Genomic DNA, 288,358 nt, shown 5'->3' with positions numbered 1-288,358 from the left:
CATCAGTCTTCACACTGATCTCAGGCCAGTTCCTGGTGTTTCTAGAGCTGCACAGGGATGAGTAAATCTACAGCAGGAGAGAGGAGAAATCCTTCATCATGGGGAGTGTTATGGTGTCATATACTGCATTATCATTGATCAGAGAGATGTTGACTGACCTGTAGGAGGTGGAGGTGATCTTCAGTGTGTGAGAGCTGCTCCAGCTCAGTGTTTCTCATCTTTAGCTCAATGATCTCCTGCTCCAGCTCTTCAATGAGCTCTTCCTCCTGTTTCTCTGCTGCTTTCTGCTGCTCCTCCATCATCTCCAGCAGTTCAGTCTGACATCTCTCAATGGAGCGGATGAGATCAGTGAAGAGCTCGACACGGGCTGCTTTCTCCTTCTCTGTGTTTCTCTGCTCAACCAGGACAATCAACACGTTATTAGTGGTGTTTGATAAGACAAGAATCAGTGTTACTATTGCTCAAACTTCATTATTATCAGAGGATTTTCAAAATAACTTCATCCTGCACCGACTGCACTGAATGAAAATCATGTGTCTTGTTGTGAAGAGATGTGCTATTACTTTAACTGATCAAAGTAAAAAAGAATAAAAAGCATGTAATCAAGATTGCAATAGCAGTTTTACAATCAAATTTAATATTCAGTAACTTGCATTCACAATATTGACAGTTACTTTGTTTATTTCCGCTTTCAGACCCAGATCTTCCTAAAACTTTTAAACATCCCCCCTTGATGTCATTTCGTAAAGCAAAGAATTTGAAGAACTCTTTAGTTCTGTATGTAAAAGTCTTTCCAAGCATCTACCATTTGTAATTCCTCTGGCTAATTATAAATGTGGAAACTGTAACTCAATTCCAATTTACTAGGAGGTTGAAATGATTCTCACATCCTAGAACAGGTAAAAATATATTTATAAAAATGTCATCACATATAATTCATGTCATTTATGTTATATGCTGTCCAACAGCATTCACATTCTTTTTGTGAGCTTTTTTTATTTTGGCGTTGAAGTTTATTCAGTAGGTCAGGGAAGAGATATCGACATGAAGTGTAAATCCAGAGAAACTTTTTGTATTTTTACTTTAAATACATTGTTTCCCAAAGGTCTGAATCAGGAAATTGATTATAGATTGTTGTACTGCTTTTTTCCCCTTCTGGATCAGGAAAGTGATTTATAGTTTGTTTTTGAGTTGAGTTTTTGCCTTTTCTTATCTTCCTTCTTAGAGATGCTGATTCTGATTATCTTCCCTTTTTGAATCAGGAAACTGATTTATAGCTTGTCTTATTAAGCTACTGCATTGTTATGTCTATGACGTAATGCAACATGTCCTCCAACCAATAGGCTACGCCTAGGTCATTTGTCACTTCCCTGAAATACGGCCCATAGGAGCGTTTACTAAAGTTGCACCTCGACAACAGGACACTTTCATTTTAATTCATGAAATACGACCCATAGGAGCGTTTGCTAAAGTTGCGCCCCTATTGACAACAGGACTTTCATTTTAATGCATTGTTCCCTTTTATCTGTGTCATATTTCAGGTTTCGCGTAGCTCAATTGGCAGAGCATTGCAATATACAACAATATGCAATCATGTGATCATGTGATCATGAGATCGTGGGTTCGATCCCAAGGATTGCATGTGCTCAAAGTGTATATGCACTAAATCACTAAGGTTAGGTTGTGGGGTGTTGTGTTGTGTTGTATTGTGGGGTGGCTGTAGTCGTCAATAAAAAAAGAGTTTTGCTAATTGGAAATTGGACAAATGGTGTAAACACTCCACACATTGCATTTAAATGAACACGCATTTTGATTGGTAACGACAGTCATAAGTTCATGACGACAGACGTAACACGACACTGTCATTATTTTTACACCAGCTAGAGGGCGCATGACTTTAAAACGTAAATATAGGTCGTAATGAGGTGCTTGTAAAAACGACCCATAGGGTAATTTTTTTTTGGATTGGAGGACAGTCTGGTGTGGGAAGCAATGAACGCACTAAAGATAGTTTGCAGTTTGATATTCAGATTTAATTTGGCTATAAACCAGCAGTGCGCTGTTGTAGACAAGCAAATAATATCGCATGTCGCTGTTCATGATTTGTGAATTCGTATGACGCGGCCCTTAGGTCCGAAATCATTTTTTTTTTAAGTGACTAATTTTATAATGCGTATACCTTCAAAAGTTGGACATTAGAACACTGAAACCAGTGTCCTCTTAGCCTGCTTGATTTGTGAATTTTTTCACAGCAAAGCTCTTGTTCATAAACCCTTTGGTAAGTCCGCTAGTCAGGAATGTGAAAAATAGGCGTTCTTCATGTTTAACGTCAATTTATAATGAACACACAGACCACTGGAATACAAAATAACTTGTTTTAGACTGAGCCTGGTTTGTTTCACAATCAAATTGTATTGCATTTCAGTGTTTAATTTTAACTTTGTTAAAGTGAGTTACCTGCCTGTTTTGTCATTAAATACCATTATTCATATTCTCCTTCGTCCTTGTGCCTTTCACTACACACCGTTACGTAACACATCCGATATTATTTGTATGTCTACGACAGCGCACTGTGGGTTTATAGCCAAAAGAAATCTGAATATCAAACCGCAAATTCGAAGAGTAAAATATCCACCACTAAAACACAAGCTGACAGACTTACTGAAACAAATACACACCGGCAGAGTGATACAAACAGTAAAAAGTCCCCTGAACTAACTGATGTAATAAATATTTTATAAAACTGAATTACATAATTGAACTCACTTTTCTGACTTTTGCTGAGTGTTTGACATCTTGAATCTTCTTGATTCTGTCCTGGATCATCTGCTGCACATCTTTCTGTGTCTTCATCAGTTCAGTCTATAGACACAGAACAACACAGACACATTCATCATGACAGAGATTTACTGTCCCTAACCTTTTTTTTTTGCCTCAGCAGTTTTGATAAGTAAAAAAAAAATCCCACAGCACACCACTGTATAAAAAATATAACGAAATTGCGCAAACATGCATTGCTTCAAATGGCATATTAAAATAGATATTATACCCTATTAAAAGTAGTAATCACATTTAATGTGAAACTTGAGCTTAAGTCAAGTAGGAACACAATAAGATCATGGTATGATGTTATTGGTGACTATAAAACATTGATACCCTTCTCTCAGGACAGGAGGGACACTGCATCATCGATAGATGCCTGTTAAAAAGGCCAATATATTCATAAAAAATAATAATAATATAATAAAAATAATAATACAATAACTCATTTTTTTCAATGCTGCTATGGGGTTATCTCCTCCTTCCTCAAATACTGAAGCCTTATGGTATCTCACATAAAACAGAGGCAGGCTCCCCCGCACTATAAGGCAGCGCTGGATGCCATTGCCTCAGAATCTTGGTGTGAAGCAGAGCGCAGCTGACAAAGACTCTGAGCTATGTAACACAGCAGTGTATACAGTGTCTCGTTCCCTTCTCTCAGGGAACCGTGGTTACACTAAGTAACCGGAGACGTTCCCTTTTGAGGTGGTCTCTCAAGACTATATACGAGCCATTTAAAACCAGTTTTAATAGTAACTTTTACCTTCTTCTCTTCACTCTCCTCTTCTAAAGAAACAGTGTTGTGGTTCTTGTGGTCTGTGACGTCACACATCGGACACACACACGTCTGATCATCTCTACAGAACAGCTCCAGAGGTCTCTCATGTTTCTGACATATATAGTTCTCCAGATTCCTCACAGGATTGATCAGTTTGTGTTTCTTTAAACCTGCCACTCTCAAATGAGGCTCCAGGTGAGTTTCACAGTAAGAGCTCTGACACACCAGACACGACTTCAGGGCTTCCAGCTTTCTTTCCTCACAGACGTCACACAGAACTTCAGGTTTTTTCAGAACTTCAGGTTTTCTTGCAGGACTTTTCTTTTTATAGTGATCTACGAGCTCACGGAGTGTGGTGTTAATCTTGAGATCAGGTCTGATCTTGAATGTTTCTTTACAATTTGGACAGTTGCAGGTCTGGCTGTTGTCCCAGCACTTATTCAGACATGTCTTGCAGAAGTTGTGTCCACATGGAGTGCTGACTGGATCAGTGAACACGTCCAGACATATTGAGCACTGAAGCTCCTCAGTCAGTGGACTGCTGGAGGATGACATCACTGGACAGAGAAATGAAAAACATAAATCACCTTCACTAGTGTAGTGAAAATCTTGTTGAGAGAATGTGCAGAATGTGCAGAGCTTAAATCTAGAAAACAGGTGGCTACTTTGAAGAAGATAAAATTTAAGAGATTTGATTGGGTTATTGACTCACATGGAGGAACATCCACACTCCCTGTCCTTTCTCGTCTTTTCGGTGATGTTGGGAAATATTCTGCCATTGCTCTTCCTCTCTTGATGCCTTTTTAAGAAAAAATAAATAAAAAATAAAACACAATCTGAATGAGGAACTGCTTTTTATATTAAATGAAATTTAAGTACAGATAACCTTTCCCCTCAAAATGAACAGATATATTGTATGTCTTGGTATAGTTTTAATCTCCTTGATATAAATGTGATTTTCAGCTGCAGTTTAGCAGGTTTGTGTTCAGTCTGTCTGTAGCTCATTTTACTTCCTGTTTCTTTAGTCTTTATATAATGTGACAAAATCACAAAAACACCAAACTTTGCTTTACAACCAATCAAATGACACTTTTAATACAATTCTGAAACAATTTCAGTGCAGTAAACAACTAAAGTAGCTGAGTATTTGACATGCTTAAACCTGATTCAGTTCAACTCATTCCAGTTCCACATAAACTCTACTAAACCAGATCACTTCCATCAGAAACCTGTTCAGCTCAATCTCTCTTATATTTCTATCATTACCTGTGAGGATCAGATGTGTCCACAAGACTCTCTGAACGGCTCAATAAATATTCTGTTGTTTAAAAAGTTTGATCGTTTAAGGTGTTCATATTGTTGTTGATCAAGTTACTTTCACTTTCTCTGAATCTCTCTGAACTACAGTGATGTCAGAGCTCCTCCTGTATTTACACATTTACATTTGTCTCTGTATTCAGTGTGTTGAGTTCATGTGTGTCTGTTTGTATTTGGACTGATGTTTCTATCAGGTCATGAAGGAAGGAAGAGATTTCAGCAGACTTACAAAAGCTTGATTTTTTGGCAACATTTATTAAGAGTTTCCAGGAAAGATTCTGCTCAATCTACACAATTTTCATAGCAATAAGAGTACAAAAAAATGTCACTTATCCATTCATAGAAAGTAATACTCTTTATTCAGATGCTGAACGCTGAAATTTTCTTGATGTAAAATCGCAGCTGATTGATTTACATCCAATTTCATTTTGACAGATGGAGAGAAGAAAATGTAATAAATTTTTTTCATTAAATATTGAAAATAAATCAATTATGGAGCATTAAAAAACAAAAGTACAAGATATTAGAAACTGAAGAACAAATTATGTCATCCTTTAAGTAGCAGCACATCGAACTAAGCAAAACAAAATAAAAGAAAAAACTGCTTTGTCCTTTGGACATGTGAGACAAAACTGGAGCTTTCAGGAAAGTCACATCAGCTCTACGTTCACAGACATACATACATACATAAATAATAAAGCTTTCAAAGTAAAGAACATTATACCCGCTGTGAAACATAGAGGATCATTTTTTTGGGCTTCTTTCTATCTGGCACAGGATGCCTTGAATCTGTACAGGGCAAAATTAAATCAAGACTATCAAGGCATTCAGAGAAACGTACTGCCCTGTGTCAGAAAGCTCTTTCTCAGAGGAACATCACGAGTCCTCCAACAGGATAATGACCAAAACATACAGATAAAAACACCCAAGAATGGCTACGAACAAAACTCTGGACTATTCTGAAGTGGCCTGAACTGAATCCATCAAACATCTGTAAAGAGCTGAAACATTTAGAGAAAGATCCTTCAATCCTGAGACAGTTGGAGCAGTTTATTCAGAAAGAACGAGCCAAACTTCCTGTTGAAATGTGCAGAAGTCTCACTGAGAGCCACAGAAACTGCCTGTAAACAAAATATAAGGTTAAGGGTCCATCATTTATGACTATAATATTTCAATTTGTTTTATTATTCAAAATATTCAGTTGAATCAAAAATATGGATTAAACGATGGATTTCAAGTTATTTAAAGGTCCCGTTTTTCGTGTTTTTTTGAAGCTTTGATTGTGTTTATAATGTGCAATATAACATGTGTTCATGTTTCGCGTGTAAAAAAACACAGTATTTTTCACATAATTTACTTATCTGTATACCGCTGTTTCCACTGTCATAAAAACGGGCTGATGACTTCCTTGTTCTATGAAGTCCCTCCTTCAGAAATACGTAACGAGTTCTGATTGTGCCAGCGGTTCCTGTGTTGTGATTCGACAGCAGCTTAGCGCTCCTTGCCCGGAAAGGTCACGCCTCTTACCATAACGTGGAGATGCATGCGCTCAGTGTTATTGTAAACAAGACCCGGTGATTGGACATGGCGACAAACACACTCTACAAACGCAACTCTTGTGTATTCCTGTGGGCGGAGGTTAGTCAAAAAACTGTTTTAGTGACGTCATTAAAGAAGGAAGTAGATGGATGTAGTCCAAACTGGCCGTTCGATGTAGGCGACTTCTGTTAAATAAAATATCTCACTTGGCATTGAACTTTGAGCTTTAAAATTTTACAGATTTTATTTATACTCTAACAACAACATTACACACTAACTAAAGTTTGAAACATGGGATCACGAAGAACGGGACCTTTAAGAGAAAATTGTGGGTTCATCTATTATCAGGGTCAACAATTTTGTCCACCTCTTCATTTAATAATGATAATAATAATAATTTAATAATTTAATAAAAACATTTATTTGTATAGCACTTTTCATACATGGAATGAAACTCAAAGAGCTTCACAAGCATAAAAACAAATAATACAATTTCACACAATGTCAATATAAAAATACTCAAAAACAAGAATAAAAGACAAATAAAGAAATGTAAAATAAAGAAATAGGCAATACAGTTTGACCTCAATATCAATATCATCAATATTATATCAATATAAAATACGAGAAATAAAACAACTAAGAGAATCAGAAGGTAAAATAGGATTGTCTGCATGCTGCACAGTTCATGTTACAGACATGAATTATATCTGAATGTAAAGCTCCAGTAAGCAACCAACCACAACCACTCACTTTTCTGACTTCTGCTGAGTGTTTGATGTCTTGAATCTTCTTGAATCTGTCCTGGATCATCTGCTGCACATCTTGGATCATCCACCAAGTCTATAAAGAGAGAAAATTTTATCGAAGGAATAATATAAGGGAGAGTAAATAATGATAAAATTTTAATTTATAGGTGAAATATTTTAATAGTTAAATATTTTAATACATAGTACTCACATCTTCTCACAGACGTCACACAGAACTTCAGGTTTTTTCAGAACTTCAGGTTTTTTCTCAGGACTTTTCTTTTTATAGTGATCTACAACTTCTCTGAGTGTGGTATTAATCTTGAGATCAGGTCTGATCTTGAATGTTTCTTTACAATATGGACAGTTGCAGGTCTGGCTGTTGTCCCAGCACTTATTCAGACAGGTCTTGCTGCAGAAATGAGACGTCCGTGTCGTAATCAAACCTGCTGACAGTCAGCAAACCTGCTCTATTTTTGCATTGACTGTATACCATACAGAAGCTGCAACATATTATAACGTTAGATTACAAGTTTCATGTCTAAAACCGAGATTAACACACCATGTCTGATAATACCAATAAAGCAACAAACCATTTAAATAATAAAAAAATGACACTCAATCATCCGTCACATTACACAAAGCAACAATCTATCATCGTATCACCGTGTTTCAGACACACTTTGACAATAGTTCAGCGATGGTACTTTGAAATATAAAACATTGAATTGAAACAGTGTAGTTTTATCATATCATATAATATCATGTGATGAATCTGATTCTGTGAATCTGTGATATCAGTATAAAGTGTCGTCACTGACACACGCAGAGGTCCGATGCTGATATGAGTCATGCAGATGAAAGTGTTTATGTTTATGATGATCAGATTTATGATCAAACTTAAGGCAGGAACACACCAAGCCGACGGTCGGCCGTCTGGCAGTTTTTGTTTGTCGGCCAACTAAATTTTCCCAGTGTATTCTGCACCGTCGGCTGAAGTTGGTCCTCAATGGCTTTTTTTCGGCCGATTCGAAATGTTGAATCGGCATTGGAGTTCGTCAGTCTGTCGGGCCATCTGATCATTCTGATTGGCTGTTCTGCTACTGCCACCTGCTGGTTCAGAAAGGTATTTCATCTCACGCAGGCGCCGACAAATTAGTGACGACGAAAGCATGCGGGGTCGGCTCACGTCGGCAGTGTCTGTGTCCAAAGTTGCCCTGACACACCAAACCAACGCTAGACAGCCGACAGCCAAGTAGCACGTCAGTTCTGCGCCTGTGTGAGATGAAATGCCTTTTCGAACCAGCAGGTGGCAGTAGCAGAACAGCTAATCAGAATGATCAGATGACCCGACTGACCGACGAACTCCGACGCTGATTCAACATTTCAAAATCGGCCGAAAAAAGCCAACGAGGACCAACTTCAGCCGACGGAGCAGAAAACACTGAGAAAACTTAGTCGGCTGACGAACAAAAATTGCCAGACGGCCGACCGTCGGCTTGGTGTGTTCCTGCCTTGAGGATGACAGCGCCAACTAACAGCTAAGAACTAACAACTAACAGCCTGAGGGCGGAAGTGGGCGGAGTAACAGTCTTATGTCGGATGTGGGCGGAGTTAGCGACAAACAAACAAACAATGGCGGAAGAAGAGAACACGGTAAAAAGTTTCTTTGTGTTGTGTTTTTAATCGATCACGATTATTTGTTGTGTATTTATTTAATCGTTAACACTTAACATGACTCAAATATTTTGTAAATAGGCTTCAAAGTCACTTTATTGCTTCTTTTGGTAATTTACAAATCGTTTCACGTTGCTTGCGCCCATACTATAGTAATTTATAGTAAATACTATAGTGTTTTTGAACCATACTATAGTACTATAAGTACTTGAATTAATTTACTGTGGTAATTCTATAGTTGCTGTGATAATATAACAATTATAGTAATAGAAACAAATTACTTTACCCAATATTGTACTATGTTTTCTACAATTTTAGGATATATTATACTACAATATACGCTACAGTTTACTGTAGTAAAAAATAAAGTATACTACAGTATTTATAACAGTTTATCAGTTCACTATAGTTAATACTACAGTATTCTGTAGCATTCATTAACAAAGTGTACTGTACTATTAGATATACAGCATACAAAAATTTATTATAGTATGGTTCAAAAACACTATAGTATTCACTATAGTATTTTTTCACCTGGGTGGTTACATATTCATGGTTTGTAATGTTTTTGTGAATTTTTAGAGGCATATTAGTATTGGGAGATGCTCCACTTTACTTCATTTACTGCGATGTAAAACGTGCTGCAACAGTTTCCACTGCCAAGTGTTCTTAAACCGACCAGACGACACAAGTTGAAAGAACACCTTCACTTCAAAAAGTTTCATTGTTTACTGTTGTCCATGGAGGTATGAACGTTTCTTTTGTATTGTGAATTTAAAATGTTGTTTTTGCAATGCAGTAAGTAGTAATTTTGACTTTAGAACAACAAAACTTGTCTCTCTTATGCAATTTTTATGGTTATATATTTAAGTTTTTGATTTTGCAATGCAGTAAATTGACAAGCAGAATCACAGTGAAAGCTGTTCAAAAACAAGGTTAATTTCATAAGACTTTCATAAACATACAGGTGTTGTGTTGTTATATCTGTCAAATCTTTTAATAACTTAATAATCTATTGTTTTAGAATGTTCCACAACAGTTGACCGGCTCTATTGACTGTGGGATCTTCATGTTAATGGTAAGAAAAAGAAGGGAAAGTTAAAAGTTTTTAAAAATGTATAAACTTTATTAGAATGAAAAACAAATATGAGGGCTTTTCATACTTAAAATAGTTAACTCTGGGTGATTTTAAACCCCAGGTAAACAGAATCCTGGGTTATCTTGATTCACGTTTCACACCGATCATCATTTACCTGAGGTTAACAAATAATTCTGAGTATTCACATGCAGCGTTTCACACTGTCATTACTAAGCCCTGCATGGGTTAACATCCTTATTTGCATATTTGCAGTGTCAGTGTCACTGATTGGATGAACAAAGCACACAATATGTTTACATAAATGCTCAGTAAAGTTGACTATATGGAATGAGGATGTGCAATGCCTATCAAGTTTATCCTGAATGGACACTTCAGACTATAAAAGAATTAAACAATATTTTCTAAAAGTGGTGTTTAGGATGACGATAACCCAGGGTTAAGTGCAGTGTGAAAAGCCATGTGAATTGTTTAAATTAAAAAAAAAAAAAATGTAATAAATAAAATTGAACATAATTGATTAATTTCATTAGTTACAGGGTATGATTTGTCTTCAATATATAAACATGAGAAAAACAGAATGTCAAAACTTTATTATACATGCTGTGCTGCATCCGGACTACAACACAAAGTATTGTTAAATGCACTTCTAACATTTCATCCCATTTGTGTATGCCCTTCTCTCATGAAGGAGCCGTGGATCACAGAAGACCTCTGCGCTGCACAACAACCGAAAGTCTTCAAGGGTACAGTGGAAGAGCTGTGCTTTCTGATATTGAAAAAAGAAGACCAGGAACAAGCCCTTCTTCAACTTTTACAAGCTGAAATGGCCAAAAAGACTATAGTGTTTTGCTTACAAATTTAGAATGATATGGACATTTTTCTTAATGAGTGTCTGGACAAAAACAGTCTTGTATTTAATTGCATGTTTATAGAGATTTTTTTTTTTTTTTTTTTTTTTTTTAAGATTTAATTTGTCATCATGTACCTCCTGTTCAATTTACACACAATTTGGTTTGATTTTGTAATTTTTTTTAGCTCAGCTAGTAGCTATATAATGCTTTTGCTACTTAGGGGGAAAAGTACGTTTTATTAAAATTAAATAAATAACTTTTGTGTTTTGTTTTTAGGTTTGATGGATCTGAATTTACATAATTCATGCAATCTTGTACAACCGTGTAATGTGTTTTATATATTATGAAAAACAATGGTTCATTCTGAAATGCTTGAGTAAAATATACATTTTATGACAAATTAATAAATGTTTATCATTTTTAGTGTTTAAGCTTTGTGTTCAATTTATATTCATTTAATTATTTAAGACAAAACAAATTGAACTTTTAAAATATTAAAAGATTACAAGGGGGTTTTAATACACACATAGGCTATATATATATATATATATATATATATATATATATATATATATATATATATATATATATATATATATATATATCCATCCATTTTGAGCTTTTAAAGTTTAAAACCATGTTAATGTCAAATATTGTATTAAAACGCCCTAACTTAAATGATAGATAGACATATATACTCGCATTGGGTCTCATTCATGAAACATTCATAAATATATGAGTGATTTGCGCGTAAAGAGACCTTCCCGAAAACTCTTCTCCTGATTCACAAATAAACGTCAGAAGTGAGTGGCTGCGTCCGAAACCGCCTACTTCTCTACTATTTAGTAGGGGAAAAGCAGTAGGCGAGCGATTAAGTATGTCAGAAACAAAAAGAGTAGGCGAAAATTACCTAGGTGACGTAATAATTCTCGCGAGATTCGGCCGTGCGCCTACTTAAAGTGCGTCCGAAACCGCCTCCTTACCTACTATACAATTGGGGGAAAGCAGTAGGTGAGCAATTAAGTATGTCAGAAACCTCAGTAATCATAAATGAGTAGTCGAGGAGTTCCCGGATGGCCTACTACTTCCGCCCAGATTCTGAAGTGTTCCTCGATAGATACTTTTCTATCCCAGGAGGCTACGGGAGAGGATACGTCATAATCAAACACGGAGGAGAAAAGCGACACGGATGCTGTCAAATGTGAGTATTGAAAACCAAAAACACATTTGTTGAACTACTGTAGAGTAAACTGTTGCATGTGTGAAGATGCTAGACACAATTGTTGTGACTTTACATAATACATAATAAATCGTGTTTTACAGTAGATAACGGGATCTCTAGTAAACACACATAACTTAATTCTCCGAAGTGGAATTACATATTCTAAACCATATACTTCTTAAAGATGCTTATTAAATGTTTATTTAACCTCTGACAGCAACATCTTTAAGTATTATGACTTATGAGTGATGGATTATGTATTATCAGTAATGTGTTTGTGCTGTTATTCACGGTTGTCAACACTGCTTACATTACATGAATGAAAATAATGTAAATAAATAAATCTACAGTAACTACACATAAGTTTAATCTATTTTATTTGTCCATTAGTACTGTTAATACATTAAGGAACATTTGTGTTGGATAAGAAGTGAGTTAACACATCAACATGTAAATGTAGATTTGAGCACATAAATCTCAGGAAACTTGTGTCTGATGTTACAGGGACAGATGAGCACACGTGTGTTTATCAGGTAGAGGAATGATGCCATCAAAAGCTTTGGGTGAGGATATTACAGAAATGAATACAAAGTCTATTTAAATCTAAAGTCTATTTTATTTTAATTATTGGAATTTAAAGACTTATTACAGCACTTTTCTGGCTCTTGATGTCTGTATGTTTGCTGCAGAGCTTTTGTGGAGCAGGACCTGCAAGGAAAGCTGACGACGGCATTTGTTAGAAATAAAGAGGAAAGCCTGAAACAAAATATAAAGTAAGATCATTTTGTTATTTCTAAAACAGAAATCAAATGACACTGTGCTGTTAAAATGGCTGCTTTTGTATTATATTTGTGCATTATTGTAGGATGTGAATGTCCTCAGACTGGTGTGAGCACTGAGAATGGAGAGCCACAGCAGATCCTGGGAATGGTTCAGTGTCATGGACGAGATCCTCCATCACTCCTCCTTTCAAGTGACTCAATCAAGGACACACTGGAGGAGACGCTGCACAGATCAAACCAGCAAACCTTCTGCTGACCAGCTCAGTGGTTTAGACCACACCACAAATGTAATGAAGCTACAATGAAAATTAGCAAGTAATTGTAAAAATATGAAATGAAATATGTCAAGAAACAGAATGCTGACATGAATTAATTGTAAAATGTTTTAATCTGCTGATGTAGAACACATGAATGTTTGCAGCAGCAGATTGTCCTGCACATCTTCTCCCACTCCTGCTTCAAGGTTGAGGGGTTTAGGGGTCCATCATAATAATTTTCCTCATCCTCTGGATCAACACTGTACCCATTGAGAAGAGCAGCAGTGAGGGACATGATGATGAAGGTGTTAATCAGCTGCTTCATCAGAATAAAGCTGCAGAATTGGCACAGCTGTGTTGAGATGACAACAGGGGCCTGTACCATGAAGCTGGATTAGCTGGCTAGCCAGGTAAATTTCAGATTAGTTTGCACCAATCCTGGGTTTTAGGTACCATGAAAGTGACTTGGCTTTTAGCGGTGTTCATCGCCATGGTAACTTACACTCCACGGCTAACCTGCTCCGGGGCAGGTTATGTTCAGGGTTAGAGATCTCAAACTGAAATTGGACCAATCAGGTGTAAGCTAAGTGACACTGACACACCCAACGCAATAAAGTCACTCCCCCAGTTTCTCTTCCTCCAAATTAAAGGTCATTATATAGTAAAAACAAATATTTAATGATGAAATTGTCTGGTTTTAATGATAATATAATTTATATATGATTTGTATATGATCGATATTTTTATTAATCCATTACACACATGCAAGTTTAGTTTAACAGTTGTTATTAAGCACTTAGTTTCAATGAATATTGATCATATGTAGGCTAATATAAATAAGGTGTAAATATACTATTTAAATATGACTACATGTGAGCTTGTATGTTTGAGTCTCTATTGCTATATATTATTAACCATATAAACTAACTTCACTTGGACTGATAGAGAAAGATCATTTATTTTATTTGTCCTCTTTCAAAGATAGGTATTTTCCATTAGTGTAAATGCGTTTAAATTCTTAATTTTCAGTGAATTGAATCTCGCTGGCTCTCTCGTGAGAAGTTAATCACAGTTTATTTCTGTTGCAAGGCATGTGATTGGCTGTTCACCACTGATGTCACAGATTCATGTGCACACACTTCACAAACTCAGGATCAAAGCCTGAGTTGACAGAGAAAGTTGATGATCAGCATCATGGCACCAACAAAGCCGGATTGGAGTGGTTTGGTTTTGTCAACTCGAAACTAATCCTATAACCCTGAGTTTGTTCATCTACCGTCATGGTACAGGCCCCAGGACTGTAAATACCTGATTGTTAGATCAATACATTTGAATAAAGCTTTGTTTCATGTGTTGTTGACTTGTATATGTATTTATTTATTGTCATTATTACTTGAATTATTTCACTTTTTTTATTAATTATGCTATTATTATCAGTAAATGTATATATTTTATTAAGCTATGAATTAATGCATGAATTGACTGTAAATTGAGATATATTCACATCAGCTGTATTTGTCTAGTGTGTGTTCATGCACAGCTGTCATATGACAAAACATTACATTTTGCTTGTTTTACTAAAGAAGTAAAATGAAAAGTTATATAATTAAGTTTTGGTCAGCATTTATCATTGTTATTGTGTGTAAGTGTTGGGATGTGCTAGCAGAGCAATTCATTCAGGAGTAATCTTAATTTTAAGTAGTTATACTTAAATTTTTTGAGTATAAAATCAGTCTTCTCCAAAGGCGAGATCTTCGAGCAGCTGCTGATGTCTTCTTTGGCTTCAGACATTATTAACACTGAGGAAAACCGCTCTAGGTAGGGTTGAGTTACTGGTGCTGTGTTAGTGCACCTGTCACTCATATCTTTATATTTATTGCAGGATCTACAATTACAAGATCAGGGAAAATACCATAGTGCTATCTTTAACAATGAACAATAATAATGACAAAAAACAAAAAAATATGGGTTTGTATACATGATAGTTTGAGATTATATACACAGACATAAAATATGACAAGATTAAATATTTTGAATACATCATAATGCATAAAAGTTATTTGTTTGTAATTTATAAGCATGAGGGATGAAACTAAAGCTAAATTACAAAATTACTGGCAGCTGTTTCTTCAACAAGACCACAAAATAAAAAAGTTTGATCAATATCAAGATATTTACAGATATTACAGAAGAATTAAACCTGTCACTCATATATTTTCAGTTGTTGCGCTTGCGATAACGTCGTAGGTCACATGATAACGTCAACATGGCGGATTATTCTCGGATCGTATTCATACTCAACGAGATTTGGCTATTAAGTACCTAACGTACTCTTTTAGCCCTCGTTAAGTAAGTACTTATTGAAATTAAGTACCTACTCATTGAGTAGGCGGTTTCGGACGCAGCCAGTGTGAAATGTGTGTGTGTGTGTGTGTGTGTGTGTTAATGAATTCCAATCAGTCGTAAATGGGACGCGCGTGCACGCTCATTCTCAATTACCATAAATCCCGCCCATTAAATCCGACTGACAACTATATGGGCATCATATTATGACACCAAACGAAGGATTTCAACATGTCTTCTCAAAAGCGAATGAAAAAGATAAATTTCTCAAATGCAGAAATTGAAGTTTTATTATCAGAAGTTCATTCAAACCGCAACATTTTATTTTCAAGCGTAGTGGCGTATCAGGTCTTAAAAAAAAGGAAGCTTGGCAACATATTACAGATGCTGTTAATGGAGTTTCATCTGTTGATCGAACAGTCCCAGAAGTGAAAAGAAAATGGTTCGACATGAAGCTTGACTGCAAAAAATGAATTAGTTCACTTCGAAAAAAAAATCGTATTCAAACTGGAGGAGGACCACCATCATCATCGAGCATATCTACATTATACATTACAATTACTATATATAATATTTTTTCAAAATGCTGTGTAAATATGTACCCGATTAAGGTGAATTAAAATGCAGCCTTATTAATGAGCAAAACGTTCGGATGTTAAACACACTATTTACGCGTGGCTGGGAGCAGGTGTAGATTTCTTTCGTACCAACTAACATTTGGAAAATACGAACATTTTAATGAATCCGAAAATTTACACACGATTTACACAAAAATTCGTTCTGCTCGTGTTTCATGAATGAGACCCATTGTGTTCATAGCTTCATAAAAGTAAAAGTTACTATATATATATATATATATATGTGTAACACAGTTCGTATGTACGTGAAGAAGGAGGCGGGAACCGTTGAACATTCAACAAAACTTTAATTCAAAATAAACAAAAGTAATGCCGGCAGACCCTCGTGGACGTCTGCCGGCCACACAAACATAATAAAACATAAAATAAAGTCCAGGCCTGGTCCTCTCTCATCCTTCACTGTCGTCGCTCCTCCTTTTATGCTCCCGGAGCTCCTCCGTGAGAGACTCAAGGCCGGTGCACCTCCCAGGTGATGCTCGTTATCACTTGCGTCACCGGCCTCGCGCCGTTCCCTCACGGCTCTCGCCCGCCCTGGTCGCCACATACTCCCATCGCCCCTCGCAGGCCTGTCTCGGTGGCCGCAGCACCTGGGGGTAAGGACAGACGAGACGAGAGAAAGGAGACGGAAGCAAGGGGAGCAACAGGACGAGAGAGGGGAGAGAGTCCCCTGCTCCTCCCCTTCATGGCGGACGGCAGCAGGCTCCGGCCCACGGCGGATGGCGGCGACTCCTCCGCTCCCTCCTGGACGGCAGCCACCCCACCTCGTCCCAGGAGCACGGCATCCAGGTCTCCATTCCACCTTTCACAAGGCTCCAGCACCACCGCCTCAGGCAGCCTCTCGCATTCTTCACTCCCACGCTGCCTGAACTCCGCAGCACCGCGATCCCTCTCAGCAGCGAGGGCTCTCCAACAGCATGTCCCTCCTTCCTCCCGGGTTTCGGCACCAATGTCCAGCTTCATAAAAGCTTCATAAAAGTAAAAGTTACTATATATATATATGTGTGTAACACAGTTCGTATGTACGTGAAGAAGGAGGCGGGAACCGTTGAACATTCAACAAAACTTTAATTCAAAATAAACAAAAGTAATGCCGGCAGACCCTCGTGGACGTCTGCCGGCCACACAAACATAATAAAACATAAAATAAAGTCCAGGCCTGGTCCTCCTCCGTGAGAGACTCAAGGCCGGTGCGCCTCCCAGGTGATGCTCGTTATCACTTGCGTCACCGGCCTCGTGCCGTTCCCTCACGGCTCTCGCCCGCCCTGGTCGCCACAATGTATATATATATATATATATATATATATATATATATATATATATATATATATATATATACCAGAAATATGGACAGGGACCATCCTGGAGGTGGTGGGGAGGATGGAGGTGAATGTCTCAGTTACAAAGGTAACCCTCGTTCCCTGAAGGAGGTAACGGAGACGTATGTTGGACAGACCGACGAATAGGAATCTTGCTAGAGAGGCCAATCTACTTCGAGTGTAACTAAAACGAGCCAATGCACATTGGCATGCAATCATATACATCAGCTGCTCACCTCGCAGTGCGGGTATTTAATGAGCAGCAGGTGCATTGCATCTTCAGCTTTTCGCTGAGGAGCTGAACAGGTTAGGCAGCAGCATCAGCGGGGTACAGCGATTGTGGCGACGGGACGTACGTCTCCATTCCCTCCTTCAGGGAATGAGGGTTACCTTTGTAACTGAGATGTTCCCATTCAGTCAGTCACGTTTGACGTACGTCGGACAGACCGACAAATACGAATCCCTTCCAAAGCGCCACAGGAGCTGCCCCCTTCCAGCGCTCTGTTGTAAGCCACCTGAACCCCCTTGCCTGAGGACGGTGGGACAGGGCTAACACAGAGAGAGTCAATCACTGTTGTTCCCCAAAACCCATTCAGTGAGACTATTGGATAACGCTGGGAAAGCGTACCCTTTCATTGGGAAAGGAACACTGCGAAAGCCACATCCTTCCCCGAAGGAGTTATGTGGAGGAGTACATATGGACTAACCTAGTAGGTTGTACTACAAATGGAAAAACTGGGGTGACTCCAACTCGATGAGAGGTGGGTTCTCCCAGAGGGAAAGACACGGACTTCACTTACGCTGCATTCACACGAGGCGTCAGCACCAACGCTTGACGGAGGGCGTGTCTGAAGCTTGTGTTGACGCGAAAGTTATAGTGATAACAGCCAATAACAAGCGCTATTGGCTAGCAACTGCTCTAGGGTATTTGCATAGGGCAATCTGATTGGATGACGCCTGCGTTGGTGCTTGAAAAGTTGAGAAATCTTCAACTTCTGCCACTTGCAACGCAAGTGAAGCGACGTGACGGAACCCACAATTCAGTTCGGCAATGCATGACGTCACCCATTCAAAATAAATGAGAAGCGTTAACGCTGGCGCCCCGTGTGAATGCAGCGTTAGGAGCAACCGTGAAACTAACCATATGGGATCCCGTAGGGTCACACATATGGAACCCAGCCTAAATCCGGTTCTCAAGGATGCAACAGAGTATAGGCCTGGTGCCAGACGCTCCGCCACGTCAGCTGCTGAAGGGAGATCGGAGGACTCAACAGGTTCTGCCTTGTAGGGACTCTCTGGAGAAAAAAGCGCATGTAGCGCAGTAAGCCAACACTAAGACGGGGCCTCTTCGTGCCTCTGACCTGAGATGTCACCCAGCCCGCAGCTCTACAATTGTCTGTCAGCGAGGCACCACGAGTTAGAGCCCAGGAGAATGCGTCACCTCTCGTGGAGTGAGCATGCAACCTGAGCGGGCAGGACATGCCCTGAGCTTGGTAAGCCAAGGCGATGGCATCCACTATCCAGTGGGCCATCCTCTGCTTGGAGACAGCCTTTCCCTTCTGCTGGCCTCCGTAACAGACAAAGAGCTGGTCTGAGGTCCTGAAGCTTTGGGTTCTGTCTATGTACAGTCACAAAGCACGAAATGGACAGAGCAAAGCTAGGGTTGGGTCTGCCTCCTCCGAGGGCAGCGCTTGCAGGCTCACTACCTGGTGAGCCTGGTAGGAACCTTGGGCACATAGCCAGGCCAGGGTCTCAGTACCATGTGGCTGTCACCCGGCCCCAACTCTAGGCACGATTCGTCGACCAAAAATGACTGCAGGTCCCCTATCCTCTTAATGGAGGCCAATGCGACCAGCAGCAAAGTCTTCATAGACAGAATCTTTAAGTCTGCTGACTGTAAGGGCTCAAAGGGAGCAATCTGGAGTGCAAGGTCCCAAGAGGGTATGGAGTGGGTTGAGGAGGATTTAACCATCTCATCCCCTTAAGGAACCTGACGACCAGGTCGTGCTTACCAACAGATTTGTCATCTATGTGGTCATGGTATGCAGAAATAGCAGCAGCATGGACTTTGAGGGTGGAGGGGGACAGCCTACGCTCCAACCCTTGCTGCAAGAAGGAAAGCAAGACTCCGATCGAGCATCTTTGGGGGTCTTCTTGGCGAGAAGAGCACCACTCGACGAACAGGTTCCACTTCAAGGCGTAAGCACGTCTCGTAGACGGTGCACGTGCCAAAGTGATGGTGTTAAGTACCTCGGGGGGTAAGTCACCTAGAACCTCTGCGTCCCGTCCAGGGACCAGACATGGAGTTTCCAGAGGTCTGGACGCAGGTGCCAAAGAGTGCCCCGTCTCTGAGAAAGAAGGTCCTTCCTCAGAGGAATGGGCCAGGGAGGGGCCGTGAAGAGTGAGAGTTCTGGGAACCAGGTCCGGTTGGGCCAATAGGGCACAACTAACAGGACCTGCTCCTCGTCCTCCCTGACTTTGCACAGGGTCTGTGCAAGTAGGCTCACTGGGGGAAATGCATATTTGCGAAGGGCCAGCTGTGTGCCAGTGCATCTGTCCCGAGTGTATCCTCAGACAGGGAGTAAAACAAATGGCAGTGGGAGGTTTCTGGTGAGGCAAACAGGTCTACCTGAGCCTTTCCGAACCATCTCCAAATCAGTTGGACCACCTGGGGGTGGAGTCACCACTCTCCCGGCAGCGCAGCTTGTGAGAGCTCGTTGGCCGCACGGTTGAGCACACCGGGGACATGAATGGCATGAAGTGACCTCAGATGCTTCTGACTCCACAGGAGGAGAAGGCAGGCGAGTTGCGACATGCGATGGGAGCGCAGACGACCTTGACAGTTGATGTACGCAACGGTCGCAGTCTTGTCCGTACGGACCAGTACATGCTTGCCCTGTAGTGGCCCTTTGAGGTGGCTCAGGGCAAGGCGTACTGCTAGCAACTCAAGGCAGTTGATGTGCCAATGCAGATGGGGGCCCATCCAAACCCCTGACACTGCATGCCTGTTGTATGTGGCACCCCAGCCGGTGGCAGAGGCATCTGTAAATACCACAGCATGCCGGGACACTTGCTCTAGGGGCACTCCTGCCCGAAGAAACAAAGGGTCCGATCACGGGCTGAAGGTTTGGCGGCACTCCGAAGTGATTGCCACCCGGAACGTGCCGCGTTGTCACACCCATCTCGGGACTCGGCCGTGAAGCCAGTGTTAAAGCGGTCTCATATGAAGCAGACTGAGCGGGGTTACTGCTGCTGCGGCCACCATAAGCCCCAGGAGCCTCTGAAAGATTTTCAGTGGGACCGTTGTCCTGCCATTGAACGTATTCAGGCAATTCAACATCGACTGAGCACGTTCCTCTGTGAGGCATGCTATCTGTTTGACTGAATCCAACTCCATACCGAGAAAAGAGATCCTCTGCACAGGGGAGAGTTTGCTCTTTTCCCAATTGACCTGAAGACCCAACTGGCTGAGGTGTCTGAGCACCAAATCCCTGTGTTCGCACAACTGATCCCGGGACTCTGCTAGAATGAGCCAGTTGTCGAGATAGTTGAGGATGCGAACACCCTGTTCTCTCATGGGAACTGTACTGTACTGATATGCTCGACCCTCGATCGCAAAGCGCAGGAACGGCCTGTGTCGAGGAAAAATCTTGTGGAGGCTAGGGGGCCCTAGGGGGTTGGTTCCCCGAAGGAACCCCTTAACCTCAAATCACCCAAGCCATATCACCAAAGTAGACCTCTTCTGGTGCACCAGAGAGGGTGCTACAATGGAGATTAGGCAAGGGGACTGCGCATCTAGAGTGCCGAGCAAGCGCTGGGTTGCCGTGACAACCCGTGCTGCAGCCCGACAGCTCGACGGCACACGACACACAGAGGAGCAAGAGGTTTGCTCTCGCTGATCTCCACGGTCTCCCAGAGTGTCGGGCAGACCCGCGGCTGTGCTTTTACACACAAGTGGCAGCTGGCTAACAACAGAGGGGACTCAAGATTCCTGGAGAAAGAAGAGTCACGACTGGCGTGTCGACGTGATCATGTCCTCATATGAAAACTTGAACCACCCACGAGCATCGTTTCAGCACGCACTCAGACATGTGATCGTGGCCGTCAGTGAGGACAGGAAACGACCGCATCCAGAAGCACACAAGTAGAATGTCATTTTTAAAAAGATGCAAGCTCTACTTTTGTTAGCTCTTTTAGGGATTTTACTCTTTTATGAGTAGGAGAACAGGAACAAACACCGTTCGGCTCCAAAGCGAAAAGCTGAAGATGCAACGTACCTGCTGCTCATTAAATACCCGCGCTGCGAGGTGAGCAGCTGATGCATATGATTGCATGCCAATGTGCATTGGCTCGTTTTAGTTACACTCGAAGTAGATTGGCCTCTCTAGCGAGATTCCTAGTCGTCGGTCTGTCCGACGTACGTTGAACGTGACCGACTGAATGGGAAAGTTTGCGTCAGCATCTGCGAACTCAGACAAGTGTAAGTACAAATCGTAGACTTTTATACTCCAAGTGTTAGATAATGATTGGTTAGATCTGAACTAATAAGTGACATAACATTTGAGTCTTCCCGGCAGAACTTGCGCTACAGCTTCATATCCATTGGACTAGGTGCACAAGATGGCAGTGGTGAGCTGCGACGACGCGACTGTGTGCATGGTTACTTCCGCTCGTGCCCTTCTGGTCTTAGCGACGCTTGTATTTGGTGCTGGAAGAAACTTAAATATGAAACTTGGCTAGATATAATAGATTTTTTTAATGAAAGAGAAGATGGTGGTCTATCAGAGACGAAAGGAATCCTTGTTATATTATTGTGTGACGTTACCTCTGTGTGGAAATTCAACAAGATACATGGAGATACGCGATCTTTGACTTTTAATCTGTTGATTATGCTGTTCAGGCTCAGCGGAGATCCACGGATCTCTTTATCCACACAAAACACTCAAGCATGTAATATATCTCCTGATTTTGTTCTGACAGCTGGGTAATGGCTCAAAAACTTTTTGCATGGAACAACACTGGACCTTAATGAAGATCTAAAGTTTGCTATTGTCAACTGAAGCATCAATCCTCATCAGAGATAAATAAACATGGGAATATGATATGGACTCAGTGCATGCTTTAGTAACTTTATTTGGTAACATTATTATCGCTAACTGTATTATTAGTAGCCAATGTAATTTAAATGCATAATTTTCAAAACTTTATTATACATGCTGTGCCATGTGTGTGACCTTTGGTCATTGTTATGGACAGAGAGGGGCCCGGCCATAAACTGGGCCCTGGAATGTGCTGTTCAGCACAGGGGTATAAATTCATTTATTGTATTTGACAGGTGTGATGATCAGTGGAGTTGAGTTTTTACCTCCATCATTAGTGCATGGGCTAAAATATGGATAGAGTTTCCCAGTGAAAGACTGACCAGTGTAAGAGTAGATATGAGAGCTGGACTCCACATCATAAAAGGAGACCAGACCCTCCTCATAATCCACAAACACACCGACCCGCTGCGGCTTCACTCTCACACACAGAGGGACAGGAGGACCAGCACAGGCTTTATATTCGTTCCCATTCCTCATAATCACAGTCCAGTATCCATCACTGGGAGTCAGTGGGGTCTCTCCCTTCCTGTTAATGGATTCTCTGGCCACTCCTAAATCCCATTTAGTCTTTCCCTTCACCTGCACCTCAAAATAAAATCTCCTTGAGGAGAATCCCTCCTTTCCCAGGACAGATACGTCAGTATCAAATCTCTTTGGTTTTTCTGGGAGTTTCTGTCTTTTGTCTCCATGTCTCACTTGTTTTCCATCATCAGACAGGATGAGTTTAGGATGAGCTGTATCAGGATCCAGAGTCACATCCACTGAGAAAACACAGAATATGAATCACATCTTAATACATTCTCTGATGATGTTTTAACATTTAATTTAATCATCCTGTAGGTCAGTAATGAAGCTGTGAGTATATGAATGTAATCTAGTGTAGTTCAGACACACACTGTACCTTCATACTGCTGCATCCTCTTCAGCACTGTAGAGACACATGACAATAAAACATCATCAGATCTTTGATGATTTATATGTGGAATTATAGACAAGATTTAAGGATATATTTAAAGAATTGTGTACAACATCATGTTTTATCTGATCAATGTGTGTTTTTTAGCACTGTTAAGCTGTTGGAGCTTCAGGCCTGATATTTCACACACATCCCTCTTCTCATGAAGATCAAATCTGCCTCTTAAACACATGATGTTTATTCATTTGATTGTCTGCTTAGTTAATAACAGAGTTGGGTAATCCAGGGGCCAAAGAGTAAAAGTCCTGCCATATTTTTATTCTACCCACTGAAGCATTAATGAGATAAATAAGTGATTAATTGAGTGATGATTGAGCATTATTGAAGACACCTGATGATAACAAGCAGAATCACCAAAGGAGAAAATCACAATTTTTAAGTTACCATCATCGAGGTCAAGGTTTGTTTTAGTTGAGCTCTTGACCCTTGACTTTTTAGTAATAGATTTTATTTGGGCAGTTTTAACTGCATTAAAACCAACCAGACAAGCAAAGTTAAAAGATGATTAGGTGATGTTGATTATGTTTTCATATAATCATTATTTGATCTGAATCACTGCACTCCTTTAGAGCCCAATCTCTGAGTCAGATTTACATTATTGATTACAGCAGCACTGTGATTCTACGGCACAAGATCAGCATTTACAATACAGATTTTTTTTTTTAAAAAGTTGTCCTTATCACAAAAATAAATAAATAAATATATACATATATTTTAGACACACACACACACACACACATCAAGAATCAGCCTGTGAATCTCAATGACGGTGACAAGCAACATATTGTGATCAACAGATCAACTCTGAACATTAGAAAACAAGCTTCTAAAAAGTCACAGAAAAACAGCAAAATTTTAATAGTGAGAATAAAGAAAATTACTAAGACAATTCAGCTCATAATTAATTCATGCAGCAATGCATGATGGGAGCCATGGATGAATTTTGATTGGTGGCACCCAGAATGTATTGCAACATGCTTTATGATGGCCACCACTGTTGAGATTCACAGGCTGATTCTTGATGTCTGTGTGATTAAATGAGCTCTGTTTTTTTTTTTTTTTTTTTAAATCAGAACTCTAAAAAAAAAATTTTTTTGATGAAGCTGATCTTCTGCTGTAAAATCACAGTGCTGCTGTCATCAATAATGTAAATCTAACTCAGAGATTGGACTCTAAGTTCAGTGATTCAGATCAAATAATGATTATGTGAAAACATAACCAACACCACCTGATTATCTTTTAACTTTGCTTGTCTGGTTGGTTTTAATACAGTTAAAACTGCCCAAATAAAATCTAATATTAAAAAGTCAAGGGTCAAGAGCTCAACTAAAACAAACCCTGACCTCGATGATGTTGACTTAAAAATTGTGATTTTCTCCTTTGGTGATTCTGCTTGTTATCATCAGGTGTCTTCAATAATGCTCAATCATCACTCAATTAATCACTTATTTATCTCATTAATGCTTCAGTGGGTAGAATAAAAATATGGCTTTTACTCTTTGGACCCTGGATTACCCAACTCTGGTTAATAGAGTATTAATGTTTCTCTTTACAGTTTCCCCTCTATACATCCTTATATGTTTTCTGAAATTAGAGCTGAAAATGACCGTCTCTCTTCAAGAAGAACTGTGAGCTGATGATGATAATGTGACCATTGAGTTAGAGTCACAAAATATTAAATTATTTGTATATATTATATTTTTAATCTACATATGTATATTTCTATTTCTTATTCACTTTAAAGTATTTTAATGAGTTTTCAGCTGTATTTTTATCAATTCTGGGTGTCAGTTGAGAGAGTAGAGTTACCATGACAACTGCAGCTCATCCTCAGACAACACAGAGGAGCGCTTGAGTAACTACAGTACTAACTCTCGTCTCTCATTTATTGTAAAGGTTATTTAAATTCATAAAATTTCTTATAAAAATGTAATTTACATGCTTTAATGTCTAACTAATTTGTTTCAGTTGATTATCTATTTCATTAATAATTTTAAGATGGTCATGTCATGAAGTTTCATTTACCTAAGTTTGTAATGTAATGTAATTGTAATTTATTTTCTTCAGTCATTCAAACATAACAACATACACAAACGAAATTATTATCATACAACAATGACTAAAGGGGTTTAAGCTGAAGTGAAAACACTTATTAATGCCTAACCCTATTTACACCAAGATTTAAATGCCCAACATTTGGCAACAATAATCAGAAAGCAGCAAAATGGAAAAGAAAATTAAAATAAAATAAATAAATAATTCAAGAATATTACCAGCTCTATATGAACAGCTCATACGGATAACATATTAATAAGATGTTTTCCAAATGTAAGCCATTTCCAATAACATGACACAAAAAACCTTATTAATTTCCCTCTAAACATTCCCTTACCCTTATACTGCCATGAATCATTATATTATACACTTGCCTCCTTCTTGTTTAAAAATATTTAAACTAAACTAAACAATATCATTCCAATGCAATATAACTACCAATCACATTCGATTTGTAAATTTTTTTGAACACCATTATTGATGTAGATTGTTTTAATGTATCATCCAGGCTATTCCATAAATTTACTCCTCGAACTGAGAAACACCTCCCTTTGATATTGGTCCTGACCTTATTTTTTTGATAGACCCCAGTTCCTCTCAAATTATATCGAGTCTCTCTAGGCTTGAACCTCTCCTGAATACAGACTGGGAGCTTGAGATTGTGAACCTTATACATCATTGTGGCTGTGCTGAGATCAACTAAATCCTGTAATTTCAAAGCATTTAATTGAATAAACAATGGATTAGTTGGGGCGTAATAATCAACTCTATTAATAATTCTAATAGCTTTCTTCTGCAATATGAAGATAGGTTTAATAATAGATTTATAATTATTCCCCCATATCTCCACACAATAATTTAGGTACGGAAGAATGAGCGAATTATATAATAAATTTAGTGCATTTTGATTAATACATGACTTAATTTTGCACATTATACCAATAATTTTAGATATTTTTGTCTTTAGATAATTTATATGAAATTTCCAGTTGAGTTTGTCATCAATATAAATACCCAAAAATTTTGTGTTCCACACTCTCTCAATGTCAATATGATTAATTTTAATTTTTATTGATTCCTCAATTTTTCTATTACCAAAAATAATATATTTAGTTTTATTCAAATTCATTGATAATTTATTGTAATCAAACCAAGTTTTTAATTTGGAAAGCTCTTTTTCCACGGTCTCCAAAAGAAACTCTAAATTTTGTCCAGAGCCGTAGAGACTAGTATCATCAGCGAACAAGATACAATGTAAGTTTGTCAGGACCTTTGGAAAGTCATTTATGTACATTATAAACAGCTTTGGCCCCAGTATAGAGCCCTGTGGAACTCCATGCGTTATGTTTGTTCTTTCAGAGTCATAATTGTTGATATGTACATATTGATCTCTACCACTGAGATAGTCTCTCAACCAATCATGGGCAATACCTCTGATACCATATCGTTCTAATTTAGCCAACAGCAAATTGTGATCAATGGTATCAAATGCCTTGCTCAAGTCGATAAAAACACCGACAGTGTACTCTCCATTATCAATCGCTGTGGATATTTCCTCAACCAGTTCAATGACTGCCATTGAGGTTGCTCTGTTTGACCTGAAACCAAATTGATAATCTGAAATAAGGTTGAATTTATTAAGAAAATCATCAAGTCTTATAACATATAACTTTTCTAAAATTTTTGAAAATTGTGAAAGTAGTGAAATTGGCCTATAGTTTGTAAATTGATGTTTATCTCCACATTTAAAAATGGGTACTACCTTGGCCGTTTTCATTTTAGACGGGAAAATGCCCGTAAGAAAAGACTGATTACAAATATATGTGAGTGGAGTTGCAATGCTATGTATAACTTCTTTTACTAAAATCGTATCAAATTCAAAACAATCTGTTGACCTCTTATTCTTAAGTTTACTCACAATTTGAATAATTTCATTTTCATCCACACTCCTCAAGAACAAAGAGTTCACATTTCCTTTAATAATGTTTTTGTCTATTTCCTTTACATCTGATGGTTGAGAGATTTCATTGGCTAGAGTGGGTCCAACATTTACAAAAAAATTATTGAACGCCATTGATATTTCCTTATTACCGTTTAAAATGTGGCCGTCTTTCACAAAGTGATTTGGATAATCATTTTTGTTGGTTCGCTTCTTGATAATACTATTTAGTACTTTCCAAGTAGTGTGGATGTTATTTTTGTACTGATCCAAAATATTATGATAATAGAATCGTCTGTTTGATCTTATTATATTAATTAACTTATTTTTATACAATTTATATTTATCCTCTGCTTCTTTGGTTCTATGTTTTATAAATAATTTGTAAAGGTATTTTTTCTTTTTGCAAGCATTAGCTATGCCCTTTGTTATCCATGGTTTCTCTAGGTTAGTTCTGTCTTTTATAGAGTATTCCTTTAGTGGGCAATGTTTATCATAAAGACTTAATAATGTAGTCAAAAAGGTGTCATAAGCCTTATCAGGGTCAAAGGTGGCATAGACTTTGTCCCATGTCTGATTTAACAAATCAGTTTTTAAGGCAGTCATGGTTTCAGGGGTTCTATGACGTATAGTTTTAATTTGATCTACTTTAAAAACAGTAGCCTTATGAAGGAGTTTGTGAAAAATACTGAACACAGGAAGATGATCAGTAATATCGTTTATGAGCAATCCAGCAGTTATTTGGGTTTCAAGTCTGTTCGTAAATATATTATCTATTAATGTAGCTGTATTGGCTGTAATTCTTGTGGGTTTAGTGATAAGTGGAAATAGATTATTACTATACATTGTTGTGATGAAATCACTAGTTTTCATATTATTATGGGGATTTAAAAGATTTATATTAAAATCACCACACACAATATGCATCTTATTAAGGTTACCAAACAAATTGTCAACATTTTTATTAAATAAATCTAAACATGATCCTGGTGTTCTATAGAGACAGCTAACAATAATATTTTTAGATTTTAGAACTGCGATTTCAACAGATAAACACTCTAGAACTCCCTCAATGGTGATTGACAGACTATCAACAATTTTACAGCTCAGATCATTATCCACATATAATGCGACGCCACCCCCTTTTTTATTAATCCTATTCTTAGTAAAGAGCTCATATCCCTCCAATTCCACTTCACAAGCCTTGTCCACATCCAACCAAGTTTCCGAAACAGCAATAACACTAAATTTATTAATTTTACTAAGGTATTCTTTGATATCTTCAAAGTTTTTGTACAGGCTTCTGCTATTGAAATGAATTAAGCTAAAAGCTCCTCCCATATTAATATTATTGCATTGCTCTTCAGTATAATACTCACATTCATTTATTATATTATTATAGAAATTATTATCTGGATCTATATCTTCCCCAAATTCATTTGTTTTATAATTTGAAAAATCATGCACAATTAAGTTACTATGTTCAATCAGTTCACTTTTATAAGAACTATCAATATTTTCTAACTCATGTTCATCTATGTCTCTATTAACTACTGACAAATCATAATCAAACTCAGTCATATTATTTTAGAATTGTTCTAACTCTTTTAGGCATTACCTTGTGTACAACCACACACAAACATACAGTCACCTCACAAAGACTCCTAGACCCCTGTACTCCCAAATCTCCACAATGCAGTCCACATTTGATATAACATTTTAAACCTAATATTTAATCTTTTCCCAATTGTCAAATTATAATTGATCCCAATGTCCAACATAAGGCGGGTCTCCATCCACAGTGAAGATAATTTTATAACAGTCATCCTCCATCCAACGTAGAGTGAGCCCATCATCCAGTTCATCCGCGCATAATCATCATAAAATAAGCCTATAATCCACAGTCCAGCACACGGAAAGTTTATACAACAAAAGGTCAACATAAAATGGGCCTATAATAATCCATTCTCCAGCTCGCTGAAAGTTTGTCTGCGCGTTTTCATAGTCCACATAGCTCCAACAGAAAGCAAAGAGACCCATCTGAAACCGGACTAAATGAAACGAACGTAATCTTCTCATCCATAGCGTAAAGTAATAATCATCAAAACATGCGTCAGGAATATCCTTTTTTTTATGTTCAGTCAACATTATCTAAACTGATCAAGGTCTTTAAGTTGTCTTACCAGTATTACCCTGGCTTGTTCCGGAGTAGAGCCCTTTAGCTGAATGAAGATCTTGCAATTTCTCGTCCATGTCGCTTTTATCTTGTCATTTCTTCTCAGCATGCGGGCTTCTCGGGCGATCTCAGCATTTCTTTTTGTGAGGTGCTCGTTTAAATAAACATTTGTTCCTTTCAACTTCCTTCCTTGACGCAGTAAATCAATTTTGTATTTCCGATTTACAAAACTCAAGATAATTGCTGGCTGTTTTGTATCTTTCCTTGGCAGGGTGTGACACACAGCGATGTTGTTCGCGTCTAGATGTATATCTTTTCCCATCAGAAATGTAACAACTTGTCTCTCCAGTGACTGTACATCCTCGATGTCAGCAACCACACTTACATTTCTCCCCACTGCGGCCGCTTTGGCATATGAGCGGGGTTTGACGCTCAAACCTGTGATGATAACGTCTTCAAAGGGTCCGATCACGGGCTGAAGGTTTGGCGGCACTCCGAAGTGATTGCCACCCGGAACGTGCCGCGTTGTCACACCCATCTCGGGACTCGGCCGTGAAGCCAGTGTTAAAGCGGTCTCATATGAAGCAGACTGAGCGGGGTTACTGCTGCTGCGGCCACCATAAGCCCCAGGAGCCTCTGAAAGATTTTCAGTGGGACCGTTGTCCTGCCATTGAACGTATTCAGGCAATTCAACATCGACTGAGCACGTTCCTCTGTGAGGCATGCTATCTGTTTGACTGAATCCAACTCCATACCGAGAAAAGAGATCCTCTGCACAGGGGAGAGTTTGCTCTTTTCCCAATTGACCTGAAGACCCAACTGGCTGAGGTGTCTGAGCACCAAATCCCTGTGTTCGCACAACTGATCCCGGGACTCTGCTAGAATGAGCCAGTTGTCGAGATAGTTGAGGATGCGAACACCCTGTTCTCTCATGGGAACTGTACTGTACTGATATGCTCGACCCTCGATCGCAAAGCGCAGGAACGGCCTGTGTCGAGGAAAAATCTTGTGGAGGCTAGGGGGCCCTAGGGGGTTGGTTCCCCGAAGGAACCCCTTAACCTCAAATCACCCAAGCCATATCACCAAAGTAGACCTCTTCTGGTGCACCAGAGAGGGTGCTACAATGGAGATTAGGCAAGGGGACTGCGCATCTAGAGTGCCGAGCAAGCGCTGGGTTGCCGTGACAACCCGTGCTGCAGCCCGACAGCTCGACGGCACACGACACACAGAGGAGCAAGAGGTTTGCTCTCGCTGATCTCCACGGTCTCCCAGAGTGTCGGGCAGACCCGCGGCTGTGCTTTTACACACAAGTGGCAGCTGGCTAACAACAGAGGGGACTCAAGATTCCTGGAGAAAGAAGAGTCACGACTGGCGTGTCGACGTGATCATGTCCTCATATGAAAACTTGAACCACCCACGAGCATCGTTTCAGCACGCACTCAGACATGTGATCGTGGCCGTCAGTGAGGACAGGAAACGACCGCATCCAGAAGCACACAAGTAGAATGTCATTTTTAAAAAGATGCAAGCTCTACTTTTGTTAGCTCTTTTAGGGATTTTACTCTTTTATGAGTAGGAGAACAGGAACAAACACCGTTCGGCTCCAAAGCGAAAAGCTGAAGATGCAACGTACCTGCTGCTCATTAAATACCCGCGCTGCGAGGTGAGCAGCTGATGCATATGATTGCATGCCAATGTGCATTGGCTCGTTTTAGTTACACTCGAAGTAGATTGGCCTCTCTAGCGAGATTCCTAGTCGTCGGTCTGTCCGACGTACGTTGAACGTGACCGACTGAATGGGAAAGTTTGCGTCAGCATCTGCGAACTCAGACAAGTGTAAGTACAAATCGTAGACTTTTATACTCCAAGTGTTAGATAATGATTGGTTAGATCTGAACTAATAAGTGACATAACATTTGAGTCTTCCCGGCAGAACTTGCGCTACAGCTTCATATCCATTGGACTAGGTGCACAAGATGGCAGTGGTGAGCTGCGACGACGCGACTGTGTGCATGGTTACTTCCGCTCGTGCCCTTCTGGTCTTAGCGACGCTTGTATTTGGTGCTGGAAGAAACTTAAATATGAAACTTGGCTAGATATAATAGATTTTTTTAATGAAAGAGAAGATGGTGGTCTATCAGAGACGAAAGGAATCCTTGTTATATTATTGTGTGACGTTACCTCTGTGTGGAAATTCAACAAGATACATGGAGATACGCGATCTTTGACTTTTAATCTGTTGATTATGCTGTTCAGGCTCAGCGGAGATCCACGGATCTCTTTATCCACACAAAACACTCAAGCATGTAATATATCTCCTGATTTTGTTCTGACAGCTGGGTAATGGCTCAAAAACTTTTTGCATGGAACAACACTGGACCTTAATGAAGATCTAAAGTTTGCTATTGTCAACTGAAGCATCAATCCTCATCAGAGATAAATAAACATGGGAATATGATATGGACTCAGTGCATGCTTTAGTAACTTTATTTGGTAACATTATTATCGCTAACTGTATTATTAGTAGCCAATGTAATTTAAATGCATAATTTTCAAAACTTTATTATACATGCTGTGCCATGTGTGTGACCTTTGGTCATTGTTATGGACAGAGAGGGGCCCGGCCATAAACTGGGCCCTGGAATGTGCTGTTCAGCACAGGGGTATAAATTCATTTATTGTATTTGACAGGTGTGATGATCAGTGGAGTTGAGTTTTTACCTCCATCATTAGTGCATGGGCTAAAATATGGATAGAGTTTCCCAGTGAAAGACTGACCAGTGTAAGAGTAGATATGAGAGCTGGACTCCACATCATAAAAGGAGACCAGACCCTCCTCATAATCCACAAACACACCGACCCGCTGCGGCTTCACTCTCACACACAGAGGGACAGGAGGACCAGCACAGGCTTTATATTCGTTCCCATTCCTCATAATCACAGTCCAGTATCCATCACTGGGAGTCAGTGGGGTCTCTCCCTTCCTGTTAATGGATTCTCTGGCCACTCCTAAATCCCATTTAGTCTTTCCCTTCACCTGCACCTCAAAATAAAATCTCCTTGAGGAGAATCCCTCCTTTCCCAGGACAGATACGTCAGTATCAAATCTCTTTGGTTTTTCTGGGAGTTTCTGTCTTTTGTCTCCATGTCTCACTTGTTTTCCATCATCAGACAGGATGAGTTTAGGATGAGCTGTATCAGGATCCAGAGTCACATCCACTGAGAAAACACAGAATATGAATCACATCTTAATACATTCTCTGATGATGTTTTAACATTTAATTTAATCATCCTGTAGGTCAGTAATGAAGCTGTGAGTATATGAATGTAATCTAGTGTAGTTCAGACACACACTGTACCTTCATACTGCTGCATCCTCTTCAGCACTGTAGAGACACATGACAATAAAACATCATCAGATCTTTGATGATTTATATGTGGAATTATAGACAAGATTTAAGGATATATTTAAAGAATTGTGTACAACATCATGTTTTATCTGATCAATGTGTGTTTTTTAGCACTGTTAAGCTGTTGGAGCTTCAGGCCTGATATTTCACACACATCCCTCTTCTCATGAAGATCAAATCTGCCTCTTAAACACATGATGTTTATTCATTTGATTGTCTGCTTAGTTAATAACAGAGTTGGGTAATCCAGGGGCCAAAGAGTAAAAGTCCTGCCATATTTTTATTCTACCCACTGAAGCATTAATGAGATAAATAAGTGATTAATTGAGTGATGATTGAGCATTATTGAAGACACCTGATGATAACAAGCAGAATCACCAAAGGAGAAAATCACAATTTTTAAGTTACCATCATCGAGGTCAAGGTTTGTTTTAGTTGAGCTCTTGACCCTTGACTTTTTAGTAATAGATTTTATTTGGGCAGTTTTAACTGCATTAAAACCAACCAGACAAGCAAAGTTAAAAGATGATTAGGTGATGTTGATTATGTTTTCATATAATCATTATTTGATCTGAATCACTGCACTCTTTTAGAGCCCAATCTCTGAGTCAGATTTACATTATTGATTACAGCAGCACTGTGATTCTACGGCACAAGATCAGCTTTTACAATACAGATTTTTTTTTTTAAAAAGTTGTCCTTATCACAAAAATAAATAAATAAATATATACATATATTTTAGACACACACACACACACACACATCAAGAATCAGCCTGTGAATCTCAATGACGGTGACAAGCAACATATTGTGATCAACAGATCAACTCTGAACATTAGAAAACAAGCTTCTAAAAAGTCACAGAAAAACAGCAAAATTTTAATAGTGAGAATAAAGAAAATTACTAAGACAATTCAGCTCATAATTAATTCATGCAGCAATGCATGATGGGAGCCATGGATGAATTTTGATTGGTGGCACCCAGAATGTATTGCAACATGCTTTATGATGGCCACCACTGTTGAGATTCACAGGCTGATTCTTGATGTCTGTGTGATTAAATGAGCTCTGTTTTTTTTTTTTTTTTTTAAAATCAGAACTCTAAAAAAAAAAATTTTTTTGATGAAGCTGATCTTCTGCTGTAAAATCACAGTGCTGCTGTCATCAATAATGTAAATCTAACTCAGAGATTGGACTCTAAGTTCAGTGATTCAGATCAAATAATGATTATGTGAAAACATAACCAACACCACCTGATTATCTTTTAACTTTGCTTGTCTGGTTGGTTTTAATACAGTTAAAACTGCCCAAATAAAATCTAATATTAAAAAGTCAAGGGTCAAGAGCTCAACTAAAACAAACCCTGACCTCGATGATGTTGACTTAAAAATTGTGATTTTCTCCTTTGGTGATTCTGCTTGTTATCATCAGGTGTCTTCAATAATGCTCAATCATCACTCAATTAATCACTTATTTATCTCATTAATGCTTCAGTGGGTAGAATAAAAATATGGCTTTTACTCTTTGGACCCTGGATTACCCAACTCTGGTTAATAGAGTATTAATGTTTCTCTTTACAGTTTCCCCTCTATACATCCTTATATGTTTTCTGAAATTAGAGCTGAAAATGACCGTCTCTCTTCAAGAAGAACTGTGAGCTGATGATGATAATGTGACCATTGAGTTAGAGTCACAAAATATTAAATTATTTGTATATATTATATTTTTAATCTACATATGTATATTTCTATTTCTTATTCACTTTAAAGTATTTTAATGAGTTTTCAGCTGTATTTTTATCAATTCTGGGTGTCAGTTGAGAGAGTAGAGTTACCATGACAACTGCAGCTCATCCTCAGACAACACAGAGGAGCGCTTGAGTAACTACAGTACTAACTCTCGTCTCTCATTTATTGTAAAGGTTATTTAAATTCATAAAATTTCTTATAAAAATGTAATTTACATGCTTTAATGTCTAACTAATTTGTTTCAGTTGATTATCTATTTCATTAATAATTTTAAGATGGTCATGTCATGAAGTTTCATTTACCTAAGTTCAGCAAGTGGTGTGACAGAATTGGAGCATTTGTGTAACATTACATATTGTTATAGGTTTTATTTATTTACTTACTTATTTATTGTGATTTGATTGAAGTATTTATATGTAATTTGATACTGTCATACCAGTTAGTGTGAGTTTCTCCTGTAGAGTGTCCTGCAGTCGAGTCAGAGCTTTCCTCAGAGGCTCCAGAGTCTCATCAGTATTTATACTGATCTCAGACCAGCTCCTAGTGTTTCGAAAGCTGCACAAGGACGAGTGAATCTACAGCAGGAGAGAGGAGAAATCCTTCATCATGGGGAGTGTTATGGTGTCATATACTGCATTATCATTGATCAGAGAGATGTTGACTGACCTGTAGGAGGTGGAGGTGATCTTCAGTGTGTGATAGCTGCTCCAGCTCAGTGTTTCTCATCTTTAGCTCAGTGATCTCCTGCTCCAGCTCTTCAATGAGCACTTCCTCCTGTTTCTCTGCTGTTTTCTGCTGCTCCTCCATCATCTCCAGCAGTTCAGTCTGACATCTCCCAATGGAGCGGATGAGATCAGTGAAGAGCTCGACACGGGCTGCTTTCTCCTCCTCTGTGTTTCTCTGCTCAACCAGGACAATCAACACGTTATTAGTGGTGTTTGATAAGACAAGAATCAGTGTTACTATTGCTCTGCTTCAGTGTTTTTAGAGGATTTTCAAAATAACTTCATCCTGCACCGACTGCACTGAATGATTCCTAAAATCATGTGTCTTGTTGAGGAGAGGTGTCACGTGCTATTACTTTAAGTTATTAAAGTAAAAACTAATACAAAAGCATTGTTCCAACTTCCACACAAAATCACTGTTTGTATCAACCATCCGTGTATCTTTGGAATACTCATTTCAACATACTACGATTTGGGACATACTAATTCTTTTTTTGAATACTATTTAGGACAGATAGTATGCAAATTGGGACGCAGCAATAGTGTTTCCATGTTTGATCACAGCACAAGTGTAAAAGTATCCCAATCCCAGACTTGGCAACAATGAGCCAAGCATTGTTACAACATGGCTAGCGGCTGTGTGACAGACAGCTGACAATTGACGTTTATGTGTGCATTTTAAAGTTTTATGACTTTCTATTGGGTTTTGACATGCTTCACTGCTGCTAGCCATGTAACGACGCTCTCATTGTTGCCAAGTCTGGGATTGGGATACTTTTACACTTGTGCTGTGATTACACTACTTTTGGGATGGTTTTGTTGCGCAGACCCGGCAACCCTCCACTCCAAAGCCCCACCCCTTTCATGCACTCCGAAGTGCGCGAACCCTGAATTGGGACAGCTTTTGTGCTGCACAGACATGTTCAATAATTGTTTCTGCTGCAGAAGCCCCCTGAACTAACTCATATAATAATTATTTAAGAAAACTGAATTACAAAATTGAACTCACTTTTCTGACTTCTGCTGAGTGTTTGACGTCTTGAATCTTCTTGATTCTGTCCTGGATCATCTGCTGCACGTCTTTCTGTGTCTTCATCAGTTGAGTCTATAGACACAGAACAACACAGACACATTCATCATGACAGATTTACTGTCTTCTGAGGAAACCTTTAATGTTTCCATAAACGTTTTTGTTTCACAAAATAAAGACATGTGATTCTTCATGATATGAGTCCTTTAAAATCAGTTTTGTCAGTAACTTCTACCTTCTTCTCTTCACTCTCTTCTTCTATAGGAACAGTGTTGTGATTTTGGTGGTCTTTCACAACACACATCGTACACACACATGTCTGATCATCTCTACAGAACAGCTCCAGAGGTCTCTCATGTTTCTGACATATATAGTTCTCCAGATTCCTCACAGGATTGATCAGTTTGTGTTTCTTTAAACCTGCCACTCTCAAATGAGGCTCCAGGTGAGTTTCACAGTAAGAGCTCTGACACACCAGACACGACTTCAGGGCTTTCAGCTTTCTTTCCTCACAGACGTCACACAGAACTTCAGGTTTTTTCAGAACTTCAGGTTTTCTTTCAGGACTTTTCTTTTTATAGTGATCTACAACTTCTCGGAGTGTGGTATTGATCTTGAGATCAGGTCTGATCTTGAATGTTTCTTTACAATATGGACAGTTGCAGGTCTGGCTGTTGTCCCAGCACTTATTCAGACATGTTTTGCAGAAGTTGTGTCCACATGGAGTGGTGACTGGATCATTGAACACGTCCAGACATATCGAGCACTGAAGCTCCTCAGTCAGTGGACCGCTGGAGGATGACATCACTGGAGAGAAAATTGTTGAGAATGAATGACCATCAGTATAGTCAACACAGTCACTGTAGTCTATTACACTTTAGTCTAAAGTTTGGACATACTTCATTAAATGATTGATAGTTTCTGTACATTTCTTAACTATATATTTCAAATTATTATCATATGAGAAGAGTAAAATCATTCATGATTACTTACATGGAGGTTCAGTTATACTCCATCTCCTGGTTTTTATTTCTTTTGTTGATATTGGTGAAGATTCTGCCATTGTTTTTTTCCCTCTTCAAGTCAAGAAAAAAGACACTGTATTTCACAGTTTAAATTATGACCAATGATTTGCTCCTTGAGTGTTTATTTGGTCACTGAAGTTTAAATGAAACTTCCAAAGTCAGATTTTGGGTTATATTACTATTATTATTTAACACTAAATCATTTTAAAGTATAACATTAGGTATACCTCATAAAAACCATTCGTTTACCATAAACTTATAGTCAGCAAGAAAAATAACAAAACTTAATTATGTAACTAAGTAAGCACAAATAACTTTATTATTATAAAACTGACTTAAACTAGGGTGCTCGTACAAACTACATAATCTGTCAAAATGATGGACAGGCTGCAGATTTTGACAGTTGTCGTGCCGAAAATTGATTGTCTGCCGAAAACTGATTGCCGTCCGCGGGAGCGTGTGCAGCATATTTAACGGGTCGTCCTGTTTCTACACTTCTACAGCTGCTTTTACCATGATCAAACGGCCATAACCTGCAAATACATATAACTCTGAGTCCGTGGTAATATGTCCGTGCTAATAGCAAAGAAACTTTTTCTGTAATGGATTAGTCAAAATTATTAATTGAATTAATTTGCCGTTTATTGCTTAATCGAGCATAATTTTTACGTGATTAGCCTATAACAGAAGCCTATTTTACTTGCTTTGTGCTAAACAACCCAGTCCTTTTTACTAGGTGAAATAGACCTTTAAATGGCCAATACAACCCATAAAATGCAGTTGCCAAAAAATGATTAGAGCCTTTATTTATTAAGTAAACTGTTCTTTCTGCCACAAAATGACTTGATTTCATTAATATCTGTATATTTGACAAACTATAGCTTGTTCAGTCCTTTTTACCTGTTGTAATACCTTTAAATGGTAAATAAAACCCATAAATTGCAGTTTTACACTTGCCGAAAAGTGATTACAGCCTCTATTTATTGAGTAAACTGTTCTTTATGCCTCAAAATGACTTGATTTCATTCTTTTATATTTGACAAAGTATAGCTTTTCTTTCTGACACTCCACGACCGCGGTGCCAACTTTACCAGGTATAAACTCTGGCCACCCCTGTAGCCACCCCAGTATGATTTTGCAGTGGGTACTATTAAGGGGAGACACTACTGGCAAAAACACTGTTTTTTCAGGTACCTGTCAATTTTGAGATTTTGCACTTTTTGGCTTTTCATAAAGTGTTTTTTTTTTTTTTTTTTTTCAGACTGGTGGAAAGAAAATATCCAAAATACACTTTTAAGTGTATGTTTTATAGCACTTTATCTATTTGTGCCTACAGATTTCAATTAGAGTAACAATTAGAGTTCAATTAGAGTGATACAGTGCATGGTGTAGCCTCCCAGCTAACAGGGAACGTTTCCATAACTTTCACTAACGTTATGTAAAAGTTATGTAAATGTTAGAAAAAAACATTCCTAAAATAATGTTTCAAGAACATTCTTATAATGTTTTCATAGTTAAAATACATTCTCAAAACGTTGAGAGGAAACATTCTTAGAACAACATTATTGGAACGTTCTTACCATGTTATTTGTACTTGACTGATGTTCTCATAATGTTGAGTGAAAACGTTCTCATAACAACGTTCTTGAAACGTCTTTATCACGTTATTTGTACTTGACTGATGTTCTCATAATGTTGAGTGAAAACGTTCTCATAACAACGTTCTTTTAACGTCTTTATCACGTTATTTGTACTTGACTGATGTTCTCGTAATGTTGAGCGAAAACGTTCTCATAACAACGTTCTTGTAACGTCTTTATCACGTTATTTGTACTTGAGCGATGTTCTCATAATGTTGAGCAAAAACGTTCTCATAACAACGTTCTTGTAACGTCTTTATCACGTTATTTGTACTTGACTGATGTTCTCGTAATGTTGAGCGAAAACGTTCTCATAACAACGTTCTTGAAACGTCTTTATCACATTATTTGTACTTGACTGAGGTTCTCGTAATGTTGAATGAGAACGTTCTTAGGATAACATTCTGAGAACATGCTTTTAATGTTATTATTATTTGCTGAATGTTTTCATCATAATACATTCTGAGTACAAAGTTTATAAAAAGCGTCCTTACATTGTAATCTGTACATAACGAATGTTCTCATATAGAGAAAACGTTCTGAGAACAACGTTCAAGGAACGTCCATACAATGTTATTTTTTACTAAAACAACATTCTCATAACATTGAGAGAAAACATTCTTAGAACAACATTGCCATAGCTGTAACGTCTTTATGATGTTATTAATATTTGCTAAATGTTTTTGAAGTTTAATGTTTTGAACGTTCTTATGTGACCATAAAATGACCCAAATTGGAACGTCCCCCTAAAGTCATATAAGGAACCTTGAACTGCAGCAGTTTCATTACCAAAAGAGGACGTTTATGTCACAAATGTTCTGTAAAATGTCAAATTGAACAAGGTCACGAGAACATCGCTTCTGCGTGTGTTTTATAGAAAATAATAAAGTTTGAAGTCACCGTTATAGAAGTGAGCGTTTGCTTTAGATGGGCTCTTGATTCTTGACACGTAACATTAGTTTTTCTTTGACTGCTTTAAGTGTGTTATCAAAACATGTTAGTTATAGCAAAAAGCGCAAAAGAAATTCTGATCAGGGTTGTTAAGTGCTGGTGATTCAGACATCATGTAATGTCCTGGTTTGCTGATCTTCATTAAAAGCTCAAACTGCGAATGTATTAACTGTTAGTTTTATTAATGCATTTTTGTATTTAATTCTTTATACAGACAAGAGTTTTAAGTGAGGTTTTTATATGTTTAACACAGACATCATGAATCAGCGTATGATCCTCAGTGATGGTGACACTAAACAAAAATCTTTTTTGTGACTTTAGTAGCTTGTGTTGTTCAGAGTTAATCTGTTTATCTGAAAATGTTGTCACCATTGCTGAGGATCATATGCAGAATCTTGATGTCTGTGTGAATCTGTATGATACTGTTTGATTATTTTCTGCCCAATAATGAAAACTTTCAAAATATCAAAGCATGGTAGGGTTTTACACACTATCATTGGACTATAATAACATGAAAGAAAATACAAAATATAGAGACCAGAGAATAAGGCCACTGTATGATGAGAAAAATAACAATGAACAATCAAATCAGATTTCTCTCACAATGTCTTTTGCAATGCATGCTTTAAAACACAATTGCAACAGTTGGAGAAAACATAGTCAAAATCTAAAGGTTCAGGAGCTCAACTAAAACAAGCGCTTACCTCCATAACGTTGACATTTATAAATTTGATAAAACATCAACACCTCATAAAGAAGATTTGTATGAAAGAAACAAAGTCAGAGTGGTTTGTAATAAGTGAAGATGCAGAGATCTAGAGAGATCTGTTAGTGTTTAATGTTGTTTCTGTTATCTGAGTTTTGTGGGTCACCATTGTGCTGGAGAGTAGATCCTGAGCTTCAGTCAGTGATGATCCAGAAATACTGATGCTCTGCTGCATGTCGCTTTATTTAAAGACCGTAACTGTGTTACTGATGCAGTGATACAGCAGTTACATTAGCTCATGCATGTGCTGTTGTTTTTTGTAAGACATTTAAGAAAAATCAGTTTTTGTTTGAGCAGATACTTTTATTAATTGACTTTTTCGACGAGGGCAGCAGGGATGTTTTTTTTTAAAAAAAATATATATATATATAAAACGTTCTTAAAAACAGTTAATTCCAACGTTCCAAAAATATTACAAAATAACGTTTTTATAACATTTCCAAAATGATAGAATGGAATGTTCCTCTAACGTTTACATGAACCAAGAAAAAACATTCTTGATACATTAAAAAAACTGGACGTTTTGAACGTTTAGAAAACATTCCAAAATAACGTTTTCATAACTTAAAGAGAATGTTAACAAAGCGTTCTGACAACTCCTTTTTGTTAGCTGGGCTATCTGAACGCGACGACACGATTATTCTAATAGACAAAGGATTAATTTTGAGACTGCAGTGCTCGTAACGTTATCAAAGTAGCCTGTTATTAGCCCTATTAAATATTCCTTTGCATTTCTCCCTTGTGCTTGGGAGTGGTCGTTTTCTCCGTGCTCATATATTAATATTCATTATTTTGTATAATGAGTTTGTTCTGTCTGTGCTTCATTGGTTGTTCTCTCCCCGCTTCCCCCCGTCAGAATCTCCACTTCAGCAGAACTTAGCCTACATACACCAAACTTTACAGTTTTATTCCTATCTATATTCTGAAGGTTTTTACAGAGGGATATATTTGCCGGATTTAATACAACATTTTATTCCTAAAAAAATGGTGAAAATTATTTTTTTTCTGGCTGTTGATAGTATTTTCTGATTTATGTAGTGATAAAAAGAGAGAGCCAAAATTCCCCCTGTAAAAACCTTTTAATTTAATATGTCCAAAAAATTAAGATTGTTTTACCTGACTTCATCCAATATTCATATTTTTGTGCTAGAAATGTATGCAAATTGGCGCATATTTAATTAGAAAACGCCTCATTTGCATATTTAAACATAACATTTTAGAAAACTTGTAATACAAAAACTGTTTGCAATTTTTAATGTAATCAACCAGCTGGAGAAGTGTGGTGATATCCATAGTTAATTTTTTTTTTAACCTATTCACCTTGTCTCGCCTTCATTTAAATGCATAATGTAAATTCACAAGTTCATGAAGTGAAAGAAAATAAAATGCCACCAAAAAAAGATTGTAGATTGATTGGCGCAACCAGCCTTGCTGTTTCACTGCCCCCAAGAGTCTAAATAGAAATATCTACAGACCTGAATTTCAAATATTATTTATACTGTGAAGGGGGTAGAGTATGGGTGTGCGATATATTTAGTCTGCGATTTGATCATAATTGTCGTTTTAACGATGAACAATCGATCTGACATCCTTGTATGTGATGTTGTCTTGTAGATTAGTCGGTGCGCATGTAGTGCACGCTTTCACTGTGCGACTTTAATATAGTTAATAAATATCACATGAAGAGTGCCGTTTTTCTCCAGATATCAGCATGATAACAAATGTTAAATACATTTTATTTGTTTACATTTTAGACACCATTGCCTGTTTTTGCACAATTTCGCCAACGAATATAGTTCAAAACAAATCCACAGCACTGTAATTGCGTCCGTGAGCAATAAATGGCGGTGTTTCTTTGCTGAATGAATCAGCCTTTTGAACGAATAAGTTAAATCAATGAAAAGTAGAAAGTATAGGCTACAAGTGACGACGAGGGAGCTTTAGTTGAACAGTGAACTGCGGTCAGATGAGCTGTTGTCAGACTATGTCAGTAAAATTCAGAAAAATGAACACGACTGTCCAATCAGCCGTTGTACTGTGCTCGCGGCGCGCACTCAGGAATTGCATGCGCAAATGCGGCGCGCGCTGCATATTAGACTACTTTATTATAGCTTAAATGAAGCACAAAAGAAACTACGAGTATGCACCGTCCTTCTGTTGTAAATGAAGTCATGGAATTAACAAATATGCAATTAAATCTACCTCAAATCTACCTCTAAGGTAAAGTTGGTCTCTCGGTATTCTATTCAAAACATCAATAACTACCAATTTTTCATTTTATTATTATTATTATTTTTTTGCCACCCCAAGATTTGCTGTGGCTTCGTTTGGCCACCCCTATTAAAATTTTCTGGGAGCGCCACTGCGACGGTCACAGCCCCAGTGTCCAGTTTTTCTGCAGCTCATTTCCTTTCTGTTATTTTCATCTTTATGTGATGTGACAAAACGACAGAAACATCCAATTTTGCGTTACAACTAATCGAATGACATTTACAATACAATTCTGATATCATTTCAGTACTTTAAACAACTAAAGTGAGTATTTGACATGGTAAAACCTGATTCAGTTCAACTCATTCCAGTTCCACATAAACTCTACTAAACCAGATCACTTCCATTAGAAACCTGTTCAGCTCAATCTCTCTTATATTTCTATCATTACCTGTGAGGATCAGATGTGTCCACAAGACTCTTTGAACGGCTCAATAAATCTTCTGTTGTTTAAAAGGGTTGACCGTTTCAGTTGTCCATTTTGTTGTTGATCAAATTAGTTTCACTTTCTCTGAATCTCTCTGAACTACAGTGATGTCAGAGCTCCTCCTGTAGGCCTATAGACACATTTGTCTCTGTATTCAGTGTGTTGGTTCATGTGTGTCTGTTTGTATTTGGACTGATGTTTCTATCAGGTCATGAAGAGATTTCAACAGACTTACAAAAGCTGGATTGTCTGGCAACATTTGTTAAGAGTTTCTAGGACGAATTCTGCTAAACGTACACAATTTTCATAGCAATAAGAGTTCAAAAAAATAATAAAGAGTTGAAAAATTTAGAGAAAGATCCTTCAGTCCAGCAGAAGTCTCACTGAGAGCCACAGAAACTGCCTGTAAACAAAATATACGGTTAAGGGTCCATCATTTATGACTATAATATTTCAATTTGTTTTATTATTCAAAATATTCAGTCGAATCAAAAAATATGGTTTAAACAATGATGGCTTTCAAGTTATTTAAGAGAAAATGGGTTAATCTATTAGCAGGTATAATTTTGTCCACCTCTTAATTTAATAATAATAATAAACATTTATTTGTATAGCACTTTTCATACATGGAATGAAACTCAAAGAGCTTCACAAGCATAAAAACAAATAATACAATTTTACACAATGTCAATATAAAAATACTCAAAAACAAGAATAAAAGACAAATACAGAAATGTAAAAAAAGAAATAGGCAATACAGTTTGACCTCAATATCAATATAAGATACGAGAAATAAAACAGCTATAAGAGAATCAGAAGGTAAAATAAAACATAAAACAGTCTTACACACAACTTCACACCATATTGTTATAATGAAAAGCAACTTTAAAAAGATTTGTCTGAACCCACCTTTTAAAAATATGAATGCTGGAAGCCTCTTTTGCTTCATTTGGAAGACACTCCAAATTTTTGGAGCATAGAGGCTAAAAGGAATACCACAAGATCATTTATGATTTACTGTATAATGTGCCAGAAGAGCACTAAAGGATCTTAAACTACGATTTGGGACGATACGATCTCCACAGACAGTTCATGACCACAGGAGATGGTTCCAGTAATCCATGTCCTTAGTCTGTTTGTTTTCAGCAAACTGTTTGCATCATCTTTAGAAGAGGCTTCCTTCTGGGACGACAGCCATGCAGACCCATTTGATGCAGTGTGTGGCGTATGGTCTGAGCACTGACAGGCTGACCCCCCCACCCCAATGCTGGCAGCACTCATACGTCTATTTCCCAAACACAACCTCTGGATATGATGCTGAGCATGTGCACTCAACTTCTTTGGTCGACCATGGCGAGGCTTGTTCTGAGTGGAACCTTTCCTGTTAAACTGTCTTGGCCACCGTGCTGCAGCTCAGTTTCAGGGTCTTGGCAAACTTCTTATAGCCTACACCATCTTTATGTAAAGCAACAATTCTTTTTTTCAGATCCTCAGAGAGTTCTTTGCCATGAGGTGCCATGTTGAACTTCCAGTGACAAGTATGAGAGAGTGAGAGCGATAACACCAATTTAACACACCTGCTCCCCATTCACACCTAAGACCTTGTAACACTAATGGGTCACATGACACCGGGGAGAGAAAATGGCTAATTGGGCCCAATTTGGACATTTTCACTTAGGGGTGTACTCACTTTTGTGGCCAGCGGTTAAGACATTAATGGCTGTGTGTTGAGTTATTTTGAGGGGACAGCAAATTTACACTGTTATACAAGCTGTACACTCACTACTTTAAATTTTAGCAAAGTGTAATTTCTTCAGTGTTGTCACATGAAAAGATATAATAAAATATTCACAAAAATGTGAGGGGTGTACTCATTTCTGTGAGATACTGTATAGTATACTGTTTGTACTGCAAGTACAGTATTATATTCAATATTATATAGTATTGAATGTCTGTATATTCAGCACTTACATACTGCAAACATACAGTCTAAATGCAACGGCCTAAAAGGTCAAAGAAATCTGTAAATGAAAAGCATGTTACAGTACAAAAAAAAAAAATTCAAAGTCAATGAGATATTCATTCTGCTTCAGCATCACGTCTTCATGTTGGGTCCGGCCTAAATCAAGTCAAGTCACTTTTATTTCAATTGCAATTTATACTACACAGATACTAATCTAGTATATAGTATAGTCAAAGCAGCATTACAGTGATGACAGGTGTGCAAAGTGATGATCAGTAATGCAAAGAGGGTTCATTTTGGCTGTACAGCAGATCTAAAAGAAAATAGTGTCATTGTTCAACTGAAGTCAGTTCGTTGTTGATTCACTTACATTGTAAAGAACATCAATTATGATGTAAATTAATTTTTTTTCCAATTACTTAGACACAATGCATGGGAACACCATTTCCTCAAATCTTCACAATTTTAAAAACCTCACACCCAACAGTACAAACACCTAACTTCTGAATCCAAATTATTTTTTTTCCCTCAGACAATAAAAACAAACTGTCAAAAACACAGACTGCATGACTGTAGGGATGAATTCAAAAAACTGCAACTGAATGCTTTACAGATTTTCTGATCAATAATTTGGAACTTAGTGAAATCACAGCACTGACTAATAACTCTTTCAGAAACAACCCTGACAAAAAAAAATATATATATATATTTGTTTATGTGCTTCCATAATTGGATAAAGCAAAACTGTACATGCTGTTTTGGACAAAAAGCTGACCTTTGACATGTCACACTGACAAAACATGTAAGGTAGTGTCCATGCAGAGTATAATGCTTTTATTTCCAAAGAGAGCAAATGTACCTGTTACTCAGCAACAGCATCAGCATCAACGTTCTCATCATCTCATCTCAGGTCTGGGTCAGGCCATAATATCTCATCAACATCACACTTTATGTTTGCTCTTGCGAGGCAGTGGGAAAAATGCCCTTGTGTAGAAGGTTTTGGTGTATTCATAACTCCTGGTGACTGCATTTAGGCCTGTATACAGCACCTACTAGGGTCACATAATTCGGCAGTCTCTGAGGGCCTTAAATATTCTCCAACATTTAAGTCATGTACAGTGAAAATAGAATAACGAGAAAACTCCAAGCTCGATTAAATAACACACTCAATCTGGAAGTTGAACCGGAAGTGCTGGCGCCTGCTGCTCCTCTTCGCAGTGTTATGGGAATTGTCTTTTAATTCTACACTTATCTTTATTACCTTTTTTTCAACTTTCTATCTATATTTGTTTTTCATTCATTCATTCATTCCTACAACAGGTCCACTTATAATTCACTAATAATTGTGTAGATTAGGCCCATTCATATTTACACATATGCACAGGTGAACTTCTCACAAAAAAATTCTCGCATCTCAAGATAACTCAGCTTTGCTAACTGTTTACTGTGATGAAATATACTGTAAAAACAACATCTATGAATGCTGAATTTTATATATAAAATATATGTTTTTAAAATTTCAGCTTAACATGTTTATAAGGCCACCTAGAGCGTATGAATTTTATGTACAAATCAAACTGATGAGCCTGAATTATGGTTGTGAATGTAAGAATCACACTCAAAAATATAGTGTACACAATAAAACAGATACAATAATTTATTCATTAAAAGTACAGAAACAATAATGTCTTCATTCAGATGCTGTAATCAGTTAACCACAGATGTTAACCAAGCAGCTACAACAAACAATTCTCATTCTTTGAGTAAGAACACATATATTTTTTATGTTTTTTTCATGAAGCATTATTTTCATTAAGTATTTCATAGGATGTAAATTCATTTATTGTAATTGTAGTGTTGTAGTCAAGAACACCTAATCTGAGACCAAGCCGAGAAAAAGAACAATGTGTGTTGAGACCAACATGAGACCTAGATATTGAGGGGTTGAGACCAAAACAAGACCGAGGCAGAGCAGAGTCAAGACCAGCACTCCTTAAATTCATAAAGATCCACATTACCGCCTGAGAAACGTCTTTTTTATTTTTTAAATCATTAACAACAAAATTCATCTTTGCACTGCAGAGATGGTACAGAAAATGCATCTGAATTGGTAAATTACAAATGCATAAATAATTTTGAGAATAATATTTAAAAATAATGTTTTACTGAATGTTTGTATAAAAGCAATATCATGTTTGCAATTATGCTGAAATTTGTGAAAAAAGCTTTGTGATATTGCTTAGTTATATCACGCTATAATATAAAAATACAGATTGTAGTTTTTTGCAACAATATCTTGAATTTTGTGAGCATTTGTATTAATTTGTGACATTTTTTACACAGTCCCTTGTAAAGTTTTGAACCAGCACAATATATATAAATCAAATTAGAAATAAGTTATTGATTGCATATTAAGCAGTAAGTTTTACATCTAATCACATTAACAATGTTAATAAATAAATCAGACAATGCACTGGCAATTTAGTTATATCCCAGCAGTTGTGGTCTTGACTCGTCTTGAAACAAAATCCTTTTAGTCTTTTTAGTCAAAGGGTGCTTTCACACTTCACCTGAGCATTTGTTTTGTAACCTGGTGCATTTTCTCCCTTGGCTTGGTTTGTTTAGGCATATGTGAACACGACAGTCACGCTTGGATCTGCACCAAAACAAATGCTCCGAGACCTCCAGAACGAGGTTATCCCAGCCTGATTGCAAACTAACTCTGCGAATATTGCCTTGTGAAAGCAAACCGAACCAAGAAGGCAACATTGTAACAAATTAAGTCCCTGTTTTGGAACAATGCAAACAGGTGTGAAAAGGCCCCAAGAATGTAGTCGAGACTGAGGCAAGACCAAGACCTTCAAAAAATGGTCTCAAGAGTGGTCTCGAGTACTACAACTCTGCATAAATGTCAGATGTGATGATCAGTGGAGTTGAGTTTTTACCTCCATCATTAGGTTCTGGGCTAAAAAATGGATAGAGTTTCCCAGTGAAATACTGACCAGTGAAAGAGTAGATATGAGAGCTGGACTCCACATCATAAAAGGAGACCAGACCCTCCTCATAATCCACAAACATACTGACCCGCTGCGCCTTCACTCTCAGAGACAGAGAAACAGGAGGACTACTGAAGGCTTTATATTCATTCCCATTCCTCAGAGCCACAGTCCAGAATCCATCACTGGGACTCAGTGTGATCAAACCCTTCCTGTTACTGTATTCTCTGGCCACTCCTAAAGTCCATTTAGTCTTTCCCTTCACCTGCACCTCAAAATAAAATCTCCCTGATGAGAATCCCTCTTTTCCCAGGACATTTACACACGTATCAAATCTCTTTGGATTGTCTGGGAGTTTCTGTCTAATGTTTCTACAGCTCACTTGTTTTCCATCATCAGACAGAATGAGAGCAGGATGAGCTGTATCAGGATCCAGAGTCACATCCACTGAGAAAACAGAGAATATGAATCACAACTTAATACAGACATTTTAATATTTAATCAGTGTTTAATCATCCTGTAGGTCAGTAATGAAGCTGTGAGTATATGAATGTAATCTAGTGTAGTTCAGACACACACTGTACCTTCATACTGCTGCATCCTCTTCAGATCTGTGGAGACACATGACAATAAAACATCATCAGATCTTAAGGTTGTATTTAAAAAATTGATTTTGAACAACATCATGTTTTATCTGATAAATGTGTGTTTTTTTAGCACTGTTAATCTGTTTTCCTTGAGCTATTGACATATAAGAGGTCATCATTCTTTAAGAATATCCTATAAGTTTCAGAACTAAAAACTTCCTTGTTAGTCCAATAAAAGCTTTTATTGACACCAGACCCAGCAAACGACAGGTTTTTCAAAGCGGGGATCTATGACGTCAAAGGGCAGCAAGCACTGCCTCCACAGAAGAAGATCAATCCCTACTTCATCATTGCCAGTTTAGCCCCTTTAAATTTTGTTTTTGGGGTGTACTTGAATATGCTTTCATGCATCTTTGTTCAAAAAACACTTATTTTTCACATATTTTCCATTATTACAGCACATCTCTCCCCAGTCTAGCATAAACGAGTCATTTGACTTCCTGCACTGTAAAAAATGACCGTTATTTAACAGTAAAAGACTGTAAAAATGCTGCGGTGAAAAACTGTCAACTGGTTTACAGAATGTTTCCGTACTGTATACGGTAAATAACTGTAATAGATCTAACGGTACATTTAATGTAATTTTACGGTAAAATATTGTTAAATTCACAGTTTTGGGAAGTGAAAAATAACAATTCATTGTAAAATTTACAGTGAAAAACCGTAAATTGACATTGCCACAATTCCCTGCGTGACACTTCACATTTGATATATTTTCGTTGAAATAACTCTGTTTCTTCTTAGTTTTTCTCATTTTTTTCTAATCAGTTATGTACATTAGGGTTTTATGTTACATCTAATGTTGTTAAATTAATGTTTATTGCATTTTTAAAATGTCATGCATGTTACCATGATGGTGTTTAGTGTGTGTGTGAATGACACTGCATGCACCTTCTATGTTAGTGTTGTCCTCCTCAGCTTGTGGAAAATCTGCTTGTAATGAACTTTGATTCATCACGTGACTCTTATCACCACTGTGTTTGGTGACTGTCAGTGTATTATAAAGATACAAAACAGATATTAGTACTTCATTAGGTTGGTAAATTAACATTATATCAGTTAATGAAATATGTTATTTTACCGTAAATTTAACAGATTTTTTTTTTTTTTCGTTGCTACTGTATTTTTTACGGTAAAATTCTGGCAACCACAGCTGCCGGTTTTTTACCATAAATTTTACTGGGATTTTTTTTTACAGTGTGTTTCGATGAAGTTCCTCTTTCCGAAATACAAAATGTGCTGTGATTTGTAACGTTTAGCACATATTCAGGAAATGTCCCGCCACTTACCATATAAGCAAGCTTTACTCAGATGTAAATATTAAGGATGGCGTCAATTTCAAACCAATTCAAGCCTGACTCCGACTTAAGAATGTTAAACAAGAGGATCACCCTGAATGGATTTAATGCACAGAATTTGCAAGGACTTTCAGAATGGAATGTATTTTTTGTAATTTTCTTATACATTTTAAATGTGATGTTATACACCATTTAATCATGATATTTGATGGAGAACTGTGGTAATGCCATGTATACTTGCTTACCTAAGGTTTCTATGGCGAAATTACAATAGATACAAAATGCACCAGCCACAGTACTAATGAAATTAAAAAGGAGAGAGCATATTACATTGGTTTTAATGGAATTACTTTGGTTACCAGTTCATCAAAGTATTGATTTTTAACACACACAGATTTCTATAACATGTTAATTTTGAGTACCCATAAAATAGTAGTGCATCCTTCATATCTCCGAAAAAAGAGTCACAAGCACAAGCAGCTTTTGCATAGAGATCGTCTGCAAGCTCCGACATCATTATAAATAAAAAAGAGAACAAACATGTCTGTGTTGCTTACATTACATGCACTTGTGAGGCGATAGCCAACAATACACAGACATTTGATGCAGTTTTACTCAGCGCCCGCAATCTGAAAATCCAGCATCAAACTGGGACTTGTTTACAATTACATTTATCACCGAAATTCTGGGAACAAACAAACATACATGCACAACTCCATTGCTACCCCAGGAAAAAAATTCCATCCACTGTTCCCTTAACTCTGGGCTCTTTGGGAAGCTGAAAAAGGTTATCTTTCCCTCACAACCAAAAACACACATCTTCTGTGACATTGTTGAAAAATCTCTCGGGGCTTCTGAAACCAAAAGCAGCACGTTGATGCTCTTGTTCTCGCTCTGGTTCATGTGTGTGCACGCTTATCAGGGAGAAATACCCATACAAGCAATTCTGCCCTTTATTACATGATCCAGGGCCATACATACTATCCGAAACATATCTGGAACCAGAAGTAGTGTATTTGGCACAGAAATACTCCATCATCCAACTTGTGTTTTGAATCTTTGGCCATGTTTAGCAAGAGAATGCAACTCTTAAACCGTGTAAATAAGTCAGAATGCATTAAATCATTTGACAATGATCAATGCAGAAAGCATTAGACCCCCCTCCCCCCTGTAAGGTTCTTTATTGGTTTATAAAACACTGCATAATCTGGCACCTTTATACATTTCAGACTGTCTGTCGAGATATGTTGCAAATCGTAGTTTAAGATCCTCTAGTGCTAATCTTCTGACACATTATACAGTAAATACTAAATGGTCTGGTGGTATCAGATCTATTCCGCCAAGTCCAAATATATCTACATTGTCATATCCATTACCATACTAAACACTCCGAGAGTTGTCATGACAGAACTTGCTTTTATGACATGCTTCACCTCTTTGTTGCGTATTCTCGGGGGCAGGGTTTATGTAAATTTTAGGGTTAGTGATGTCACTAACCCAGGAAGAAGCTCATTGTAGTCCCTATCAGCCGTTTGTTGTGGTCCTTAAACAGAGTATTCTTTAAAAGAAAATATCTCCCTTTGCACTGAACTTTGAGGGTTGTAACTTGTTGTTTATGCTCTACCATTGTTTATGCTCTAACAGCAACATTACACACTAGCTAAAGTTAAAAAAAAGTGAAATTGCAATGAACCACCCCTTTAAATCTTATAAACAACTGATTTGTATAGCCTACAATTGCATTTCAGGACGTAGGCCTAGTGCTTTTTTTGCTCCTCTCTGGAGTACATTTTCTTGCTAACTATAGTTTTTGAGCATTGAATGGATTTTCTCAGGTAAATGTTACATTACATTATTTACAAGCTGTCTTATCTGCTGTTGAAACACTGATTGAGCAATTAACCCTCTACCGCACGCATTATGATAAATTTATAAAAAAAAATATTTGACTCTTTTTCTTTTCTTAGAATGGCTTAACTTGAAGTGCTGTAAAAAAAAATTTGGAAAAAAATATTATTTTAAGGTACTTTATGATATGTTGCCATATGGCAACAACGCGCAATAGTGGAAATAACTTAAAATAAGTGTAAGTGTATATAGTTAATATTTTTCCTCAGAAATGTTGTTTGTATTGAATAAATTGGTGCTATTATAAGCTTTAGCAGTAAATATAAACAACACCTTATACTTATTTCCCAACATCTTGTGCTTTTATTTATGGAATTTATTATTTTGCTGAATAATGCTTTATATTCTTTGAATTTCATTATGTTTTTCATGAATATTATTTAAATTGCAAATGTAGACAGTTAAAATCAAATCTAATACTGTTCATCATGTATCATAAAACATTTACATAAAACCAAAAATATTGTAGTTCATGAAAATTCAACATTACGCAATCTTATGAGAGGAAGGTTATGAACATGAACCCCCCATAATCCTTGAAACTTCACCTTTTTTCTGTATGAAAGTTCAAAAAGCATTTTTTTTTTCAGAGGTGAGACACATGTACACATCACATTTGGTGCACTTCACCCTAACAATACACTTACATCCAGACTTTTTGAGACACAATGGTAGGCCAGTGGTTGATCTGGGCCAGTATACTGGCTGTAGTGGCAGGTCTCCGATGTTGATTTAATCCATAATATAAATGCCATGGCAGTCCTTAACATACGACTAACAGACTGCAGCTGGCCTTTGCTAGCTATCTAACCTATTATAATAATGCCATTCCATTATTGCGCAGTGTTGCCATATGGCAACACAGACATTTTATCGATTTACCAAAAACTAATTTCATAATTTTTTTTTTTGAGTGGTGAATATGTTATCATAACTTACCTGAGATTATGTTAACAATTTTTTTGTGAATGTGACATGGGCGGGTCCTTGTTTGTTACTGACGTTTTAATTTGCTTTCAGCAACTACATACAAAAGACGGCAGTCTGTCAGAAAATCGTGCCACAGAAAAAAATAGCACATCATTGGCTAAATTAAGGTCTTCTCTTACCAACAAAAAAACCGAGAATGTTCTGTTAAAGAGACGGTGGCAAGGAAATGAACACAAATTGTATGTTGCCATATGGCAACACTATGCGGTAGAGGGTTAATAAATTTCAGTAAGTTATACTGGTTCTTTCAACATACCCTCTGATGATCGTTAATGTTACGTGCCGCTTTAACTGAGCCTGAGTCACATCCACACTCCACATGAACTTTTAGTTTGTTTGTTCTAGTTTCCCGCCACAATAAGTCACCATGGACACTAATCACATTCATCACAGCAGTTTGTCATTTGAGTTAATTCTTCAGTGTATATAAGTTGTACTTGTTTATGTTCAGTTCATTGTTGGGTATCGTTTGTGTCTACGTTGGTGTATGTTCCTGTCTGGATTCTGTATTCTCCTGTTGGATTATCAAGTAAAGACTTGTTTAACTCTTATCTTCCTCGTCGTGTGTTTGATACACCAGCAGTACTCTAACAGAATACTCGACCTAAAAAGTAAAGCGACGTGTTTATCTGTAAGATTTTCTTTTTGTTTTCGTGTTCAGTGTTTTTTATTTTGTTCCATGTTTTCACCCTTGCCTTTCACCATGGAACCACCTGTGAGACTTATGTGCCTTGAGCAGGGAGAAAACTCCCTCGAGAGACATTTATTACTGTTTTTGGATCTCGCCCATCAGACCACCTTCCTGGACCACTGCCTGTGCATGTTCTTGTACGTCGGACTCAACGCCGCCACCCGTGTACAGCTGTCCAGGGAGGGCCCTCGAGGGAGCTTTGCATCCTATGTGGAGTGGGTGTTGGCAACCTGCGGATCTGCATTCACCGCTGCGGTTGCCACCAGCCCCACTTCCCATCCAGTGTCCAGCCAGAACCACCCAGACGGCGAGGATAAATGACCTAAGCCCATCGCAGGTAGTACGACGGAGACCACCATGATTGAACCGCCCACGCATACAAAAGCAATTGGGGGGGTCACATCGCCAAGGAGCCCGAGCAGCATACGCCTGACCAGGTGTGTGAGCCGACCGAGCCATCCATCACCGAGGGAGTGTTGGTGGATTTTGAGGGTTCGGAAGTGAGACCCACCAACCCCCCCGCTACTGAGAGTGAGTTTGCTGAGACACTGCTGGACTCAAGGTGTGGTGAGGACACACTTCTAGCCCCAGTACTGTTGCCTGTACAGCTGGTCCTGCCCAATGTGCCTCTCCCACCATCTCTCCAATCTACTAGGGTCACTCCATTGCTTTTGGATTTTTGCATGGAACTCCAGCCTGTTTCCCAGTCTCCAGCCATCAGTGCCACCCTGTCACCTCCGTCTCCCTTCAGTCCCTTGGTACCACCTCCTCTCAGTAGCATGGCACCATCTCTGGCCTGCCAGGATCCATTTCCTCCTCGGCACGAGGAGCCTGAAGCTCCGCCTCGAGCCTCGGAAGGTATCGAGCTGCCTCGTTCTGTTTCTCTGACTCCTGCGACTGCGCTCCTTCCGCCCTCGACCTTGGAGTGGACCATCTGCCTTTCGACCTCAGAGTGGACCATCGACCTTTCGACCTCAGAGTAGACCATCAGCCTTTCAACCAAGCTGGACTCTCTCAGCACGCCGGCTCCACCTGGGTCAGACATTGCATCGCCTCCGCTGCGGACTTACAGACCGTCCGCTGCTCTCTGGTCCACCACCCCTTTCCACTACGGCTTGCTCCGCCCTACCTCAGGCTCCGTCTCCACCCTTGGTCGCTCCAATGCATCCTCAGACCTCCGGATCCTCTCCTCGATCTCGGGAGGTCGTCACTGCGGCTCTGTCGTGGCCTTCACCATCTCTCCACCACCTCAGCTCGTCGACTGCGCAGTGGGCTCCATCCTCGCTGTCGTTGACTGCAGTCTTCCCCATGGCAGTCCTCATCAATGCTCTGCCATGGCTCCTCCCTCCATCGATGCCGCCATTGGGCACTACTGGCGTTCTGTTACATCCACACTCCACATGAACTTTCAGTTTGTTTGTTTTCATCTGTCACATGTTCCTTTGTTCTAGTTTCCACCACAATCAGTGACCATGGACACTAATCACATTTACAACAGTTTGGGAACGCAAGCACAATGGTCAGGCGAGGTATGGTCCAGTCAGAAATCTGGGCTTAAGAGGAACAGAGGCATTTGTCCAGAGCAGTGGAACGAGCATCCCAGGGAGCATGACAAAATGGGATCTGCCTAAGCGTAGGATAACATGGGCAGAATTGTGGAGATTGGAGCCATACCGCATCTCCTTCCTGCTGCGCTCTATGTATGACACCCTTCCTTCACCATCTCATCTGCACACATGGGGGCTGAGAGATGACCCGTACTGCAAGCTTTGCGGTCAAATGGGGACACTGGCACATATAAGGTCAGGGTGTAAAATGTTGTTAACCCAAAGACACTATAGGTGGCGCCACTACAAGGTACTCTTGTCCCTCGCTGACACAATAGAGCAAGAGAGGTGCAAGAAGAGGCCAAGTGGCACAGGTGAGGGGAAAACTATCACCTTCATCAAGGAGGGATCTAGGAAAGAAGGAGGCTGCAGTTCCCAGAAGTGGTCCACACAGCTCTTCGCCCAGATACCGTTCTATGGTCAGACAAAGATCGTAAAATCATCCTAGTTGAACTGACCGTGCCACTGAAGGAGGGCTGTGAGGAGGCAAATGAGAGAAAAGCCTTGAAATATCAGCTGCTAATCCAAGGGGTGGCAGGCATGGCTGTTCCCTGTGGAAATAGCTTGTAGAGGCTTTCCTGCTAAATCAGCATGGTGGTTGCTGTCAGCTTTAGGCATGGATGAGAGGGGCAAGAATCATGCGACTCATAGGATGGGACAGGAGGCTGAACAAGCTTTATTCTGGATATGGAGTAAGAGAGAGGAAGAAAGCTGGAAGCCAGGAGCAGATGGGCAGTGATTTGGCCACCACTGCCAACTCACCAACTGGAGAGTGTTGTGGTTAAGGGCCGAAACATTCAAGGAAGGTTGGGTAGCACCTGATGACATCTGCTGCTGGCAGAAAGCTACGGTTATGTAAACTGATAATCGAAGAAAGCACCCAACCGGTGTATTCACAATGCATTCATCACAGCTGTTTGTCATTTGAGTTAATTCTTCAGTGTATATAAGTTATATGTTTATGTTCAGTTCATTGTCGGGTATCGTTTGTGTCTACGTTGGTGTATGTTCCTTTCTGGATTCTGTATTTTCCTGTTGGATTATCAAGTAAAGACTTGTTTAACTCTTATCTTCCTCATCCTGCATTTGATACACCAGCAGTACTGTAACAGGCTGCAGCAATGTAACGCCATTTTAAGACTGCCAAAATGGTATTTATTGTTTGAATTTTCCTAATTAAACATACAAAATTTGAAGGCTGAGACTTTATTTCATTTAAAAAGTAACCTGCTCTGTTTTGTCTGTGCGTTGTCAGTGTCCTCTTTGCTCCGCAATGTTTTTTTCACTGTGTGATAATATGGATGTGAGGTGATAGAGTCTGAGAAGAGTCTCATGCTGAATGCGTGATAGTTGTCAGTCCTGATAAAAAGATGATAAATATATGAATCTGTGTGGTGTATTTGATATTGTCGTACCAGTTAGTGTGAGTTTCTCCTGTAGAGTGTCCTGCAGTCGAGTCAGAGCTCTCCTCAGAGTCTCCAGACTCTCATCAGTCTTCACACTGATCTCAGACCAGTTCCTGCTGTTTCTAGTGGTACCCAGGGATGAGTAAATCTACAGCAGGAGAGAGGAGAAATCCTTCAAGATGGGGATTTTTATGGTGTCACATATAGGTGCTGGTCATATAATTAGAATATCATCAAAAAGTTGATTTATTTCACTAATTCCATTCAAAAAGTGAAACTTGTATATTATATTCATTCATTACACACAGACTGATATATTTCAAATGTTTTTTTCTTTTAATTTTGGATGATTATAACTGACAACTAAGGAAAAATCCCAAATTCAGTATCTCAGTATCATCAGACGTATGCAAGACATGTGTTTCAGCTGTCGCATTCCTTGTGTCAAGCCACTCTTGAACAACAGACAGCGTCAAGCGTCTCGCCTGGGCTACAGACTGATCGACTCCATGCCACTCCGCATTGCTGCAGTAATTCAGGCAAAAGGAGCCCCAACTAAGTATTGAGTGCTGTACATGCTCAGACTTTTCCTGTTCATACTTTTCAGTTGGCCAAGAGTTCTAAAAATCCTTTCTTTGTATTGGTCTTAAAGGGATAGTTCACCCAAAAATGAAAATTTGATGTTTATCAGCTTACCCCCAGTGCATCCAAGATGTAGGTGACATTTTTTCTTCAGTCGATCACAAATGATGATTTTTAACTGCAACCGCTGCCCTCTGTCATTCAAATCATTGCAGTAGATGGGAACTTCATCTATAAGAGTGAATAAACCTTGCTTAGACAAATCCAAATGAAACCCTGTGGCTCGTGACGACACATTAATGTCCTAAGACACGAAACGATCGGTTTGTGCGAGAAACCGAACAGTATTTATATCATTTTTTACCTCTAATACACCACTATGTCCAACTCCATTCAGCTTCCGGATAGTGAGGTCAGATCGCGCTCTGACAACGGAAGTGATGTCTCGCGCTCATTGAAGTATATGGGCGAGACATCACTTCCGTCTTCAGAACGCGTGTTTTGACCTCACTAGCAGGAAGCTGAACGGAGTTGGACATAGTGGTGTATTAGAGGTAAAAATGATATAAATACTGTTCGGTTTCTCGCACAAACCGATCGTTTCGTGTCTTAGGACATTAATGTGTCGTCACGAGCCGCAGGGTTTAATTTGGATTTGTCTAAGCAAGGTTTATTCACTCTTATAGATGAAGTTCCCATCTACTGCAATGATTTGAATGACAGACGGCAGCGGTTGCAGTTAAAAATCATCATTTGTGATCGACTGAAGAAAAAATGTCACCTACATCTTGGATGCACTGGGGGTAAGCTGATAAACATCAAATTTTCATTTTTGGGTGAACTATCCCTTTAAGTAATATTGTAATTTTCTGAGATACTGAATTTGGGATTTTCCTTAGTTGTCAGTTATAATCATCAAAATTAAAAGAAATAAACATTTGAAATATATCAGTCTGTGTGTAATGAATGAATATAATACACAAGTTTCACTTTTTGAATGGATTTAATGAAATAAATAAACTTTTTGATGATATTCTATGATCAGCACCTGTACTGAATTAACATTGATCAGAGAGATGTTGACTGACCTGTAGGAGGTGGAGGTGATCTTCAGTGTTTGAGAACAGCTTCAGTTCAGTGTTTCTCATGTTTAGCTCAATGATCTCCTGCTCCAGCTCTTCAATGAGCACTTCCTCCTGTTTCTCTGTTGCTTTCTGCTGCTGCTCCATCTTCATCAGCAGTTCAGTCTGACATCTCTCAATGGAGCGGATGAGATCAGTGAAGAGCTCGACACGGGCTGCTTTCTCCTTCTCTGTGTTTCTCTGCTCAACCAGGACAATCAACTAATTATTAGTGGTGTTTAATAAGACAATAATCAATGGTTGTCTACTATTGTTCTGCTATAGTGTTTTAATGGGTTTATTTTGGTGGATCCAAAATGGTCCATATTAATATTCATGCATTTTATAAATATTTATGCTAATGGTTTATGGCTTATGATTTATCAGTTTTACTTTTGATTTCGTATATTTATGTACTTCTACTTTATATATATTAATTCTTATCATATTTTCAAGTATTTACTTGTTATTGTACCCTTATGGTTATTCTTATTTTATATTTAAGAGTATGCATGCTTGTTATATTCAATTGTTCTTCAAGTGTTCCGGTGTGACAGGTCACGCTGACACGTTTGTGGTTAGATACTGGACACCTGCCAAGTACTGCAGAAGTGATGTTTTTCAGAATTAGTGCTCATTTGAATCCGATCAAAATATGTCTGTTATTATTTCTGCTGACATTTGATAGTATAAGATTTGTAAAATTCCCTAAGGGTCAAAACACCTTTTCTATCTATTTTTGGCATCTGACCAGTTTATGATATAATGGGTAAAACCATGTAACCTTTTCTCATTAGAACAAAAACATTAGTTTGAGTGGGTTGGGAATTTCCCTATATGCTTATGGTATAATATGGACTGAGGTCGCTGATAATTTAGCTTTTTCCCTCCTTTGCTCTCCTTGGCTTCTGCTTCTTCTCTCTTATTTTCAAATGTTTTAATTCCTTTTGATCTTCATCTATTAGACACAATACTCTGGATTTTACAATACTCTAAATGTATCATTAAATATTGACTATTGCTTTATGATGGTTATTTTACCTTTTGGTTTTATTAAAAGTTTTCATTATCGATTAAAGTGTGCGTGTGAGGCTAAATTTTATTGTAATGAATAAATCATTTTTCATCATAACGTTAACACAGCCTGGATCTCATTTTCCCAAGTTTATGCATCAGTTTACATAATTTATAACTTAATTCTTCACCGACTGCACTGAATTATTCTTCAAACGATGTGTCTTGTTGAGGAGAAATGTCACATGCTGTTCACTAACTTGCATTATGGATTCAATATTGACAGTTTTGTATATTTTTGCATTGCCGGCAAAAACAGTTCCAACTTCCAAACAAAACTGCAGCCGAAACAATTGTTGGACATGTCTGAGCAACACATACAGTAGTTGTGTTCCCATGTTTGTTTGGTTCTTTTGTTTAAACAAGTCGTTCGTTACCAGATCAATTAAAGGATTAGTTCACTTTCAAATTAAAATTTCCTGATAATTTACTCATCCAAGATGTCCATGTCCTTCTCTCTTCAGTCGAAAAGAAATTAAGGTTTTTGATGAAAACATTCCAGGATTTTTCTCCATACAGTGGAATTCAATGGCCTCCAAATGGTTGAAGGTCAAAATTAGCTTCATTGCAGTATTCTACACAATCCCAGACGAGGAATAAGGGTCCTATCCAGAGAAACCATCACTCATTTTCTAAAAATAAAAATAAAATTACATACGATTAAACCATAGATGCTCATCTTGAACTATCTCTCTTCTTCTTCTCCTGTATTTGAATTCCAGCAGTGTAGACACTGCTAAGTATATTACTGCCCTCCACAGGTCAAAGTTTGAACTAATTGTTATATACTTGCACTAGCATATTGTATATGACAATTTAGTTCAAACTTTGACCTGTGGAGGGCAGTAATACACTTAGCAGTGTCTACACTGCCAGAATTCAAATACAGGAGAAGAAGAAGAGAGCTAGTTCAAAATGAGCATCTACGGTTAAAATGTATAAAATGTAATTTTTTTTTTTTTGGAAAATGAGCGATGGTTTCTCTAGATAAGACCCTTATTTCTCATCTGGGATCGTGCAGAACGCTTGAAGCTGCACTGAATTGATGAATGATTTTAATTTTGACCTTCAACCACTTCGAGGCCACTGAAGTCCACTGTAAAGAGAAAAATCCTGGAATTTTTTCATTAAAAACCGTAATTTCTTTTCGACTGAAGAGAGAAGGACATGGACATCTTGGCTGACATGGGGGTAAGTAAATTATCAGGAAATTTTAATTTGAAAGTGAACTAATCCTTTAAGATTGATTCTCAAACAGACAATCACTTGTCAACACCTAATGGTGTATCTAGCCTGCAGAAAAAGTCACTGTAAAATCTTCACCACTAAAACACAGAAAAGCATAGTGATGCAAACAGTAAAAGGTCCCTTGAACTAACTGATGTAATAAATAGTATTACATCATTTAACTCACTTGTCTGACTTTTGCTGAGTGTCTGATGTCTTGAATCTTTTTGATTCTTTCCTGGATCATCTGCTGCACATCTTTCTGTTTATTCATCAGTCTAGTCTACAGAGAGAGAACAATACAGACACATTTATCATAACAGAGATTTAGGCCCTGGCCTAAATGGCACCCTACACGTGGTCTTCCTACGAGACCACACTTTTATGACGTAATGCCGCTTTGACTATCAAAAAGAAAGGCTTGTTCGAGATGCATCGGTGATGCGCAGATCATTCGACTTATGACATCAATGTACCATGAGAGCGATTCCATATGCGGCCATATGCTTTTCAAAAGGCTATTGTGGTACTTGATGTCATACACCTGTAAGACTTGATTTTCCTGCTATACAAAAACTGAGATCAGTGCCCTGCAATAAAGCAATAAAACTCCTCTGGAGAGAAGGTCTCAAATAAATAGCAAAGGACAACGCCTTGCCCTAAACTGTCCTCACATGTGGAATTATGAAGAAGATTGAAAACTAAGGAGAATTCTGTTCTCTTTTTGTGAAAACCCACTCCTCTCCCCACAAAACAGTTGTTGGTGTAGTAAAAATTTACAACCTGTGTTCTGGTCTGTGTATATAAGGTAAAGTGCAAAGCAGTCAAGCGGGATCTTCTGTAGCCAGAGACCCCCATGCGGTGATTAAAAACACTAATCCACCACTGTGTGTATATGCATTTCAGTTGATGTTATTCATTTATTATTTCTGAATTGGCTTCTAATTGTCCAACTAATTGGCATGATATATTTTTACTTGACAAATAAAATGTTATATTTTATTTACTCTTGGATTCTTCTGAAATCATTATGACCAATAGATTATTGGAGTCCATATTTCCGCAAATCTGCATCAGGATAGATTCAAACTAAAGGAGAACATAGGCACATCTGTCACAGATCCCTTGTTTCCCTGGACTCTATTTCCCATCATCCTCCTGTTTCATCACCTGCACTCACTTCCCTCGTCAGCGCCTCATCATCACGGATCACCTGCACCTGGACTCTATTATCTGCACTCCCTTTATAATGCACTCACTCCCTGCACTCCTTGTCCGTTCGCTTCTCCACCTCAAGCCCCTTCATCCTGCACTCCACCTCGGCCCTCTGCCCCATTACCTCCACCTTGGCTCCAACCTCCCTCATCTCCACCATGGCCCATCAGTCCACTAGCTTCACCAGCCTCCATCCTTCCTCCAGTCAAGCATTGGTCCCTCATCAGCCCACCCTCACCTCAGGACTACACTCCTCCATTTTCACTCTGTCACTTCGTCCCTCTGTTCGCTTGGCTTCTTCACTCCCTCCTGCTTTTCCTTTGTCATCTGTCGTCTTGGTTCCGCAGCGGCCTTCTGGAACCCTGCCTACACCTCGGTCGGCGAAGCCGTCGGTGTCGCCATGGTGCTACGGACCTGCGGCATCGCTTGGACTCCAGGCCTTTTCGGCAGGCCGCTGCACCTGACCCGCCATGGCTGCCCGCTGCACTTGACCCGCCATGGCTGCCTTTAGCCCCTGACCCGCCATGGCTGTTTTTGGACCCGCCCTGGAGACCTCCTCTCCAGTCTGCTCCTCCTCCTGTTCCAGCATGAGGTCTCCAGGGCGCCCGCCTCCCTCCCGGTTGTTCCATCTACAGCGCGAGGACGCGCCTACCGGGAGGGGGGGGTAATGTCACAGATCCCTTATTTCCCTGGACTCTATCCGTATCTGCCTCGTCTCTCGACCTGCATACCGTAACAACATCATGGGACCTTTTGATTTTTGTCTATCAACTGGCTTAGCAAGTATGTGGCGGTTCGACTCAAATGCATTAGTAAACTCTGCACCCTCTGACTAAGATCAGAACTGCCGAGTTTGTGTCATGAGATCCACGCAAACCCTGGGGTGTGTGACTCTAAGTGGTATGGGTCTGTAATGAGCAAAATAAAATATGGGATACCCAGAATAATCAATCTCAATCTAAATTAATACATAACCAATGATTCATTTCTAATTGGAAACACAACCTAAGAGTAATAATCATTTGAAATTGGAGTCAGATTAAACGAGTGAAATTAAGTGAACTTCACTGGGGAGCTGAAAAGACATACACGCATTAACCTTCGCCCAGGCCGACGGATTCCGTTTTTGGGCTGACGGGGGGGTTGCTTATACACCAATCGGTCTGCACAGCACCGATGCATCTTGAACAAGCCTGAAGTCTGCATCCGAACTAGCACGAGTAGGGGTATGCTGAAACGTAGGGGGCGTGCAGGAAGGTTTCTCATTGGTGAAAAGAGTGATGAACAACAACTTTTTATACACGATAAAAGCTTGTGGTTTCTTGGTTTGATCGATTATAAATTAGCCATTTCATAGCCCTTCCCTATGAAGAAAATCACTTTACACTGTTAGCCCGGATAAGTTGAATTTACTTAAAAAATTTGAGGAAACTGGTTGCCCTAAAAAAATTAAGTAATGATTAAGTAATGTGAACTTAATAATTCAAGTTCATTTAACTTAAAATGTTTTGTAATATTAATTACTTTGTAGTTATTACAACTAGTATATTTAAGTTCAATGTACTAAGCAAGTTAACTTGCCACCAATCAAAATTCATCCATGCCTCCCATCATGCATTGCTGCATGAATAAATTATGAGCTGAATTGTCTTAGTAATTTTCTTTATTCTCACTATTTAAATTTTGCTGTTTTTCTGTGACTTTTTAGCAGCTTGTTTTCTAATGTTCAGAGTTGATCTGTTTATCAGAACATGTTGCTTGTCACCGTCGTTGAGATTCACAGGCTGATTCTTGATGTCTGTATGTGCCTAAAATATATATATATTTTTTTTTTGTGATAAGAACAACTTAAAAAAAAAAAAAATTGTATTATAAAAGTTGATCCTCCGCTGTAGAATCACAGTGCTTCTGTAATCAATAATGTAAATCTAACTCAGAGATTGGACCCTAAATGAGTTCAGTGATTAAGATCAAATAATGATTATGTGAAAACATAACCAACATCACCTGATCATCTTTTAACTTGGCTTGTCTGGTTGGTTTTATTGCAGTTAAAACTGACCAAACAAAATCTAATATTAAAAAGTTAAGGGTCAAGAGCTCAACTAAAACAAACCCTGACCCTCGATGATGGTAACTTAAAAATTGTGATTTTCTCCTTTGGTGAAAAACTATAAAAAGGTAAATGTTAGGAAAAAAATGTCTGTAGAACAGCCAAAACAAATGTTCCAACTGCTCATCAACAGCTCCTTCAATTCACACACACCACAACAAAATGGCGTCATTACCTGCCACAAACCAGTGTGAAGGAGGCGTGGTCAGGAGAAAAACTTCATAATTTAAGTGCATTTAACTTACATTTATTAACACATTCAAATACACCCACAAATTAGTAGAATTTACTTATATTTTATAAGTAATGCAACCAAACTTAAATATTTTAAGTATATTGTAATTATATTTTTAAGTAAATATAAAATCCGGGCTAAGAGTGTATGCCCTACATCTGCATTTCATGCCACCCTGTAATGTCATGTGCAAACTAACTATGATAAAGACCTTTCGGCATGCCCATTACCCCAAGCTCCAGGCTGCTATCCCTGTCTCACAAAAGAGCGCATCAAGGGCGTATATCGACCGCAAAGGGGGTGCCCGTAAGCACCCTTCTGAAACATAAAATATGTTACACCATACTGTCTCATGGACTTAAGGAACACATGCCCATCATGGCAGCCATGTTAAGTCCACAGGAATATAAGTGCATATGAAGTGTGCCATTTAGGTCAGGGCCTACTGCCTTCTAAAGAAATTTTACTTTTTTGTTTCACAAAATAAAGAAATGTGATTCCTCATGATGTGAACCCTTTAAAGTTAGTTTAGTTAGTAACTTTTACCTGCTTCTCTTCACTCTCCTCTTCTATAGGAACAGTGTTGTGGTTCTTGTGGTCTTTCACAATGCACATCGAACACACACACGTCTGATCATCTCTACAGAACAGCTCCAGAGGTTTCTCATGTTTCTGACATATATAGTCCTCAAGATTATTCACAGGATTGATCAGTTTGTGTTTCTTTAAACCTGCCAATGTCAAATGACGCTGCAGGTGAGTTCCACAGTAAGAGCTCTGACACACCAGACACGACTTCAGGGCTTTCAGCTTTCTTTCCTCACAGATGTCACACAGAACTTCAGTTTTTTTCTCTGGACTGTTCTTTTTATGGTAATCTGTGATCTCTCGGAGTGTGATATTAATCTCGAGATCAGGTCTGTGCTTGAATGTTTTTTTACAATATGGACAGTTGCAGGTCTGGCTGTTGTCCCAGTGTTTATTCAGACAGGTCTTGCAGAAGTTGTGTTCACATGGAGTGGTGACTGGATCAGTGAACACATCCAGACATATCGAGCACTGAAACACATCAGTCAGTGGACTACTGGAGGATGGTATATCTGGAAAGAGAAATTAAGAAGATAAATCACCTGCTTTGCTAGTCTAAAGTCTGGACATACTTGAAATAAACACTGAATTTAATAATGTTGGGAATAAACAAACAAATAAATAGATGATGGATTGATGAATAAGAAATATTGATTTAAACTGAAATTATTTAATCCATTACTGTACATTCCTGAACTATATATTTCAAAATATTACTGTATGAGAAGAGTGAAAGTCATTCGTCTGGTGACTGACTTACATGGTGGTTCATATATTATACTCTGTCTCCTGGTTTTTCTTTCATTTGTTGATTTTGGTAAAGTTCCTGCCATTGTTTTTTAATTCTCTTCAAGCCTTGTCAAGAAAAAAAAAACATTGTATTTCAGATTAATTATGACCAATGATTTGCTCCTTGTAATATTGAGTGTTTATTTGGTCGCTGTTTTAAATGAAACTTCCAAAGTCAGATTTTGGGTTACTTATTCTTATTATTTAACACTATATTTATTTTATATGATTAAGTCAAAGTCAAAGTTTATTTATAAAGCACTTTTTAAAAGCCAGTGTTTACCAAATTGCTATACACACACAAACACTCAACAACACAAAGAAGACAATAAGACTCAATAAAAACATTAAAAAGCAGCTCTCACAAATCATCAAATGCCAGAATGAAGTTTTTAGGCAAGATTTAAATACAGCAAGTGTTTGAGCCTGTCTAATGTAGAGGGACAAACTATTCCAGAGCTTCAGGGCTGCCGCTACAAATGCTTGGTCTTCAACTTTACCCCTGGGGCAACTAAAAGCAAATGGCCAGCAGACCTAAGTGATATTTAGGTGCTAAACTATTAAGAGATTTAAAAACAAATACCAACATCTTAAAATGAATCCTAAAATGGACAGGTAACCAGTGAGGAGAGGCGACAATGGGGGTGATGTGTTCCCGCTTTTGTGTACCCGTCAGCAGGCTAGCTGCTGCATTCTGGGCCATCTGCAGTCTGGAGAGAGAGGCCTAGCCATGTAGCATAAGTTACCAACCAATCCACCTTCATAAGCCCGAAAAACCAGAGTTTGCTCAAACTACAGGTGCATCTCAATAAATTACTATGTCGTGGAAAAGCTGTGTATTAAATAAATTCAGTGCACACAGACTGAAGTAGTTTAAGTCTTTGGTTCTTTTAATTGTGATGATTTTGACTCAGATTTAACAAAAACCCACCAATTCACTATCTCAATAAATTAGAATACTTCATAAGATCAATAAGAAAAGGATATTTTAAAGGTGCCCTCGAATTAAAAATTGTATTTATCTTGGCATAGTTGAATAACAAGAGTTCAGCACATGGAAATGACATACAGTGAGTCTCAAACTCCAGTGTTTCCTCCTTCTTATATAAATCTTATTTGTTTAAAAGACCTCCGAAGAACAGGCGAATCTCAACATAACACCGACTGTTACGTAACAGACTGGATCATTAATATGTACGCCCCCAATATTTGCATATGCCAGCCCATGTTCCCAACATTATGAAAGGCATTAGACAAGGGCAGCCAGTATTAATGTCTGGGTCTGTGCACAGCTGAATCATCAGACTAGGTAAGCAAGCAAGGACAATAGTGAAAAATGGCAGATGGAGCAATAATAACTGACATGATCCATGATATCATGATATTTTTAGTGATATTTGTAAATTGTCTTTCTAAATGTTTCGTTAGCATTCTTACTGTATTCACGGAGACAAGAGCCGTCGCTATTTTCATTTTTAAACACTCGCAGTCTGTATAATTCATAAACACAACTTCATTCTTTATAAATCACTCCAACAGTGTAGCATTAGCCGTTAGCCACAGATCACACCCTCAAATTCATTCTGAATCAAATGTAAACAATATAACAGTATACATGTAACACGGTTCGTAAATGTGGGAAGAAGGAGGCGGGAACCGGCGAACTTTCAACAAAAGTTTAATTCAAAATAAACAAAGAACAAAACAAAAGTACCCTCGCGGACGTCTAAAACATAACATAAAGTCCAGGGCTGGTCCTCTCTCGTCCTTCATTGTAGTCGCTCCTCCTTTTATGCCTCCGGAGCTCCTCCGTGAGAGACTCGATGCCGGCACGCCTCGCAGGTGACGCTCATTATCACTCGCGTCACCGGCCTCGCGCCGTTCCCTCACGGCTCTCGCCCGCCCTGCTCGTCACAATACAATACTCACATAATCCGACACATACATGTAGTATGCATGGCGAACACTTTGTAAAGATCCATTTGAGGGTTATATTAGCTGTATAAACTTTTTTATGCACTGTTCAAGGCAAGTGCGAGCTCCGTGGGCGGAGAGCACGAGATTTAAAGGGGCCGGAAATGGATAAAAAAGTCGAAGGGAAAGAAATATTACAGCCTCAATCTTATCAATAAAAAAGATTTCGGCAGAAGGCTCTAAACATTTTTCATTTGAAGAAGACGGTTCATGTTTGCTGCAGGAGAATGTGTAAAATATAAGTCTAGAAAAGCTTTAAACATGTAAATGATCTATAATCCATGTGGTGAGTGTAGTATGTGTCCAAATATATGTGTGGAGCCACAAACTAAGTTAAAAGACTCCACAAGATTTAAAAAAGCTTTATCCAAAGGCTTGGCGGGACAGGACACATAGATATTAAAATCCCCAGTAATTAAGACCTGATGATTACCATGCTATTATAATTACCATATAATTTTAAAGTATGTAGCACATGGTGTTTATTTTTATGTGAATGTGATTTTCAGCTTCAGTTTAGCAGGTTTGTGTTCAGTCTGTCTGCAGCTCATTTACTTCATGTTGCTTTAGTCTTTATGTCATGTGACAAAATGACAGAAACACCATACTTTGTGTTACAGCCAATAAAATGACACACTTTAAATTCTGAAACCATTTCAGTGCAGTAAACAACTAAAGTAGTTGAGTATTTGACATGCTTAAACCTAGTTCTGTTCAACTTGTTCTTGTCTGACACAAACCGTACTGAACCAGACCACTTCCATTAGAAACCTGTCCAGCTCATAACCTCGCTAAACAATCCTTTGACCTGCCAGCTGTTTAAATGAAAGTACAAAGTACAAGTGATATAATTTCCAAAAAAAAAACATATATATATATATATATATATATATATATATATATATATATACTGTTAATACATACCATTTCACACGCTTAAAACTGATTCAGTTCAACTCATTCCAGTTCAACATAAACTCTACTAAACCAGATCACTTCCATTAGAAACCTGTTCAGCTCAATCTCTCTTATATTTCTATCATTACCTGTGAGGATCAGATGTGTCCACAAGACTCTTTGAATGGCTCAGTAAATATTCTGTTGTTTAAAGAGGTTGATCGTTTCAGGCGTCCATATTGTTGTTGATCAAGTTAGTTTAACTTTCTCTGAATCTCTCTGAACTACAGTAAGGTCATAGTCCAATATATCAATTATCAGTTTCCAGAACAAAGTCTGCCAATAAAATCATCTGTGTGGGAAAATAGATTGACATATTGCGGCTTATATCTTATACAGATATGTGGATCCACAAACTATCCTTGAAACTTCTAAGACCAGGACATTTCAAAGGTTAAGACAGTGGGCCTTCCCTTTTACAGTATCTGTCTGCACTTTTAATCTTATGCACACCCAAGCGTCACTCCTCACAAGCTGGTCTTTTGGCAGTCCCACGGACACGGCTGCGTTCTGTAGGGCATAGGGCCTTCTCATCCTACGCTCCTAGGCTTTGGAATGCACTCCCTCCTCACATCAGAGATGCACAGAATTTAAATATTTTTAAATCATATTTAAAAACTCTTTTTTAGGGTAGCTTTTACTTGATTGTCTTGATTTTTATATGTGTATATATATATATATATATATATATATATATATATATATATATATATATATATATATATATATGTGTGTGTGTGTGTGTAGGTATAACTTGTATTGCTTTGTGTGTGTTGTATTCCCATTTGCTTGTTTTATGTAAAGCGCCTTGAGAAGCTACTTTAAAGGTGCTATATAAAAATAAAGTTATTATTTTTGTATTATTATTATTACAGAACTGTTTTGCTTGTGGGGAAAGTGGGGAAAAATGGCAGTAAGCAATTGTTCATGTTACAGTGCCAGGGAAAAAATGGCATTATATTTGGAATACATTCTAGAGATTAAGAGTGTAAGTAGAGATTTAGGAACACATTCAAAATATGCAAATTACCATTTTTATATTTATATTTATATATTCTTGCATTACACATACAAAAAAAAAAAAAAAAAAAAAAAAAAAAAAAATATATATATAAGTAAGTAATTTCCAAAAGTTTCCAGTAGAGGCCGTCCTTCTCTCACAATGACTGCTGATATGAGTGTTATTTGTGTCATGTGTACTGCGATCGCACCTAGTGATTCTTACAAGATTCTTGCTTTTTTTTTTCCTTTTCTTTTGACAATTTTATCATAATTTTTACTTTTAATAAAGAAGTTATTGTTAGTTTAGCACACACACAAATGTAATCTAATTTGCATTTTAATATCCATTAAGTTGTTTTTTGTTTTTGTTTTTTGCATCAAAGAAATTAAGATTTTTTTAATATTTTGAATGTTTTTTTCCCCCTGTAAAGTTGAATACACTAGATGTGATGGTTAGGATTTGTTGATTCAGGTTAATCCATAGGCAGCCATTAATTAGGGCCCAATTCCCAAAGACGTGGAGAAAACTTGGTCCATACATTAAACATATGTATGAAACTCGGTACACATATAGAGCTCATCAGGACAAACAACTTCTGCACTCATAGTCATAAGCTCTGCCCGACAGGAAGTCAGCTATTATGGGTTGTTTGAAAAACGCATGCTCTGGAATTTGATACACTTCTCATAGGTGATTCATCTGATCATCACCAAACTCGGGCAACGTGAAGCCAAGATATTGAGGATGCTAAATTGCGGACAGATTTTTGATATCTTGAATGGTTTGGCCATGGCAAGGCAACAAATTTATGGCAAAAAAAGGGAAACAGGATGCATGCTTCAAATTGCATGAAACTCGAAACACAAACATCAGAGTGGTCAGCCAGTAGACATGGGCAAAGCCTTAGAAACGGCCGTGGAGAGGGAGCTCTGTAGTGCCACCTTTTGACAAAATTGGGGGGGTTAGTTTTACATACAGTCACCAAACTCAGTACATATATATCTCTCATTAAACCGGACAACTTTCTAATTTACAGTCAATAGCTCCGACTATCAGGAAGTCGACTATTTTGGTTTGAATGTGGATTTTTTTTTTAAAGTCAGGCTCTGAATTTGATACTACTACTCCTACAGGGTTTATACGATTTCACACCAAACTTTCTGAACATGGTGCCAAGACACTGAAGATGTTAAATTGAGAACAGATATTGGATATCTTGAACAGTGTTGCCATGGCGAGTGAGTAAAATAATTACAAAAAAGGGAAACAGGAAGAATCTCATATCTCAAAACAATTATTTTACATTTACCCAGTTTAAGTGCATATTGCCCATCATGCACAGTTGCCCTGAAGCCACCGGGGGTGACGGTCATCGCTGCTTGCAGCTATATTGTTTAGCTGTTGAATCATAAATCTGTGCTTGTCATAATCTTTCACATCTCTGTGTGATTGAGAATGCCTGAATGACTTTTTTATTGTATCTGGCAGTATCTACTTGTTTATTTGCTCTATTTGACAGCAAACGATAATGACAATCAAGTACAAGATAAAATCTAGATGCCACAAAAATGTCTGCGTTGTTTTCTGCAGAGATGTGATGCTGTCATCTGTTTGCTTTGCAGACTTGCATCCATGTGCGGAAAATAAAGTCATGACACATGAGTCAATATTTGAGTCACATCAGACCATTCTGAAGGCCAGTGACAGCACAGGAAGGGTAGATACACATCCAATGATTGTGGTGACGTGGTGAATATGTCCTGGTTTTGACACTGAACATGCAGTCTTTCCAGCAGTGTGACAGTGACAATGTAGTGCGCATGAATGTGCACATGGAGATTTTTCCGAAAAAAAAAAAAAAAAAGTTAAAAGCATGACTAATAGTAATAGTGATGTTTGATTTTTATTTTTATTTTTCTTGTGACAATTGCAAAATTCCAAAGACAGATAAGAGAGGAGAAACCATGTTTAAAAAAATTCTCTTCACCACAGCATTTTTGATTACTGAAAGTTACTGTGATTCAGATCAATATTATCTGCTGGGGAAACTTCGGTACATCCCCTTCATAGTGAGCTCAGGAAGATAAGCATCCTGTGCAAGAACAATAATCTCTGATAAGATTGTAAATGTAGGTGTTGTTACTGGCTCTTAGACCAAAAGACTGCTATTTACTGTTTGATAATTGATCATTTAACTTGAGTTTCAACTTGCAGGATATGTAGAGTCACAAAACAGTAAATGAAAGCAATGCATTTACATACAACTCTACAAAATATTGTATTTTTTTTTCACTGTGGTATTTTTGATTGTATCTGAGAGTTCTGTTTGTCAGCGCATGACTCTAATAATACACAAAAATACTGAAGATGGATTTCATAGTTTTGGGGAAGTCCAATGACCATGTGCACTGGAGACATGATCTCACTCATGACGCATTTGTCTGAACCACTGAAACTCTAGAAAAATTATGTATCAGGTGTATCATTACGCAAGGGCATGACGGCTGTTACTCCTTAAAGAAGCACATCACATGTTAATCATAATCAGTTGTACTAAACTTAGTCAGGAAAATTACTTACGTATGCTGTTTTCCCTCTCATAAAAGCTTCAGTTCCTCTGAAATCCTTTCACCTCCCCCAAAAGGCCACTTCCTCTGATAAAATGTATCTATTAAGGACATCTGCAGCTTTCACGTATGCGTTCTTTTCTGACGCCTATGCTGCGGTCTGCTGTGGTTTTTTATTTTTCCATTTGAAATGAAAAATTATTATTCTAAAACCCCATCCAAAAGACATTCTTTAACCTAGCATGTTTGTTGTTTTTCTAATTGGCCGTTTTACAATTCATCTGTTATACCACTTATTTGATTTCTATATTAATTTTATATTTCTCAATTAGTGCAAGGTCTAACAAGTATGCAAAAAGTAACAAATATTTTAAAAGACCATTTCTCCCTTTATTTCATGTCGCCAGTTTTATCAATGATAAAACGTTCAGCTTTCAGAGGTCAAAGTTCAGAGGAAGAAGAGGCTTTTCAAATGTGCAAAAAGGTGTAGCCTGATCAGTGAGGCTTGTTTAGAGATGCTTTTTGATACCATCTTTCATGAGAATGTGTTTCAGGATTACAACCATCTCTTAATTCGTGAAATGTGGTAAAAGTCAAGTTGTCCTTTGTGGTTAAGACATTACTAATGTTAATAAATTCCATCAGCTTTTCTGGGAAAAGTAACATTTGGTCTTTAATTATAAACTCTCATTGCATGCTAGTGAAAAGTTTTGGAAAACTCAAGAACAGTAGATCTTCTAGATCCTCAGATACAAAGTACAAAGACACTCTAGATGGCACAGGCTTATCGGTCCTTAAATCAATCTGTGTGCAATCACATCATTCTCTGACTGCTGTATCAGTAGCCAATGAGCTCACTTCTCAACCTTCAAATACTTGGTCAGCGTTTGCTGTAGAAGATGCAGCGCACTTTCAGAAACCCTCCACCTTCCCCAGCTCCACCTGTATAGATCTGCTACATGTAATTCATGTGTGCTTTATTGTACAGCAGGAGCTGCATGTCTTACTTGCTCACAGCAGCATGTCGTGTATAGTGTTGTCAAAAGTACCGACTTCATTGTAGCCAATCAGACATATCTGTTGAGCGCGTGAATACAATGGCCAGTGTGATGGAAATATTTTTTGTCAACATGAAATGTACAGAAAATGCAGACTAAGGATGCTTAGGTCAAAGACCAGTCATATGATTAGCTTAGATCATTACAAACCAATCACCAGAACAAATCATCACAGTGATGAAGACATTGATTTTTACTCAACTGTAAAGACTTAAATGTGCATGTATCTTTCTATTCATTGAGACTCACTTGGTTGTTGTGACCAGTGATCTCCCAGCCGTAAATAAAACTTCATTTCTACAAAGAGGAACTTGGAAGTCGTGTCAGGTATATGCTGCGCAGCTAAATAGAAGATCCTACGCTCAAAAGACAACAAAAGTAAGAGCCAAGTGTGATTGAGGTAGTGATAGTAGCTTCTTGACGGGATGCCGTCACCATACTTCAGGGAAGTATTGGATTTTATTGTAAGTATTCAGGAATTCAGGGAATTACCTCGAGATACTGTAGTATTATATTAACAACTTCAACAAGATGAAGGTGAAGTCACATTTGTATTGAGAATTTCCACGACACCAGTCAGAGGTGTTTAAGAATTCACTCAACAGTGCTCAAAATGCTAGGGGGCAATGCTGGTATCGTCACATTTTTTGCAGCATAGATCTATTCCGCCAAGACCAATAAATATCAACATTACCATGCCAAACACTCAGAGTTGTCATGACAGAAAAAACATTATTCTCTACTAAGCTAAATATCATTAAGGCAAAATGGTTAGCATGTGGTTTCTTTGCTTAGGTGGTGTGAAACCTATCTGTTCAGTCTGCGGTATATATAGCATTTACATTAGGTGGTTTCTAGAAGGGAACAGTGATTTAAGTGAAATGCATCATTGACAGATGCAGCATGAATGCTTCTAAAGATCAGGTCTGCTCTAGCTTGTTACAAAGTATGTTCACACAATAATGCAGAGGTAAGACGTTCACTAGAACAGACGAGACTTTTAATAAAAGTCAAAAACTGATCTGTGTACATAAATATGGCATTTATTATCATAATATGAGATACAGAATAAAAAGCAAAGACATATTTAAATGATCAAAGAGAACATTAAGATCTTTTGTGCCGCTAAATGAAACAATGGCAAAATATTGCCTACTCAATATTGCAGACTCCCTTTTTAAAATATAAACAGCTTCAATACAAACTACGGAGGCACCAAAAGTTTCATGACAGTTGTATTTGTGCATGTTTCATGCTTTTGGCATTTACCTTGAGAACTTGTGACGATTGCATGCTTTAGGACATTTTATAAGTTAGCACTTATTAAAATGGGAAAATACACCAAAGGGTGCGTACTCTTCTACCTTTTTGGTAGTTCTGCTTAACAAATGTCAGTTACGGCACACGGTGCCAACACGTTCAACCTACACGGTACAGCGGACCATGCAGAACCACAAATAATAACACTTAAAATACACACACAAAAAAACGTCATGCCATCATCCAATATAATGACAAAGCTGATCCTGAGAACCACAGCAAAAGGGAAACACCCTGTTGGTTAATACAACCAATAGTGAATTCGCCATAGTTCTATGTCAAATAACAATATTAAAATACATTGAAATAAATCTTGGCTTGAATGGAGTACATTTCATCACAAATTAATTATCCATGAAGCGTCTATGCGTCTAATATATTTCAAAACATGTCCTGACCAGGAACAGGATGACAATTTTTTGATAGTCAAGGTAATTTTCTGTTCTTACTGAAAGCAAAACGTTGCATGACTTGGCAAAAACAGCCAATCAGAATATATCTGATGTAAAGTGGGATTGTGAACCAATCGTATTTCACCGTGAGGACTACATGACGGACTACGACAAAATCGCTTGTTGTAGCTGAGGTTGAGATCTTGGTGCAACGCACTCAGTGCCTGAATCTTTGTTTCGTTATCTAGTCCTTCAACAAAAATCATAAAGCCCCGTCCTGAGACTGAAGGGTCAAAATCTCTGCTGCCAGTCTTTGTGGATCCAGGAGATATGGGAACATGTCCATGGCCCTGTCCACCAAACGTGCATTGAAAATCGCGAGTAATTTCTTCCTCACCTGCTCCCGTTCGGACCACTGAGGATTGTGATTGGAAGGGGACCAGTGTCCATGTCCTCTCTCTGGCTGCATGGCATTGTGGGATGTTGGAGGATAGCCACCATAATGATCGGACCAGTAGCCCTGGTGCGGAGGAGGCCCTCTGCTGTGTGGAAATGAATACTGGGACATGTTGACAGGAGGGTAAATTGGACCTCCGCCGTAGGAGTGATAGCGAGGTTGACCGTAACCCGGGTTTGATGAGCCGCTGTGGTGGTGACAGGCACTCAGGGATTGGTGGGAACAGCAACTGCAGGGTTGGCTATTGGCTGGAACGTAGCGATGCCGCCCATTGCTGGATGGTTTGGACTTCCTGTGGTCGCAGTAGCGATCGCAATGTGGAGCTTCATGAGAATGACATTCGTAGGAACCCAAGCCAGAATCCATACACTCTTGAGATCCGTAGGGAAAAGACTCCAGGCTTGTTGGCGAATGCCGGCGTTCTTTTTTCGAAGGAAACTTCTTTTGCGTTGGCTGGGGGACTCCTTTTACGACAAGGACATTTTCACTGGCGTGACTCTTCTTGAGAGACCCGCACATGTCGAGGGATAATTTCTGTTCCATAACTTCCTCCAGAGACGGAGTCTGACTGGAAAGCGGCTGAGGTTTGTGCGGCGTGGATGAATTTTTGGCTTTCTCTCGGAGCTCATCGGCCAGGGCACGCTGGGATTGCTTGGTTCGCTCCGGATGATGGAATTTACACTTGATTCCGTAAGTGCACTTCTTTCCTGCATTGAAAATGGGAGAGTTTAATTCTTGTTCACAAATAATCAAATCAAATAAATGCAGCCTTGGTGAGCATAAGAGACTTCAAAAACATCTTACCGAGCCCAAACATTTGAACAGCAGTGTACATTGTTTATCAGTTCCTTGTATTATCTGGATTATCCCTTTTGTATATAGGCTATGGCAAATAAAAAATGCCACACCCTGATAGTTACACTAACATGTGACCACAAGGCTGTGTGTGATTGCACAGTGTCAATCATTCATTTATGTTCTCACCGTAAGGACAGGGCTGTTTCTTAGGCATACGTGGGGTTTTTCTCAGAAAGTTGTCAAGGGTGGGTCCATGTCTTCCCAAAGGGTCATCTGGAGGCATAAACCTACACAAAAGCAATGTGAATGTAATTAAATTGGAATTAATCAGCAGCAGGGCTATTTTCAAACAGCTTGACCTATGCTTCAATGAACAAAACACAACAGCACTTACTTGTCATTGACGAACGAGTACATCAGAAGCCTCTCCTCTATGAAACGCTTCCACTCAGGACGTTCTCCTTGCAGATCTCGGTAAGTGTCATTGGATACAATGATGCCGTCGGATTCGTACGCCAGCTTCACGATAAAACGGTCGTCATAGCAAACCACCCGTTTTCCGGCCACCCTTCTGGACGGTGTGAACACCAAGAGCTTCCTCCGTTCCAATTCCCGCAGAATGTGCTGATCTGCAGAAAAATATTCATGAAATGTTGAAATAAGTGTTTACTTGTTTTGTCACAATTAGAGCTGTCATTTTGATGCTTCAATTTAGCACAATTCTAAAAAAAAATATATAACATTTTTAGGCCCCGTTTACACTGGTGCGTTTTCGTTTTAAAACGAAAACGATCCTCGTCTACACTGGCATTTCAGAAACGATCTCTGTCTACACTACATGACCGAAAACGCATGTCACATGACCGTTCATGCACACTGTGTAAACAGTTGCCTCTTGCGCATGTTTTCCTACAATTGAAGCATATTAAAATTGAAGTAATTCCACTTGCACTTCTAAAATCAAATGTCTTTAGATGGGTTTTTCAAACTATTTTTTACCTTGATTAAAAATCCAGCTTTTAAGGTGCAAAATGCTGAAGAAAAAAATCAGTAATACATTTATGAAATGCCTTGAGATGTCTGTCTGATGCATATAGAGCAGGTATTTGAAAAATAGCAATGTTTTTTATCGTGAACCTCGGATACATTTAAAAACCTGATTGTAAAATTAATTTCTGTGAAATGTAAGCCAGTGATAGGTTTACAGTATGTGCATGACATGGAAATAAAACAAACAAACTTCTAAAATCAATTTTTGTAATAGAAATTAAAATATCTGTGTCTGCCACAATAATGTCCTCCATTTTCTCAGCATATATTGATTGACATATGAGATTAGCAGTATATTGTATTATTAGTTTGACATACTATTATTGACATGAGATTAAAAGCATATCATGTAATTACTTTGACATTGTCATTGGCTGACATGCCAAGAACAGCGTGTCTACTCTATTAAAACTAAAGCAGGTCTTGTTGTTATTCAATAACACTTTGGGACCAGCTGGAACAAAACACCTCAAGGAAGAAAGATTCTTGGCATCTTAATTTGCTTGTGATTTCCATTTACACACAGACAGTTTATTTCAAAGGAAGCAGGAATTCAAACATTTTTTTGCAATGTTTGCATAGTGAAATGTCAACTGTTGACACACCACCATCACAATTATCTGTCGGTTGCATGGTATTGTTACTCAAACCACAAGGTTGCATTATTTCTCTCTAGCCAAGTCAAAATTCTTGAGGGTTTGGCAAACATACAGATCAAACAGGCTGGTATATCTTACCTGCCAAAAGCATCAGTCGCATTATTACACCACTCCACCGTGGCCTCGGATATGATACGAGGAAGTAACAAAAGTTTTAAAAACCCAAGGTACTTGCCAATAAATCCTATGACATGCTTCATTCAGTCAGCTACACAAATTGTGGGGTTTCCCAACACTCCTAGTTCTATTATTTGAGACCAGAGTTTGCTAGTGCATTTCTAGTGCTCCATATCTACTTGATCTACGATCAATCATACATAATTTGCTCAAGTGGTTCACAATATTACATGTCTGCTGGTCTAGGTATCATTTGTTGCATCTATGTTTAGCCATTTGGTTGCTATGAGGAAACAAACCTTGCTTATGGGAATGTACTTTTGGATAGCAGGAATTGTTCCTGACACTAGGTGCATTCCCTTATGTATTCCCTCACCTGTAATGGGAACATCAGGTCGCGGCTGTTCTTTTCTCCAGGAAGGCACAAACACTGTGATGTCAACGTGACCCCGCTCCAGGAAAAAGTTCACTGCCAACTGAATTCCCAGACAGGAAAAAACTTCCTTGTTCCCGTGGCTAAGAAACAGTTTTTAGAAATTAGTCTTGAATTTGCATAATAAAATCATATTGCATGTGCAGACATTCATTCATTTAGCATGCACTTTTATCCACTTACAAATCAGGAATATCACATGCATTTGATCGTATTCAACTTTTAAAATGTATTTTACAGATTTAACTACATCAACGACATAATGAGATCGGCAGAAGAATGCAGTAAGATATCAATTCATTTTCAGTGTTGAGTAGTGTTGGGTAAGTTACTCCGTAAAAGTAATTACTTACTAGCTACTAATTACATCTTCAACAGTGAAAATAGTTTACTGTAATAATTACTCTCTCTAAAAAGAATTGTATTACTTAATACTAAATTCCATATCAAACTCGACCCGATGAAAACTAAAAGGACAGACATACAACTGCTCCTTTAATTCTTTCAAATAATATACAATTGCATAAATTAGTCTTGAACTGACCAAAGTATTTAAAGGGAGAAGGTTAAACATACATTTTAACATTGGACGTAAAATTTTTAAACCCACTTTGTTTTATATACAATTGTTTTTTTTAGCAAAGCCAAGTGTGCCATCCTCAAAACAAGTTCAAATGCAATAATCACCTTTTATACAGATAATTTAGACCTCTGATTACCTAGCTGTATTATATGCGTATCTGCGTCTTTATGCAGCGCTACCTCGCAGCTTGAGCTATAATGCACTTTTTCTTACTTTTTTTTTTTTTTTTTTTTTTTTTTACAGATGGGCCTATATATGATGAAATATAACCTATTTACTCACCCTCATGTCGTTCCACACCAGTAAGGCCTTCGTTTATCTTTGGAACACAAATTAGGATATTTTTGATAAAATCAGTGAGGCCTCCATTGACAGCAATAACACTCCCTTTTTCAATGCCCATAAAGCTACTAAAACATATTTAAAAACAGTTCATGTGACTACAGTGGTACAACTTTAATATTATTATATCAAAAATATCAAAATAGCGATTTTATTCCACAATGTCTAGTGATGGGTGATTTCAAAACACTGCTTTATGAAGCTTCTAAGCTTTACGAATCATTTGTTTTGAATCAGTGGTTCAGAGTTCCAAAATCACATGATTTCAGTAAAGGACGCTTCGTTACGTCATAAGAGTTTTGAAACTTCAATAGTTCACGTGACTTTGGCAGTTTAATACACGCTCTGAACCACTGAATCGAAACAAAAGAATCGTTAAGCTTCATGAACCAGTGTTTTGAAATCGCCCATCACTAGATATTGTGGAATAAAGTCACTATTTTGTTTATATTTTTGCCGCACAAAAAGTATTCTCGTCGATTTATAATATTAAAGTTGAACCTCTGTAGTCACATGAACTGTTTTAAATATGATTTAGTGGCTTTCTAGGCACTGAAAAAGTGAGTGTTATTGCTGGCGATGCAGGCCTTACTGAGCCATCGGATTTTATCAAAAATATCTTAATTTGTGTTCTGAAGATGAACGAAGGTCTTACGGGTGTGGAAGAACATGATGGTGAGTAATTAATGACAGAATTTTCATTTTTGGGTGAACTAACCTTTTAACATGTCCACCAAGAGTATGTATTTTTGTGTAGATGTGTTTTCAGTTGTTCCTACATTTTTTCCTAATTTCGAATAAAATTTAGAACGAAAGTTATTGATGAATCTTAATTTTTTACGCATGCTTAGTGAATGAGACCCAATAAGAGTAATCCCTTACTTTACTTTTTCAAAGAAAAAATAATTAAATTACAATAATTAATTACTTAGTAATGAATTACACCCAACACTGTGTAAGAGGAATGGTAAAGTTCATTCAAATAAATGTTATTATACTTCCTTCTATGCGACAGTGCGGTGATCTAAATACAGCACCATTACTGATGTACATCTACTGATAAACTTTTTTGATAAACTATATTAAAAAAAAAAAAATTTGGTGCAAGTTTTATTTGTTTAAAACAGACAGATGAACAAGTCAAGTCTATTTCAAATCTAAGCTCTACATCAACAGAAGTGGGTGTGTGAAAACTGTCTGTTTAGAAGGTAATTAAAAAAGCGCCTGATTTATGGGAACAAAAATAGTAAAGACGGGCAGAGCCATCCAATCAGACAATGTTTTGCAATGCTGTTGGGCTTGTTCTGTTACACAGTGTACTTTTCACAGATATTCTCCTTCAGGAGAGTAAGAAGGAAGGGAGGGGACTGGAAACGGCACTGATTTGCATATAAGATTATTTGCATACTGGAGTGATGACAGCTACAGGAGCCTGCAGGGGCAAATCTGGACTCTACTTGCAAACGTAGGCGAACACAAAAGGAGGTTTTTCAAAGGTCATAAAACACGCAGGCGGCGTAAATGCTTCAAAAGTTCTCAAGAAAACTGTGAATTCACTTTAGCAACCACTTTGACCAAACTTCTGCAAATAACTTCCTAATTTTCAGGTCTGACATTTGGAATGAATTACTCATTACGATAAATTCCACGCAAAGCATTGATGGAAAAAAATACTATAAAGTGGAGTGTCCAAATGCCATCCAGTCTGTCCAGTAATAACATTCATCTGTTTTTCAGTAACATGATTGCCAAGAGCATGTACGTGCATTCAGTCATGACTCAGAAGCTGTACACATTCACATAAGCCACAAATCTACCTCTGTTTTCACAAATACAGAAGGAAATAGATCTGATTTGCACATTTTTTAGGAATGTATGAGGAAATACTGGGTTTTATTAAACTACAGCACAATTACTGAATGCAAGTGTGTAGAAAAACTATACTACAGGATACAAATTTCTCAAAATTGCTTGCTTGAACTAAAAAGAAAGAAAGTCTTAATTTTTAAACTCTATCCATCTATTTTACAGTAAACAAACAAACTTCCTTGATTGTTATATCATAATAATTATTTGCAATATGTAACTATAATTAAGACAAAAAGTGCATCACTATTAAAACATTAGCCCAACACAACTCAACCGTTTTTGATAATCCATTTGGGGATGCTAAAATGGCACAAAAATTGCACAAGCCAGCTTTAATATTTCAAAAAATGTAAAAGGAAAGCGGTCTTAAATGGAACTATATGTTGTAGTTCTAAGACAACCGTTATCTTGTGATATTTTCAACATTTAAAGAGTCCTGCTAAACATTTGAAACAAAGGAAAAGGTCTTCATTAACATTAATATTACCTTTAGATTGACTGTCAATAGTAATAGGAAAGGGATTGAAGATGTAATGTGTACAGAAAACTCACCTCATGGCTACATTAGACCCATCAATGACTATAGGTCTGAGTGCGTCCTCATCCTCTACCAGCTCTTCTGGAGCACTCGACACTGCCGGAGCACTGTGATTTTGGGTGCTTCGGACTTTACTGGAACCATCCCCACGTGGAACCAGAACCGGGGAGGCTGTAGGTTCCTCTCTCTCTTCAGATTCCCCAGCAGCCTGTATCAGCTCTCCCAAAACCCTGTTGGTGTCCGCGTTGAGGCCTAGTTTCAATAAAGCAGCGCGGACCTGCATTTGGGAAAACCCCAGCTTGAGGAACAGGTCGAGCTGGGTCTGAAACTCTGACCCCAGTTCTGAGGATTCATCTGGAGTCGGGCTGGGCTGAGCCGGGTCCATTCTAACTTCACAGAAAACGGGAGGGTTGTACAGAGGCGTAGTTGCCGTTACCCATGCGTTGGTGGCGTTTATGTCAGAGTTATGAGATCCTACGCTGGATGACCAAAGGGAATCCAAATACAACTGTAACGTGGGGATGGTGCTGATTTCAGCACTCATATCTTCATCTGGAAAAAACGTCCTCGTCAGTCACGCCTGTTTACAGAAAGTGTCATGTTAGAAATATGATAAATGAACCAAATTAGTAATCTTAAACCAATTAAAAATGACTATAATACTATTCTGATAAGGTTAAAATAAAGGCAACTAAACATTTAATTCATAATAAATAAAACAATTATTTAAATTAGTTAAATCTAAAAATTACAATTAAATATGACTAAGTTTACATTTATATTAAACTTATAAAATGTATGAGTATTTATAAGTAATATTTATTAGTGACATCTAGAGGCAAACAAGCTAAGAAATCAACGTATCTAAACTTAAGTCTGTTACTGTGCTTTTTGAACAGGAAATGTCATCCTCAGCCGTGGAACTTTAGGCTTCACTGCCATTTTAAAAATAGTAGGTTACCTCCTCTATAATCTTATATATTTTCACCACAACGCATTATTTATCTTTTATTTGCGGCGCGTTCTCGCATTCCGGCACATGGACGCGCTCTGTCCTATTTTTTTTTTTAACTTCACCACTTTGTTTACAAAAGTTTTAAAGTTAATTTCTATTTAAGATCACAATACACGTAGCTATTAAACAGTTCGCTATCAGAAATGTCAATGACAACTACTAGGAAAGTCAATAGTGTGCTTATATGTACACATAAATAAGTTAACAGCAAACCAAAAGTCATACGAACCTTTATTTTATCTGCTCTCTTTGTGTTCCGAATTGCTGTCTTCTGGTAATTAAGTTAATGAAGTTAGTAAGTTCGTACGTTTCGTTCCTGTTGAACCCCAAGCAGCAAAATAATGGAGAGAGTTTCGACAACACCTTTATGTTAGAAAACGCACAACCAGGAAGTAAGTCACGCACGTGTTGACGTCACGGAGAATTTTACCAGTTCTATTTTTCCTCCATTAAGAATAAGATTGTTCTAGTGACAGGTATACATTTCTCTTGTCCTATTTTTATAACATTAACACCTCTTAAATCACAAATAGAAACAAAGACATTTCTCTTAAACTCATTTATAAATATTACCCGAGAAATTATGTATTGGTAACAGATTTGATTGTGATTTTGTACATTTTGTGGTTTACAGGTTGTCCTCATTCGGCTTGTTTTTGGTCAGATTTCTGTTCATTTTTTAAGGATCCTATCATGCCCTGATTTCAACTGTGTTTTGGAAAAGTTTTTCATTATTTTTTACTCATGACAAGTCTTATCATAAGGAATGCACCATATTAATTTAATTTCATATACATACATAAAGGGAAAAAAATGACAAAACTAAACCTTAAAGTTTTACACATTTAATTTGTAAAATGTACAAAGGCTATTTATTTAAAAATGAAAGTTCCCATTAGAATCAAGTGTTTTGCAAGTCACATGAGAACTGATGTCATATGAGAAATTTTTTAAGTTCTGCTTTTTATTTCCATGAAACCTCAGAACCCATAAACCAATACAACGATCTGAAGAAACTATAGCATCAAAAAACCAAGAACTATTTAAGCTCAATCTTATTCATGTAATTTATATATATGTGTGATTCTGTATAATTTTTTAATCAAATGGTCTAAGTTTGTGAATTTCACTTCCCCTAGAACACACACACACACACACACACACACACACACACACACACACACACACACACACACACACACACACACACACACACACACACACACACACAAAGCTCTAAAAACTGCTGGGTTAAATATGGACATTTTTTTTTTCAACCAATTTTGGATTTTTTTTTTTTTTTTTTTTTTTGCCAGCAATATAGTAATATAGTAAAAGGCATGTTTTTGCTCACCCCCAAATAGGGGCAAATTTGTGGGGTATTTTAAGCTGAAACTTGACCAGACCAGAGACGTATATTACATCTTGAGAAAGAGGGCATAATAGGTGCACTTTAACCCAACCTGCTGGGTTTGTCCATATTTAACCCAACTTAGGTTGTTTTTTAACCCAGCATTTTTTAGACAGTGATTCCTGGTGCTTTTTTAAATTCTCATTATTACTCTATAGGTCATTAGTTCCTCAAAAGAAGCGGAATACTACATAACATCACATCTGGCTGATGTTATCTTCAGGTCAAGAAATACAAATGTCAAGAAAATAACTGTTACAGAATCAAGAACATTTTGGTATGTGTTAGTAATTTCCTTTGTGGTTTGCAAAAAAGGGAAACCCCTAAGTGAACACTCACTCAGACCACAGTTGCATAGACTGCAAAGGCTCCTCTCACCTGCCTTCACCACAAAGCAAGAATCTGTTCTTGACAAGCAAATAATGAATGACAATATACACATTTGTATATTTTATTTAAGTGACAGGATGTATTGCTGCTTATGATACATATGCAGTAGTTTATAGAGTTTAAATTGTGGAAGTGTTAAGTGATTATGTTTATTCTAATAATGTTAATAAAGTAAAGGAGATGGTCGGGGTCTTGCACGAACTTTGTGGCAATTTACCTTTTTAATAATTTTTTTTCTGGATATGGTGTTTGTCACAGGCATGCTTGAAGACGATTCCTTCGATTCATGTTGGTCATTCTGGTCTTCTGCTGGATGTTCGTCATTTGATGATTGAGATTCGTCCTCTGTTGGAGGAGGTCCTCCATCTTCTGCTGGATGTTCGTCATTTGATGATTGAGATTCGTCCTCTGTTGGAGGAGGTCCTCCATCTTCTGCTGGATGTTCGTCATTTGATGATTGAGATTCGTCCTCTGTTGGAGGAGGTCCTCCATCTTCTGCTGGATGTTCGTCATTTGATGATTGAGATTCGTCCTCTGTTGGAGGAGTTCCTCCATCTTCTGCTGGCTTTTCGTCATTTGATGATTGAGATTCGTCCTCTGTTGGAGGAGTTCCTTCATCTTCTGCTGGATGTTCGTCATTTGATGATTGAGATTCGTCCTCTGTTGGAGGAGTTCCTCCATCTTCTGCTGGATGTTCGTCATTTGATGATTGAGATTCGTCCTCTGTTGGAGGAGGTCCTCCATCTTCTGCTGGATGTTCATCATTTGATGATTGAGATTCGTCCTCTGTTGGAGGAGGTCCTCCATCTTCTGCTGGATGTTCGTCATTTGATGATTGAGATTCGTCCTCTGTTGGAGGAGGTCCTCCATCTTCTGCTGGATGTTCGTCATTTGATGATTGAGATTCGTCCTCTGTTGGAGGAGGTCCTCCATCTTCTGCTGGATGTTCGTCATTTGATGATTGAGATTCGTCCTCTGTTGGAGGAGTTCCTCCATCTTCTGCTGGATGTTCGTCATTTGATGATTGAGATTCGTCCTCTGTTGGAGGAGGTCCTCCATCTTCTGCTGGATGTTCGTCATTTGATGATTGAGATTCGTCCTCTGTTGGAGGAGGTCCTCCATCTTCTGCTGGATGTTTGTCATTTGATGATTGAGATTCGTCCTCTGTTGGAGGAGGTCCTCCATCTTCTGCTGGATGTTCGTCATTTGATGATTGAGATTCGTCCTCTGTTGGAGGAGGTCCTCCATCTTCTGCTGGATGTTCATCATTTGATGATTGAGATTCGTCCTCTGTTGGAGGAGGTCCTCCATCTTCTGCTGGATGTTCATCATTTGACGATTGAGATTCGTCCTCTGTTGGAGGAGTTCCTTCATCTTCTGCTGGCTTTTCGTCATTTGATGATTGAGATTCGTCCTCTGTTGGAGGAGTTCCTTCATCTTCTGCTGGCTTTTCGTCATTTGATGATTCCCCGTCTGTGGACTGAGATTCATCTTGTTGATTTTGCTCATCTGAAGAGGATGAATCGGGTAGAGCAACATCTTCATTGCTGCCCATGTCACCTACCTGTGACTCCTCTCCTAATTTCCCATTAAACTCGATGATTGTTTTGATGACCTTTGGACCAGGGAAGTCCATAGCAATTATACCTACACAATGTGGTCTATTGGTGTCCCCCTTTAGATCAAGCAGATAATCGTCAACTTTTTTATTCAGTGTTTTTGCAATTTCTAGGGGCTTCTCTGATTCTCCTTTGGCTCCAGTGTAAGTGAGCCTCAGCTCATGATCACACTCTTCTGAAGCTAACTTGATATTTTGTCTCATTTGCGCTTCTTTTGTATCCATGTTTGCATCCAGTTCTTTTATATGAACAAGTAGTCCTAATTCTAATGTTGAACTCTGAATCAAGACTATTTTGCCTCTCACCTGGCCCATTGTTGGAATCTCTTTGTCTCTCCACAAAGGCCATTCAGGACGACTTAATACTTCTATGACTTGAGCAACAGCACCCTCATCTGGGGTCACTCTAAGCAACACTGTCTCCTTCTTCTGTTTCACAAGAAACGTCAGCAGAGTTTTCAGAACATACTTAAGGGTCTCTTTTTCCAGGACGCTTCCATTCTTAACATACTTGATGCTGTCGGAAGACACGTGCATTTCAAAAAAACGTATGCCTGCGTCCAGTTGGTTGTGCAGTCCCCATGCTTGAAACATAGGTGTGGATGTTTTAAAGTATTTGTTGCTTTGGTGTGTTCCAGGGATCGATATAGCTGATAGAAGCTTGTTATCTTCTATTTTCTCCATCCAGTCGTGTTTGACATACTTGTAACTGAGAGTTTCAGAAATGCTGACATGTTTTTTACCCTCACACTTAAAGATAGCCACCCTGCAGGTAAAAAAAATATATATTTTAATACACAACATGTGCCACTCTTATATATTTTACTCACAGGATCAATCAGTCTAAATGTCTTCATGTTTTTCATATGCATATTACTCACCACAATGGAACTTACGCTATCAAGGTCAAAGATAAGGTACCGAAAGTTTCAGAGAGGTACCGAAAGTTTCCCATTATTCTTAGCTTACTTCTGCAACAGAACGTCTGCAAAAAAAATAAAAATAAAAAAAAATAAAAAATACTATAAATTGATAAAGATGAAAAGAATTATATAGACATATAAAGGTTATAATCATCTAGGCTATCATTTGATATTGAACATTAGTCTCTATTTCAAAAGAGCTAAAATAACTGGTCGCATTATTGAACATTGTTACTGTAAAACAAAGTACAGTTATTAAAAGCTATAGTTTTGTCCTTTTGATTGCAAAAAATCACCCGTAAAACCTTGAGAAATCTAAACGTTAACCGTCCCACATGTTAAAAGTGCAAGAGATTTCCTGTTAAAAGTAATTTGCATTTAGCCACCATGCCAAACTAAACACACTAAACATGTCATTTATATTTAGGAATGTGTTGCATCATGATTTTCAAACAACAACAACAAAGAATATTTATACTTACTAACAAAGTTGTGTGTAGAAATAAAGAACGTTTTTAGAAGTACTTTATGTTAAATTCGAACCCTGGCATCAGACAGACGCCAAAGAAAACGGGGATGTTTGCAGTCTTTCCTTTTGCCATGTACTACTTAACATCTTTAACTGAGGCAGTTTTACAGCATTTGACTACATTTGCCTAAACAGTCGATGTACAATGAGCCCTGAAATAGTTTGCATTTATTCACCATACAGACGGCGTATGAAAATCATCAAAAGATTTAACTGCCAGATGAAATTTAAGAAGAATAATATATGAAACATTTTCCACGAACAGCATTAACACCTTTAAAATAAGAGCACAGAATTGAACTATACGAGGAAAGCTGATCTTAGCTTAAAGGTTACACTTTTACATGGCAGCTTGGGGCAAGATGTCACATATTAAATCTTATAAATGTATTAAAAATTTTATAAATTACAATATTTGGTTTGGTTTTGATATTTTTGCAGTTAGGTCAAAGATAACATACAATAAAATGTAAATAAATACATCAAAAATGTTTAATTGTTTATAGCCCCATAGGCTACTTAAGTAATAATAGCCTAATAATAAAATTATTATGACTCCAAAATTAATTAACAGATGATTAACTGAATCAACCAACGATTCATTAAATGAATTAATAAACAATACAGTGGAATATGCTAATAATTATAATCCAACTACCGCGCGCGTCTGTAATGACTGTGACAGGTGTGTGTGTGTGTGTGTGTGTGTGTGTTTGAGCGCGCGCAGGAGCAGCGGGTCAGCGTGGCATTACGCTACGTCATAATGCTCCGCTAAAAGCTCGCGCGCTTGATGTGACCGTGTCCGTCGTATACAAGAAGAAAATGAACTTGCACTACTGCAGTAACAAGTTCGTGATATAAAAAGTGAGCAGCTAATACATGAACTCATTCAGCATGTCTCAAAGAACTCTTCCTTTGCTCATCATAAACCTCGGCGGAGAAATGATCTACATTCTGGATCAGCGCCTCCGAGCGCAGGATGAAAACGGTGATAAAACTCAGAGAGGTAACCAACAGTAGTCTCGACCCCTAAAGCCCATAATAGCTGCTTAACTAACGAATCCTGCTTTAGTAGAAACTGTTAACAACTAGTGCATCAAGATGACCTTTATCTACCTTGCACATCTTCACGTGCATCTGTTTGTTTTATTAATGAAAATAAAAATAAACGTGATGACAAAAAGATGTGTGATTCTTAAATGTGTTAAATGCAAATAATAAAATAAAATATATAAATTATACAAGTTAATACAAATAATACAAGTTTGAACATTGAAGCCACAACCACAAGTGTGCCACTGACCGTTAATCTTCCAGTCTATTTACATTATTGGACCTGTGCAAATCTTGGGAACAGTAATAAATATCAAAGTTTGTTTTTAATAACTTGTTTGTACTTTTACACAATAAGTGCCCTGAAGCAAGTTGAGAACCACTGAACTAGAAGTTCTAGAAATACAGTGGAGTAACCCTGAACCATTTCCACTGAAATTTTAGCTCTGAAATATTTTTTTTGTTCTTACAAGGCCTAGTGAATATCATGAAAATTATATTTATTTTCATAGAAATATCAGGAATAAGTGCAACATGCATGATCTGATCTCTGTCAGGAGGCAATTTGTGTTACAGACAGATTAATGAACCATGTCTAATGTTCAATTACACTCATGCTATACGTCCTGTGATGGGGAAATTGCATGAACTCACTCAAATGTAACAGGAATTTAACCTGAACTCTCTTTTGCAGGTGTTTGGACAGATGATGACAGGAAAAGAGGTACAATGTTTTTAATCTTCCTTTCTATTAAGTTTGTTCTAAATATTTGATATGTGATACATGTGCCATGCAGTTTATTTGTAGCAAAATCACATGTGAAAGAATCTGTTGTGGGAAAAAATGCCACTTATTATATGATTATATGCCACCATATAATAATCTGTATCCAGTGCTTGCAATGGGCCGGTATGTGCCAGAACAGGTGTTGTGCCGAATTTCGACCCCCTGCCAGATTATTACCCCCCTAGTATTGGTAGGTTTAGGAGTAGGTGTGGGGGAGGGGTTACGATTAAGGGTGGGGTTAGGATTAGGCAATCAGGTAGCAACTTCAACCAGGAGGTACTAATTTGGCAGGGGGTTGAAATTCGGCACAACACCTGCACCTCTCTATTTTTACCTTTAGCATACATATTGCACGTACGGAAGCCCACCGAGCCCTCCCTTCTTCTAAAGCGTGTTTTGAACCGGCACTTTTATTTTTCCACTTCATGCACTGTCTGTAACACTTTACAGTAAGGTTTCATTAGTTAACTACTTTAGTTCACAATATTAATGAACAATACTTCTACAGCATTTATTAATCTTAGTTAATTTCAACATTTACTCATACATTATTAAAATCAAATGTTGCATTTCACATTAGTTAAAGGTGCCCTAGAACATTCTTTCACAAGATGTAATTTAAGTCTAAGGTGTCCCCTGAATGTGTCTGTGAAGCTTCAGCTCAAAATACCCCATAGATTTTTTTTAATTAATTTTTTTTAACTGCCTGTTTTGGGGCATCATTAACTATGCACCGATTCAGGCTGCGGCCCCTTTAAATCTCGCGCGTTTAAATCTCGTGAGTATTGTTTATTTGGATGTTTACATTGATTCTGAATGAATTTGAGGCTGTGCTCCATGGCTAACAGGCTAATGCTACACTGTTGGAGAGATTTATAAAGAATGAAATTGTGTTTATGAATTATACAGACTGCAAGTGTTTAAAAATGAAAATAGCGACGGCTCTTGTCTCCGTGAATACAGTAAGAAACGATGGTAACTTTAACCACATTTAACAGTACATTAGCAACATGCTAACGAAACATTTAGAAAGACAATTTACAAATATCACTAAAAATATCATGTTATCATGGATCATGTCAGTTATTATTGCTCCATCTGCCATTTTTCGCTGTTGTTCTTGCTTGCTTACCTAGTCTGATGATTCTGCTGATGATCCAGACATTAATACTGGCTGCCCTTGTCTAATGCCTTGAACATGGGCTGGCATATGCAAATATTGGGGGCGTACATATTAATGATCCCGACTGTTACGTAAGAGTCAGTGTTATGTTGAGATTCGCCTGTTCTTCGGAGGTCTTTTAAACAAATGAGATTTACAAAAGAAGGAGGAAACAATGTTTGATACTCACTGTATGTCATTTCCATGTACTGAACTCTTGTCATTCAACTATGCCAAGATGAATACAATTTTCCATTCTACAGCACCTTTAAAAAAAGTTAACATTAGTTAATGCACTGTGAACTCTCATGAACAAACAATGAATAGGTGTTTTTGTATTAACTATTGTTAGCAAAGATACTGAAATGAATGTATTGCTCATTGTCAGTTTGAGTAATTAATGTTAACGAATGAGACCTTATTGTAAAGTGTTACCTAATAATCTAAAGAATAGTCTGTTTTTTCCCCAAATTAATTAATTTAATCCAAAATTAAGATTAAGGTAATTCACCTGACTACTGATTCTTAGGCGTGACAAACCAAAATAAGCAATTTAAAAATAAGAATCACAATTCATATAATCTCTATCATTCATAATCAAACAAAAAATTGATGCAAATTTCAGCAGCTTCTTTCTGTTTTTTTTTTTTTCCTTTGGGAAAGATCTTTCTGATTTTTTCTTTCTGTTTAAGATTTCACTCTTGCCTCTTTCTTTTTTCCTCACTTGTCATTCTCTTTCTGTAGTTATGAATGATATAGTGGGCACTATGTTCAATAAGGCTTTTCTAGAGGAGCTCTTGCGGCCACAGGATCTGTATTCCCACCGAGCCCTGCGGACAGTTTTGACACGGATAGCACACGCCTCAATTATGCGTCTTAACCTGGCCAGCATGGACAAGGTATTCAAACTCACCCTCTCCCGACGCAAACACAAATAAATGTCTTGATTGAACTGAAAGGGCACCTATTATGCAAAATTCACTTTTACATGGTGTTTGACCATAAATGTGTGTTGGCAGTGTGTGAGCAAAACCACCCTAGAATGAGAAAAATCCACCCAGTGGTTTTTTCACAATCTCAATAATTCATAAGCACTGTCTCAGAACGCCCTGTTCTAAGATTGCTCTCACTGTGACGTAGAATTGCGCTAAGCCACACCCACGTGGTTTGATTGACAATCTGGTTTTGGCATAGACCCCGCCGTCGGTGATCTGTCAACCATCCTCCATTGTTTCAACGACAGCCGGTAATGTCTCCTAAGAAACATAAGTGTTCTGTTGTGGGATGTAATAATGAACATAGTAGTTTTCACTTACTTCCGACATCAGAGCCACTGAAAACGCAGTGAATGGATTTTATTTACGAAGGAAAGGCGCCACTCAAAATTCCAAAATACGTTTGTTTGCGCGAATCATTTTTTGACTGACTGTTTTGAGAACGAGGGTCAATTCAAAGCAGGTCTTGTTTCAAAGTTAATCCTCAAGTGTGGATCGTTGCCTACTGTTCGCGATCCAACGTCACCTCCAGAAGAAGTAAGTGTATTTAATGTTTTTTGAGCAAATAGTCATTTCAGTCGATGTCAGCTAATTCAATAACAAATGCTTCTAAAGTTGTTGTCGTCGTCGTAGAATGTCTGTGTATATAATTTAAACCTTGTTTGTATAGTGTGTATCTAACGTACTTAGCAAACGTTATCACAGTATTTGTGTTTGTAGTTTCAAAAAATTGCGCGAACGTTATCACAGTGTGTGTGTGTGTGTGTGTGTGTGTTGCACATCCATAACTGCAAAGGGGACGCGATTAAAACTCTATAAGTACATAAATGTATCAAATAACCATTCAGAGACGTCCTGCTCCATTCTCGATTGTGTTTCTTCTGCCGGAGTCTCTTCATCATCTGGGTCTGATTCCGGTTCAAACATGTACGGCTGAATGCCATACAAAACAGCGGGTCTCTCACTCTCAGCCATTCTGCTTTTACTGACTGTTTATTGCCATAGGTATGCAAGTTACGCCCTCATCCAAAGGCAGGGCGGGGATATGCAGCTCATTTATATTTAAGGTGGTACACACCAAAACAGCTCTTTTTAAAACAGGCCCCAAAAATGACATTTTCAAATGGTTATAATAAATTAACTGTGGGGTATTTTGTGCTGAAACTTCACAAATACACCCAAGACACCCAAGACCAATATTATATCTTGTAAAAAGGGGCATAATATGTGCCCTTTAAACTTGAACTTAAAATTCGCCATGACTTAAAAAATATGCCGTTTCATCAGTTTACTAAATGTTAAAGGGATAGTTCACCCAAAAATGAAAATTTGATGTTTATCTGCTTACCCCCAGTGCATCCAAGATGTAGGTGACTTTTTTTCTTCAGTCGAACGCAAATTATGATTTTTAACTGCAACCGCTGCCGTCTGTCAGTCAAATAATAGCAGTAGATGGGAACTATAACAGTAAATAAAACTTGCTTAGACAAATCAAAATTAAAACCCACATTGATGACTTAAGACACGAAACGATCGGTTTGTGCGAGAAACCGAACATTATTTATATAATTTTTACCTCTAATACACCACTATGTCCAACTTCGTTCAGCTTCCTGCTAGTGAGGTCAAAAAACGCGTTCTGTTGACGGAAGTGATGTCTCGCCCATATACTTCAATGAGCGCGAGACATCACTTCCGTTGTCAGAGCGCGATCAGACCTCACTAGCCGGAAGCTGAACGAAGTTGGACATAGTGGTGTATTAGAGGTAAAAATTATATAAATAATGTTCGGTTTCTCGCACAAACCGATCGTTTCGTGTCTTAGGACATTAATGTGCCGTCACGAGCCGCAGGGTTTAATTTGGATTTGTCTATGGAAGTTTTTTCGACTCTTATTGTTCAAGTTCCCAATCACTGCTATTATTTGACTGACAGATGGCAGCGGTTGCAGTTAAAAATCATAATTTGTGTTTGACTGAAGAAAAAAAGTAATCTACATCTTGGATGCCCTGGGGGTAAGCAGATAAACATCAAATTTTCATTTTTGGGTGAACTATCCCTTTAATAAAACAAAGCCAATGTACATACAACAAGCAAACAACACAACTATATTAAAGTCAGAATAAACAGAAGTTGCTTCTCTATTGTGACATAAACTCACTGGACACTTCATTAGGTTCACCTGTACAACTGCTCGTTAAAACAAATATCTAATCAACCAATCACATGATGGCATCCTTTATGATGTATGTAGCCAACAAATGGGACCTCCAAAGGACGCAGCCTTCAAAATGAGACAAAATGATCTGCTGAAGTTCAAACTGAGTATCAGAATGGGAAGAAAGGTGATTTTAGTGACTTTGAACATGGCTTAATTGTTGGTGTTAGCTGGTCTGAGTATTTCAGAAACTGCTGATCTACTGGGATTTTCACACAGGAGCGTTTCACACTGGTAATTTATATGCAGGGTTAGCACCACTTTTTACCCGGGGTTATGCAACCCTGTTCTAGAGCAGGGTTAGCACTGAACTTGAACAGTGTGAAACCATGTGGTGTTAGAATGTTACAAATAGATGCTTAGCAACCGTCAACCAATCGCATGCCTTATATTCACACGCTTTGGGCAGTTACGGAAACACGGCATGATGTAAAAACAGTCGTTTCTGTGTATGATAAGAAAAATGTTAAATGGCAATGGAAAACGCAACAATAACAGTGAAGAAGAGACCGTCATTCTTACTTTTATAGTCTGAAAAGTTCACTTGAAATTACAGTCAGCAATGTGTAATATGAGGACATGCAATGCTAGAGCCTTTATGTAAACAAGTCACGTGCTGCATTTGTCCAGACAGTGACACTGACACTGCAAATATGCAGATAAGGACTTTAACCCAGGGTTTGGGAATGTGCAGTGTGAAACGGTATAGGATTAACTGTCAACCCCGGGTATAGTATAAGCAGTGTGAAACATGAATAAAGATAATCCAGGATTCTGTTTACCAGGGGTTTACAATGACCCAGGGTTAACTATTTCAAGTGTGAAAAAACCCTAGTGAATGGTTCAAAAAAAAAAAGAGAAAATATCCAGGGAGCGGCAGTTCTGTGAGCGAAAATGCCTTGTTGATGCCAGAGGTTAGAGGAGATTGGCCAGCGTGGTTCCAGCTGATAGAAAGGTAACTCAAATAAGCACTCATTACTTGAGGTCTGCAGAAGAGCATCTCTGAAAGCGCAACACGTCCAACCTTGAAGCAGATGGGCTACAGAAGCAGAAGAACAAACTGGTGCCACTCCTGTCAGCCGAGAACAGCAAACTGAGGCTACAATTTACAAGGGCTCATTGGACAATAGAAGATTGGAGAAACGTTGCCTGGCCTGATGAGTCTTCATTTCTGCTGCAACATTCACATGGTAGGGTCAGAATTTGGCGTAAACAACATGAAAGCATGGATCCATCCTATCTTGTATTAGCAGTTCAGGCTGCTGGTGGTGTAATGCTGTGAGGGATATTTTCTTGCACACTTTGGGCCTCTTAGTACCAATTGAGCATCATTTAAATGCCACAGCCTACCAAATCTACAGCAACTGTGTGCGTGCAATGCTATCATGCCAATATGAACCAAAATCTCTGAGGAATGTTTGAAGCACCTTGTTGAATCTGTGCCATAAAGAACCCGGTACAAGTATTAGTGGCCAGTGACTGTATATCTGAGTGAAATGGCTTCTTGAACAGGAAAAAATGTAGGACGGGACTTGATTTTGTTCATAGGGAATTGATTGGATAGTTGTGGTTTGCTATTGGAGGATCTCATGTGAATGACAGGTTGCCCCGCCCTCACGCCAGTAAACGTGTCATCAGAGAAGAGATGATGCTGCAAGAGGGAGAAGTTATTTTGATTTAAGATTATGAGAGCACATTACTGATGTGCACAGATAAATAAATTATAATATACATGGCAATATTCCATAAAAAATAAGAAATTTAAATTATCTATGAACCATTAACATTTTACACTGTTATGTAACTGTAGAATGATGTTATTTCTACCTGTTCCAACCCAGAAAATTATTAATTAATATGAATATAAATTAATATCAGTATTAATTAATATTGATTACCTGTTTAAATTTGTGTTTTTGTCTTTATTGTAGCTGTATGATTTGATGACTATGGCCTTTAAGTATCAGATCGTTCTGTGTCCACGTCCACAAGATTTACTGCTCATCACCTTCAACCACACGGACACCATCAAGGAACTGGTTAGGGATAATCCCAGCCTCGTTAACCAGATCAACGAAGCGCAGCGGCAGCTTATTGAGGTGAATGCCCTATAGGAACTGGTCTGCTAATGTGATGTGAACATCTTGTAAAAAAAAATATAATTGTATCTCTTTATAAACTGTTGTATAGAACGATTCTTTTTTTTTGTTGTGAAGTAATTCTATTCATTATCTATCGCATATCAAGTTGCTTTTCTGTGCCAAGGTTATTGTTATTTCTAGTGCATACTTCACCTCTTTCTAAGGTATACACACCCTTATCCGATGGGGAGTTTCAACTCATCCGACATACACTGCTGGTTCTCTTTCAAGATATGCAAATCAGGGTGAGCAGTTTACTTGTGTGAAAGCTTATTGTTTATTTGAAATGGATTGCTGGCATCGCTGCCAGATCATATGGCTGTATGCAAATCATTACTAAGTTATGACTTTTTTGTAAGAGCATTCAAGCGTAGTTATTTTGTCATAGTAGTTGGAGTCACGCAAACTGATTTCATGAGATTTGAGACATTTTCTTTCACAGGTCTCAATTTTCTTGAAAGAAAAAATCCAGAACCCTAATGGGCATTTTGTGCTGCAGACCTCAGGGCCGGTGCCTCACGGATTTGAGGTTCCTGGTTTAATTAGGTAAGGCAGGTGAAGGTCTGTTTTAACTGGAAAACACAGACGCTTCATAGGAATAAGATCACATCTTTTCAGTCATACACACCCATATGCAAATATTCAGCTTGTTCCTTCAGGACCGCATTCTTGTCTTGCAGGTGGTTTAATGTTAAAGGCCGTGAGGTGAGGAGAACAAGGTTCCCCAGTGGAGGAAGCTACACGAGTGCTGTACGCCAGGCCTCGTTTGACCTCTCTGGAGACAGGGTCACACTTTTGGGCACCAACATGTAAATATGAAAATTAATAATTAGGAATTATGAATGATTTTTAAAATTCTAATATTACATATTATTAATTGAAAACATATGTTACTAATAAAATAATAACAATAATAAATGTAATTAATTACAATAAAATGTATTTGATTATATATTATAGACATTAAAATAAATTTAAAATATAACATTTACTTATCAATGTCATTTAAGAGATAATTAATTAGTATAAATGTAAAATTATTATTAAAATAAACAGCAATATTTAATATGTTCAAAATTATAAAGTGTTTATATACCAAATCTATGGGCGTGGATGTCAGTGTGTGTGTATATATATATATATATATATATATATATATATATATATATATATATACACACAGTCAAACCAAAAATTTATAATTTGTTTTATATATTTTTACTAGTGGGTGCAGGACACTATAGTTCATTTATGTAAGTGAGTATAGTAAAATAAAGTAAACTGTGACATATCATACCCAAAAATTGTTCATACAGTGGACTACCAGTAAAATTGATAAAAATTTGGAGCTAAAAATTATTCATTTTTACCTGAACATGTTTTGCTTAAGTGTTATCTGACATAATTTTTAAACTATAGTGAATAAACTGTATTAATGAATGAAACGTTCAAGGTGTCTGAATAACGTTTAGTTTGACTGTACATATATTAATATAAGAAATTAATACTTTTATTCAGCAAGGATGCATTAAATTAATCACAAAAGTGACCGTGAAGTATTTCACATCATCACAAAACAAAACAACTTTTTATTCATTAAAGGATCCTGAAAAAATATCAGTCTCCACAAAAAATATTAAGCAGCGCAATGTTTTCAACATTGATGATAATAATAAATGTTAGCATATTAGAATGATTTCTAAAGGATCATGTGACACTGAAGACTGGAGTAATGATGCTGAAAATCCAGCTTTGATCACAGGAATAAATTATGCTTTAAAATATATTCACATAAATTCAAATAGAAAACAGCTATTTATAAAATGTAATAATATTTCACAATATTACAGTTTTACTGTATTTTTTGATAAAATAACCCCTTATATTTGTCATTGTATCATCCTAAAACATATTTCGTAATTCATGCTCATGTGAATCTCTGAGGACATCTGTGCAGGTACAGTACACCCTCACCTGAAGACATGGATTCACCAACCACCTCTACACAGAAACCAAAGCAGGTACACCCTCACTGCAGGCCTCATGGGACATTCCAAGAGAACAGCTCATGTTGAGGAAAAAAGCAAAAAACTAAATTAGGCCTGTTTCATACTGATGTTATGTTTGCAAGTCAAGACTCTCTGGAAGTCATTGTATTTTTGTGTGAATATCTGGACAGGCAGACACAACCCCCAATCCTCTGGCCACAGAGGAACTCAATCTGCTCGCTAAACTGATGGGAGGAATGGAGGTGCAGAAACTCTTGAATGTAGAAGCTGGTTTCAGAGTCAACCTGTTGGCCTTGGACCAGGAGGAGGAGGAGGAGGGCATGTAAGCATTACTAATCCAGACATAATCCTGACAGGTCCACAGTCCACACACAACCTCAAAGGCATGGTTGTTTCTTTGTCATATATATATATATATATATATATATATATATATATATATATATATATATATATATATATATATATATATATATATATATATATTAAAGTCACAGCAGCCTAATAAACCAGTCGCTGTGATGTCTGTCATTAATGTAACAGAGAATACTGTAGCTTTAATAAGGATTAATCTATATTTAATTTATAATTTATGCAGTAAAGAATGTAAAGCGTTTGATAGCTTTATTCAATTTCTGTATATTTCCACAGGTAAATATGACATTTATTATTATAATACGTTTATGTGAAGATTGTTTTAAGTTCACTTAAATTAAAGGTTGTAACTTTTTAAATCTTAATAAATGTTGAAGTTGATAGCTTTTAGTTATACTGTAATGTTGAATGTCTGTAATTATTTTATTTATTTATTTATTTAAATCACTGTCATAGAGACATCAGTAGCAGTATTAGTAACAGTGGTACTGACCTTCATTCCTTAAAAGATACCATTAAACAAATATTTAAAATATACTGTCTTTGTAATTTCTACATTAATTTATTTGGAGAGTAACTGTGAAATTATTACAATATAAAAATATTAAAAACTCCAATGTTTTTAATTACTTTCAGAAAAAATGTGATTAGTTAATTTTTTTAACTGATTGACAGCTCTAATTATATATATATATATATATACATAAAGCATTTTCAACTTTTCCAATTTTCCAAATTTGTGTCACAATTCTCAATATAATATTGAACCATCATTCCACACTTTAACATGGCATGCGCATTAGCTTGATCCAGCCTGAAAAGTACAGATTTTTTGAGATGATTCCAGCGTTTGGAAAAAATAAATAAAAATGAGGCAGTTGTTGTCAGATTTCATTGGTGATTTCAAATATGAAATTTAATCGAAAGCTTGGTAAACAGCTTTGGAGAATTTGTTTGTACAGTTTGTACATGGGCTACCAACAGCTGTGAGATGTCAGTGTTAATTTTAAAATAAAAAAATATTTTATATTATACAATACACTACTAACTAGTGGACTTTTCTTTGCTTTTAAGTAAAATAAAGAAGGAGTATTGCAATAAATCGTTTTTATTTTTTCTTCTTAACCTCTTACTGTTCCAATTGCCTAAGCATAGAATAAAAAAAAAAAAAAAAAAAAAAAAAAAAAACTTATATGTCAAGCCATCAGACCCGAACCGAACCGAAAACCGTGGTTAAAAAACCGAAGTATGTATTGAACCATGGGCTAACTGTATTGTTGCATCCCTAAAATATATATATATGTATATATATATATATATATATATATATATATATATATATACAGTGGGTACGGAAAGTATTCAGACCCCCTTAAATTTTTCACTCTTTCTTATGTTGCAGCCATTTACTAAAATCATTTAAGTTAATTTTTTTCCCTCATTAATGTACACACAACACCCCATATTGACAGAAAAACACAGAATTGTTGACATTTTTGCAGATTTATTAAAAAAGAAAACCTGAAATATCACATGGTCCTAAGTATTCAGACCCTTTGCTGTGACACTCATATATTTAACTCAGGTGCTGTCCATTTCTTCTGATCATCCTTGAGATGGTTCTACACCTTCATTTGAGTCAAGCTGTGTTTGATTATACTGATTCGGACTTGATTAGGAAAGCAACACACCTGTCTATATAAGACCTTACAGCTCACAGTGCATGTCAGAGCAAATGAGAATCATGAGGTCAAAGGAACTGCCTGAAGAGCTCAGAGACAGAATTGTGGCAAGGCACAGATCTGGCCAAGGTTACAAAACAATTTCTGCTGCACTTAAGGTTCCTAAGAGCACAGTGGCCTCCATAATCCTTAAATGGAAGACGTTTGGGACGACCAGAACCCTTCCTAGAGCTGGCCGTCCGGCCAAACTGAGCTATCTGGGGAGAAGAGCCTTGGTGAGAGAGGTAAAGAAGAACCCAAAGATCACTGTGGCTGAGCTCCAAAGATGCAGTCGGGAGATGGGAGAAAGTTGTAGAAAGTCAACCATCACTGCAGCCCTCCACCAGTCAGGGCTTTATGGCAGAGTGGCCCGACGGAAGCCTCTCCTCAGTGCAAGACACATGAAAGCCCGCATGGAGTTTGCTAAAAAACACCTGAAGGACTCCAAGATGGTGTCTTGTCCTACATGTGTCTTGCACTGAGGAGAGGCTTCCGTAGGGCCACTCTGCCATAAAGTGTTTTTCTTTTTTAATAAATCTGCAAAAATGTCAACAATTCTGTGTTTTTCTGTCAATATGGGGTGCTGTGTGTACATTAATGAGGGAAAAAAATTAACTTAAATGATTTTAGCAAATGGCTGCAATATAAGAAAGAGTGAAAAATTTAAGGGGCTCTGAATACTTTCCGTACCCACTGTATATATATATATATATATATATATATATATATATATAAAAAGCATTTTCAAATTTTCCAATTTTGTGTCACAAAGAATAATAAAGGTGAACTATTCTTTTAAAATATAATTTTACCGAAGGACTGATTGAAAATAACAGGTAAAAATGATTGTTACTCTAACCTTCTCTCAAACTTTTTCAGTGTAATTTCAGAGGGAACGGGGCACCAGTCATCTAGAGTCATTAACATACAAGTCACACAGGTCTGTCATGCACTTCAAAAAAATTAATGTTTTTGTTTTGCTTCATTTTGTTGCCCAGGGCTGGGAATGTCCTATGCTACTAGTAAAATGTGTTATCAATTGCTAAGTAACACCAGTGTTGCTCCAGGGCAAGCTTAGCTTGCTTTTTGATATATGATTTTAATTCCATTCAAATGGAGGTTTCAGGGAAGTTAATACCGAAAAAAGAAACCAGACATTTGTTCCTGTTAATTCAGGAATGTTTCATGCATGAATGTTGAGTTGAATGAGTGTGAATGTTCAATTATGTTTTAGTAGACAATAACTTTTCTACTAAGCACATAGGTACATGCCAACATTATTAATATATTCCATCTCATTCAAATTCTACACTGGGCTTGTGGTAATCTCAAACCACATCAGTACTACTGTAAAGAGACTAAATTCAAGAGTTATTTTTAATCAGAAAATTACACATTATAAATCAATAAAAAAATATTCCTGAGTGTTTACCTTTGTATTCCCAGGATCAGCTGGCCAGTACTGAGCTGGCACGCATAGCAGGAGAATTTGATGAAGAGGGAAGGCAGACAGAGGGACCCGGGAACAAGGGAGATGACTTGCTGGCCATGATGGATGAGCTTTAAAGGTCAGTCACTGAAGACTATGAGTCAGGAAACATGTGGTAGGTCTGAGAGGAAACAGAAATAAATGGGAGTTTTGAAAATGCCTGGCCTTCATGCATTTAGAAACCTGATTAAGAACAATCTGCAAGCAATTGTACTGTTTATGATTTTATTTAAAGGGCACCTATAATGCCCCTTTTACAAGATGTAATATAAGTCTCTGGTGTCTCCAGAATTTGTCATTTTGTCAGATCATTTATTATAGCTTGTCAATTTGCCCCATTTGGTGTGAGAAAAAACACCCATTTTTGTGTGTGTCCCTTTAAATGCAAATGAGCTGCTGCTCCCAGCCCCCTTTCCAGAAGAGGGCGGAGCTTTAACAGCTCAGGCTTCTAGTGATAGGAAGTTCGGATCATTTTACTGACTCTGACTTTTGAGTCTCGTTCAACGAAATGAACGAATCTTTTTTCGAGTCATTTCGTTCATTTTAGCAAAATGTAATTAAAATGTTACGTGGTACTTCCCCAACACATCTACTACTTATGCAAACGTTGATCGCACTACAAACAATACAAAACTACAATGCTATAAGATTCAGAAATGATTAATTCATTAACTTACCTGGGTCTTCAGTTTATGACAAGCTGATTAAGCTCACCTCACCTCTTGTCTGACAAGTCTTCGGGTTTAAGACATTCCTTAATGACGTGACAGGCAGTCCCATGCTAAACCAATGCATTCTGAGCCGGAAAGAGAATTGATTAGTTCATCTCATGAGTCTTTCGGGTTTTTGAGTCGTTCCTTAAACACGTGACAGACCCATACGCTATTTCTGACATTTCTGTCACTGTTTTTGTTACTGTTTCTTGAGGATCTGTGGTGTGTTATTATAAATAAACAAAGTCCTGTTATAAATAAAATATTGATTAATTTATCTTTTTGACTGTCTATCTGTAAATAAACACTAGGCTATATAATAATATAAAAATCCAAGCCTACAATACAAAGTATTTATAGCCTAGTTTGTTCATTTTTACTCCAATTTTGAGTTTGCTGTTATAATAATTGCTTTTCCTAGTCAGACTTGACATATTAGTCTAATATATGTATAAGAAGATTGCTCAAAAAGGACATAATGACATAAATTAAAAGCAAATAACATTTTGAATTTGAATTATTGTTAGTTTAAGACATCAAGGTTATGATAACTTCAGCTTTAACAGTTGTAACACAAACTCAAACAAAACTGGACAGTTAACGTTATTTACTAATAAATATAATGTGCTTGGGTCATACAGCATAGCGTATGGGTCTGTCACGTGATTAAGGAAGGACTCAAAAACCCGAAAGACTCATAAAAAGAACTAATCAATTCTCTTTCCGGCTCAGAATGCATTGGTAGCGTATGGGTCTGTCACGTGATTAAGGAACGACTCAAAACCCGAAAGACTCATGAAATGAACTAATCAATTGAATCATCAGGTGAACTACTACTAGCAGTACAGAACCTGTAGAATATTGCACATGCGCGACTGAACGAATCACCCCCCGAGACGACTCGTTCTTCCCGAGTCACATTAAAGATTCGTTCAAAATGAACGAATCGTTCAAGAACGACACATCACTACAGGCTTCGGTTGCTCAACAACAACAAAGCTGGAGAATCTCACGCAGGCAAAAATATAAAATATCTCCCTTTGCATTGAACTTTGAGCGTCGTAACTTTGCAGATGTTGTTTATGCTCAAACAGGAACATTACACACTGACTAAAGTTAAAACGAGAAATCATAATTAACCACCCCTTTAAGTTTAAATTCAATAAAATACATAATGTGATGTGTTTTCAACTTTTTAAGAATATTTTTAACTATATTTTAGGTAAAAATATGTAAAAAAAAAAATGTCCCCTGACATTGGCAGATCTGACTAAATCCCTTTATTAACATCTTCAAAGGGAAAATTATTCATTAAAAAAAACATCATGTCTAATATCGTTAGTCTCATTGCATAATTGCCCAGATCATATTTCAAAGGCAGATACCACAATTTGGCCAAAAAATGACTTAGGCAATTATGCTATGAGGCTAACGATATGTCAGTTCATCTGATTGACATTTGCTTTCTGAAGTTGGACTTCTAATATACGCCTACAATGACTGATTCATATGTCAACTATTTTTTTTTTTACCGCAGAAACAAGTCAAAAATTTAAGTTCGATGCAACAAAACTTGTTTCATTATGCTGCCAGAAAAACTATGATTTCCTGCTGTTATTCATTCTAATTTCATTGTAACCTGTTTTTCTGGCACTAGATACTGTTCAGTGCTGTTTAATGTGTGGTTACAATATGTGAATCACAAAATCTATTAAGACATTATTAATGATTGTGATTGAAGATTATAAAAACATAACATAAAAAAAAAACATTTAAAAAATCATATAGCTTTTGGGTAAACAAAAAGAAAAGCATACAAAACAACTGTCAAGGACGTATAAAATTTGAATGAATTGTTGAACTGTTCTTGGGATAAGATTATACATGTCAGGTCGGGGCAAGTTGCCACATGGGTTTTAAATATTGTGTTTCGAGTAAATAGCTACTGTTTTAATGTTTCACTGTTTCATAATTGTTGTAGTGTTCAAAATGAGCATAACAGCAATTAAATAACACAATACATGTTAAATACAAATATGCTGAAGATGCTTTACCTTATTTTAAATTTAAAAAACAAAGCCGACAACATGCCCCGCCACAGCAGTCAATGTTTGTTATATGAACTGTATTTTGTTCTTGAACAACAATGGAGAAAATAAAGGATTTAACTTTATGAATAAACTTACCCGGATAAACATTAACTTGTATAACTAACTAGTCACCTATGACGTTTATCCAAGCGACTCGCTAGAGGGCGCGCGAGCGATTTCAATCCGGCACGTCTTGATGACGTCACTTTCCTCTGCGACGAAGCGCGTCGCTCAAAAGATGCAAACATGATGTTTTGAGCATGTTAAAACACCAAAGGAGGTAATAAAACGAATATTGTTTACTTCACATGTGAATCTGGATTCTGTGAGGATTAAATGATCACTGTAAATATTTCCTCTCTGATCGCATGTTATACCTTTAGTTAAATACAGTTACAAGAAAGTTTATTTGTTGACGTCTTGTCATGATCCTCGTCTAGTATATTTTTCAGTTTCCCTACTAAGTATTCGTTAGGTGGTAACGTTACTTCATTAGATATTTTTCAATAGTGCCTAGTGTATTCAGCTGGTCGACATTAGTATATGGGGATCTTACAGGTACTAGTGAAACTATCGAAATACTTGATAGTAATTTTAAAAAGACAAGTACATATTAGTTAAAGTAATGCCATAAAACTACTGGTCAACAATAGTGATGTTTTTTAATTGATAAATCTGGAAGTGAGTCACATATTGGAAATGTGTAACCTAAAATGAAACTGTATCCAGATTTGGTGTATGACACTTGTTTGATATTTTATTTATATATTGCAATTACATTTGTGTGTGTGTGTGTGTGTGGCTTAAAAATTCAGAGAAAATGTCATTCATTTTTAATTTGACATTATTTCTTTTCATTCTACATTTCACCTTACTAGACGATAAAGCTAATTTGCATACAAAGCAGATCTTGTGTATATGGGTCAGTGACATGATGGGTCATTTTTTTGTTCAAAAGCCTTAATAATAATGAAAATATACCAAAGTATGTAAAAACCAAAAGGTTTTTTTTTGTATTTTGTCTCAAGAGGTCATTCGGTTTAATCATCCAAAGGCTGATGCAGTTATTTCATTTGTGTTTAAAATATCTTAAAATAATTCTCTTTAACTATTTGAAAAATTCTTGTTTTCACTTGCTCATACGCATGTCCCGAAACATCAGGTCATTCGGTACAACCAATGAAAATGTTGTAATATTTTAAAAACTTAAATATAAATATAAAATGTTTGATTGTCCTTTTGCTAGCTAGATATCAGCCTGGTAGCATTGTTTGAAAAAATATTTATTCGTGTCATTCGGTAAAAACAAAATTTTGTTTAAACCAAACGACTTTGGTGACAAATTTTGTCTATCTTTTAAAAAATGTCAAAAGCAGTGTTAATTGATGGGCAATTCCACGCAAAGGTCATCTTTACTATGAAAAAAAAAAGTTTTAACCAAAAGAACAAAACCCTTTTTAAATTGTCCATTTAGGTCTGTAATATACTGTATTAATGTGCTCTAACAGAAATTTTAAGAAAATTGCCTTGTTTATCCACAATATATGTGGTAAGTAACAATGCTTAAATTAAATTTTCAACCAACCATATTTCATGCTTTCAAAAAAGGGATCAAAGACCCCATTTTTTAAACTTTAATTTTAGCAGTAAGCATTGTGTAGAAAGATGGATACATGCCTGAGAAATAAATACACTCATTTAGTCATAACAGCACTGCCTGATGAATTTATAAGGGCTAGAATAAAGAGGTCAGGACGCTTCAGTGCTCTGTCACGTCCGTAACGTTTTAATGATTAAGTTTATGTCATATAACAATTATAAATGCAAATAACTTGAAACTTTATATGCAAAGCTAAATTATGTTTATGCTTATTAGGATCAACAATTCATTTCACTACGTTGCTGTGAACAACCATAATAAGCGTTACGGACGTGACCGTTACGGACGCTTCATATTAAATCCTATGAGTTTGCTTCTTTATATTGCTATCATCTGTTTCAGGCTTACCATATCAGAACATACCCAATAATCGCAATACTCTTTGTGCTTTGTTAGTTTTAATATGAAAAAGGTTTAACTTTCAAATTCAGTCGATTTTATTATTTTTTTTTTTCAAAAATTAAACAATAGATGTCGCTCTTTAATAGCCTACGGCGTGTGACAGATTAGCTTCTGCAGCGCCTGTAAGCGGCGGATCAGGCGCACATGAACCGATCTTCTCTTCCTCTTGCCAGAGAACGAAATATGAACATCAAAAGGTAGGCCTATATGATACAGTACAACTTATAGAAGAGCATTGTGTCTCATAGGACACTTCCCTCGGGAATTGGGATGTCGCGTTACCTGTTGGTTAAAAATGAATAGCCTAGCCTATAATGATCACAATCCGCGCGATCAAACAAAATGAAAATAATACGATTGCAATAATTTTGACTTGAAATAAAGTTTGATCATTTTGACTCAAGACTCCGCTTTAAACTCTGAAAACTAGACGAAAAAAACCGTGTGGTCATTCATACACAAAACATAAAACTGACATGATTGCGATTGGCAATAGTGTCAATCGGTTCACCTGACTGTGGGGAAAACATGCGATTTTAAACTGCTTTATGATAAACATTAATATTTGTCAATGTATTTTAGCATGCAGTTCTGTAAGAAGGAAAATCATGGTCTCTAAATTGATTCTTGAACAACGCACATGCTTGTCAACATGAGAAATAGGTCTAATCTATAACCTTTTGCAATACAGAGTATAACGTTACATTTGTATAAAGTTTAGTAAAAAGTTGATCAATTGTGGAGTCTTACCATACTGGTATCCCAGATTTCAATATTTGGTGGTGTACATGCTTGCTTGAGGTCTCTGTGAAAGTTTTAAAGCAGTTTTAAAGCAGTCTTCTGTGCCGCTTTCAGACCGGTCACATCCGTAACGGAAAACTGTCACATCCGTAACGTTGTTTTTTCCTCATTAATGCGAACACGAAAAATGAAATAAAATTATTATTTTATGCTCTGTGGAGAGCCAACCCTTCTTTATTCGGTGGGCAGTATTACTTTTGGTTTGCGCAATGTAATTCACAGAATTCTTAAAAAATATGTTGTCACCCAAAACTTAGTGACTTTTTTTGTCACGTCCGTAACGCTGTATATTTCCCTCATCTAAAAAATAAAACAGTTGAGTAGACTGACATTTTTCTAATGTCTGGACTCCTTTGGTAAGGGATTATGAATATATAAATAGACGGTTCAATATGTTGCTATTAAATGCATTCTTTGAGCATTTATATTTCAAGTTTTGACTCCAAATGTCACGTCCATAACGCTGGAATTGCCCTGATTATAAAAACCACATAATTTCATTGTTAAAGTGTTAGTTCAACCAAAAATGAAAATTCTGTCATTTATTACTCACCCTCAAGCCGTTCCACACCCGTAAGACCTTTGTTAATCTTCGGAACACAAATTAAGATATTTTTGTTGAAATCCGATGACTCAGTGAGGCCTCCATAGGGAGCAATGACATTTCCTCTGTCAAGATCCATTAATGTACTAAAAACATATCTAAATCAGTTCGTGTGTACAGTCGTTTAATATTAATATTATAAAGCGACGAGAATATTTTTGGTGCGCCAAAAAACAAAACAAAATAACGACTTATTTAGTGATGGCTGATTTCAAAACAATGCTTCAGGAAGCATCGGAGCATAATGAATCTGTGTATCGAATCTGCAGTTCGGAGCGCCAAAGTCACGTGATTTCAGCCGTTTGGCGTGTTTGAACTAACTCTTTAACACTTAGTAAAACTTCATAATGAATTATCTCCATTATGTTTTTTTTTTTTTACACTTTTAAAAACCTTATTCATCAATAACCCATATACAAATGATATTTTACTTATATACTGCAAATACATTCATTTATATTTTTTGTGGCTTAAAATTCAGAGAAAATATAATAAATTTTCAGTTTGACATTTGAAATTATTACTTTTTCATCCTGCATTTCACCTTGCATTTCAGCTTATTTGCCTATTTTCCATAAAATCATTTCGTGAGTTTCGATGTGTGGTCTGTCTGCCAGCAGAGCATCTCGGAAGCCTGTAATTATCATTAATTATGTGCAAGAGTGCGCATGCTCAAAAACATTACAGTAAAAATGTTGAGTATGTGGCTGGAGGTATATTACCAGTCATGCATTTATTTGGGGCCATTTTAGTTAACTGGCAGAGAGTATTTATCTGCTTATCTTGGTTTTTCATCGTATTTGGTGTCATGTATCAAAGAAAATAATATACAAAGAAATTGTTTCTTAAATTGCTCACACTGCTAGACAAATCTCATTGTCCAACTGATTTCTCTGTGTAGAGGTGAACATGGAAGTGAGCCATTCGATTCGTGAACGCACCATCGCCGAGAACAGCCTGGTGATTCTCCTGCAGGGCCTGCATGGTCACGTGACCACCGTTGACCTGCGAGACGAGAGCACGGCCAGAGGACGCGTTATTAACGTGGACGCTTTCATGAACATCCGGCTGGAGAAGGTTCTGTACAGGGACAGACATGGACGCATGTCCAGTATGGACGACCTGTTTGTCACTGGCCGAAATGTTCGCTACGTCCACATCCCAGACCACATGAACATTATAGAGACAATAGAGGCCCAGCTCGCCAAAATACACCGCGTGCGAAACTTTGGAGCAGGCGGTGGACGGAAAGAATACTCCAGGAAAAAATAGTTTATGTGCGAGATTAATGTTTGTTTTGCAAATGGATGGTTTTTGGAACGTGCAGTGTTATTTTTCTTTCTTTTTTTTTTAAGTAATGCGTCACGGAGCAAAAAGTAATACATAGATTGTTGTTCCTAGTAAGTAAATGAAATAGTTCTGCGTATGTTCTCAAGAAACAGTGTGGGAAAAGTGATTTATGTTTACCTTGTATTGCTCTGGTGGTTTGAAAATTCAATAAATGAATTAATGTTGTGAAATAAGAAATGATTGATGAGATCTTTCATTTGACGTTGTGTTTGTTTAGACAACGCCTCTTATTAGGTGTTCTTGTCAGTATTGTCAATATCTCTTTACCACAAGTACACTTATAACTAAGTTTATAGCGTTTACTTGAGCAAATATTGGTACTTTATTTGCAATTCAAAACACTGTTTGCAGTGTAAAGAATTTGTGGGGTTTGTATTAATTTAATAAGATCAAATAACTAATAGCAGTCATTGATGCGACTTGAAGGGATAGTCCACCCAAAAAAATGAAAATGTTGTTGTTACTTACTCGCCCTCATGTTGTTCCAAACCCGTATGAAATGATTTCTTCTGTTGAACACAAAAGAAGGTATTTTAAAGAATGTCGGTAACCAAACAGTTGATGGCCCCATTGACTTCCATAGTAGGAAAAAAAAAATACTATGGAAGTCAATCAACTGTTTGGTTACTGACATTCTATAAAATACCTTCTTTTGTGTCCAGCAGAAGAAATCTTTTCATACAGGTTTGGAACAACATTTTCAACAACAACATTTTCATTTTTGGGTGAACTATCCCTTTAAGAGGAATCGTCTAACTTGGGAAGCTATTGGAGATGAACATGTAAGTATTAAAATAATCAAGTATGTAAATGAGCAGGCAAATAAATTTGAGCCTTTAGATCAGACCAAAAACAGAAGGAATGTTTTGTCTCCTACGTTTCCTCATTATTCTGTTTTTGTTTCGGTTTGTGGGCAATGTGGCAAGAGATTTTACATGTTATTTTGGAACAATATTATTTTGCTTCCAGAATGATACATAAATTTTGCCATTGCGTATGAGGATGCAGGAATTTTTCGGTGACCACATAATCATAATCTTTGAAATGACTCATAAACCTCATCCCTGTTTGACACAAGCCACAGTGACGGTAAAACAGGAGTATTCTGGTAAACAAAAAATATTACACAACATGAAAATTACTCGTTGCCCATGATGAAATTGGAATCCAAATATGGAAAGATTCTTTTAAGGGGTTGCTTTTTACTATATACAGTGTTCTATCAAATAAAGTTTGTTTGCAGTATTATAAACAGGAAAAAGTGGCCCTTTGTTCCTTATGATGGGAATTTGGTGCATGATCATCTCAGGACATGCATTTAAAGGGATAGTTCACCCAAAAATGAAAATTATCCCATGATTTACTCACCTTCAAGCCATATAGGTGTATATGACTATCTTCTTTCAGACAAACACAATCGGACATATATTTAAAAATAATTTGTATGACGGATGGATGCATTTTTGGGGGGGGGGACTTCAAAATCTCAAAATCTATAAAGCTTGGAAGAGCCAGGCTATTTTTAAATATATTTCTGATTGTTCATCTGAAAGAAGATAGTCATACTCCTAGGATAGCTTGAGGGCAAGTAAATCATGGGATCATTTTTGGGTGAACTATCCCTTTAAGTTCAATCTCAATGGATTCAGTTCAACCTGCATTTAACTTTCATTTTCACACCCTAAATTTACTCACTACATTGCCCATATAATATATAATGTCATCTATGTCACACTCAACAACTATCTGAGGAGCACGGCTCATTATACAGTCAAAGATCGAAGGTTTTCATTGGCTGTTGCTTGGGACGACGCAGGGTTTAGATCTGCTTCAGGTGTGTAACTCTCGTCAGACGGGAGGGAACACAAAGAGCTCTTTTAATCCCGCAGTAGCCTGAAGCGGCAGGCGTTGTGCCCACTGCAGACGTTTCCTGTTCTGTCCCACCCCACAGGGTTAACCCTCAACTCAACAGACAGATCTCTCTGGCACGTTAGACGTGGCCTGTCCCAGAGGCTGGGCGGTCGGCCTTATTCAAGCCTGCACACGCTGAAAGAGACATCATAGGTGCCTGAGTGTTTGAATGTTGAAAGACAAACACAAATAGAAAGAGGCTAGTTTGAGTTTTACATTATCATTACTTTTGGGCATTTATTTTGGCTTCTTTTGTAAACGTTAATACTTTAAAAACTTTTTTTTTTTGAAGAAGAAGAAAAAGTGAGCAGGGTGTGGTTGTACAAAAATCCTTTTAATCAGCTGGTGTTTTGATGACTTTCATGATAAACCAGTGACTCAGACAAAGAGACAATACTTTTAATTTGAGGAAAAAATGCTGCCTTTCAAAAGTTTGAGGTCAACAATTTTTTTCTTATAAAAATGTATTATTTTATTGAGCAAGGATGCATTAAATTAACCAAAAGTGACAGTTTATAATGTTACAATAGATTTCTATTTCAAACAAATGCTGTTTTTGAATTTTCTATTCAAAGAATGATTTCTGAAGGATCATGTGACACTGATGACTGGAGTAATGATGCTGAAAATTCAGTTTTGATCAAAGGAATAAATTACATTTTAAAATATATTCAAGTATTATGAAATATTATTACAATTTAAATTGAGTGTTTTCTATTTTAATATATTTAAAATGTAATTTATTCCTGTGATCAAAGCTGAATTTTCAACATCATTACTCCAGTCTTCAGTGTCACATGATCCTTCAGAAATCATTCTGATATGATGATTTATTATCAATGTTGGAAACAGTTGTGCTGCTTAATTTTTTTATAACCTGTGATTAAAAAAAAAAAAAAAGAGAGAAGCATTTATTTAAAATAAAAATCTATTGTAACAATATACACTACCATTCAAAAGTTTGGGATCAGTAATTTTTCTTTCTTTCATTTTTTGAAAAAAGAATACTTTTATTGAGCAAGAATGTGTTAAATTGATAAAAAAGTGATAGTAAATATTTCTATTGTTAGAAAAGATTTCTGTTTTTACTAAATGCTGTTCTTTTTAACTTTTTATTCATCAATTTTTTTTATTTTTGTATGGTATGGATTTTATTTTACTCTGTGTAAAACTGATTTGGACCATTGTTTATTGTGAAAAGCATCTAAATATTTTAGTAATTTTGCCTATAGAACAGCATAAACATGTGCCATTTCTTTTAAATGTTTTTATAATTTCATACTATTTTTTATTAGGGGCTTAAATTATATAACTGCCTTGAAAGGTTCTTTCACGAGAGGACTGTCATACTTTAGGGTACATGGCATCAAAACGTCTCTTATTCAAGGCCACTGTTTAGTGTTTAAACTACAATACAAGACCATACATTTAAACTCTATACTTGCTTCACTCAGCACAGCATGGATAGTCCGTCTGAGCTTTAAGAAAACAAGCAGTAGGTTTTACTGTGGTTTACACACCCATACAACACATTCAAATATACATGTGTGGACCTGAAGAAGAGGTTTACAATGATCTGTTGACCAGCGGGTGTGAAATGTGGCCTGGATCGCACTGCCATCCTGAGGGTGTAAATTCTCATGTCGTGTGCCCCTCCCTGACACTATTTTCCCCTCTGACAGGAAACACCTCCCTTTACCCTAACTGCTTTTCTATGGTCTGGTCGCAGTGAGAGAGACGCTGTGTATGTGTGACCACAGAGGGCTGCTGCGTCTCCTGGTGTCAGGCACAGACATGTGTGAGTAGAGCTGAGGAACTCAAGCACCTCTCAGAGTTTAGCGTTCCCGCTTCATCTTCCAGCCTGGTGAGGTCATACCGCCTCTGGATACGGGACTCATCTTTCCTCCGCCGGGACATTCTGGATAGAAATGATGGTTCATTAGAAAAGGTAAGAAATTAAATACTGCTTTTTTTGTTAAAGGGATAAAACATCAAAACTATAGTTGACTTTTTAAATAAAGATTAAATGTAACATGGGTGGATTATACTGTAAAAGAGCTATACAAACTATTTTTGTCTGCTGTAAAATATAACCGGGTGAAAAGTCTCACTCTGAATGAGGGACTTGAGTCATATCTGAAGACAGGAGTATCACAGAGACATAAGAGCTGACTCTTCTGATCAACATCATAGCAACCACCCACAACAACCTAGCAATGCCCTAGTAACCACCGAGAACACTCTAGAAATTGCATAGTAACACATTAGCAACGCCCTAGCAACCACCCACAACATCTGTATAGCAATGGCCTAGCAACTGCAAAGCAACACCATAGCAACCATCCACAATACCCTAGCAACTGTACAATAATGCCCTAGCAACCACCCACAACGTCCTAGCACAGTGGCAGTGAGAAAGTACTAAATTTCTAAATTAAATATAAATTTTTATTTTTAATAATATATATTTGTTAAAATATAAACATGTAGATTGGTTTGTTTTGATTACATATAAACCATGTGAGGCTGGTTTTCGCAATTCTTACTTTTTTTTTCTTCTCAGAATTGTGTGATATAAAGTCAAAATTATAAATTATAGAGTTATAAAGTAATTTCTGGAAAATAAAGTCAGTCTTTTTTCTTTCAGTCTTGGACTTTATAACACAATTGTGATATTATATTTTACTATTCAGAATTGCAAGATATAAACTTGCAATTGCAAGGAAAAAAATTTCATATCTCGAAATTTTTTCTTGCAATTCTGACTTTCCTCTGCAATTGCCTCACAATTCTGACTTTTTTCCTCACAATTCTGACTTTTTTTCCTTGCAATTCTGACTTTTTCCCTTGCAATTATTTTTTTCCTTGCAATTCAGATTTTTTTTCCCTCATAATTCCGACTTTTTTCCTCGCAATTCCGACTTTTTTCCTTGCAACTCTGACTTTGTTCCTGGCAATTCTGACTTTTTTCCTCACAATTTTGACTTTTTTTCCCTTGCAATTCTGACTTTTTCCCTCGCAATTCTTTTTTTCCTTGCAATTCAGATTTTTTTTCCCTCGTAATTCCGACTTTTTTCCTCGCAATTCCGACTTTTTTCCTTGCAATTCTGACTTTGTTCCTGGCAATTCTTTTTTTCCTTGCAATTCAGATTTTTTTCCCCTTGTAATTCCGACTTTTTTCCTCGCAATTCCGACTTTTTTCCTTGCAATTCTGACTTTGTTCCTGGCAATTCTGACATTTTTCCTCACAATTCTGATTTTTAGTCCCTTGCAATTCAGATTTTTTTCCCCTCGTAATTCCGACTTTTTTCCTCGCAATTCCGACTTTTTTCCTTGCAATTCTGACTTTGTTCCTGGCAATTCCGACTTTTTTCCTTGCAATTCTGACTTTGTTCCTGGCAATTCCGACTTTTTTCCTTGCAATTCTGACTTTGTTCCTGGCAATTCCGACTTTTTTCCTTGCAATTCTGACTTTGTTCCTGGCAATTCTGATTTTTATTCCCTCGTAATTCTGACTTTTTTAATTGCGAGTTTATATCTCGCAATTCTGACCCCCCCACCCCCCCCCCAATATCTTACATTTTTTAAATGATAAATAAACCCTTTGAGCAAACTATTGCTAATGTTGTTAATAATGTGACTATAGTTCTTGTGACATTGAAAAACAAAAGATGCTGTGGCAGATTGCGGATTAGAGAATATAGAGAAAAGCATGAGCTCAGCAGGTTCTCTGTCATCTGCTGGTACATGCCCTTCTGCAGGTTTGCTCTTCTGGGAAAAGGTCTGACAGGTGGGAGATGGTATGTTTGAGAGCTGTTTTGTCCTGTGCTGATGATTCACAGCTGTGGGGGAGAACTGAAGGCCAGTTAGCCACTGTCTGGTAACGGGAGTATTTTTGGATCTTGTGGCATACGTCCCACGCTAATTGGTACTTGGAGCAGAACTTGACAGTGTTTACAAGCTTTTAGTGTAATCTTATATTTCTGGTATCCTGGTTCCTGTTTGTCATTTGTTTATGTGAGGGAATGTAGTTTGTGTTTGCTAAATCATACTGGAAGGGCTTTACAGGATTGCAGAGCGATCACAATACTGAGACCCACATGACAAGAATCCCTGCTTGCATTTAAACATTTAAATACTGGAAGTTTTGTTTCTCAAACTTTTCAAACATTTTATTGTTCTCTTTCAGTGCTCAATAGACTTTTTGTTACTTATGTTTATATAAAGTATTAAAATGAATTATTAATTATTATCAATATAATACTACTAGTATGCCTGTTACTACTAATATTAATAATAATTACATTATATATATATATATATATATATATATATATATATATATATATATATATATATATATATATATATATATATATATATATATATATAAATAATTGTAAGAATAAACATAATATTAATAATAATGTTGTCATTCTTATTATTAAATATTTTTATTAATTTTATATAATGTAATTTTCAATATACTACTACTAATTATTTTTATTATTACTATTATATTGAATAATATAAATATTATTGTATTATATATATATATATATATGTATATATATATATATATATATATATATATATATATATATATATATATATATATATTATGAATAAATATTGTTATTCTTGCATCAATAATTATGTCATATTTAATATACTACTATGACTTTTACTACTACTATTAATAATTAATATTCATGTATTATATAATTTTAAGAATATTAACATTCGAGAGATTTTAGAGATTTTACTGTTTCCAAAGATGTTATTTGTGTGTCTATTATTAACATAAGATAAATAAATGACACAAAAAAGAGATCTTCAAAAAGTAGAGAAAAGTAGAGCATTTTGACCAATAGAAAAGTACAAGTACTTAAACATGTGCCCTTGTTCTGCCAAGAGTGTGGCAGATAGGGATCGGGGCGGCTGAGACTTTGGGCCTTGATGGCGTAGATTACGGTTTGCTGTAATTACAGGCCCCAAGAGGAAACAAACAGGAAGACAATAACATGGCACCTCTTCCGTGATCTCGGCATGGTCTCAGCGACTGCGGGTTTTATGGTGCGGACGCACACAGGGAGTCACCGCATTTAAAGTCTGATGCTTTTTATTGTTTTCTCGCTTCGGCCGGAGGAGATTCTTGCCAAGCACACATCCAGGACTCGTGTGGCTCCAGCACATGATGGCTTGGGAAATCCAGATGTTCAGCTTTAATACTCCCCCTCCTCCTCTTTTCCTTCTTGGAGAGAGTGACACAAGCTGGATCCTTCCCAGTTTCCCAGGGAAGAGTCCCACGCAGACCCCGAGAAGCATGTGAACGTCTTCATAAAATCTCAGTTCCTGTGGGAAAAATGGGAAAATCTGTCTGGGAGCAAACAGTGAGACCTGGGTCAGTGCAATAACAACAGCAGTAACAAATGGCCTGTGTGGAAAGAGATGATATATAATGCTCCTTAATGGCACACTTAGTGCAATTTCAGCCTCAGGGGCCAAAATAAACACGTTAGGGCGTATTTTTCTAATTAAGCATGGCGGGCCATGTTGTTTTAGTTGTCCTTGCGATACTAAAGCATGCAAGTATAACTATTACAATTGATTTTTTTAAAACCCATCACCAAAAGTACACTTTTGCACGCAACTCAACACTGGGCTACAACACACTTGTAGCCCAGTGTTGAGTTGCGTGCAAAAATGTACTTTTGGTTATGCGTTTTGATAAGGGAGGAGAGAGAGTGAGCAAGAGGGAGATTTGAAGAAAGACTGTTGAAAGAGAGATGTCTAAGAGACATTATAAAAGAGAAAAGATCAGAGGAATATCACTGGAAAAAGAAGGGCTATGATCAGGCAAGAGCTTTAGGATCCACGTTAACATTACAAAAGCTTTCCAGCGCTGGAGAATCCTAAGCAGAAAGGCCTGAAAATGGACGCCGAGGTTGTGTTGTTTCTGTTCCATACGTGAATGACGTTGGTTAGCTATAGTAACAGGACAGTTTTGAGTGTCATTGTTTGTCTGGAGTTGTTGACGACTAACATGAACTCTTGCTTGTACAGACTCTTGTGTATTGTATGTTCAATACGCAAGATCTTCGCTTTAATTTCACAATTATTTTGCTTTGCTTCATCTATGATTTGCTGCATCCACTGCATTGTGTGTTCGTGCATTTTGGGGGCAGAGCAATGAAGGGAGGGGTGGGTTTGTTTGGGTTGATTTCAGATATCAACAGTGTTCAACAATGATTCTCAGAAATCACTTACTGCACCTTTAAGCATGTTTGTTTTTTCCACCACAGGAGCTGAAGGTCGAGGTGTGATAAAGTAGAAAAGAAAGCACAAAAGAAAAGAAAAAGAAGCCAACATGAACCCCATACGGAAAGATATGGAGCTGCTGAGTAACAGCATGGCTACTTACGCACATATAAAAGGTAAAAGCTCAACACAAATGGTTCATTAATGCCCAGGTTAAGAGCTCAAGCGCTGAAAGGCACTTGGCTAAGCGCTATAGATTTGGATCAGTTTTACTGAACTTAATGCCCCATCACACTTCTGACCTCAAGAACACAATAACAAGCCATTCCATGGACTTAAGTGTTCTGTTTGATTTGGCTTCACACCTCTGACTTCATGAGAGATGGCTTAAATATCCCTAAAGACTTCTTTCTCTTTTTCTCTGGGGTTTTTCTTTAGTGTAAAATCAATAAATAACAAAAAATTAAAATTCTGAGGAACTTTACTCAATCATATGCATGTTATAATGACTTCTGATGATATATTTAAAGAGAATACATTTTAAACTGAAATAATATTTTACAATTTAAAAATCCTACCAACCCCAAACTTCTGAATGGTTATGTTAGTAAATTAATACATTTTTCCCAATAACTAATAATTTTTTTTTTATTTCATTTGAATGTTATATTTAAAGGGTTAGTCCACCCAGTAATGAAAATTATGTCATCATTTACCCGTAAGACTTTTGTTCATCTTTTGTGAAGATCTTCACAAATTAGAACAAACCTTGCGGAAGCTCAAATGTGCTGCGTAACACGAGAATGAACCTCATTGGTTCTTGAGGAAGCTCAAATGTGTTGCGTAACACGAGAATGAACCTCATTGGTTCTTACGGAAGCTCAAACGTGCTGTGTAACACGAGAATGAACCTCATTGGTTCTTGCGGAAGCTCAAACGTGTTGCGTAACACGAGAATGAACCTCATTGGTTCTTGCTGATGCTCAAACGTGCTGCGTAACACGAGAATGAACCTCATTGGTTCTTGAGGAAGCTCAAACGTGTTGCGTAACACGAGAATGAACCTCATTGGTTCTCACTGAAGCTCAAACGTGCTGCGTAACACGAGAATGAACCTCATTGGTTCTTGCTGAAGCTCAAACGTGCTGCGTAACACAAGAATGAACCTCATTGGTTCTTGCTGATGCTCAAACGTGCTGCGTAACACGAGAATGAACCTCATTGGTTCTTGAGGAAGCTCAAACGTGTTGCGTAACACGAGAATGAACCTCATTGGTTCTCACTGAAGCTCAAACGTGCTGCGTAACACGAGAATGAACCTCATTGGTTCTCACTGAAGCTCAAACGTGCTGCGTAACACGAGAATGAACCTCATTGGTTCTTGCTGAAGCTCAAACGTGCTGCGTAACACGAGAATGAACCTCATTGGTTCTTACGGAAGCTCAAACGTGTTGCGTAACACGAGAATGAACCTCATTGGTTCTTGAGGAAGCTCAAACGTGTTGCGTAACACGAGAATGAACCTCATTGGTTCTTGAGGAAGCTCAAATGTGTTGCGTAACACGAGAGTGAACCTCATTGGTTCTTGAGGAAGCTCAAATGTGATGCGTAACACGAGAATGAACCTCATTGGTTCTTACGGAAGCTCAAACGTGTTGCGTAACACGAGAATGAACCTCATTGGTTCTTGAGGAAGCTCAAACGTGTTGCGTAACACGAGAGTGAACCTCATTGGTTCTTGAGGAAGCTCAAATGTGATGCGTAACACAAGAATGAACCTCATTGGTTCTTGAGGAAGCTCAAATGTGATGCGTAACACAAGAATGAACCTCATTGGTTCTTGCTGAAGCTCAAACGTGCTGCGTAACACGAGAATGAACCTCATTGGTTCTTACGGAAGCTCAAATGTGATGCGTAACACAAGAATGAACCTCATTGGTTCTTGCTGAAGCTCAAACGTGCTGCGTAACACGAGAATGAACCTCATTGGTTCTTGCGGAAGCACAAATGTGCTGCGTAACACGAGAATGAACCTCATTGGTTCTTGCTGAAGCTCAAACGTGCTGCGTAACACGAGAATGAACCTCATTGGTTCTTGCTGAAGCTCAAACGTGCTACGTAACACAAGAATGAACCTCATTGGTTCTTGCTGAAGCTCAAACGTGCCGTGTAACACAAGAATGAACCTCATTGGTTCTTGCTGAAGCTCAAACGTGCTACGTAACACAAGAATGAACCTCATTGGTTCTTGCTGAAGCTCAAACGTGCTGCGTAACACGAGAATGAACCTCATTGGTTCTTGCAGAAGCTCAAATGTGCTGCGTAACACGAGAATGAACCTCATTGGTTCTTACGGAAGCTCAAACGTGCTGCGTAACACGAGAATGAACCTCATTGGTTCTTGCTGAAGCTCAAACGTGCTGCGTAACACGAGAATGAACCTCATTGGTTCTTGCAGAAGCTCAAATGTGCTGCGTAACACGAGAATGAACCTCATTGGTTCTTACGGAAGCTCAAACGTGCTGCGTAACACGAGAATGAACCTCATTGGTTCTTGCGGAAGCTCAAACGTGCTGCGTAACACAAGAATGAACCTCATTGGTTCTTGCTGAAGCTCAAACGTGCTGCGTAACACGAGAATGAACCTCATTGGTTCTTGCTGAAGCTCAAACGTGCTACGTAACACAAGAATGAACCTCATTGGTTCTTGCTGAAGCTCAAACGTGCTACGTAACACAAGAATGAACCTCATTGGTTCTTGCTGAAGCTCAAACGTGCTGCGTAACACGAGAATGAACCTCATTGGTTCTTGCAGAAGCTCAAATGTGCTGCGTAACACGAGAATGAACCTCATTGGTTCTTACGGAAGCTCAAACGTGCTGCGTAACACGAGAATGAACCTCATTGGTTCTTGCGGAAGCTCAAACGTGCTGCGTAACACAAGAATGAACCTCATTGGTTCTTGCTGAAGCTCAAACGTGCTGCGTAACACGAGAATGAACCTCATTGGTTCTTGCTGAAGCTCAAACGTGCTACGTAACACAAGAATGAACCTCATTGGTTCTTGAGGAAGCTCAAATGTGATGCGTAACACAAGAATGAACCTCATTGGTTCTTGCTGAAGCTCAAACGTGCTGCGTAACACGAGAATGAACCTCATTGGTTCTTGAGGAAGCTCAAATGGGATGCGTAACACAAGAATGAACCTCATTGGTTCTTGCTGAAGCTCAAACGTGCTGCGTAACACAAGAATGAACCTCATTGGTTCTTGCTGAAGCTCAAATGTGCTGCGTAACACAAGAATGAACCTCATTGGTTCTTGCGGAAGCTCCAACGTGCTGCGTAACACAAGAACGAACCTCATTGGTTCTCTCACGTCAAGCATGATTGAGCTTCTGTTTACCACAACTGATGTGAATTGATGAATGTTTATATATGAATAAAAGCCTAAATTAAATCTGTTCATCATATAAAGCAATTAAGTCTCTTCAGAAAATTTATACTAAATCGATCAATTCAGATGGATTAGTTTTTCAATCTCTTTATGGATGTTTTGAAGCGTCAAAGTGTCAATTGCGTAACTGTCAATGCAGGATCAGAATTGGCTCAGATTTTATGAAAAATACCTTCATTTGTGTTTCAAAGATGAACTAAAGTCTTACGGGTTTGGAACAACATGAGGGTGAGTAATTAATGACAGTAATTAATTTTTATTTTTGGGTGTACAAACCCTTTAATTTATTAATATGAATTCCTTCTTTGGAGTTTGTGCTCAAAAATGATGCATGTTCTTGACAATTTCCCTCCTATTTCATACAGGGAACATGGAGAGCTTCGCACTGTACTTCATGTTGGGCGTGTGTTCAGGTCTTCTGCTGGCTCTGGTCCTCCTCATACTGGGCATCACCTGCCGACCACGTTCAAAGACAAAAATGCCCTCCACACCAGACAAGAGACGACTAAAAGATTCCAGCGAGGAGGAGGAGGAGGAGGAAGACAAGGAAGAAGATGAAAGTGAGGCAGGAGACGACGAGGACCTAGAAGTCTCAGTGCTCACCGTGAGTCCCCTGAGCGATCAGACCCAGCTGAATGGAACCATTAGGAGCGTCAATGTGTTTGCTTCAGCGGAAGAGCTGGAGAGAGCCAGAAGACTGGAGGAGAGAGAACGAATCGTCAGGGAGATCTGGAGGAACGGACAGCCGGATATACTCGTCACCGGCACAGGAACACTCGGTCGAGTTCACTATCTCTAGTAGCGCGTCTTATCTTCTGGACGCAGTTGTTTCATGCATACAGAGAACTACACCTGGTGACAGCATTGAATTTGAAATTTTCCTCAACAATTTTTTTTCTTATCACCATATGCAGATATGAAATGCCACACAGGACTTTTATCTGCGCAAGTGATTTAGGTGTAATATACCTTTAAAAAGGGAAGGAGTGAGAATTTGATTGGCATATTTCTGTTCTGAGGCGGATTTCACAAGCCCTTGTCTTCTGAATGAGCATTTGTAAGTTTTTATGGATCACTTTTTTCTTTTGCATTTTTTATATCCATAAATACATTTTAAAATTTAAATGTTTATATATATACACTATGTACTTTTAAAATAAAAACAAAACCCAATCTTCACACATAGTGCATCATAAATGAGAAATGAGACGCAGCCAACCTTCCATTATTTGCTAAATTTTTCAACTGTCTCTCCTCCGGTTTCCTTTTTCCATATCCCTATTCCCCTATCTTAAAAAAAAAAAGGATACAAGAAATAATCATAAGATAATCCACCTAGAACTGTAGTCACACAATTAGATTAGACAAATTTAAAGGCTCAAATAATACAGAAGAAATAATAGGAGGCACAAAAACGTGCTTTTAAGCCCTCAGGAATGTTTTTTTATAAATTGAGCAGAGTGTGCCATTGGACAGTTCCATTAATTAAATTGCAGAAAGGTATTTAGCAACATAAAATGGATGTTCTTTGCAAATGTGATTAACAGAGAAACAACAAACAAATTAAAGGGGTCCTTGATTATGATTTAACTTTTTAAACTCGAGTTGGTGTGTACAGAAATCGCTTTTTAAGGACTACAACAAATGGCTTGCAGGGACTACAAGCTTTTTCCTGGGTTAGTCACAAAGCCCTAAATTTACATAAACCCTGCCTCCGGGAACACGGACCAAAGGGGGTGAGGCCATATTGGGCTGCTTTAAGAGAAGAGGAAGAGTTGTTGTAGTAGAGTGTTTTTGTCGTGTCATTTTACGCCGAACTGCTTCACAAACGAGGATCAATTCAATGCTGGATTTGCACAAAAGATTAACATGACGGCACATGCTAGTTGATGAGTTGAATCAACCACATACATTTATCCACTAACCGTTCAGAAACGTCCAGTTTCAATCTAAAAGTTTCTGAGTCTCTCCGTCAGTGTCGACTCCGGTTTGAACAATGTAAGGCTGAACATCGTTACTGACAATCCTCATTTTGGCTGTGTGAGATTCTCCAGCTTTGTTGTTGTTGAGCAACTGAAGTGTGAGCTGTTAAAGCTCCGCCCTCTTCTGGAAAGGGGGCCGGGAGCAGCAGCTCATTTGCATTTAAAGGGACACACAGAAATGCCGTGTTTTGGCTCACACCCAAACAGAGGCACATTTGTCAAGCTATATAAATGATCTGTGGGGGATTTTGAGCTGAAACTTCAGTGTCACATTCTGGGGTCACCAGAGACTTATATTACATCTTGTGAAAAGGGGCATTATAGGTACCCTTTAACAATCTTAAAATGCACTATGCACTCCAATCTTAAATCAAACACACCTGAACCAGGTAATCATCTAGCCAGATGTGTTTGAGCAAGTTGGAGCTAAACTCTGCAGGAGCATGAATGGACATCCTGAAACCTGTAACTGCACTGCAATATGAGATTTTAATCATCAGATGGCTCACATCACATTGTACTACAGCTGAACATCATCAAATCACTAAAAGGCTCCAGCTGTCGAGAGCAGAAAGATCAATGCAACTCGAAACCAAAACAAGATTATGTGTAAAACAGGACGGCCTTTATTTGAAATTTACCATGGAGACTGAAAGCACTGAATTAACAGATTGTAAATGTTAAGAGAACGTCACAGCGTTACAGTATAATGTCATCACAAAGCAGGTTTCTAAAGAAAGCAGTCGAGTCCCCCAGTGTATCCTTACAACACAACTGAACAGTGCAGTACAGAGATCAATGGAAGAAAAACCACATGATCTAAACACATGCAGCATGAACTATTTTACATTTTGGTTTGTAGTTTAAACACAATAATGCAATAAATGCATCATTACAAGCTTAGTTTTGAATGTTCTATTATTATCTACACTTTAAAATCACATGAATGATCTAAAACTGACAAGATTTTTTGTGTTGTTGCTCAAAATAAGAAACAAAAGTAAATTTTTTTACACTTCACAAATTGGACTATTTCTTTAGTCATTAGTGGCATCATTTAAGGGAAGAAAATTAACTAAATTGGACGTTAAATACAGATGAGAACTCGCTTGTCAGGACAATCTGATTCTGTACATTTTTAACAGACAATTTTCTCAAGAAAGTCGGCCCAGTACACAGTGTATTGGTCCTCAAGAGATAATCCAATAAGTCCAATAAGACTGAACCGTACACCAATGACATTATAAAATTAAAGGGGTGAAATATAAATGAATGAATTTACATGCAATTCCAAAACATAGAAAAAGGGAAAATCTACTGGCAGAATCAAAATTAAAAGTAAAAGTAAAAGTAAAAAAAAAAAAAAAAAAAAAAAAAAAAAAAAAAAACTACAGTTAAATCTAAGGCACAAGTGCATGGATTTTTTATTGCACTTTTTAAATGAAAAATGAATGACTGAATTTTTATTTTCAAAATCACCCCCCACAACCTCAAAAACAAGCAGAAAAAACACAAAAATTTGAAAACTGAAAAATGGTAGCAGATCATGTGATGCTATAAAATGACATGGCTCTACCGTATGGGGCTTCACAGTCCAACACCTGAACACACGAGGATGCATTTCTCCCGAGGGCTCTCGCTGAGCTCGAGACAGTAGAGGAGAACAGACACAAATGGACACGGATCCATCTATGGCTTGGAAGCAGTGCTTTCTCCAGACTTTTCGTCGTCTTTGTGCTCTGCGCTGCCTTCTATCTCTCCCTCTTCAACGTTGCCCTGGAACATGTCGTGGGTCCACTTGGGGCTGCCACCGCCACCCTTTCGAACAATGAAGGTGCCCCTGCCGCGGGGGAAAATCCCTCTGCCGCGCCCCCGAGTGTCCACCCACTTCATCTCCCCTTCCTTGTCCCGGTCGTCATGCTGCAGTTAGACGAGAGAGAAGGAAATTGAAACTCTCCTACTGGCCACCATGCAGCTTATTCAGTCCCAAAATTGCGCACTTATATAGGAAGGGACTGTCTGAGCGACATGCGAAGCAACCAACCACCAGTTTTTGTTTTTAGCGTAAAGTTTAGGGGGGCGCGTGAATCTGAGATCAAAGCTAGGAATCACACCTGGAAGTACTTCCGACTCTTCGGGGTGTATTCTGGGTCCCACTCCTCCTCTGGGGGGCGTGAAGGGCCGCCCATATTTGGGGGGTTGTTATTGGTGTTGTTGCCAGGGTAATTTCCTCGGTTCCATCCTCTCCCTCTCATTCTGGGCTGCTAAATACAAGAGAAGAGCAGATCAACTGAGACGTCCAAGATATATGGGAAACAACTTCAGGATCATCGTGCCACAAATACAAAAGCAGGCCGAATTACAGAATCCAGTTGTGAAAATGGAATTTACTGTATAATGTGGAAAGTCATGGAATTTGACAATTCGAATGTAGTGCTGTACAATTAAATTGTGATTAATTCGTTACTGTCTGTGATTATAACCTGCAAAAAGACTGCTATTGAAATATGAAGTCTGCATTGTCTGTGTGTCACTGTGTGAATGACCACCGCAGTTGTGTCTACACACACAAGCATTCATGATGCTTGAGTTTCATCGTCTCACTGTGTGAACATTCCACATGAACTTCATCTGAAAAGAAGCTCAGTCACTTCACCAGCATTTCATAAAATATTATTATACTATTGTACATAATATATAATACTACATATAATAATAATAATAATAATAATAAAATTAATTAAAACATCTTTTAATATCACACAATATTTCATTCCTGCTATGGTTTGTTTCTTTCCGCCATGAAATAAACAAATTTCTCACAATTCTGACTTTTTTCCTGAGTTAAAATCAGAATTTCGTTATAATGTCCAATTGTGGGTGAAAAAGACATTTTTTTCTCAGCATTGCAAGTTTATTTCTCACAATTCTGACTTTATAACTCACAATTTCACATTATGTCAGAATTGCAAGATATAAATTCACAATTCTGAGAAAAAAAGTCATACTGCAACTTTATAAGATGCAATTGCGAGTTTATATGAAGCAATTCTGACTTTATAACTTGAAATTGTTTATATCTCACAATTCTGAGAAAAGTCAATTGCATGACAAAAAACTCATTAAGAAAAAACATTTTATAAACAATTCTGAATTTATAATTCAATTCTGACTTTATATCAGGCAATTGCGGGAAAAAGTCAGAATTTAGATAAAAAGTCATTATTACCTTTTTTAATATTTTTATTAAGTGACGAAAACAAGCTTCCATAGTAAACCTTTGTGGTGCAGAACTTTTTCAAAAAATTTAATCAAATGAACTGTTAAACTTCACTTCAAAACTTCAAGATTAATTTGTATGCATTCATTTGATTACAACAATTTTGGATAATAAGTCTGTTTTAATTCATGAAACAGAATTGTGAAGAAAAAAAAAATGTTTTTAAATGGACATTTCTGAAAAAAATAAATACATTTCATAGGGCACTATTGTTTTTAATAATTTTAATAAATAACTATGCTAAATGGTTACAGTTGTATAAATTCAAATGATTAGACATGCTTTTTACTAAATTTTTATTAAAACTAAACCACTAAAACCAAACCATCCAGAAAAAATGAACATAAAACACAGAATGAGAAAAAAAAAAAAAAAAAAAAAAAAAAAAAAAAAAAACTGATTTTGTAGGGCCTTATCCATCCTAAACTCTACCTAGACAACATTTCAGATTAGGCTTATTTATGATAGCAAATTAAAAACAGGGTTGGGAATGAAGCCAGAGAGGAACCAAGTTTGACAAATCAATAATAATAAAGTAACAAATTCTTTTGTAACTCAATGATCAATAAGTCATATCAATTTCGCAGAGAACTCTGAGATACTTACAAATCCCCGATCGTAACCCCCACGACCTCTGTCATATCCTCCTCGGTCGTATCCTCCTCTGCCCCTCTCATAACCCCTATCCATGTGCCCCTCATAGTCCCGAGGGCCGCGCTCCATGGACCCAGGGAACTCCCGTGACCCCAGGCGGGCCTTGTTAAAACCCCCTCCTCCTTCCATGTGCTCCTCCGGATGGTACTCTTTTCCTCTGTACGGATGAGGGGAAGGAGAGGAGGAGGAAGAGGAGGAGGAGGAAGGTGAACGCTCACGCTTCTTCTTGCTTTTCCTTTAGAATGTGGGAGAAGAGAGTTAAAAATCGTCTAGTGAGTGACTGCGAAATGCATGTTTTGAAATAATAGTTATGAAGAGTTGTAATTTAACATCTTTTACTGTTTGTGACAGTAAAAGAGAGTCCAGCCTAAGCAAATGCTGTAATATAAGCAATTCTACAACAATGATTATCAGTACACATTGAGGTGAAGAATGAGGATAAATATGACATGTATATATTTGCATTTCCCAAAGAAAATAGTGCTTGAAAGGCAGCAAAAAGAATGAGTGTTGAAGTTAGACTAAGGTTTTAGGCTGATTCTGTATCACATATGAGCTACTTTGTTTATTTTCATACTTGTCCAATAGTTGGCACACAACATATCACCATTTTTGCATTTTTGGAATTGTAAAAAGTACACAAATGAATGCAATAAATGACAAACCCCTATTCGTTATGCCAAAACATTGTCATGAAAATTATAATATGGTCTGTTATATTGTGAATTGAACATTAGAACCAGAGAATTACAGAAATTACTATTATAGAACATTAAAAATAGAATGTTTGAGAAATAATACAGTGCTGCCTTCCAAACACGGTTTACATAAGAATAAAGTGTTCCACTGTAAATGAAAACTGATATTTATAAATCAACATTCAGTCAACAGATTATTACAGTCCAGTAAATGAGCACAAGACAACATGACCCAGAATCATAAATCAAGTATATTCAAATATTATTCATCAGTAAGAATCAAAAAACATCTTAAACATACTTTGATTTCTTGTGTTTGGAGGATCTGTCAGGGGAGAGTTCATGACTGGGTGTGCGTGAGCCAGCTGAACTCTTTCCCCCCTCTCGTTTAGGATCCTTTTTACGGCGCTCAATAGCCAAACGAAGGTCCAAAGAATCGCCCTCATGTTTTTTACCATGATCCTGTGGAGACACAACAATGTCCAAAATAATTAACATATTTTCTTGAAACAATACAGTGCAAACAGATCAGAGTAAAATTATTTTGTTTTGAACTACAATATGATTTCCTCCGAAATTAAAGTTTAAAAGGATAGTTCATCCAAAAATAAATTCTCAGTTCTTTAAGTCATTACAAACACATAACATTCTTCACAGATGTTGTTCAGTGCTCTTTTCCAAACAATGAATGTGAAGTTTAACAACTTAGTTTAGACTATTTTCATGTGATTGCTGCAACTTGATTCATTCACTTTATTGCAAAGGAGCATGTGAGAGAATCGGATACAGATTTGAAGGCACCTGAAATTACTTTTGTGTGAACTAACCCTTTCAACATTATTATGAATCAATACATTATTCATTTTGGATTACCCTAAACACAAGAAGAAGAGGTTGAGAACATTTGTCTCACACTGAAATGGCAGATGAGACAATGACAGTCAAAACCCAGCTGAAAAACTCCATCTATTGGCCATCTTAAGAAATAACCTCAAATTCAATCCTAATTTTATTTAGTCACCCTCTATGACTTTACAGTGTTGGCCAAAGTTGGCCAAGTTATAATGAAACCAATGAAATACATGTGCATTTTTAAGAAGTAATGTGAGAGAACATAATATATTCGACACCCAGTGAAAATGTGACAGACGTCTATTAACACGTGAGACTTTGACAAAAAAACGACCAAAACAAAACGCACAGATTTCATGGGAAAGCAGCATGCTCCATGCTTTCCCAATACTGATTAGTACTGATCCTCACTTTTTTTTTTTTTTCTCTTTTCATAAACACATTTTTGAGGAGATATACTTACTATTGCATTGGTTAGCGGTCCACTGAAAGGCTTGGACACAGGATCAATTTTCACTTCCTTTTGATTAGCCATTTTGTTTGGGCAAGTATGTACCCACGATTAATCATACGACAAACTCTGGAGGGTGAGAGCGTAACGCTCAGTAATACAAGACTGAGATTGGGGATCTTGTGCATTAGCATTATACACCTCATAGCACATTTCTGCTGTTTCAGTTGGTACACATTTGGGCAGGAATTTCAGATTTGAAAACGCTGTGTCACCTTGTAGCTGCTCTCTTCGAAATCCTCAAACAGGTGAGAGTGCTTCTTAAAAGCACTGGGAGACACATCGATTCGCCTGTGAAAGAACATGCAAAATATTAAGAAAGGAAAAGAAGAACAAGGCATATAAACCATTAGATAAATGAGTGCAAATACACCTACCTGTGGATCTCAGGACTCTTCCTCGCCTTCATCATTTCCATCTCTGCGGCTTTTCTTTGGTATATTCCAAATCGCTCATTCAGAGTCATCCCAGATGACTTGAAATGTTGAGCTACATTCAGAGAGTAGGAAAAAAATAATTTCTTACATGCCACCATATTAATATATTCAAAATCGAAGACAAATTCTCCAAATTTCACAAACAAAAACGGCCCTAGGTTTGCACCCTGAGGCACCTCAAAGCACAAAGTGTAGAATTAAATGTAAAATTGCACAAAACCACTAGATTAGACTGGAATTACCTTTAATATGATGTACTATAGTGACAATGTGTTGAGCAAATAGCTCTGAAGGACTCCTGCGAAGCTGAGCAGACTGAATATGTTGGAAGATCGACCGAAACTCCTCATGATCTTTTTTACCAGGGTGCACAAGATCCCGTGACAAATGTCTTTCTTTAGATAATGTACCTGATGAGCTGAGTGAAAGCAGTGGAGTTATACACGTTGTCATACAAAAACAAAAATACACTAGAAAATGAAGTGATTTTAAAATTCATACCTTTCTCCACCATCAGTGAATGCCTTTATACTGAAATTAAAGTGTGGGTCTTTCTTCGCTGAGGATTTAGCTTGGGGCGAGGCCTCTCTTGCAGCTGGAAACAGTGGCCTTCCTCGGTTTTCTGATACTCTAGATGGCGATGGAGAGGATGGACTGATCCTGCTTTTTTTCTTTTCTTTCTTCTTGGAGGCCTTCTCTTCTTTTCTTGAAGCATGCTTCCGACTGCGATAAAGTTCCTCATCCAGATCCTCTTCAACATCTTCATCCCTTCTTGATGAATCTTTGTTGGACAGATAGATGCTGTCATCCCATTTTCCGAAACGCTCTTCGGTTAAGTCCCGCATCGTGACAATGGTTTTGTCTTTATACTTGGATTCCTCCTCAGTCTTCCTGTCTTTCATTTCCTGGCGATACTCCTCTTCCTCGGCATCCAGAAAAGGAAGTCCTTTGTCGGTCTTTGATCCAGATTCAGATGCTTCAAACATGCCCCTAGACTTACTGCTGCTCTTCTCGCTGTCAGCGTCGCCCAAGCTTAAAGCCTCACCCCTTCCATTATCCCTGTCTGATAAGGGCTTTTTCTTTTCTGCCAAAAACCTGAGGTGGACGATCACACGTTAATTATAAAGAAGCAGACTCTATTAGAAAACACTTGCATTTTCAAACCAGTTGGCACTAACCTTTAACATCAAAATAAGAAAGCCCACTTACAACAAAAAAATTTAAGACATGCGCAAACTTATGGTTCAACTTTTCAGCAATGCAGACACGACTAACCAGGATGGAGTTTTTTCCCATACTTACATCATTTAAACTTTATCTCCTAAATTATTGGATTGCAAACAACCTCATAGCACAGGTAAACGCCCATTTGTGACATTTGAGTTTGAAATAAGCTGGTTTCCATTATAAGCTCTATTCTTCCAAGGATCTTTGTTGCTGTACAAGGACTAAACACATTTGAGAGAATGGTGATTGATTAAAAACTGCCTGGAGGACAAAAGAAAGAGAGGGAAAACATTCAAATTCCAAAATCAAAAACATACTTTTTGAAAGCAGTTGAGATGGAGGCCGATTTGTCTTCAGTCTTCGAGTCTTCCTTTGTGAAGAACCCAAAGCCAGTTGGGGTTGACGTCTTTTCCGGCGGACTTTTATTGGCAGGGCCAATGCTTCGCCACAGTGGACCACCATTGCCGGCACCTCCAGAAAGGGACACTTTAATCTCTGACTGACCCCCAGCAGACGCGACATTGCGTTTGGGACTGGTCTCGTAGTCAGATAGGCCTTCCCACTTACTACCGGGCTCCTCTGGGCTGCTTCCTGTAGGCTTGGATGCTTCCTTGCTTGTTCCCTTGCTCTCACCTGGTGAAGCCCTTCCTTTGGCTTCTTTGGCATGGGGTCGTCCCGCACTTGAGTTGCGTCGTCGTGGGGATGAGGAGCGGGAGGAAGAGCTGGAACGTCTGGAACGCCCTGAGGAAGATCTACCGGAATGGCGTGAATGGCTTCGGCTTGGCGATCTTTTCCGTGGTGTGTGGGAACGCGAGCGCCCCCTCCTAGGGCTGTACTGGTGGTCGTATGGCTGTTGCTGGTCTCTATGGCCATGCCAGTTGGAACCATGATTGGAACGGTAACCATAGTTGCTCCCACCTCTATGATAGTTCCCTCGTGGGAAGTAGCCACGCCCTCTGCCCCGGTGGTACTGAAAGGGCCTCCGGTAGCCACGGAAACCACGGTTATAACCACGATTGCCCTGGAAATCTCTAGAGGGATAGTTCCTCTCCCTGCTATGCGAACGGGATCTTGATCTAGAACTAAAAGAAAAGAGGAAAATGCAAAGCACAGAAAGAGGATTAAAACAATATTAGAGATAGAAAAAGAGAGAAAGATGCAGTTATGATTAATGACCACTTGATGGCGCTACTGGATCAATATTTACACAAATGGCACTTGTCCTTGATGGGTTTTTGCAACTAGCATAATGTTTAAAAAGTGTTATATCACGTCCGGTAATTTTAACAACCTTTTACCATTGTATAAAAGGATTATACTGCCTATGCCTTCATCACATCTTCTAAAATTACATATGACGTTTTCATTTAAATGGAACTGCAACTTGAATTCATTACCTAAACCTGGCAATGCATAAAGTTACAACATTTTAAGGTTAATTTACCACTAACTAAACCAAACATTCACCAACAGGAGAATGTCTTACCACTTGCACTTTTTCAATGGAAAACTAATCAAGACTAACGTTTATCGACCAGCATAGCAAGCTCCCGATTGTGAAAGGGACATGTTAATCCACATGCAGTGGAAAGAAGTAGTCATGCCAGACAAAAGGAAACCATTTTTAAACTACCTTTCATACGACACGTAAAAAACAACAAATACAGGCGGGCTGTTAGAGGAGAAACAGTTAGAAAAGGAGGAACAACATTCTGGAACAATATGGCATCTCATCTCAGTGCATTTTTTAATATTAAATGACTTTATTTAAGGGCAGGATAAAGCTCTTAGGTGCAGCTGTTTTTAAATTGAGCTATGACGTTAGGGCAGCTTAAAATTTTTCCCCATTTAAAATGCCATTCCAATCATCAATTTGTTGCAAAGAAAGTGGCTGGAATCCATCAAACTTCACTTCAGTGTTGTGGCGCATTTCCAAGTGAAAGGGAATATTGAATGGAGGGCGGGGTTTTATTATATCGCACCTCCTCTCCATCTCTTGATAACAGCAGACTGACGGTTAGAAGAGAGTGGTTAAGTATATTTTACCAAAGCCGTCAAACTCATTTTATCAGAAAGGGAATGCCATTCCAGAGTGGAAGCAAATTTTCAGATTTTGATTAAAGATTACCACGCCGAACAATTTTTTTTTCTTCTGTGTATTAACTTGCACGGGTTAACTGTTCACCTCAATACTAGCGATGTGCACTAACAAAGCAAACAGTGTCAATTTCGATTTCAATGCGACTTTGCCTACCTGTAGCGACGCTTTCTGGATCTCGAGCGGGAGCGACTCCTCGAGTGAGATCGTGTGTAGGACCGTGATCTAGTCCTAGACCTGGAACGGGACCGAGAAGCAGAATTCGGGGGCTTGGACATCTCTGTGCTCACAGTATTTTCAGACCTGAAAAGAGAATCACACGAACACAAGGCTATCACTCTGGCACAGAATCAAAAAACATTAGAAAAAAACAAAAGTAGGACTGTGGAGAAAAGACCCCTAAAAATAAAAAAACAACCAAAATCCAACAAAAACAGACTAGCTAAATTAAAAAAAATAAAAATAAAAATAAAAACTTAGTAGAACAAAAGGCATTACAACATCTCTATCTGTTTGTTGTGCAAAACAGAGACTAAATTTTACATTTTAAGTGACCGGTAATAAGTGATATGCAGAACAGACTTTTAGTGGTTTTATTTTTTACACTTCAACAAAGAAATAATAATTGCAATTGTAGTTATTTATGCCATTAGATGTATTAGGGCTGCAATCAATAGAGGAAAAAAAATATGAGTGACTTTGCAGTATTAAAGAAAAAAAATGCATTTGAAAAAAATGTGCATTTAGTAAAACTGAAAATAATTAAATCTTGCAAGTCATGCAAGTATTTAAAATTCTTTTGCAGCTCTAATATAAATGCTCTAATATAAATCTTTGTTTTGGTCATTGTCTAAAATGTCTAATCTATTTTTCAACACAGTAACATATTTATAAACCTTGCTGACAATGATTACTGTTATCTCTCCAGTACACTACAGTAGTATTGAATCACCAGTCCAAACTAATTCCCGTTTACGGGAACTGATGCAACTAAAAACCACTATTTGTCTTCAAACAAATGCACCTGAACTGATAAACATTTCAGTGTTTCTTTTACCTTGACCCACTATGGATGAATTCTGATTGTGTTGACCAGATAAATCAAATATTAACAGGAAAAAAAAAAGTATGCAGAAGATAAGGACAAAGTTGAGAGCCAAAAAGGTTCAGTGAGCCAGAAAATAAAGGGTGAAATAGTTTCAGATCCTTAAACATTCAAAATAATCACTTCCTTTAATATCATGCACATTTTGCAGAAGTCATTTGCAGTAAAGCATTGCATATTAAGGCAGTATATTTGTAAAACATACAAGACTCTAATGTTTCTGAAAAGAATGAGAGTGCAGACTGCTCAAAATTTCTTACATAAGTTGTCAACAATTACTCTGCGAGGTTAACATCACAAAGCCTGGTTTTCCGGTGTGATGCATTTATCTAGTAACATGAGAAGTTAATTGATACGCAGCATACTTCATTGTGGGATCAGGGTGTGTCTTCTAGCATGACAGACTTGTATGCATATAATCTATATATTTGCATCTAGTCAAAGCAGGAACAGGACAATAATCACCCAGTCCTTCGTGGTAAGAGACAGTCCGGCTCAACCAGCGCAGCTAGTTTCTAATCTATTCAGGAAATACTTTGGAAAAAAACATTTGCATTGATCCAATCATCAGTACAGAGCACATTCACTGGCTGTGTCTCAAAACCTATGGAGCTGGCTACCTAGCTATTTTAGACTCCATAGGCACTAGATTTTTCACTAGACATTTCACTAGATTTTGAGATCCCAAAATACTATCTAGATCGGTAGATGCTCAAAACGTCCAAACAAGTGACTACTGAATAGGTATTGTTTTGCTGTCTAGACATACAGCTCACTATATCCAGACATTATGGAAAACACTATTCTTTTTCAGATCCATTTAGATAGTAAAATCTAAATTCAAAAGCCAATAAAAAGCACAAAAACACAACAACAACAAAAAAGGCCATTTTATGAGACGTATTCATTACACTTTCGTTTTCACTTCTTTCATGTTAATGGTGAAAAATAGTTTAGATGCAATCACATTATATAACTGTAACTCCGACTTGAAACGGTCATCTACAACCATACTCATTCAGGTGTGTTTAAAAAAAAAAAAAAAAAAAAAAAAAAGGATAGGCCTATTTAATTAACTTACAGAAATAAAATTCATCAACCTCAATGTGCTCAGAATAACACCAACATAATCTGGATGAACAATAAAAGGCATTGTATCGTTTTTTTTATAAGTTACGCAATTAAATCGCACACCGAGTCGCACAATTATGCTACCAAAATAAGGAATATTATTGCAAATTAAATTTCTGCTGTTAGCCGCTATGCTAACACTAGCCCCATTAGCCAATCTGCAACGGCATAAAACGCGCAAAAGCAGACACAATACCAACAAAATAACACAAACAACATTTTAGAAGAAACTCCAGCAGAACATACGGCGACAATAGCGTTATAGTCTTAAAATGCGTATAAAAAGACTCACCTGAGGGGCTAGTCAGATGTGATTAGCGCGAGCTCACGAGCTGTGGCGCTGCGAGCACGCGACGGAAGAATAACGTGTATTATTCGTCGTATACAGGTCAATATACGCTTAATTGTATTTATTCTGCTCTACTTCGCCCTTCTAATCTAAAGGGGTTCAGTTGTGTAAGGTTTCGGAGTAATGAAAATGAGAAGTACCCATTTGGTCGCCTCAGGAAACGCAAAAGGCTTCCGAGGCAGTTCAGCTTCCTGATCAACGCACGCACTCACACACACATGCACACGCGCGCGCGCGCGCGCACACACACACACAGAGACAATCATACACGCCCCTTTTTGGCATTCTTCTTTTTTTAATTTAATACGTATTTTCTCATTTTCTTAAAAAATGGATGTTGAATTGAAAAACTTTAATTTTTAAGGGTTTATGGGCCTGATAGATATTTTTGCACATTTGTCTCTTTCGAAGTACACAGAATTCCTTACAATTTAACTATTAGGCCTATTAATTGTCTCTTTAATTAATTAATTAATTAATTAAAAAAAGATCTGTATGTTAATATAATTTATGGCTATTTTCTTTCCTCTGAGAACCACTGCAGCATGTACAAATGGTAAAACAGACACAGCGCCTCCATTTCAGACACCTGTTGAAAGCTTCTCCGGACTGACAGCTGTAATCACAGGCCACTGAGCCAGTTCAGAGAAATCTGTCCAGCACCAGGCAGTATTTCACAGAGAGGAAACACAACAGAGAGTCAGCCTCCATGAGCCAATCTATAACACATGTCTGCAAAAAGACTGGATGCGTATGTTTCTGTAAGGCATGGACCTTTTTTCTAGGGGTTCCTGAAAATATTGTTTTTTGTTAGCATATATATATATATTTCATACATTCATATAGGCTATATATGAATGAACTGTGTAGATCTTACTACTCTGCAACATGTGCACGTGTTTCCTGTGTCTGTTCCAGGAAGTTGGAGACCGTTTTAAGTGTTGTTGTGCTAATCTCACTTTCCTTTTTTAGATTGTTCATTTGTTTTCTTTTTTTTTATTTCTTACATTTGTTACACTGCAGCTACACAGTTTTTGAATTACTATAAGTTGAGAAACACAACTAAAGGTTACTCTCAGCATAGTCTTGCACACTGTCATTGACAATGGCTTCCAAAAGTATAAAAAAACAGAGAGATAGATAAACATTCTTCTCTGGGTGGCATTAAGACTGCTGGTCATCTGCAACAGGGCCAGAGAACGTTTCTGGTGCAGATCTGCAGCATGTATATTATAATTAGTAAAAATTAAAGATATATATAACTATATATATATATATATATATAACTATATAAACTATATAAACTATATAATATATATATAAACTATATAAACTATATAATATATATATAAACTATATAAACTATATAATATATATATAAACTATATAAACTATATAATATATATATAAACTATATAAACTATATAATATATATATAAACTATATAAACTATATAATATATATATAAACTATATAAACTATATAATATATATATAAACTATATAAACTATATAATATATATATAAACTATATAAACTATATAATATATATATATAAACTATATAATATATATATAAACTATATAATATATATATATATAAACTATATAATATATATATATATAAACTATATAATATATATATATATAAACTATATAATATATATATATATAAACTATATAATATATATATATATAAACTATATAATATATATATATAAACTATATAATATATATATAAACTATATAATATATATATAAACTATATAATATATATATATATAAACTATATAATATATATATATATAAACTATATAATATATATATATAAACTATATAATATATATATAAACTATATAATATATATATATATAAACTATATATATATATATAAACTATATATATATATATATATATAAATACAATATATATATAATATATAATATATATAATTATATATTATATACATATATTATATATTATATATATTATATATATATATATATATATATATATATATATATATATATATATATATAGTTTATATATATATATATAGTTTATATATATATATATAATATATATATATATAAACTATATAATATATATATATATATATATATATATATAAACTATATAATATATATATATATATATATATATATAAAATATATATATAATATATATAATTATATATTATATACATATATTATATATTATATATATATATTTTATTTATATATATATATATATATATATATATATATATATATATATATTATATAGTTTATATATATATATATATATTATATATATGTTATATATTATATTATATATATATATATGTATATTATATATATGTTATATATTATATTATATATATGTTATATATTATATATATATATATATATATATATATATATATATATATATATATATATATATATATATATATATATATATATATATATATATATATATATAATGATTTAATTAAAATTTTGAATTCAGGTTTTTATATCTCAAATGATGACTGGCTAAATCTTCAAAGGGGGTTCAGTTTGATCGTTTTTATTTATCCTCATTTTAATTTGTGAATATAAAGGTGATGCTTTAATTATTTATTTATTTATTTTACTTGAAGCCAATTTCACCTCTGTATTTAAATCACCAGGAGTGTATTATATCAATATGTCACAAAAAATAACATAAAAATTATAATAACTTCTATTATACTATATCAAGGGTGGGGAACGTTGATCCTGGAGGGCCATTGTACTACAGAGTTTAGCTCCAACCCTAATTAAACACACCTGAAGCTAATCAAGGTCTTCAGGATTACTAAAGTGACAGGTGAGTGTTTTTTTTTTCAGGGTTGGAGCTAAGGACAATGTTCCTCACCCCTGTAATATATTATAATATAAAAAAATATATAAATAATAATAAAAAGATACTATTTTTTTGACCAATTTGAAGCCTATCATGTCAAATAGCCTGAACCCTGGAGTCCTGTAATATTATCAGCAAGTGTCATGTTCTAAATAGCTCTGAATCAGACTGAATGAAAGATCACTTCACAGCACGACTCTGCAATCCTGCCTGACATTTTGGCAAACTGTTTACATTCCCAAACTGATCTAGGGGGTAACAACATCGCGACAGTTTGATGTTAGCTTAATTCATCTCCAGTAAAGTCTTTATTTTTGATGTAGATGAACTCAAAAACTTAATGTGCCTGGATGCTCAAACATGAACACATGCAAAGCAGAAAGTATGTGATGAAGCAAAGCATAAGCTAGACAAAGCTTTTCAACATGAAAAACCACAAATGCATATCTATACGTGCACCACAACCAAATTTAGAGCGAGTTTGTGTGTTCATGCCATGGGTTATTTATTTCAAAAGAGTAGCACAGTTTCAGTGGAAAGTTCTGCCTTCTTCAGCTTGTGGTTTTGTGTTCAGTTAAGAACTATTTTTCCATTTACAATCAAGGGTGTGCTGTTTCTCTCCACACTCTGCTCAGAAGCTGTATATACAATGTCTTTTAAAGCCACATTTCTCTTTTCTGGTTGAAAAGTGGCATGTTTGACATTGAGGGTTTAAGCACTAGTCTAGTACATTAACAACATGTTACGCCGCCATTTGAAAGAGAAGACACTACATCCAATGAAAATGATTTAGGAAGCCAACTTGAGACATTTTCTGAATTCTGCTTTACTAGCAGGGTGTTTAGTTCATCCATTTCCAGGCCTTTACAATTTTAGTGAAGCCCCAAGAGTGCATAAATAGTTTCAGCTAAATAATTATCACATGAAATCACTCTTAAAAACACATTCAAACATGTACAGGAGAAATATGAACAAAACAAAGAGAGCAGCCTCACCTCTAGTGTTCAGTAGTGGCGGTAATTCAAGAGAAAGCAAAAGTAAAGTCAATGTATCTGCAGCGAACAAAGAACTTCCTGTATTTGATGGATGAAGCTATGCCAAGTCATTTCTTGTATGATGTATTCAGCCTGCTATATGAAGTTAAAATACTATTAAAAGAATCAACTACACAAAGTGTTTATTATCAGTCCTTCCATTATTATTAGAACATTATTATTATTAGAACTTCTGTCACCAAGCTTATAGAGGGATAAGCATGAATATACAAACCCGATGCCAAAAAAGTTGGGACACTGTGCAAATTGTGAATAAAAACAGAATGCGAAGATGTGGAAGTTTCAAATTTCAATATTTTATTCAGAATACAACATAGATGACATGTCAAATGTTCAAACTGAGAAAATGTATCATTTTAAGGGAAAATAAGTTGATTTTAAATTTCATGGCATCAACACATCTCAAAAAAGTTGGGACAAGGCCATGTTTACCACTGTGTGGCATCCCCTCTTCTTTTTATAGCAGTCTGCAAACGTCTGGGGACTGAGGAGACAAGTTGCTCAAGTTTAGGAATAGGAATGTTGTCCCATTCTTGTCTAATACAGGCTTCTAGTTGCTCAACGGTCTTAGGTCTTCTTTGTCACATCTTCCTCTTTATGATGTGCCAAATGTTTTCTATGGGTGAAAGATCTGGACTGCAGGCTGGCCATTTCAGTACCCGGATCCTTTTACGCAGCCATGATGTTATAATTGATGAAAATAAAATGCAAGGTCTTCCCTGAAAGAGACGACGTCTGGATGGGAGCATATGTTGCTCTAGAACTTGGATATACCTTTCAGCATTGATGGTGCCTTTCCAGATGTGTAAGCTGCCCATGCCACACGCACTCATGCAACCCTATACCATCAGAGATGCAGGCTTCTGAACTGAGCGCTGATAACAACTTGGGTTGTCCTTGTCCTCTTCAGTCCGGATGACATGGTGTCCCAGTTTTCCAAAAAGAACTTCAAATTTTGATTCGTCTGACCACAGAACAGTTTTCCACTTTGCCACAGTCCATTTTAAATGAGCCTTGGCCCAGAGAAAACGCCTGCGCTTCTGGATCATGTTTAGATATGGCTTCTTTTTTGACCTACAGAGTTTTAGCCGGCAACGGAGAATGGCACGGTGGATTGTGTTCACCGACAATGTTTTCTGGAAGTATTCCTGAGCACATGTTGTGATTTCCATTACAGTAACATTCCTGTATGTGATGCAGTGCCGTCTAAGGGCCTGAAGATCACGGGCATCCAGTATGGATTTTCCGGCCTTGACCCTTACGCACAGAGATTGTTCCAGATTCTCTGAATCTTTGGATGATATTATGCACTGTAGATGCTGATAACTTCAAACTCTTTGCAATTTTTCTCTGAGAAAATCCTTTCTGATATTGCTCCACTATTTTTCGCCGCAGCATTGGGGGAATCGGTGATCCTCTGCCCATCTTGACTTCTGAGAGACACTGCCACTCTGAGAGGCTCTTTTTATAGCCAATCATGTTGGCAATTTACCTAATAAGTTGCAAATTGGTCCTCCAGCTGTTCCTTATATGTACATTTAACTTTTCCGGCCTCTTATTGCTCCCTGTCCCAACTTTTTTGGAATGTGTAGCTCTCATGAAATCCAAAATGAGCCAATATTTGGCATGACATTTCAAAATGTCTCACTTTCAACATTTGATATGTTATCTATATTCTATTGTGAATAAAATATAAGTTTACGAGATTTGTAAATTATTGCATTCCTTTTTTTATTCCGAATTTGTACAGAGAAAAGATTCAACTGGAAGAACATCTAGCAACTAATTAAGTTAAGAGATATCAGGTCTGTAACATGATTAGCAATAAAAGGGATGTCTTAGAGAGGCAGAGTCTCTCAGAAGTAAAGATGGGCAGTGAAAGAGTGCGTAAAAAGATTGTGGAATACTGTAAAAACAATGTTCCTCAACGTTAAATTGCAAAGGGTTTGCAAATCTCATCATCTACAGTGCATAACATCATCGAAAGATTCAGAGAAACGGGAGAAATCTCTGTGCGTAAGGGACAAGGTCGAAGACCTTTATTGGATGCCCGTGGTCTTCGGCCCCTCAGACGACACTGCATCACTCATCGGCATGATTGTGTCATTGACACTACTAAATGGGCCCAGGAATACTTCCAGAAACCACTGTCGGTAAACACAATCCGCCGTGCCATCTGCAGATGCCAACTAAAGCTCTATCATGCAGAAAGGAAGCCATATGTGAACATGATCCAGAAGCCAAGGCTCATTTAAAATGGACTGTTTCAAAGTGGAAAAGTGTTCTATGGTCAGACGAGTCCAAATTTGACATTCTTGTTGGAAATCAGACTTTTTTTTTTTTTTAATAAAATACACATTGTCTTTGAACACATTGAACACACTGTGTAAATATTTACAGTGCAAGGTGGAAAAAGTACATAAATCCCTATAGGCTAATAACTCAAAGTGAACTGGATTTGATTAATGTTGGTAAAATCCTTAAATAAAATCATATAAAATATTATTTCAACCTGTTTCATACAGTTTGTCCAGTACATTGGCTTTGCTCTGCATGAAGTTTTCTCATGCTTGGCTCACATTATTACTATCTATGAAATCAGCCCATAAATCAAAATACAATCCACAATAGTAACCTGGCAAACTGGCCAATAGAACGTGGACACAGAACTCTGTGTATATTGGAACCTGTATTCTAAAACCCAAAAGAAAGGCTGCCTTGGAAACACTGGAAAGGTCCTGTATGGAAATAATCTTTCACAGTGCAGCTGGAAGCAGGTATATATAGAGCCATTAAACAAAGCAACTCCGATTTGGTTTAAAGCAAATGCGTGGCTGATGGGAAAATGCTGCAAGACCACATTTAAATAGAGAGGTTGAAAATATAACACATACAGAGTGTGTTTAGATGCACACAATACCCACATATACACACTCATTCACACACGCTTATCAACAGCAACCAAAACAGCCCACGTCAATCAGACAGTAAATTCTCAGATGTCTTCTCACCTTGCAGTGACTCATGGGGAAATGTTCAGTGAGGCTTTATTGTCCATCTTGTGCGCCAAGGGTTTGTGACACAACATACTGTTTAACAGGCCTTTAAAGGTCAAAGGCTAGAGACAAATATGAACTTTGGAGTCAGAGCTCTGTCAGCCATCTTGGCCAATTTGCAATGCAAAATTATGTTATGAGATCGTTACTTCTATACTATTTTAGTATTTATTAATATCTTTTTATTTCTATTTCAGGTTTAGTTTTTGCACTTTTAGTACTTCACCTGGAAACTATTTTTAATAGTTATAATTTGGGATTTAGGTAAAAATAACAACACTGACTGAAACAAATGGCAGCAGAATTTTTTTTTAACCCGCTAAAAATGAAAATCTATGGGAAATATATAGGATCATGTTCTCAACCCATGTTCTCAAGTGTCTCATCTAGATTTTCAAACTTTGCCAACTTACCAAAATCTTCCATCAAAAGTCATAGATTTCAGTATGAACTCAAACATTTCTCATCTTCCAAGAGAAAATGACCTGATTTTAAAGCTCTATTTGTGTCTATTTTTACATTTTAGGAGAAACATCTGAGACAAAGTTGAAGCATGGCTTGAAAAGTCTCCCAAACTCCCAACCTACAGATTTTTAAGGGTTATTCAAATCAAATGCAAACCTGAGAGCAGTTCTTGTGGGCTCAGGCGGCGTGTTTTGTCACTCATTAGGATCCTATTCATTCCTGCCATGCCAAATGAATTAAAACCCAACTGGCAGCGTCCACCTTGGTCATAACTCACTTTATATCTGTTATCATCCATCTAAAAATACAGTGCTTGAGATGACATCGGACTCTCAGGGCCAAGAGCATGTCAGTGGGTGTGTGGTGGTGAAACTTCGGGTGGTCACAATGTGATTTAAGGCTATTTTTTTCCCCCTTTTAAATAATGCACTATATAATAATAGCTTACTGTCACTGTGTTTTTTTCATATATGCATTAATATCGCTCTGAAGTACCAGTACTGGGTGTCAACACAAGCACAGACTCACATCGGAGAACGAGAACTTCTAGATCTACTTTGTTAACAGCATAAATAAAATATGCATAGACAAGAGACAAAGATGTATGCAAGTGTACACTAATTGCACATCATAAATGGGATATTGTTCAGCATACGTGACGTGGGTGGAGGGTTAAGTTTAGATTCAGGGCTGCAGGATTGTGTTGCCCTCCACTGGTTGAAATTATTCATTGCACAGAAATTAAGTATGGCTACTGTGTCAAAATTATTCAATTTAAAGTTGATATAGCAAAAAAGATGCTTTAGTTTCGTCAAAGTAAACATTTCTTCTTAGCTTAGGTTGTATTTAAATCAGACCATTGCTTATCAAGTCATCATGACCAGTGCAATATGTACTTTAGACTAGATTGAAATTATAATCAAACGTTTTCATCTAATTTTTATTCTGTGACCATAACAAGCTTCCATAATATATCTTAGCATGCTAATGTAGTTTACAGTATTTCTTAGTACCTTAAATTACCGTCTGGATCTTTCTGACCCTCTGTTGTGCTCATGTGTCATCTGTTGCACAGAGGAGCAACTGTGGAAACACAAAAACATGCCTTCATGCGTGACTACAACATCTTAAGACCTTGAAATCATAAAGTACACAGCACTGACACACAGCCCCTTTCATAAAGATTTATTCCACAGGTCTGTCATAATCAGGCAAATATACATTAACATACAGAATATCGCCCTCTTCTGATGCTCCACACGTTAAATAACGCAATAATTCAAGACACACACGGTTTCTACTTAAAAGAACAATAACAATACATCATAACAACAACAACAACAATAATTAATATCATAATGATAGCCAAACATTGTGTATTTCCAAGTTGTATTTTCTAAAATTCATTATATAGTGACTCTTTTAAGGTGCACCACATAAATGGCAGGTGACTTTTTAAAGAAACTTTGCACCATGACACACAGTGAAATAGACAGAGACTTTTTGCAAACGTTTTATATGTATATAAGTGTCTTTTTAAGGTTCTCCTCCTCTTCTTTTACTTCCTCAAAGTGCTTCCACAGAAATCTGCGGTTTCTGTGTGTGTTTCTAAAATTAAAGCAGTCTTTTTATTGGTTTGGCACACGTCAGGGGTGGAAGCAGTGGTAGCGTAAGGCTTCTATTCTCTCCACTCACAGAAGGCTTTGCTCTCTCACAGGACCTCTGCAGATAGAGAGAGAGAATAAAAACAGAAACAAAAGTTTGATTTAGTCTTTAAAGGTTTTTGTTCACCCAGATCCCTCATCCTGCAACTCAAATAGAGATGTTTTGCAGAATGCCCAGGCTGCTTTTTCAAATTTAATAAAAATTAAAAAGTGATCCACACATGGTAAACCCGAATAAGTTGACCAATCAGCTGCCTCAAAATTTTTAACAAACTAATTCAGAAAATACTAACTTGCTAACATGTCAACAATAGCATGGTATAACACTTGCTGAATGAGTGCAGCAATATAAAACATTTAACATACTTGCTCTCAAACCAAGCCACACGCGCACCACATCACCATGATGGTATCTCTCCAAAAACCCACATTAACAGAAACTAGAACCATTAATCACTATTAAATCTCCCACTTAACATTAATCTTGCACAAAATACATTATATAACACTTAATTTTAGCATTTACTCTCCCTTTCGAGTGCCAAGGCAAAGCATGCTGGGAAATAGAAATCCCGTCCAAGTTTCAGTTACACTTAAGTTTGTCTAAATTAAAAGAAATAAGTTCATTAAACTCAAAACAATGAAACAGTTCAGTTTACTTTAAATATATATCTTGAAGGTAAAAGAAAGTTCAACCAAAAATGAAAATTCTGTCATTTATTACTCACCCTCATGCCGTTCCACACCCGTAAGACCTTTGTTAATCTTCGGAACACAAATTAAGATATTTTAGTTGAAATCCGATGGCTCCGTGAGGCCTCCATAGGGAGCAATGTCATTTCCTCTCTCAAGATCCATAAAGGTACTAAAAACATATTTAAATCAGTTCATGTGAGTACAGTGGTTCAATATTAATATTATAAAGCCACGAGAATATTTTTAGAGCGCCAAAAAAACAAAATAATGACTTATTTAGTGATGCCGATTTCAAAACACTGCTTCAGGAAGCTTCGGAGCATAATGAATCAGTGTATCAAATCTGCAGTTCGGAGCGCCAAAGTCCCGTGATTTCAGCCGTTGGCAGTTTGACACGCGATCTGAATGATGATTCAACACACTGATTCACTTGTGCTCCGATGCTTCATGAAGCAGCGTTTTGAAATCGGCCATCACTAAATAAGTCGTTGGCGCTCTAAAAATATTCTTGTCGCTTTATAATATTAATATTGAACCACTGTACTCACATGAACTGATTTAAATATGTTTTTAGTACCTTTATGGATCTTGAGAGAGGAAGTGTCATTGCTCCCTATGGAGGCCTCACGGAGCCATCGGATTTCAACTAAAATATCTTAATTTGTGTTCTGAAGATTAACAAAGGTCTTACGGGTGTGGAACGGCATGAGGGTGAGTAATAAATGACAGAATTTTCATTTTTGGGTGAACTAATTTGTTTAAATGGGTGATTCATGGCGATTTCACTTTTTTAACTTCAGTTATTGTGTAATGTTGCTGCTTGAGCATAAACAGTATCTGCAAAGTTGCAGCGCTGAAAGTTCAATGCAAACGGAGATATTGTCTTGTAAAGGCATTTTAATGCCTACAAAAATCCGGTTTGGACTACAACGAGCTTCTTCCAGGGTTGGTGACATCATAAACCCTGCAAAACACCCCCCCTGGGAACACTCAACAAAGTGGGCGAGGCCATGTGGCGCAGCATAATGAAAGCGGAAGAGTTGTGTACACCGAACGCGAGTGGCGCGACGCTTCAAAAGACAATAGAACCAATTATAATCTGTGATATTTTCTACACTGGATGCGGCGCTGAAGACAGTTTCCAGAATCTACACGAGTTCAATGCTGGATTTGCACAAAAGCTATTACTGAAAGATGAAGCAGTTCCCACTTTAAAAGCAGAAGCTGCTGATTATTGGCTTCAAACTGTAAGTACGTTTTATTGTTTGTACATGTCTTTTAAACGTATAGTTCTGTTGCTATTTTTGGTTGCATCAAGGACATATACAAAGAGCAACTCGTTTTTGCTTCACTAGCCAGTTAGCTGTATTATAGTGCATACTTCTTCAACAAACACCAACAAACTTCTATGTTCATTGACAAACAGTTGTTCATGCTATTAATTAAACGCCACCTTTACAAAAATGCTACTACTCAGACATGTATTCGGCTGCAGTAAAGCTTTAATCAGGATAAAACTTTATATTGAAAGCTAACAAACAGCAGTGACAGCATATCTAAACACTTTGACACAAATACAAAATACCATTCATAAACGTCCTTTAAAAGCTGGGATTGCTGTTCATCTGGGTATGATTCGGGCTCAATTTGATACAGCAATATAATCAAATTGAGCATACAATATAACTGAAGTGCACGTAACCATTAACCACTAAAATTGTAAGGGGCGTGGCGTTTCCAGACACTTCAGCGAATCACGATGGCTCTAGATACACTGGGCCAGCTAACCAATCTGAGCACATTGCGTATTTCGGAGGGAGTGGTATCAGAAGCAGGAAGTCAAACGAGCCGTTCGAATGGCAGTGGAAACAGAAGTGTAGAATAAAGGTAAAATATATGAAAAATACAGCGTCTTCAAAAAAAATGAAGCATTAAGACATGTTAAACTGTGCCCCAAAAACACAATCAAGCGTAGAAAAAAAAACACTGAACCACCCCTTTAATTTAAGTTCATCCTACTCAAACCAATTATTTTGAGCGTTTGGGTTTGCAAAGATCCAGCTCCAAAATGACAAAATAAAGTTTGCAAATGGCTTCAAAAGACAAAGAAATGTAAATGATTGTCCATTTTCATGTAGAAAAGATCAGCTTAGAGATTCTGCTAACCATCTTTTATGTTAAATATCTAATCTAAAATCATCTTACCTAATCTAAGCGGCCGTTTACACGACTAAAAACGTAAAACTTTTAATGTGTTTGGCTGTTCATTTACATGACAACAGCGTTTTGGGTGCCTGTAAATGCAAACTTTTGAAAACGGGTTTCAAAGTGCAAGGTTTCTCCGTGTAAACAACAAAAACGTAAATCTGTGGAAACAATGATGTCATGCACTTGCGTGACTAGCCTATGGTGTTTCATCGCCAACTAATGGCCTGGCAGCAGAATACAGCATTTTTAGTCGTTTTCGTGGATCCGTGGGAATGGGGATCATTTTGACAATGGTGTCGTCCGTATGCAGAAAACTCAAAGGATAAACTTCTCCATTATAAGCATATCGTTGTCTTGTAAACATACCCCAAAACTATCCAATCTTACCTGCCACATGTTGAGGTTTCATAGGTCCCGCCTTCATCATGAACGGTTCCCCTCCCTCAAAGGCCATGATTGGGTCAGCAGGTTGACCCTGCCCACTGTTTCCACTGCCACTGTGATTGGACAGCTTGATGATCTCCTCAAAGTCTGCTGCCTCTCCATTGGAGGACAGTCCATTCTGATGTTTGGTGGGCTGGACACCATTAACGACGGGTGCCGTGTCCCAGGACACAGAGCTGAGAAAGAAACATGGGTGAAATTCTCATTATTTTGTCAGATATTATCTCAAAATATTCATGCAACTTATTGTGCAACTTCTTGTTTACCTCATTTTCACATCTCCTTGTGATTGGTTGAAATTTGTCGCAGCACTATGAAGAGTTTCTGAAGGATTTTTCTGGATTACTGCAAGAAAAAAAGAATTAACAGCGACATATTATTTATTTAAACTAATTTTAAATATTTTTAATAGAGAAAAGAGATATTTTTTAAGGGTAACATCACATGCACAATACTAAAAATAGATTTTTACCACTGTCAGAGACTCTACCATTCACTTGAGCTGGGGTCTTTACGTCTTTCTGCAAAGGAACAAATAAAGCAGGTTCATTTTCCTTTCGCTCTGTGTGTGTGATGAATTCATACTCAATGAAACACAGACGTGTCCCACCTGTCCGCCTGCGTCACTCTTACGAGTCCTTTTCATGATTTCTTCCAGACGCTAGAAAGGTGAACATGGATGTTAGTCAAATTCACAGCAAAGGAAAATCACTCAGTTGCAATAAAAGCATTTGAAGAGTCTCCCGTTACCTTCTTTCTCTCCAGGCGCTCCTGTTCCTCCTTCTGGAAGTGTTTTTCTCTTTCTATCCTCTGTTTCTCTGCTTCCTCTCGGGCTTTGGATTCGGCCTCCTCTCGCTGGCAAAGACACAAATAAAACTTCATTACCCATAAGTCCTATGACACGACTCAAGGTTTGGCAGGTTATTGTGGTTCAGTTTGTCCCTGCTGGTAGAAAAATAACAGAAATTCACTGGTACGGAGGCAACATCAGTGTTGTTATTGTTGGCAAAAATAAAACTAAAATTAATAAATAATTGAAATTAAGCTGAAATAAAATAAAATATGAATATTAGATGAAAAACTTGAATAAATATCGGAAATGTTGGCTTGGCCACTAACTGAAGTAAGTTTAAGTACTAAAATTACTAAAACTCAAAAATGTAAGTTTTGCACACACACACACACACACACGGAAACAAATGACTAAAATGTTAAATAAAATGAAAACGGATGATCTAAAAATAAAAGCTAATTTAAATAAGAATAAATACTATTAATAATAGTGTATATAAATAATATTAAAATAAGACCAGCCAACATGATCACGACTGTGACTGATCAAGTAAAATATTGAATGTCAGGCTGAAATCTTTGTGCAATTTCACAATTTTACAAGCAGAATGTGTTTTATTTTCACTCCTCTGCCACAAGAGGGAAGCAGAGGCCAAATATATAACTGAAATGAAATAAAAATAAACCTTTTTTTTCAGCTAGTTGCCAATTTCCATTTATTTTAAGTAGCTACTAGTAATTTTTAGTAAAGTATTAAAAGAACTCAAATTAAATAAACATAAAAATAACAAAAACAAAATACTGAAACTTTAACAAAAATAAAATCTAATTCAAAATATTAACAAAAACTATACTAATATATAAATATTACTACAATAACACTGACCTAGACACAGTATCTTTTAACTGCATATAAAAAAATAGACTACTTACAAAAGACATAAATGCATTAAAGTACATTGAAAAAAATTAATTAGCTTAATCTCATTGCCCATAAATCCAGATGTGGCATCAAGTTCAATCTGTTTATGCATATCTGTGTCCTTGTCACAGTTTAAATCCTTTTTGATGCTGCTGAGACACCACAGCTGTCCTCTGTCTGTCCAGAGAGCTACAAACAGACCCATTAGGCCTGTCCTGCACGATCAGATCAAACCAGAACACATGCAGGCTTCATGTCAGATGGGCTCTGTGAGCTGACGGGGCAGCAGATGAGAGTCGCCCGAGGCTTATGTATCTTCTTCTCGTGAGTCGAATCTGAATACATAATGCACTGCAGGAAATTCAAACTGAGACTGTCGTATGAAAGCACTCGCACTAATGGCCTTTTGTCTGCCTGTGCCTCGGTCACCTTGATGCCTTGAAGGTCTTTTGTATTAAAATGATTTTACTGAAGACTGCAGATGGATTTTAAAACATTTTGGTATGAATGTACATGAAAAGAAGAAATAAAGCTGATTTGAACAAATGAATAGGTTCTGATTGAACACAAGACAATGCAAATATTTATATGCTCACCAAAACACATACACCACAAATACATAATTAAAGTTAATATGATTTAAGCCAATGAAACTGATATATATTAGCAAGGCAAATTAATTGAGCAATTAATGTCCACTTGACTAAAAGAAGCTTTTCAAAAATGTACTGACTTGTAAACGGATAAAATAAACAAATCAAATAAAAACTTTCAATTGCATGTCCAGGTCACATTTTGGTAAAATAAATAAAATAAAATAAAATAAAATAAAATAAAATAAAATAAAATAAAATAAAATAAAATAAAATAAAATAAAATAAAATAAAATAAAATAAAATAAAATAAAATAAAATAAAATAAAAATTGCCTAAAAATAATGGCATTTTGTGAGAATCATTATTTATTTGTGGTATTTTCTTGTATCAGAAACAGATTTTCCAACTCACCTACATACATTTTCTGTTATCTTTTTTTTTTGTAGTCATATATATACACATATTTCTGTATAAATAATATATACAAATAGACATGGTTTTTTATTTTATACAAAAGTATATGTATATTTAAGTATATTTATTTTCATATGTGTGTGTATATGTTGTTTAGATATTGGCATCACATCTGTTCTCCAAATTTCATCATTGCCCATTAAAAAGCCCATTTTTCTCCCATGTTTTCCGCAATGCACGTTGTTTGGATTTGACTTTAAAGAATGTTCAGAAGCTTCGTATTATTTTTCAGCACTATTAAAACACTTAAATGCTGTTATCCTGTTGATAAGTTTGTCATCAATGGTAGCCATTACCCATGATGCACTGCTCACCTGTTTCTGCAGACGCAGGTTTTCCTCTTGCTCGGCTCTTGCTCGCTCCTGCGCCTCCTTCTCCTCCTGCAGACGCTGCTGCTCTGCCATGAAGCGCGCCTCCTCCTCTCTGCGCCTCCTCTCCTCCTCCTCACGTCTGGCGTGCTCCTCACGCAGCGCTCTGAAAGAAGACGAGGCAGGTTTACCTTAGATAATCAGGCTTATTGTAGTTAACTAAAGCCATAAAAAACATTTTTATTACTTAAATCATCAAAAAAAATCATTAACTGAAGCATTACTAATTATAAAAAAAGAACTTATTTTATTTCAGCTACTTGCCCAGGGAACAGTTCTCATTTTCATTTATTTTAACGTAATGTACTAAAATAACTAAAACTAAATATAATGGGATCATTTTGATAAATAATATATAATAAATTAATACAACTATATAGACATATAAAAAAACTAATAAAAAAATACATTTCTAAAACTTTACATGGAAAATGAAATTGAATATTAAATAAAATGAAATTTAAAAATAAAAATTAACTATAATAAAAATAGTTATAAATAGTTAAAAAACTCTGTCAAGCAGTGTTATAGTATTATTTACAGTGGCATGAAAAAGTATGTGAACCACTTGCAGAATCTGTGAACATGTGAATAATTTTAATAAAATAAGTGAGATCATACAAAATGCATGTTATGTTTTATTTAGTACTGTCCTAAATAAGATATTTTACATAAAAGATGTTTGCATTTAGTTCACAAGACAAAAAAAATAGCTGAATTTATTAAAATAACCCCATTCATAAGTATGTGAATCATTGATTCTCAATACTGTGTGTGGTTACCTGATGATCCACGACTGTTTTTGTGTTTTGTGATGGTTGTTCATGAGTCTCTTGTTTGTTCTGAGCAGTTAAACTGAGCTCTGTTCTTCAGAAAAATCCTCCAGCTCCTGCAGATCCATCAGTTTTCAAGCATTTTTGCATATTTGAACCCTTTCCAGCAGTGGCTGTAGGATTTTGAGATCTGTGTTTTCATACTGAGGACAACTGAGGGACTCAAACTCAACTATTAAAAAAGGTTCAAACATGCATTAAGAGTCGGGGGGTGAAAACTTTTGAATTTAAATATCAAGGTAAATTGTACTCAATGTTTCTCCCAGGAAACATGCAAGTATCTTCTGTTGCTTCCGAAGGGCAGTAGTAAATGAAAAACAACGATATTTAAATATAATAAGAAAAATTGTGACATCTTCATCCTGTTCAAAAGTTTTCACCCCTCAGCTCTTAATGCATCGTGTTTCCTTCTGGAGCATCAGTGAATGTTTGAACCTTTTTTAACAGTTGTGTTTGAGTCCCTCAATTGTCCTGATTCAGCCACTGCTGGAAAGGGTTAAATTTGCAAAAATGCTTGAAAACTGAAATTTCTGCAGGAGCTGGAGGATTTTTCTGAAGAACAGATCTCAGTTTAACTGCTCAGGACAAACAAGAGACTCATGAACAACCATCACAAAACACAAAAACAGTCATGGATCATCAGGTAACCACACACAGTATTGAGAATCAATGGTTCACATACTTATGAATGGGGCCATTTTAATAAATTCAGCTATTGTTTTGTCTTATAAACTAAATGTAAACATCTTTTATGTATAATATCTTACTCAGGACAGTACTAAACAAAAAATAACATGCATTTTATATGATCTCACTTATTTTATTAAAATTATTCACATTTACACAGATTCTGCAAGTGGTTCACATACTTTTTCATGCCACTGTATATACTATACTATTATGTATTAATTAATTTGTATTAATGTTTTGAATTTGCTTTTATTTTTATATATTTTAAGTTGATTTTTTAGTTGTTTTGTTATGTGCTTTTGTCATTTTTGTTAGTTTTTTATATTACTATTTAGATTTTTTTGTCAATTTTAGTTTATTGATTTCCAATTAGTAATTTTAGTGTTTCAAGGTAAATTTATGTCAGTTAGTTGTCAAGACAACATTTCTAATTTTCATTTAGTTTAATTTTGCCATCTAATATTTGGGTTTTGTTTCAGCTTTTTCTTCAATTTTTTCAATTTTCTACCACAATTGTTTTTAAAATAGTTTTAGTTGATGATTTATTTTCTGTTGTGATCACTGTAAATATCAATCAAGCGGTCTCTTTCTGTCAAAGTGGGCGGGACTTTATGTTTGATATGCAAGACTGACACTCTACACTCTATAATCAACTAACCTGCTCTTCTGCTCCTGCTCTCGTCTCTCTTGCTCCTCCTTCTCTCTCTGCTCACGTGCCTGACGTCTCTTTTCTGCCAAAACCCTGGCCGCCTCCTCTGGATCATTGGTCCCAGCTGTGGGCTTGGCGGCCGGAGGGCCGGGCTCAGGAGAGAGCGATCGAGAAGGAGCGGCGGCTACAATAGGCACCGCCTCTGGTGTCTGAGGAGCTGCTGTGATTGGTGCAGAGGTAGTGAGGGGCGTGGCCGGAGCAGAGGAGACAGTGATGTCAGGAACACTAAGAGCAGCTAAACAGAAAAAAACAGTCCATCAAGAAGAGTAAAAAACCTTACAAGCACTTGCGTTTCTTTTATACATATTAAAGCTATAAAAGTCACCCCAGGTTCCTTGAAAACCATTGAGCCGTCATGCAGATTTATCTGAGAGCAAAGCCTCTCTGCTTCGGTAGTCAGGATGATCACACTCACTCTTTGTGTCCTTGGGAGGGTCAGCCTGACGGGGCTCCTTGGTTTCCACGGCGACCGCGGCGACGGCGGGGGGCTGCACACGGGCGGGAGTCTGAGCTCGTTTAGGCCGTGTCTTGGTGCCAGGAGGAGTCCTGCCCGAAGATGAGGGTGGTTTGGGGGACACCGCTGGATTGGGGGAGAGGGGGCGACTCCTGGGCGTCGCAGGTGATGAAGCTCTGTTTTTAGCTTTGAGATTTGGGCTAAAAAAAGAGAAGAGAATTAAGAACACATCCTAACATAGACCAAAACAAATGGTTTTGTAACCACAATAAAAAATTATTTCTTTACTTTGTATTTTTATTTTTATTCCCATTACATTCTAGTATATTTAATTGTAATTTCAATTCAATTTTTAGTCATTTTATTATGTGCTTTTGTCATTTTTGTTAGTTTTTTATATTAGTATTTAGTATTTTTAATTTTTAGATTTAGATTTTATTTATTTCCAGTTATTTCCATTTTAGTGCATCCACTTAAACTTATTTCAGTTAGTTGCTAAGGCAATATTTCTAATTTTCATTTAGTTTACTCTCGTAGTTCATTTAGGTGATGAAGCTCTGCTTTAAGCTTCATAACCTAAATGAGAACAGAATTAAGAACACCTCCCAATATTGTAACATGTATGTCCTGTTTAGTTTCATTGTGTTTTGGTTCAGTATTCCCTGTTCTGGTTTGCTTAGTTCCCTGTGCTTATAAGGGTATGTTTACATGACAACGTTGTACTAAAAACAAAAAAGTTTTTCCTTTGCGTTTTTTGGGGTACAGACGACAATGTTATCAAAATGATCGCTGTTCCTGAAAATGACTAAAATTATTCATGCCAGGACAGTAGTTGGCGATGTCACTTTGTAAAGATAAACTGCATGCCTATAGACTGAACACGTAATACGCATGTGCATGACGTCACCTTTTTCACAAATTCACATTTTTTTTGTTTACATGAAGACAATAATGGTATCATTTTTGAAAACTTGCACTTTGAAACCTGTTTTCAAAAGTTTGCATTTTCAGGACCTCAAAATGCCGTTGTTTAAAGGAACAGCCAAAACACAGCGAAAATTGTTTTCCATTTTTAGTTGAAAAAAGTGTTGTGTAAACGGACCCTTAGTTTCCATAGTTCCTAATTTGCGGGTAGGTGGCGGTTGGTTGACACATTTTTAAAAGCTGATTCAGGTGACGATTGAGCTGATCCACTAATACACAGACACATATATAGCCAAACCCTAAGTTTGAACAATAATAATAGTGATGCTTGCCTTAGCAAGTAGCATTAATAATGTGGATTTTGTCACTTTCAGCGAGAAAACAAATTACCCTGAGACCTTGGCGCCTGGTTTGGAAACAGTGTAAATAACCAACCAATCAGGCAGGACATGGACAGCCATAATAAGAGTACAACTTTAATCCTTTAATGGTTAATTTATCACTTTTTCCACAAAGCAATTGAACACAAAGGCCTGTATAAAAGTGAACAGCCTGCCAGACGCCCTGCTGGTCTGGACCAGAGCCTCTCTTTGGCTCGTGAGCGCACAGTGTTTAACTTGCAGCAGCTTGTGCTGTGTGTGTGTGTGTATAACTTGTATAATGACATGGGTATGACATAGGTATTACAAGAAGAGGGTGCCTTATGAGGACATTACCCCATGTCCCCATTTTTCAAAATACTTATAAATAAAAAAGAATGAGACTTTTTGACAAAGTAAAAACGTGCACAGTTTTCTCTAATGGGTAGTTTCAGGTGTAGGGTTGGTGTAGGGGGATAGAAAATACTGTTTGTACAGTATAAAAACCATTACGCCTATGGAATGTGCCCACAATTCACAAAAACAAACCTGTGTGTGTGTGTGTGTGTGTGTGTGTGAGAGAGAGAGAGAGAGAAAGAGTCACCTGGCTTCTGTTTTTGTTCTGGTTATGGACTGAGATTGTCTCTTCTTCTCCACTTTTTCTTTAGACAGAGCGCTCTTCTCCTTTTCGTTCTCTCGCTCCTTGTCTTTCTTTTCTTTCTTCTTCTTCTCAAACTAGAGGAAAACATTGAAAATCATTTTAAAGGAGTCAAATCAATATTATATATCAAAAGAGAAAACAGTTATTTTAAATTATAATAACATTTCCCAATATTACTGCATTTTTAATCAAATAAATGCAGCTTTGGTGAGCATTAAAAACCTTAGAGAGATACAGACTCCAAACTTTTGAACTGATGTGTATATTAGCATTTTTATATTAATATTTCTGCATTTGTTGTTCTGTGTTTATACCGGTGTGGAGTTGCGTCTGTGCTGGCGCTGTGTGATGTCAGGGGTGCTGGCTGAGACCCTCCAGCGTTCAGCGCTGTGCTGGTGAGGATGATGATGGGAGCAGGGCGTCAGAGGAGACACAGATGCAGAGCGGGAACACTGATCTGAGATCAGACACAGAGGTGTTTAGAGACAGTCACTTATTTACACTCAAAACATTACATATACTGAATAGAGAGAATACACTGCTGTTCAAAAGTTTAGAGTTGGTAAGATTACTACATTTTATTAATAGAAATCTCTTATGTTCATCATTTGATCAAAAATACAGTAAAAAACAGTAATATTGTAAATAACATTGTATTCAGTAAATAAGTGCAATTGCTTGTTTGCATTCCATTACATCTTTTTATGATGTGTGTTTATCTCATCACATGCTTGTGCATGTAGAATGTATTGAGCATAACCATTACCTTAAGACATGTTAAGTGTGTGTGTGACGTTTAACTCACGGGGGTCGCTGCTGTTCTGGAGGGTGGCGACGCTCCGGCTGCGAGCCAGAAAGGAAAGGGTGGGCGTCATCAACCTCTCCACGATGCGGCTCTCCCACGGGCTCAGACGCAAGCTGCGGGCTGACACAAGAGGGCGCTGTTAGCATCGACACATGTGGACACATACCGCAGGTCACTCGATAAAGGGCCGAAGCAAGCGTTCAGCCAATCGGCTGGCTGTAACATCCAGTAACAAGCAGCCTGACCAATCAGAGAAGCTGTTACTGGAAGTGGAATTTTCAAGCCCTTCGTTGAGTGAACACTGTATGTTAGACTTTGATGCTTTATTGCTCAAAGTTTTCTCTTTCATAGCTCTGGAGACAAAATGGAGCTCTAATGTATGTTTCATTAAAGATAATTCTTTTAAAATGTCTCGTAAGAACAAAAAATAGACACAAATGAGTCAATCGTTGACTTAAAGTACAGAGCGATATCACAGAAAAGTTGATATTCAGTACGATTTTTTTTTTTTTAAAGAAATCATTAATTTTCTTCAGCAAGGATGCATATATTTAATCAAAAGTGACAGAAAAAAATGTTAAAAAATGATTTTGATTTAAAATACAAGTTCAAATACATTCAAAGAATCCTTCAAAATGTATACTGTAAAAATATTAAGAATTTTCAACATTGATAATAATAATAAATGTTTCTTGAGCAGAAAATCAGCATATTAAAATGATTTCTGAAGGATCATGTGACTCTCAATCTGGAGTAATGATGCTGAAAATTCAGCTCTGATCACAGGAATAAATTACATTTCAAAATATATTAACATACAAAACAGTTATTTTAAATTGTAATGATATTTCACAATGTTACTGTATTTCTGATCGAATAAATGCAGCCTTGATGAATATAAGAGACTACTTTCAAAAACATTAAAAAATCGTACCCACCCCAAACCCAGTTGTGTAAATAGCTCAGATCATTTAGTGTTACAAAAATATGATGAGACATGTTTGAGTTATAAACAAACACTAACTTTAGTATTCTCAGCAAGTCTGAGAAGAGTTTGAGACATCATTGAGATCTCTTCTGAAACTCCAGAAGAAACAAATCTGAATCTTTTTCTCAGGAGAAACACCTGAGTCACATTTTGCTCTCCATTTAATCTCATTGTTCTCTCTGAGAAACTTTGCGATATTTAAGAGATTTCATTTATAAATTCTCTGCATGGTTTAACTGCACTCTAATAGCAGAATAATTAGAGTGTTCATTATGGGATGCTGCTGCTGAGTTAATATTCTGAGAGCACATTAAATGAGGTTTGGGCTGTCACGGAGATGACTGAATGACACTTCTCTACAGACATGAGAAAAACAAGTGACGAAGAAATGAATCTGTGGTCTCAATAACACTCGTTTTCTCCCATGCTCCTTTGCTACAAAACACAAACACACTCGGGCACGAACAGACAGAAACACACTCCGAATGTCGTATTCGCAATCGCGTAACATTAAAACAATACTGTGTATCAAAACGGACCCTGTTCTCGATGTAGCAACGAGGTGGTGTTCCGATCTGACACTGTACAACACGAGAAAATTTACAACACTTCGTGACGGCTGGTCACTGGACGTTGCTAGGCAACAGCTGCCTTTTTTTCTCCCCCACTGCGGCAAACCGTGCTGTTGCCTGAACTACTGTAACAGAAGGTTTGATCACGATCTAGGATATAAACTCCTGCTTTTAAACAATCGTCATTCTATATGTTATAAAAACAATATTTAGCAGCATTCCCAGGATGATTGTTGCAAAAAAAACAAACCTCAATGGCCAGAAAGTCTCTCAAGACTGCAGCTAAAATGTTTAACCTATATTATATATTATATCTCAGTAAAAAGTGCACTTTGAGTGGTCATCTCTAATGACAGGGAAATAAGACCAGACCATAAGCTACACAGTTGCCATGCGGTGCACAATGCTGTTATTATCTTGATTTATACACATCTGCATAGCCACAGTTTTGCTGACTTATAATTGGTGCTTTCTGCTGCATGTGGATGTCAGCATTCTAGAAAACACATTATTTCCTTAGAGAGGAAACTTAAAATGAGGCTATGTTCAGAATAACTACCATACTGCTACTATCTCTGCAGGTTCTAGCATTTATACTGCGCATAGTATGTTATTATCCATTTGCATAGAATATCGGGATAGCATACTACTTTTGCTGTGTATATAATGTGCTTAAACTGACCTTTCATTTGAAGAAAGATGAGTGTTATGATTTTTAACCTCTTGTCTTTAATTTGATTGGACCACATACTGATAAAAATGATTCATACTACTGTTTGTGAGTGTTTAGCATTGCATAATGCTATACTGTTTGAAAAAAATATATTTAAAAAAAAAAAATAGCGTGCCGTACAGTAGGGATGGGAAATTTCTTAATCAGAATCATTATCATTTAAAAAAGATTTTCTGATATGTATCACGAATCGCGATTCTCAAGAAATGATTCTGAGCTTAGTTTTTAACAGCAGATGGCACTACATGCTTTAGAAACACCTGTAATCTGCTTGCTTCCAATTCCTTCACACACTCCACTTAAATCTAAAATAATCATTCATAAAGTTTGAAAAAGTTGAAGCAAATTACAAGGATGTTCGCAGTGGACTGTGTTTACATTAATCTCACGTCATAAAAGCATTCTGAGCCGAAGTGCAAATATATTTAACCACTTACAAGCCAAATGCACGAGCGCTCTGCAGCACTCTTCTTCGTGAGCATCTGAGTGTGCGGTTACAAACTAACCTACAGTGCCATCTGCTGTTAACACTAAGCTCAGAATTGATTTGAGAGAAAAATAATCAGAATCGATCCAGTATCATTGTATCGTGAATCAAGAATCGATGTACTGTCCCAGCCCTAGTAAATAATGGTGCAAATACCCGTAAATTGACTAGCAAAAACCTTAGTAAATCACTTTGCAAATCATTTAAATACTCTCCTCCCATAAATTTTGTGTCTGAAAGGGAAACTCCAACAAATGCATATGCAATAAGGTCAGCCGAAAAAATAAATGTGTCCATTCCTTTTCAGTGCTAATTTTTCATTGCATGTCTTTAGTAAATCCTGACAGTAGCTTTTTAATGCCAAAAGAGGGTTTGCGCAGATGCATATATATATATATATATATATATATATATATATATATATATATATATATATTGTGGCCATGAATTAAGAAATTGTTCCCTCATTTTAGTAAAACATGATTCGTGGCCATGTTGAACTAATTCCTTCCCTCGCTTTGCTATGATTTAACTAAAACAAAGGAATGAAATATTACAGCATGGACACAAATTAAGGAATTTCTTTCTGTGCATGCCATGTGTTTGGCTCCATACATAAGAGACTTCTTTCTGACCCTGAAAAAAAGGCAAAATAACCATTAAGGAATCAGAAGCATTAAGTGGATTTGGAATGAGCAATAAATTACATTCCCATCCTCAGTATACAGTGTATATTGTGCAGTATACAGTAAGCAGTATGCAAGTATTCCAATCTGAACACAGCCAGAAACATTGACAACTACTTAACTATTGCAAAGCATCACTTATTTATATGAATCAATCAATCCATTAATATGATTAAGATCAGATTAGTCAATTAAAGTGGCACATATTATATTATATATCCTAACTTAGTTACCAGACCACTGTTTTATGATCACTGATTAATAATCAGCCTTTCAAATCACACACTCAAATTAAAAAGCCCACCACCAGCACCATAACCCACACCAAAAACTGATGACAGGAACACAAAAATAAGAAAGGAATGAAATAAAAATAGATATGTCCACCACTTACTGGACCACAGATAAATAACCATCACAGACTATGATGCAACAATGTGAGCACTGATCAAAAAGTGCACAGAAGAAGAGATTACCCACGATGCAACACAAGAACGAGGGAAGTGGGGAAGTGAATAAAAAAGATGTGAGAATGACCATCGATCACCAGGCACAGGCACAGGCAAGCAGGCCACCAAAAATGAGCAAATCAAAAGTAGTTCATGAGAAAACACAACTGAAGAACCAAAAACCAGACGGAAGGTTTGGAGGGAGGGATTTTTGGAGGTGAAACGCGGGAGCCGCTCCGTTCTTACTTCTGCAGGGCGAGTTCCAGAGCGTGGCCGAGGACTTGGACAGCCTGTTGTTAATCACAGGCTCCGTCTGCCGCGGCAGGTTGACCGTGGAGGCCGAGCATCTGCCTGCAGAACGCAACACAGAGAGCAGAGCGTTCATACTGACCCCGTGAGAGACAGCGGGACGGGGCGCAAAACTGGAGCTCTTGGAGGGTCATGCAGACTTTTGGAGGGAGAGCTGGAGGAGGCGGTCACTCTTGCATCAACTTGTGATCATGTGAGATGATCGTACATTTAAGATGTACATTCAATTACATACAATGCTAACAACCATTTTTATATGATGACTCACTTTTAGGCTCATGAACGCTGACTACAGTGGTTAAATATTTACTGTAGATAAACTACCGTTCAAAAGTTTGGGTCGGTAAGATTTTTTAAATTGTTTTTGTAAGAAGTTTGTTATGCTTACCAAGGCTGCCATTATTTGATCTTCAAATACAGTTATAACAGTAATATTGTGAAAAGTTATTTGAATATATTTTAAAATGTAATTTATTCCTGTGATGTCAAAGCTGAATTTTCAGCATCATTACTCCAGTCTTCAGAGTCACATGGTCCTTCAGAAATCATTCTGATATGCTGATTTGCTGCTCAAGAAACATTTCTTGAAATGTTGAAAACAGTTGTGCTGCTTACAGGATTAGTTCACTTCAGAACTGAATTTTCCTGATAATTTACTCACCCCCAATGATGTTCATGTCTTTCTTTCTTCAGTCGAAAAGAAATGAAGGAAAATATTTCAGGATTTTTCTCCATAAAATGGACTTCACTGGGGACCATCGGGTTGAAGGTCCAAACTGTAGTTTCAGTGCAGCTTCAAAGGGCTCTACACAATCCCAACTGAGGAATAAGGGTCTTATCTAGAGAAATGGCTATTTTCTAAAAAAGTATATACTTTTTAACCACAAATGCTCATCTTGCACTGCTCTGCAATGTGCCACGTATGACGTATTCAGGTTGGAAAGGTCACGTAGGTGGAAGTACCGAACAAGTGTTTACAAAGCGAAAATGCAAAAAGTAAGTCAAACAGCCTTTACGAAAAAAAAGGGCAAAACAATGACGTCGGACAATTTTTTAAGTTGTAGGAGAAAATGAGTTCAAGTTTTTTGCCCTACCTTGGTACTTCCTACATCATGCGTGACCTTTCCAATGTGATTATGTAATGCGTGGCGCATCGCAGAGCAGCGCAAGATGAACATTAGTGGTTAAAAAGTGTAGTTTTTTATTTATTTATTTTTTTAGAAAATGACTGATTGTTTCGCAAGACAAGACCCTTGGGATCTTGTAGAGCTGCACTGAAACTATAATTTGGACCTTCTACCTGTTAGTAACCATTGAAGTCCACTATATGGAGAAAAATCCTGGAATGGTTTCCTCAAAAACCTTAATTTCTTTTCAACAGAAGACAGAAAGACATAAACATCTTGGATGACATGGGGGTGAGTAAATTATCAGGAAAATTCAATTCTGAAGTGAACTAATCCTTTAATATTTTAGTGGAAACCTTGATGCATTTTATTCATGATTTTCTGTTGAATAGAAAGTTCAATGAACAGCAATTATTTGAAATAGAATCTTTTGTAACGTGTATTTACTGTCACTTTTGCTCAATTGAATGCATCCTTGCTGCATAAAAGTATTCATTTCTTTAAAAAAAGTTCTTACTGACCCAAAACTCTTTTACAGTAGTGTATACTAGACTATCTAGGTAAATCAGCACTATCCTACTGATAAGACCAGCATTATCACCAGCATGTGTTGTGATATGGATGATGTTTTCTAGCATGGCATGCTGGTGTCTACATCAGGCATTTTAACCAGCTTAACCATAAAAAAGATGTTGGTCATCCATCATTACCAACTCCAACCAGCATCCTTTAAATTTATAGGTCAGATCTGGTCTTTTCAACAGGGTAGAACTGTACAAAGTGATCCAACATGGCGTCACTTCCTGTAACACACTGGTCACTGAAGATACATCAACAATTAATCAGAGGAAAAAGAATAGGCTTCTTATCATTTGTGTTATAATCACACAATGTCATACATACAGTAGACACATCAACACCCATCACTGTGATGTTAAAATCCCACACTAACATCTCTTTGGTCTAATAATATGGAGAAAATCACACCTTAGCAAGAGAAAGAGATGATATCAAAGTCCTTTGCCTATATATATCCAGCACAGCTACACCAGAAAAAAATGGTTTTAAAGAATAAAAAAAAAATAAAAAAAAAAAACATACAAAAACCATAGAAATGATGTTCATGCCAATGATTAGCAAGTTTGTGGTGGTGAAACCATAATAAGATGATTTGTGTCCCTCACGTTTTGACGTTTAGATGAACTTAAAGTGTGTCAACAAAATCATAACCAGATGGTGACACATATTAACCATCTACAGCAGTAAAATCTCAGCACTCAAACTGACTGACACTGAACAAGCACAATATTGTGTCAAGATAAGAAGTTTCCAAGTTCACATCAGGTTCTCTTCTCCTTCCTAAATATTGTTTTAGATGGATGTAATGAGTCTAGTTCATATTCTAAAGATGTATGAGTCTGTAAAGTTTGACTAATAACACTTACTCTCTCTGCGGGAGGTCTGGTTCAAGCCGCCGGCCCACGACCATCTCTGCTGACGGATCTCAGCCCACGTTTTTTTGGTTGATCTCTTTATGGCAGATTCATACCTCTCCTGTGGAGAAAAAATTCAAATATTGACTATCATAGTCATTTTGAACATTATACACACTACTGTTCAAGTTTGGAGTCGGTAAGATAAAAAAAGGTAATATTGTGGAATATTATTACAATTTAAAATAACGGTTTTCTATTTGGATATATTTTAAAATGTAATTTATTCTTGTGATCAAAGATGAATTTTCAGCATTATTACTCCAGTCTTCAGTGTCACATGATCCTTCAGAAATCATTCTAATATGATGATTTGCTGCTCAAGAAACATTTGTTAATATCAATGTTGAAAACAATGCTTTATTTTTTTGTGGAAACCGTAATACATTTTTTTCAGAATTGTTTGATGAATAGGAACAGCCTTTATTTGAAACAGAAGTATTTTGTAAGCTTATACAAATCTTAACTGTCACTTTTGATCAATTTAATGCATCCTTGCTGAATAAAATTATTCATTTCTTTAAAAACAAATCTTACTGACCCCAATCTTTTGACTCCAGACTTTTGAATTTGAACCCTAACAAGCTTCTTTTGCATTTACAATACTGTGTATGTCACTTGCTTTGATATTTAGTCATGCTGTCTCAATGAACATTATGTTTGCAGCTAGTCTCCACACCTTATTTTTCTCTAGTTTCTGTCTCTGTTTCTCCTCCAGCAGAGCTCTTCGTTTCTCCGCCTTCAGTCTTTGTTCCTCCAACTTCCTCCTGCGCTCTTCCAACTGGCTCTCGCGCAAGCGCCGTGCCTTCTCCTCCTTCTCCAGCCACTGAGCTTTCTTCGCCGCTGAGAAAGAGAAGAGAGAGAGTTTTTGGGTGACGCTGCCTATTGCTTCTTGTGTCAATTCCAGTTAACGATTACATGTCATTTATGAATCATTTTTCCTCATGCTACCCCTGAAATTTCTCATGAGAAATACAAATAGATGCAAACAAGATAGTCTAAGACGTTGAGATCATTTCTGGAAACCTGAAGTGAGATTACTGAGGTCCCAGCTAACAGCAAACATTTTCAGAATTTTGGCTAGAGTTCTGGCAAGTTTCTTTCAAAATTCTGAACAAATATTATTCCAGTAACATTAATAGAACGTTCATTCAATGTTATCTGGTGTAATAATGATCTAATAATGTTCTCAAAACATTAGCAAAAAACATTATTTATACATTGCTCATGGAACTTTTTTTCTTGAAATGTTATAGTCGGATGTTCGTTTAACTTTTTTAAATGTTGCTACTTGTTTTAGAATGTTTAGAGAACATTCAAATGTAACATTCCCATAATGTTTGTAAAATGTTCTATTAATGTTCATATAATGGGAACATTAGCTAAATGTTCTTAGAACAAACTTTTGTTAGCCAGGGTTTTCAGCAAAAGTCTCAATTTATCAAAAATCTCATTAGTGACTGGCAGAAATAAATGAGATATTAATATCTCATATGTGAATTTAGTTATTTAAGGTTGTGTGGAAATCAGAACTGATTGTTTTACGTTCATTTAACATTAATAATCATTAACAATTGTGCAATCAAACCCAAAGCTATTGATTTACTCTCCACTGAGAACTTATATTTATAAATCAGTGCTTGAGGAAAAACTAAACTGCTAATAAAACAGCCTTTTCCTCTCATGTGTGTTCAGCAGTTAGACTTCAAAACAATTAAAAACCAATCAAATCTCTTTATTTAAAACCCCAAGCACGCTGAGCTTCAGCTGGATGCATTCTGCTCACAGGCCCAATTTAAGGAACACACGAGACATCACACTGTGGAATTTCCTGTTTTTCGGTCCCTCAACCATAACTAAGTCTACACACACACAGCAGTCCAGATGGGATTTGAGTTGAGGAATACAAACACAGGGGAACTGCTTCCATTCACAACATTGCTTTAGATCCATGAGGGGCGACACACTGTATTTACTTTACCCTGTTTCTTTTCAAAAGCACATCCTCTTTATACCACAGGAAATGCAGTGACTCATTAATGAGATGAGCTGTGATTCACACAAAAGCTACATGTGAATGAGAAGCACTGAGATTCACTGAACACAAACATGGCAAAAATCTGTGTCTGTATTTTGTTGATTAACATTTTTATACATGTAAAGTAAATGGGTAGACAGACAGAAAGATAGATAGATAGATAGATAGATAGATAGATAGATAGATAGATAGATAGATAGATAGATAGATAGATAGATAGATAGATAGATAGATAGATAGATAGATAGATAGATAGATAGATAGATACATACATACATACATACATACATACATAGATAGATACATAGATACATAGATAGATACATAGATACATAGATAGATACATAGACACATAGATACATAGACAGACAGACAGTCTTATGCAGAATATTTAAAACTGTGTGGCAAAGATGTAGTTTTTTTTACTCTGAATAAGTAATTCTGACTTACTCTAAATCCAATTACATAAAACCCTTCAGTCCTTAATAAATGAAATAACAATTCTGTTTTATATCCTTCAACATAAGATGATCTCAGCCTTCATGTTAAACCGCCGGTCTCAGCTGCAGTGAACCGCTAGCGAGCTAAACACGCTCACTAATCCTATTAGTTTCATACAATATGCAATATGACACTGCGACTGCACAGAAAAATAGATTTTATTCTCAGTGCAATTCAATTTATCTGCAATCCGGCATTACAGCACTTGCTTCGTTCTAACAGCTAAGCCAGGTTTACGTCTTTGTATACGCAGCAATTGTCAAGCTAAGATATTTTGTTGAAAACTACAATAAACCCTTTATGTAAAGCCTACAGCTGTGGTGCATGACTGGACTTGTCGAACTGATAAACAACTGCCTAGACATTGAGGTTTATCTGCGTCTCCAGCTGAAAGTGAGCTGATAGCCAAGCAGGCTAATCATGCTAATGGCAAAAGTAATTACAGCTAATCTGAGAGAGAGAGAGAGAGAGAGAGGCATGGCTAAATGAACTGTAATGATGGCACATTTTTCACCCAGTGCCTGCAGGGATTTATCAGATAGTTAAAAGTGGAGAATTTGAGACACATGCACTGATTTATGAACGCTACTGCACATGGGAATGATGAAATATGTATGTATTTCATAATCATTTGTAGCATGGCACTATGTTCTTGCACTGCTGCAATAGATGTTAAAAATGTTGAGTAGGTTCTTGTAACAGAGCATAAACTCTGTTCAAATGCAAGTTAATTAATCATAGGAAACAGTGAAAACAAACACACACACAAAAAAAAGGATATGCAAAGTAAAAGTTTAAGTTCAGCCATTGTGCATATGAGATTTAACATAATATCCCTTAATCATAATGATTTTTGAAATTGTGGACAAAGAAAGTTGAACACAACCAAATGAGAAAAACAATGAGCACAGGACATGAAATAAATGGAAACGATCCACTTAATCAAATGATTGATTCTGTGAAACATCTTACCTTGTTCCTGGGTTCGCTGTTCTGCAGCAGTAAACACAAATCACAAGCACATCTGTCAGACACATCAGTTTGAACCTTTTCATGATGCTGCTGACTTCACAGAAATGTGTTTTGTTGAACATCATTAGAAACCCGTTGGCCTTGTATTGGCAGTAGAAGTTGTATTAATTACAAACTGTTTCACATGGGAATATTGTATGATTGAGTTAACTATTATTTGGCTTTGGCTAGTACTCTCTGTGTATTCCTAAATTATATATATTTTGATGTACTTCAATCACTGCTAGATAGATGCTTTCTGTGGCATAACCATAACTACAGGGCAGGACAAAAGATATGTTTATAAAGCCTCACCCAGATATTTGGCCCGCTCCTCTCGCCGCTTTTTGGCCTGTTTCTGTCTTTGCTCTGAACTCATCCCATCTGTTGAGAAAAAATCAGATAATGCTTTAAAATGCTTTAAAATTGAACTACATTAAAGTTGACAATGACATGAGAAAGTCATTTGAAATCAACTGTAGAGATACCAAGATTTTAGTACTCAACATTTGAGGGAAAAAGTCTTTGTTTAAAATGTTAAATATTATATATATATATATATATATATATATATATATATATATACATACACTCTCTAAAAATACTTGTTGTTTTTTAACCCATGTTGGGTCAAAAAATGGGTTTAAAAATGTACTTATATATAAAAATGTTTACTTTAAAATATATATTAATTTTATAAATATATAATATTGTACAATGAAAAGTTCACAGAAAATGTATATGTAAAAAAGTTATATTCATTATATTATATAATATATTTTTTAAAAAGTAATTTTATATGTATAAAATATTATCTAAATATTTTTATATTATATAATCTTTATTAATATATATATATATATGTGTGTGTGTGTGTGTGTGTGTGTAAAATATCTTTAACCTTTGGTTGATTGCTAGATTATATTAATGCTGACACAGTGCTGTCACATTTTGATGTTTTTTTCTTTTAAATGTTTTATTTAATTTAATTTATTTTGATGAATGAACAAATTTTGGCACAGTCAATCACTATCATTTATGTATAAAGGTACAGTAATAAAAACCAGTGTGATTCTAAGGATTAGAGAGAAGATTGTAAAAGGTAGCATAAATAAAGACATTCTAAGTGAACTTTTTTGGGGGGAAAAAAGGTAAAATGCTTGTAAAGTGTAAAGTATGGCACTTTTATTCTGATGAGAGCTGGTTGAGTAATTTGTCTCTCAAGCTCCCCCACTTCTTCATTTCTCTTTCCTGACAAATTAGAGACTTGTAACTGACATTTTCCATTTTCTCCCTGGCCTCAAGAGTGTATTGATTCAATCAAGATAAGAGTGACTCCGGTCTTTCACTGCGGAGGTGGTTTAACCCAAGGCATTGAAGAGAAATGTGGTGAGTCAGGTATTATTCTGATCACACAGTCACATGTAAAGGATGTTCAATTCAATTAAGACGCATGCAACAGTATTTCATCTATGTGTTCTTCTTGTGAAGCGTGTCCTCCTTGTAATGCAATATATATGCAACTCTTTCCCTGCGATTCGAACTGTTGCTATGGCAACCGGTCTGCCCCGCGCCCACCATCAAAAGGCTTGACTAAGCCTTATACACTCGAGACTGTTGGAGAACACTCAGCAAACCTTCCCCAAACACACAACCCAAGGTTCGCTCCCTGCTTTGATGCACGGCCATGCCGGGTTTCCACGTCTCGCCCTCTTCACAGACAATGACTTGGCTTGCTGCCACGACCCTCTGATTAGGACGAATTCAGAAAAGGGTCTTTTTAAAGTCAGTCTCATGGATGTTCACATGCACAAGGTCTACTATGCCAAAAGTGTATAGATGGATTTCTCGAATATGTTTTCTCTTTTATTCGCCTGTTTTCATCCTTCTACTGTACAAATTTTTTAAATTAAGAGTCTCTGTAGCATCAGTTCTTTACTTTAACTCTTGTTTAGTGCCTTATCCAAAGATTAGGCTATCATCATTAAAAATTTGTACATTTTAAAAGAAATGTTCTGATATTGTTGAACGTATTAGAAATGTATTCCTCAAAATAACTACTGATACGAAGATTTGTGTAATTGATAACAATACTACCAAAATGTGGGTAATCTCATATGGCTATTTAAAAAGTTAAATATGAATTAATAATAAAAAAAGGGCATAAAAATAAAACAAATAATATAATATTAAATAACTTTATTATACATATACTTTTTTTTTTCTATTCTATTAATTATTTTTCATTATATTTATTTTGGTTGGGCTGCTTGCATTTAAATTAAAATACTAGTGACATTTGGGATAAATTACATATTTAAATGTTAAATAAGGATTTAAGCAATCATGAGGCTGCAATGGCATAAATAAAATAAATTAATAAATTAATAAAATAAATAAATAAATAAATAATATATTTAAATTACTAAAAAATAACAAATAATATGATATTATTAAATACATGTATAATATTAATATTAATTAATAATATTACTATAATATATACTATATTATAAAATATATTATATTATATTTTATATTTATTTTGGTATGATTGCTTGCACTTAAATCTAATATATACATACATGTAATTAAAAATAATAGCATAAATATAATAAATCTAAAAATAAGATTTTTTAAATAACTTTATAATTTCATTTGAGTGAACGAAAGTCTTACGGCTGTTGAACGACATAAGGGCGAGTAATTAATGACAGAATTTTCATTTTTGGGTGAACTAACCCTTTCACAATCAGTGTGATTGCTAAATGATTGTTAGCTGGCTGAGTTCCCTCCTATGATGTAAATGACAGACAAAGTGGACAAATCCAACACCTGAAGGATAATGACAGTTTTTGAGACACAAGCAATGCACTGGTCTCTTTTTTGGTACCTTTTTTTGGATTGGGACTGGCTCCGGGTGTGCTAGGTCTTCCGTCAGATTTGATTGGTTCTGTTTTTGAGGGAGGATCTGTTATGAAGGAGGAGTCTGTGACTGTTGTGTCGTCAGCTTTCAGGATCTCACTGTCCAGTTCACTCTCTTTCTGAAGCGTGCCACTCGTCTCTGGAGGAGATGTGAGAACTGAGAGAAAAAGAAAAAGAGAACGTGGATGAAAGGAATCAAAACTAGAATCACGCTTCTAGTTCAAAATACTATACTGGTCATATGGAATTAGCCATCACTATAATAACTGATGAACTTTGCAACATTGACACTGTTATAGAACTGCATTGAATTTAATAATGACACTATTGTCTTTTAGCTGCTTTATAACTGAACTGAATGTGTTTCACAATTGATGAACTTTGCAACATTGACACAATCCAATACTGGACTAAACTGAGCTGAATAATGACACAATTGTCTTCTGTAGAGCTGTTTTACAGCTGAATCTAAAGTCGTTTCATAATCAAATTTTGCAATATTAAGAATATTATTTTCCTGTTTATTACTGTGAAGCTGCTTTGAAACAATAAGTACAAAGTATAACGTGCTATAGAAATAAATCTGACTTGACTATCATCATTATCATCAAAAATACTATATATGTATATTATTTTATTATTGTTATTTTTATTAAGATTTTATGTATATTATAGCAATTCCTTTTTGATGAAAGGGTGGTAGGAAAAACATATTTTTGCAACTCTACTAAGCTTTTTGTTAATGCTTGTGAATAAATAAGCAAGTAGGTAAGTAAATAAATAAATGAATGAGTGTTTAATGTGTGTTGCTAGGGTATTCTGGATGCTTGATAGAATTTATGGACGGTTGATAGGTGGTTTATTACTAGCCAAGTCAAAAAAAGCCCTCTCTGATATTTTTGTCTCTTGTGTCTCTCCTTAAATCTCTATGGGACGTTGTTACCTGTTACATCATCTACAAACTGTGCAAAGCACTGATCATAAATATACAGTTACTGAAACTATGTTTACCATGGTACATTTTTTGCATAGGATATGCATTAAACAGCATCATGATTTCAAGCATAATTCCCTGACAGCTACAGAACAATTTTAAGACTTGTGTGCATCAGCACAGAATCTGCAGGAATGTTAATTCAGTATTTTGCATGTGTCCAGCATGCAGACAGTTTCAGATTTTCACCTAGATTCTCTCTGCAGAAATGATCTCTGCGTTCTCGCTAACAAAACACTTTAACCCCATTAGCAGGGCATTAGCATCCTGTTCACACTTTACTCACACATAAAATACGTTAAAGATGGCATGTGATCTCCCTCCCGTAGGATTTTCACATGATAAACACAGCAGAGAATCACTAGCCTCTTGTGTATCTCTTTTCTCTGAATATAAAAGGTGTGGATGAGTCCTGGAGGAATCACTCGCGACACTAATGTCAGTATCAGCATTATAAACATGCACTAGTCAAACCATTCCACAGGGTCTTTCCAACATAGTGCTTTCATTAGTTTAATGCAAGTCTTAAACCCTCCCCCATCCTCAACATAATGGATTTAGTGGCTTCTGAAGGATTAACCGAATCCAATACTGTTGAAATCCATGAGTGCAGCCCTTCAGATGAGTTTAGATAATCGTGGCATGAATCTAATTAAATAACAGGATCAGTAGTGACCGCTCATTTAACAGCTGACTAAATGTGTTTATTCTCTTCATATCAGATGCATAAAAGAGCTTCAGACATGTTGAAGGTCTGCTGGAGCAGCGAGACCCTCTGGAGAGGCAATTTGAAGGGCAATTAAAGAGCTGGTGGTCTCAAGTCAACAGCTTCATTTTGCTTTCAAACAGTAATTGCCAAAAAGTCATTTTCATCTGTAACACAGCTGAATGATGGGTACATGAAGAAACCATTTGAAAAAGCATTAAACACTTTTATATCAAAAGCAGTGTTGGGGGCGGTAGCACATTATAAGTAACACAAGTTACGTATTCAAGTAACTAGTAAAGTAACATGTTACTTTTAAAATTACAACAAAATATCAGGGTTTTTTTTCCAAATAAGTAACGCATTACTTTGTTTTTCTATTTATTAACTGACATCTCTCTGGACTCCATGTTGAGAGAAATCAGGATTAAGTGCAGAGGTGTTGTGTGTGCTGTGTGAACATGATGATTACTGTAGTTCTAGACTAAATGTGAGGCATTTACTCTTCTTATTTGCACAAAAGTTGCTGAAGTTTCTTCTTCAATCCAGAATGGCAGCACAGCTGAAAGGTTTTATTTGAGCTGGTGTGAATTTGCACAAGCCCAGTGCCGGTGAGAAAAAGTCACACAAAAGTAAAGTAACACATTATTTTCCATAAAAGTAACTAAGTAACACAGTTCTTAGGGAGTATTGCAATATTATTGAAGCTTGTTTCCACCACTGAATAAAAAAAATAAAAAAGCAATTGCAACTTTTTATCTCACAATTTTGTCTTTTTTCTCGCAATTCAGACTTTTTCTTAGAATTGCGAGAACAAAGTCAAAATTGTGAGATAAAAAGTCGCAGCTGGAAATGCATGATATAAAGTTGCAATTGTGTGTTATAAAGTCAGAATTGCAAGATATAAACTTGCAATTGCGACAAAAAAGTCAGAATTGTGAGAAAAAATAAATGTGAGATATAAAAAGTTGCAGTTATCTTTTGAATTGTTTTATTTTGTGGCAGAAACAAGGTTACATACAATATTGTAATGCATTACTTGTAATGTGTGTAATGTGTAATTTTAGTGCCACACCAAAATTATAGCTTATATCAAGGTTTCCCAAACTGGGGTTTATGAGGAAGAAATGCAAGTAGCAAGTAGAACCATTTTTCTTCCATAATGTGACATTTTTCCAAGTGAAAATGGATATTCCATAAGAAAAAAATGTTGGATCATAAAAAGTAGACAGTGAATACCAGAAATGATCAGGAAACATTTGCAAAAAATGCATTAATAAAACAAATATAGTCAATTTCATGTTAACTTGAAAGATATGCCAGATTAATTATGCAAATTGAATTAAAGCTTAATCTTAAAAGCTTAAAATTTACTACATGGAAGAAAAGTTTAGTAGTCAGAGCCGACAGTCTTGTGGGCAACACTCCGACAAGCTTCGGGTGACCCAAGTTCGAGTCTCGGCTTTCCTGATCCCTTCCCCCTCTCGCTCCCACTTTCTTTCCTGTCTACTCTACAATATCCTATTGCAAGTACACACACAAAAAAATGCATTGCAAAAAGCATTTGTTAATCAACTACTTAAAAATTGACCTTTGACCTTGTGTCAGTCATATCTATTGTATCACACCAAGTTCAAAACCATTATTTAAATTAAACAGTTAAACAGTTGACTAGCATCTTGACCTCTGACCTCATGGGGTAAACATGAGGTCAGCGTGGGTCTAAACATCCTGTTTTGATTAAAGGGCACGTCTGTGTTTCTCCAGTTGTTTCTGAGGTTTCAGTCTATGATTGCGCAGCTGCCGTCTTCTTAGGGCAGACCTCATGACAGGAAGACAAAAAGCTTAACTGCTTGACTTCAACTGCTGTTTAGCAGCTTTGCTACTGTAAAAAACTCAGAGAAACATATGCCAGAAAATAAAGTGCACTGTTAGCAATTCAACCCCTTACAAACATTTAGCCACATGTCAAAGTCCAATGAGAAGTCCCAGCTTCTCCTCTGTGCTCTTTTTAGATGGAGTCAAGTTCCCATGTTCAGACTGTAAAGGTTAGCAGCAGGGCAGTGTCTCAACATCGAGATCAAGGGGACAAACTGTCTGTTTGAACAAAGAAACGCCATCTGTCCCGGGAAAGACACAGAAAGTGTGCCATTTTTCTTCTGCTTAGAAACAGATACGCTCACACTAATCAGATGCTAAATTACTCTAATTTGGAGATGGAATTAATTAGTACTTCACAGAAGCAATTAGACTGGTACATAAAGCATGATAGATATGAGATATAATAAGCAGACACTGATTTGTTATCAGACCAATACGGCAAATTTAGGAGGGAGATTTAATGTATCTGGAAATCTTTCAGGACGCCCACTGACCGCCAAAGTCAAAAGTTCAAACTTCAAATCTTCCTCATGAAAACAAGGGCAGCCTCTTTAGATATGATTACCAATGATGCGTTTAGACCTATTAGACACAGAATGAGCAAAATTACCTACCATATGTTTAAAGGGGACCTTTAATGCCCCTTTTACAAGATATAAGTCTCTGGTGTCCCCATAATGTGTCTTTGAAGTTTCAGCTGAAAATACCCCACAGATCTTTTATTATAGTGTAACGGAGGCCAGCTAGTAGTTGCTGTGCAAGTAAACCTCACTCCTCTGATCTCAAGAGATGCTCTATCGACTGATGCTAAAGGTTGCAGCCTCCTTGTTAAAGCGTCCAACTCCCACGCCGGAGACCCAGGTTTGAGGCCTGCACAGAGCAGAGCGAGTAGGACCTGGATGAGGGGTTACAATAGCTTGTCAAATTTGCCCCTATTTGGGTGTGAGCAAAAACACGACGTTTTTGTGCATGTCCCTTTAAATGCAAATGAGCTGCCCCCTTTCTAGAACAGTTTGTGCTTCGGTTGCTCAACAACAACAAAGCTGGAGAATCTCACACAGCCAAAATTGGTCAAACCGGAGTCGACACTGATGGAGAGACTCAGGAAGAAGTTACAACTTTTAGAGTGAAACTGGACGATTCTGAACAGTTAGTGGATAAATTCATGCTGTGCAGCTGATTCAACTCATGAATTATTGAAAATTAATTAATACACAACCTTGAGGTGGTAATGCCAGTTCAACAGCACTGTAATGATTCATTGAGCTAATTATAATGGTTCATGTTGTCTTATTAACCCATCAGCATGGCAACAGGAACAAATATGAAACCTCCCAAGATGCACTATGTAGAAAAGAGGTTGACGCCAAAGTTTTGGGAGCTTGAAAGAGAAAGAAAAACATTGCATGTGATCCAGGGATGAGACGATGTTTGGGCAGAGGGACAAAGAGATAAAAACAGCAGTAAAACCCAAGACTAAAGCAAAAAAATGGTTTAGGACGTGTCTGGGCAAATCATTTGAGACACAGCAAGGGAAAACCTCACTACAGTGATGAGAGGTCTGAAATTTGAGGCAAAAAAGAGAAAGATCTCCCTGACCTGTTGCAATACATTTGGTGCTTCAGAGAAAAGGCTACAAGGAGGAATCTTCACCCTGATAATCTGATTCATGAGGGCAGTCCTATCGTCACAGCAGGGGGCATCGCTGCTTCAGCAGATCTGACCGCAGTGAGCTAAACATGCAGACACCTGCATTTGTGTATTAAAAGTTCACGTGATGGGCAGACACAGATCTGTCAGGTCCATTGCATCCAGATCAAGTTTCACCTCTAGCTCGCAGTAAAAATAGACCAAACAAACCCTCATCGGCCATAAAAGGAGCTGATACTCTTTTAAAATATATAAAAATATATAGTAGACAAGACATGTAATAAGAGGAAAATATATCTTTCATGCAAAACTCACCACCATGAAAGGGGGTTATGGGCGGTTGCCAGGGTGTTGCTATTTAGTTGCTAAGTTGTTGCTAAAGGCCCTGTCTACACCTTGTATTAAGATGCGTTTTGGTCAGGTTACATTTCAGTTTACACCTGGTGTTTTTTTTAGTCTCGTTTGTCCACTTTTGACCACTTCTGTTCTGATTTCTTCAAGGGGAGGATCTATGGGCGGGTAAATGTATGTTTTTTTTTCAGATCTTTCGATCAAGTGGACGAAAGGTTTTGATTCTCAATACCAGCAGGAAATGACTAAGGTGACTTTGAGCAAGGCACTCCCCGGGCACTGCAGCAAAATGGTTGCCCACTGCTCCATGTGTGTGTGTCCACAGTTTACAGTGTGTGTGTGTTCACTACTCATTTCTCCTAAAGTGTGTGCACTAACTTGGAAAGGGTAAATGCAGAAGACAAATTCTGAGTATGTGTTACCATACTTGGCTTTTACATGTCACTTTTATTAGGCGGAGAGTAGTCTTTTGCGGCTATTTGAATGCATTCAAACACATGAGCGTTTACACTACAAAAGCAATCGGTTCGAATGTGTTTTCAACTACCTCTGGAAGTGGTCGAAAGTGGACAAGCTCAAAACATTTTAGACCCTGTTTACACTTGTATTCAGTGTCGTCCACTTGTGATTCGATTGACCAAAAATTGAACCAAATTAAACTAAAAGCACATAACAAAAATACTACAAATTAAACTAAAATGAAAAGAAAAACAAATCAAAATATATAAAAGTTAATGCAAAATATTACTAAAAACTATATCACATGGCTCCGGTCCCTGCTTCATTGTAAGTCTTTGTGATTTAATTCCACCTGGCAAAATTAATTCATCCACCAGGCAAAAGGCATAAGTCTGAAAAGTAAAAGCACACATTTCCTATACCGGCACCACAAAATATGACCCTTTCAACTATAAATATAACAGAAGTATCTGAGCAAAAGTCCCATTTAGAAAACGGTTAAATTAAAGGGGTACTTCACTCCTGTAAAAAAGGGCTTTGAACGAAACTCGGCTGCCTACACATTAGAAAGGCAAAAACATTTTTGGAATTGGTGCTACCTGACTAGAAAATGGTAAATAGGTAAGAAAACTTCAACACCCCTAAGGCACTGGGCATGTTGTCATCCAAAGCCATTCCTACCAGTCTGCTATGGATACACTTGACAAGAGTCAAATAACTGCCTGGCTTTAGTAGGAAATACTTCTTAGCAAACTTTTAGTCATAATGGTGTCGACTTGTGTTGTTCCTAAGTACCATAATTCAAAGAGTGAACGTTTAGAAAGAATGAGTTACTTTGGTTCTGTCACTTCTGTGAGACTCCTAAAATAGAAATTAGACAACTAATGACATACATGAATTAATTCTTAACTTTATGAAAAATATATATTGAAATCACAGAAAACTGAGTACTCTTCTGAAACTCTAATGAAGACACATAACATTTGCCCTCAATTTAATGTAACTCCTAGGAAAAGGAATCAACGCATTAACAAGATCCTATTTGTGTTTTGTCCTTTCCTACATGTGGTAGGAAAAACCCTGATGTGCTTTAAATATACAGCTAAATGCACACAGTTCTGTGTTTTTTGCACTAGTATGAAGGGATTTACAGACACAATGGTGTGAAGTGGGTCAGTGGCCCGTCCATAGCAGAGGGAAGAGCACAAGGCTCAGTGGATCTGGGTCAGCTGGACCTCAGGCATGTGCGGCATGCGTCTCTACTGTCTGTGTGGATGGCAACAGAGCACAACATGGCACAGGGCGTCTGTGTTCTGCATATGCAGGCACATGACCGTCAGAGAGCAGCGGCGCAGCTAAACAAGGACACAGAGAGACTGAGAGAAACAGAGGGAATATTTCTTCTACTGTTTACACTTGAAAATGCCTCAAATACTTATTGCTAATAATTTAATTGTAAGGGTCCTGCAACTGGTGAACTTCATTTCAGTCTTTCGACATGGATCTTTCTCAGGAAACGGTGCCATTTGTGTCCCACTGACTTAATGCTGAATAAGATGCTGAACTGAGTCACAATATTTGACATATTTAGTACTGATTAGAAAATGATATAGAATAAATAAAAGCATACACACTTCTGCACTGTTAGACTTAAAAGTTCAACTGTGAAAAAAAACAACAAAAAACTTTTGATCAGTTTTTACAGATTTTTTTTTTTTTTTTTTTTTCGGCTCAAAGAACAAAAATATTGACTGTGAAAAATGTGGTGTGATATGATAATATTTGCTAAGTTATTATTAACCATTTTGCATGACCTTCAGTCATGTATTTTTGTAGACACTAGTGTTTTAAATTTAGGGCTGATAAGATTTTTTTAAAAGAAATGTATTTTTTTTACCCAGAATGGATACAATTGACCAAAAGTGACAGCAAAGACAAGATACAAAAGATTTCTATTTCAAACAAATGCTGTTCTTTTGAACTGTCTATTCATCAAAGAATTCTGAAAAATTGGATCACTGTTTCCACAAAATATATGAAGCAGCACAACTGTTTTCAACATTGATAATAATAAGAAATGTTTCTTGAGCAGCAAATCATCATTTTAAAATGATTTCTGAAGGATCATGTGACACTGGAGTAATGATGCTGAAAATTCAGCTTTGATCACAGGAATGAATTACATTTTAAAATAATATTCAAATAGGAAACAGTTTTTTAAAATTGTAATAATATTTCACGATATCACTGTTTTTACTGTATTTTTGATCAAATAAATGCAGCTTGGGTGAGCAGAAGAGACTTATTTTAAAAACATTTTAAAAATCTTACAAACCCATAACTTTTGAGCAGTAGTGTAGGTTAAGATTATTATTATTTTTTAAGTACAACAAGGCATACAAAGTCATACTAACAGAATTTACAGAATGTATAAGCTTAAATAATAGAATTGAATACTAAGATTTACTAGTAAATGTTTAAGAACAGTTTATAAATAATCTTCCTTAAAATTTCAGGAACAAACTGCACCATTTCCTGAGAATGACCCAGTTAGTTGTGACACAGTAAGAATAAACAAAAGAAACTGTGTATATTTGAGTATTTCCAAACAAAGCTGGAATACTGAAAGCTGCTCCTGACAGATAGCGTTTCAGTAGCCCTGATACAAAAACAGACCGTCTACTTTAAAACAAAGAAAAAACTCTGCAGTAAATCACTGCTACCTAAACCGTAACACCTGTTTCTGCATGTCTACTGAACATCTGTATTTATCTAGAGTCTTTGTCATGTGACCTGCTAAGCATTTAAGATAACTTTAAAAGCAATGCAAGCAAAAACATTCACAGCACTAGAAATACAAAACAGAACAAAGAGCAGCAACAGAATTACATGTTTCTCTTGGGGTTCTTTGAAGGATTCAGTGAAGTGGCAACAATCTGTCTGCAAATCAACATGCCACATAAACTGGATTACCCACATCTGCACTCACACACACACACACACAGTATGCCAAAGGAGTGCTGGAATGATCCAAACACTATTAATATTTTAACATCCCTCTGCATCTCTCCCCCCTCAATGAAGTCAGACACTTGCACATATGGTAACTCAGAAACGGCCTATATCTTGATATATGACGGTGAGATTGTAGGGCAAGGCTGACTTCACGACTAAAAGCTGTTCTTCAAACTAGACAGCTCATGGCACAGAAAAATGATTCTCAATTCAACAAGAACCACACAACCTGAACAGTTGCCTTGATCACAGACACAACAAACACAAGAACAGCCAGTATTTTAAACCACGACACTCGTAAGCGCTATATTGCATCATTTGCTAATTGGTCTCCTACTGAGACGCTTCATGCTTGTTTGGTGTGTGATTGTCGAGGTCAATCATCTAGAAATAATCAGCATCAATAAACACTTCAACTCTGGGCACAATGATACTCAAAAGACATTGATTTTATATGTCAGAATATACATTTTTTCAACAGTTGTTTGTGTTTTTTTATGGTGGTTTTTTTTTTTCAGAAAACGTCCAAAAGCCTCTGACCTCAGATCAGTAAAAATGAGATAAGCTGTTTTAATGGACTCTTATCCTTCTATATTAAAGCTTCCCTTGAGTGGTTTAATGGAAAGAGCATCCAAATGTATATACGCATGCTTAAACTGTGTGTGTTTATGTGAGTGGACGTGAAGGATGTCGGCACGGTGACTATGTTTACATGTGCAGTGACCCACATCTATCCGTCCGCGTGTTTTGGCAGCTGCCTTCAGCAGCATGGCCACAAAATGTCAACGGGAAATCAAATGAATGTTTTACTTTCTTAAAGGGTTAGTTCACACAAAAATAAATATTATCCTATTATTTACCCACCCTCAAACCATAGGTGTGTACGGCCGTCTGCCGGAAGCTAGTTATTATAGTTAATAAAGATTTAAATATGTATATTTTTCTTACAAAAACCCATTGCTTCACTTCATAAGGCCTTTATTAACCTCCTGTAGGCGTATGGATTATTTTTATGGATGGATGCATTTTTGGGGGGCTTCAAAATCTGGCCCCCCATTCTCTACCATTATAAAGCTTGGAATAGCCTGGATATTTTTAAATATATCTCCGATTGTGTTCATCTGAAAGAAGATAGTCATATACACCTAGGATGGATTGAGGGTGAGTAAATCATGAGATAATTTTCATTTTTGGGTGAACTATCCCTTTAATACATGTTTCTGATCTTTCTGCTTATTTTTAAACGTATGTATTATTCAAAGCAACTTGCATTGCATTTAAGCAATACATTTTTTTTTCAATTCATGCATTCCATGGGAATCAAACCCATAACCTTGGCATTGCTGGTGCCATGCTCTGTTGTTTGAACTATAGGAATTTATGAGTGCATGTTATCACACAGAATGAAATACTTTGTCTTTGTAAAGTGCAACATATTACAATATATACAATAGTAAGTAAGTGGACTTCTGAGAAAAAAAAAAAAAAAGTATCATTTTAAAGCACACAACAGCATTACCAAGCCCACACAAAACCAGTGTCTGCAGAATTCCACCAAAAGCTCAACAAATTTCCTCAGAATATTTTGGCTAATTCAATGTTTTCTGTAACAATAAGAGTGCAGTATTCTCAGCTCTGTTCAACCCATGTCACGGCCCACACTGTGGTCACTTAACCAGGCCACAATGATAAAGATAAGGGGAAAAAAGCTGTGAACTTGAAAACAATCCATTCTTAATTCTCATCACCCTCTGAAGAGTGAAATTTCACAAAAAAAGAAAGAAAGAAAGAAAGAAAGAAAGAAAGAAAGAAAGAAAGAAAGAAAGAAAGAAAGAAAGAAAGAAAGAAAGAAAGAAAGAAAGAAGACTCTTATGCTCATCAAGGCTGCACTTATTTTAACAAAAATACAGTAAAACAGTAATATTGTGAAATATTATTAAAGTTTACTACTGACATGTAATTGACAATTGATAAATAGAAAATTCGAAAAGAACAGCATTTAAATAAAAAAAAATTGTGACATTATAAATGTTACTTTTGATCAATTTAATGAATGCTTGCTGAATAAGTATTTTTGTCTGGCTATCACCAGACCAAGCTCAATTTAAAATTGAACATTGGTCTGGGGAGTTTGCTATGCATTTCCTACTGCACAAGAGGCGTGATCAACGAGCATTATTCACGCAATTGGATGAATATCACCAATCAGATCCGGGTGACGTACTTTTGCAGAGCGATGCGAAAACTCCAGGCAGGTTTAGTTTGTATTGGTTTGTAGCATTGATCAGCGGTTTGCAGAAGCAGCAATGGCATCTAACGATTTTTGCAGATTTTGCAAAAAACATGAAAGTGATCAGTATTTACATCCTCTCGAGCGATTTGTTTGCTAAACTAAAGAAGTAATTTAGCATCATTGAGAGGTTAAAAGGAATTGGATTGACGGTCGTGCGAGAGACGTCATCGTGTTATACCCGCCCAGAGCCATAAAAAGAGCTCTATATCCGCCAATAGCGAGCAAGGTGGTTAAGCCAGTCTGTGATTGGTTCCCGCAAAAGTGTAACTGATGCAGCGGAAATGAATGTACGGGTTTCCAGAGTTGCCGGGTGAAATCAAATCGCCGGCAGATAAGGCTGGGTTTACCCAGTCTATAAGTATTTATTTTTTCTTTAAAAAATTTTGAACAGTATTTTGTATTCAAAAAGAAAATTGAAAAATAATATGTGTAATTAAATTTTAATGATAATAAAAAAATAAATACAAATAATTTAAAATGAAAATATAGACAAAAGAGGGGAAATTAATATTATGTGATACAACACAACAAAATACTGGGTTAAAAACAACCCAAGTTGGGTAAAATATGGACAAACTCAGCGATTGGGATAAATGTTTGCCCAGCATGCTGGGCAGTTTATTTAACTCAACTATTGTTTTAAAATGACTATATGTCTGGCTTAAAATGAACCCGAAATAGGCTGGAAATTAAAAATCAGACACATAATTACTAGAGTAGAGGCAACATTAATAATCAAAAGGAGAACATTTATTAATAAACAATTTAATAGATGTTAATTATTCAATTATTATTTATTAAACATATTAATAAATTATAATTTCCAGCCTATTTTGGGTTCATTTTAAGCAAGCAATATAGTAATTTTTGAACAATAGTTGTGTTAAATAAAACTATCCAGCAGGTTGGGTCAAATATTTAACCTAACCGCTGGGTCAAAACAACCCAGTTGCTGGGTTTGTCCATTTGTAACCCAACATTTTTTAGAGTGCTTAATACAAGCTAGTATAAGTTTTACTGCAGATTTTGCCCCACGACAAAATACATAATTAGTCCCAGAGAGCAAAATCGAGCCAAAAATCATATACTTTGCTATGTTTAAATTCATGCAAATATTGTCAAAATGTACGACAGGGGTGTAGAGAAGCTATATCTGCGATTGTCCATGTCACGTCTAGCCATCTCTGTGTGCACTGAAGCAAAAGAGGACAGATATAAATATGTAAAACAGAGCAAACTGATGCTGCCTGTCATAAGAGCTGATCCTGGCAGAAGTGTGAAGGCTCTCTGAAAGTGAAGGCTCTCTGAAACATCACAGTATAAAATAGCTTTTGAAAGTCACAACATTTGTGTAAACTATAGTGAAAAGGATTATGAATCTGATGGTTAGATCTCTGAACATCAGTTGTTTTGATTCTGTAAACAAGAGAATGAATAAAACTAACAAAACACCTCCAGAAATGTCAAATTACTCCAGGTGCACCCTGCAATTAGAGCTCCGTAAGCTGCTTTTAGAGTAACGCACCTGCAAAAAAAAGTAATTGTCTAAATGCAGCCAAACAGAGCAAAAAGAGTTGTGTTTAGAAGGAAATGCCCCTTTAATTCCCTGCACGCTCCTTCCATTAGGAGCCACTTGATACTGAGGTCATTTTATGGAGGACGGACAACCTGCGTCCATGACTGAGTCTCTTCCAAGCCAAGATGAAAGCGGAAATGACACCGCCAACCCAAGCCACCGTGACTCGTTATTTAAAACATTAAAATGAAAGATCATTCAGCGCTCTGTGAAGAGCAGCTAATATTACCTTCATCATATGACCGTGTCTATAAATACCTACTGGTCTATTCAGACACACTTGGGGGAAAGTGTTAATCTGCCTTTCTGCCGCACATGCTGCAGCGACAGGAGATTCATTTTGAAGGTCACCAGAAGCAGATGAAAGAACATCAGGGAAAGAACCCAAGAAATGATGAGTCATGTGACTCATTCCCAGCAGGAAACGCCTTCTGAGATCTCAACACATGCTGCAGACTCTCTCCCACCACGTCCTAATAGATGTTTCTCTTAGCAATTGCATAGAGCATCTGTTTTAGATTATATTACGACTGCTGAAGCACTTTAAGGTGTGGCAGAGCTGTTTCTAGATCAGTGTTATGCAGCAATAATGTTGAGCAAAACACACTTGTGCAGCTGTGGCGCTAATATTAGTAGGCCAGTCCTGTGACCACACTGGAGACAAGCGACTGACGGGGTGTGTGAACACACACACAAGCACATGCTAACGACTGTTTTCTCTTTCTGAAACACTCATGTCTCTCGTCAAAGCCGTACTGATGGTTACAGCTGCTGGTGAACCAGTTGAGACTTTATATGCGCACCACACATGAACACAAGTTCATGCCAACAGCCTTAACATACACTAAACAACAGCATCTGACACTAACACACACTGTGTTATTATACAGTACAACATATGCAAACCAGGGGCAGAAATAAACCTTTTGAATTGATTTTCAGAGGCGTTTTTTAACTTTATTACACCCTTTAAAAATAAATGTTACAAAATAGGGTTTTTGCAGCGATGTGATAAAAGAACCATTTTTGGTTCACCAAAGAAACTATCAGTGAACATTTCTTAAAGGGTTAGTTCACCCAAAAATGAAATTTCTGTCATTAATTACATCGTTTCACACCTGTAAGACCTTCATTCATCTTCAGAACACAAATTAAGATATTTTTGATGAAATTCGAGAGGTTTCTGATCCCCAAAAGAAAGCAAGATAATTGAAAGCAACCGTCATTCAAGGTCTATAAAAGTAGTAAAGACATGGTTAAAATAGCAACCTGGTCTCATAGGAAAGACGTACCTGTTGGAATGTTTTCGCGAGTCGCCAAAATACATACCAATATACATATCACTGCAGTTTTCAATAGAAATGAATGCTAGAGGCATTAAAACAGCAAGTGCTTTTATCATTTTCATAGTGTGCATGGTTTGTAAACTAATATATTTTGGACTTTGCATTGCTTCTATGTTTTGCTTTTCTGACATAACAAGCTTGCTCACGGAGTTGTACTTAAAGGTGCCCTAGAAGGTTTTTTTACAAGATGTAATATAAGTCTAAGGTGTCCCCTGAATGTGTCAGCTCAAAATACCCCATAGATTTTTTTTTAATAAATTGTTTTAACTGCCTATTTTGGGGCATCATTAGAAATGCGCCGATTCAGGCTGCTGCCCCTTTAATTGCTTGCGCTCCCCACCCCCAAGCTCTTGACTCTATATACATTGCATAAACAAAGTTCACACAGCTAATATAACCCTCAAAATGGATCTTTACAAAGTGTTCCTCATGCATGCATCGGATCATGTGAGTACAGTATTTATTTGGATGTTTACATTTGATTCTGAATGAGTTTGAGGCTATGCTCTGTGGCTAACAGGCTAATGCTACACGGTTGGAGGGATTTATAAAGAATGAAGTTGTGTTTATGCATTATACAGACTGCAAGTGTTTAATAATGAAAATAGCAACGGCTCTTGTCTCCGTGAATACAGTAAGAAACTATAGTACATTAGCAACATGCTAACAAAACATTTAGAAAGACAATTTACAAATATCACTAAAAATATCATGTTATCATGGATCATGTCAGTTATTATTGCTCCATCTGCCATTTTTCGCTATTGTCCTTGCTTTCTTACCTAGTCTGATGATTCAGCTGTGCACAGATCCAGACGTTAATACTGGCTGCCCTTGTCTAATGCCTTTAACATGGGCTGGCATATGTAAATATTGGGGGCGTACACCCCGACTGTTACGTAACAGTCTGTGTTATGTTCAGGTTCGCCTGTTCTTCGGAGGTCTTTTAAACAAATGAGATTTATATAAGAAGGAGGAAACAATGGAGTTTGACTCACTGTATGTCATTTCCATGTACTGAACTCTTGTTATTCAACTATGCCTAGGTAAATTTAATTTTCCATTCTATGGCACCTTTAAGACGAGGAAGCCCTGGGTACGAATCCCGTGAAAGGCGAATCACAGTAAAAGAGCTCAAACAGCAATCTAAACAAGCTAAAACGGCACGATTACGGATGCTTTTTAAGTCACAATTGCTTTTGTGAACACTAACGTTTTTCTAATGAGACTGAGTTGTAAAATAGTCAACGTGACTACAGTGGGTCAACCTTAATGTTATGAAGCGACGAGAATACTTTTTTGTGCGCAAAAACAAAACAAAAATAACGACTTTATTCAACAATACTGAGCTGGCGTTCTGACGTAAAACCTAAAAACGTAAACAAGAGAAGAAATTGTTGAATAAAGTCGTTATATTTTGATTTTGCGCATGTATGATGTATGACCAAAATTCTTCTTGTCTTGTAGTCCAGACCCACCAGAGTCTCACAAACCACACTTTGGTGATTCTACATACTTTCTGAGACTCTAAAAGGTTACTTCAACAAAGAAAACACTATGTCAGGGGATTCATAGAGCAAAAGAAAGCTCAGAAAGCTTTGAAAACCAGCAAGACTTTTAAAGTCTCCACTATTCTGTAGAAGTTTAAGAGACTGTTTAATGTGCTTACAGAATTCTGAAAATCCCTTTTGGTCTGCGGAAAGGATGAAAGAAATCATACCGATGTACTGTAAACTGAAAGTGCTGAGTAAAGTTTGCTAGAATGCCACAAGCTTCAATATAATGGAAACTAGACTCTGGGCATGTAATGTAATGTGTCTAATTACAGAAAAAGTTGCTGAATTTTAGCATAAATTAACATTTATAATAACCATTTACAAACATTCTCTCAGCACACCAACAATGAAATGCATTATTCAGAAATTATTCATAGTCTGACCTCATTTTCAGATCTGTATGTTGGTAAACACATATTCATTCCGGTTCATTTAAAATCTTCTGTCCTTGAGGAGATCCTGTTTTCTCATGTTCCGACTCAAAAGGAATTCACACGCCCTGCTTACGTAAGACGGAGACAGATTTCCACTGTTTTCCTGCCTTCAAGAAAAGTCTTTGTGCAACAGTGAAGACGAGATCTAATCACACAAATTCTCACTTTGTTTATTTTTCAGCTGCTGCCACAAAACAGTTTTGCCAACAAAAACATGATCCTGACTTCCACGACTCTGCAGACGCCACACCTCATCATTGAAGCAGAACTGCAGAATAAGACGATTAATCTCTAATTTCATAGTGCACACTGTCAGTTTTAAAACAGAAATGGCTCTGAGGTCTGAAACATCATTGAACACCATCATTATGAGCTTTAGGGTAAACAGAGCTCAGAGTGGAAAGAACTGCCAAATTATGGTGTTTCTCCATGTTAAAATGACTTCATCGTCTGCCAATTGCTGCTTAAGGTTATTAAGAGGTCATTAAAAAGTCTGTTATTGATGTTTTAAGAGGAAAGAAGGACATCCAGGTCTAGTGTCCTTGTAGAGCCGGATGTGGCATTTCCTAAACTTCCTACGGTTACATACAACTAAAGCAGAATGCAAAAACTGGACTCTAGAAACATCTCTCCTGTTTGACAACTCAAATCTTTGTAGATATCTGTGGTTAACTATAAGGAATTTAAATGAAATCCAAAGGCTTTCTGTCCCTCCATTGACAGCTACGCAACTACCAATTTGATGCTTCAAAAAGTTCATAAAGAGATAGTAAAACTAATCCATATGTATTGAGCAGTTTAGTCCAAATTTCCTGAAGAGACATGATAACTTTATATGATGAACAGATTGAATTTGTGCTTTTATTCACATATAAACTTTCATCAACTCACATCAGTTATGATAAACAGAAGCTCAAGCATGCTTGCTTGACGTTAGAGAACTGATGAGGTAAGTTTGAGCTTCTGGAAGAACCAATGAGGTTTATTCTCATGTTACGCAGCATGTTTAAGCTTCAGCAAGAACCAATGAGGTTCATTCTCATGTTACGCATCATGTTTAAGCTTCAGCAAGAACCAATGAGGTTCATTCTCATGTTACGCATCATGTTTAAGCTTCAGCAAGAACCAATGAGGTTTATTCTCATGCTACGCAGCATGTTTAAGCTTCAGCAAGAACCAATGAGGTTCATTCTCATGTTGCGCATCATGTTTAAGCTTCAGCAAGAACCAATGAGGTTCATTCTCATGTTACGCATCATGTTTAAGCTTCAGCAAGAACCAATGAGGTTTATTCTCATGTTCATAGCATGTTTAAGCTTCAGCAAGAACCAATGAGGTTCATTTTCGTGTTACGCAGCACGTTTGAGCTTCAGCAAGAACCAATGAGGTTCATTCTCATGTTACACAGCACGTTTGAGCTTCAGCAAGAACCAATGTTAGTTCTCATGCGTCAAGCAGATTGAGCAACTGTTTGTGTTTGCTGATAATGTTTATATGTGTATAAAAGCCTAAATACAATCAGTTCATCATATAAAGTGATCAAGTCTCTTCAGAAAATGTGGACTAAACCGTTCAATTCATATGGATTTGTTTTACGATTCTTTTTATAAACTTTTTGAAGCATCAAAGTGGTAGTTGCATAGCTGTCAACGGAGGGGAAATCTCTCAGATTTCATAAAAAATATCTTGTGAACTTGTGTTCCGAAAATGAACAAAAGTCTTACAGGTGTGGAACGACATGAGGGTGAATAATTAACCACAGAATTTTTAACTAATGTTAAACTAACCCTTTAACCATGAAATATTATACTATACTAGTGTTTTTAAGAACCCAGAAAGCAAAATTCTGATCTTGCTTTAATGAAAAACAATATTTTACTTACAAAGAACAATTTGCCAATGCAAGAAGAGTATCCCGCCAAAAAAAAAAAAAAACTCATATAAAGAGGAATTGAAATCATTTTTAAGACTGAGGATAATAACAAGGCATTTCTGGTTGGTAAGGTGGTTTGAATGGTTGCTACCTCATAAAATTCTTAATTCAGCAAATAAATCATATTAGAAAACATACAACTTTCTATATAGCACTAAAATCCAAGCTGTTTCCGGGCAGATTTTATGGCTCTCTCCAGTTCTTGTCTTTTTTCCTCTCATCTTGTTGCTCTTCCGCCCACATAAAACTTCAGATTCAGGCCTCTGGAAACAAACATCTCACATTCGAATAAAATCCTTCCCTCGTCTCTCTATTCCTTCCTCCTCTCTTTCCTTTTCCGTCTTCCCACACGGTTATGACACACAGCTCTTGCCAAAGATACCTCCAGAAATAGAAGTCATCCCCTTATTACTTGGTCTACTTGTATATAACAACATTATGTTGGAAAACAGTCACGATTACTTGAGGACAACACCGACTGCCATGATGTATGCAACATAAAATCATACAAAATGTGGTGATATGCCACAAACTACTCATATTTTCCACTGAAAGCAGAAGTAAAAATGGGGTGTCTATATTTGGATGTATATTTATCATGGCAAATGTTGGCTATGACAACAAAGTGTATGTTTTACCGTTAAAGGAAGCTTTTCAGGTTATTTAAACTGTGAGTTTTGCTGCAGACACAGAAAATTATTTTAAAGCATATATTTATAGCAGTCTGTTGGGTAATATTATTATGAAATTCTTTGTATGAAAGCTGTCGCAAGAATCTTGTGCAGTCTGCTGAGCTGGCCACTTTGGCCAGATATTGAAATTTCCAACCCTTTAAGACCTCTTGGAAAAAAAAAAAGCAGGAAATATTTCGTCATTGGCTCTGAGTGTCTGAGAATGAGAATATCCACGTCATACATTACTAACACAGACAAAAGCCTTCAGCTTGAACAATTACTCAATCCCACAGGAAATAAACCTCACAAATGTTCTCATCTGGACTTACTCTTTTTTTTTAAAAAAATTAAGTCTCTTCAGTGGTTCTGCACTTCAGGTCGAACCCTTTTCTCAAGAGATATTTCAGCTGTACAGTGTTCTTGAGTTGCTATATGGTTCTTTGGAGATTTTGTGCATGTGTCTATTCCTCGCAAACTTAAAGGTGCCCTAGAACCAGTTTTTACAAGATGTAATATAAGTCTAAGGTGTCCCCTGAATATGACTGTGAAGTTTCAGCTCAAAATACCCCATATATTTTTTTATAAATTTTTTTAACTGCCTTTTTTGGGGAATCCTTAACTATGCACCGATTCAGCGCGCGGCCCCTTTAAATCGCGGGCTCCCTGCCCCCACCGCCTCCAGAGCTCTCGACTATAATACAATGTATTTACAAAGTTCACACAGCTAATATAACCCTCAAATGGATCTTTACAAGATCCATACTGCATGCATGCGTCGGATCATGTGAGTATAGTATTTATTTGGATGTTTACATTTGATTTTGAATGAGTTTGAGGCTATGCTTCATGGCTAACGGCTAATGCTACACTGTTGGAGAGATTTATAAAGAATGAAGATGCATTTATGAATTATACAGACTGCAAGTGTTTAAAAATGAAAATAGCGACGGCTCTTGTCTCCGTGAATACAGTAAGAAACGATGGTAACTTTAACCACATTTAACAGTACTTTTTAGAAAGATCACTAAAAATATCATGATATCACGGATCATGTCAGTTATTATTGCTCCATCTGCTATTTTTCGCTATTGTTCTTGCTTGCTTATCTAGTCTGATGATTCAGCTGTGCACATCCAGAAGTTAATACTGGCTTGTCTAATGCCTTGAACATGAGCTGGCATATGCAAATATTGGGGGCGTACATATTAACGATCCCGACTGTTACGTAACAGTCGGTGTTATGTTATGTCTTTTAAACAAATGAGATTTACATAAGAAGGAGGAAGCAATGGAGTTTGAGACTCACTGTATGTCTTTTCCATACTGAACTCTTGTTATTCAACTATGCCAAGGTAAATTAAATTTTTGATTCTAGGGCACCTTTAAATATATGTGGCTACAAATTTTTATTAAATTCTACTTAAATATGTCACCAAAATAATGCTATAGCTGGCAAACATAGCCTAGATATTTTATTGAAATGGAATAAATTTAATTAGGAATAAAATTATAGTGAACTACACTCTGGGTTAAAAAAAAAAACCCAAGTTGGATTGATAATGGACAAATCCAGCGATTGGGTTGTTTTCACCCTTTTTTGTTGCCTCTAGTAGTTATGTGTCTGATTTTTAATTTCCAACCTATTTTGGGTTCATTTTAAGCCAGCCATATAGTAATTTTTAAACAATAGTTGAGTTAAATAAAACTGCCCAGCATGTTGGGCAAACATTTAACCCAACCGCTGGGTTAAAACAACCCAATCGCTGCTTTTGTCCAACCCAACTTGGGTTGTTTTTAATGCAGCATTTTTTTTAGAGTGACAATAAAGCATATTATGACCTAAAGTTTCTCATATGGCACAAGGCTCTAATCTTCTAGGTTCTTATTGCAAGACAGCAAAGATAAATATATAATATGTAGAAATATTATAGTACAAAATAGTTCTCATCGAGTGGAATCTCTATGTCCAGTACAGAAAATGTCTTCTAGTGTGTGAGAAAACCTGATAATCTTTGTAGAGAGAGCCATACCATCTCATCGGTGAGGGGGAAACAGTGTCCCTTTGAACAAGTTCAGTCTTGAAGAGTGTTGGTCTGGAGCCCAAAACACTCACTACAAAGGAATCAATGTTTCAGGATTCTCTGACCTGTCTTTCTCTCTCCCTGAGCTTCAGACTGTAGGACAAGGCCTCCATCAGAGCTGATAATAAAGCCACACTGCGGTCCGTGACTCAGATGGCTCAAGGTGTGAGACATACAGCTGCCACTGATCTAGGATCAGCTTTACATTCTCAGGATGTGAATAACAGACGCCAGAACAAAATGTGGGAGGAACCAGATCAGAACTGACTGGTCCTTTAAAAAGAAGGAATGAGGTTATTAAAGAGCTACAAGAATGGCAAAATAATATTACAGACAGTAGAGCTGCTATTCATCTTCATGGTTTCTAGGCTGCAGATTACTGGCCCGGGTCAAAAATGAAGAGAACGAGGTCTGTTTTTAACACAGTCATCACATAGGAATGCATTTACAGTACTGAGATTCCTCCTCTTTTGCGCATTTTTATAATATAGGGCCGCACAAGTGTACGTGTGGTATGCCAGTTCATAAAACAGCCCTTTTGAATTTTACATTTTAAATCCACCAGCCTAAAAATACCAAGAGACAGGAATGTGCTGCTCAAACAAAGATCTTGTGAGATAATGACTAGAATGATTCCTTAGCATAACACACACTGATCTACTAGCATTGGTCTACCTGCAAGCACACATCTGGAAGCTCTGACCTTGCCATTAAAGGTGATTTATGAGAGGACTCCTAAGGGATTGCATCCTATTTCAGAAGATACTTTCATTCAAAGCAGCTTACAGTACATTATGACTAAAACATGAGGTTAAATGCCTTGATCAAGGACACAATAGCTGATTATGAATCACACTTTATGGGATTTGAACCTGCAATCTCTAGGTTTAAAACCCAGATCTATAACAATTATACTACAGAATCCATTTTAAACATGATCCATAAACGAATTTCTCTCTTTCATGTAAAATTTATCATGAAATGCAAGTTGGGGATGTTATCTGACTCAGACTGTGTCATGTGTGATTCGATATTTTTACTGGCAAACGAAATAAAAATACTGATTAAGAACATTTTTTGTAGTTGCTAATTGCAGGATCACATTGAGTGCTGTATCATAAAGCAATAGGACTGTTAATCATGATGGCAAACTTGTGAGCTTTCATTTGGTGCTGAATAATTACTGTAACAGATATGTAGAGGGTAAACAGACGTGCGCGTGGCTGTTTTTGCGCACACCGGTACTGCGCTTAAACCTAAGATAAAATCTTAATATATAAACGCACTGATGGTTTTCTCATGGAAATATAGTAATGATCAAATAAACAAAACGACGAATATACTAACCGTCCAAATCATGTAAGGCACAAAAAAATATACAGCGTCGACGTTACACCACAAAATTTCCACAGAAATGCGAATAGCCGTTATCCAGGTCACGCGCAACTGAGCCGCTACTTTTATCGTTTTCTTAATGACAGGTGGCACAGAAATCTACCTTTAACATACGAAGTGTCAAGCAGAAAATAAAACACTTTAAAATGACTGAAATTATGCGTTCATATGAAGACTCCCCTGAAATATTCAGCGTCCTTTGACCACCCGTGCTTTTATCCAGGGTTTAATGGACATATTGTGTGTATTTCTTAATTTCAGTTGTACATACCTTGGTCTGACAGCGTCAGTTTTTCTTCAAAGCTGCTCTCTAGAGCCTTGTTCTCCATTTTGTTCATGGTTTGTAGTCAGTCATTCCATTACAGGGTCCAAAAGAGACGCGTAAAAAGAGGAACTCCCAGTTATGAACACACCCGAATGCGGTGGCCCTTTAAATCTGATCAATAACAAACAACTGAGCTCTATTAAAAGAGAAAAACGATCGATGATAGGTTAAATTCGCTATTCCCACTCAATTGTGTGATCTCAGATGTGAAAACTAAAGATAGAAGAAGAGGGGGGCCCAGAACCGGGGCCCTGCCCACCACACAGCAGCCGCTCGCTGAATACAGCCGCTCTATGCGGGACGGTCTCTGCCTATCCACTGGACCGCACCATTGACCTGGATGGGGGACACTGACACAAAGTTAGCACGTTTAAAAAGGATACTCGTCTTTATATAGATTTTTTTTTTGTTTTATATGTTTAATGTACGTCAGTAAAAGAAGGAAAACACTGGAATCGTCTGAGGTGCTGTAAAGAAAAATATATGTTTGTAGGTTTGTACAGCATGGCTCCCCCTTCTGGTTTCTAAAAGCTGCATCTGCGGCAGAGGGATGGAGGCACACGTCCTTTAATGTGTCCCACTGGAAAACTGAGGTGGATCCCATATTTTAGAAGTCATCCAGTGTACACTATGACCTGGTGGGCCTGCAAACGCAAGATAGATGATACATTTATTTATCAGAACAGATGTTGATTAAAAATGCTTAATATCGTAATAAGTAGCACCTAATTATAATAATACATATAACAGTGCATACCCACCTTTTGGATAGATGTTGGCAGGTTGTGGGACAAGTTGGCAGTCACTAAGGCTTTAGTTTTAAAACGGATAATGATATATGATTGTATATATAAATTTAATGTGTTGCTCGTTTACGTTTACACAAAGGCTACAGGTCTTTTATATAGTTCTCTAAAAACACATAACAATGATTGCTCTTAAAGGATTAGTTCACTTCAGAATTAAAATTTCCTGATAATTTACTACCCCCATGTCATCCAAAATCTTTCTTCAGTCAAAAAGAAATTTAGTTTTTTGAGGAAAACATTCCAGGATTTTTCTCCATAGTGGACTTCAGCGGTGACCAATGGGTTGAAGGTCCAAATTGCAGTTTCAGTGCAGCTTCAAAGGGCTCTACATGATCCCAGCTAAAGAAAATGGGTCTTATCTTGTAAAACTTATCTAGTCTTTTTTTTTAGAAACAAAAAGGGTAAAAAAAAAAAGTATACTTTTTAACCATAAATGCTAGCTCTGCAATGTGCCATGCATTACATAGTCATGTTGGAAAGGTCACGCGTAATGTAGGCGGAAGTACTGAGCAAGTTTTTACAAAGTGATCGTGCAAAGACTAAGTCAAACAGCCTTCACAAAAAAAACAAAAAAGCAATGATGTCGGACGAAGTTGGAGGATAAATGAGATGATTACCTTTCCAAAATGATTACGTAACGTGTGGCACATTGCAAGCATTTGTGGTTAAAAAGTATATAATTGTTTTTTTGTTTTTTTTAAATGACAGATTGTTTCACTAGATAAAACCCTTATTCCTCGTCTGGGATCTTGTAAAGCCCTTTTTGAAGCTGCACTGAAAATGACATTTGGACCTTTTAAACCCGTTGGTCCCTATTGAAGTCCACTATATGGAGAAAAATCCTGGAATGTTTTCATCAAAAACCTTAATTTCTTTTCGACTGAAAAAGAAAGACAAACATCTTGGATGACATGGGGTGAGTAAATTATCAGGAAAATTTGATTCTGAAGTGAACTAATCCTTTAAAATAGAAAACATGACTGTAAAGCAGGTTGCCCATTTTATCTCAAAATAACTAATAAATTAATATTGCATACATTTAAGTAAAGGTCTGCCTTGAAACAAGGCATAACAAACTGATAACCTTACTATTTTTTTTACATTAAACATCACATTAAATTAGATTTCATTCAAACAATGTTGCAAGAATACAGTTATGTCCAAGACCTAAAATATATGACAAGCACCAATCAAAAACCTTCAGACCTTCTAACTGAGATCACACCAGTCTGAGACTGCTGGAAATGTCATTATGATTCCCACTGGATTGAGTCATGTGTAAGCCAATGCGAGTCTGGTCTTATTTAATACTTTAACTAGAGCATTTAAGAGTTGAAATCAGGCCATTATAGCAGCACGGAGCAAATCAGCCATCTGGTACTACTGATATAACCCAGCCAACAATACCAGCACTAAACTAGTGGAGCATAACTGCATTAAACCACTTACATTTGTGTGAGTCATCTGCATGTCCAAAACAAAATTGGGCAAATGGATAAAAAAAGACATGTAGTGTTTATGCAGCTAAAGCAGACATAAAAATAATGCAGAGGTCAAAAACCGCATGCAACGCAGTCAGGCGGCGAGTTTTCTCAGACTGCTTTCAGTCCATGCTTGGGGGTATTTTGAGATAAATGTGGCTCCAATCAGTCATGAGTTAAACAATTGAGATCTGTACAGTGCAGGACCCTGGGGATGTGTATCCGGCATGATGGCGCAGTCATTGCGCACCCTTCCTAAAATCATCTCAGTTATGTCTCGCTGCCATGGAGAACTGCGCAGATGTGATAAAAGAGGCTTTGTCTACATCAGGTGAGAATGCGGTCAGGTTGGTCCCCAAACCAGAAAACAGATTTACATTTAGCTGACGCTTTTATCCAAAGCATCTTACAAAGGTGGTGATTCATCTTAAAAACATAAATCAGGTTTGATTATGATGGGTTTTATATAAACTGCGCAGTGCTTTGCGAAGGTTTCACATCAAAACTCTCAAGAGAGGCAGAACTACAGATAGTAAAGAGGTTAGACAAATCTGATAATGATCTGAGTTTTTTTGTGAACTAAAATGCACCATCATCACTGATAAGAAGGGCAAATCTTATGTTGTGTCCCAAATGACATGTACACTATGCATGCACTATGTATATGTGCATGACATTCAGACAACTAGTTTGAAGGCACGTCCCCTCCACAGCATAACTAAAACTGTGCATGAAGGGTCCAACATTCCACACTTTGTTTTTCTGGTTAAATAAGTGCATCATCCAGGTATTTGAAGTGCACTCCTTATAGTGCATATGTATGTGAATTGGGACGAATCTTGAGTATAATGGTGTAGTTTGGATGTGCTTTTGAAGAAGTACAGTTTGAAGAATCTGTTGGCATCTCCTTCACTGCACTTCAAATTTTGCATTGTTCTCATTGTGGCCATCTGTCATCTAGTAATGTCAAATGCATTATCTTGTTTAATACAATGCTATATAAAAATGTAAATGTAAATAGTTAGAAACACAAAATTGTAATACAAGCAAATTGGAAAATGAGAGGCAACTACATTCTTAAAAATTAAGGTTCCAAATGGGGGATTCTCGTCATAGAGCCTATTTGATTCCCCAAAGAACCTGCTGTGAACAGTTTTTAAAAGAACCACTTTTTTCTTAGTGTGAAGAAGATTTTAATAATCTAAACTTTAGATTAGAACCTTTTTCAACTAAAGAACCTTTTGTGGAATGGAAAGATTCCATGAATGTTAATGGTTCTTTGTGGAACCATCAATGCCAATAAAAGAACCTTTATTTTTAAGAGTGTAGGCATAAGGTGAAAACAGGACAGCTGACTCAAAAATAAAAGCTTTGTTAACAATGCCACATTTGAAGACACGGAAATGTGAGTAATGACATAAATTTGGGATATTGTTCACACAGAGTTGAATGGACTACTTTAAAGGGACTTTTTGCTTTTTTGGCTTTCCACTTTCATTGTGTGCAAACATCAACAAACAAAAACCTATAGGTTCATCAAAAGGGTAGGCAGATTATAGGTAGATGTCTTTCATTTAAAGGTAAACTAATGTATTAAAGGGATGGTTATCACATCACTTTATCAGTTAAGATCAGTTTATGAAATCTGTATGATATGCACATAATAAAAAGAAGCTGTACTAGACAATGGTGAGGTCAGCAGTTGAATATATTCACAGCTGCTGACGGGGGTGGTCCGAACAGCTGCAGGGGTTTGAGATATCACCAACAGGCGACATTCGGGATGGGTGGACAACATTCTGCATTTCTGCACTCTTATTACTCCAAATATTTCAACAGCTAGATCTGGTACTGAATGAAGCGAAGTTCTATAAAAGCAAACACTTCAGACTTTCAGATAGGAGAATGCATATTTGTACTCATTTGGGTGTTGTTAAAAGCTGGAAGCTCACATATGAAAAACCAGTAAACCTAAGATTCAAAATTCTTAACTTGTTCTGCATCGACTGCAGAATGACACCTCAAATAATCCAGCTTGTTGGGGAGAGATGAGCAATTACTTCAAAAAAGATATTACTTCTTCAGAATTTGTCAAACTGGTTGTAAAATTCTCAGAGACTTACATAATGGAGGGACTGAAGCCACCTAAAAATCATTCAATCTGAGGCTTGAGGGTGGTTCATTTGACTTGGGCCAAAGACTATAGAATAACACAAGCCGTGTCACTCGTATTGTTTTGAATGGGAGAAAGTGTAACGCGCAATATGGCGGAATAAGTCCCGCCTTCTAAATAAGAGCCAATCGCCGACTAGTAAAGTCACGCGTCACTTCGCGGCCATTAGAATCACCGGTTTCTATAGAAACAGTCAGACGCGCGCCTCCGAAGAGACGCGCAGTTAGGTCTGCGCATGCGCATTAGCTTGAGCCAGCCTGAAAAATATAGGTTTTTGTCATGATTCGAGCGTTTAGAAACTAAATTTATGAGCCGGTTGTTGTTAGATTCCATTGGTGATTTCAAATATGAAATATAATCATAAAGTTGGTGAACAGTTTTGGAGAAGTTGATGTTTCCCCATTCAAAGAGATTGCATGATGCCCAGGATGCCCGAGAGGCGTTTCAAAGATGGCCGCCGAGTGAAATGACTTGTCTTAAAGGGACTTTGCTTGGGCTAGTAAGTAACCACCCTAGCAACTGAACAGCATCACACTCATCATCACTCAGAATAACACATTAGCAACCGCATAACAATGCCCTGGCAACCACTTACAACAAATATGCACAGGCAAAAACCACACAATTTAAAATTTCAGAAATGGAAAAGTCTAAATACAGCCCTAAATGTACCTAAAAAATAATGCATTTAAAATGTTTAAAAATACCTCTATACTGTAGATCTTATTTTGAAGCTTTTAAAATAGAAGATTTATTCATAATTAGCATTAAAACTCATTAGCATACAGACTACTATTTAAAGATTTGTTGAATTAAATAGCTACTTTTATTCAGCTAGGACACATTAAATTGATCAAAAGTGACAGTAAAGACATTTATAATGTCACAAAAGATTTCTGTTTTAAAAAAATGGTGTTCTTTTGAACATAAAAGAAATCTTTTCTCAGTTTTCACAAAATATTAAGCCGTTTTCAACAGTGATAATAATAATAAATGTTTCTTGAGCAGCAAATCATCATATTAGAATTCTAGAAGGATCATGTGACACTGAAGACTGGAGTAATGATGCTGAAAATTAAGCTTTGATCACAGGAATAAATTACATTTTACAATTTATTAACTTAGAAAACACTTATTTTAAATTGTAATAATATTTCACAATATTACTGTTTTTACTGTATTTTTTATTAAATAAATGCAGCCTTGGTGAACCATCAAAAACATTAAAAGTATGTTTATATTAGCATGTTGCCAGTAAAATCATAATTGAATAATCTTATAAATTGTGACATTATAATCTAAAAAGGTATTAAACAGAAAACAAAAACTCCTGGTGAATCATTTTATGCATAATATTAACCTTGTGCAGAGGTCATTCACTGAAGCTAGAGAGGACATTTTCAAGTCATGAGCGTCTGAAATCCCCTCATAGATTTTGGCATTGTTCAGATGAGCACAGACCTCCACACCCTCTTCTAGTCCCACAACAGCTGCTCCGCTTATTACACCACTGCCCCAGGACCAGCTGAAGCACATCACTCACATCATCATGTTCACCGTCCAGCAGGTCCAGGATCAGCTGCTGATTGATCAAGGGTTTGGAGCTCAGCTGTGTCTGCTCTGACTTTCAGCTGTTCAGACGTGAGTCAGACTGAGAAAGCAGCTCTACGCTTCTGAGAATGCTTTGATTCGTTCAGATCGCTGCAGACATGTCTGCTAGAAGTTCAAAAGCAACTAGATATGTTTTAGAAAAATCCTTAACCTGTGAAATCCTAAACCTGTTTATATATCTGTTCATAGCAAGAATTTGATATAAAAATTCATTATACAAAATAATAATCTTACTGGGGCTGACATTTTATGAAATAAGAGCACACAAATACTTCAAATCTATAGGTAAATCTTTACTAAAACGTATTTAAAAGTTTAAGCAGGTATCCACATTTTTGCAGGATTATACAAAAATGATGTCTTTGAAAGGGCCGTGGCTTCATAGAAACCTGAGAGGAGGAAATGTAGGATATTCAGTACATACATGATAAAGACAAGTGCAGCTAAAATAAGTAAGTAAGCCTCGTTTTTCAATGAAGTAGAGATGATGTAGGTGTTACCTGGACCAGGTATGTCCTGTCCTTTAGCCTCCTGTATCCACCTGCTTGTCCCAGACAGGAAGGCAGCGCTGGACACAAGCTGTTTGGCTGGACGATTGTCGTTCACTATGTCATAGTGTCCCGGGCCGGGGAAGGGTGGGTCTTTGGCGGGTATCAGAGGTGGCGCTGATAATCCCAAGTAGTGTCTCCTTCTGCACAGAGATAATTGATCATCTTATGTGACAAACATAAAGCAGCTATATTATTATATTATACTAACCATAGCATAAGCAGATTAATTGACTCCGAAAATTACCACTTTGGGTGTGCATTATTTTCTAATAATTCAACGGCCTGTCATCAATTATTCCTTACTGAAGAATGAGAAATCTGAGGTATCATGATTATCCTTATACTGCTTTTGAAAACTAGTTAATGATAAAAGCAGCTGTTATAGAATATATTCAAAAGTAGCTGTTTATTCTGATGAAATTTAAATAGCTAAAAAGGCATTCTATAATAGTAGATGTTCCACTAGTGCATTATTGTTCTTAACAGCATGAAATAAAATGTATTTTATTGGTTTAGGTTTAATGCAGTCCAGTTCTGGCAACACTTACGGCAGAACGGTTCTCTTCACGGGTTCTGGCGGCTGATATGGGTCGTAGGTCCCGGGACCGGGGATGTTGTTTCTCACCAGTGGCTGGATCCGGGCAGTGGTGGATTTAAAACAGGAGACAGGAACTTGAGGAGTCTTCTGGATCATAACATCACTCACTTTATAGTGGCCTTCAGAACAAGGATAAAGATAGACAGATTCATAATCTGTAATGTCTTTCATTTGTTTGTCAGGAAATAGTTTTAAACATGAACATATGAATTGAAAAGATTAATGGCATTACAATATTTGATTGTGATTAATGTGATTAGAGCATATCTAATTGCATTAGACATTTCTCTTCATTTACAATAAATACTAGATCTCATTTGGAAACACTTTAGTATGGGGAACACATATTCACTGTTAAATATGACTTTTCCCTCAATAAACTCCTAATTTACTGCTTATTAATAGTTAGTAAGGTAGTTGTTAAGTTTAGGTATTGGGTAGGATTTAGGGATGTAGAATATGGTCATGCAGAATAAGGCATTAATATGTGCTTTATAAGTACTAATAAACAGGCTAATAAGAAACTGTTCTCCATACTGAAGTGTTACCCCTCATTTCACTTCTGAATTTAAAATACAACCCATAATTCAATCTGTACAGTGGCTGTAATTACATGCACATGCAAAGAAACATTCACAACCCTTGAAAAGCCGACAACACTCATTAATATTCATGTTTTCAAATATAATGCTGATTTTACCTTTGTGTTAATTACTGAAGTGTTGATCATTTTAACAGTTTGGATTGCACATTTAATTATTCTCATCTAAATCTGGCCAAATATGTGAGTTACTCACAGGGAGACGGTCCTTTAAAGTTGTCCGAGACACTGGCACTACGTCTGGTTCTGGAGCGAAATGCACAGCGAGCTGAAACGGTTGAATTTCTGTCCACGACACTATAAGACACCTGACAGCAAATGAATAAGTAAATAAATAATACATTACCATTCAAAAGTTTGGAGGCAGTAAGATATTTTAAAGAATTTAATACTTTTATATAGCAAGGATGCATTAAATTGATCAAAAGTCACTGAAAATAAGTTATTTCAAATAAATTCTTTTATTCATCATAGAATCCTTAAAAATGATCATGTTTTTCACCAAAAAATGAATCAGCACAACTGTTTTTAACACTGATAATAATAAGAAACTCATGAGCAGACAATCAGCATATTATAATGATTTCTGAAGGATCATGTGACACCGAAAGCTGAAAGCTTTAATCAATGATTCTACATACATACATACATCATACTGATTTGGAGCAGGATTTTCACTTTTTTGCATTTCTCTCTTCACTGCAAGAGGCAGACGGAACGTTCTGGATTCTCCTCTGTTAAAATCATGCTTGTGAAGCAGAGACGTCTGGAGATTATAAGCATCAGGTCCTGGGCTTAACCTCGGAAAGCTACGGGGCACACGACCAGCCTTGAGATGCAAAAACAGTCAGTAGTATTATTCATAATATCATATTTCAAAGAGATGCAAGGAATGAACTCATTTTCAAATTAAACTGCCTAATGTCAAAAGAATAGGAGTACATGATGAATGACTTAGACTTATATTAAGACATTAACTATCAAAAATAATGCTCTCACTTTTGACGCAAAGCTGCCTGTTCCTCTCTTAGAGAATGAAGGACTGGATCCTTCAACAGATGCATGTGAGATATATGAACCAGGCCCTGGATTCTCATTCTGATAGATAGATAGATAGATAGATAGATAGATAGATAGATAGATAGATAGATAGATAGATAGATAGATAGATAGATAGATAGATAGATAGATAGATAGATAGATTTTTAATGGAATGCCATATGCCATAACAAATGAATGTGGGAGAGATGGATTATTTATGAAACTCACCAGGTGATCCTGAAGCCTCTTTGTCTGAGAGGAAAAACCTTTCTTCTCCTCATTTCTGATGATGACTGTCTGGTACTTGGTAGGAATGGATGAAGCACATCCCTGAGCTACAGAAGCAGACACGTGACTCGGAATAAGAATAAATACAGTAGGCCTACAACCTCTTTAGCAAATTTAAGGAGGTAACTAGAGGTAATTCACTCACACACATACAGTCCTTTGTGTAGTTTACCCATGCTTTCCTTTCCCTGTCATGCAGTTTTCTGTGTGTAGAGGGAGAAAGAAAAAGATAAACATGAAAAATGTCTTTATTTACTAATCACCAGTCAGTTTAAACATCGAGAGAAGTACCTGTCCTGTTGTTTTCATGCTGCTGCAGGTGAACTAACTCAAGAGTTTGGGTCGGATTTATTCTTTGTTGTCATGGCAACATGTAAACGTCACGCTGTGGGTTCCGAAAAATAGTTTGACTGGCAAACCACACAAAAAACAAACAAAATAAATATACAAAACTACTTAAAACAATTATAAATTAAAAAATCTATAATTTTATGACCCCGTTAGCTTAAATATTTTATTAATATGATAGTTGTTCTCCCTTTCGTTCCATTGTCCTCCGGGACGTTTGTATCCATCAGTTAACTCAAGGCAAGTGCTTTTATAACAAACACTCTGTCGCCGCTTGGTGGCTGCTGGCTCTATATGTGTGTGTAAAATGACGGAAAAGTCAAAAAAGCGGGAGAAAGCGCGAGATCTTGTTGTGCGGGACACACGCGAGCTCGAGCTCCATGTTATTGTTGGCTGAAATGTCATATTGGCTAGAAAGAAAAAGAACGCAAGAGGATTCCCCCCGAAGGCGTGGCTTACCCGTTTGTGTCCGTGTTTCATTGGTCAAAGAGGATACGTCACATGGAAACGCCTCAAACGTATGCTGCGTCCCAATTCGCCTACTTATACTACGTCCTAAAAGTATGTACTGTTTTTGTAAAGAAAAAGTACATACTTTTGAGTGTGTAGTAGAAGAGTATGCAAGTTTTGGGACATACTACCTCGTCATAACTGCGTCTTTAACGGACGTTCTGTTGCTTAGTTACTCAACCTGTAACTGTTTAAACTACCTGTCAATCATCTTGTCACAGTTAAAATCCTCCACATTGAATTAAATTTATTTTCCTACCGTTTCGGAGAGAAATGTAGTCGCACGTTGATCTGCCAGTCATGGGTCTTTCATGCAGAGAACTCTCCTCATCTTTGCATAATGATGCATTTAAAAGTTAATGACCAAACACATCGTTATAAAAGTTCACAATGCTGTTGCAGATGAAATATAATGTGGATAACATTTAATAAATATATTTTTGTCAGGTTAGACACTGCTTATTAATCATTCAAGCCCCTTTATCTTAACCGTCGTACCTCGCACGTCCGTCATGTTTGTAGTTTTTAAACACTTTTTATTCGTATTTGTAGTTCTAATCGAATCCTCGTACACAGCGCAATGTGTTATGGGCAATATTAGCTGTTAGAAGTGTGCACGGATCTGCACTTCGAATTCTAACCGGAAAAAGTACACCATCCGGGTATCTTTGGAATACTCATTTCAACATACTACGATTTGGGACATACTAATTCTTTTTTCGAGTACTATTTAGGACGCATAGTATGCGAATTGGGACGCAGCAGTAATCTCAATGAGTATGAAAACTGATAAATGTTATGTTTTTTGGATATAATAATTGTTATTATTATTAGAGCTTTAAAGGGTTAGTTCACCCAAAAATGAAAATAATGTCATTAATTACTCACCCTCATGTCGTTCCACACGCGTAAGACCGTCATTAATCTTCGGAACACAAATTAAGATATTTTAGTTGAAATCCGATGGCTCCGTAGGGGCCTCAATAGGGAGCAATAACATTTCCTCTCTCAAGATCCATTAATGTTCTAAAAACACATTTAAATCAGTTCATGTGAGTACAGTGGTTCAATATTAATATTATAAGGCGACGAGAATATTTTAGGTTCGCCAAAAAAACAAAATAATGACTTATTTAGTAACCACAAGACCTAAAAAAAAAGAGTTAAATTTAGAAGGATGACAACAGTAAACAAGTTAGAGCATTTTGGTCTGATATATATGAGTGGCTTAAAGTTCCTATTAAGGTGAATTCTCAGTTTTCTAAAAATTATATAATTTTTGGTATTATTATGGAAGATATACATATTCAGTTTATGCTAAATAATTTTCTTATTTTGGGTAAATTTTTCATTCACAAAATGTAAGTGCCTTAAGACAAAACCATTATTTTCTGTCTTTCAAAAAGAATTTTGGTTGTACTGTAAATCTTTAAAGTTGTTAAAATGCATAACAGGAAGAAAACTACTTAGCTTATTAAGGAAATTTAAACTAGAAGACCCTAATGTGTAAATTTTTTTTTTCTTTCTTTTTCTTTCTCCCTCGTTTTACTCTTATATTTTGTTGTGCTCTGCTCTATTGGATTCTCTTAAAATTATGTATTGCCTTATTGTACTTGTTGTTCTTTCTGCAATAAAAAAAAAAGAAAAAAAAAAGACAACAGTAAACAAGTTAAACATACCTTTAAAAAAATCAATAAGAAAACATAGAGAGCGTCCCCTGTCGGCCTGGAGGACATATACAGTACTGCAGTCAGAAGAATCCGCATCAGCTCTTCTCGGTCATTGAGCAGTTCAGTTCCATCATGGCGATGCACGCCAAAGCGACTCCACCGCAGATCCCCGACACCCGCCGTGAGCTCTCCGAGCTGGTCAAGAGAAAACAAGAGCTTGCAGTAATTATACACGTTTCTAAATATCCAAAAGTCCTAAAACCTTATTGATCCGGCACCAAATAATGCGTATATAGACTGGAATACCCGTATCTATGTTAGCATGCTAATGCTAGACTGAAATAAATTTGTACAGATACATTATTTAAAGTGATTGCATGTGTGTTTGTATTTAATAATCAGATAGTCTTAGATTATACTATTTGTACTACATATATCAAAGTGACTTTTCCAATTACTGCTGTATATTTGCATATCACTGCTAACATGCTAACTGTGTTAGCCGCTTTTGTTGTGGCGCCTACTGATGCACAACATACACGGCATTCAAGCATGCCACTTGTGCACAGATTGAAGTTTGCAGTTTGAGAAAATAACAAGTGAAGAAAGTAGAACTGCACAGTGAAATTTATATTATTAGGATGTCAACATATGTAGGTCATGCGTGATTGACAGCTGCAGCTAAAATTATTTTTTAACGTCAATTTTAAATCTTGTTTTTAGCATTAAGCTAAAATAAACACTATGATCAGTGTGTGTGTGTGTATATATCTATATATATGTATGTATTTTACACATTTTGCGCACATTTTTTATCAGGAGACTCTGGTGAATCTAGAAAGACAGATCTATGCATTTGAAGGCAGTTACCTGGAGGACACTCAGATGTACGGAAACATCATTCGAGGATGGGACCGATATCTGACCAATCAAAAGTGAGTGTGAAGAGACTTCATGTGGTTTAACGATGTATAAATCTGAAAGGTGTTCAGGTCAGCATCAACTTTCTTCTGCTTTAGGAATTCCAACAGCAAGACTGATCGGAGGAACAGGAAGTTCAAGGAAGCAGAACGTCTTTTCAGCAAGTCCTCTGTCACATCAGTGGCAGTGGGTATTTCAGAAATATATATTAAGAAATAATAACAAAGAAATTAAAAAATAATTAAGAAAATTATGTAAATCATTTGTGTGTGTGTGGATTGTCTGACAGGCTGTTTGTGCTCTTGGAGGGATTCCTGATCATATGAATGAAAAACGTAAGTAGCTCCTTGTGTCTGCAAGAGCTTTTAATCACTCATGAATCTTCATTTATTGTAAAAAAATAAGCTGTGTTTTAATACTTTAAAACTTCCCCTCCATCATAAGCTCACCTGAACATTCAAAATCAAAAGAGATGTATACCTAGGCAGCATTTTTGGGTATTGGCAGTGAACATAAGTATTGTCAAAGGAATATTCAGACATGCATGTGAAGTCCACAAATGCTGTCTAGGTTGGCAACTCACAAAGTTAAAAGGTGTGTTCAACTTAAAGCAGTGCTGCACAGACCGATCGGTGTATGACATCAAAGAGTGTTTAGAGCATGCTTTTGAATCTCACTCTCACGGTATTTTGATGTAATACACCGATTGGTCTGCTCGGCACCGCTTCAAGTCAGACACACCTAAATGTACACTATATAGCTTTCAGCCTTCTAGCAGTTAAAAGACAAAACTGTGTGCATTTTGCAGAGGAACATTGTTTTGGATGTGCTTCGGCTATGCATGACTGTGCGATGAATACGGTTATCCTTCTGCTCACAAAACATTCACTACTAGTCTTAAAAGATATAACCAGTTTTGATGGAAAGATCTGAAACTGACCAGCTGAAGACATTACTGTAGCTTTACCCATTAAGACACAGTACTTCCTTGATAATGAATTCCAGCACAGCGCTACAACAACCATATTGAAATGACCCTTCACAATAGATAATGCTTTACAATGAACTCTGTTAGAGCTACATATTGCAATTTATCAGTTCAATAAAATACCTTAATCACCAGTTGAGTAATAAAAACATTACATCTTCACATCGCTTTTACAACATTTCAAATCCCTCAGTTCTTGTCATCTTCGAAAAATCCAAGCTAATGTTGATTCTTGTTTTATTACGCGCTCTGTTGGGTTTTCTTTTTGTCAGCAGATATTCAGAGGTTTGAGATTTAGCTGCTCCATATCAACCGTTGTCTTTTTAACTAGCCTATGCCACTCCCAGACTAGACACGTGTCAAAGCAGCCGGAGCAACTTTTCTCTATTTACAGATGTGACGAAAAACACATGGCGAGTGATGTATGCACTCAGTTTCCCATTAAAAAAATCCCTTCAGGTCTAAAATGTAAACGCTTATAATAGGCTTACCATAGTGAATCAGGGTAAGCCAAAAACATGTTTTGGAAGAAAAAAAAAGTTATATAGTGTATTAGGTGTGTGACAAGATGAACATGTGTTGTACATAGTGCAGGAGCAGTCAGAGGTCTCTGATCATGTGACAAAAGTGACGAGGTCACTGACAAGACCATGGCGGAGGATTAATTGCACAACAGAGACTAAGCTTCTGATAAATGTCTTATCTTGTAGAATGTGCACTCAGCACTGCCGCTTCCTTTTCACAGAGTATGAGTGATCGTGAAATCGAAAGTAAAATACGAGCACACATTTAAACGCAATTTTAATACCCCACGTTTTGAAAGCAGCTCCTTAATGCATGCAAATATCTCGCAATATGAAAGCTGTCTTAGGCTGGGATGTGTAGTTGTAACCATCTTGATTTGTAAGTTACTTTGATTCAGTGTATTTAGTGGCCTGATATGTTAATCACTTTATGTTTGTAAACTTTCCTTTTCCTCTGCTCTTATAGGTGAGCCAGGCAGTGGAACAGAGAGCGACACGTCCCCGGACCTCCAGAACCAGGAAAACGAACCCAGCCAGGAAGACACGGAGGAGGCAGACGGAGCCCTACAGGACCTGAAACCCCAGAAAGCTGCTTCCTCTTCCTCTGGAAGCCACCACAACAGCCACAAGAAACGCAAGAACAAGAACAGACACAGGTACCTGATCTCCAGCATGCCCTTGGGGTCCAGGATATGAGATAGTTATTTATTTATGACCTCATTCCAGCTGATCCAGTGCTATTTCAGAACAGGCTGTGAAATGTTTAATGTAATCTCCTGTGGACACATCTGAGTGGATGTGGGAGGGGTTATAAATTAACATATTCATAGATGATTATGATAATCATGCCACTTTTCCCAAATGGGAGGGGTTTACTTCATTTTCATAATGCTGTAGCTCCTGCTTAGTTGGGTTTGCTCTGTATCTTTGTTCTTTCATCTCTTGTGGATTTGGTTTAAAGTCTCTTACTCTGTCCTAATGTTTATCTAATGTTGTTTTGGTCCAGTTTAGACCTATAAGAGGCCTGTTTGATTAGAGAATAAAACACTCAAATAAAAACTGTTTAAAGCTGCCAGACGTCTGTGTTTGTATTAGATAGAGAGAAGGAAGATTTTGAGAAGGTAGTTTTCAACATCTTACAATGAAGAGTATATATACAGCTCATTTTCTTACTGTATTTATTGAGGATTTATGGAAAATTACTATGGATTGGAAGTTTTGAAATTAACAGTGTCTAAAATTAGCCTCAAATGTGACTTTCATAAGTAAATCTTGTCAGTTGGCCTGTAGCTTTTTTTAAGGAAATGCACAACATTTTTTCTTCATTGTTGTACAAAATAAACTCCATTTGCCAATATAATCCTGTCATCAAGCCACAAAAAATGATGTTGAATCATGATTTTGTCATGTGTGGTTTGCTTTGGAGCAGATGAAGTTTGCATCCAGGATCTTCCCATTAAATAAGATGAGCACTAGTTAGGGTCTGATATTGGCTTTTATAGAGGATGTTTTAGTGTCTATATATAAACCCAAGTGTTGACACCCTATCTAGTCCACTGTGGGATTGATGTGCTGGTCGGTCTAGTGCACTAACCTCTGATGCTCTCTTCCTTCCTAACGCTGCCCCCTTCAGCCCCTCTGGCATGTTTGATTATGACTTTGAGTAAGTCTCAATTTTACTTCCTGTTTCTCACTCCCGTGTCTTCTGTCCGTTAGCTGAGTAGGGCCGTCCACGTCGTGTGGATGAATGCTGTGCTGCTTGCTTCTACCTCATCATTGGCAGATGTTGCTGCAGTTTTGATTTGGTTTTGTATTTATTTTTCAGCTGCATGCTTGTGGAGTTCATAGACATGTTGGGTTTTTTAGTTAGTTGCATGCAGAGTTTTAAACGGGTTCATTAGTTTATCTGACCATGATGGGGTTCATTTGTTTCTCTTTACAGATTTGACATGAAGATGAACAAGAAACCCAGAGCGGTAAGTTCAGATGTATTTTTCTTGTACACATGCACATAACTTTTTTTTTTTTTTTTTGCTGTGAAATATATCGAAGTTTGAATGTGTCAGATGATGTCACTACAGACCAATCAGTGATGACAGTATTTGCATATTCTGATGTTATCCTGCTTAAATCTTTTGTTAATAATTGAATGTAAAATTTAATTGTCAAAGCTCGCACTCATATTAGCTCATCTCTCTATCCAGAGTGTTTTTTCTCAGTGTAATAGTTTGATTTGTGTGATTCTGCAGGATTACTCGGCCTAACGGATCTCCTCAGTTTCACTCACAGACATTCACACAAACCTCTTCAGTCAGTCCTGATTCTCTCCGGTTCAGAACGTCTGGATCTTCCCCAGTATTTCTCCACTCTTGTGTTTGCTTCTTTCCTGACCGTAGTGAAGCTCTCAAGTGATTTTTAGTCTCTGATGGATTCAGATCCTGTTATTGCATGATATGTATTTCAAACATGTTCCAGAACTGCTCATAACGCTGGAATCTTTTTATTTATGATGTTACATTGATGATGTATCAGTGGATCCAAACCTTTCCCTCCTGCTTTTGGATACCCATCACTTTTGTTTTGTTAAACTTGTGTAGCTGATGTAAAAAGTTGTCATGTCATATTTTTTTTTTTTTTACCATCTTGTTTTGAATAAAACTTAAATAAGAAATGATTTGTTCTTTAGTGGCCAGATTTAAAAATTAAATGATTGAATTAAAAATCATTTGGACAGTAAGCATCTTTATGTTATTAAATCTATTAATACTAGTTGTTCAAACTAACATTGAGAATCTTCATATCAAGAAACTCATTTTACTGCTGCTTTCTTTTGTTTGAGACGTTATAAACCTTTGTCAAATCATAATGTTTCTCAGAGCATGAGTGAGCCCTTCCTTTACATGAGCAACAGACCGCCCCATAAAATGTAAGTTGAGCAGCATTTGTCCTGGTAACTCTTCACAGAAATCACCAAACATTCAAGCTTTTGTAAGTCTGCTATTTTTTCTTCTTTGTGACCTGATAGAAACACCAGTTCCAAATTACAGATACACATGAACCCAACACACCGAATACAGGAACAAATTTAAGTGAAAGTGTAAATACAGGAGGAGCTCTGACATCACTGTAGTTCAGAGAGATTCAGAGAAAGTGAAACTAACTTGATCAACAACAATATGGACACCTGAAACGATCAACTTCTTTAAACAACAGAATATTTATTGAGCCGTTCAGAGAGTCTTGTGGACACATCTGATCCTCACAGGTAATGATAGAAATATAAGAGGGATTGAGCTGAACAGGTTTCTAATGGAAGTGATCTGGTTTAGTAGAGTTTATGTTGAACTGGAATAAGTTCATGAATCAGGCATGTCAAATACTCTACTTCAGCTGTTTACTGCACTCAAAAGGTATCAGAATAAGCTATTAAAATTATGTGATTTGTTTGGTTTCAAAGCAAAGTTTGGCGTTTTTGTAATTTTTTCACACGGCATAAAGGCTAAAGAAACAGGAAATAAAGATAACTGCAGACAGACATGTCTGAAACCTCAAATAAACATTATGTGGTTGAAACATTGAAGTTCTGATGTGAAATACGAAAAGCGCTGAGCGCGTCCGTCTCTAGCTCAGCTCCAGCCAAAGCGTTTGAATTTAACACTGAACGTTAAAGGTCCCGTTCTTCGTGATCCCATGTTTCAAACTTTAGTTAGTGTGTAATGTTGTTGTTAGAGTATAAATAAAATCTGTAAAATTTTAAAGCTCAAAGTTCAATGCCAAGCGAGATATTTTATTTAACAGAAGTCGCCTACATCGAACGGCCAGTTTGGACTACATCCCTCTACTTCCTTCTTTAATGACGTCACTAAAACAGTTTTTTGACTAACCTCCTCCCACAGGAATACACAAAAAAGGGGGCGTGGTCTTGTTGCGCTCCCACGGAGAAGAGCACCGCTGCGTCCGAAATCGCATACTACATGAGTAGGTACTACATTTGAATTTGAACGTACTTCCCGACCGTTAAAACAGTACGTTCTATATAGTATGAATATGGGTAGTATGAATGGAATTCGGACGTACTACATCCGCCATGTTAATGTTGTCACTTGTCATGCGTCGTCACAACAGCGCGAAAATTTAAATATTTTTAAATAAATTTAGCTAGGAAATTTTACCTCAGAATAAAAATATATCTGTGAATATAACGACAGAGGCTGATTTGAAGCAACAAAATTAAGTAATTTATTGTTAAAAATGAATGCATATAAAAATACACAAGAAACAAAAGACATGAATCAATAAACAAACTTGAATACATTATATATATAAATAAATAATGTGTAGATAGACAGAGAGGGCGAGAGAAATACACAACATGGCCTAAATATTATATACAATATATACAAATAAATACTATGATAATAATATAACGTTACATATTCTAAAAAAAAAAACTATAAACTGTGAGCCCTATAAACTACTGCCGCCTGAATGTTGCTGTCCGTTAAGTTTTCTAATCTCATTAAATTGCTTAACAACGAACGTCTCTGTTAAATAAAACAGTGTTAACAAGCGGATGTAAAGTTATCTCGACCTGTTCGTTAGCTTGATGTGCTGTCAGTAATAATGATTAAACATCTTTTTACAGCCAACTCTTAATCTTCTCATTACATTGTTTAAACTTTCAATAAGTCAGCCGTTTACTTACATAATGTTAAACAAGTGCAATTTAACCACAATAAACACTGTTTTTCCCTGAGGTACTTAAGGACTTGAATGAGCTGCATATCGCCGCTTTCCGCCATTTTTGAATATGAAGAATCCTCTCCTGTGGCATCACGGGATAGCGCAGCGTCCATCGAATGCCTACTACAGAATTCGGGCGGAAGCAGTAGGTCATCCGGGTACTTCTCGCCTACTGTTTTTCGAATACTATGAATTCGGACATACTACTCGCCTCGCATACTGTTTTTCGCATACTATATAGTAGGTAAGTATGTGATTTCGGACGCAGCCCAAGAGTTGCGTTTGTAGAGTGTGTTTGTCGCCATGTCGTCGAAACGCTGTTATTTTCACCCTGCAGTCCAATCACCTTTGTTTGGCCTTCCCAGGGACGCTGTACTTAGAGATCAATGGTTACAATTTATGTTTAACTCGGTTCCCGAAAATTATAATTGTGGTATCCTTACTGCAGTAGTTAATGTTGGACTGCAGTGCACATAATGGCCACAAGAGGGGACTATGTTTATGTATATGGCTGTTTTCCGTATGAGGTACTCTTCTGAGTGAGTGCTAACGTTGTACATTTTCTGTCGCTGCTTGTGGAGATTAAAGAGTTCAGTCTCTCGGGAATTATTGTCTTTTGTGTTCATTCGGCACAACACCACAATAATCCACATGTAAAACAATGTGCAGCACACGTTATGGTAAGAGGCGTGACCTTTCCGGGCACGGTGCGCTAAGCTGCTGTCGAATCACAACACAGGAACCGCTGGCACAATCAGAACTCGTTACGTATTCCTGAAGGAGGGACTTCATAGAACAAGGAAGTCATCAGCCCGTTATTATGACAGTGGAAACAGCGGTATACAGATAAGTAAATTATGTGAAAAATACTGTGTTTTTTTACACGCGAAACATGAACACATGTTATACTGCACACTATAAACACAATCAAATCTTCAAAAAAACACGAAAAACGGGACCTTTAAATTCACACCGGTGTGATCGTAGCCGTCAAAGGGTTAAAATCGATCGGATTTCGGGGTTGGAGGGTGAACAAATCAGATCCCGTTGCACCACCACCACATGAATGGGGGTCGATAAATCAATACTTTTTTTAAATTTATCAAATTAAGTCAATAAATCAGTCACGATGCAGAACAGCAACGCTATAAAACATCCACACTCGTGCTCACATAGCCTACACACTGAAATTTCATGTTATTTTAATTTTAGAAGTGTTTGTTGTCCAGTAGATGGCAGCAATCTTCCGCTAAAGTAATTGAGCAATATTATGTTTGTTTAAAAAATTACATTGTTACAAAAAACTTATCTTACCGTCTGGGATGTAGACCCTAAATGAACAATGTATAGGCCTAAAGGTTAAATTCAGACTCGTAGTGAAGGTGATTTATTTTCATTTCTCTCTCTAGTGATGTCATCCTCCAGCAGTCCACTGACTGAGGAGCTTCAGTGCTCGATATGTCTGGACGTGTTCACTGATCCAGTCAGCACTCCATGTGGACACAACTTCTGCAAGACCTGTCTGAATAAGTGCTGGGACAACAGCATGACCTGCAACTGTCCATATTGTAAAGAAACATTTAAGATCAGACCTGATCTCAAGATTAACACCACACTCCGAGAAGTTGTAGATCACTATAAAAAGAAAAGTCCTGAGAAAAAACCTGAAGTTCTGTGTGACGTCTGTGAGGAAAGAAAGCTGAAAGCCCTGAAGTCATGTCTGGTGTGTCAGAGCTCTTACTGTGAAACTCACCTGGAGCCTCATTTGAGAGTGGCAGGTTTAAAGAAACACAAACTGATCAATCCTGTGAGGAATCTGGAGGACTATATATGTCAGAAACATGAGAGACCTCTGGAGCTGTTCTGTAGAGATGATCAGACAATCGTGTGTCTGATGTGTGTTGTGAAAGACCACCAAAATCACAACACTGTTCCTATAGAAGAGGAGAGTGAAGAGAAGAAGGTAGAAGTTACTGACAAACTGATTTTAAAGGGATCTTATCATGAGGAATCACATGCTTTTTCATATAAATGAATCAATTATGAAAATATATTGTGTTGTTCTCTGTTTATAGACTCAACTGATGAAGACACAAAAAGACGTGCAGCAGATGATCCAGGAGAGAATCAAGAAGATTCAAGAAGTCAAACACTCAGCAGAAGTCAGAAAAGTGAGTTTAAAATAATTTCATTTGTATAAATATTTGAATTCATTCACTCTAATGATTTGTTTAAAAACTGATTCATTTACCACTAGTGCAAGTTAATTTAAACTCTTTCCAGAGATATAAGTAAATACAGACAAGGTAACTGACAACAATTTCTCTAAAATGTAAGTTATTTTATAGTAACTTCTTTATTAAGTTTTTGTACAAAAGTAATATCACATTCACAGTTGCACTGTTGCTCTGGGGCCGTATTCACAAAACATCTTAAGGCTAAAAGTAGCTCCTAACTTGCTGATTTAGGAGAAACTCTTAAAAATAATGGGCGTGTCAGTCCTAATTTTAGGACTCCTAAATTTTTGCTCTAAGAGTATTTCACAAAGCATTTTAGCGCTAAAACTAGCTCCTAAACCTGTGAAACGTTAGGAGTAGTCAAGAGGACTCCTAAGTCACTACCCCGCTAGAAATTTTACGTTCCCAGAACATTCTCAGAACGTCCCCACTGGTGTTGAGTAACGTTCCCATTATGTTCACAGACAGTCACGATGTGGAGTTCTTTTAAGTTTTGGGGGGATGTTATTTGGTGGACCTTCAGGGAACATTCAAGACATTCTCTGAACGTTTAGGGAACCATACTTTATTTGGAAATGTTCTCAGAACGTCCCCGCTGCCCTTGTCAAAAACTTGACTAATAAAAGTGGCTGTTCAAACAAAAACTATTTTCACTTAAAGCTCTTTACAGGTATTTCCTGGATTAATATTATGAAACCTTTTCTTTAAATTGCAAATCTCTTGCATTAAGTCATTAGCTGACAAAAACACACACATGAACTAATGTAACTGCTGTATCACTGCATCAGTAACTACACAGTTACTGTCTTTAAATAAAGCAACATGCAGCAGAACATCTGTGCTTCTGGATCATCACTGACTGAAGCTCAGGAGCTACCCTTCAGCACAATGGTGACACATAAAACTCAGATAACACAAACAACATTAAACAATAACAGGGGCCGTATTCACAAAACATTTTATCTTACCACTAAGAGTTCTCCTAAAAGTTCTTAGCTAAGAGTTTTCTCTTAAAACCTATTCACAAAGCTGCTGAGACAAACTTTTACTAAGGAATAGACTGAAGTCTTAAGCTAAGAGTAAGGGCGGGGCTGACCTCGTTGCTATGGACTATACACACAGTGATTGGCTGATGGGGAGGAGTCAGTGATTTAATCATAGAAACATTGTAGAATGAGGTGTCATGTTTCCATATTAAAATAAAGGTTTAAAAATACAAATGTTGCCCTATTCAAATAAATGTTTTTTTTTAATAAAAATGTTCCCACAGTCAAAATAAAATGTTGACATATTTTTGCCATAAAGGTTTTAAAATGTAGGCTAAGTGTCACTAATTAAACTATCCAGTTAATTGTCCACCTCTTGGATGTCTGCATCTCAAGAGAATGCAGAATTCAACCGACAAATTATGTTTTATAAACAAAGTTTGGGAGAAACACATTCAAACGGTCTTTCTAATCAGCACGAGAAGAGGAATAAATACCCACATAATATTATATATATATTATATATATATATATATATATATATATATTTTTTTTTTTTTTTTTTTTTTTTTTACTCTATTCAATTATTTGTAAGTGTGAACCCATGTAAACCACTGCCACAGGTAATCAGACAATATTTATTTATTTGTTAAAGATTAATTTTTGGCACTGATTCAAATCTATAAATTACATTTTTTTTTATTGCATTGCATTTTATTGCATTTATGAAGAAAATGTTCAGCACCTAAGGCTCTATCCTCTATTCCCTCAATGGTTTTCAGTGTCTTTGTGTGGATTAGGACTGATTGTGATTTGGTCTTAGTGACTTAGGAGTCCTCTTGACTACTCCTAACGTTTCACAGATTTAGGAGCTAGTTTTAGCGCTAAAATGCTTTGTGAAATACTCTTAGAGCAAAAATGTAGGAGTCCTAAAATTAGGACTGACACGCCCATTATTTTTAAGAGTTTCTCCTAAATCGGCAATTTAGGAGCTACTTTTAGCCTTAAGATGTTTTGTGAATACGGCCCCAGATCTCTCTAGATCTCTGCATCTTCACTTATTACAAACCAAATTTTACAGAACATTTGGGACATAAAACGTCCTCTTTTGGTTATGAAAGAGCTGCAGTTCAAGGTTCATTATATGATTTTAGGGGGACGTTCCAATTTGGTTTATTTTATGGTCACATAAGAACGTTACAATGAGGATATTTAGGACATTAAACTGAACATTACTGAACTGAACATACTAGACAATGTTCTTAATACCAGTGGACGTTCTGAGAATGTTCTGGGAACGTAAAATTTTTAGCAGGACAACCTCCCACATAGAAGGCAACATTCTCAGGACCTTGCGCAACGTTCCCTAAAAGTTCTCAAAAGGTGATGAAAATTCTGAACCTTTACAGAACATTCGGGACGTTCCTTAAACGTCTTCTTTTGGTAATGAAAGTGCTGCAGTTCAAGGTTCCTTATATAACTTTAGGGGGTGTTCTCTTTTGGTTATTCTATGGTCAAAAAGAACGTTACACTGTAAAATGTAATTAGTTGAGTTTACTTAGAAAGCTTCATTAAACTGTTGGGTTTAGCTACCACACAGTACAGAGTACTTAGAAATCTTGAGGATTGGTAATTCAATTTTACAAATTGAGTACTTAGTTCAGTCATGTTAAAAATCTTGTTCACATTATGTAGAAACTGCCTTAAATTTCTCAAGCATTTTTTACTCTGTTGCAACAATGGACCATATATTTATTTGTATTTATTAAACTGGAGATACTGTTGAAAATAATAAAGTTTGATGTCACCATCATGGTGGAAAGTGTTTGCTTTAGTTGGGCTCTTGACCTTGACTTTTAACATTAGTGTTTCTCTGGCTGTCGTAACTCAGTGTTTGTAAGACACAGCTGTTATGGTGAAAAAAGCCAAGAGAAATACTGGGATTGATCTGTTGCATCTTTCCTGATGATATCGTTGAATACCCACAGATTTAATCCTGAGGTTTATTCTTAATCAAAAGTGTGAAAAGTGTGGTTTGTCACTTATTTGTTTTTAATAACCAATGAAACTATAGCAAGAGACGGCGCACTGTTGAAATCATATTTTTAATATGTTAGTCAAAAAACATTTTGGACTATATAGACACACGGAGACATCAAGAATCAGTGGTACAGATCAATCCCAGTATTTCTCTTGGCTTTTTTCACCATAACAGCTGTGTCTTACAAACACTGAGTTACGACAGCCAGAGAAACACTAATATTAAAAGTCAAGGTCAAGAGCCCAACTAAAGCAAACACTTTCCACCATGATGGTGACATCAAACTTTATTATTTTCAACAGTATCTCCAGTTTAATAAATACAAATAAATATATGGTCCATTGTTGCAACAGAGTAAAAAATGCTTGAGAAATTTAAGGCAGTTTCTACATAATGTGAACAAGATTTTTAACATGACTGAACTAAGTACTCAATTTGTAAAATTGAATTACCAATCCTCAAGATTTCTAAGTACTCTGTACTGTGTGGAAGCTAGTTTTATCAATTCAAAATGATGAGTTAACTTACTTGCTAAATTTAAGGCAATCGGTTTCCGTAAGTTTTTTTTATGTAAACCCAACAGTTTAATTAAGCTTTATAAGTAAACTACACTAATTACAAAAAAATTACATTTTACAGTGTACAAATAGGAGATTTGGGACATTAACAGAATGTTCCCACATGGTCCTCTGTTGATCATTTAATTACGTTCCCGATATGACTTCAGGGGGACGTTCTATTTTGGTTATTTTATGGTCATGCAAGAACGATGTGGAGTTCTTTTAAGGTTTGGGGAACGTTATTTGGTGGACCTTTAAGGAACATTCAGGACGTGTTTAGGGGACTATCACTATAGGACGTTCTGTTAACTTCCCAAATGTCCTCTTTGTAACATTCTTGCATGACCATAAAATAACCAAAATAAAACGTTCCCCTAAACTCATATCGGGAACGTTATTAAATGACCAACAAAAAAAACATGTAGCAACGTTCAGTTTAATGTCCTAAATATCCTCATTGTAACGTTCTTGTGTGAGCATAAAATTAACCAAATTGGAACGTCCCCCTAAAATCATATAAGGAACCTTAAACTGCAGCACTTTCATTACCAAAAGAGGACGTTTTATGTCCCAAATGTTCTGTAAAGTTTTAGAATTTTTGTCACTTTTAGAGAACTTTTAGGCAAAGTTGAACAAGGTCACGAGAACATCGCCTTCTGCGTTTGTGTTTTATAGAAAATAATAAAGTTTGAAGTCACCGTTATAGAGGAGAGCGTTTGCTTTAGATGTGCTCTTGATTCTTGCCATTTTTAACATTTGATTATCTCTGGCTGCTTTAACTGTGTTATCAAAACACATTAGTTCATCAGATGAATTTGGTTGTTTTGTGCTGGTGATACAATCATCATGGAGTGTCCTGATTCATTGATCATCACCAAAATGTAAACTGAGTGTATTAAATTGCATTTTTGCATTAATTAAAGGTGTTTTTACCCCCTTTTTTATTATTTTTTAATACATTATGCAGTTTTGAGCAGTGTTTCTCACACAGACATCATGAATCAGCGTATGATCCTCAGCGATGGTGTCACTAAAATATCTTTTTTGTAGCTTGTTTTGTGATGTTCAGTGTTTATCTGAAAATTTTGTCACCATTGTTGAGGATCATATGCAGAATCTTGATGTCTGTGTGAATCTACGTGATACTGTCTGAATAATTTCTGCATAAGGATAAAAACTTTCATAATCCTGCATTATGTCTAGATGAATGATAACACAATTTTCAAAGATTTGTGAATAAGACCACCGTATGAGTTTATATCATCATCAATAATCAAGCATCCAAAACCAATTTGAACAGACTTTAATTTTTTCACAATTTTTTATTGTACCAAATGCTTTAGAAAAACACAGTTACAACAATTGGAGAAAAACTAAAGTCAAATTGTCAAGGGTCAGGAGCCCAGCTAAAACAAGCGCTTACCTCCATAACGGTGACATTTATAAATTTTGATAAAACATCTACACCTCATTAAGAAGATGTGTATGAAAGAAACAAAGAAACAAAAACTTTTATTAGTCAATTTAGCTCTAATTTTCAATTCATGTTTTTGAAAAGGGCAGCAGGGACGTTCTGAGAACATTTCTAAATAAAGTATGGTTCCCTAAACGTTCAGAGAATGTCTTGAATGTTCCCTGAAGGTCCACCAAATAACGTCCCCCAAACCTTAAAACAACTCCACATCGTGACCGTCTCTGAACATAATGGGAACGTTACTCAACACCAGTGGGGACGTTCTGAGAATGTTCTGGGAACGTAAAATTTCTAGCGGGGTAACCTGTCACCTAGTAACGTTCCCAGAACATTCAGAGACAGTCACGATGTGGAGTTCTTTTAAGGTTTGGGGAACGTTATTTGGTGGACCTTCAGGGAACATTCAGGACGTTCTAGGAATGTTTAGGGGACTATCACTATAGGACGTTCTGTTAACTTCCCAAATGTCCTCTTTGTAACATTCATGCATGACCATAAAATAACCAAAATGGAACGTTATTAAACGATCAACAGAGGACCGTGTGGGAACGTTCTGTTAATGTCCCAAATATTCTCTTTGTAACGTTCTTTTTTGACCATAAAATAACCAAAATGGAACGTCCCCCTAAAGTCATATAAGGAACCTTGAACTGCAGCACTTTCATTATATTCATTATATATATACTAGTTTAATTAGTGACACTTAGCCTATATTTTAAAAACTTTATGGCAACAATATGGCAACATTTTATTTTGAATAGGGCAATATTTGTATTTTTAAACCTTTATTTTAATATGGAAACATGACACCTCATTCTACAATGTTTCTATGATTAAATCGCTGACTCCTCCCCTTCAGCCAATCACTGTGTGTTTACTCCATAGCAACGAGGTCAGCCCCGCCCTTAATCTTAGCTTAAGACTTCAGTCTATTCCTTAGTAAAAGTTGGTCTCAGCAGCTTTGTTAATAGGTTTTAAGAGAAAACTCTTAGCTAAGAACTTTTACTGCTATTTAGGAGAACTCTTAGTGGTAAGATAAAATGTTTTGTGAATACGGCCCCAGATCTCTCTAGATATCTGCATCTTCACTTATTACAAACCACTCTGACTTTGTTTCTTTCATACAAATCTTCTTAATGAGGTGTTGATGTTTTATCAAAATTTATAGATATCACCGTTATGGAGGTAAGCACTTGCTTTAGTTGGGCTCCTGACCCTTGACAATTTGACTTTATTTTTTCTCTAATTGTTGTAACTGTGTTTTTCTAAAGCATTTGTTACAATATAGAATTATGAGAAAATAAATATGATCAATTGGGTTTGGATGCTTAATCGTTGATGTTGATTTGATCATCATACAGTGACCTTATTCACTGATCTTCGAATATTGTGTTTTCTTTTATGTAGACATATGATAACGCATAAGATCCTGTCCTTTTTTTGAAAGTTTTTATCCTTATGCAGAAATTTTTCAGACAGCATCATGTAGATTCACACAGACATCAAGATTCTGCGTATGATCCTCAACAATGGTGACAAAATTTTCAGATAAACAGATTAACTCTGAACATCACAAAACAAGCTACTAAAGTGACAAAATAACGATGCTCTATAACGGTGACTTCAAACTTTTTTTCTATAAAACACACACACAGAAGGCGAAGTTCTTGTGCAACTTTGTCTAAAAGTGACGAAAATTCTGAAATTTTACAGAACATTTGGGACATAAACATCCTCTTTTGGTAATGAAAGTGCTGCAGTTCAAGGTTCATTATATGACTTTAGGGGGCGTTCAAATTTGGTTTATTTTATGGTCACACAAGAACGTTACAATGAGGATATTTAGGACATTAAACTGAACGTTGCTACATGGTTTTCTGTTGGTCATCTAATAACGTTCCCGATATGAGTTTAGGGGAACGTTCTATTTTGGTTATTTTATGGTCGCGCAAGAACGTTACAAAGAGGACATTTGGGAAGTTATCAGAACGTCCTATAGTGATAGTCCCCTAAACATTCCCAGAACGTCCTGAATGTTCCCTGAAGATCCACCAAATAACGTTCCCCAAACCTTAAAAGAACTCCACATCGTGACCATCTCTAAACGTTCTGGGAACGTTACTAGACAACGTTCTTAATACCAGTGGACGTTCTGAGAATGTTCTGGGAACATAAATTTTTTTAGCAGGACAACCTCCCACATAGAAGGCAACATTCTCAGGACCTTGCGCAACGTTCCCTAAAAGTTCTCAAAAGGTGATGAAAATTCTGAACCTTTACAGAACATTCGGGACGTTCCTTAAACGTCTTCTTTTGGTAATGAAAGTGCTGCAGTTCAAGGTTCCTTATATGACTTTAGGGGGACGTTCTCTTTTGGTTATTCTATGGTCAAAAAAAAACGTTACAAATAGGAAATTTGGGACATTAACAGAACGTTCCCACATGGTCCTCTGTTGGTCATTTAATAACGTTCCCGATATGACTTCAGGGGGACGTTCTATTTTGGTTATTTTATGGTCATGCAAGAATGATGTGGAGTTCTTTTAAGGTTTGGGGAACGTTATTTGGTGGACCTTTAGGGAACATTCAGGATGTTCTGGGAATGTTTAGGGGACTATCACTATAGGACGTTCTGTTAACTTCCCAAATGTCCTCTTTGTAACGTTCTCGTGCGACCATAAAAAACCAAAATAAAACATTCCCCTAAACTCATATCGGGAACGTTATTAAATGACCAACAGAAGAACATGTAGCAACGTTCAGTTAATGTCCTAAATATCCTCATTGTAACGTTCTTGTGTGAGCATAAAATTAACCAAATTGGAACGTCCCCCTAAAATCATATAAGGAACCTTAAACTGCAGCACTTTCATTACCAAAAGAGGATGTTTTATGTCTCAAATGTTCTGTAAAGTTTTAGAATTTTTGTCACTTTTAGAGAACTTTTAGACAAAGTTGCACAAGGTCACGAGAACATCGCTTCTGTGTGTGTGTTTTATAGAAAATAATAAAGTTTGAAGTCACCGTTATAGAGGAGAGCGTTTGCTTTAGATGGGCTCTTGATTCTTGCCATTTTTAACATTTGATTATCTCTGGCTGCTTTAACTGTGTTTTCAAATTTATTAGTTATAACAAAAAAAGCAGGAGAAAGTCTGATCAGATGAATTTGGTTGATTGTGCTGGTGATTCAATCATCATGGAGTGTCCTGATTCATTGATCATCACCAAAATCTAAACTGAGTGTGTTAAATGTTACTTTTGCGTTAATTGAAGGTTTTTTTTTACCCCCTTTATTAGTTTTTTTTTTTATACATTATGCAGAGTTTTGAGCAGTGTCTTTTAGACTCACACAGACATCATGAATCAGCGTATGATCCTCAGCGATGGTGACACTAAAATATCTTTTTTGTGACTTTAGTAGCTTGTTTTGTGATGTTCAGAGTTTATCTGAAAATTTTGTCACCATTGTTGAGGATCATATGCAGAACCTTGATGTCTGTGTGAATCTACATGATACTGTCTGAATAATTTCTGCATAAGGTTAAAAACTTCATAATTCATAATTTCAAAGTAGGACAGGTTCTTCTGCATTATGTCTAGGTGAATGAAAACACAATATTCAAAGATCTGTGAATAAGACCACTGTATGACTTTATATCATCAATGATCAAGCATCCAAACCCATTTGATCAGATTTCAATTTTCTCACAATTTTTTTATTGTACTAAATGCTTTAGAAAAACACAGTTACAACAACTGGAGAAAAACTAAAGTCAAATTGTCAAGGGTCAGGAGCCCAACTAAAACAAGCGCTTACCTCCATAACGGTGACATTTATAAATTTTGATAAAACATCTACACCTCATTAAGAAGATGTGTATGAAAGAAACAAAGTCAGAGTGGTTTGTAATAAGTGAAGATGCAGAGATCTAGAGTTTAATGTTCTGTTTGTGTTATCTGAGATTTGTGTGTCACCATTGTGCTGAAGGGTAGCTCCTGAGCTTCAGTCAGTGATGATCCAGAAACACTGATGCTCTGCTGCATGTTGATTTATTTAAAGACAGTAACTGTGTAGTTACTGATGCAGTGATACAGCAGTTACATTAGCTCATGCATGTGCTGCAGCTAATGACTTAATGCATTTGAAATGTAAAGAAACGGTTTCATAATATTAATCAAGGAATAACCTGTAAAGACCTTTAAGAAAAAACAGTTTTTGTTTGAACAGCCACTTTTATTAGTCAATTTAGCTCTAATTTTCAATTCATGTTTTTGAAAAGGGCAGCAGGGACGTTCTGAGAACATTTCCAAATAAAGTATGGTTCCCTAAATGTTCAGAGAATGTCTTGAATGTTCCCTGAAGGTCCGCCAAATAACGTCCCCCAAACCTTTAAAGAACTCCACATCTTGACCGTCTGTGAACATACTGGGAACGTTACTCAACACCAGTGGGGACGTTCTGAGAATGTTCTGGGAACGTAAAATTTCTAGCGGGGTAACCTGTCACCTAGTAACGTTCCCAGTATGTTTAGAGATGGTCACGATGTGGAGTTCTTTTAAGGTTTGGGGAACGTTATTTGGTGGACCTTCAGGGAACATTCTGGACGTTCTGGGAATGTTGAGGGGACTATCACTATAGGACGTTCTGATAACTTCCCAAATGTCCTCTTTGTAACATTCATGCATGACCATAAAATAACCAAAATGGAACGTTCCCCTAAACTCATATCGGGAACGTTATTAAATGACCAACAGAGGACCGTGTGGGAACGTTCTGTTAATGTCCCAAATGTCCTCTTTGTAACGTTCTTATGTGACCATAAAATAACCAAAATGGAACGTCCCCCTAAAGTCATATAAGGAACCTTCAACTGCAGCACTTTCATTACCAAAAGAGGATGTTTTAGAAACATCCCGAATGTTCTGTAAAGGTTCAGAAATTTCATCACCTTTTGAGAACTTTTAGGGAATGTTGTGTAAGGTCCTGAGAACGTTACCTTCAACGTGGGTAAGACCAAATCACAAACAGTCCTAATCCACCCAAAGACACTGAACATCATTGAGGCAATAGCGACAGAGCCTTAGGTGCTGAACCTTTTCTTCATAAATGCAATACATTTTGATTTATAGATTTGAATCTACAATGAGACGCCAAAAAAAATCTTTAACAAATAAATAAAGATTGTCTGATTACCTGTGCCAGTGGTTTTCATTAGTTCACACTTACAAATGATCGAATAGATAAAAAAAAAAAACACACACACACACACACACACACACACATACATACATATATATATATATATATATATATATATATATATATATATATATATATATATATATATAAACTGTATATACTAGTTTAATTAGTGACACTTAGCCTATATTTTAAAACCTTTATGGCAACAATATGGCAACATTTTATTTTGAATAGGGCAACATTTGTATTTTTAAACCTTTATTTTAATATGGAAACATGACACCTCATTCTACAATATCGCTGACTCCTCCCCATCAGCCAATCACTGTGTGTATAGTCCATAGCAACGAGGTCAGCCCCGCCCTTACTCTTGGCTTAAGACTTCAGTCTATTCCTTAGTAAAAGTTGGTCTCAGCAGCTTTGTGAATAGGTTTTAAGAGAAAACTCTTAGCTAAGAACTTTTACTGCTATTTAGGAGAACTCTTAGTGGTAAGATAAAATGTTTTGTGAATACGGCCCCTGACCCTTGACAATTTGACTTTATTTTTTCTCTAATTGTTGTAACTGTGTTTTTCTAAAGCATTTGTTACAATATAGAATTATGAGAAAATAAATATGATCAATTGGGTTTGGATGCTTAATCGTTGATGTTGATTTGATCATCATACAGTGACCTTATTCACTGATCTTCGAATATTGTGTTTTCTTTTATGTAGACATATGATAACGCATAAGATCCTGTCCTTTTTTTGAAAGTTTTTATCCTTATGCAGAAATTTTTCAGACAGCATCATGTAGATTCACACAGACATCAAGATTCTGCGTATGATCCTCAACAATGGTGACAAAATTTTCAGATAAACAGATTAACTCTGAACATCACAAAACAAGCTACTAAAGTGACAAAATAACGATGCTCTATAACGGTGACTTCAAACTTTTTTCTATAAAACACACACACAGAAGGCGAAGTTCTTGTGCAACTTTGTCTAAAAGTGACGAAAATTCTGAAATTTTACAGAACATTTGGGACATAAACATCCTCTTTTGGTAATGAAAGTGCTGCAGTTCAAGGTTCATTATATGACTTTAGGGGGCGTTCCAATTTGGTTTATTTTATGGTCACACAAGAACGTTACAATGAGGATATTTAGGACATTAAACTGAACGTTGCTACATGGTTTTCTGTTGGTCATCTAATAACGTTCCCGATATGAGTTTAGGGGAACGTTCTATTTTGGTTATTTTATGGTCGCGCAAGAACGTTACAAAGAGGACATTTGGGAAGTTATCAGAACGTCCTATAGTGATAGTCCCCTAAACATTCCCAGAACGTCCTGAATGTTCCCTGAAGATCCACCAAATAACGTTCCCCAAACCTTAAAAGAACTCCACATCGTGACCATCTCTAAACGTTCTGGGAACGTTACTAGACAACGTTCTTAATACCAGTGGACGTTCTGAGAATGTTCTGGGAACATAAATTTTTTTAGCAGGACAACCTCCCACATAGAAGGCAACATTCTCAGGACCTTGCGCAACGTTCCCTAAAAGTTCTCAAAAGGTGATGAAAATTCTGAACCTTTACAGAACATTCGGGACGTTCCTTAAACGTCTTCTTTTGGTAATGAAAGTGCTGCAGTTCAAGGTTCCTTATATGACTTTAGGGGGACGTTCTCTTTTGGTTATTCTATGGTCAAAAAAACGTTACAAATAGGAAATTTGGGACATTAACAGAACGTTCCCACATGGTCCTCTGTTGGTCATTTAATAACGTTCCCGATATGACTTCAGGGGGACGTTCTATTTTGGTTATTTTATGGTCATGCAAGAATGATGTGGAGTTCTTTTAAGGTTTGGGGAACGTTATTTGGTGGACCTTTAGGGAACATTCAGGATGTTCTGGGAATGTTTAGGGGACTATCACTATAGGACGTTCTGTTAACTTCCCAAATGTCCTCTTTGTAACGTTCTCGTGCGACCATAAAAAACCAAAATAAAACATTCCCCTAAACTCATATCGGGAACGTTATTAAATGACCAACAGAAGAACATGTAGCAACGTTCAGTTAATGTCCTAAATATCCTCATTGTAACGTTCTTGTGTGAGCATAAAATTAACCAAATTGGAACGTCCCCCTAAAATCATATAAGGAACCTTAAACTGCAGCACTTTCATTACCAAAAGAGGATGTTTTATGTCTCAAATGTTCTGTAAAGTTTTAGAATTTTTGTCACTTTTAGAGAACTTTTAGACAAAGTTGCACAAGGTCACGAGAACATCGCTTCTGTGTGTGTGTTTTATAGAAAATAATAAAGTTTGAAGTCACCGTTATAGAGGAGAGCGTTTGCTTTAGATGGGCTCTTGATTCTTGCCATTTTTAACATTTGATTATCTCTGGCTGCTTTAACTGTGTTTTCAAATTTATTAGTTATAACAAAAAAAGCAGGAGAAAGTCTGATCAGATGAATTTGGTTGATTGTGCTGGTGATTCAATCATCATGGAGTGTCCTGATTCATTGATCATCACCAAAATCTAAACTGAGTGTGTTAAATGTTACTTTTGCGTTAATTGAAGGTTTTTTTTTTACCCCCTTTATTAGTTTTTTTTTTTATACATTATGCAGAGTTTTGAGCAGTGTCTTTTAGACTCACACAGACATCATGAATCAGCGTATGATCCTCAGCGATGGTGACACTAAAATATCTTTTTTGTGACTTTAGTAGCTTGTTTTGTGATGTTCAGAGTTTATCTGAAAATTTTGTCACCATTGTTGAGGATCATATGCAGAACCTTGATGTCTGTGTGAATCTACATGATACTGTCTGAATAATTTCTGCATAAGGTTAAAAACTTCATAATTCATAATTTCAAAGTAGGACAGGTTCTTCTGCATTATGTCTAGGTGAATGAAAACACAATATTCAAAGATCTGTGAATAAGACCACTGTATGACTTTATATCATCAATGATCAAGCATCCAAACCCATTTGATCAGATTTCAATTTTCTCACAATTTTTTTATTGTACTAAATGCTTTAGAAAAACACAGTTACAACAACTGGAGAAAAACTAAAGTCAAATTGTCAAGGGTCAGGAGCCCAACTAAAACAAGCGCTTACCTCCATAACGGTGACATTTATAAATTTTGATAAAACATCTACACCTCATTAAGAAGATGTGTATGAAAGAAACAAAGTCAGAGTGGTTTGTAATAAGTGAAGATGCAGAGATCTAGAGTTTAATGTTCTGTTTGTGTTATCTGAGATTTGTGTGTCACCATTGTGCTGAAGGGTAGCTCCTGAGCTTCAGTCAGTGATGATCCAGAAACACTGATGCTCTGCTGCATGTTGATTTATTTAAAGACAGTAACTGTGTAGTTACTGATGCAGTGATACAGCAGTTACATTAGCTCATGCATGTGCTGCAGCTAATGACTTAATGCATTTGAAATGTAAAGAAACGGTTTCATAATATTAATCAAGGAATAACCTGTAAAGACCTTTAAGAAAAAACAGTTTTTGTTTGAACAGCCACTTTTATTAGTCAATTTAGCTCTAATTTTCAATTCATGTTTTTGAAAAGGGCAGCAGGGACGTTCTGAGAACATTTCCAAATAAAGTATGGTTCCCTAAATGTTCAGAGAATGTCTTGAATGTTCCCTGAAGGTCCGCCAAATAACGTCCCCCAAACCTTTAAAGAACTCCACATCTTGACCGTCTGTGAACATACTGGGAACGTTACTCAACACCAGTGGGGACGTTCTGAGAATGTTCTGGGAACGTAAAATTTCTAGCGGGGTAACCTGTCACCTAGTAACGTTCCCAGTATGTTTAGAGATGGTCACGATGTGGAGTTCTTTTAAGGTTTGGGGAACGTTATTTGGTGGACCTTCAGGGAACATTCTGGACGTTCTGGGAATGTTGAGGGGACTATCACTATAGGACGTTCTGATAACTTCCCAAATGTCCTCTTTGTAACATTCATGCATGACCATAAAATAACCAAAATGGAACGTTCCCCTAAACTCATATCGGGAACGTTATTAAATGACCAACAGAGGACCGTGTGGGAACGTTCTGTTAATGTCCCAAATGTCCTCTTTGTAACGTTCTTTTTTTGACCATAAAATAACCAAAATGGAACGTCCCCCTAAAGTCATATAAGGAACCTTCAACTGCAGCACTTTCATTACCAAAAGAGGATGTTTTAGAAACATCCCGAATGTTCTGTAAAGGTTCAGAAATTTCATCACCTTTTGAGAACTTTTAGGGAATGTTGTGTAAGGTCCTGAGAACGTTACCTTCAACGTGGGTAAGACCAAATCACAAACAGTCCTAATCCACCCAAAGACACTGAACATCATTGAGGCAATAGCGACAGAGCCTTAGGTGCTGAACCTTTTCTTCATAAATGCAATACATTTTGATTTATAGATTTGAATCTACAATGAGACGCCAAAAAAAATCTTTAACAAATAAATAAAGATTGTCTGATTACCTGTGCCAGTGGTTTTCATTAGTTCACACTTACAAATGATCGAATAGAGTAAAAAAAAAAACACACACACACACACACACACACACACATACATACATATATATATATATATATATATATATATATATATATATATATATATATATATATATATATATATATATATATATATATATATATATATATATATATAAACTGTATATACTAGTTTAATTAGTGACACTTAGCCTATATTTTAAAACCTTTATGGCAACAATATGGCAACATTTTATTTTGAATAGGGCAACATTTGTATTTTTAAACCTTTATTTTAATATGGAAACATGACACCTCATTCTACAATATCGCTGACTCCTCCCCATCAGCCAATCACTGTGTGTATAGTCCATAGCAACGAGGTCAGCCCCGCCCTTACTCTTGGCTTAAGACTTCAGTCTATTCCTTAGTAAAAGTTGGTCTCAGCAGCTTTGTGAATAGGTTTTAAGAGAAAACTCTTAGCTAAGAACTTTTACTGCTATTTAGGAGAACTCTTAGTGGTAAGATAAAATGTTTTGTGAATACGGCCCCTGACCCTTGACAATTTGACTTTATTTTTTCTCTAATTGTTGTAACTGTGTTTTTCTAAAGCATTTGTTACAATATAGAATTATGAGAAAATAAATATGATCAATTGGGTTTGGATGCTTAATCGTTGATGTTGATTTGATCATCATACAGTGACCTTATTCACTGATCTTCGAATATTGTGTTTTCTTTTATGTAGACATATGATAACGCATAAGATCCTGTCCTTTTTTTGAAAGTTTTTATCCTTATGCAGAAATTTTTCAGACAGCATCATGTAGATTCACACAGACATCAAGATTCTGCGTATGATCCTCAACAATGGTGACAAAATTTTCAGATAAACAGATTAACTCTGAACATCACAAAACAAGCTACTAAAGTGACAAAATAACGATGCTCTATAACGGTGACTTCAAACTTTTTTTCTATAAAACACACACACAGAAGGCGAAGTTCTTGTGCAACTTTGTCTAAAAGTGACGAAAATTCTGAAATTTTACAGAACATTTGGGACATAAACATCCTCTTTTGGTAATGAAAGTGCTGCAGTTCAAGGTTCATTATATGACTTTAGGGGGCGTTCCAATTTGGTTTATTTTATGGTCACACAAGAACGTTACAATGAGGATATTTAGGACATTAAACTGAACGTTGCTACATGGTTTTCTGTTGGTCATCTAATAACGTTCCCGATATGAGTTTAGGGGAACGTTCTATTTTGGTTATTTTATGGTCGCGCAAGAACGTTACAAAGAGGACATTTGGGAAGTTATCAGAACGTCCTATAGTGATAGTCCCCTAAACATTCCCAGAACGTCCTGAATGTTCCCTGAAGATCCACCAAATAACGTTCCCCAAACCTTAAAAGAACTCCACATCGTGACCATCTCTAAACGTTCTGGGAACGTTACTAGACAACGTTCTTAATACCAGTGGACGTTCTGAGAATGTTCTGGGAACATAAATTTTTTTAGCAGGACAACCTCCCACATAGAAGGCAACATTCTCAGGACCTTGCGCAACGTTCCCTAAAAGTTCTCAAAAGGTGATGAAAATTCTGAACCTTTACAGAACATTCGGGACGTTCCTTAAACGTCTTCTTTTGGTAATGAAAGTGCTGCAGTTCAAGGTTCCTTATATGACTTTAGGGGGACGTTCTCTTTTGGTTATTCTATGGTCAAAAAAAAAACGTTACAAATAGGAAATTTGGGACATTAACAGAACGTTCCCACATGGTCCTCTGTTGGTCATTTAATAACGTTCCCGATATGACTTCAGGGGGACGTTCTATTTTGGTTATTTTATGGTCATGCAAGAATGATGTGGAGTTCTTTTAAGGTTTGGGGAACGTTATTTGGTGGACCTTTAGGGAACATTCAGGATGTTCTGGGAATGTTTAGGGGACTATCACTATAGGACGTTCTGTTAACTTCCCAAATGTCCTCTTTGTAACGTTCTCGTGCGACCATAAAAAACCAAAATAAAACATTCCCCTAAACTCATATCGGGAACGTTATTAAATGACCAACAGAAGAACATGTAGCAACGTTCAGTTAATGTCCTAAATATCCTCATTGTAACGTTCTTGTGTGAGCATAAAATTAACCAAATTGGAACGTCCCCCTAAAATCATATAAGGAACCTTAAACTGCAGCACTTTCATTACCAAAAGAGGATGTTTTATGTCTCAAATGTTCTGTAAAGTTTTAGAATTTTTGTCACTTTTAGAGAACTTTTAGACAAAGTTGCACAAGGTCACGAGAACATCGCTTCTGTGTGTGTGTTTTATAGAAAATAATAAAGTTTGAAGTCACCGTTATAGAGGAGAGCGTTTGCTTTAGATGGGCTCTTGATTCTTGCCATTTTTAACATTTGATTATCTCTGGCTGCTTTAACTGTGTTTTCAAATTTATTAGTTATAACAAAAAAAGCAGGAGAAAGTCTGATCAGATGAATTTGGTTGATTGTGCTGGTGATTCAATCATCATGGAGTGTCCTGATTCATTGATCATCACCAAAATCTAAACTGAGTGTGTTAAATGTTACTTTTGCGTTAATTGAAGGTTTTTTTTTACCCCCTTTATTAGTTTTTTTTTTTATACATTATGCAGAGTTTTGAGCAGTGTCTTTTAGACTCACACAGACATCATGAATCAGCGTATGATCCTCAGCGATGGTGACACTAAAATATCTTTTTTGTGACTTTAGTAGCTTGTTTTGTGATGTTCAGAGTTTATCTGAAAATTTTGTCACCATTGTTGAGGATCATATGCAGAACCTTGATGTCTGTGTGAATCTACATGATACTGTCTGAATAATTTCTGCATAAGGTTAAAAACTTCATAATTCATAATTTCAAAGTAGGACAGGTTCTTCTGCATTATGTCTAGGTGAATGAAAACACAATATTCAAAGATCTGTGAATAAGACCACTGTATGACTTTATATCATCAATGATCAAGCATCCAAACCCATTTGATCAGATTTCAATTTTCTCACAATTTTTTTATTGTACTAAATGCTTTAGAAAAACACAGTTACAACAACTGGAGAAAAACTAAAGTCAAATTGTCAAGGGTCAGGAGCCCAACTAAAACAAGCGCTTACCTCCATAACGGTGACATTTATAAATTTTGATAAAACATCTACACCTCATTAAGAAGATGTGTATGAAAGAAACAAAGTCAGAGTGGTTTGTAATAAGTGAAGATGCAGAGATCTAGAGTTTAATGTTCTGTTTGTGTTATCTGAGATTTGTGTGTCACCATTGTGCTGAAGGGTAGCTCCTGAGCTTCAGTCAGTGATGATCCAGAAACACTGATGTTCTGCTGCATGTTGATTTATTTAAAGACAGTAACTGTGTAGTTACTGATGCAGTGATACAGCAGTTACATTAGCTCATGCATGTGCTGCAGCTAATGACTTAATGCATTTGAAATGTAAAGAAACGGTTTCATAATATTAATCAAGGAATAACCTGTAAAGACCTTTAAGAAAAAACAGTTTTTGTTTGAACAGCCACTTTTATTAGTCAATTTAGCTCTAATTTTCAATTCATGTTTTTGAAAAGGGCAGCAGGGACGTTCTGAGAACATTTCCAAATAAAGTATGGTTCCCTAAATGTTCAGAGAATGTCTTGAATGTTCCCTGAAGGTCCGCCAAATAACGTCCCCCAAACCTTTAAAGAACTCCACATCTTGACCGTCTGTGAACATACTGGGAACGTTACTCAACACCAGTGGGGACGTTCTGAGAATGTTCTGGGAACGTAAAATTTCTAGCGGGGTAACCTGTCACCTAGTAACGTTCCCAGTATGTTTAGAGATGGTCACGATGTGGAGTTCTTTTAAGGTTTGGGGAACGTTATTTGGTGGACCTTCAGGGAACATTCTGGACGTTCTGGGAATGTTGAGGGGACTATCACTATAGGACGTTCTGATAACTTCCCAAATGTCCTCTTTGTAACATTCATGCATGACCATAAAATAACCAAAATGGAACGTTCCCCTAAACTCATATCGGGAACGTTATTAAATGACCAACAGAGGACCGTGTGGGAACTTTCTGTTAATGCCCCAAATGTCCTCTTTGTAACGTTCTTTTTTTACCATAAAATAACCAAAATGGAATGTCCCCCTAAAGTAATTTAAAGAACAGCACTTTCATTACCAAAAGAGGATGTTTTAGAAACATCCCGAATGTTCTGTAAAGGTTCAGAAATTTCATCACCTTTTGAGAACTTTTAGGGAATGTTGTGTAAGGTCCTGAGAACGTTACCTTCAACGTGGGTAAGACCAAATCACAATCAGTCCTAATCCACCCAAAGACACTGAACACCATTGAGGCAATAGCGACAGAGCCTTAGGTGCTGAACCTTTTCTTCATAAATGCAATACATTTTGATTTATAGATTTGAATCTACAATGAGACGCCAAAAAAAATCTTTAACAAATAAATAAAGATTGTCTGATTACCTGTGCCAGTGGTTTTCATTAGTTCACACTTACAAATGATCGAATAGAGTAAAAAAAAAAACACACACACACACACACACACACACACATACATACATATATATATATATATATATATATATATATATATATATATATATATATATATATATAGATATATAAACTGTATATACTAGTTTAATTAGTGACACTTAGCCTATATTTTAAAACCTTTATGGCAACAATATGGCAACATTTTATTTTGAATAGGGCAACATTTGTATTTTTAAACCTTTATTTTAATATGGAAACATGACACCTCATTCTACAATATCGCTGACTCCTCCCCATCAGCCAATCACTGTGTGTATAGTCCATAGCAACGAGGTCAGCCCCGCCCTTACTCTTGGCTTAAGACTTCAGTCTATTCCTTAGTAAAAGTTGGTCTCAGCAGCTTTGTGAATAGGTTTTAAGAGAAAACTCTTAGCTAAGAACTTTTACTGCTATTTAGGAGAACTCTTAGTGGTAAGATAAAATGTTTTGTGAATACGGCCCCTGATCTCTCTAGATATCTGCATCTTCACTTATTACAAACCACTCTGACTTTGTTTCTTTCATACAAATCTTCTTAATGAGGTGTTGATGTTTTATCAAAATTTATAGATATCACCGTTATGGAGGTAAGCACTTGCTTTAGTTGGGCTCCTGACCCTTGACAATTTGACTTTATTTTTTCTCTAATTGTTGTAACTGTGTTTTTCTAAAGCATTTGTTACAATATAAAATTATGAGAAAATAAATATGATCAATTGGGTTTGGATGCTTAATCGTTGTTGTTGATTTGATCATCATACAGTGACCTTATTCACTGATCTTCGAATATTGTGTTTTCTTTTATGTAGACATATGATAACGCATAAGATCCTGTCCTTTTTTTGAAAGTTTTTATCCTTATGCAGAAATTTTTCAGACAGCATCATGTAGATTCACACAGACATCAAGATTCTGCGTATGATCCTCAACAATGGTGACAAAATTTTCAGATAAACAGATTAACTCTGAACATCACAAAACAAGCTACTAAAGTGACAAAATAACGATGCTCTATAACGGTGACTTCAAACTTTTTTTCTATAAAACACACACACAGAAGGCGAAGTTCTTGTGCAACTTTGTCTAAAAGTGACGAAAATTCTGAAATTTTACAGAACATTTGGGACATAAACATCCTCTTTTGGTAATGAAAGTGCTGCAGTTCAAGGTTCATTATATGATTTTAGGGGGACGTTCCAATTTGGTTTATTTTATGGTCACACAAGAACGTTACAATGAGGATATTTAGGACATTAAACTGAACGTTGCTACATGGTTTTCTGTTGGTCATCTAATAACGTTCCCGATATGAGTTTAGGGGAACGTTCTATTTTGGTTATTTTATGGTCGCGCAAGAACGTTACAAAGAGGACATTTGGGAAGTTATCAGAACGTCCTATAGTGATAGTCCCCTAAACATTCCCAGAACGTCCTGAATGTTCCCTGAAGATCCACCAAATAACGTTCCCCAAACCTTAAAAGAACTCCACATCGTGACCATCTCTAAACGTTCTGGGAACGTTACTAGACAACGTTCTTAATACCAGTGGACGTTCTGAGAATGTTCTGGGAACATACATTTTTTTAGCAGGACAACCTCCCACATAGAAGGCAACATTCTCAGGACCTTGCGCAACGTTCCCTAAAAGTTCTCAAAAGGTGATGAAAATTCTGAACCTTTACAGAACATTCGGGACGTTCCTTAAACGTCTTCTTTTGGTAATGAAAGTGCTGCAGTTTAAGGTTCCTTATATGACTTTATGGGGACGTTCTCTTTTGGTTATTCTATGGTCAAAAAAAAAACGTTACAAATAGGAAATTTGGGACATTAACAGAACGTTCCCACATGGTCCTCTGTTGGTCATTTAATAACGTTCCCGATATGACTTCAGGGGCACGTTCTATTTTGGTTATTTTATGGTCATGCAAGAATGATGTGGAGTTCTTTTAAGGTTTGGGGAACGTTATTTGGTGGACCTTTAGGGAACATTCAGGATGTTCTGGGAATGTTTAGGGGACTATCACTATAGGACGTTCTGTTAACTTCCCAAATGTCCTCTTTGTAACGTTCTCGTGCGACCATAAAAAACCAAAATAAAACGTTCCCCTAAACTCATATCGGGAACGTTATTAAATGACCAACAGAAGAACATGTAGCAACGTTCAGTTAATGTCCTAAATATCCTCATTGTAACGTTCTTGTGTGACCATAAAATAAACCAAATTGGAATGTCCCCCTAAAATCATATAAGGAACCTTAAACTGCAGCTCTTTCATTACCAAAAGAGGACGTTTTATGTCCCAAATGTTCTGTAAAGTTTTAGAATTTTTGTCACTTTTAGAGAACTTTTAGACAAAGTTGCACAAGGTCACGAGAACATCGCTTCTGTGTGTGTGTTTTATAGAAAATAATAAAGTTTGAAGTCACCGTTATAGAGGAGAGCGTTTGCTTTAGATGGGCTCTTGATTCTTGCCATTTTTAACATTTGATTATCTCTGGCTGCTTTAACTGTGTTTTCAAATTTATTAGTTATAACAAAAAAAGCAGGAGAAAGTCTGATCAGATGAATTTGGTTGTTTTGTGCTGGTGATTCAATCATCATGGAGTGTCCTGATTCATTGATCATCACCAAAATCTAAACTGAGTGTGTTAAATGTTACTTTTGCGTTAATTGAAGGTTTTTTTTTTACCCCCTTTATTAGGTTTTTTTTATACATTATGCAGAGTTTTGAGCAGTGTCTTTTAGACTCACACAGACATCATGAATCAGCGTATGATCCTCAGCGATGGTGACACTAAAATATCTTTTTTGTGACTTTAGTAGCTTGTTTTGTGATGTTCAGAGTTTATCTGAAAATTTTGTCACCATTGTTGAGGATCATATGCAGAACCTTGATGTCTGTGTGAATCTACATGATACTGTCTGAATAATTTCTGCATAAGGTTAAAAACTTCATAATTCATAATTTCAAAGTAGGACAGGTTCTTCTGCATTATGTCTAGGTGAATGAAAACACAATATTCAAAGATCTGTGAATAAGACCACTGTATGACTTTATATCATCAATGATCAAGCATCCAAACCCATTTGATCAGATTTCAATTTTCTCACAATTTTTTTATTGTACTAAATGCTTTAGAAAAACACAGTTACAACAACTGGAGAAAAACTAAAGTCAAATTGTCAAGGGTCAGGAGCCCAACTAAAACAAGCGCTTACCTCCATAACGGTGACATTTATAAATTTTGATAAAACATCTACACCTCATTAAGAAGATGTGTATGAAAGAAACAAAGTCAGAGTGGTTTGTAATAAGTGAAGATGCAGAGATCTAGAGTTTAATGTTCTGTTTGTGTTATCTGAGATTTGTGTGTCACCATTGTGCTGAAGGGTAGATCCTGAGCTTCAGTCAGTGATGATCCAGAAACACTGATGCTCTGCTGCATGTTGCTTTATTTAAAGACAGTAACTGTGTAGTTACTGATGCAGTGATACAGCAGTTACATTAGCTCATGCATGTGCTGCAGCTAATGACTTAATGCATTTGAAATGTAAAGAAACGGTTTCATAATATTAATCAAGGAATAACCTGTAAAGACCTTTAAGAAAAAATAGTTTTTGTTTGAACAGCCACTTTTATTAGTCAATTTAGCTCTAATTTTCAATTCATTTTTTTGAAAAGGGCAGCAGGGACGTTCTGAGAACATTTCCAAATAAAGTATGGTTCCCTAAATGTTCAGAGAATGTCTTGAATGTTCCCTGAAGGTCCGCCAAATAACGTCCCCCAAACCTTTAAAGAACTCCACATCTTGACCGTCTGTGAACATACTGGGAACGTTACTCAACACCAGTGGGGACGTTCTGAGAATGTTCTGGGAACGTAAAATTTCTAGCGAGGCTGTCACCTAGTAACGTTCCCAGTATGTTTAGAGATGGTCACGATGTGGAGTTCTTTTAAGGTTTGGGGAACGTTATTTGGTGGACCTTCAGGGAACATTCTGGACGTTCTGGGAATGTTGAGGGGACTATCACTATAGGACATTCTGTTAACTTCCCAAATGTCCTCTTTGTAACATTCATGCATGACCATAAAATAACCAAAATGGAACGTTCCCCTAAACTCATATCGGGAACGTTATTAAATGATCAACAGAGGACCGTGTGGGAACGTTCTGTTAATGTCCCAAATGTCCTCTTTGTAACGTTCTTTTTTTGACCATAAAATAACCAAAATGGAACGTCCCCCTAAAGTCATATAAGGAACCTTCAACTGCAGCACTTTCATTACCAAAAGAGGATGTTTTAGAAACATCCCGAATGTTCTGTAAAGGTTCAGAAATTTCATCACCTTTTGAGAACTTTTAGGGAATGTTGTGTAAGGTCCTGAGAACGTTACCTTCAACGTGGGTAAGACCAAATCACAAACAGTCCTAATCCACCCAAAGACACTGAACACCATTGAGGCAATAGCGACAGAGCCTTGGGTGCTGAACCTTTTCTTCATAAATGCAATACATTTTGATTTATAGATTTGAATCTACAATGAGACGCCAAAAAAAATCTTTAACAAATAAATAAAGATTGTCTGATTACCTGTGCCAGTGGTTTTCATTAGTTCACACTTACAAATGATCGAATAGAGTAAAAAAAAAAACACACACACACACACACACACATACATACATATATATATATATATATATATATATATATATATATATATATATATATATATATATATATATATATATATATATAAACTGTATATACTAGTTTAATTAGTGACACTTAGCCTATATTTTAAAACCTTTATGGCAACAATATGGCAACATTTTATTTTGAATAGGGCAACATTTGTATTTTTAAACCTTTATTTTAATATGGAAACATGACACCTCATTCTACAATATCGCTGACTCCTCCCCATCAGCCAATCACTGTGTGTTTACTCCATAGCAACAAGGTCAACCCCGCCCTTACTCTTAGCTTAAGACTTCAGTCTATTCCTTAGTAAAAGTTGGTCTCAGCAGCTTTGTGAATAGGTTTTAAGAGAAAACTCTTAGCTAAGAACTTTTACTGCTATTTAGGAGAACTCTTAGTGGTAAGATAAAATGTTTTGTGAATACGGCCCCTGATGATGTTTTATTGTCATTAGTCTCTACAGATCTGAAGAGGATGCAGCAGTATGAAGGTACAGTGTGTGTCTGAACTACACTAGATTACATTCATATTCTCACAGCTTCATCACTGACCTACAGGATGATTAAACACTGATTATATATTAAAAACATCATTACAAAATATCTGTATTTAATTGTGATTCATATTCTCTGTTTTCTCAGTGGATGTGACTCTGGATCCTGATACAGCTAATCCATATCTCATCCTGTCTGATGATGGAAAACAAGTGAGCTGTGGAGACATTGAGCAGAAACTCCCAGACAAACCAGAGAGATTTGATACAAGTGTAGATGTCCTGGGAAAGAAGGGATTCTCCTCAGGGAGATTTTATTTTGAGGTGCAGGTGAAGGGAAAGCCTGACTGGACTTTAGGAGTGGCCAGAGAATCCATTAACAGGAAGGGAGAGACCCCACTGACTCCCAGTAATGGATACTGGACTGTGATTATGAGGAATGGGAATGAATATAAAGCCTGTGCTGGTCCTGCTGTCTCTCTGCCTCTGAGAGTGAAGCTGCAGCGGGTCGGTGTGTTTGTGGATTATGAGGAGGGTCTGGTCTCCTTTTATGATGTGGAGTCCAGCTCTCATATCTACTCTTTCACTGGTCAGTCTTTCACTGACAAACTCTATCCTTATTTTTGTCCAGAATTTAATGATGGAGGTAAAAACTCAACTCCACTGATCATCACACCTGTCAAATACAATAAATGAATTTACATCCCTAATATGAAATACATGATGAAGATAATGATTTTTATTATTACAGTTCTGAAAACATTATCTATGTGCTGCTGTTAAAAGGATGAAGGATGCATTTTTTTTTCATTTGTTTTTAAAATCAATCTGTAATTAATAATCTGTCATTTTAACAAAAAAATGTAATGCTTGTTTTAGTAAGTTAAACTGATGTTTTTCAACATTTCATAACTGCTCATGCCATTTCAACCCCCACCCTCAATTGTATCAAGGCTGTTTCTCTACCATCTCAATACAAAATTTTCTGTAAAATTACTGTGGTATATCAGATGGTAACCTTGATATGTATCATAGAACTGTATGATTATTCATATAGCACAGTATGTGACACTTGTCATGTCCTGTTTGTGTTTAGTTTAATTTTCATGTAGCTTGTTTTTCTTCATTTACCTGTTTCTTTTATTCTATTTTCCTGCTACTAATCTGTTGTTATTGTGTATTTAACTTCCTCTTTGTTAGTGTATGAGTGAAGTTTGGTTAACTTAATCTTTTGCCTGTTTCTATATTCTGACTCTTTTGGTTTGTAAATAAAGACTGTTTGAATGTATAATCATTGTCATGCCAACCAGCACATCACCAACCCATGATGACTTCAAGGTATCAAAAAACAAACAAAAAACAAACAAAAAAAACAACTCCATGATATTATAATAATGGTTTAAAACAAACAAACAAACAACAAAAAAACATTGTATTACTATGGTACCATGTCAAATTTTTACACCACAGTAAAACCAGATTAGTTTTACCAAAAGAAAGTAGAATAATTTAGAAGTGAGTACATTTCTAAAGACAAATTGGGTCCATTCAAATGGTTTAAAATAATAATGATACACAATTTATTTAAAAAAAAAGACTGATAAATATCTGATGGTGCTGATATGAAGTAGAGACACAAATTCAAAACCTTATAAATGATGTGTATTTTTTTATATTTATTTTTATTTTTCAATATATTGTATGAAAATTGAGTTATTGTATGTGGACAGCTGGTTTTAAAGTAGTTATACTTTAAAAAATCACACAAATTTGTGTAAACAGAACTTACAAAGCTAGTCACACATTCTCACATTGTTCTGTGTATCCTGAGGGAAAGAGCAGAAAACTTTTTCTCTTTAACCCAAGAATGCATAAAGGGTGTCAAATAATAATTTCCTGAATGGAATTTGACTCAAATGTATTTTTGGATACATTTCTGTTAATAATAATATTTATTTTCTTGAAACTTTATGGTTTACTTAAATACTTTTTTTGCTCTGAGACAGGAGTTTTTATAAAACACAAGGCAAAAAGTACCCAGAAGACCTACTTCTACCAAGATTCTGAAGTTCACATCCAATGGACATTTTACTGTCCATAGGCCATGGGAGGAAAGTCATGAATGACAGGAAACCACACAAGTAACTCTATAGCTCACATAACAATGCTAGTGGATATAGTACATTCAGATTCATGCATTCATACACACATTCATGCTTGATAATACTTTATTCATACTACACACATGCATGTTTTTTTAACAGTCATGAAGTTCTGTAGAACCTATTCAGACCATAGGCACCGATTTATGTTTCTGCCGGTGGGTGCCCAGTGCCCCACATTACCATTTATACAGGTTAGTGACTGTAACATTTAACAGAAAACTGCGTGCACGTGACATCACATTGAGGCGGGGCAATTCGCTTCTTTCTAAGTAAGTTTCATCTGATGCCTTTGAGTTTGATGCCTTTTAGTCTGAGGCCGTTTTGTCTGATGCCTTTTAGTCTGAGGCTGTTTAGTTCGATGCCTAATTGTACGAGACCTGACACCTGATGTTGTTTTTCCTGAGACCTGAAGCCTTTCAGTCTGAGGCGTGATGCCGTTTTGTCCGATGACTGAAGCCTTTTAGTCTGAGGCATGACTCCTTTTCGTTGTATGACCGAGGTGTGAGGAAGTCCTAATATAACACCGTAGTAGAGCCATTTGTGCTCACATGCATCACTTGGATGTGCTCTTGACGTTTGCCATTAAAATATCGCAATAGAAACGGCCTTAAATAAACTATAAAAAGGGTGAAGATCATGTCTGAAAGCTACAATTGATTTTCTATTGGTTAAAATCAATGGAGAATATCTCGTATTTTTCCGTGGGTGCTCGACCATTTCCGTGGGTGCTCCAGCCCACTGAAAAAACACCTGAAGGACTCCAAGATGGTGAGAAATAAGATTCTCTGGTCTGATGAGATCAAGATAGAACTTTTTGGGCTTAATTCTAAGCGGTATGTGTGGAAAAAACCAGGCACTGCTCATCACCTGTCCAATACAGTCCCAACAGTGAAGCATGGTGGTGGCAGCATCATGCTGTGGGGGTGTTTTTCAGCTGCAGGGACAGGACGACTGGTTGCAATCGAGGGAAAGATGAATGCGGCCAAGTACAGGGATATCCTGGACGAAAACCTTCTCCAGAGTGCTCAGGACCTCAGACTGGGCCGAAGGTTTACCTTCCAACAAGACAATGACCCTAAGCACACAGCTAAAATAATGAAAGAATGGCTTCACAACAACTCTGTGACTGTTCTTGAATGGCCCAGCCAGAGCCCTGACTTAAACCCAATTGAGCATCTCTGGAGAGACCTAAAAATGGCTGTCCACCAACGTTTACCATCCAACCTGACAGAACTGGAGAGGATCTGCAAGGAGGAATGGCAGAGGATCCCCAAATCCAGGTGTGAAAAACTTGTTGCATCTTTCTCAAAAAGACTCATGGCTGTATTAGATCAAAAGGGTGCTTCTACTAAATACTGAGCAAAGGGTCTGAATACTTAGGACCATGTGATATTTCAGTTTTTCTTTTTTAATAAATCTGCAAAAATGTCAACAATTCTGTGTTTTTCTGTCAATATGGGGTGCTGTGTGTACATTAAAAAAAAAAAAAGATGGAAAAAAACCCATTAAGAATTGGCAATAAAAAATTGAAAAAATATGAGAACCCATTTCCAAACACTATTTAATAAAGTAGAAACAGACATTGTAAGCAAAATCAAATACCAAACAAACAACTGGGAATACTAGCAATTAAATACTGTGAATTAAAGAAAACCAAACTCCATTAGACTTTGCCATTAATGTAAAGGACCTCAAGCCAAAATTAAAACCCTTAAAAATAAAAAAAATCATCTAGACCTGTCAGCTGTTCTGAAATTATTCAGTGTGGATCTGAGTGTTGGTCACTTCCCTGACATCTGAAATCAAGAACTGATTATACCAATTTTTAAAAATAGAGATGAATCTGACCCTAATAATTACAGAGGCATTTGAGTGAGCTGCAACCTGAGAAAGATATTCTGTAATAAACTCCAGACTCTTAGACTTCATCATGACACACAATGTCTTGAGTAGAAGTCAAATGTCTATTTTTACCAAATTAAAGCACATCTGATCAGACCTACTGTACATGTTATATACTCTAATTGAAAAACATGTCCAAAATAAAGGTAAAATATTTGCATGTATGAACTAATATCACATATCTCACTCATCACAATATAAATCTATAGGTCTAAAAATCACCTCCACTGGAAACTTTAACCCAGCAGAGAATGAGCTGAGAGATAAAGCTCACAGGACCTTTTATTCCACAAAATGGCAATGTCCTATAGAGATTTCTGCTAGAATTGTATGGCAGTGAGGTGTGAGGTCCATTGTCAAATCCAAATCAAGAATTAAACAAATGGGAAAAACGTCTAATTGAGACCCAGAATTCTGTAAAAATATTCTACACATCCACTGGCATATCACAAATAAAACATTCAGGCAGAATTGGGGATTTCCACCAAACCTAAAAAATACAGAAAAGGGCAATCAAATTATGGCAGCGTATAAAATTTAGCAATCCAGACTGATAGCAATATAAAGCCCTGCAATACCAAGAGTTGAGCAATGGAACCAGTCTCGTCTCTCAGCTGGTCCAGAGCTTCAGTCCTGATGATCCACTAATTTCTACTGACCCCGTCACACTGATGCTCTGGACCAGAACAATATGTCAAACTAATTAGGTTGGAACTAAACTATCCCCTGTGAAGGGCTCCTTCCCTTTCCTTTCCCTATGTATAGATAAAACGTTATCAAAATGATTCCAGTTTACATGGATCCATGGAAATGACTAATAATTCTGCATTTTTCAGGCCAGACAAGTAATTTGGCAATGTCACTTTGTAAAAAAGACTAAGCTTACTTTAGCTCGATAATAACTTTTTCCTAGAGCTGCTATAAAGTTAAAACAATCTCTGTCCATTAATTTTCCTATTATCACTCTGAAGCTGCTTTGAAACAATCTGTATTGTAAAAAGTGCTATATAGTGTATTTTTACGAGACATTTATTTTCTGTTATTTTACGGTATATTTCTGGTGCCCCAGTTGCCGGAAAATTGCCCTTTTTTACAGGATTTTTTTTTACAGTGTATATAACTGAAGATGACTTCAATCCAGCCTAATTACAGCACAACTGAAACAAAATGTCACTTAATGGGAACAAACACGAGGTAACTTTTGCAAACTACCTTGTGTTTGAAAAGACTGAAGATGTTTTAAAGGAAGAGCAGCATTCTGTCATCATTTACTCTTTATGTCTTTCTGAACCTGAGTGACTTTCTTGTGGAACAAAAAGACATTTAGAAATTCATACAATTTCAATTTCTTCTTGTATAGGATATATATATATATATATATATATATATATATATATATATATATATATATATATATATATATATATATATATATATATATATATAAACACTGAGATTAATCTGAAAACATCAGTCATGATACACCAAATACAGTGACACAAATTAATGTGTAAATACAGGAGGAGCTCTGACATCACAGCAGTTCAGAGAGATTCAGAGAAAGTGAAATTAACTTGATCAACAACAATATGGACGCCTGAAACGATCAACCTCTTTAAACAACAGAATATTTACTGAGCCATTCAAAGAGTCTTGTGGACACATCTGATACTCACAGGTAATGATAGAAATATAAGAGAGATTGAGCTGAACAGGTTTCTGATGGAAGTGATCTGGTTTAGTAGGGTTTATGTCAAACTGGACATTAGTTGAACAAAATTAAGTTTAAGTATGTCAAATATTCAACTTTAGTTGGAAATGGTATTAAAATTATGTCACTTGACTAGTTGTATAGCAAAATTAGGTGTTTCTGTCATTTTGTCACATAACATTAAGACTAAAGAAAGAGGAAAAAGAGGAATTAAAAGAAAGACTGAAGATTGAAGAGAGACTGAACACAAACCAGCTAAACTGCAGCTGAAAATCACATTTACATTAAACAAGATGAAAATTACTACATTTAATATATTTTGTGGAGAGATTTATAAAAACACACAAACACACACATATATATATTTGTTGGAAAACATTTCGCTTCAACTTTGTACTTTCCATAATCTAAACAGCAGGTCAAAGTTCAGATTGTTCAGTGAGATTATGAGTCTCTCACTGTGTTTCAAACTGTCATGATTCAATTTGATTTTAAGTTTATTTTAAGAGAAAATAAATTATTTAAATAACTTGAATGTCTCTCTCTTTCAGAGATTAATCACAGTGAAGAGTTGTTCACAAGAGTGAATGAACCATGTGCTCTTTGAAATTAACTAATGTGAAATAATAGTATGAAGAATAAGTAACCAAATTAACTCTTGAGGTAAGATTTCATTTAAACCTCAGTGACCAAATACACATGACCAGGAGCAGATGGACTTAGATGTTTCTATCACGGTGGGTTGCAGGAAAGCAGATGAAGATCTGCTTATAATAGAATAATAATTCCAACACAAAGGTTTATTATTATACACAATCCAAAGAACAGTGAATGGGCAGCAACACACACACTAAACTTAGATGAGAACCAACAATGAACTGAATGAGACAGAGACCAGCTATGGCTGGCTGGCGGGCGGGCTGGTGGGAGGGAGGGAGGGAGGGAGGGAGGGAGGGGGTTTAGGAGGAGGGAGAGGAGAAGCTGAAGATGGGCAGGAGACAGGAGGAGACAGCAGGGAGGAATATCACGGCGGAACTGACGGAGGGAGGAGCCAAGGCAGAGTCTTAAATAACATACTGGGCAGAGCCTGGGCTTTGACCGATGGTGGTGGAGCGAAATGAGGTGGAGACCCAAGTGAAGCCACAAGGATGACAGCCCAGGGCAACATCGTCTGTCTGGAGGACTGAGGTGACGTCGTCGGCTTGAGTGACCGAGGTGGAGGTGGGGGCCTGGCAGAACAGGGCGTCACAGGAGGGAGTGAGGACCATGGTGGAACTGGGGGGAAGGAGGATCCCGGTGAAGCTGGAAGGGTGGAGGGTTGAGGTGCAGCCAGAGGCCCGTAAGTCCACAGCAAATCCATGGTGATGAGAGACCAAGGTGGAGCTGGAGGGACGAGGGAGCCCGGTGGTGCCTTAGTGATGGCGGACCATGGCGGAGCTGATGGAGCGCAGAGCCAAGGCAGATCCGAAAGGCTGACAAGTCGAGGTGGAGGACTGGGCCTGAAGGCCTGAGGTGTAGCCATGGGATCTGCATCACAGAGCCAAGCTGGCGTAGAGAGAGGCCGAGGTGGAGCCAATGAGCTGGCGGGGATCAGCGGCGAGGGTGGAGTCAAGGAGCTATGAGACGCCAGTGAGGCAGGTAAATCCAGGGAATATGATGGAATCAGCGGAGATGATGGTGACAATGGGGTGGGCAGGATATTAGGTGGGATAGCTGTATCCATGATAGAGAGTGTGGTAGGATGTAGAGGGATAAGAAATTTATGATCCAGCACTCCTCAACTGGCTCATCTGAGAACTGTCTCACTGGACCTGACTCCTTGCTTGATCTGGTGATCGGCTTCAGCCTCGGGATGGGTGCGGCGACCTGCTCAGGCTCTGGGGTGGACTCTGTGGCTGGCACTAACTTCGGGCATTGAGGGGGCTCAAGCTTGTGGTCCACGGCGGGTGATAGCTCGGGGTCAGACTCCATGGCGGTCACGGGCATTCCAGGACATTTTCTCTGGAGCAGGAAAAGAGATGGCTACTGGAGGTGTTGATAGTCCTGGGGAGTCAGAGATAATGGTGCCGTTGTCCTCGATGACTACCGCGATGAGGGAGGATCCGCACACCCACAAGGCATAGTCAACGAACTTCATGAAAGGAAGGTGTTCCTCCCCCAACAGCAGCATCTGGGCAAGAATACTGTCCATCCTGCTCCAGAAACGCGGTTTCAGAAATTCATCGTCCCAGCGCGCCTCGTGATAGAGCTGTAGGTACTCCTCCACATAATCCTCCAGCTACCAGCCGTTCTGTGAAAAGCAGTCCTCATAATTCCAGTTTTGGATCGGTTCTTCTGTCACGGTGGGTTGCAGGAAAGCAGACGAAGATGAAGATAATAATAATTCCAACATGAAGGTTTATTTACACAATCCAAAGAACAGTGAACGGGTAGCAACACACACACACACACTAAACTTAGATGAGAATCGACAATGAACAGAATGAGACAGGGAGTCTAAGTACACAGGGAACATAATGACAGACACCTGAAGTAACCAAAGAGACTAACTAGAATGCAATTAAGACTACACTGAACTGATGCACAGGAAACTAGCACACAGGAATGAAACTAACACAACACATAACATAACATAATCCTGACAGTTTCTTATCAGACCATTGATCATAATTTATAAGGTAAAAAACAATCTGTTTATTTTAATTGAAAAGGCTTGAAGAGTGAAAGAACAATGGCAGAATCTTCACCATCATCAACAAAAGCAAGAAAAACCAGGAAACAGAGTATTGAGCACACACCTCCATGTAAGTCAATAACCAAAAAAGAAAGAATTAGAATTAATATTGCTGTAGTATTGTTGTACTTCAAATAAGATGATAAAATAATTTGAGCTCAAATCAATATATCTCATTCATGTTATTTATTTTGTAAGTGGTCATGTAATGAGCTTCACATTACAGTACTGATCAGCTTGTCTGTGCTCATTTTGCCGTAATGCCTAACTGACTGTACATGATCTCTTACACATGATTTATCTTCATCATTTCCCTTTACAGGGATGTCATCCTCCAGTGGTCCACTGACTGAGGAGCTTCAGTGCTCAATATGTCTGGACGTGTTCACTGATCCAGTCACCACTCCATGTGGACACAACTTCTGCAAGACCTGTCTGAATAAGTGCTGGGACAACAGCCAGACCTGCAACTGTCCATATTGTAAAGAAACATTCAATCGAAGACCTGATCTCAAGATTAATACCACACTCAGAGAAGTTGTAGATCACTATAAAAAGAAACGTCCTGAGAAAAAAACTGAAGTTCTGAAAAATCCTGAAGTTCTGTGTGACGTCTGTGAGGAAAGAAAGCAGGAAGCCCTGAAGTCGTGTCTGGGGTGTCAGAGCTCTTACTGTGAAACTCACCTGGAGCCTCATTTGAGAGTGGCAGGTTTAAAGAAACACAAACTGATCATTCCTGTGAGTAATCTAGAGCAGTGGTTCCCAACCCTGGGGTCGCGACCCCCACTAGGGGTCGCTAATAATTTTCGAGGGGTCGCCAGTCGCCAATCTTTTTTTTTTTTTTAAAGAGCACGATAAATTAATTCTGATTAAAATAATTCTTAAAAAAAAAAAATGTAAAAAAATTAAACATGACAAAAAAAAAAATCCTTAACGCCGAGAATTTTGCAACATATCGCGAGAGTGGGAAGATACAGACGTAACTTCGAAAAAAAAACGAGGCAAAGAGAAAATATGGCAAAGCGGCGAGGAGAAGATAAAAATGAATGCGCTAAAAAGAAAACAAGGCCTTATTTAGACAGTTATCTTGAATTTGGTTTCATTGAAGCGATGGACAAGGTGAGAATTGAGTGTGTAATCTGTGGTGAGAGACTAGCGAATGAAAGCATGAAGCCCTGCAAACTAATGAGACATCAGAGCACCAAACACCCACAGACGGTGGGTAAACCTACAGAATTTTTCCTGAGGAAAAAAGAACTTGTTATGTCAAATAGACCCCAGAACATAATAGATGTTTTTACAAGAGCTGGAAATGAAAATAGACAGGCAACGGTTGCATCCTTCGAGTGCGCTCTCTTAATTGCCCAATCAAAAAAGCCACACACCATCGGGGAAACTCTGCTCAAACCCGCATGTGTAAAAATGGCAGAAATAATGTGCGGGGCACAGGCAGCTTCAAAACTAAAAACTGTACCTCTGTCTAATAATACAATAAAGCACAGAATCGACAGAATGGCAAATGATGTTGAGAACACACTGATTGAAAAGTTAAAGATGCACCCATTTTCCATCCAACTTGACGAAACGTCTACTGTGGCGGATGAAGCAGTCCTCATTGCATATGTGCAGTACGTTGATGACTCCGAACTAAAGCAGGACATACTTTTGTCGACTAATTTGTCTACAACAACACGAGGAGAAGATATTTTCCACGCGATTGACACGTACTTCACAAAGAATCAGATTCCCTATAATAATTTAGTCGCATGCTGCACTGATGGAGCTGCTTCAATGATGGGAAAAAACAAGGGCTTCAATGCACGTTTGAAAGAAAAAGCACCCTACTGTCTTGTGTTTCACTGTATGATACACCGTCAAGCCTTGGCCAGCAAACACCTCTCTGATGAACTTAATGAAACAATGAAGACAGTTGTAAAGATCGTTAACTTTATAAAAGCCCGCCCGGTAAACAAGCGAATCTTTGCGGAGCTGTGTGAAGATGAGGTGCATCAGACACTCCTCCTTCATACCGAAGTGCGCTGGCTATCAAGAGGCCAAGTGTTGGTTCGTTTTATTGAACTAAAAGAAAAAAATAAAAGAGTTCCTGAAAATGAACAATCAGAAGCTGTTTGACGAAATGACAGATGCATTTCTCATCAGAACGTCATACTTGGCGGATATTTTCAGCCTCTATAATGAAACAAACAAGCGCATGCAGAGCGCGGATGCAAATGTGCTGGAATGCAAGGAAATTATTGACGCATTTGTGCATAAAGTGGACTTTAGGAGGAATAAGCTGATGAAACGAGACCTACACCATTTTCCATCACTTCTTAAACAGACCGGGGAAATTTGCCTGAATCCTTGAGCAAGGAGTTCATACTTCACATGGAACGGCTACAGAAAGAGATGACGTCACGGTTTTCGGATGTTGATGAACATGTCGCTAAATGCGCATGGGTAATGGATCCATTCACTGCGCAGGAGGAGGACGTGGAGTATTTACAAGCGGAGGACGAGCTCTTGGATATCAAGTCTAATTCTCTTCTGAGGAGATTCTTCAATGAACACGGGTACAAACGGTTCTGGCTGGTGAAAGGACCTAACGTCGCACCCAAGCTTGCGCACCATGCTACAACCAGACTCATCCTGCCATTCGCCACAACATACCTGTCCGAGACTGCTTTTAGTTCTCTGGTAACCATCAAAACGAAGGCACGCAACAAGCTGGATGTGCACCATGACTTTCGTATGGCTGTCACGAAAATCATGCCTAATATACAATCTCTAGCCCTGGATATGCAGGCCCAGACTTCACATTAAATAGTCACATTAAAACAATTAAATAAGGGCTTTAATTCAACCAGGAACAAGAGAAAAGGCATGAAAAAACATAACTTACAATATGTAAATATTTATTATGCAGTGGTTATTGTTGTGTTTTAATTGGTGAATGTTTTTAGTTTTTTAGAATGCAAAACAAAAAATACATTAATTCTCTGAATAAGTGATATTCATGTTAGTAAATTTTAATTTGCTTCTGTTTGTTCATCAGTTAAAAAGCACAGGCTGAAAACAAAAGTCGGTCATTGTGAACCCTTGCATGTTGTTACACGTTTAAGGTAATAAGTGAAATGGATAGATTTGATATTTACGCTAACAGATTAAAATGTGCTGTTATTTGCTCAACGGGTTTAGGAAAATAAATGGAATCTGTTGTTGGAAAAACTCAGTAGTTGCAAGTTGCAGTTAATTGTTTGCATTCTGGTGTTATTAAAAACTTAAACAACTGACAGTCACATTAAGCTGATGTCTATACTGGTGTATTTGAATGGGGGGGGGTCATGGGGGTCGTTAAGATTTTTCAGTGTTAAAATAGGGGTCTCTTGAAAAAAAGGTTGGGAACCACTGATCTAGAGGACGATATATGTCAGAAACATGAGAGACCTCTGGAGCTGTTCTGTAGAGATGATCAGACGTGTGTGTGTCCGATCTGTGCCATAACAGACCACAAGAACCACAACACTGTTCCTATAGAGGAGGAGAGTTAAAAAAAAAAAAAAAAAAAAAAAAAATATATATATATATATATATATATATATATATATATATATATATATATATATATATATATATATATTATTTATTTATTTATTTTACTAAAAAATTGATTTTAAAGGGCTCATATCATGAGGAGTCACATTCTATGATTTTGTGAAAAAATTAATCAATTATGAAAACATATTGTGTGTCTGGTTACTGTGATTCCTTAAGTCCAACATGTCCCTGGATCAACATATCAAATCTGTTTGGTTGATTAGAATGTTGTTTGAGGATCATCATGTTGTGAAATCATGTTCACCTTCTCTGTCTATAGACTCAACTGATAAAGACACAGAAAGATGTGCAGCAGATGATCCAGGACAGAACCAAGAAGATTCAAGATGTCAAACATTCAGCAGAAGTCAGAAAAGTGAGTTTAAAATAATTTAATTTATTTAATTTAAATATTTATTTACTCATTTAGTTCCGGTTCTCCAAGAGTCCTGATAAACAATACAAAAACACTGGGACTTTATACTGTTTGTATTGTTTGAGTTGTTTGAAACTCTTTTCGGTGTTCAGAACAAATACAAACCTGATTCCAAAAAAGTTGGGACACTGTACAAATTGTGAATAAAAAAGGAATGCAATAATTTACAAATCTCATAAACTTATATTTTATTCACAATAGAATATAGATAACATATCAAATGTTGAAAGTGAGACATTTTGAAATGTCATGCCAAATATTGGCTCATTTTGGATTTCATGAGAGCTACACATTCCAAAAAAGTTGAGACAGGTAGCAATAAGAGGCCAGAAAAGTTAAATGTACATATAAGGAACAGCTGGAGGACCAATTTGCAACTTATTAGGTCAATTGGCAACATAATTGGGTATAAAAAGAGCCTCTCAGAGTGGCAGTGTCTCTCAGAAGTCAAGATGGGCAGAGGATCACCAATTCCCCCAATGCTGCGGCGAAAAATCGTGAAGCAATATCAGAAAGGAGTTTCTCAGAGAAGAATTGCAGAGTTTGAAGTTATCATCATCTACAGTGCACAATATCATCCAAAGATTCAGAGAATCTGGAACAATCTCTGTGCGTAAGGGTCAAGGACAGAAAACCATACTGGATGCCTGTGATCTTCGGGCCCTTAGACGGCACTGCATCACAGACAGGAATGCTACTGTAATGGAAATCACAACATGGGCTCAGGAATACTTCCAGAAAACATTGTCGGTGAACACAATCCACCGTGCCATTCGCCGTTGCCGACTAAAACTCTATAGGTCAAAAAAGAAGCCATATCTAAACATGATCCAGAAGCGCAGGCGTTTTCTCTGGGCCAAGGCTCATTTAAAATAGACTGTGGCAAAGTGGAAAACTGTTCTGTGGTCAGACGAATTAAAATTTGAAGTTCTTTTTGGAAAACTGGGACGCCATGTCATCTGGACTTAAGAGGACAAGGACAACCCAAGTTGTTATCAGCGCTCAGTTCAGAAGCCTGCATCTCTGATAGTATGGGGTTGCATGAGTGCGTGTGGCATGGGCAGCTTACACATCTGGAAAGGCACCATCAATGCTGAAAGGTATATCCAAGTTCTAGAACAACATATGCTCCCATCCAGACGTCGTCTCTTTCAGGGAAGATCTTACATTTTCCAACATGACAATGCCAGACCACATACTGCATCAATTACAACATCATGGCTGCATAGAAGGATCCGGGTACTGAAATGGCCAGCCTGCAGTCCAGATCTTTCACCCATAGAAAACATTTGGCACATCATAAAGATGCGACAAAGAAGACCTAAGACAGTTGAGCAACTAGAAGCCTGTATTAGACAAGAATGGGACAACATTCCTATTCCTAAACTTGAGCAACTTGTCTCCTCAGTCCCCAGACGTTTGCAGACTGTTATAAAAAGAAGAGGGGATGCCACACAGTGGTAAACATGGCCTTGTCCCAACTTTTTTTAGATGTGTTGATGCCATAAAATTTAAAATCAACTTATTTTTCCCTTAAAATGATACATTTTCTCAGTTTAAACATTTGAAATGTCATCTATGTTGTATTCTGAATAAAATATTGAAATATTAAAATATTGAAACTCCCACATCATTGCATTCTGTTTTTATTCACAATTTGTACAGTGTCCCAACTTTTTTGGAGGTTTGTAAAAATAAGGTAACTGACAATAATATGTCTAAAATTTCAGTCACTTCATAATAACTTATTTAATTAATTGTTCTGTAAAAACAATATCACACTCACAATAGCACTGTTGCTCTGAATATTGACACGGCTGTGATTACATGATCACTTAGTGAAGTAATAACACACCTCTCCTCAACAAGACACATGATTTGAGCAATCATTCAGTGCAAACAGGATGAACTTAATACTTCAGCTGATGGAAATACTTGTTTCATGAAAAAGTATGAGCAATAGTAACACTGATTCTTGTCTTATCAAACACCACTAATAATTAGTTGATTGTCCTGGTTGAGCAGAGGAACACAGAGAAGGAGAAAGCAGCCCATGTCGAGCTCTTCACTGATCTCATCTGCTCCATTGAGAGATGTCTGACTGAACTGCTAGAGATGATGGAGGAGCAGCAGAAAGCAGCAGAGAAACAGGAGGAAGAGCTCATTGAAGAGCTGGAGCAGGAGATCACTGAGCTAAAGATGAGAAACACTGAGCTGGAGCAGCTATCACACACTGAAGATCACCTCCACCTCCTACAGGTCAGTCAACATCTCTCTGATCAATGATAATGCAGTATATGACACCATAACACTCCCCATGATGAAGGATTTCTCCTCTCTCCTGCTGTAGATTTACTCATCCCTGTGCAGCTCTAGAAACACCAGGAACTGGTCTGAGATCAGTGTGAAGACTGATGAGAGTATGGAGACTCTGAGGAGAGCTCTGACTCGACTGCAGGACACTCTACAGGAGAAACTCACACTAACTGGTACGGCAATATCAAATACTCTGTATATAGATACTGTACATATATTAATCATCTTTTAATATCAGTAAGGAAGAATGAACCTGGTCAAGCTGAAATAAGAGAAGTTTGTGATCACGTGTTTGTGTCTCATCTTCAGCTCACAGTTCTTCTTGAAGAGAGCAGGTCATTTTCAGCTCTAATTTCAGAAAACATGCAGTAAATTCATTTTGTACTAGAAGCTTCATCCCTGTAACCACAAATGTGAGGCTTTAGTACATCTGCGAACATGTTTAGTTGAGAAACTACAGAGAGAAAAATGAAAAGACCAATTTGCTGTTGGTCTTTTCAGCTGTCTGAATGTTGTAAATGTTGTGATTATGTGTCAGATAAATTTAGTTTAGCAGAAGAAAATCAAATCAGTTGACATCATGGATTTGTTGGAAACTTTTTTGCTCGTCGAAGGAGTGACCAGGAGACGTTGGGATATCTTTCAAGCAGAAGTTACTCTTTATTGAGAAACGCACTGTGTGTGTCGCTGTAGTCATCCAAGTCTAACTGATGCAGTGTATACATGATGTTTTATAGGCATTCAGTGGGCAGTCCTTAAAGGTGTTGCCCTTACACACAGCCTTAGAAGTGACCACTAAAACAAAAGCATCTAAAGACAATACAGGAAATTACCCCCGACTGTGTAGATAATAGTACCCTTAAATAGTATAAACAGTAGCTGGTCACGAGAACTAAGACTATGTAAACATTCACACATAGTTTGACTTCCAGTAGGAAGATCAAAGCATTCAAATGCATAGGTGCTAACTCAGCCTGACAGTATTGCCCATACCTTTACATTATCATAGAGACAAAAGCACAGCTGTATCTTGAGCTCGTCATGCCAAATGGTCAGGAAGAGCATGAAGAAAAGGTTTGTCACACACCCCTGAGCTGCCTGCCTTGATCTCCTTAAAATGTCATTATTCCTTAACATGCTAAATACAATATACTTCACCTTAGTAATTCATGTGAGGTTATGTCAGGATGTAGGATCAACAGATCTTAAACAGATTATTAAATTTGTAATCCCACAGATTTAAAATGCATATTTGATGTTCTTTATAGATGAATTTCAGACCTGTAGCTCAAACAGCTTTTCAGTGCTGGGATTTAATTTTAATTTTATTAAAGTTTAATCTTTATAGTGTTGTCTTCACTAAATAACCACAACACAAATCCACTCTTACACTGAGATGAATAAAGGCATACAAATATCACAAAATGTTTCACAACACATTCACAAAGATGTTCTAAAACGCAGGAATATTTAGAGCTCAAACACTGATCAGATAAAACATGATATTGTTCATTATTCTTTAAACATAACCTTAAAGCTTGTCTATAATTCCACACTTAAAACATGTCAAAGATCTGATGATGTTTTATTGTCATTAGTCTCTACAGATCTGAAGAGGATGCAGCAGTATGAAGGTACAGTGTGTGTCTGAACTACACTAGATTACATTCATATACTCACAGCTTCTTTACTGACCTATTTGAATAAAAACTGATTAAATATTAAAACATCACAAAGTATCTGTATTGTGAATTTGTGATTCATATTCTCTGTTTTCTCAGTGGATGTGACTCTGGATCCTGATACAGCTCATCCTCAACTCATCCTGTCTGATGATGGAAAACAAGTGAGACATGAACACATTGAGCAGAAACTCCCAAACAACCTAGAGAGATTTGATCCATGTGTAGGTGTCCTGGGAAAGGAGGGATTCTCCTCAGGGAGATTTTATTTTGAGGTGCAGGTGAAGGGAAAGACTGACTGGGCTTTAGGAGTGGCCAGAGAATACATTAACAGGAAGGGAAAGATCACACTGAGACCCAGTGTTGGATTCTGGACTGTGGCTCTGAGCAGTGGGAATGAATATTGGGCCTGTGATGATCCCTCTGTCTCTCTGTGTCTGAGAGTGAAGCCGCAGCGGGTCGGTGTGTTTGTGGATTATGAGGAGGGTCTGGTCTCCTTTTATGATGTGGAGTCCAGATCTCATATCTACTCTTACACTGGTCAGTATTTCACTGGGAATCTTTATCCATTTTTTAGCCCAGAGCCTAATAATAGAGGTAAAAACTCAACTCCACTGATCATCACACCTGTCAAATACAATAAATGAATTTACATCCCTAATATGAAATACACAATGAAAATAATGATTGCTAAATTAAAAATCTAAAAAATCTTTGCTATTTTATATATTTGCTTTTCATTCTTAAAATATCATTTCTAGCTATAATTGCAAACTATAATGTAAAAATATGCTTGTTTAACAAATAATAATAATTATTTTTTTACTTTTCATAATTATTCATGCAATTTTCCCCATTTCTACCTGACAATGTGAAATTGCCTGTAATTTTTTTTTATATAAAAATAAACCACACTATGATAACCTTGACAAACTGTATTAAGGCTGTTTCAATTTTTTCTTTGATATTGCTGTGGTACATCAGATGGTAATACCTCAATATATATCACAGAACTGTATGATTACCATATTCATACACAACACTATGGTACTTAAAGGTGCCTAAAACACCATGATATTATGATTTTGGTAATAATAATAATAATAATAATAAGACAAGTTAAATGTTAGCACCATGGTAAAACTAGGTATGTTAAACCATAAGAATAGAATGAATTAGTCAAGTTCAAAATACAAATTTCAGCACACATTAGATTAATATAAATGCTCCTTTTTACTGATACAGTTGAGTCCATCTTCAAATAAAATGTAAGACTGTTAAATATCTGATGGTGCTGATCTGAAGATACAAATATGAAACCTTATAAAAGAGTACCTTATAACATGAAACCTTAATTTCAGGACACACAGTGGGGAAAATTATTATTTGATGCCCTGCTGATTTTGTAAGTTTGCCCATATCCTGCACAAGGCTGGAATGGGCTACAAGACCATCAGCAAGAAGCTTGGTAAGAAGGTTGTCTGTTGTTGTGATTATTCAGAAATTGAAGAAATACAAAATAACCATCAGTCGCCCTCTGTCTGGAGCTCCATGCAAGATCTCGCCTCATGAGGTAAGGATGATGATGAGAAAGGTGAGGGATCAGCCCAGAACTACATGGGAGCTTGTAAATGATCTCAAGGCATTTGGGACCACCTTCACCAAGAAAACCTTTGGTAACACACTATGCCACAATGGATTGAAATCCTGCAGTGCCCGCAAGGTCCCCCTGCTCAAAAAGGTGTATGTACATGTCTGCCTGAAGTTTGCCAATGAACATCTAAATCAGTGGTTCCCAAACTTGTCCTGAAGGACTGCACATTTTGTATGTCGCCCTTATTTGACACACCTACTTCAGGTCTTGTAGTCTTTACTAATGAGCTGATGAGTTGAATCAGATGTGTTAAATGAGAGAGACATCCAAAATGTGCAGTGCTGGGGGTCCTTCAGGGCAGGTCTGGGAACCACTGATCTAAATGATTCAGAAAAGGCTTGGGAGAAAGTACTGTGGTCAGATGAGACCAAAATTGAGCTCTTTGCATCAACTCGCCATATTTGGAGGGAGAGACATGACTATGACCCCAAGAACACCATCCCTACAGTCAAGCATGAGGTGGAAACATTATGCTTTGGGGCTGTTTCTCTGCTAAGGGTACAGGATGACATCATCGCGTTGAAGGGCCGATGGGTGGAGCCATGTACCATAAAATATTGGACAAGAACCTCCTTCCCTCAGCCAGAACACTGAAGATGGGTCGTGGATGGGTCTTCCAGCATGACAATGACCCAAAACATTCCGCCAAGGCAACAAAGGAGTGGCTCAAGAAAAAGCACATTAAGGTCATGGAGTGGCCTAGCCAGTCTCCAGATCTTAATCCATTAGAAAATCTGTGGAGGGAGCTGAAACTTCAAGTTGCCAAGCAACAGCCAAGAAATCTTAAGGATTTAGAGAGGATCTGTAAAGAGGAGTGGACCAAAATCCCCGAGATGTGTGCAAACCTGGTGACCAACTACAAGAAACGCCTTACCTCTGTGCTCGCCAACAAGGGTTTCTCCACCAAGTCCAAGTCATGTTTTGCTTGGGGATCAAATACGTATTTCACTCACTAAAATGCAAATAAATGTATAACCTTTATATCATGTTTTTTTTTTTTTCCTGGATTTTATGTTTGATATTTTGTCTCAATCCATTAAAACAAACCTACCATAAAAAAAAAATAGACCCCTCATTTCTTTATAAGTGGGCAAACTAATAAAATCAGCAGGGGATCAAATAATTATTTTCCCCACTGTAGTTGTCAGCAGATAGACACGGGACACGGAGGTAAGTGATATACGCAACAACAGGTTTATTGAACAACAACGGGAAAGTGTGAAAAGAGCAGAATGTCCAGGTAAGCAGGCAGGGAATGGGAAAGTCATATGGGGCTTATCTGATAGTGATTGTCCATTTGTCCTTTCCAGAGGATCCAGAGGGAACAGTGGAGCGTGGACACGGTGGAGATCTGGAGCTGTGGGGAACAAGGAGTGAATGCAGGCACAACAGGTAAGAGGACCTTGTCATAGAAGTTGACAAGACCAGACAACTGTGGTGAGGAAGGTGACTGCTTATGAAGGGAGTGCTGATAAGTAGTAACAATGGTGATGGCTTTCAGGTGCAGGTGATTGCAGAATGTGACCAAGTGTGCAGGAGGAGGAATTTGGGAAATGGAGTTCAGGGATGGTGAGACAGATAGTGACCATGACATTACTCCCCCCTCCCAATAGGCGTATCCTCGCGCTGTAGATGGAACAACCAGGGAGGGAGGGCAGGCGTCCTGGAGTCTTAGCAGGAGAGTGACGGTGACGGTGCAGGTAGCTATGTACCCTCCAGGACGGAGGACTGCATGCTTGGCTGCTTCCACTGCATGCTGCTTTGCAACCCACCTCCTCCCCCAGCTCCTTCTTAAACGTGTTCCGCGAGTACACACTTACAAATAATCAGATAATAAATAGTATGCGTAATAGTATGCATATTTGGCGTGCTGTCTGAGGAGAGGGCTCAATTTTCGCACCCCTCCTGTTCAACCTATATATGCTGCCACTGAGCCAAATAATGAGAAAGAACCAAATTGCATATCACAGCTATGCAGATGACACCCAGATTTACCTAGCCCTATCACCTAACGACTACAGCCCCATTGACTCCCTGTGCCAATGCATTGATGAAATTAAAAATTGGATGTGTCTAAACTTCCTTCAGTTAAACAAAGACAAAACTGAAATCATTGCGTTTGGAAACAAAGATGAAGTTCTCAAAGTGAACATGTACCTTCACTCTAGGGGTCAAACAACTAAAAATCAAGTCAGGAATCTTGGTGTGATTTTGGAGTCAGACCTGAGTTTCAGTAGCCATGTAAAGACAATAACTAAATCAGCATATTATCATCTCAAAAATATTGCAAGAATTAGATGCTTTGTCTCCAGTCAAGACTTAGAGAAACTTGTTCATGCTTTCATCACCAGCCGGCTGGATTATTGTAATGGGCTCCTCACTGGTCTTCCCAAAAAGACCATAAGACAGCTGCAGCTCGTACAGAACGCTGCTGCCAGGATTCTGAGCAGAACCAGAAAACATGAACACATCACACCAGTCCTCAGGTCCTTGCACTGGCTTCCAGTTGCATTTAGAATTGACTTTAAAGTACTGTTACTTGTTTATAAATCACTCAATGGTCTAGGACCTCAATACATTGCAGATATGCTCATAGAATAAACCTAACAGATCACTCAGATCATCAGGATCAAGTCATTTAGAAATACCAAGGGTTCACTCAAAGCAGGGAGAGTCTGCTTTTAGCTGTTACGCCAGCCGCAGCTGGAACCAGCTTCCAGAAGAGATCAGGTGTGCTCCAACAGTAGCCACATTCAAATCCAGACTCAAAACACATCTTTTTATCTATGCATTTGCTGATTGAGCACTGTGCTATGTCCGAACTGTTTGCACTTTATTTTATACGTATTATCTTTTTATTCTTTTAATTCCTTTTCCTGTTTTTATTTCATTTTTAATGTATTTTATATCTTGTATGTGTCATCTTGTTATTCTGACTTTTACTGTTATTTCTATTATGTTCTATTTTTATTATTCTTTTTTATGTAAAGCACTTTGAATTACCATTGTGTATGAAATGTGCTATACAAAATAAAATTGCCTTGCCTTGCCATTAACCGAAAAGATTGAAAAAATGATTGCACAACCACCAAATGTGGCGATGTGTACTAAGTAGGCTATGTAAATCGCCATTTAACAAAAGAAGAAGAAGGAAGTAGAATGGCGCGCTTTTTCTTGGCGTTTGTTATGGTAAATCATCGATTCGTCGCTCTGTTGAGGATGTCTTGTGTTTTAAACGGGAACATACACTGAGTTGGCTTTACTCCCAGACGGATTTTTTGAACCAGCATACCTCGAGTAAGCAAGGTTTGGGTTAATCAACCGAGAGTTAAGGGTATTTGTGACGGTAAGTTAACTTTGCTTTCTAGAATACCCGCATGAAAACAGACACATGAACTCAACACACTGAATACAGAGACAAATGTAAATGTGTAAATACAAGAGGAGCTCTGACATCACTGTAGTTCAGAAAGAATATGAACACATGAACAAACGATCAACCTCTTTAAACAACACAATATTTATTTATCGATCTGTTCAAAGAGTCTTGTGAACACATCTGATACTCACAGGTAATGATAGAAATATAAGAGCGATTGAGCTGAACAGGTTTCTAATGGAATTGTTCAGGTTTAGTATTTTTGTTAAACTGGGATGAGTTGAACAATTTGTCAAATACCCAACTGCTTTAGTTGTTTACTGTACTGAAATGGTATCAGAATAGTATTAAACTTGTGATTTGTTTGGTTTCAAAGCAAAGTTTGGTGTTTCTGTCATTTTGTCACATGACATAAAGGCTAAAGAAATTAACTGCAGACAGACTAAACACAAACCTGCAGCTGAAAATCAAGATTAAAACCACTAATTCATACATACTTGGACACAATATATCAGTTAAAGGTGCAATATGTAAGATTTTCTGTCTGCTAGAGGTCGATAGAGTCCTATTCAAAACAAAAGCCTAGCTTCCCAGATAACACACATACGTCGGGCCGATGTTGTCTCGATGGACAAAGTTCTATCGCCGGGACGTAGCTCACGGAGCGTTTGCTCATCGGGAAAATGTCGCCGAGACGTCGGCCTCTGATCGCGAATGCTCTCTGGCCGATGCGTGGACGATGCAAAGCTGTAAATACTGGCCGCTGTGCAGGGGCTTTATATGGCCTTTATTTATTTAGGCTGAACCTTTCAGGCTACACCGATAGAACATTGACACACAATCAACCTAGAATCGATGTTTCTCACGACATCAAAGACCAACGTCACACACGCCATTCAAAACTAACGGAAAATCGACGCGAATCGTTTGCTTACCTTATGCTGAAACGATGCTGATTTCAGTTGGGCTAAAGTTTTACACAGTTAACACATTTTCGTTTTAAAAAATCTCAAATACTTAATACTAATAGATAAATGAGCATGCTTATGTAATAATCACACATCACATTCAGTTAACATTGTTTTAATATTTACAAAATACAGTTACATATAGCCTGCATGTTTAGCCTCCTATACAAACCGTCAATATGACTAATAGAGAAGGCATTTACATTCAAATACAGAGGATTACATGAAAATTACAGGCTTAACAGTCTCAAGTTAAATATTTACTCATGAACAAAACTGGTCATGTTCTTTTGTACATGTTATTTTTATTGGAGCACAAAAGGAAATGTAAGGCAGAACATCAAGAGACTGACAGTCTCAGTCATAATTCACTATCACAGTTTCTCTTCTAATGGTGACTGAGACTGTGACTCTCTCCTTTTGTGTTCCACAAAAATAAGACATATGGGTGAGTAGATGGTTTATAAAGAAATCTTACCCTTGAAAACGGAGGACAGAAGAATATAGCAGATGAATTGGTTTTCCTTTGTAATTAAAATGTAAGTTCCTCGCTCTTGTATTGCCAGGAATGTAAACTCCTTGGGTGAAAAAGGTGACAAAGATGTAACCCACAATTTCAATAGCATAGACAAAACTATTTTTAATTACTTTAAAAAAAAAACACATATTATGGGTCAAAAAAGAGGTTTAACCCAAACTGAAAAATCATTAAATGCCCATGAGAAGGATGCAATACTAGAGAAACCGGAAAATTAAAGTATGACCATTGGACGAGAAATACTGATTAGGTCAGCAGGGTCCAGCCAATCCCTTGTTAACAATTAAATATCACTTGTTTATATATTGATTATACACAAAATGAATAGTAGTTAATAAGATAGACGTGGTTTGTCATTGGTAAAATGAGACTGGAAATTTAATCAGGATATTGTCTCAAATTATGCATGTGCTGTATAATATATAGTATTATTGTAGCAAAACTGAGCTCCTGTGACAGTGGAATCTGTAGAGAATATTTCAGTAAAGTCACTGAGAAAATGTATTAGGATTTTCAAACTTGTAGTTTTCTTTTCTTTTCTCTCTCACAACCACAACAGTTAAATTTGTACTAATCTTATTCTACGAATTCAAATTATTCTCAAAGGCTCAAATTTTTGCTGATCATTCAAATAAATGACCTGTAATGAAAAAAATCCTATCATCCATAAAAATGACTTCTATCCCTCTCTAACATAGTCTTAAATATTAATTGTAAAATAGTAGCATTTATAATAAATTATTGGCTTCTTTTCATTTCTTGCCAAAACCATAATTCTACAGTGCAAGGCAATTTTGGGGTGGTGCTGTGTTGATTACTGATTGATTAATAATAATAATGACAAGAAAATGTTTATCACTGCATAGAGCACATGTTTGAGTGGGATGTCACATACTGATATGTCATATGTGAGATCTCGCATACTTCACACTTTTGATACAGGTGTGCTGCAACTGCAGAATAAGGTGCGGTCACACTACGCTTTTCATTCCACTGACCTCCATTCATATGCAGACAAATGCGGGAGACCAGAAACACAAGCTCATGCAAAAAAATTGGTTTGGAACTCTGACCTGTGAATTCACATCACACGACTATGTGTAAAGAGTACAAAATCGCTACAAGAAGGTGTGACCTAATGGCTAAATTTAAAAAAAAAAGTGTAGTAAAGTCGAGTAGACTGTATATTTTTATATTTTGAATATACTATTTGTTAAATGTTGAATTCATGTTTATAAAAAGACTCTGCAGACGTCATATCACGCCAGTTGCAGTGTCCGAAGAAATTTCGCATGCTCAAAGTAATGTGTCCGCAGCTTAAATGTGAGCATATGAATATCCTAATTTCTGTTTCATAGAATAGGACTTGTGCACCACCAGAAAAGAATTTGAAAAGGTTTAACTGTTGTGTTGTTTGTAAGAGAAAAAGAGAGGGAAAAGTTTGCAACGTCTATTAGATATGATTATTCTTTACAACTAGAAATCCCAGTGTCACAGGTGCTCAGTTTTGCTATAGTAATACCCTCACAGAACATGGTAGTAATCAGCCATCCATGCAAAAGCAGAGGTCGGTGTGGTGTACTGTTGGTACATCTGTCCAGGCCAAGATCTGATGTTTTCATGCCTTCAGCTGGGGATCCCAGAGACCCTGCAATAAAAATAGTAGAGTTCAAAATCCATTGTACATGCCCATTACAAAGTATCGCATCTGGTAACATAAATCAACATTCCAGGTTCAATTTAACTTTAGCTCAATAGACGATATTTGTAGCATAATATTGCCCAACAGAAGCAGTTTTGACTTGCACTCTGAATATTCCTTTAATATGGCATTTTGTGAGAGGCCTTGTCACATTTTCTCCTACAAGTAATTTTTATTCAAAATTAATGATTAATGTAAAATATAAAGAATTCATGCATTTACAAACCTCATTTGGATAAATATGATGGTTTACACAGGAAAGCCTGTCAGTGATGGGCTGTAATGAAAAAGAAAAGACACATAACATATATACCTATTAAAATAGACTAATACGGATTGAAGTTGTGATCAGTCTCTTGATCTCGGTAGTGGCAGCTATTGGGGAAACTCACCATCTTCACGGCATCAAGGCCACATCCTGAAGAATCTCAGCGCCAAACGCTGGGGATCACATCTCATCTGGTAACCAGAGCACAGCCATAATTGTAAGAACTCTAATGACATCTTTACCCCCTGATATTGTATTGGTGATTTTAATTTAAACATTTTAGAGGCCTAAAGCTGTCGACCCCCTGAACCAGTCAGCATTTAAAGTATTTAAGTATTTGGTAACACTTTACAATAAGGTCCATTAGTTAACATTAGATACTAATACATTATTAAAATCTTGTTAACATGTAACTAAAACTTGTTAAAACAGTTAAAGCACTGTGAACTAACATGAACAAACAATGAACAACTGTATTTTCATTAACTAACATTAACAAAAATTAGTAAATACAGCAACAAATGTATTGCTCATAGTTAGTTCATGTTAGTTAATACATCAACTAATGTTTAACAAATGAAACTTCTTGTAAAGAGTTACCAAATATTTAGTAAAACGTATTTAAGAATGTATCAGTAAAAAATACATATAAATAAATAACTAAAAAAAGACCTAGAGAAAATATATTAATGACCATAACATCCTGTTATCATAATAGTTTATCATAACTACAACCACTAAAACATTATTTGTCACCTCATCTCATTTCGCTGATTATTTTATGCTAAAGGATTTTTTCACAGACACTCTCACTGAAACAACCAGGGGTTAAAGGGTTAGTTCATCCAAAAATAAAAAGAATGTCATTAATTACTCACCCTCATGTCGTTCCACACCCGTAAGACCTTCATTCATCTTCTGAACACAAATTAAGATATTTTTGTTGAAATCCGATGGCTCTGTGAGGCCTGCATAGCCAGCAATGACATTTCCTCTCTCAAGATCCATTAATGTACTAAAAACATATTTAAATCAGTTCATGTGAGTACAGTGGTTCAATATTAATATTATAAAGCCACTAGAATATTTTTGGTGTGCCAAAAAACAAAATAACGACTTATATAGTGATGGCGGATTTCAAAACACTGCTTCAGGAAGCATCGGAGCGTTATGAATCAGCGTATCGAATCAGCGGTTCGAAGCGACAAAGTCACGTGATTTCAGCAGTTTGACACGATCCGAATCATGATTCGATACACTGCTTCAGGAAGCTTTGGAGTGTTATGAATCAGTGTTTTGAAATCGGCCATCACTATACAAGTCGTTATTTTGTTTTTTGGCACACCAAAAATATTCTCGTCGCTTTATAATATTAATATTGAACCACTGTACTCACATGAACTGATTTAAATATGTTTTTAGTACATTAATGGATCTTGAGAGAGGAAATGTCATTGCTGGCTATGCAGGCCTCACTGAGCCATCGGATTTCAACAAAAATATCTTAATTTGTGTTCTGAAGATTAATGAAGATCTTGCGGGTGTGGAAGGACATGAGGGTGAGTAATTAATGGCGTTATTTTCATTTTTGGGTGAACTAACCCTTTAATGATTTTAAAATGTGATTTTTTTTTTTTTTTTTTTTTTTTTTCAAAAACAAAAAAAAATCTTACAGACCCCAAACTTTTGAACAGTAGTGTATGTTTGAGGATTTGCTTACTGGTTATATGGTTTTTAGCCTGAGATTTTCTTGGACAGGAGTGCAGGCCATCAGCATGGAAGAATCTAGAAACATAACAAACAGTTTATCACAGAGCCTATATAATGTCAGGTTCATTAGAATCAAACCAGCTACAGCAAATGTGAAATGCAGGTAAGAGAAAGTAGAATAAACAGAATATATAAACAAAAATTTATTAACAAAATTTGTTTTAGGCTTACTTCATTTTATATTGATCTGTGTTACTTACGTTTGGATGTCAGAACCTTACAAACTGTAATATTAAAAAATTATTTTGCAAAAGAAAATAACATGCATGGTGATATAGGTAAAATATTTTGTGGGGCAACACTTTGGAATGGGAAACATATTTACTATTAACTTTTGCCTCAAACTCTTAATATACTACTTATTAATAGTCCGTAAGGTAGTTCTAGTTTAAAGTGAGAATTGATCCCCATACTAAAGTGTTACCCTTTGTGGAAAAAATGCGTATGAAGTTAGTTAATGAGCTTTCTCAGTTCACCTGAGTTTCCTAAAGTTACTCCTGTCAGCAGCTCTTCCTCCTCCGGTGTTGTAGATTTGTTCACTCCTGAAAACACAGAACATTTTTTCTTCAATGTGATTGGTATTAAATGATTAAACATTAAATGTAATCGAGGTAATTTGTTTACCATGAGAGATCATTTCATTTCGTTTCATTTGATTTTCGCGCTTCCTGTAAGTGATGTCATATAGCAGTTTATATAAATTAGCTCACTTTCAATTACCCATTGACAGATTACCAACAAAACCTTAGCAAAACTATCAAAGCCTCTCTTCTGAACATAAAGATGTGATTAAAAACGCAAACTTTCATAAGAGCTCAGTACATTAGCCAAACTGAAAACGGTTATGCTAACGGACTTTTTCGAAGAAAATAAACTATTTCAATAAAGTAGATATTCGACAGAAGCGTGTCAATTACAGGTAAGAAACGTATCCAGAACAGTTTTATATTATTTATGTGATTTTAGGGACTAAACTCACCCGAAAGCAGAGAAAGCAACAGCGAGAGACGGAGATTTTGCAGCTTGTCCGTTACTGCGGTTCACTGTTACCTTACCATGGGTACCTTACAGTTACCTTCTCCAGTGTTTGAACGTTCAAAGTCAAAGTCACGCAGCATTTTAAACATCTAACATTACCAGTTTAATGACTTGATCCGTTTATTTTGCAGAGGACGGGATATGTTCAGATAATTTGGCTACTTACAAAAACTTTTCTGAACCAAACAAGCTGGGCTAACCTCGCATTCCGCTGCTCATCTGCCCTTCGCCTCCGAGAAATTGAGATTACAAACTGCCTGTAGTAAACAGAGTGCCAGTAACTTTTAAGTGTCACAGAATTATAAAAAGATTTTTCTAATTTACTTAAAGTGAAAACTTACCTGAAAACCATGCACAGATGTCGCCGGAGTCGCCATTTCTCTCGTCGGTTGCAGAGATGAATGGTCACGCGCAGAAAAGCGCGGCATATCGGCCTGCAGTCGTGATCCGACCCAAAGCCAACGAGCTGGAGATAGAGCTTTGACTGAAGACACGCGCCTATGCCTGGCCGATCCTTATTAGATGTTACAGATATGAAGCCGACGTTCCGCTCTGCAGCCGACGAGTAAAATTTTAGTCTTAAGTGTGACAAAATTCTAAGAATGACGTAATTTTACTCTTATTCTTAGACTGAAGAATAAGTGTGATTCATAAAGGTTCCTAAGTGCCAAGACTAGGTCTTAGCTCTTAAATTATTTAAGAGAGCTGGAGAGGTGTCTTAACCTAGTTAAGAGTAACAAGATGACAGCAAAGAAGAGGAGATATAGCCTACGCTTTCCAATGAAGATATGCTGTATTGGAGTTATATGATGACATGGAGTTGATAAAATGATATAAACTTGATTGTCAAATCTTTTTGTAACTGACCTAATAAGAAATGTAATAACTTTAAATAAATGTAATAAATATTACTTAAATAATAATTAATATGTGTAATGCATTTTAATACATTTAAAAGGTGATGTATGCAATTTTTCAAATTCGTTGTTGAACACTGTTGATATTTGAAATCAACCCAAACAAACACACCCCTCTCTTCATTGCGCTGCCACCAAAACTAATACTCCAATCCTAACCTCGGGTGGCGCCACCCTGCTCTGAATTGGTCTAGAACCCTGGTCCGATCGCTGCTGGCATGTGAGGCGAATGCACAACCAATGATGGTAAACAAGCACAGCTAGTCAATGTGCTAGTCAATGTGCTTACATCTTTTAACACATTTTTAAAAGTTTAATTAAGTTGAATTAAGGTTGAAGATGTCAATTTTCATATGGCTGGACATCACATTTGGCCTCTACTCTATGGCAGTTCATTGACTTTCCAACTGACCATCAAACCATGCGGCAAAAGCAAGCCACTTTTATGTTGACTGTGGGCTTCCCTGGAGTTGTTGGAGCCGTTGATGAACTCATGACAAATCATTGCTCTAACTGTAAATGAGGAGACATAAATCAATAGAAAAAGATTCCACACCATCAATACTAATTTGTGATAATTTTGCACAATGAAAAGCTATTGCTTAAGAAGAAAAAAATAGCACTTAAGAATCCATCTTACACTTTACTAAAAGTTGCTTTTAGCTTCTTTATGAAAGTATCTTACTCTTAGAAAACCCCTACTCTTTACTAAGAATTTTTTGACACTTAAGTCAAAACTTTTGACTATTTGACTATTCTTAAGAGCATTTCTGAGTTTTATAGTTTTATACATACGGGCCCTGATCTTTAAACTGGACAATTGTCATTTTCAAACTCCTGTTGTCCGTGAGCTTGCCGCCGCCGGGCTGCTGCGAGCCCTCTTCCCGCTAACGTCCCCACCACGTTCGGCTCTTCTGTTGGGTGAGTCACCGCTCTCTCAGTCGCTTGCGCTGTTCATTTAAATTCAATTGCTATCTGGGTGTGTTATCTCCTATTTAGTTTGCTGTATTTGGTGAAGTGGCGTTCAGGGTCTGGCTAACGTGGTTTTTGCCTGTGATTGGCTCGCATTTGCTTAGTACTAACATGCCTCGGGCAAAACTTTTTCTTTTTCTTTTTTCTTCTCTTATCTGTCTCATTTTTTTCACTTCCAAAATGGATATTGGATATTTACCATCGCAGCTAAGGGCCTTGAACTGCCACCCGCGTCTCGATTCTGTGACGTATGAATGCTGCCGGAGTCTAGGGATTCTCCGGCGCCCTCGATACATACACCGCTTGCGGCGTGTCTTCAGGAGTACCTATTGCTCTAAGCCTGATACCCCTCCGTGCATTTGGACTAATCATAGATCGTTGTCCATGCCCAGACAAGTACCCGCCGGCAATACTACACATCGCTCTTTAATTTATCTCACTGATGCCCAACAACGTACCGCTAACTTGAATTCCCTGCATCGTCATTTTGCGCTTCTGAACTGTCGATCAATATCGGACAAAGCCCCTTATCTCAATTAAATTATCACTGACAATAAGCTCGACATTTTTCTTCTCACTGAAACTTGGCAAGTTCCGGATCATTTTCTGCAGCTGAATCTTCTCGCACCTGAAGGATATCAATATCTGTCCAGACCTCGTCTGCATAGTAAAAGGGGTGGTCTCGCTGTCATTTACCGGGACAATCTCCGTCTCACGCAACTTCATTTTCATGATACCAATTCATTTGAATATATGGTATTAAAAGCTGACTCTCTTATAATTATCCTGCTGTATCGTCCTCCTAAAGCCCTGTCCAACTTTTTTTCTGAACTCAGTGAACTGTTAACCCTTGCCTGTTCATTGTCATTTCCCATTCTCCTGCTTGGTGACTTCAATATTCATGTCGATACTGTTTGCTCTAACACTAATCAATTAATGTCTGTTTTTGAATGTTTTAATCTGATTCGGCATGTTCATTTTCCTACCATACTCGTGGTCATATCCTTGATCTGATATGTACATCAAGGGTTGATATCTGTTCCATCTCTTCTTCTGATACTGGTATCTCTGATCACAAACTTCTTGATTTTAGCTTAAGTCTGCCTATGCGTAAGAAATGCCTTAAAACTGTTATTTCATACCGCAATCTGAAAGCTATTGATACTGCATCATTCTGTACCTCTATTGTTTCTTCAAACCTCTCAGATGTCTTTGATATTTCTTCTCCCTCCATGATATTATCTAACTATCACTCCATAATTTCTGAAATCTTATAGCAGCATGCTCCTATTAAGACCAGAAATGTCCCTTCCACACACTCTTCTCCTTGGTATACCCCTGAGCTCCGTATTCTCAAAGCTACTGGTAGACGGTGTTTTGCGGTGTGTATTTTGATCTTAACACCTTTTAACCTTATTATTTATTATTCTCAGGTTAGGTAAAGTAAGTCGAGTCTGGCCTAAATTATAAGCATTTTAAATTACTTACAATTTGGTCAGAAGATTCCTCTGTGGTATGTTCTTGTTCAAAGTCTTAAAGGGATAGTTCACCCAAAAATGAAAATTTGATGTTTATCTGCTTACCCCCAGTGCATCCAAGATGTAGGTGACTTTGTTTCGATTCGTTTGGTCTGATCGCGCTCTGACAGCGGCAGTGATGTCTCGCTCTCATTGAAGTATATGCGCGAGACATCACTGCCGCTGCCACAGAGCGTGATCAGACCAAACGAATCGAGTGATGAATGCCGTTGGACATAGTGGTGTATTAGAGGTAAAAAATGATATAAATACTGTTCGGTTTCTCGCACAAACCGATGGTTTCGTGTCTTAGGACATCAATGTGTCGTCACGAGCCGCAGGGTTTAATTTGGATTTGTCTATCGTGTTTTATTTACTCTTATAGTCCAAGTTCCCGCTGACTTGCGTTATACCACTGATAGACGGCAACGGTTGGAGTTAAAATCATCATTTGTGTTCTACTGAAGAAACAAAGACACCTACATCTTGGATGCACTGGGGGTAAGCAGATAAACATCAAATTTTCATTTTTGGGTGAACTATCCCTTTAAAACACTATAAATCAAGCTAAGGTAGGCAGCTTTTGTAATCAATTAAATTTCTTTTAATTGGTTACTTTTCTTTTTATAATAAACAAAAAGTAAAGGCAAATAAAACTTCATCATTAAAGTATAAAATACAGTAATCACTCTTGAGTCAAAGGTGTAGTCAACTCTGGGCTTCCCATCTTCAGCTTGGGGTTTCTTGTCCTCAGCTCTGGGCTTCTAGGCTTCGGGGGTACTGACGTATCAGTATCCGAAGAGGCAATCAACTCATCAGTCTTTTAGACTTGTGTTGTTTATTGCAGACGTTTGGTTCTTGAGTGACGTACGTTGTAACTTTCCCAAAGTTTCCAGACACTTCTCAAGGCCTCGCAGGTGCAAGCTGTCTGGCTTTTGTGTCCTTGAACTCCAGTAAACTCAGCCAAGATGGCTGATGTCCTTATAAGGTTCTAGGAGTAGAACCACAGTTCTCTGTGTCCTTGAGCACACACACATAGAACCACACACACTTCTGTGTGCTGCAGTCCAGTTCTGCTCCTCCTTCTCATGGACAGGCACACACACATATCTAACAATAACTGTACATTTCTGGCCATACAGTATAATGCATTTCTTAGAAACAAACAAATATAAATAACAATAATATTGTAAGCAATGCCTAATATTTAATACATTGGCCGAATGTGTAGCAACAGACATCCAAAATCTTAACATGGAGGCAGGGTAATTGCATTTTCTTGATATAACACAACAACGGCTTGAGCGTCTCTATAGAAAAACCGGTCTTACTGTACATTATTTAGCCTTTCTCGATCATCTCAAAATATACAAATCTGCTCTTATCTCAGCTCGCTCTAGTTTTGTCTCTGCCACAATTAATAAATCAAGTAACTGGCCAAAAGCATTATTCAATACAATAAATAAGCTCACTAAACCTCCACCTCAATATTCCCTATCTTCTAATGAGCTTTGCTGTTCTTTTCTGGACTATTTGCTTGAAAAGACAGATGCCGTCCACCAATGCTTCTCTACTGATACAAAGCTCAACTATCCACCAAATCTATCCAGTCAAACTCTGTCTTGTTTTTCTTTGACAACCCCATCTTCTGTCTCTAAGTTAATCTTGAAATCCAACTCTTCTTCCTGTCAACTTGATCCTGCTCCTACTTCTCTCCTGAAACTTTGCCATTCTTCCATCTCTGCACCTATCTCTCACTTCATCAATACATCTCTTACCTCTGCTTCATTTCCTCTACCACTCAAAACTGCTGCAGTTACCCCTGTTCTCAAGAAACCCAGCCTCGACCCCTCTGTTCTATCTAATTACCGTCCTATTTCAAATTTACCCTTCATAGCAAAATTACTGGAAAGCACTGTTGCCTCCCAACTCCAGTCTTTTCTAGTTGAAAATAATCTCTTCGATCCCTTTCAATCTGGTTTTCGCCCCCTCCATAGTACCGAAACTACACTTATAAAGGTTGTGAATGATCTACTGCTTACTGCTGATTCTGGTTTTCTGTCTATACTTCTGCTACTTGATCTCAGCTCTGCATTTGACACAGTCTCCCATGAATTACTTGTTTCTCGTCTCTCTGATTTGGGTATTTCTGGTTCTGCTCTTTCTTGGTTTTCTTCCTATCTCTCTGACAGACAATTTTACATCTCAGTTAAGGATTTTCGATCACCGACTGTCCCCCTGAAGAGAGGTGTTCCCCAGGGATCTGTTCTTGGGCCGTTATTATTCATAATTTACATCATACCACTTGGTCAGATTTTACAACGTCATGGTCTTAACTATCATTTTTACGCTGATGACATTCAATTATACTCAATCTGCACACCTACTCCACCTCCCCAAACAGACAAAATCTCTGCTTGTGTTAAAGAAATAAAAAATTGGCTTAATTCAAATTTTCTAAAACTCAACATGGCCAAAACTGAGATTTTCATTGGAATTCTCTCACTTACTAGCCATATTTCTACAAATCTCACCTGTGAAATAGATGGTTCTCATATCAAAACATCCAATACTGTTAAAAATTTAGGTGTAATCATTGACTCCACCCTTTCCTTTCAGTCTCATATTTCCTCTATAACCAAATCTGCATTCTTTCACCTACGTCGCATTGCCCAACTCCGTCCCTTCATCAGTACCAAAGATGCCAAAACTGTCATCCATGCATTTGTCTCATCACGCCTTGATTACTGTAATGCCCTCTTCATTGGTCTACCTGCCAGCTCCATTTCCAGATTACAATACATTCAAAACTCTGCTGCTAGAATACTCACCCACACCAAGTGTTCTGCTCACATCACCCCAATTCTGTATGATCTCTACTGGCTTCCAGTTGCCTACCGTATTAAATTCAAAATTCTTCTGCTCATTTTTAAATCTTTGCATGGTTTGGCTCCCCCTTATCTCTGTAATATGCTCGTCCCCTATACTCCAACTCGCTCACTACGTTCCTCTGACTCTGGCCTTCTCGTTGTCCCTCGGCATCGCCTCTCTTCAATGGGGGGCAGATCATTCAGTGTTATTGCACCCAAACTCTGGAATTCTCTCCCACGCTCACTCTGTTGTGTCAATAATATCTCTGAATTTAAATCATTACTCAAAACTCACCTATTTTCTGAATGTTATACCCCTGATTTGATTAATTGATTACTCTGCATTATTACTATTATTTCTCTGAATGTTATGTCTCTTAAGTCCTGTTTTGTAATTTTGTACTTGACTCTATTTTTCTGTATCCATTATTGTTTCTCATCATTGTCTACTTATATTATCTCTTCCCTGTTAATTGTTCACTGTAAAGCATCCTTGAGCTCTGGAAAGGCGCTATATAAATAAAACTTATTATTATTATTATTATTATTATTATTATTATTATTATTATTATTATTATTATTATTATTATTATTATTATTATCATCAACCGTCGAAGTTTAGTTCCAATACTCAAGAATGCAAGAACAGAGGACGCATTAAAGTACCCGGATGTGTTCTTGATATTGAGGATGCATCAAATGCAAACTTGAGAGAATCGAACCGTTAAAAATCCCAGAAGACGATGCGGGTGGTTGACGTACGGAAGCCTGCAAGCTTTAAAATTATCGTTCTCGCTTATGAGATTCACGAGCCGTCACGTATATGCGAGCTTGTCGCGGGAAAGTAAACATTTGTCCGTTTGTTTTACTTAATTTTAATAAAGTGATAACCTGAAGAAAGCCTGCAGTATTTTTATTGGAATATAAAAAAATCTTAACATTGACAAAGCATATGATAACACAAAGGCTACTTATTTTCATATACATGCGGTAAAATAAAAGTTATAAAATTATATGAAAACAATCTATAATAATATGAAAGAAATCTTTTAATAGGTTATGCCATTTGCTTGTGAAGTTATGTTGCATTTATTGTAGCTGCTACTATGCTGGGAAGGTCAGCTGAGCAACAAGATCACAGCACATCTCAATTCTCAAATGATGCATTCTGTGTCTTCGCGTCCTTCCGAGTTTGTTCTTTCAAGGTCGCCGGGCAAGACCGGACTCTATGAGAACGTGAGTCCGTTCTCTGCATTCTTGGAATTGAGAAACAGCCATGATTTGGTGGCGCTCAAGCGCAAAACGGTCTTGCTGAGCACACATTGATACCAAGACGACAAAGAGGAAGTAGACGAAGACCCCTACAAACTATGGGTGCTCTGCCAGTTCTTGACCACACCAATAGATGTGTATTATATGCCATTCTATTTCTGTATTTGTTTTTGTTGTTGTTTTTTTTACATTCAAGAAATATAGTTGAGAATGTCTATTTCATAAATATTTATTTTCACTATATCATTCACTTGCACTGCTGTCACTGTGACTTATTTTCCCTACCATACCTGACTACCATCTCCTCATGTCATATGCCATATATGCCATTTTATATGAGTATTTTTATATTCTTTAATTGTATTAATTTCATAAATGTTTATTTGCACTACCGTTCACTTGCACTAAGAACAAGCGCCATATACTGTCAGTGAGTGAATTTGCACGTTCACTCGGCGCATCTCCAGTGAAAATCACTTGGGTATTAACACGAAAAACATCTCGAAAAACGCTGGCGATAAGTGCCCCAGTGTGTACGAGACTTGGTGACTTTTGTGGGCACATGCTATATCTACAAACATAAGTGATATTTGGTGTATGTTCATGTGACAAAAAAAAAGTACCTCTCAGGATGTTCAGACCCCACATTGAAAATGAATGGGGGTCGATTAAAATCAATAAATGTTCTTAATTTGTCAAATAAATTCAATAAATCAGCCACAATGCAGAACACAAATACAGAAATGAAGTGGCAACATTATAAAACATCCACAATGTGGAACGCTCTTGCTCGCATACACACTGAAATTTAATGTTGTTATAAGTGTTTGTTGTCCAGCAGTTGGCAGCAATTTTCCACTAACGTAAGTGAGTGATATTATGTTTGTTTAAAGAAAAATTGCATTATTTTGTTACAAAATCTCATCTTACTGTGTTGGGTCTGGGGAGACCCCAAACATTCTGAGTGTACAGTACACCCTAAACGAACAGCACATGACCACATTCAGACTAGCAGTGTAGGTGATTTTATCTTCATCATTTCTCTTTCCAGTGATGTCATCCTCCAGCGGTCCACTGACTGAGGATCTTCAGTGCTCCATATGTCTGGACGTGTTCACTGATCCAGTCAGCACTCCATGTGGACACAACTTCTGCAAGATCTGTCTGAATAAACACTGGGACAACAGCCAGACCTGCAAATGTCCATATTGTACAGAAACATTCAAGATCAGACCTGATCTCAAGATTAATACCACACTCCGAGAGCTTGTAGATCACTATAAAAAGAAAAGTCCTAAGAAAAAACCTGAAGTTCTGAAAAAACCTGAAGTTCTGTGTGACTTCTGTGAGGAAAGAAAGCTGAAAGCTCTGAAGTCGTGTCTGGTGTGTCAGAGCTCTTACTGTGAAACTCACCTGGAGCCTCATTTGAGAGTGGCAGGTTTAAAGAAACACAAACTGATCAATCCTGTGAGGAATCTGGAGGACTATATATGTCAGAAACACGAGAGACCTCTGGAGCTGTTCTGTAGAGATGATCAGACATGTGTGTGTCTAGTGTGTGGTGTAACAGACCACAAGAACCACAACACTGTTTCTTTAGAAGAGGAGAGTGAAGAGAAGAAGGTAGAAGTTACTGACAAGTTGATTTTAAGGGCTCTTATAATGAGGAGTCACATGTTCTTTGATATAAATGAATCCGTTATGAAAACATTGTGCATTCTCTATCTATAGACTCAACTGAAGAAGACACAAAAAGATCTGCAGCAGATGATCCAGGACAGAATCAAGAAGATTCAAGAAGTTAAACACTCAACAGAAGTCAGAAAAGTGAGTTTAAAATAATTAAATATGTATAATTTAAATGTCTATTATACATCATTTAGTTCCGGTTCTCTGGGGTTCCTGATACACAGTCTGCCAGCACTGGGACTTTATACTATTTTTACCACTCTTAATGAGCGAGTCATTGATTTTGATTCATTCGCTCTAATGATTTGTTCAAAAACTGATTCATTCACCACTAGTGCAACTTATTTGAAACTCTTTCCAGTGGTCTAAGTAAATGCAGACAAGGTAACTGACAGTAATTTCTCTAAAATGTAAGTTATTTTATAGTAACTTCTTTATTAAGTTGTTGTATAAAAGTAATATCACACAGTGTTGTTGCTCTAAATATCGACATGTCTGTGATTACCTGATCACTTAGTGAAGTAATAACACATTTCTCATCAATAAGACACATGATTTGAGGAATCATTCAGTGCAAACGGTACAGGATGAAGTTTAATTCTTCGGTTGAGAGATTTTGAAAACCCCTTAAAACATTTATCAATTATGAGCAGTAGTAATGTGGTTCTTGTCTTAGTAAACACGACTAATAATGTGTTGATTGTCCTGGTTGAGCAGAAAAACACAGAGGAGGAGAAAGCAGCCCGTGTCGAGCTCTTCACTGATCTCATCCGCTCCATTGAGAGATGTCAGACTGAACTGCTGGAGATGATGGAGGAGCAGCAGAAAGCAGCAGAGAAACAGGAGGAAGAGCTCATTGAAGAGCTGGAGCAGGAGATCACTGAGCTAAAGATGAGAAACACTGAGCTGGAGCAGCTCTCACACACTGAAGATCACCTCCACCTCCTACAGGTCAGTCAACATCTCTCTGATCAATGATAATGCAGTATATGACACCATAACACTCCCCATGATGAAGGATTTCTCCTCTCTCCTGCTGTAGATTTACTCATCCCTGTGCAGCTCTAGAAACACCAGGAACTGGTCTGAGATCAGTGTGAAGACTGATGAGAGTCTGGAGACTCTGAGGAGAGCTCTGACTCGACTGCAGGACACTATACAGGAGAAACTCACTCTAACTGGTACGTTCTTTAAGGGATTGAATTCTGTGAATATTGAAACTTGCATTGTGATCTATGATAACATAATCCAATTACAAAATGATCATGTGCAATGAGTTTAAACATTGGTCAGAACATATGCAAGTTATTGTAATCATAAATGTTAAATTATATATATAATTCGCTATAATATTCAATATCATTTTATAGCGTTATATCATAGCGAATGTATTCTTCCTGAGAAGATGGATTTGTGTGTGAAATGTCTGTCTTTTTTTTTTTTTATTGTATTTGCTGCATAATCAGCACTAATCTACTTCAAAATTGAATTAACATTGTTAGTCAAAAAATAACCTGCATAAAACAATTTCATTTTTTATAAAGAAGAATATTCAGAGCTCAAACTCAAAGCAAAATGATCATCTGCTTTGATCATCTAAATATCAGTAGAGACACATTGATCAGATAAAACATGTACACAATTCTTTAAATATAACTTTAAATCTTGTCTATAATTTTCATATATAAATGCATCTCAAAGATCTGATGATTTGTTTTTATTGTCATTAGTCTCTACAGATCTGAAGAGGATGCAGCAGTATGAAGGTACAGTGTGTGTCTGAACTACACTAGATTACATTCATATTCTCACAGCTTCATTACTGACCTACAGGATGATTAAACACTGATTAAATATTAAAAACATCATCACAAAGTATCTGTATTGTAAAATTGTGATTCATATTCTCTGTTTTCTCAGTGGATGTGACTCTGGATCCTGATACAGCTCATCCTAAACTCATCCTGTCTGATGATGGAAAACAAGTGACATGTGGAGACAAAAGACAGAAACTTCCAGACAACCCAGAGAGATTTGATACGTGTGTAGATGTCCTGGGAAAGGAGGGATTCTCCTCAGGGAGATTTTATTTTGAGGTGCAGGTGAAGGGAAAGACTGAATGGACCTTAGGAGTGGCCAGAGAATCCATTGACAGGAAGGGATTGATCACACTGTGTCCTGAGGATGGATTCTGGACTGTGGCTCTGATGAATGAAAATGAATATGAATCCTGTACTGGTCCTCCTGTCCCTCTGCCTCTGAGAGTGAAGCCGCAGCGGGTCGGTGTGTTTGTGGATTATGAGGAGGGTCTGGTCTCCTTTTATGATGTGGAGTCCAGCTCTCATATCTACTCTTTCACTGGTCAGGCTTTCACTGACAAACTCTATCCATATTTTAGCCCAGAATTTAATGATGGAGGTAAAAACTCAACTCCACTGATCATCACACCTGTCAAATACACTAAATGAATTTACACCCCAATGTGATAAAGATGATTATTTTTGTAATTGCAAATATGAAAACATGTGCTGCTGTTCAAAGGATGAAAGATGCATTTGTTAATCATTCGTTTTTTTCAATTTTTATTTTAATGCTCGTTTTAGTAAGTTCAACAAATTGTTTTTCAACATTTCATAACTACTCATGCCATTTCCCCCTACCTGACAAAGTGAAATTGCCTATAATGTTTACATCTAAATAAACTAAACTAGTAACCTTGGATCAATTGTTGTATCAAGGCTCTCTATCATCTCAATAAAAAATGTTCTGTAATATTACTGTGGTATATCAGATGGTAATACCTTGATATATATCATAGTACTGTATGATTATCACAGTCATATACCACGGTATGTACATGGTAGCCTACTTCTGTCATCCTTTTTGTATTTAGTTTCATTTCCATGGACTTGTTTTTAAATAAAGACTTTGAATTGATCATTTTCATTGTGCCTGTTAACCAGCACCTCACCAACAACTTCAAGGTACCTAAAAAAAAAAGTAAAAAGAAAAAAAGATTATGATCTTGGTAGTTTCCAAAAAAACAACAAAACACATGGTATTACCATGGTACCATGTCAAAGTTTACCATAAGAAAGTAGAATAATTCAGAAGTGCGTAAAAATTCCAAGACAAATTTGTTCTATTCAAATTATATATATATAATTTTTTTTTTTTTTTAAATAATACACTATTTCATATTATGTTTTGTTAATGAAGTTTGGGAGGAGCAGTTGCAGATAATTAACCTAATTAGCACAAGTGGAAAGCATTCAGCTAATCAACCAACAACAAGCGGTATATATGCTGCAGACATACCTCTGTTTTTTGACAGTTTATCAGCATCCCTCCACCACCTCATCTCCTTACTTCTAGTTCTGTCTACATCAGGGGGGAGTACTCTGGGTTCGGGTCAAAATTCCGAGCTAGGAGCCCTCCCCCGGACAGCACAAATTGTGTAATTTATAAAGCTATTCAGACATTCTCACATTGTATACACTAAAACAACACAAACACACACTCAGAACCAAACAAAACATAATATACCCCAAAACAACTGACAATAATTGAGAAGTCAGTCAAAACAAACCAATTTTGGGACAATTAGGAAAAACCTGAAGAAAAAAAAACCATGAAGTTGCAATTTAAAAAAAAAAATTCCAAACACTATTTAATAAAGTAGAAACAGACATTGTAACAAAATCAAATATCCATACAAACAATTGGAAATACTAGCAATTAAATACTGCCAATTAAAGATAACCAAAGTTCATTAGACTTTGCCATTAATGTAAAGAAACTCGAGAAAAAAAATTTAAAACACTTAAACCTAAAAAAAACAAAAAAAACATCTGGACCTGATGGGATATTAAATGAAATGATAAAACAATGTAGCACTAAATTCCAGTCAGCTGTTCTGAGATTATTCAATGTGGTTCTGAAATCAAGAACTGATAACACCCATTTTTTTTGGAAAAAAAAAATAAAACCCAGAATTGAAAAAAAATAATAATTACAGGGGGGTAATTCTGAGGGGTAATTCCGTGGGAAAACAGCAGACTTGGCAACACTGATCCTGGTGCCATGTGTTCCCCAGGTAAGCGACGCACATTCACACAGCCATCCACGTGATGTAAAAGAAAATGTGATTCCTCAGACCAGGCCACCTTCTTCCATTGCTCCGTGGTCCAGTTCTGATGCTCACATGCCCACTGTTGATGCTTTTGGTGGTGGACAGGGGTCAGCATGGGCACCCTGACTGGTCTGCGGCTATGAACCCCTATAAGCAACAAACTGTGATGCACTGTGTGTTCTGACACCTTTCTATCAGAACCAGCATTAACTTCTTGAGCAATTTGAGCTACAGTAGCTCGTCTGTTGGATCGGACCTCACGGGCCAGCCTTTGCTCCCCACATGCATCAATGAGCCTTGCAACGTTCCTAACCCAGGAGTACCAAGGAGGTTCACAGAGAACCTGCCACTCAGTACCAATGCCTAGCTGAGCTCTGAGAACAGAAGCCTCAGCATGACGACTCTCTGAAGGGAGAGGATGCCTAAATACATTCAATGCTCAACTTCAAAGGAGTCTCACAGAGAGCCTACAACTCGGAATATCTATTCAAGGCCTCAAAGGACAACTCTTGATAGTGAGAGGAGGCCTAACAACACTTAAAAATAGCCATCAAGGAGGTGCACCTTATTATTTAAAGTGCCAAGCCACGTGAAACTGCTGCCCAGGTGTTGCTATTAGGTGTGGAGGCCTCAACCTCACTCCTCTGTAAGGGAAGAAGTCAAGGAGGCTCACAGAGAGTCTAACAACTTGACACTACTGCCTGGCTGAGCTCTAAGGATGGCGCCCTGAATATGGCGACTCTCTAAAGTGAGAGGAGGATTATCGGTGTTCAACGTTCAGAACAGCTACCAAGGAGGCTTCTCAAAGACTAACAACTCAGACCCGCTATTCAGGCGGAGCTCTAGGGAGTGGAGGCCTAGATGAGTGACTTTCTATAATGAGAGGAGGCCTAAAAACCTAGCATACTGCCCTGCTGAAGTCTGAGGACAGAGACCTCAGCATGACGACTCTCAAACGAGAGGCAGACTAACGACGTCCTATGCTCAGAACGGCTTACCAAAGAGGCTTCTCAAAGACTAACAACTCAGACTCACTGTCTGGGCGGAGCTCAAAAGAATGTCCTTCTATAATGAGAGGGGGCCTAACAACACTACAGTACTGTAAAAGCAGTAGCCAAAGAGGCTCAGAGAGAGTTTAACAATCTAGCATACTGCCTAGCTGAGCTCTGAGAACGGTGTAACGGTGGCTGCCCCGATTATTGTTACTAAGTATTATTGAAAGGTAAATTGCGTTAAATTGTTCAGTTACCAGACAAGTCAAAACTTGCCAAAAAACAAAAAAACAAAACAAAAACAGAATGAACTTCACATGGAAGGTTTATACATGCTTAGAGATGTTAGGGTGGAGTTATATATGCAGGATATCCATAACCTTTCATACACTGTAAAAAATTACCGTGATTTTAACAGTAAAAGACTGTAAAAATGCTGCGGTGAAAAACTGTTGATTGGTTTACAGAAAGTTTCCGTACTATATACGGTGAATAACTGTGATAGATCTAACAGTACATTTAATGTAATTTTACGGTAAAATACCGTTAAATTCACAGTTTTTGGAAGTGAAAAATAACAATTCATTGTAAAATTTACAGTGAAAAAACGTAAATTGACATTCCCACAATTCCCTGCGTGACACTTCACATTTGATATATTTTCGTTGAAATAACTCTGTTCTTAGTTTTTCTCATTTTTTTCTAATCAGTTATGTACATTAGGGTTTTATGTTACATCTAATGTTGTTAAATTAATGTTTATTGCATTTTTAAAATTTCATGCATGTTACCATGATGGTGTTTAGTGTGTGTGTGAATCACACTGTGTGCACCTTCTATATATTAGTATTGTGCTTCTCAGCTTGTGGAAAAGCTGCTTGTAATGAACTTTGATTCATCATGTGACTCTTATCACCACTGTGTTTGGTGGCTGTCAGTGTATTATAAAGGTACAAAACAGATATTAGTACTTCATTAGGTTGGTAAATTAACATTATATCAGTTAATGAAATACGTTATTTTACCGTAAATTTAACAGATTTAAAATGTAAAATTCACATGTAACTCCGTAAGTATGTTTACGGTTTGATGTCATTTTTACAGTATTGTTCTGGTAACCACAGCTGCCGGTATTTTTCCATAGAAACAACGGGATTTTTTTTTACAGTGTATTTTATCAGACATTTTGTCTCAGAAATGTACATGTGTGTGTGTGTGTGTGTGTGTGTGTGTGTGTGTGTGTGTGTGTGTGTGTGTGTGTTTTAAAGAGAAAATTGACTAAACCTTAAATAATATTTTGAAGTTGTCATTTTATATACATAAACATTTTATGGAAGGAAAAACAAATGCAGGAGCGGTTTTACAGAAACCATTCATATTCAAAAATACATCAATTTTGAAAACAAACACAAATATGAAGCCATCTGTTAATATTTAATGTGAGAATTATTAAACAGTGAATTTTACAGTGCACTATTTTGTGCATTAAAATAGTGCACTGTAAAATTCACTGTTTAATACAAACATTTTCTGTCCACATTCTAAAGCATCATTACTTGATTCTGTCATGAGCCAGGTTTGATCACTCGTGTTTTTTTGGGTGTTTTTCCTCTCTATCGTTCTTCTTTCATTAATTTCAGCTGTTCCCTGTTACCTCTGACGTTCGCGCTCTCGTGCGCGCACCTGTTCTGTGTCTTCGCGCTCATTGCGCTGCCTATTTCTCTCTATTCTTTGTTCTTGTCTGTGTCCGGGAATTGCTTTACGTGAGTGTGACTTTATCCTAGCACTGTGCTTGACGAGTCTTATGTGTGTATTAGCAGCTTTTGTTCTGAATCTGAGTTCCAGTCCCAAGTTCCAGTCCAGAGCTTGACTTTGTCTTCTGCTGTCCTGTTCAGCTGTACTCTGCTACAATTCTACTGCGAGGTTGCTTCTATCTACCCGCCTGAACAGTTTCCATCTGTCATGTCTTTCCCTTTTTACTTGAGACAGAGGACACTCAATAATAGTCAGAAATAATAATCCAGGGACAAAAGAACTTGCGTTGCCTCCTTTTTAATGCTCACATTGCACTTGTATATCAGAGCAATCACTTCGTCATCGCTACGTGACTCCACCCATTACTTACGTATTAAAGTCACAATTATTATTTTATTCATACATAACACTCCTCCCCCCCAAAACAGAAAGTCCACTTTTCTTTTACTTGTTTTTTTTTTTGTTTGTTTTTTAAAGAACGTATCAACATGAAATAGAACAAAAACATCCTTACATCTGCAGCCAATTATTTAACGAAATTGAAATAAAGAACTTAAACTGTCAAATATTGTAGTTGCACATTTCCTTCTTCTTCTGTTTATCTATCTATCTTTTTTTTATTATTATTATTATTTCTATCACTATAAATCAAGCCTTTTTGGTGGGCGTCTTTCCCTAGTGGGATAGCGGCGTTCTGTGTTTGACACGGGCTCCGAAACAGGAATGATGGAGCTTGGTGTAGGTTGTTTTTCAGAATTTTCCATCTGCGGAATGCTTTCAGTCTCTGGTGGTGCAAGTCCTTCCACTGGTGTAAGTGGTGAGTCCACCATCACTTCTGGAAACATTGGAGAGTCTGAACAAACAATGGGTGTGGTAACAGCAGACTCAGCCTCCAGGGCAGATCCCAGCAACAGCTGATCCAAGTGTCTTTTCCAGATAAGCTTGTCAGATGTTAGTACAGTGTATGACACTGGGCCGGTCTGAGCTATCACTGTCGCTGGTACCCACTTTGGTCCTGAAGTATAGTTGCGCGCCAGAACATTTTGTCCTGGATGGAACAGTCTGCTTTTTGCCTTCATGCTTCTCCGTTGAACTTGCTTCTGTTGCTGGCAAGTTATCACCTCTTTGACAGTGGAAGGTCTCAGTAAATCAAATCCAGAGCGCAACGAACGCTTCAACATCAGAGAAGCTGGAGAAACTTTTGTTGTCCCATGGCTGGTGTTTCGGTATGACAATAGGAAATCGTTCAGGCGCTGCTGAAGGCTCCCTTGTCCTTGTGATGTCTTTAGGGCGTGCTTTACGGTTTGAACCATTCTCTCTGCCAGACCGTTCGTGGCTGGGTGGTACGGAGCTGACTTAAGATGTTGTACACCACAACGTTGTAAGAACACAGCAAATTCTTGTGATGTAAATTGTGGCCCGTTGTCACTGATGAGCTGTTCAGGGTAGCCAAAACGGCTAAACATTTCTCCCAGTTTTACTACTGTTTTCTCAGCAGTTGTAGAGTGCATAACAGCAACTTCAGGCCACTTGCTGTGGGCATCCACCACTATTAACAACATCTTTCCCTCAACCGGGCCAGCAAAAATCCACATGTACACGCTGCCACGGGGTTTCTGGCCAGTCCCACGGGTGTAATGGGGCCAGTTGAGGTTCGTTTCTCACTTGTTGGCAGGATGGACATGACTTTGCTTTACCTTCAATGTCCCCCTCAAGTCCCGGCCACCAAAAATAACTTCGTGCCATTTCCTTCATTCGCACGATACCACAATGGCCCACATGGAGCTGCTGAAGGACTGGTTTCCTCAACGATGGGGGAATGATGACTCTTTGTCCCCAGAGAAGACATCCTGAATGAACCGACAATTCGTTCTTCCTAGACAGGTATGGCTTCATGTTGGTGGTGTCCTTAGGGACATGTCCATCTTTTACCATTTCCAAGACTGCAGACAGAATTGGATCATTCCGTGTGCATCTTCTCACCTGTGTTGATGTCACTGGAGCCATTGTGACTTGCTCAAAGTAGAAAATGTCTTTCTGCTTGCTCTCAGGACATGTCACGGGTAACGGTAGTCTTGATAGACCATCTGCATTTCCATGCAGCTCTGCCTTCCGATATCTAATTTCATATATGTGTGCTGATAACAGCAGAGCCCATCTCTGCATTCGGCTCGCTGCTAGAGAGGGGATACCTGTGTGCGGCCCAAGAATGGTGGTTAAAGGCCGGTGATCAGTCAGCAGGATAAACTGCCTGCCATACAGGTACTGGTGAAATTTCCGAATACCAAAAATGATTCCCAAAGCCTCTCGCTCGATTTGCACATACTTGCTCTCCGCTTTGTTCAAGGTTCGCGAGGCAAATGCAATTGGCCTCTCTTCTCCTGAAGGCATGATGTGGGAAATCACGGCTCCCACACCATAGGGTGATGCATCACAAGCTAATTGCAGGGGAAGTTTTGGATTAAAATGGGTCAGCACACCAGACTTTACCAGAGCTTTCTTGGCTTCTTGAAAAGTGGTCTCACATTGCTGTGTCCATTCCCATGCCTGATTACTACACAGAAGTTGGTGTAGAGGTTTCAGCAGTGTGGCTAAGCCATTGATGAATCGACCATAGTAATTCAGAAGACCTATGAATGAACGGAGCTGGCTGACGTTCTGTGGTGCTGGAGCCTCTAGAACGGCTCTTACTTTTGAAGGTGCCTTGTGCAGTCCATCAGCATCGATCACATGCCCAAGATATTCAACAGACTGCTTGAAAAACTCACATTTGTCTTTTCTCACTCTTAAGCCATATTCCTTTAGTCGCTGGAGTGTACTATCCAGATTACTCAGATGCTCTGCTTCTGTTCTTCCTGTCACTAATATGTCATCTAAGTAGCACTGCACCCCCGACAGGCCACTTAATACCTGATCCATGGCCCTCTGGAAAAGCGAAGGAGCCGAAGTGATACCAAAAGGAAGACGCTGGTATCTAAAAAGCCCTTTGTGTGTGACAATTGTCAATAACTCTTTAGAGCTCTCATCGACTTTCATTTGTAGGTAGGCTTGACTCAAATCAAGTTTGCTGAACCGCTTCCCCCCTGCCAAGCCAGCAAACAGATCATCAATGAGGGGAAGTGGATACTGGTCGGGAGACAATACAGGGTTTACTGTCACTTTAAAGTCACCGCAAATCCGAATAGACCCATCCTTTTTAAGCACGGGTACAATAGGCGTAGCCCAGTCACTGTTATTCACTGGTACGATGACTCCACTGGTTACCAGCTCTTCCAGAGCTTTCTCAACTTTTGATCTGATAGCATATGGCACAGAACGGGCTTTGCAACACTTGGGCTTACTATCAGGCTTGATGTCGAGTTTAGCAGTAATGTCTTTCATCGTACCAAGTTCATCCCTGAAAACACTAGCATGTTTCCCCAGAACAGTACTGAGCTCAGTGTTTCCCTTTGACACCATCTGCACCATCGGCCAGTCCAGTTTCATGGTTTCCAGCCATCCTCGTACAAGTAAAGTTGGGTAGTCCCCTTTAACCACATACAGTGGCAATGTTGCTGACTGACCATTTAATTCCACTTCCACATCCATTACACCTCTTATGGCCACAGGCTCCCCCGTATATGTTTTCAACACGATATTGGTGGGCTTTAGACAGACATGTTTGAGTGTTTTGTGGTACACAGCATCTGACACTATAGACACAGCAGCGCCAGTGTCTATCTCCATACGCACCGGTTCTCCTTCAATGATGGGTGTCACCCAATAGCCTTTGGAGTCTCCTTCCATGGCTAGAATTTTTAGAGGAACTTCCTCCAAAGAGGAGTCAGTGTCGTCTGTGTACTCCTTGCAACTTGATTGCACTGTATACACATTTTTCTTTTTCTTTGATGTGCCAGGCATTTTATTGAATTTTTGTTTTGCAGTCTTTTGTTTTCCTCTGCAAACACGTTCTATGTGGCCTTTTTTTCCACAACTACGGCACACCAGTTCTTTACACCAACACTCCGATGCAAGATGTCCGACTTTCCCACACCTATAACATGTTGCATTTTTAGGTGCTTTACCAGGGGAATTCTGGAATGTGTTCATGTCAGCAGACAACTTATGCACTTTATCTGTGTTACTGAATTGCTGGGCTTCTTTAGCCGCAAGTTCCATGCTCACACTTATTTCAGTGGCTTTCTGCAATGTGAGATTACTTTCACTTAACAGTCTTTTTTGAATGGCTTCGCTTCGTAATCCACATACGAGCCTGTCCCTGATTGTATCATTCAAAACATCACCGAATTCACAATGTTCAGAAAGTTTCTTCAGAGCAGCCACAAACATAGTTACAGTTTCTCCCTCCTCCTGATTTCTCTTGTGAAATCGAAATCGTTCCGCTATCACCAACGGTTTAGGTGAAAAATGTGCGCTTAGCACAGCCACAATCTCCGCATAAGTTTTCTCACCTGGTTTCGCGGGCTGCACGAGACTGCGTAGCAAAGTGAAGGTCTTTGCACCCATCACACTGAGAAACGTAGGCACAATCTTCTCACCCTCAATGGCGTTTGCCTGCAGGAAATATTCAAATCGCTCCGTATATGAGCTCCATTGTTCAACATTTTCGTCGAAATGTCCGATATTGCCTATGACGCCAGCCATATCGTCTTACAGGCACCGAGTTCACGCCGCGTTCAGCCGTTTCCAGCACTTTACTCTTCCATTCGGCAATTCACACACGCAGAAGTTCTTTCAAACATCCTCGTCGCCACTTTGTCATGTCTTTCCCTTTTTACTTGAGACAGAGGACACTCAATAATAGTCAGAAATAATAATCCAGGGACAAAAGAACTTGCGTTGCCTCCTTTTTAATGCTCACATTGCACTTGTATATCAGAGCAATCACTTCGTCATCGCTACGTGACTCCACCCATTACTTACGTATTAAAGTCACAATTATTATTTTATTCATACATAACACCATCGATCAACAACAGCGGGACTCTGTAGAGGATCTGCGGCTCGGAAAGCTTCTGTGGGATCTTTTGTTCTCCAGCTGCAGCGTGTTTGCTATTATATGTCTGGCAGTCTGTTTCTGTTTGCATACTGGAACTTTAATAAACTTTGTGAACTATTTTCGCTTCTGGGTCATCTAGAGTCACCTGACAGATTCAATCCTGCCTCACTGAACACATGCTTTTACATATAAATAGTCATTTGGGTCACAACAACATCTCAGGAAACTTGAGTGACTTTGGAATGAAATATAGTCATGTTGTTAAATTTATAATTTAAACTATAACATGCTTTTACCCAATCAAATGTGTCATTCTAGTTTAGAGATTTTTGAGTAACATACAGATTTGAGAGAATGTAACACCAAAACTTTCATGTACATCATACATTTCATGAATAAATTGTCAAACATTTCATAAATGTTTTTTTACACAAAGGCCTGTTCACAAACAGTTTTAGCACATCTATAGAAGCAGTTGTTGTTTATTTGGCATTGCAGCTTTTTTTTTTTTTTTTTTTTTTTTTTGAGCAGGTTCCCACAGATCGACTGAACCCAGCCTCTATGAGAGCAACAGACCGTCCTATAACATATCAGATAAGACCATCAAATTGTCTAATGATTCTTATGACTTTGTGAAACAGCTCAGCAGCATTTGTCTGGGAAACTTTTTATAGATGTCACCGAACTTTCAAGCTTTTGTAAGTCTGCTAATTTCTCTTCTTCATGACCTGACAGAAACATCAGACCTAATACAAACAGACACACATGACACCCAGTACAGAGACAAATGTAAATGTGTAAATGCAGGAGGAGCCTGGTGTAAATGCAGGTGACATCACTGTTGTTCAGAGAGATTCAGAGAAAGTGAAATTAACTTGATCAACAACAATATGGACACCTGAAACGATCAACCTCTTTAAACAACAGAATATTTATTGAGCCATTCAAAGAGTCTTGTGGACACATCTGATACTCACAGGTAAGAGATAGAAATATAAGAGAGATTGAGCTGAACAGGTTTCTGATGGAAGTGATCTGGTTTAGTAGAGTTTATGTTGAACT

The 288,358-nt window shown here is 37.2% G+C and overlaps 15 protein-coding genes across 31 annotated transcripts in view; 7 read left to right on the top strand and 8 right to left on the bottom strand.

Moving 5' to 3' along the window:
• Positions 1-4,985, bottom strand: part of LOC137037635 (E3 ubiquitin-protein ligase TRIM39-like) — a 7,880-nt gene extending 2,895 nt beyond the window's left edge. Inside the window, exons 1-6 of the mRNA XM_067411773.1 lie at positions 4,865-4,985; positions 4,311-4,397; positions 3,584-4,155; positions 2,767-2,862; positions 159-392; positions 1-67 (exon numbers count right to left, since the gene is read on the bottom strand). The exon at positions 1-67 is cut by the window's left edge and continues 72 nt beyond it. Coding sequence (XP_067267874.1) covers positions 1-67; positions 159-392; positions 2,767-2,862; positions 3,584-4,155; positions 4,311-4,377 — 1,036 coding nt within the window. The 5' untranslated portion in view covers positions 4,378-4,397; positions 4,865-4,985. The remainder of the gene's footprint in view (positions 68-158; positions 393-2,766; positions 2,863-3,583; positions 4,156-4,310; positions 4,398-4,864) is intronic.
• Positions 4,986-20,514: 15,529 nt separating this feature from the next.
• On the bottom strand, positions 20,515-43,699 carry LOC137037244 (E3 ubiquitin-protein ligase TRIM39-like). 4 transcript variants are annotated; one of them, XM_067411073.1, is made up of 10 exons: positions 43,594-43,699; positions 37,543-37,625; positions 36,785-37,356; positions 36,529-36,624; positions 35,461-35,694; positions 35,231-35,369; positions 32,996-33,022; positions 32,415-32,855; positions 23,392-23,418; positions 20,515-23,251 (listed from the first exon to the last, which is right to left on the bottom strand). In XM_067411073.1, exons 2-10 carry the CDS (start codon positions 37,610-37,612, stop codon positions 22,704-22,706), a joined length of 2,154 nt encoding a protein of 717 aa, XP_067267174.1. In that variant the 5' UTR covers positions 37,613-37,625; positions 43,594-43,699; the 3' UTR covers positions 20,515-22,703. The 4 variants fall into 4 exon arrangements, with proteins under 4 accessions (XP_067267174.1, XP_067267176.1, XP_067267178.1 ...); XM_067411075.1 differs by having other exon boundaries at positions 37,543-37,647; positions 43,594-43,656; XM_067411077.1 differs by lacking the exons at positions 36,785-37,356; positions 37,543-37,625.
• Positions 43,700-47,427: 3,728 nt separating this feature from the next.
• LOC137002046 (E3 ubiquitin-protein ligase TRIM39-like) lies at positions 47,428-69,220 on the bottom strand. 3 transcript variants are annotated; one of them, XM_067361488.1, is made up of 9 exons: positions 69,100-69,220; positions 66,051-66,145; positions 65,249-65,802; positions 61,327-61,422; positions 58,806-59,039; positions 57,145-57,283; positions 50,127-50,222; positions 49,173-49,199; positions 47,428-49,035 (listed from the first exon to the last, which is right to left on the bottom strand). In XM_067361488.1, the coding sequence occupies exons 2-9, from the start codon at positions 66,121-66,123 to the stop codon at positions 48,485-48,487; spliced, it is 1,770 nt and encodes a 589-aa protein (XP_067217589.1). In that variant the 5' UTR covers positions 66,124-66,145; positions 69,100-69,220; the 3' UTR covers positions 47,428-48,484. The 3 variants fall into 3 exon arrangements, with proteins under 3 accessions (XP_067217589.1, XP_067217590.1, XP_067217592.1); XM_067361489.1 differs by lacking the exon at positions 69,100-69,220 and adding an exon at positions 67,794-67,843; XM_067361491.1 differs by lacking the exon at positions 50,127-50,222.
• A 5,006-nt stretch (positions 69,221-74,226) lies between these two features.
• zc3h12ab (zinc finger CCCH-type containing 12Ab) lies at positions 74,227-83,586 on the bottom strand. Its single transcript, XM_067361519.1, has 6 exons — positions 83,441-83,586; positions 82,211-82,776; positions 78,808-78,947; positions 77,000-77,234; positions 76,792-76,892; positions 74,227-76,514 (listed from the first exon to the last, which is right to left on the bottom strand). Exons 2-6 carry the CDS (start codon positions 82,738-82,740, stop codon positions 75,613-75,615), a joined length of 1,908 nt encoding a protein of 635 aa, XP_067217620.1. The 5' UTR covers positions 82,741-82,776; positions 83,441-83,586; the 3' UTR covers positions 74,227-75,612.
• Positions 83,587-88,976: 5,390 nt separating this feature from the next.
• On the top strand, positions 88,977-113,367 carry oscp1a (organic solute carrier partner 1a). Its single transcript, XM_067361521.1, has 12 exons — positions 88,977-89,088; positions 89,830-89,859; positions 91,829-91,983; positions 96,229-96,396; positions 96,603-96,683; positions 96,881-96,984; positions 97,119-97,247; positions 98,396-98,459; positions 98,618-98,769; positions 101,423-101,483; positions 101,990-102,111; positions 113,246-113,367. The coding sequence occupies exons 1-11, from the start codon at positions 88,977-88,979 to the stop codon at positions 102,107-102,109; spliced, it is 1,176 nt and encodes a 391-aa protein (XP_067217622.1). The 3' UTR covers positions 102,110-102,111; positions 113,246-113,367.
• lsm10 (LSM10, U7 small nuclear RNA associated) lies at positions 105,026-109,920 on the top strand. The gene is made up of 2 exons (XM_067361523.1): positions 105,026-105,115; positions 109,204-109,920. Exon 2 carries the CDS (start codon positions 109,212-109,214, stop codon positions 109,572-109,574), a length of 363 nt encoding a protein of 120 aa, XP_067217624.1. The 5' UTR covers positions 105,026-105,115; positions 109,204-109,211; the 3' UTR covers positions 109,575-109,920.
• Positions 113,368-113,373: 6 nt separating the features above from the next.
• Positions 113,374-123,242, top strand: eva1bb (eva-1 homolog Bb (C. elegans)). The gene is made up of 3 exons (XM_067361522.1): positions 113,374-113,511; positions 117,869-118,000; positions 121,644-123,242. The coding sequence occupies exons 2-3, from the start codon at positions 117,934-117,936 to the stop codon at positions 122,075-122,077; spliced, it is 501 nt and encodes a 166-aa protein (XP_067217623.1). The 5' UTR covers positions 113,374-113,511; positions 117,869-117,933; the 3' UTR covers positions 122,078-123,242.
• Positions 123,243-123,864: 622 nt separating this feature from the next.
• thrap3b (thyroid hormone receptor associated protein 3b) lies at positions 123,865-139,559 on the bottom strand. Of its 4 annotated transcripts, none has more exons than XM_067361517.1 (11): positions 139,485-139,559; positions 133,174-133,320; positions 131,237-132,001; positions 130,194-130,787; positions 129,935-130,110; positions 129,633-129,744; positions 129,471-129,546; positions 128,194-128,354; positions 127,147-127,429; positions 125,375-125,524; positions 123,865-125,180 (listed from the first exon to the last, which is right to left on the bottom strand). In XM_067361517.1, exons 2-11 carry the CDS (start codon positions 133,293-133,295, stop codon positions 124,950-124,952), a joined length of 2,670 nt encoding a protein of 889 aa, XP_067217618.1. In that variant the 5' UTR covers positions 133,296-133,320; positions 139,485-139,559; the 3' UTR covers positions 123,865-124,949. The 4 variants fall into 4 exon arrangements, with proteins under 4 accessions (XP_067217618.1, XP_067217617.1, XP_067217616.1 ...); XM_067361516.1 differs by lacking the exon at positions 139,485-139,559 and adding an exon at positions 135,743-135,804; XM_067361515.1 differs by lacking the exon at positions 139,485-139,559 and adding an exon at positions 135,546-135,804 and having other exon boundaries at positions 123,866-125,180.
• Positions 139,560-144,240: 4,681 nt separating this feature from the next.
• LOC137037904 (MAP7 domain-containing protein 1-like) lies at positions 144,241-192,957 on the bottom strand. Of its 4 annotated transcripts, XM_067412291.1 has the most exons (19): positions 192,599-192,957; positions 169,952-170,140; positions 167,374-167,442; positions 167,020-167,040; positions 164,188-164,351; positions 163,461-163,569; positions 160,826-160,930; positions 156,665-156,784; positions 156,174-156,316; positions 155,803-155,933; positions 153,877-154,115; positions 153,411-153,696; positions 151,176-151,335; positions 148,828-148,932; positions 148,688-148,738; positions 148,550-148,598; positions 148,344-148,422; positions 148,021-148,253; positions 144,241-144,787 (listed from the first exon to the last, which is right to left on the bottom strand). In XM_067412291.1, the coding sequence occupies exons 1-19, from the start codon at positions 192,663-192,665 to the stop codon at positions 144,777-144,779; spliced, it is 2,331 nt and encodes a 776-aa protein (XP_067268392.1). In that variant the 5' UTR covers positions 192,666-192,957; the 3' UTR covers positions 144,241-144,776. The 4 variants fall into 4 exon arrangements, with proteins under 4 accessions (XP_067268392.1, XP_067268393.1, XP_067268394.1 ...); XM_067412292.1 differs by lacking the exon at positions 167,020-167,040; XM_067412293.1 differs by lacking the exon at positions 160,826-160,930 and having other exon boundaries at positions 192,599-192,956.
• Positions 192,958-198,971: 6,014 nt separating this feature from the next.
• stpg1 (sperm-tail PG-rich repeat containing 1) lies at positions 198,972-202,201 on the bottom strand. The gene is made up of 9 exons (XM_067361605.1): positions 202,097-202,201; positions 201,951-202,008; positions 201,746-201,852; positions 201,476-201,574; positions 201,126-201,305; positions 200,673-200,784; positions 199,826-199,994; positions 199,227-199,417; positions 198,972-199,115 (listed from the first exon to the last, which is right to left on the bottom strand). The coding sequence occupies exons 2-9, from the start codon at positions 201,979-201,981 to the stop codon at positions 199,042-199,044; spliced, it is 963 nt and encodes a 320-aa protein (XP_067217706.1). The 5' UTR covers positions 201,982-202,008; positions 202,097-202,201; the 3' UTR covers positions 198,972-199,041.
• Positions 202,202-204,435: 2,234 nt separating this feature from the next.
• meaf6 (MYST/Esa1-associated factor 6) lies at positions 204,436-209,475 on the top strand. Its single transcript, XM_067411763.1, has 7 exons — positions 204,436-204,555; positions 205,153-205,268; positions 205,353-205,440; positions 205,544-205,589; positions 207,233-207,422; positions 208,709-208,742; positions 209,016-209,475. Exons 1-7 carry the CDS (start codon positions 204,466-204,468, stop codon positions 209,028-209,030), a joined length of 579 nt encoding a protein of 192 aa, XP_067267864.1. The 5' UTR covers positions 204,436-204,465; the 3' UTR covers positions 209,031-209,475.
• A 427-nt stretch (positions 209,476-209,902) lies between these two features.
• LOC137002087 (E3 ubiquitin-protein ligase TRIM69-like) lies at positions 209,903-239,550 on the top strand. 2 transcript variants are annotated; one of them, XM_067361588.1, is made up of 5 exons: positions 209,903-210,031; positions 212,919-213,472; positions 213,585-213,680; positions 238,283-238,318; positions 238,470-239,550. In XM_067361588.1, the coding sequence occupies exons 4-5, from the start codon at positions 238,303-238,305 to the stop codon at positions 239,015-239,017; spliced, it is 564 nt and encodes a 187-aa protein (XP_067217689.1). In that variant the 5' UTR covers positions 209,903-210,031; positions 212,919-213,472; positions 213,585-213,680; positions 238,283-238,302; the 3' UTR covers positions 239,018-239,550. The 2 variants fall into 2 exon arrangements, with proteins under 2 accessions (XP_067217689.1, XP_067217690.1); XM_067361589.1 differs by lacking the exon at positions 212,919-213,472 and having other exon boundaries at positions 209,917-210,031.
• A 4,422-nt stretch (positions 239,551-243,972) lies between these two features.
• Positions 243,973-255,768, top strand: LOC137037468 (zinc finger protein RFP-like). Of its 5 annotated transcripts, none has more exons than XM_067411477.1 (9): positions 243,973-244,066; positions 244,651-244,762; positions 246,811-246,903; positions 247,156-247,538; positions 250,711-250,806; positions 252,892-253,125; positions 253,217-253,355; positions 254,781-254,816; positions 254,964-255,768. In XM_067411477.1, exons 3-9 carry the CDS (start codon positions 246,831-246,833, stop codon positions 255,509-255,511), a joined length of 1,509 nt encoding a protein of 502 aa, XP_067267578.1. In that variant the 5' UTR covers positions 243,973-244,066; positions 244,651-244,762; positions 246,811-246,830; the 3' UTR covers positions 255,512-255,768. The 5 variants fall into 5 exon arrangements, with proteins under 5 accessions (XP_067267578.1, XP_067267574.1, XP_067267577.1 ...); XM_067411473.1 differs by having other exon boundaries at positions 247,156-247,571; XM_067411476.1 differs by lacking the exon at positions 244,651-244,762 and having other exon boundaries at positions 247,156-247,571.
• On the bottom strand, positions 244,998-246,290 carry LOC137002167 (uncharacterized). The gene is made up of 4 exons (XM_067361670.1): positions 246,186-246,290; positions 245,911-246,100; positions 245,177-245,812; positions 244,998-245,080 (listed from the first exon to the last, which is right to left on the bottom strand). Exons 1-4 carry the CDS (start codon positions 246,288-246,290, stop codon positions 244,998-245,000), a joined length of 1,014 nt encoding a protein of 337 aa, XP_067217771.1.
• A 3,913-nt stretch (positions 255,769-259,681) lies between the features above and the next one.
• LOC137037129 (E3 ubiquitin-protein ligase TRIM39-like) lies at positions 259,682-278,316 on the top strand. The gene is made up of 7 exons (XM_067410950.1): positions 259,682-259,864; positions 274,781-275,352; positions 275,461-275,556; positions 276,136-276,369; positions 276,461-276,599; positions 277,149-277,184; positions 277,339-278,316. The coding sequence occupies exons 2-7, from the start codon at positions 274,783-274,785 to the stop codon at positions 277,884-277,886; spliced, it is 1,623 nt and encodes a 540-aa protein (XP_067267051.1). The 5' UTR covers positions 259,682-259,864; positions 274,781-274,782; the 3' UTR covers positions 277,887-278,316.
• The last annotated feature ends 10,042 nt before the right edge of the window (positions 278,317-288,358 follow it).

This window comes from Chanodichthys erythropterus, chromosome 15, assembly GCF_024489055.1.
Source record: "Chanodichthys erythropterus isolate Z2021 chromosome 15, ASM2448905v1, whole genome shotgun sequence".
Lineage (NCBI taxonomy): Eukaryota > Metazoa > Chordata > Actinopteri > Cypriniformes > Xenocyprididae > Chanodichthys > Chanodichthys erythropterus.
The sequence above is the reverse complement of the archived record's forward strand: the minus strand, read 5'-3'. Positions and strand labels throughout refer to the sequence as shown.

Excerpts from the sequence above, each read along its gene's own strand:
- LOC137037244 (XM_067411073.1), bottom strand. The coding sequence starts at position 37,612 with ATGGCAGAATCTTCACCAATATCAACAAAAGAAATAAAAACCAGGAGA. Across the intron at positions 23,419-32,414 it reads TCATATCTACTCTTACACTG|TGCTGAAGAGGATGCAGCAG; the intron begins GTCAGTCTTTCA and ends GTGTCTCTACAG. Across the intron at positions 23,252-23,391 it reads GAGGATGCAGCAGTATGAAG|TGGATGTGACTCTGGATCCT; the intron begins GTACAGTGTGTG and ends GTGTTTTCTCAG.
- zc3h12ab (XM_067361519.1), bottom strand. The coding sequence starts at position 82,740 with ATGAGTGCTGAAATCAGCACCATCCCCACGTTACAGTTGTATTTGGAT. Across the intron at positions 76,893-76,999 it reads TACTCGTTCGTCAATGACAA|GTTTATGCCTCCAGATGACC; the intron begins GTAAGTGCTGTT and ends GCTTTTGTGTAG. Across the intron at positions 76,515-76,791 it reads GAAACAGCCCTGTCCTTACG|GAAAGAAGTGCACTTACGGA; the intron begins GTGAGAACATAA and ends TTTTCAATGCAG.
- LOC137002167 (XM_067361670.1), bottom strand. The coding sequence starts at position 246,290 with ATGGACAGTATTCTTGCCCAGATGCTGCTGTTGGGGGAGGAACACCTT. Across the intron at positions 246,101-246,185 it reads GCGGATCCTCCCTCATCGCG|AGAAAATGTCCTGGAATGCC; the intron begins GTAGTCATCGAG and ends TTCCTGCTCCAG. Across the intron at positions 245,813-245,910 it reads CAGATCAAGCAAGGAGTCAG|CTATCCCACCTAATATCCTG; the intron begins GTCCAGTGAGAC and ends TCATGGATACAG.
- stpg1 (XM_067361605.1), bottom strand. The coding sequence starts at position 201,981 with ATGGGTAAACTACACAAAGGACTGTATGTGT. Across the intron at positions 200,785-201,125 it reads CTGCTCCAAATCAGTATGAT|GTGTCTTATAGTGTCGTGGA; the intron begins GTATGTATGTAT and ends ATTTGCTGTCAG. Across the intron at positions 199,116-199,226 it reads ACAGGACATACCTGGTCCAG|GTTTCTATGAAGCCACGGCC; the intron begins GTAACACCTACA and ends TCCTCCTCTCAG.
- LOC137002046 (XM_067361488.1), bottom strand. The coding sequence starts at position 66,123 with ATGGCAGGAACTTTACCAAAATCAACAAATGAAAGAAAAACCAGGAGA. Across the intron at positions 57,284-58,805 it reads ATCACCTCCACCTCCTACAG|ATTTACTCATCCCTGGGTAC; the intron begins GTCAGTCAACAT and ends CTCCTGCTGTAG. Across the intron at positions 49,036-49,172 it reads GAGGATGCAGCAGTATGAAG|TGGATGTGACTCTGGATCCT; the intron begins GTACAGTGTGTG and ends CTGTTTTCTCAG.
- lsm10 (XM_067361523.1), top strand. The coding sequence starts at position 109,212 with ATGGAAGTGAGCCATTCGATTCGTGAACGCACCATCGCCGAGAACAGC.
- oscp1a (XM_067361521.1), top strand. The coding sequence starts at position 88,977 with ATGTCTCAAAGAACTCTTCCTTTGCTCATCATAAACCTCGGCGGAGAA. Across the intron at positions 97,248-98,395 it reads ACACTTTTGGGCACCAACAT|GTACAGTACACCCTCACCTG; the intron begins GTAAATATGAAA and ends ACATCTGTGCAG. Across the intron at positions 98,770-101,422 it reads GAGGAGGAGGAGGAGGGCAT|TGTAATTTCAGAGGGAACGG; the intron begins GTAAGCATTACT and ends AAACTTTTTCAG.
- thrap3b (XM_067361517.1), bottom strand. The coding sequence starts at position 133,295 with ATGTCCAAGCCCCCGAATTCTGCTTCTCGGTCCCGTTCCAGGTCTAGG. Across the intron at positions 130,788-131,236 it reads ATCTCAACTGCTTTCAAAAA|GTTTTTGGCAGAAAAGAAAA; the intron begins GTATGTTTTTGA and ends CGTCCACCTCAG. Across the intron at positions 127,430-128,193 it reads TCCAAACACAAGAAATCAAA|GAAAAGCAAGAAGAAGCGTG; the intron begins GTATGTTTAAGA and ends CACATTCTAAAG.
- LOC137037129 (XM_067410950.1), top strand. The coding sequence starts at position 274,783 with ATGTCATCCTCCAGCGGTCCACTGACTGAGGATCTTCAGTGCTCCATA. Across the intron at positions 275,557-276,135 it reads ACTCAACAGAAGTCAGAAAA|AAAAACACAGAGGAGGAGAA; the intron begins GTGAGTTTAAAA and ends CTGGTTGAGCAG. Across the intron at positions 277,185-277,338 it reads GAGGATGCAGCAGTATGAAG|TGGATGTGACTCTGGATCCT; the intron begins GTACAGTGTGTG and ends CTGTTTTCTCAG.
- meaf6 (XM_067411763.1), top strand. The coding sequence starts at position 204,466 with ATGGCGATGCACGCCAAAGCGACTCCACCGCAGATCCCCGACACCCGC. Across the intron at positions 205,269-205,352 it reads CGATATCTGACCAATCAAAA|GAATTCCAACAGCAAGACTG; the intron begins GTGAGTGTGAAG and ends CTTCTGCTTTAG. Across the intron at positions 207,423-208,708 it reads AAGAACAAGAACAGACACAG|ATTTGACATGAAGATGAACA; the intron begins GTACCTGATCTC and ends TTCTCTTTACAG.
- LOC137037468 (XM_067411476.1), top strand. The coding sequence starts at position 246,831 with ATGGCAGAATCTTCACCATCATCAACAAAAGCAAGAAAAACCAGGAAA. Across the intron at positions 246,904-247,155 it reads TATTGAGCACACACCTCCAT|GGATGTCATCCTCCAGTGGT; the intron begins GTAAGTCAATAA and ends TTCCCTTTACAG. Across the intron at positions 254,817-254,963 it reads GAGGATGCAGCAGTATGAAG|TGGATGTGACTCTGGATCCT; the intron begins GTACAGTGTGTG and ends CTGTTTTCTCAG.
- LOC137037904 (XM_067412291.1), bottom strand. The coding sequence starts at position 192,665 with ATGAACAAAATGGAGAACAAGGCTCTAGAGAGCAGCTTTGAAGAAAAA. Across the intron at positions 155,934-156,173 it reads ACAGACGCAACTCCACACCG|TTTGAGAAGAAGAAGAAAGA; the intron begins GTATAAACACAG and ends GTTTTCCTCTAG. Across the intron at positions 151,336-153,410 it reads GAGCAGGAGCAGAAGAGCAG|AGCGCTGCGTGAGGAGCACG; the intron begins GTTAGTTGATTA and ends GTCTTCTTTCAG.
- eva1bb (XM_067361522.1), top strand. The coding sequence starts at position 117,934 with ATGAACCCCATACGGAAAGATATGGAGCTGCTGAGTAACAGCATGGCT. Across the intron at positions 118,001-121,643 it reads TACTTACGCACATATAAAAG|GGAACATGGAGAGCTTCGCA; the intron begins GTAAAAGCTCAA and ends TATTTCATACAG.